Source organism: Pleurodeles waltl, chromosome 4_1 (assembly GCF_031143425.1).
Source record: "Pleurodeles waltl isolate 20211129_DDA chromosome 4_1, aPleWal1.hap1.20221129, whole genome shotgun sequence".
Lineage (NCBI taxonomy): Eukaryota > Metazoa > Chordata > Amphibia > Caudata > Salamandridae > Pleurodeles > Pleurodeles waltl.
The window spans coordinates 450308793-450597150 of record NC_090442.1 but is presented as its reverse complement, the minus strand read 5'-3'; positions in this window follow the sequence as shown (position 1 = coordinate 450597150).

Here is a 288358-nt window from a genome sequence, read left to right as displayed (position 1 = left end):
AAATCCCACTCCCACTCTGACAAGCAGAGACAGGGAGACCCAGGGTTAAAAAAGCTCTTGGACAGTAGGGCTTGCTTTGACTGTCAGCAGACAGGTCACTTCAGAGGCGATGCAGCCTGTCCAAAGAAGGTGGTTAGCACTGGGTTGTCCAGTGTAGCCATGGAGGAGGACTCCTCAGATGATGAAGTCCTCCTAGCATTGAGCTGGGAGACAGGACCAGATGGTAAGCTGGTGATCCCTGAGGGTGGAAGTAGGCACGTCCACCCCATTCAGGTGAATGGGATCCCTACCACTGGCCTGAGAGACACCTGTGCCAGTCACACTATAGTGAGTGACCGGTTAGTGACCCCAGACATGTATGTCCCAGGAGAGACAAGGAAAGTCAGGATAGCCACAGGGGAGGTCACCTCCAAACCTGTAGCCATAGTGCCCCTAGAGAGGGAGGGTATCCTTGACTGGTTTAGGGTGGTAGTCAGTGCTGACCTCCCCCTAGATTGTATCCTGGGCAATGACCTCCCATAGGTGAGTCTGGTCCCAGATGGGGCGGTCGTCCAGGGCGCCCCCCAAACCAAAGTCCTGGGGAGTCAGTCCCTACAGTTAGGAGACAGGGGTCCCCAAGAAAAGGAAAGAAGAAAAAGAAGGGTAGGCCACTCTTAAAGAGAGTTCCAGGGAACCAAAGGCCTTCTGCCCCAGTAGGGGGGGAGCCCAGAGTTGGCACTGGTGAGGCCTCCAATGACCCCAAGGAAGTCCTGAGTAGTCAGGAAGCTGTCCAGATGCAGGGTGTTGCCCCTGCACTGACAGAAGGGAGAGTGGAAGGATGGTGTCTGCCACAGGAGGTGGTAGCCCCCCACTCTAGACAGCAAGAGGGGTGCCAGGACCCCAAAGTTGCTCCTAAAGGAGCTCAGCCACCTGTCAGTGGAGAGCTTAGGGTGTGGTTCTGGGTACTGACAGCTGTCAGTAGCCTCTGCTGGGTGCTAGACTTCCTGGCAGCACTCTACTTGGCCTGGGAGGCAGACCCCAGGGCCAATAGCAAAGTAGGCCCCCTGACCCTGTTGGTCATGGTGGGGTTGCTCAAGTGTTGGGTGACCTCTTTGGATAAGCTAGGTGTTGCCCTAGCAAAGTTAGGAGTAGGGGAGATGGGCACCTCACTACCCAAGTTGGCAGAGAAAGAGGAGGAAGACCCCCCTAGAGGGAAGTTTCAGTTTGAGATGGGTCCTTTCACTGTTGGGATGGCTTCACTACCCAGAGGGAGTGACCATGACAGGAGGATGTAAGGCAGAGTAGGCCCTGCAAAGGGACAGCCAGTTTTCTTCACTGTCTTCCTCGCCTAACAAGCCAGGAAAACTCTCCCAGGGTTGGGCTGAGTCTCCTGGGCGTGTGGGCTGGGGGGGGGCTTGTGTGAGAAAACGGGGCTGATTGCAGAGGCCCCCTAACTTTTTGCCCCCATTTTCCACTTTTTGCTGGTGTTTTCCTCACTCTGATGGTGCCCTGGGTACTGCTAATCAGTCCCAGGGCCAGTGCTCTGTGTAAAATGGATATGCAAATTAGGCTAATTATAATTGGCTAAGTTAACCTACCTATAAGTCCCTAGTATATGGTAGGGGATGTAGGTTTAGGGACCACAGCATAGGTGGTGCACACCTAGGTGCACTGCTGAGGTGCCCAGTGTCATTTTAAAGGCAGGCCTGCCTTGCTGGCTGCTTTTAAATTAAAGTTATATGCAAATTCGACTTTGGAATTAAAAGTACTTCCAAAGTCTTAAACTACCTTATTTTTACATATAAGTCACCCCTAAGGTGTGCCCTATGTGCCCCTAGGGCTGGGTGCCATGTAACTATAAGCAGGGACTTTATAAAAATAGATTTATAAACCCTGGTGAGGTAAAAACAGCCAAATTCGTTTTTCCCTCATTGTAGTAAATGGCCTTCATAGGCTAGAATGGGGAGACTTTATTTTAAATTTTAAAGTCTCCTTAAATGTTGCATACCAAGAATTTGGTATCAAATTAATTGTTGTAATAAATCCCACAACTTCCAGTTGTTGGATTTAATATAACTTGTTCAGGTAAAAAGTTTTAGACTTTACCTAAAAAGTTGCCAATTTCAGCCCTGCATTGTTTTTGCTGCTGTGCTCTGATTGGCCAGCCTGCAGCAGCTTAGCCAAGCTGCCTTGATGAGGTGTGAAGTGGCCTGGCTTCACCCAAAGGAATGTGCTTGTGGGAGAGAATCTCCCCTTAGCAGATGGTGAGGCAGGAAGGGGGAGGGCTGCCAAACTGGTCTTCAAAGGCAGAGAAGGACATTTGGAGCAACCAGCAACACCCCCACATCCTGCAACCCCAGACAACTAGGTGCCCCCTTGATTAGATTAGGAGAGGGCAGGAGAGGGGTGTGTTTATGATTTTTAGCCACACCAGTGGGTGGGCTCAACCAGATGTAACCTCCAAAAATCAGATTCAGCCATGTTGGATTTTTGGAGAATGTTGCCTTCTGGGATGGATTTTTGCCACACTTCCCAGGAAGTGGTCATCACAGGGGGACGACCCTGTAACTGATTGGAGAACCAGGACCCCCCTGCTTTTCACCCAGGAGCAAGGATAAAACTGGCAGACCTGCACTCACACCTCAGATCCCCACCAGATTTCAATAAGAAAAGAACTAAAGGAGAAGAAGGACTGCCCTGCGGGACCCCTGGCCTGCACCTGGAACCAGCACTCAGAAGGACTGCACCAGCTGCACACTTGGGCTTCACCACAAGAAGGACTTTGCCTGGCTTCAACTGGTTCAAGGAGGGACTCCCTGTTTGCTACAGGTGAAAAATTGCTAACCAGAGTCCCCTGCACCAACTCCTGAAGAAAGCGACCAGCTGACCACTGCCCAGTGGCCAAAAAGGAGTATGCGCCAGGTGCATTCTGGGAGTTGGAGTCTGCACCCCCCAAGGACCATCTCAGAACTTCTGGACCCTTGGGGTGAGCTGTGGACCCCAAAAGAACCTTGAAAGGACATATGGGTGAAGCCCCAGAAGTTTGGAGAAGACTTGAGAATTTTTGTAAAAAAGCTCCATAGAGGGACCGACCCGCCGCGAAAATTCTAGCCGGCTTGCCTCAACCGCGACCCGGCCTGACTTGGTGGTTCATCCCGGTAAAGAAAAATCTCCGAAAAAGAGACTAAGTCCGAAGGTAAAAAGTTGACCGGGACCTCCCAGCCATCGTATCCGAGAAGGGCTCCATGGACGTCGGATCAAGATCCAGGTTTACCCCGGTCGAAGGATTTTCACCTCGAAAAAACGACTAAGTCCGAAGGTAAAAATCTCCACCGAGGATTCCAGCATCGCGTATCCGGAGAAGGGCTCCAGGAGGTCAGATAGGACTGGCAGGTTCGTCCCGCTGAAGAAAATCTTCGAAATAAAGACTAAGTCAGAAGGTAACTTTTTAACCGAGGCCTCCCGCGACCTGTAGCCGAGCAGGGCTCCAACGCGGTCGGCCTGAAACTTTGACTTTGCCCCGGTCGAGGTGCAACCAGATGACCCGATTGGCGCTTTTTGTTTCTAAGCGCTAGAAAAATAATAATTCTTTAAAAATTCATATCTCCGGTTCCCTTTATCCGATTTTATTCGTTTTTGTGTCATTTTAAAGATAAAAATATAAACTATTGTTATAAATTGGTTTGGGATTTTTAAACTGTTTCCAGTGTTTTATTTAATTACTGTTTTGTGATATTTGAATGCTTTACGCACTGTCTCCTAAGTTAAGCCTTGACGCTCGTTGCCAAGCTACCAAGGGTTGAGCTGGGGTTAATTTACTAAGACCTAACTGGACCTAAATGGAGGTTAGTGGCTTGTTGCTAGGTGTAGGTACCTACCTGCCCTTACCAGCAACCCATTTTCCAACATTTTTGGTGGCAGCGGTGGGATCCTGTACTTGTGTTCAGTATCACGTTACAGTTTTAAGTAAAACAAATTAAAAATCCTTTAAATTGTCTTAGTGCAAAAAGATATTTTTTTGTTTTTTTGTTTTTTTGTTTTTAATTTAAATTTTTAATTTGGATTAATTTCTATTATTGAATGTTTGTAATTTTTCTAAATTATTGTTTCCAATTTTTGCAAAAAGTTTTTTTTGACACAAAACTAGGGAACCATGGAGCTTGATCTGGCTAGCCTACCCACACTGACAGTAGTCCAGCTTAGGGGGTTGTGTACTGAAAGAGGGTTGCCTGCAACCACTGACCTCAGGAAGCAAGTCCTGATCAAATCCCTGACAGCATGGGCTGAGGCCCAAGAGGTAGACCCAGGGGACGCTCCAGAGGAGGGAGAAACAGGGGAGGATGCTAGCTCTAACCACTCAGGGGAGGGAGGGCATCTGAGCCTATGTGAGGATGAGGAAGACCGGTCCTCAGTACATACAGTCACTAGGGGCAGACCCAAAGCTAGTGGTGGGAAGGGGGTCCCTTCAGGAGGAGAGAACCCATCCATCAGAGAAAGAGAGCTGGAGGCCCAGCTAGCATACATAGCTTTCGAAGCAAGCAAGCTGGCCCTAGAAAAGAAAAAGTGGGCAAAGAAAGAGAAAAGATATGGTGGCAGCAACAGAGGAGTTGAGGTGTCCATGGGTGGGGGAGGTTGCCCCAGATTACCCAAGGGGGTGGTTCCTGCTTATGTAGAGGGGGATGATATAGACAAGTGGTTGGAGGCCTTTGAGAGGGCACTCCAAATGAGAAGGGTTAGGCCTCAATACTGGGGTTCCCTTTTGTGGGAGTTGGTCCCCAACTCAGGGAGGGATAGGCTTCTGACCTTAAGGGGGGAGGAGGCAGATTCGTACCCTAGTATGAAGAGGTGCTTAACCAAGAAGTTTGGTCTGACCCCAGAGCAGTATAGAATGAAGTTCAGGAACATCCAGAAGATCAATACCCAGTCTTGGGTTGACTTTGTAGACACCTCACTTAAGACACTAGAGGGCTGGATTATTGGTAACAAAGTAAATACTTATGAGGGGTTATACAATCTGATCATGAGAGAGCACATCTTGACCAATTGTACCCAAGAAAGGTTACGCCAGCATCTTGTGGACTCTAAGCAGACCAACCCTAGAGAGCTAGGGGAGGCAGCTGATGAGTGGTTGAGAACCAGGGTGGTTGTCAAGTCCCAGGGGGGAGACTCCAAGAAGGGGGGGGCAGGTCCCCAAAAATCTAAGGAGGGAGGTGGTAAGCCCACCACAGAGACTCCCTCTGTACCCCAGAACCCTAAGAAAGAGGAGAGTAAATCCCACTCCCACTCTGACAAGCAGAGACAGGGAGACCCAGGGTTAAAAAAGCTCTTGGACAGTAGGGCTTGCTTTGACTGTCAGCAGACAGGTCACTTCAGAGGCGATGCAGCCTGTCCAAAGAAGGTGGTTAGCACTGGGCTGTCCAGTGTAGCCATGGAGGAGGACTCCTCAGATGATGAAGTCCTCCTAGCATTGAGCTGGGAGACAGGACCAGATGGTAAGCTGGTGATCCCTGAGGGTGGAAGTAGGCACTTCCACCCCATTCAGGTGAATGGGATCCCTACCACTGGCCTGAGAGACACCTGTGCCAGTCACACTATAGTGAGTGACCGGTTAGTGACCCCAGACATGTATGTCCCAGGAGAGACAAGGAAAGTCAGGATAGCCACAGGGGAGGTCACCTCCAAACCTGTAGCCATAGTGCCCCTAGAGAGGGAGGGTATCCTTGACTGGTTTAGGGTGGTAGTCAGTGCTGACCTCCCCCTAGATTGTATCCTGGGCAATGACCTCCCATAGGTGAGTCTGGTCCCAGATGGGGCGGTCGTCCAGGGCGCCCCCCAAACCAAAGTCCTGGGGAGTCAGTCCCTACAGTTAGGAGACAGGGGTCCCCAAGAAAAGGAAAGAAGAAATAGAAGGGTAGGCCACTCTTAAAGAGAGTTCCAGGGAACCAAAGGCCTTCTGCCCCAGTAGGGGGGGAGCCCAGAGTTGGCACTGGTGAGGCCTCCAATGACCCCAAGGAAGTCCTGAGTAGTCAGGAAGCTGTCCAGATGCAGGGTGTTGCCCCTGCACTGACAGAAGGGAGAGTGGAAGGAGGGTGTCTGCCACAGGAGGTGGTAGCCCCCCACTCTAGACAGCAAGAGGGGTGCCAGGACCCCAAAGTTGCTCCTAAAGGAGCTCAGCCACCTGTCAGTGGAGAGCTTAGGGTGTGGTTCTGGGTACTGACAGCTGTCAGTAGCCTCTGCTGGGTGCTAGACTTCCTGGCAGCACTCTACTTGGCCTGGGAGGCAGACCCCAGGGCCAATAGCAAAGTAGGCCCCCTGACCCTGTTGGTCATGGTGGGGTTGCTCAAGTGTTGGGTGACCTCTTTGGGTAAGCTAGGTGTTGCCCTAGCAAAGTTAGGAGTAGGGGAGATGGGCACCTCACTACCCAAGTTGGCAGAGAAAGAGGAGGAAGACCCCCCTAGAGGGAAGTTTCAGTTTGAGATGGGTCCTTTCACTGTTGGGATGGCTTCACTACCCAGAGGGAGTGACCATGACAGGAGGATGTAAGGCAGAGTAGGCCCTGCAAAGGGACAGCCAGTTTTCTTCACTGTCTTCCTCGCCTAACAAGCCAGGAAAACTCTCCCAGGGTGGGCTGAGTCTCCTGGGCGTGTGGGCTGGGGGGGGGCTTGTGTGAGATAACGGGGCTGATTGCAGAGGCCCCCTAACTTTTTGCCCCCATTTTCCACTTTTTGCTGGTGTTTTCCTCACTCTGATGGTGCCCTGGGTACTGCTAATCAGTCCCAGGGCCAGTGCTCTTTGTAAAATGGATATGCAAATTAGGCTAATTATAATTGGCTAAGTTAACCTACCTATAAGTCCCTAGTATATGGTAGGGGATGTAGGTTTAGGGACCACAGCATAGGTGGTGCACACCTAGGTGCACTGCTCAGGTGCCCAGTGTCATTTTAAAGGCAGGCCTGCCTTGCTGGCTGCTTTTAAATTAAAGTTATATGCAAATTCGACTTTGGAATTAAAAGTACTTCCAAAGTCTTAAACTACCTTATTTTTACATATAAGTCACCCCTAAGGTGTGCCCTATGTGCCCCTAGGGCTGGGTGCCATGTAACTATAAGCAGGGACTTTATAAAAATAGATTTATAAACCCTGGTGAGGTAAAAACAGCCAAATTCGTTTTTCCCTCATTGTAGTAAATGGCCTTCATAGGCTAGAATGGGGAGACTTTATTTTAAATTTTAAAGTCTCCTTAAATGTTGCATACCAAGAATTTGGTATCAAATTAATTGTTGTAATAAATCCCACAACTTCCAGTTGTTGGATTTAATATAACTTGTTCAGGTAAAAAGTTTTAGACTTTACCTAAAAAGTTGCCAATTTCAGCCCTGCATTGTTTTTGCTGCTGTGCTCTGATTGGCCAGCCTGCAGCAGCTTAGCCAAGCTGCCTTGATGAGGTGTGAAGTGGCCTGGCTTCACCCAAAGGAATGTGCTTGTGGGAGAGAATCTCCCCTTAGCAGATGGTGAGGCAGGAAGGGGGAGGGCTGCCAAACTGGTCTTCAAAGGCAGAGAAGGACATTTGGAGCAACCAGCAACACCCCCACATCCTGCAACCCCAGACAACTAGGTGCCCCCTTGATTAGATTAGGAGAGGGCAGGAGAGGGGTGTGTTTATGATTTTTAGCCACACCAGTGGGTGGGCTCAACCAGATGTAACCTCCAAAAATCAGATTCAGCCATGTTGGATTTTTGGAGAATGTTGCCTTCTGGGATGGATTTTTGCCACACTTCCCAGGAAGTGGTCATCACAGGGGGACGACCCTGTAACTGATTGGAGAACCAGGACCCCCCTGCTTTTCACCCAGGAGCAAGGATAAAACTGGCAGACCTGCACCCACACCTCAGATCCCCACCAGATTTCAACAAGAAAAGAACTAAAGGAGAAGAAGGACTGCCCTGCGGGACCCCTGGCCTGCACCTGGAACCAGCACTCAGAAGGACTGCACCAGCTGCACACTTGGGCTTCACCACAAGAAGGACTTTGCCTGGCTTCAACTGGTTCAAGGAGGGACTCCCTGTTTGCTACAGGTGAAAAATTGCTAACCAGAGTCCCCTGCACCAACTCCTGAAGAAAGCGACCAGCTGACCACTGCCCAGTGGCCAAAAAGGAGTATGCGCCAGGTGCATTCTGGGAGTTGGAGTCTGCACCCCCCAAGGACCATCTCAGAACTTCTGGACCCTTGGGGTGAGCTGTGGACCCCAAAAGAACCTTGAAAGGACATCTGGGTGAAGCCCCAGAAGTTTGGAGAAGACTTGAGAATTTTTGTAAAAAAGCTCCATAGAGGGACCGACCCGCCGTGGAAATTCTAGCCGGCTTGCCTCAACCGCGACCCGGCCTGACTTGGTGGTTCATCCCGGTAAAGAAAAATCTCCGAAAAAGAGACTAAGTCCGAAGGTAAAAAGTTGACCGGGACCTCCCAGCCATCGTATCCGAGAAGGGCTCCATGGACGTCGGATCAAGATCCAGGTTTACCCCGGTCGAAGGATTTTCACCTCGAAAAAACGACTAAGTCCGAAGGTAAAAATCTCCACCGAGGATTCCAGCATCGCGTATCCGGAGAAGGGCTCCAGGAGGTCAGATAGGACTGGCAGGTTCGTCCCGCTGAAGAAAATCTTCGAAATAAAGACTAAGTCAGAAGGTAACTTTTTAACCGAGGCCTCCCGCGACCTGTAGCCGAGCAGGGCTCCAACGCGGTCGGCCTGAAACTTTGACTTTGCCCCGGTCGAGGTGCAACCAGATGACCCGATTGGCGCTTTGTGTTTCTAAGCGCTAGAAAAATAATAATTCTTTAAAAATTCATATCTCCGGTTCCCTTTATCCGATTTTATTCGTTTTTGTGTCATTTTAAAGATAAAAATATAAACTATTGTTATAAATTGGTTTGGGATTTTTAAACTGTTTCCAGTGTTTTATTTAATTACTGTTTTGTGATATTTGAATGCATTACGCACTGTCTCCTAAGTTAAGCCTTGACGCTCGTTGCCAAGCTACCAAGGGTTGAGCTGGGGTTAATTTACTGAGACCTAACTGGACCTAAATGGAGGTTAGTGGCTTGTTGCTAGGTGTAGGTACCTACCTGCCCTTACCAGCAACCCATTTTCCAACATTTTTGGTGGCAGCGGTGGGATCCTGTACTTGTGTTCAGTATCACGTTACAGTTTTAAGTAAAACAAATTAAAAATCCTTTAAATTGTCTTAGTGCAAAAAGATATTTTTTTGTTTTTTTGTTTTTAATTTACATTTTTAATTTGGATTAATTTCTATTATTGAATGTTTGTAATTTTTCTAAATTATTGTTTCCAATTTTTGCAAAAAGTTTTTTTTGACACAAAACTAGGGAACCATGGAGCTTGATCTGGCTAGCCTACCCACACTGACAGTAGTCCAGCTTAGGGGGTTGTGTACTGAAAGAGGGTTGCCTGCAACCACTGACCTCAGGAAGCAAGTCCTGATCAAATCCCTGACAGCATGGGCTGAGGCCCAAGAGGTAGACCCAGGGGACGCTCCAGAGGAGGGAGAAACAGGGGAGGATGCTAGCTCTAACCACTCAGGGGAGGGAGGGCATCTGAGCCTATGTGAGGATGAGGAAGACCGGTCCTCAGTACATACAGTCACTAGGGGCAGACCCAAAGCTAGTGGTGGGAAGGGGGTCCCTTCAGGAGGAGAGAACCCATCCATCAGAGAAAGAGAGCTGGAGGCCCAGCTAGCATACATAGCTTTCGAAGCAGACAAGCTGGCCCTAGAAAAGAAAAAGTGGGCAAAGAAAGAGAAAAGATATGGTGGCAGCGACAGAGAAGTTGAGGTGTCCATGGGTGGGGGAGGTTGCCCCAGATTACCCAAGGGGGTGGTTCCTGCTTATGTAGAGGGGGATGATATAGACAAGTGGTTGGAGGCCTTTGAGAGGGCACTCCAAATGAGAAGGGTTAGGCCTCAATACTGGGGTTCCCTTTTGTGGGAGTTGGTCCCCAACTCAGGGAGGGATAGGCTTCTGACCTTAAGGGGGGAGGAGGCAGATTCGTACCCTAGTATGAAGAGGTGCTTAACCAAGAAGTTTGGTCTGACCCCAGAGCAGTATAGAATGAAGTTCAGGAACATCCAGAAGATCAATACCCAGTCTTGGGTTGACTTTGTAGACACCTCACTTAAGACACTAGAGGGCTGGATTATTGGTAACAAAGTAAATACTTATGAGGGGTTATACAATCTGATCATGAGAGAGCACATCTTGACCAATTGTACCCAAGAAAGGTTACGCCAGCATCTTGTGGACTCTAAGCAGACCAACCCTAGAGAGCTAGGGGAGGCAGCTGATGAGTGGTTGAGAACCAGGGTGGTTGTCAAGTCCCAGGGGGGAGACTCCAAGAAGGGGGGGGCAGGTCCCCAAAAATCTAAGGAGGGAGGTGGTAAGCCCACCACAGAGACTCCCTCTGTACCCCAGAACCCTAAGAAAGAGGAGAGTAAATCCCACTCCCACTCTGACAAGCAGAGACAGGGAGACCCAGGGTTAAAAAAGCTCTTGGACAGTAGGGCTTGCTTTGACTGTCAGCAGACAGGTCACTTCAGAGGCGATGCAGCCTGTCCAAAGAAGGTGGTTAGCACTGGGCTGTCCAGTGTAGCCATGGAGGAGGACTCCTCAGATGATGAAGTCCTCCTAGCATTGAGCTGGGAGACAGGACCAGATGGTAAGCTGGTGATCCCTGAGGGTGGAAGTAGGCACTTCCACCCCATTCAGGTGAATGGGATCCCTACCACTGGCCTGAGAGACACCTGTGCCAGTCACACTATAGTGAGTGACCGGTTAGTGACCCCAGACATGTATGTCCCAGGAGAGACAAGGAAAGTCAGGATAGCCACAGGGGAGGTCACCTCCAAACCTGTAGCCATAGTGCCCCTAGAGAGGGAGGGTATCCTTGACTGGTTTAGGGGGGTAGTCAGTGCTGACCTCCCCCTAGATTGTATCCTGGGCAATGACCTCCCATAGGTGAGTCTGGTCCCAGATGGGGCGGTCGTCCAGGGCGCCCCCCAAACCAAAGTCCTGGGGAGTCAGTCCCTACAGTTAGGAGACAGGGGTCCCCAAGAAAAGGAAAGAAGAAAAAGAAGGGTAGGCCACTGTTAAAGAGAGTTCCAGGGAACCAAAGGCCTTCTGCCCCAGTAGGGGGGGAGCCCAGAGTTGGCACTGGTGAGGCCTCCAATGACCCCAAGGAAGTCCTGAGTAGTCAGGCAGCTGTCCAGATGCAGGGTGTTGCCCCTGCACTGACAGAAGGGAGAGTGGAAGGAGGGTGTCTGCCACAGGAGGTGGTAGCCCCCCACTCTAGACAGCAAGAGGGGTGCCAGGACCCCAAAGTTGCCCCTAAAGCAGCTCAGCCACCTGTCAGTGGAGAGCTTAGGGTGTGGTTCTGGGTACTGACAGCTGTCAGTAGCCTCTGCTGGGTGCTAGCCTTCCTGGCAGCACTCTACTTGGCCTGGGAGGCAGACCCCAGGGCCAATAGCAAAGTAGGCCCCCTGACCCTGTTGGTCATGGTGGGGTTGCTCAAGTGTTGGGTGACCTCTTTGGGTAAGCTAGGTGTTGCCCTAGCAAAGTTAGGAGTAGGGGAGATGGGCACCTCACTACCCAAGTTGGCAGAGAAAGAGGAGGAAGACCCCCCTAGAGGGAAGTTTCAGTTTGAGATGGGTCCTTTCACTGTTGGGATGGATTCACTACCCAGAGGGAGTGACCATGACAGGAGGATGTAAGGCAGAGTAGGCCCTGCAAAGGGACAGCCAGTTTTCTTCACTGTCTTCCTCGCCTAACAAGCCAGGAAAACTCTCCCAGGGTTGGGCTGAGTCTCCTGGGCGTGTGGGTTGGGGGGGGGCTTGTGTGAGAAAACGGGGCTGATTGCAGAGGCCCCCTAACGTTTTGCCCCCATTTTCCACTTTTTGCTGGTGTTTTCCTCACTCTGATGGTGCCCTGGGTACTGCTAATCAGTCCCAGGGCCAGTGCTCTGTGTAAAATGGATATGCAAATTAGGCTAATTATAATTGGCTAAGTTAACCTACCTATAAGTCCCTAGTATATGGTAGGGCATGTAGGTTTAGGGACCACAGCATAGGTGGTGCACACCTAGGTGCACTGCTGAGGTGCCCAGTGTCATTTTAAAGGCAGGCCTGCCTTGCTGGCTGCTTTTAAATTAAAGTTATATGCAAATTCGACTTTGGAATTAAAAGTACTTCCAAAGTCTTAAACTACCTTATTTTTACATATAAGTCACCCCTAAGGTGTGCCCTATGTGCCCCTAGGGCTGGGTGCCATGTAACTATAAGCAGGGACTTTATAAAAATAGATTTATAAACCCTGGTGAGGTAAAAACAGCCAAATTCGTTTTTCCCTCATTGTAGTAAATGGCCTTCATAGGCTAGAATGGGGAGACTTTATTTTAAATTTTAAAGTCTCCTTAAATGTTGCATACCAAGAATTTGGTATCAAATTAATTGTTGTAATAAATCCCACAACTTCCAGTTGTGGGATTTAATATAACTTGTTCAGGTAAAAAGTTTTAGACTTTACCTAAAAAGTTGCCAATTTCAGCCCTGCATTGTTTTTGCTACTGTGCTCTGATTGGCCAGCCTGAAGCAGCTTAGCCAAGCTGCCTTGATGAGGTGTGAAGTGGCCTGGCTTCACCCAAAGGAATGTGCTTGTGGGAGAGAATCTCCCCTTAGCAGATGGTGAGGCAGGAAGGGGGAGGGCTGCCAAACTGGTCTTCAAAGGCAGAGAAGGACATTTGGAGCAACCAGCAACACCCCCACATCCTGCAACCCCAGACAACTAGGTGCCCCCTTGATTAGATTAGGAGAGGGCAGGAGAGGGGTGTGTTTATGATTTTTAGCCACACCAGTGGGTGGGCTCAACCAGATGTAACCTCCAAAAATCAGATTCAGCCATGTTGGATTTTTGGAGAATGTTGCCTTCTGGGATGGATTTTTGCCACACTTCCCAGGAAGTGGTCATCACAGGGGGACGACCCTGTAACTGATTGGAGAACCAGGACCCCCCTGCTTTTCACCCAGGAGCAAGGATAAAACTGGCAGACCTGCACCCACACCTCAGATCCCCACCAGATTTCAACAAGAAAAGAACTAAAGGAGAAGAAGGACTGCCCTGCTGGACCCCTGGCCTGCACCTGGAACCTGCACTCAGAAGGACTGCACCAGCTGCACACTTGGGCTTCACCACAAGAAGGACTTTGCCTGGCTTCAACTGGTTCAAGGAGGGACTCCCTGTTTGCTACAGGTGAAAAATTGCTAACCAGAGTCCCCTGCACCAACTCCTGAAGAAAGCAACCAGCTGACCACTGCCCAGTGGCCAAAAAGGAGTATGCGCCAGGTGCATTCTGGGAGTTGGAGTCCGCACCCCCCAAGGACCATCTCAGAACTTCTGGACCCTTGGGGTGAGCTGTGGACCCCAAAAGAACCTTAAAAGGACATCTGGGTGAAGCCCCAGAAGTTTGGAGAAGACTTGAGAATTTTTGTAAAAAAGCTCCATAGAGGGACCGACCCGCCGCGGAAATTCTAGCCGGCTTGCCTCAACCGCGACCCGGCCTGACTTGGTGGTTCGTCCCGGTAAGGAAAAATCTCTGAAAAAGAGACTAAGTCCGAAGGTAAAAAGTTGACCGGGACCTCCCAGCCATCGTATCCGAGAAGGGCTCCATGGACGTCGGATCAAGATCCAGGTTTACCCTGGTCGAAGGATTTTCACCTCGAAAAAACGACTAAGTCCGAAGGTAAAAATCTCCACCGAGGATACCAGCATCGCGTATCCGGAGAAGGGCTCCAGGAGGTCGGATAGGACTGGCAGGTTCGTCCCGCTGAAGAAAATCTTCAAAATAAAGACTAAGTCAGAAGGTAACTTTTTAACCGAGGCCTCCCGCGACCTGTAGCCGAGCAGGGCTCCAACGCGATCGGCCTGAAACTTTGACTTTGCCCCGGTCGAGATGCAACCAGATGACCCGATTGGCGCTTTTTGTTTCTAAGCGCTAGAAAAATAATAATTCTTTAAAAATTCATATCTCCGGTTCCCTTTATCCGATTTTATTCGTTTTTGTGTCATTTTAAAGATAAAAATATAAACTATTGTTATAAATTGGTTACGGATTTTTAAACTGTTTCCTGTGCTTTATTTAATTACTGTTTTGTGATATTTGAATGCTTTACGCACTGTCTCCTAAGTTAAGCCTTGACGCTCGTTGCCAAGCTACCAAGGGTTGAGCTGGGGTTAATTTACTGAGTCCTAACTGGACCTAAGTGGAGGTTAGTGGCTTGTTGCTAGGTGTAGGTACCTACCTGCCCTTACCAGCAACCCATTTTCCAACATTTTTGGTGGCAGCGGTGGGATCCTGTACTTGTGTTCAGTATCACGTTACAGTTTTAAGTAAAACAAATTAAAAATCCTTTAAATTGTCTTAGTGCAAAAATGTTTTTTTTTTTTTTTTTTTTTAATTTACATTTTTAATTTGGATTAATTTCTATTATTGAATTTTTGTAATTTTTCTAAATTATTGTTTCTAATTTTTGCAAAAAGTTTTTGTTGACACAAAACTAGGGAACCATGGAGCTTGATCTGGCTAGCCTACCCACACTGACAGTAGTCCAGCTTAGGGGGTTGTGTACTGAAAGAGGGTTGCCTGCAACCACTGACCTCAGGAAGCAAGTCCTGATGAAATCCCTGACAGCATGGGCTGAGGCCCAAGAGGTAGACCCAGGGGAAGCTCCAGAGGAGGGAGAAACAGGGGAGGATGCTAGCTCTAACCACTCAGGGGAGGGAGGGCATCTGAGCCTATGTGAGGATGAGGAAGACCGGTCCTCAGTACATACAGTCACTAGGGGCAGACCCAAAGCTAGTGGTGGGAAGGGGGTCCCTTCAGGAGGAGAGAACCCATCCATCAGAGAAAGAGAGCTGGAGGCCCAGCTAGCATACATAGCTTTCGAAGCAGACAAGCTGGCCCTAGAAAAGAAAAAGTGGGCAAAGAAAGAGAAAAGATATGGTGGCAGCGACAGAGAAGTTGAGGTGTCCATGGGTGGGGGAGGTTGCCCCAGATTACCCAAGGGGGTGGTTCCTGCTTATGTAGAGGGGGATGATATAGACAAGTGGTTGGAGGCCTTTGAGAGGGCACTCCAAATGAGAAGGGTTAGGCTTCAATACTGGGGTTCCCTTTTGTGGGAGTTGGTCCCCAACTCAGGGAGGGATAGGCTTCTGACCTTAAGGGGGGAGGAGGCAGATTCGTACCCTAGTATGAAGAGGTGCTTAACCAAGAAGTTTGGTCTGACCCCAGAGCAGTATAGAATGAAGTTCAGGAACATCCAGAAGATCAATACCCAGTCTTGGGTTGACTTTGTAGACACCTCACTTAAGACACTAGAGGGCTGGATTATTGGTAACAAAGTAAATACTTATGAGGGGTTATACAATCTGATCATGAGAGAGCACATCTTGACCAATTGTACCCAAGAAAGGTTACGCCAGCATCTTGTGGACTCTAAGCAGACCAACCCTAGAGAGCTAGGGGAGGCAGCTGATGAGTGGTTGAGAACCAGGGTGGTTGTCAAGTCCCAGGGGGGAGACTCCAAGAAGGGGGGGGCAGGTCCCCAAAAATCTAAGGAGGGAGGTGGTAAGCCCACCACAGAGACTTCCTCTGTACCCCAGAACCCTAAGAAAGAGGAGAGTAAATCCCACTCCCACTCTGACAAGCAGAGACAGGGAGACCCAGGGTTAAAAAAGCTCTTGGACAGTAGGGCTTGCTTTGACTGTCAGCAGACAGGTCACTTCAGAGGCGATGCAGCCTGTCCAAAGATGGTGGTTAGCACTGGGCTGTCCAGTGTAGCCATGGAGGAGGACTCCTCAGATGATGAAGTCCTCCTTGCATTGAGCTGGGAGACAGGACCAGATGGTAAGCTGGTGATCCCTGTGGGTGGAAGTAGGCACTTCCACCCCATTCAGGTGAATGGGATCCCTACCACTGGCCTGAGAGACACCTGTGCCAGTCACACTATAGTGAGTGACCGGTTAGTGACCCCAGACATGTATGTCCCAGGAGAGACAAGGAAAGTCAGGATAGCCACAGGGGAGGTCACCTCCAAACCTGTAGCCATAGTGCCCCTAGAGAGGGAGGGTATCCTTGACTGGTTTAGGGTGGTAGTCAGTGCTGACCTCCCCCTAGATTGTATCCTGGGCAATGACCTCCCAGAGGTGAGTCTGGTCCCAGATGGGGCGGTCGTCCAGGGCGCCCCCCAAACCAAAGTCCTCGGGAGTCAGTCCCTACAGTTAGGAGACAGGGGTCCCCAAGAAAAGGAAAGAAGAAAAAGAAGGGTAGGCCACTCTTAAAGAGAGTTCCAGGGAACCAAAGGCCTTCTGCCCCAGTAGGGGGGGAGCCCAGAGTTGGCACTGGTGAGGCCTCCAATGACCCCAAGGAAGTCCTGAGTAGTCAGGCAGCTGTCCAGATGCAGGGTGTTGCCCCTGCACTGACAGAAGGGAGAGTGGAAGGAGGGTGTCTGCCACAGGAGGTGGTAGCCCCCCACTCTAGACAGCAAGAGGGGTGCCAGGACCCCAAAGTTGCCCCTAAAGCAGCTCAGCCACCTGTCAGTGGAGAGCTTAGGGTGTGGTTCTGGGTACTGACAGCTGTCAGTAGCCTCTGCTGGGTGCTAGCCTTCCTGGCAGCACTCTACTTGGCCTGGGAGGCAGACCCCAGGGCCAATAGCAAAGTAGGCCCCCTGACCCTGTTGGTCATGGTGGGGTTGCTCAAGTGTTGGGTGACCTCTTTGGGTAAGCTAGGTGTTGCCCTAGCAAAGTTAGGAGTAGGGGAGATGGGCACCTCACTACCCAAGTTGGCAGAGAAAGAGGAGGAAGACCCCCCTAGAGGGAAGTTTCAGTTTGAGATGGGTCCTTTCACTGTTGGGATGGCTTCACTACCCAGAGGGAGTGACCATGACAGGAGGATGTAAGGCAGAGTAGGCCCTGCAAAGGGACAGCCAGTTTTCTTCACTGTCTTCCTCGCCTAACAAGCCAGGAAAACTCTCCCAGGGTTGGGCTGAGTCTCCTGGGCGTGTGGGCTGGGGGGCTTGTGTGAGAAAACGGGGCTGATTGCAGAGGCCCCCTAACTTTTTGCCCCCATTTTCCACTTTTTGCTGGTGTTTTCCTCACTCTGATGGTGCCCTGGGTACTGCTAATCAGTCCCAGGGCCAGTGCTCTGTGTAAAATGGATATGAAAATTAGGCTAATTATAATTGGCTAAGTTAACCTACCTATAAGTCCCTAGTATATGGTAGGGCATGTAGGTTTAGGGACCACAGCATAGGTGGTGCACACCTAGGTGCACTGCTGAGGTGCCCAGTGTCATTTTAAAGGCAGGCCTGCCTTGCTGGCTGCTTTTAAATTAAAGTTATATGCAAATTCGACTTTGGAATTAAAAGTACTTCCAAAGTCTTAAACTACCTTATTTTTAAATATAAGTCACCCCTAAGGTGTGCCCTATGTGCCCCTAGGGCTGGGTGCCATGTAACTATAAGCAGGGACTTTATAAAAATAGATTTATAAACCCTGGTGAGGTAAAAACAGCCAAATTCGTTTTTCCCTCATTGTAGTAAATGGCCTTCATAGGCTAGAATGGGGAGACTTTATTTTAAATTTTAAAGTCTCCTTAAATGTTGCATACCAAGAATTTGGTATCAAATTAATTGTTGTAATAAATCCCACAACTTCCAGTTGTTGGATTTAATATAACTTGTTCAGGTAAAAAGTTTTAGACTTTACCTAAAAAGTTGCCAATTTCAGCCCTGCATTGTTTTTGCTGCTGTGCTCTGATTGGCCAGCCTGCAGCAGCTTAGCCAAGCTGCCTTGATGAGGTGTGAAGTGGCCTGGCTTCACCCAAAGGAATGTGCTTGTGGGAGAGAATCTCCCCTTAGCAGATGGTGAGGCAGGAAGGGGGAGGGCTGCCAAACTGGTCTTCAAAGGCAGAGAAGGACATTTGGAGCAACCAGCAACACCCCCACATCCTGCAACCCCAGACAACTAGGTGCCCCCTTGATTAGATTAGGAGAGGGCAGGAGAGGGGTGTGTTTATGATTTTTAGCCACACCAGTGGGTGGGCTCAACCAGATGTAACCTCCAAAAATCAGATTCAGCCATGTTGGATTTTTGGAGAATGTTGCCTTCTGGGATGGATTTTTGCCACACTTCCCAGGAAGTGGTCATCACAGGGGGACGACCCTGTAACTGATTGGAGAACCAGGACCCCCCTGCTTTTCACCCAGGAGCAAGGATAAAACTGGCAGACCTGCACCCACACCTCAGATCCCCACCAGATTTCAACAAGAAAAGAACTAAAGGAGAAGAAGGACTGCCCTGCTGGACCCCTGGCCTGCACCTGGAACCTGCACTCAGAAGGACTGCACCAGCTGCACACTTGGGCTTCACCACAAGAAGGACTTTGCCTGGCTTCAACTGGTTCAAGGAGGGACTCCCTGTTTGCTACAGGTGAAAAATTGCTAACCAGAGTCCCCTGCACCAACTCCTGAAGAAAGCGACCAGCTGACCACTGCCCAGTGGCCAAAAAGGAGTATGCGCCAGGTGCATTCTGGGAGTTGGAGTCCGCACCCCCCAAGGACCATCTCAGAACTTCTGGACCCTTGGGGTGAGCTGTGGACCCCAAAAGAACCTTAAAAGGACATCTGGGTGAAGCCCCAGAAGTTTGGAGAAGACTTGAGAATTTTTGTAAAAAAGCTCCATAGAGGGACCGACCCGCCGCGGAAATTCTAGCCGGCTTGCCTCAACCGCGACCCGGCCTGACTTGGTGGTTCGTCCCGGTAAAGAAAAATCTCAGAAAAAGAGACTAAGTCCGAAGGTAAAAAGTTGACCGGGACCTCCCAGCCATCGTATCCGAAAAGGGCTCCATGGACGTCGGATCAAGATCCAGGTTTACCCCGGTCGAAGGATTTTCACCTTGAAAAAACGACTAAGTCCGAAGGTAAAAATCTCCACCGAGGATTCCAGCATCGCGTATCCGGAGAAGGGCTCCAGGAGGTCGGATAGGACTGGCAGGTTCGTCCCGCTGAAGAAAATCTTCAAAATAAAGACTAAGTCAGAAGGTAACTTTTTAACCGAGGCCTCCCGCGACCTGCAGCCGAGCAGGGCTCCAACGCGGTCGGCCTGAAACTTTGACTTTGCCCCGGTCGAGGTGCAACCAGATGACCCGATTGGCGCATTTTGTTTCTAAGCGCTAGAAAAATAATAATTCTTTAAAAATTCATATCTCCGGTTCCCTTTATCCGATTTTATTCATTTTTGTGTCATTTTAAAGATAAAAATATAAACTATTTTTATAAATTGGTTTTGGATTTTTAAACTGTTTCCTGTGTTTTATTTAATTACTGTTTTGTGATATTTGAATGCTTTACACACTGTCTCCTAAGTTAAGCCTTGACGCTCGTTGCCAAGCTACCAAGCGTTGAGCTGGGGTTAATTTACTGAGACCTAACTGGACATAAGTGGAGGTTAGTGGCTTGTTGCTAGGTGCCTACCTGCCCTTACCAGCAACCCATTTTCCAACACTTAGAGGAAAAGTTTTTACATCTACCTTCTACTTTGTAACCTATTTGCATTATTTTTAGTCTGTTTTACCATAAACAGGTCATGGTGAGGTGTTGCTGTTCATTGGAAAAGGTATGTTTTTTTTTCAAGTATTTTTAAGGGTTTTGAGAGTAAGGGGGATTTAGGCAGAAGGTCTAGACGTTAGTTATGGTGTTGTTTTTGTTTTTTTATACATTTTTATTAGTAGTGTTTTCTACTAGTTTGTAGTTTTGGGTTTTTGTTCACTTTTTAGTAATGTATTGTTATGTTAGATAAATTGTGTTATTTTAGCTATATATTTCAAGAATTTGAGTCTAATTATGAGTCTGATGGTCATAGGACAGCCAAAGATGTGGTGGCGGTCGCACCGCCGCAGCTGTGATGGTCTGGCCATCACATGATTGGCAGGCAGACCTTCCAACCTACCACCGTCCCTGCCAGGATCATAGATCCCGACGGGCTGATGGTAATGCAGGTTGTACTCAGCCAGGGTGGGGGTAAACTCAGAGCCACCCTCCTGATTACAACCTTGTTCTATGCCAGCCTTTTCGTGGCGGTTCCACCACCATGTAATGGCTGGCAGAGAACAAGTGCAGGGAGCCACAGGGAGAACCCTATGCTGCCCTTGCCCAGGGAATGGGCAGTGCAGGGGTCCCCCTGCCCAGCATCCTTGAAATGCGAACTGCCTGCTGTGCAGACAGTTGACATTTCAAGGGTGCCGGCCCCCCCTGCATACAGCAGCATTGCTGCTGGCCTTATTATGAGCTGGCATCAATGCTGTCGCACCGTTCCAACTGGAATGACCGGCAGAAACCTTGGTTTCCGCCGCCCAGCCTAGTGGGAAAGTTGTAATGGGGCCGGCGGGGAGGTCACCAGCACTGCGGCAACCTCCTCGCCAGGAGTTTGGGAGTTCGGCATACAACTAGTCTGTCCTCCAGACTGGTAATCACCCCTAAGTGTGATGTCTATGCATGTTTTGTGAATGTAATGTATTTTGCTGTTGGGTTTTCTTTTTTACTTTATGGATTTTTGACTAAGAATTTGTCCTGGGAGCTTTGGGAGTTACTTTTCAAGGAAATCTACATTGTTTCATAAGAAACAAATGCTTTTTCCACTTTAATTTACATTTTTGGGGGTTCCCTGGAGTATTACTTTTTTAAAATACTTTTTCGGGCATTTAATGATTCCTAAATACTTTGGATTGCTTTGAGGGATCTCTATTGCATTCTTTTTCTTCTTGAATTTTTTGAGGGGGCTTTATGGACGATAGTTTCCCATTTTTGTGAGGATTACTATTTTTGACAATGTGGATACACAGGAAGATATGCAGCTACACAAAAGTAAGAGTTATTTCTTTGTTTCCAAAATGCGATATTGTGCGGTTTATGTGTTGTAGTTATAATATATGATGAACTGAACTTGCTTTTCAGTTTTTAGTTGGTGCAAGTTAAATTTTTGGTTTAAATAATTACTGTATCATTTTATTATCTCAGTCTTCATTAACATTAGACTTTTTAGACTGATGTAATCAAATATTTATTATTTATGAAACAAATGATGGTGTGTTGGTTTAAATTTTGTAAATTGTTTTGGAACTTTGGCAGGTTGCTATTTATTTTGTAATATGATTTTGACTATCATGTCTAGGTAATATACTCCTCTGATATTTAGGAAAATTGACTTTAAAGTGTAGCATGTTGTACATTCTTTTGGTTTGTGTGCTATGTTTAGGGACAACAGAATGTTGCATTCATAGTTGTCGGCAGCTTTGCTCTTTTTGTAATGCTTCTATAAATGTATAGAGAGTAGGCTGGGTTCCAAGGTGCTGTAGTAGACATTCCACCACAGTATTTGAAATTTGGATTGGTGTCTGTGTCCAGAGTAATGCAGTCTATCAACCCAAGTGTCTTCGAAATAATCCATTAGATGGCTCAGTTTCCATTCATTTTGATGGTAGAAAGGGAGTTCTATTCGTAATCTGTTGAGATTAGCTAACTCTGTCATGGGGAAATTTCTACACTTGTTGAAGATTGTTGGATGTGTCTCCATATGTATTTGTAAAATGGTTTGAATCATGGCTTGCTGCAATTATTGTTTGGGGGTAGTAGTTATTTGTTCTATGTATAATGTGGTTTAAAGTGCTGCTTTATTTGTTCGGTGGTAGGGTATATATAAAAGGAATATATGCATTTTGATATTCACCATGAATGGTGTAAATCTGAGTGAAAGGTTTATGGAACAAGGTGAAGGCCCCATCCATCATCCAGAATTGACAATTGCTACGTTTTAGAAAGTTACTGGTTGTGCACAATATCAGGGTTTATTTCCCGCTGTTTAGGTTATTATATAAAAGGAAAGGTTCCCCATTGTGTGTCATTGTGACATGTTAAGGTATTTATATGTCTTGGTACCTTCTAGGGGCAGGAGGAGTAACACTGGGGGCCTTTGTAGATTGGGCAATTAAACGTTTCAGAGTGGGTATGGGTGGTAGTTTGCCTGCAATATGTTCGGGAACTTTAGACAGTACACCGTTAGGGATTTTGGCTGGTGCCTACAATTCCTCTCTCACTTCTACTTTTGTCACAATTGTAGGGAGGGTTGTGCTCTATTACACAAATTATAATATCATCTTTTGTAGCTGCCTTCCAATGGCATGCATTATGATAATAACATTTCCAATGTATATTTTCTTTGTTGTACGTGTAGCCCATGTGATTTAGTAACTGTTTTCCTTTGTGCAATGTTATGTATTTTGTTGTCTCTGTCATTATATGTGGAAGTATTGTAATAGTATAAATATATACAATATTACAAAGTTTGTATGTTTGTTATTTAAATATACAATTCTAAACTACTTCTATTTTGTATACTTACTTGTACGATATGTTCAGATGTTTCACACTGTCTTGCAGCTTTTCCATTGGTGTTATTCTAATGTGGAGCAGGTGCTTTCTTTTTTGTTGGATGAAAACAAAATGGTTGTTTCCTTTTAAATGTTAATTTGTTGGTACTTTGTAGAGGTTAAGATTGTTGAGGTGGAGTTTTTATTTTACTCATTTCTGCAACTTTTTAAAATGTATTTATACTTTGTTATATCTTTTACTGGTTTGTGATAGGATAGATGTTTTGTTTCTGGTAGTTCATCACTGTTTAACTTTTACAAGTTGTGGTGTTTTCTTTTAGGAATTCTAGTTAAGGGATAAAATAAGAGAGTGTTTTATTGATTGTTTGCTATTTTACATTTTTAAGTTTAAGTATGTTTTAGTATAATATAAGTATTGGTTAGTTGGTTAGGTAGTTGTTGAGATGTATATACTTTTTCTTTAATTTTCTGGTCAGAGAAACTCATTTGGCAGTGTTTGTCAATTTGAAGTATTTTATTGTTTACATTAGTGTGCCATTTGTATTGTTAATGTAATACTTTGTTTGATTTTATTGGTTACAGTTGTTTATACTTTGATTTTAATGGTTGGTTTAGCTTCAAATGTTGTTATCAGTTATGTTTCCGTTTGAATGTATAAGATTTAGTTTGATAGCTTTTAATAAATTTTTTATATATATATAATACCTTCTGCCCGTTGTCATTAGGTAGTTATAGTTTGGACTACCTTTCCATGAGAAAAGTGTTTTTTGACTTGCCTATAGCTTTGGCATCCTTTAACGGAGCTTCACAAAATTTTCCATAAGAAGTGTGCTAGTAATTCTTGTTGTGCATGTAAAGTTTTGTGGTCATTTGTAAAGTGGGGGCCGAGAAAAATGGGGGCCAATAAATAGTGCATTTCCTAAGTTAATTCCCATAGGAGTTTTGAACAGTCAACTACAGGAATTACAAAAAATGTCGCAGAAACTAGATTTTGTTTTGCAGATTGTGCTTTTTGTTATTTGATGTAAATTTGTCAGTAGTTTGTGAGCTATTAAAAGAAATCCTAATTTGTATTTCTGTGGCCATGAAACATTCACAAAGAATAATTAACTTGTGCAGGGAAAGGCAGAGCTCTGATTGGATGCCAACACTTCAGCCAGGCAGTGTTGCCAGTCATCTTGGGACCTGGCTTCAGCCAAGTCCCATAAAGAAATGGAAAACAATGAATAGGGGGCAGAGTAGGAATATCCTGACACCCAAACCTTGGTTTTGGGGTCCCAGAGAGACACCAGAGGGGCAAGTTTTTTTTTTGTTTTTTCTTCAAACAAAATTTGCTGCAATATTGCATAATTTGCAAATGTGCGGCAAAACAAGAGCACCAAGCGTAAGCTCCAGTCCTTGTTTTAATTGTAGCTCCCGGGTGAGCCAGGTGCTGGGGTCATTGTTTAAAAAAAGGAGGTTTGTGAATGGGGTCCCCTCCGGAGGCTCCTGGAGCCCAAGGGACCACCACTTCCCTGGGGTTTTAGTTATAAAAGAGGAGGGAGGTGCATGGGGCCCCATCCTGAGTCCCTATAAGCCCTGGGGATCAACACCGACCTAGGGCTAAAGAAACAGTAATGGGGCGCGTGAACCACCGAAGCCCTGGGGACCACCACGTCCACAGAACTAAGTTAGATAGGGAGCAGGAGGGCCTCATGGCCCCCTCCCCCTGCACCCTGAGGACCACTACCACCCTGGGGCTTTTTAAAAAAAAAATGAAGGGGCCATGCGGTCCCTTACAGGGCCATTCTCACCTCCCACAGCAACCCATGTGAATAGAAAGAGAGGGGCCACCTGGCCTGCCTCCTGGAGCTGTACATAGCCCTGGGGACCGCCAACCCCCAGGGTTGGCTCCTGCTATGTCCCAGGTTGCCCACTCTGGGACATAGCTGTCTGCTGTTGCTTGGTGGGAGCTTTGGCATCTCCCACCAAGTGAAAAAAAACACTCTGGTTCCAGTGGGCAGGAGCTGTCAAAGTGCTCCTGCTTGCTGGAAGCAGAGGTTTTATTTAATTCCCTGCCTGCAGACATGCGGGCAAGGAAAGAGATGAAATGATTGCTCTTCCACACAAGGAGCTGAATTTCTAGAAGGTCTCTGTGTGCAATAGCAATGCCGGCTCCTGCAGGAAGCCGGGAGCCAGCTGGGACCTCGGAGGCCTTGAGGAGCTGGCAGTGACCTCTGAGGACTTGAGACTCCCCCTGTGGTCCAATCCTGCAAACTGGGTGCCATATGGCACCCAGGAGACATGGCCAGGTCCAGGGGGATAGGATCCTCGGACCAAAATCAGCCTGGGGAGGGGGGCTACTCACCGCCCTCCCCCATTTGTTTTTGGCTGGGCCTGGGTGCTGGGGTCCCCGGGGCTGAAATCAGCCCAGGGAGGTGGTCACTTGGCCCACTTCCCCCCATTAAGTCAGATTTCTCAGCAATCCCATATTGAAAAATTATCTGAAATCCTTTGTGGAGGTGCATATATTGTTGATCTATTGAAGTGAAATCTGTATTTGACTGAGACAAGTGGGTTCTTTCTTGTCCTCTCCTGGTGAGAGCAAAGTCCATGGTTCTCCCATTGAATTGCTAAGAGTATGCAAATGTGCAAATCACCTGGAAGCTCCACCCACTTGGCCCTGCACTGTCCACCTTCATAGTATGCAAAGGTCTTCCCACATTTTGCTAGGATGATGGACAGATTACCAAAGGCCCCAGTGCATTTCCTGCAATTTTGATGGTGCATTCTTGAATTCAATCTTAAATCCACAAAACAAAGAAACACTTATGTCATACAGATACCAAGAAGTACCCTGGTTTGGTGGATAGATATTTACAACTTTGTAGTCTTGTTGACCTCTTTATAGGAGGATTCATGTTTTCACATATTTCTGGATAAAAATGCACCAGGAACAATCTTATTGTCAAAACACACTCAAGGTCACTGGTGACATTTCCTTGCACTCCATTACCATCTGTAGTTTAGAATACATATTGGACATGGAGGCAGAAAGAACTCCACTATAGATAAGAGGCCAGGTGAGGTTCCTTTGTAGCCGAATCACTCAGACATACTGACAAACCCATTCAGAAATTCAGACACCCACACCCAGACCAACTCAGAGACTCACCCACCCACTCACAGACCAACTCAGAGACTCATGTCTTCACTCACAGACACACTCAGAAACTGATGCACTCACTCACCGATGCACTCAGAGACTCATGTACCCACTTACAGACCTACTCAGACACTCATGTACCCGCTGACAGACCCACTTAGACACTCATGCACCAACTCACAGACCCACTCAGAGACTCATGCACACAATCACAGACCCACTCATTCAACTACCTACTCATAGACCCACTTAAACAGTCATGCATCCACTCACAGACCTACTCAAAGAGTCATGCACCCACTCACACATCCTCTCAGAAACTCATGCACCCACTCACAGACTCACAGAGACCCATGCACCCGCTCACAGACTCACTGAGGTACCCAAGCACACACTCACAGACCCACTCAGAAACATATGCATGCATGGTTGGTTCGCTATAGGTGACTGGCCGCAAGGCCTTGTCACAGGTTAGGCACTGTGGCCAACCCCTACCATGCATGACTGAAGACCATGCGTGGTGCGGGGTTTGGTGGCTACAGAGGGTTGGGCACAAGGCCTGGCTGCAGGACAAGCCCTGAAGCCAACCGCTACAGCACATAGCAGAAGGCCATGCGCGATGGTGGTTAGATTAACGTATAGTAATTTAAATTACTTTATATTACAAAAACCAAAGAAATTCACTTAAAAAACCAAAGGTTACAGGGACATTATAGTTAGGAAAAAGAATTTAAAAAAGCATACAAATTCAGTTAAAAAAACAAAGGTTACAAAGACGTTATAGTTAGGTTCACATTTTACTTTTAAGGGAGTGAGTTATAGTTACCTTAGGAGCACGAGTTATAGTTACGTAAAAGAACTCTAACTTAAACTGCTGAATTTCTGTGGTTTTGTAGGAATACATTCAGAACCTAACTATAATGTCTCTGAAACCTTTGTTTTTTTCAGTAGATTACTATGTTTTTTTAACTATATTTCCTAACTATAACGTCCCTGTAACCTTTGTTTTTTCAGTGAATTTCTGTTTTTTCTGTGTACTTGGAATTTTCAGTACTGTTGTGATATCATTGGTTGATCTTAACTCTGTGACTGAGTACGTAAAGGGGCTATTAAAGATGGCCTATTAGAGGATACTATTTAGGGTATGTCACTAATACATTATATCCAGTTATTTTGATTTTGGGGTACTCTTCATGGCTATTAGACAGATGAGACAAATGATGTGAAGCTGGACAATGCCGTGTTTTGGGATAATGTTGAGCAGCGTTTTTTTGGGTGATTGTCAAAGGCTGCTGTGGCATCATTTAGCAATGGTTCATTGGCAGAGATTGATGTTATCTGTGACCTTGTTAGTTGTCTGTGTGCTGAATTGTGGCCTGAACTATACTGACAATCTTGCAGGGGATGTTTTTCCATCTTGCAGGTGAATTTCCTTTTACTTAATTTTCTCCCTTCTTTGGTTCTGCCTCCCATTGGATCCTCCCCTTTTCTCCACTTAACAATTAGAAATAAGGACCTGCTAGCAACTTGCACCCACATTGATACGGACATGGACCAAAGCAAAAACACACTTCCAACTTCCTGATATAAAGAGCTGTAAGAGCGATGAGCCTTGAATAGCTCCCACATGGGTACACACACATTAGGCAATTTCCATACAACCCACGTGCTTGTGTAGTCCCACTTATGAGGTCCACGTGTTCCCCAATAAAGTTCACGATGTGCAAGGTGACCTTGACTTCTGAAATATATTAAGGACTTTGAGGTTTGTATTGTTTTTTAAGAGAGGGTGGCTGTCTCAATGCCAGACCTAAAATAGCAACAATGAGTGGATATGGGTCATCTTTTCTTATCCATTGGCCAGGTCGACTCTTACTCACATTTTGCTTCAGCCCATCACAGTACACAAGATGGTGCAATAGGTCAGTCTACTTTTGTCATTGGCTTTCTTGCACTTAGTGTCAGCATTCCCCTGATCATGTGTACATCCGTCTTAATAGTGCACTAGCCAGTACAATAATTTGCCAGGAGTTTTTTTTTTCTTCACATTCGTTTTGCTCTTTACATGTCTTAGGCCCTCATTATGACTTTGGCCGTCTTCTAAGAAGGTTGCCAGAGGCTGGCCAATCAGAGCAAAGGAGCAAAAACACTGCAGGGCTGAAGTTGGCAACTTTTCAGGTTTAAAACTCCTTACCTGAACAAGTTATATTAAATCTCACAACTAGAAATTATTATAACAATTAATTTGATACCAAACTTGTGGTATCTGTTACTTAAGGGGACTTTTAAAATAAAAATAAAGTCTTCCCATTCTAACCTATGAAGGCCATTCACTACAATGAGAGAAAAACAAATTTGGCTGTTTTACCTCACCAGGGCTTCGCGGTTGAAGCAAGCCGGCTAGAGTTGCCGTGGCGGGTTGGTCCCTTTATGGAGTTTTTTCCCAAAAGTCCTCCAAACTTCTCCAAACTTCTGGATCTTCTTCCAGATGTTCCTTCAAGGGTCTTTTGAGGTCCACAGCTCACCCCAGTTTTCCAGAAGCTCTGTGATGCTCCTTGAGGGGTGCGGACTACAACTCCCAGAATGCACCTGCCACAAACTCCTTTTTGGCCCCTGGGCAGTGTTCAGCTGGTTGGTTTCTTCAGGAGTTGGTGCAGGGGACTCTGGTTAGCATGTTTTCACCTGTAGCAAACAGGGATTCCCTCCTTGAACCAGTTGAAGCTAGGCAAAGTCTTTCTTGTGGTGAACCCCAAGTGTGCAGCTGGTGCAGTCATAGAGAGTGCAGTTTCTAGGTGCAGGTCAAGGGTCCAACATGGCAGTCCTTCTTCTTCTGTAGTTCTTCGTTGTTGGAATCTAGTAGGGATCTGGTGTGTGGGTACAGGTCTGCCAGTTTTATCCTTGCTCCTGGGTGAAAAACAGGGGGGTCCTGGTTCTCCTATCAGGGGCAGGGTCCTTCCCCCTGTGATGACCGCTTCCTGGGAAGTGTAGCAAAAATCAATCCCAGGGAGCAACATTCCTCAAAAATCCATCATGGCTGAAAGTGATTTTTGGAGGTTACATCTGGCTGAGCCCACCCACTGGTGTGGCTACAAATCCTAAACACACCCCTCTCCTGTCCCCTCTCAATCTAATCAAGGAGACACCTAATTGTCTGGGTTTGCAGGATTTGAGGGTGTAGCTGGGTTGCTCCAAATGTCCTTCCCTGCCTTTGAATACCAGTTTGGCAGCCCTACCCCCTTCCTGCTTTCCCATCTGCTGAGGGAAGATCTCCTCCCCCAGGCACATCTCTTTGTGTTGAGCCAGGCCACTTCACACCTCATCCAGGCAGCCTGACCAGGCTGCCAGAGGCTGGCCAATCAGAGCAAATGAGCAAAAACACTGCAGGGCTGAAGTTGGCAACTTTTTAGGTTTAAAACTCCTTACCTGAACAAGTTATATTAAATCTCACAACTAGAAATTATTATAACAATTAATTTGATACCAAACTTGTGGTATCTGTTACTTAAGGGGACTTTTAAAATAAAAATAAAGTCTTCCCATTCTAACCTATGAAGGCCATTCACTACAATGAGAGAAAAACAAATTTGGCTGTTTTACCTCACCAGGGCTTATAAAACTATTTTTATAAGGTCCCTGCTTATAGTTACACTGTGCCCAACCCTAGGGGCACATAGGGCACACCTTAGTTGTGACATATGTAAAAATAAGGTAGTTTAAGACTTTGGAACTACTTTTAATTCCAAAGTCGAATTTGCATGTAACTTTAATTTAAAAGAAGCCAGCAAGGCAGGCCTGCCTTTAAACTGGCACTGGGAACCTCAGCAGTACACCTATGGGGGCATTACCTATGCTGGGGTCCCTAAACCTACATGCCCTACCAAATACTAGGGACTTATAAGTAGGTCAATTTTGCCAATTAAGATTAGCCTAATTTTCATATCCACTTTACACAGAGCACTGGCCCTGCGAGTGGTAAGCAGTACCTAGGGCACAGCCAAGAGTCTGTAACTACCAGTACCTGTTCAAAATAAAGTTTGGAGGTGACCAGGGCAAAAGGGAGACTTTCCTACAAAAACCCTTGTGCCAGGCGTAACAAATGCCAGGGGGCGTTCTGATGCAGGGAGGCCCAAAAAAATGGCACAGTGAAATTTACAACATTTCAATGCGCCATTTTTTCTGTCATTTTCAATGCCTACTCAGAGCAGGCATTGAAATGACCCACCTATTTTAATTAACAGGCTTCCCTGTGCTTTGCTGCACTAGAGTTGACATTTTTGATGCTAGTGCAGCAAAGCACCACAATAGCGTCAAATCTTTTGACATTATTGTCCTAACGACCCCCATACTACACCCTATTGTAAATATGGGGCCGCAATGGTGGCGTTAGGTAGGGGAGGGGTGACGCAAGAAAAGTGATGCATCAAGACCGATGTGCCACTTTCTTGTAAATATGCCCCTTAGTGTAGATGTACCGAAATTCATTGCTTGCAGTGCATAGGTCCATGTACATCAAAAATGGGAAGTGGCTGCACAAGAAGCATTGCTTCTGCCAGTTGTGCCACATGAGCCTCAAAGGCTAGCAGGCCCCAGTTGCCATTGAGCAAATCAGATGGTGACACAGCCGCAAACCCGAAACATATCCCCCTGCGTGGTAAGGCATCAAGGTCAGGAGGAAGTGACATCGCTGGAGTTGAAAGACAGCCTAAATACATAGACTTCACTATTCCCTTTATTAAGTACATCGGTGGAAAGATATAATCACATTGAAATGGAAAGTCAAAAAACTAACGGGAATAAACAAAATCAAAATGTATGTTTCAGAACCCCTTTATTTGAAAGAAGCTTATACTATTTTTACTTTTTAAATAGCTAGGTCCTGGACATTATAGCTTCTTGGATGCAATAGTACAAGTGAATGTTTGATCTATGAGCTTATTGGGGGACTGTTTTTATTTTACTTTTGCATGTTTGTCCTGGGGAGGTGGCGGTCCCCGGGGCTATGAAGGCCACTCAGCCCTCCCATATATTAACACTAAAGACGCAAGGAGGTGGCGGTCCAAGGGGCAGATATAAACCCTGGAGGGGGGCCCCATTAACCACACTTCTTATATTTCCTATGCCCATGGAACCTGGCCTACCCCTGGGCTATATAAAAAAAAAAAAAAAATCAGGTTCCTTTTTTTTTTTTTAAGCAAGTTTTGCAATGAGTGATGCATCAAGACCGATGTGCCACTTTCTTGTAAATATGCCCCTTAGTGTAGACGCACCGAAATTCATTCCTTGCAGTGCATAGGTCCGTGTACATCAAAAATGGGACGTGGCTGTACAAGAAGCATTGCTTCTGCCAGTTGTGCCACATGAGCCTCAAAGGCTAGCAGGCCCCAGTTGCCATTGAGCAAATCAAGGTCAGGAGGAAGTGACATCGCTGGAGTTGAAAGACAGCCTAAATACATAGACTTCACTATTCCCTTTATTAAGTACATTGGTGGAAAGATATAATCACATTGAAATGGAAAGTCAAAAAACTAACGGGAATAAACAAAATCGAAATTTATGTTTCAGAACCCCTTAATTTGAAAGAAGCTTATACTATTTTTACTTTTTATATAGCTAGGTCCTGGACATTATAGCTTCTTGGATGCAATAGTACTAGTGAATGTTCGATCTATGAGCTTATTGGGGGACTGTTTTTATTTTACTTTTGCATGTTTGTCCTGGGGAGGTGGTGGTCCCCGGGGCTATGAAGGCCACTCAGCCCTCCCATATATTAACACTAAAGACGCAAGGAGGTGGCGGTCCAAGGGGCAGATCTAAACCCTGGAGGGGGGCCCCATTAACCACACTTCTTATATTTCCTATGCACATGGAACCTGGCCCACCCCGGGGCTATATAAAACATTTTTTTTTTAAACAAATTTTGCTATGATTTTCACATTTCACAAATTTGTGGTAAATGTTTTGTTTTCAAAAATTCTTTTTAGACTTGCCTGGGTCCATTTGAGATCCCAAGAACAAGACTGTGGGGTCAGGTTGTCCCTACCCTGCCCCTTTTCTTTCTTTTTTTTCATGTTTTTATAGGTACTTGGATAAAGCCAAGTCTCAAAATGGCTGCAAACACTTCCTGGTTTGAAGTGTTGGCAGTCCGTCAGAGCTGTGCATCTCCCTGCATGAATTCGTCAGTATTTGCAAATTCATTGCAATGGATCTGCAACCCTAAACAGACAAATGTATTTTCCCCTGAGGATCTCCAAAACTACTGAACGGATTTACACCAAATAAGCGAAAGCACAATCTGTGTACCAAAAGTTAGCTTTCTGCCAAACTTGGTGTAATTCCGTCCAAAGGTTCAGGCTGTAGTCGTGTTCCAAGATAATCTGGGAATTAACATGGGGAATGTAATTTTTTTGACCCTCTCATTTTGTTGGCCCCCACTTGATGAATCACCTCAAAACTTTCTGTGCACAACAAGAATCACTGGTGCACTTTTCTTGGAAAACGGTGCCAAAGATATAGGCAAGTCCAAAAATGATTTTTCTATGGAAACATGGTCCTAACTATAACTACCTAGCGGCGACCACCTCTAAGATATTTTTATATATATATATATATTTTTTTTACCTATATATGCATTTGTTATCTCAGTGCTTGCATTTATTGCCAATATTTTTTGGGTTGTATTGTTATAATTTTAGTTTATAATTTGTTGAGGTGAGTGGTAAATATAGATGTAATATATTTATATTTAATTCAAACAGGTGTTTTAAATGTTTTAGGTTTATTTCAAATAATTTTTAACATAAAAGGGTTTATTTTTATTTTTATTAATGTTATTTAATTATTTTGATATGTGATTTTACTAGTTAAGTATAGGAAGTCAATATTTTTGGTATTGCTAATTATTTTCTGATATTTTTGTGTTTCGATATTGTATGCATCAATAAAATGATTGTAGGACCTAAGATACTTCGTTCAGCAAGCCACACTGGGACCCTGTAGCTGGTCAGTGTTCCATCACAGTCGGCCTGAATTAATGACTTTGTCCCGGTCAGGCACAATCAGATAGCCACAGTTGCTGCTTTGTGTTTTTTGGCATTGTTTTTACTGAAATCCTAAAACCTCCATATCTCTGGTCCCACTGATTGGATTTTTGTTGTTTCAGTTTTGTTTTGTTTATTAAAAATAACTTTATGTTTCTGAATGGTGTGGGATCCTTTTGTGTTGTGGTTTCATTGTGTTACTCTTTGAAGTGTTGCACAAATACTTTACACATTGCCTCTGAGATAAGCCTGACTGCTCTGTGCCAAGCTACCCTAAGGTTGAGCACAGATTAATTTAGGGTTTGCTTGTGACTTCACCAGACAAAGATTGTGGTTTCTGCTCAAGTAGGGTTTCACTCTTGTCTTTCAATATAGAATATCTGGGAGGAAGAATACAGCACTGTGTTCTGTGAGTAAATGGGATATTCATATAATGATGTAGCCATTTCTGGCAGTGGGATCTGAAGCAAAACAGACTTGAAGGCCCTTGTTTGCATGCATGTACATCATTCTCATCACCATAAAAAATTCATGCAGATCTACTTACCATATAAACTGCATGTTCTATTGCACACAGATACATCCGTGTACGTTAAGTTCATTCCATTGCATTACATTAGGAGCAATGTACTCAATACGTAAGCACAAAATCATTCATCCATTTATCTATGAGGAAATTAGATATCTTGGTTTTGTAGACCATTCTTTTATTGTACCCATCTCTATGTATTAAAAGTCTATCAGAATATTATATTACCATACGTGAAACAACTGCTCATTTCCATCTATTGTTCTCTTAATTTTAACAGGCATCTGAATATGTATGATAAAACGCCTAACTATTGCCAGAACTGTAAAAAAATTGTACATACTTTTAAAAATTCAGCATAAGTCTTTGCTAACAACAAGGTTAATCGTGGGTTAATGATTGTTGATCATGTGACTGGTAGGAAGTGCTTAAGGCATTCAAGAATAATCTCTGCTTTGCAAACTGTCAGGATTCCTTTCATGTAACAATTCAGTATTTAAGAGACGGAATAGCGGATCATTTGTCATAGGAGACTCTGTAGGTCTCTCGTGATTCAAGAAACAGCGATGAAGGAACAGATTGTGCTGAGATTTAAGTTTTCCTAAAAATAGGAACTCACTCATTGCTTTTTTCATTTCCCTTTGGTACTGCTGGTTATGACAGAGAACACTGTTTAGGTATATGCATGTCAGCACAATACGAACACTGTACAATTGCGAAAAGTCACAGCATGACTAGACCAAGGCACTGTCAATACACATGTAGCCGAACAGCCTGAAACATTCCAGCTTGAAAGTATGCTTTCCGCATTTTGCACATAAAGACATATTGTTCACAAACATACACTCATATCTAAAATTTCTGCCCCAGAAACACACCCTTTTGATTCATGGAATGACGTTATATTCCCAAATTCCTCTAACACACTGTGGCCCTCATTACATCCCTAGCGGTCGGTGATAAAGCGGAGGTAATACCGCCAACAGGCCAGCGGTAAAAAAAATAGAATTATGACCATGGCTGAAACCACCAACATAGACAGCCACTTTAACATTCCGACCGCAATGGCGGTAGCAACAAACACTGCGGCGGTAACCGCCAACAGACAGGCGGAAGACAATGTACCGCCCACAGTATTACAAGGCACCAATCCACCAGCTCTTCTGGGGCGGTACCAACGCCATCAAAAGCACAGCGGAAACAGGACTTAGAACGGAAACCACTCACCTCTCGACACCCAACGAGGAACCAGGACGCCATGGAGCCTTAATTACAGGTGTTGCCAATGTTGGTTTACCTTCTCTTCTACCGAGAACATCAAAGACGGCGGCGAAGACCACTGTGAGTACTGCACCTAGCACACAGGGGAGGGGGGAGGAAAACGAGAGTGACACACACACACGCAACACGCAACACCCCACCCCCCACCCACAACAACATTCACATAAACAAATGCAGCAACATTACATTTACTCCCCGTAACCCCCTGGAAGATCACAAGGACCAAATGAAATGATTGTAACAAGTGTAATCATCGAAAATCCAGATAGGCCAACATAAATTTAAAGGATCAGTATATATACAAATATTTACAGCAAGTACGCAAGTCCAGATACTGTTCCATTACATGTCTGTGGACCACTGGTCCAAAAAAGCATGGGCGAAGCACACACATGACACCTGCCTCAAAACGGAGAGAACACTGCAGGGGCATCAGGTCGGAAAAAAAACGGCATCTCAGGGGGAAGAGGAGGGGGGGGCACCTCAGCCGGATGATGTGACAACACCACTGCTCCACGAGGGGGCTCCATGCCCACTGCTTGGTCCTGGGGAGTACAAAGCCACAGACTCTCAAGTCTCTCAAGTGGGTGGTTTGCCCACGCATTCGTCCTGGGGAGTGCAAAGCCACAGTCTCTCAAGTGGGTGGTTTGCCCATTGCTTTATCTTGATGAGTGCAAAGCCACAGTCTCTCAAGTCTCTCAAGTGGGTGGTTTGCCCACGCATTGGTCCTGGGGAGTGCAAAGCCACAGTCTCTCAAGTGGATGCTGTTCTCCACTGGTTCTGGAGGGGGCATGGTGCCAAGAGTGCTTCATCCTGCCACGGATAGGGTGAGTTGATCTGTTCTCCACTGGTTCTGGAGGGGGCATGGTACCCAGTGTGCTTCATCCTGCCAAGGACTGGGGTTGTGGATGCTGTTCTCCTATGGTTGTGGAGGGGGCATGGTGCCCAGAGTGCAGCACCTGGGGTGTGGCATTTCCCATTCCCTCACCTGGGTGTCTGAGCCACGAGATTTTCTGGGAACAGGTAGCATGATACTCTAGGGTGGCAGAGACACACTCCTCCCTGTGGAGACTTAGCCTGCCAACTGCTGGTACTGCCAGTGCTGGTTGTGGTGCCTCATGTAGTATGTGCAGGGTACAGGACATCAGCAACACAAAAAGGATGATGGACGGAGTGCTGACAATGCAAACACTCACCCCCAGTCACAGATCTGGGTTTAATCCATAGTTTTTTTGCTGCCCATGCCATTCCAGTTTGGACCCAGCCATATGCAAATCAGTCTTGACCCTGTCCCCCAAGGGAACAGTCCAGCCCGAACTGCCAGGCCAGGTCTTCCCTGGACTGGAAACAAGCATCCTGGGACCGGTTTCAGGGTTTCACCCCTCATCAGCCAGGCTAGCTTGAATCCAGTGGCATGGGAAGCACGGGACCCACGCCTGGGCATACCCTTTCCACTTAGGGCGACATTAGCAACACAAAAAGGATGATGGACGGAGTGATGACAATGCAAACACTCACCCCCAGTCACAGATCTGGGTTTAATCCATCGTTTTTTTGCTGCCCATGCCATTCCAGTTTGGACCCAGCCATATGCAAATCAGTCTTGACCCTGTTCCCCAAGGGAACAGTCCATCCTGAACTGCTAGGCCAGGTCTTCCCTGGACTGGAAACAAGCATCCTGGGACCGGTTTCGGGGTTTCACCCCTCATCAGCCAGGCTAGCTTGAATCCAGTGGCATGGGAAGCACGGGACCCACGCCTGGGCATACCCTTTCCACTTAGGGCGACATTAGCAACACAAAAAGAATGATGGACGGAGTGCTGACAATGCAAACACTCACCCCAGTCACAGATCTGGGTTTAATCCATCGTTTTTTGCTGCCCATGCCATTCCAGTTTAGACCCAGCCATATGCAAATCGGTCAAGACTGATTTGCATATGGCTGGGTCCAAACACGTATACTGACCATCCTCACATGCTGGCCTTAGCCCACCTCCTGTATCTTCCATCCACCCCACTCCATACATTCATATCCCATCCATCATGCTCACAGTGTACTCACCTGTTTGTCTGGAGGACTTTAGAGTAGCGTGTAATGGGGGAGGACCCCAGCCACCAGGCTGTCCTACTCCTCCGCGGTGAAGGCAGGGGCCCTTTCCCCAGACACTGTAGTCATTGTCACTTCCAGACTCAGGTCACAGCAGCACTTGCAGTGTAGGTCCTCTCCTGTTGAAGGTCAGGTATCCAGTGAATGAACAGATAGAAAATGGCGGTTACGTCCATGGTGGTGCGTACCATCACCACCGGTGTGACATCGTCATTGCTTCCTGGAACCCATAGGGCCCAATGATAACCAATGCTGAATAGCTCCGTGGTGTTCGTCCGCCTACCGCGACGCTGCACAACGCCAGCGCAGTTACCTCATTTCCCCTTGTCCCTCCTCACAGGTCAGGCAGCCGCCATTTATGGGGGCCTCATGGCAGGGCAACTAACTGCATCACGGCACTTTTGGGCAGGAATATGGACAGATAACGCCACACACCGATTACATCACAATTGTTCAAAACACCCTTGTGCAAGCTATGTGGTGTATGACCCTCTGCTCACCCTTCTCCTCCATAGAGCACATCCGCTGGGGCAGATGATGAGATGGCGTCATCCTCCAGTATACAGACCCCTGGTGGACGTGTTGACAATGGAAGACAGACACATCATTATCACATACAGACTTGATCGTGCCACAATCCATGAACTGTGTGCCCAGTTGGAGCCAAGCCTGATGTCAGCTATCCGCCATCCCACAGGAATCCCCCCTCTAGTGCAGGCCCTGTCAGTACTCCATTTCCTGGCCAGTGGGTCCTTTCAAACAACAGTGGCCATGGCATCAGGGATGTCACAGCCAATGTTCTCTAACATGTTGTCCGGAGTGTTGTCTGCCCTGCTGAAACACATGCGTAGCTACATCGTTTTCCCTCAGATGGAGGATTTGCCTACAGTGAAAGGTAACTTTTATGCCCTGGGACATATCCCCATTAGTGCCATTGATGGTACACATGTGGCATTTTGTCCCACCCCGCAGGAATGAACAGGTGTACAGAAACCGCAAAAGCTACCATTCCTTGAATGTGCAGATTGTGTGTTTAGCAGACCAGTACATAGCCCATGTGAATGCCAAGTATCCTGGCTCAGTGCATGACTCTTACATTTTGAGGAATAGCAGCATCCCTTATGTGATGGGGCAACTCCAGAGGCACTGTGTGTGACTCATACGTGAGCCCAAGGTCCCAACACAGTTTGAATAGGTGTCTTGGTATGGGAGAGTCCCTAAGGGTTGGTGTGTGTCTAACAGTTGTCCCTCAATATATGCAGGTGACTCTGGTTACCCCAACCTGTCATGGCTACTGACCCCAGTGAGGAATCCCAGGACAAGGGCAGAGGAACGCTACAATGAGGCACATGGGCGAACTAGGAGGATAATAGAGCAGACTTTCGGCCTCCTGAAGGCCAGGTTCTGGTGCCTCCATCTGACAGGTGGCTCACTATACTACTCACCGAAGAAGGTGTGCCAGATCATCGTGGCATGCTGTATGTTGCACAACCTGGCTTTGCGACGCCAGGTGCCATTTGTGCAGGAGGATGGGCCTGATGTTGGTCTTGTGGCAGCTGTGGAGCCTGTGGACAGTGAGGAAGAAGATGCAGAAGAAGAAGATATAGACAACTGAAACAAGATACTCATGCAATACTTCCAGTGAGACACAAGTAAGAGACTGGCACTTCTCCTCTCATTTCATACTACAGTTGGACAATGCATGATTCTGCCTTTTTACGTCTGTGTATGGACCCTGACAGTTCACTTTGGCTTTCCATTTCACAGATCTGGGAACCACTTTCTACCTCCTGCTATGTTTACTGCTGCCTAACAACTGTCGAACATTGGTATATGAAAATGAACATTGACATTGCTACTTGTCAGAGAGGTTGTAATAACACACTTGTGAAAGTACAGACTGACTCCAGATCGTTTTGTGATTCAAGGGTGTTTATTTAAGTGCTAATAGGTGGAGGGGTATGTGCATTGGGCTGCGGTGATGGTGGAGGAATGTCCATGGTGGAGTCCAGTCTCTTGGTATCATAGGTGCATTGTCCAAGGGGGCATAGGAGGTGGAGTAATGGCAGTTGAAGGTTGTCAGGGTGACATAGTGGGACAGAAGGGTGACAATCAAGAGAGTCTTATTTCCTGGCGGGGGTCTTATCAATGTTCTCAGTCTTGTGTCTGGATCTCAGGGACCGTTTGTGGGGTGGATCTTCTTCTGCAGGGGGTGGGGTGCTAGTGGCCTGTTGTTCCTATGGCGGGACTTCCTGTAGACTAGCACCGGCGGACGTGAAGGGCTGTTCATCGTTCAGGCTAGTGTCAGGGGCCCGTTGGTGTGCCACTGTCTCCCTCATGGTGTTGGCCATGTCTGCCAGCACCCCTGCAATGTTGACCAGGGTGGTGTTAATGGACTTCAAGTCCTCCCTGATACCCATGTACTGTTCCTCCTGCAGCCGCTCGGTCTCCTGCAACTTGGCCAGTACCGTGCCCATGGTCTACTGGGAATGATGGTATGCTCCCATGATGTTGGAGAGTGCCTCGTGGAGAGTGGGTTCCCTGGGCCTGTCGTCCCCCTGTCGCACAGCAGTCCTCCCAGATTCCCTGTTATCCTGTGCCTCTGTCCCCTGAACTGTGTGCCCACTACCACTGACCACAGGTCCCTGATTGTAGTGGGTTAGTGGGTTTGCCTGGGGTCCCTGTAGTGGTGGGCACTCTGCTGATTGACGTGTCCTGGGGACAGAGGGATGGGCCTGCTGGGTGGGTGTTGTGGTGGTGTTTCCTGAGGAGGGAGGTTCAGTGGTGGTTTGAGACTGTGGCAGGGGAACCGACTGTCCCGAGTTCCCTGATGGGCCATGCTGGTCATCTTGACCCATGCGTGAAGAGCTGCTGTCGCCACTGTGGGTCTCTTCTGTGGAGGGACTGGATATGGCTGGCACCTCCTGTCCGGTGACGTTGGGTAGGGGTCCTGTTGGGGTGTAAATGCATAGTTATTGTATCTGTGTGTGCCATCTTGTGCAGTGGGTGAGTTACCCTCTACTCCTGTGCTTGCATTATTGGCTTGGGCCTTGTGTGATTGGTGATTTTGTGCCTGGGTCAGTCTCTCTACTGGACATGCTTTGGTGATGGGTGTCCATGCATTGGTGTTTCATGCAGGGCTTGGTATTGGGATGTGTGGGTTGTGATAGTGGGGTATCTGTGGGGTGTTGGGGTGATGGGTGTGAGGGTAGGGGTAGGAGTTTGTGATGGCATGCAGGTAGGGTGGGGAGGATAAAGTAGTAAAGATTTGCCTTACCAGAGTCCAGTCCTCCTGCTACTCCTGCGAGGCCCTCAGGATGCATGATTGCCAAGACTTGCTCCTCCCATGTTGTTAGTTGGGGGAGGAGGTGGGGGTCGACCGCCAGTCCTCTGTACAGCTACCTGGTGTCTGGATACTACAGAACGCACCTTACCCCGTAGGTCATTCCACCACTTCCTGATGTCATCCTGTGTTCTTGGATGCTGTCCCACTGCGTTGACCCTGTTGACAATTCTCCGCCATAGCTCCATCTTCCTTGCAATGGAGGTCTGCTGCACCTGTGATACAAATAGCTGTGGCTCTACCCGGATGATTTCCTCCACCATGACCCTGAGCTCCTCCTCAGAAAATCTGGGGTGTCTTTGAGGTGTCATAATGTGGTGTGGGTGATGTGTGAGGTGATGTTTGTTGTGCTTTGTGATGTGTTGGGTTGGTGTGTGTTCTTTGAGGTGTGTGGATGTTGTATGAGTGATGGTGTTGTGTGCCTGTGGATGCTGGTGTTGTGTTTTCTATTCTCTCTCCCAGTGCTTCTTCCAAAAATGTCATTGTTAGGGGTTGTGGGTAATGTGGGTGAGTGTTTTATAGTGGTGTGAGTGTGTGGGTGTGGTGTGTGTATGTGTATCAGGTGTGTGTATTTTGATTTGTCCAATGTGGTTGTGTTTTGTAAATGTGTGTGTATTTTGAGCGCGACAGTGTGTACCGCCAATGGTTTACCGCGGTTGAATGACCGCCGCGTTGATTCGTGGGTCATGATAGTGTGGGCGTATTCTTGTTGGAGTGACGGTGTGGGTTTTGGTATTGCCAGTTTATCACTAACCTTTGCTGTGGCGGACTTGTGTGGGTGTCCATACTGTGGCGGATTACGAGCTGTGGGTCGTAATGCCTGTAGCAGATTTCCGCCACGGTATCTTGACGGCTGCCAGCACGGCGGTAAGAGGGATTTACCACCAGGGTTGTAATGAGGGCCTGTGTGTACACACTGACTGAATACCGACTTCCAAAGGCACAATTCCTATCACAGCTATAATTCCATCTGTTGGTCTATTACTGCCATAGTCATAGCCACAAGTCAAGGATATTCAAGGCAACATCCAATATTAAAAAAGCAAGGTCAGAAATATTGCCATACAAAAATATCACTGTCTAAATATCGCTAAAATATATATATTCACTGAAAAAAACAAAGGTTACAGAGACGGTATAGTAAGGCTCATACTTTAAACATACAAAACCATAGAAATTCAGCAGTTAGAGTTCTTACAAGTAACTATAACTTGTGCCTTCGCCTTCACTAAGTACAGATTTTTCATCAAAAGTTTTACTGCAAATATTACATTGATATTATTAATGATACTATCAAAGATATCATGAGCGCCCTAATTTGTGGAGTTCATGGCGAAGGCATGAGTTAAAGTTACTTCAGATAACTCTCACAGGTGTATTTCCATGGTTTTATACTTTTAAAATGTTAGCCTAACTATGAGGGTGTGAGAGTGGCTGTGAGAGTGTCTGTCTGGGTGTGAAAGTGTGTGTGTGAGCATCTTAGTGGGTCTGTGAGTGGATGCGTCAGTGTCTGTGTGGATCTGTGAGTGGATTCACGAGGGTCTGAGTGGGTCTGTGAGTGGGTGCACAAGGGTCTGAGTGGATCTGTGAATGGGTGCGTAAGTGTCTGAGTGGGCCTCTGAGTGGGTGTGTAAGGGTCTGAGTGGGTTTGTGATTGTGATAAAGAGATTGAAAGAGAGAAATTGAGAAAGAGAGAGAAAGACAGCGAAAGGGAGAGAGAGAGAGTTTTTTTAGGCTTTGATACATGATATACTTAGAATGAGATATTTCTTGAAGAGACAAATTTATTTGTCAATAAAAAAGAGTGAGATCACCTTTCAGTATGAACTTTAAACATTTGAAGTTTAAAATAAATTAAAGAAGGAAAATTACCATGATCAGACACCTGGAGTAGAATCCTCAACTTTCAGCATGAGGGTTTGTGACATTAACCTTTAGGCCATAAGTGACTCCTTACTGTGATGCTTCCAGATATACCTAAGACCGTCAACCCACGCATGTGATTGGAAAGAAACATGAATGTTCCATCACTAGGAAGGTTTAACAATGAAAACACTGGTAAACAAACAGACTGCCAAGCAATATGAGGATTGGAACCTTCAGCCTACTGAGTGGCAGCACACAACCCTGACCATTAGGCCAGATGTGACTCTGTTCTGCTCTACATCCAAACATAAATATAACAGTCTTATTAAACATCTTGCTAGTCTGACTCTGAAACTATTGTATGGAGAGACCAATGCAATGACATTCTCTCTCACTGTCTTTCATCCCTTTATGAGATGGAAGAGAAAGAGAGAGTGATAGGACCACAGGGGGGGACCTCAAAGCCCTGTGGTTCTAGCTGGCTTCTCTCATCCTGCAGGAGTCAGCACTGCTCCCACAAGCAGGGAGCTGCATCAAATCTGAGTTCCCTGCTTGTGGGAAAAACGTTCTCATCTGTTTCCCTGCAACCACATTTCCGTGCAGGGAAACAGAAGAAAACATCACTTTCTGCACTTCACTTTCCATACTATCTGCAAGTGAGAGCTGTTTGACAGCTCTCACTTGCAGAAAGTGAAGTCTTTACTCTGACTTGGCAGGAGCTGTCAAAGCTCCCGCCTAATCATAGCAAACACCTATGACCTGGGGGGGGCACCCTGGACATAGCAGGCTGCACAGAGGCCACACAGCTCCCCGCATATCACTTTACATTGGCCCTGGAGAGGTGGGGGTTCTATACAGTGAGGGAGACTTGTAGCTGAAACCATTGGAGGTGGGGTAACTTGGTGTTTGCTCAATAATAAATTGAAGAAAAAAAACCTGGAGTGCAGCATATATGTTTGTTGGACTAATTGAGATACCAATCTCTGCCTGTGTACTATAGACATGAAGACAGCAACGGCCTGGAATGGCCTGGACTTCACTTGTTAATCTCTGCAAATAAGAAAATGCCAGGAACTGCCTCATAGGAGACGATGAGCACTGTCCTGGGTGAATGTTCTTTCACTCTGATGCGACCCTTGGAATGGAGAGGGTCTGGGGTCTTTGTGAATTAATTACGTTTAGGAACAACTGCAATTGCCTGGGAAAGAAAATGAGCCTTTCGGTAACTTTCATTTCTAATGGAACGGGTGCATGTTAAAGGATTTGGGTGGTATGCACAGACTGCTTCCTGTGATTTTACTAAAGATATGGGGATATAGGTGCAGAAATATGAAAGTAAGAGCACTGTGCCAGCAACATGGATGTGCGTATCCTCTAAACAACAACTATAGTTAAGAACTTTGCAGACTATAATGTAACAGAATGGATAAATTTGGCACATTAATGTTAAAGCATGTTGTGAACTACCAGGACCAGAATGCCTATCAGGGTATAAAAGGCACGACATCAGATATCGCATTTAAAGCTGACTCAGCCACCATGATCAAGATCGGCAAAGGTTGAAACGCATTGGAGTAATGTTGAGGTCAATAAATTGATTTGGAAATCGAAGCCCCCTGGAGTGCAGTGTCTCTTTGGTTTGTTATATATATATATATATATATATATATATATATATATATATATATATATACATAAATGTCAATCAATTAATCAACCAAAGCATTTGCAAAGCGCACTACTTACCTGTGAGGGTGTCAAGGAGCTGAGGGGTGGGGAGATGCTACTGCTCAAACAGCCAAGTCTTGAGGTGTCTCCTGAAGGTAAGTAGGTCCTGTGTCTGTCGCAGCTGGATGGGAAGAGTGTTCCACGTCTTGGCGGCGAGGTGGGAGAATGATCTCCTACCAGGGGTCGTTCTGTGGATGCGTGGGATGGTGATGAGGGCAAGGTCAGCAGAGCGAAGCTGTCACGTCGGGGTGTAGAATAAGAGCTGTCAGTTGAGGTATTCTGGTCCGGTGTTGTGCAGTGCTTTGTGAGCATGGGTGAGGAGTTTGAACGTGATTCTTTTGTTGACCGGGAGCAAGTGCACTGCACAATATATATTTTTATATATACATATATATATATATATATAAATATATATATATATATATATATCTGATGGTGCCTTGGGTACGGCTATCCAGTCACCCAAAGCCTTTGCTCTGTGTAACATGAGTATGCAAATTAGGCTAATTATAATTGGCTATGTCAACCTACCCATAAGTCTCTAGTATATGGTAGGGCATGTAAGTTTAGGGACCCCAGCATAGTGGTGCACTCATAGGTGCACTGCTGGGGTACCCAGGGTAATTTTAAATGAAGGCCTGACTTGCTGGCTACTTTTAAATTAAAGTTATATGCAACTTTGACTTTGGAATTAAAAGTACTTCCAAAGTCTTAAACTACCTTATTTTTGCATATAAGTCACCCTGAAGGTGTGCCCTTAATGCCCCTATGAGTGGGTGCCATATAACAATAAGCAGGGACCTTATAACATTGTTGTATAAGCCCTGGTGAGGTAAAATAGCCAAATTTGCTTTCCCTTCAATGTATTGACTAGGCCCCATAGGCTAAAATAGGAAGCCTTTTATTTTAATCAATAAAGTCTCCAAAGGAGCAAGATATGGCATATTTGGTCTCAAATTAATTGTTATAATAAATCCCACAACTTGCCATTGTTGGATTTAATATACTTAGTTCAGGGAAATAGTTTTAAAACTTCCTAAAAGTTACAATTTTTAGCTCTGTAGTGCCCTTATCTGATTGGCCAGCCTCCGGCAGCCTGGCCGGAGTGCCTTGATGTGGTGTCAAGTGGTCTGGTCTGAACACAAAGGATGTGCCTGGGGGAGAAGGTCTGCCTCTGCAGATGGTGAAACAAGATAAGGGGAGAGCATCCAAACTGGTCTTCAAAGGAGGGAAGGGCATTTGGAGCAGCTCAGGACCTCCCCCATTTCCTGCAAACCCAGACAACCAGGAGCCCTTTTGATATGTTCAGGAAAGGGCAGGAGAGGGGTGTGTTTAGGATTTTTAGCCACACCAGTGGGTGGGCTCAGTCAGACCTAAACTACAAAATTCAGTTTCAGCCATGTTGGATTTTTAAAGAATGTTGCTGGCTGGGATTGATTTTTGCCTCACTTCCCAGGAACTGGTCATTCAAGGGAGAGGTGGCCTGTCTGTGATTGGACAGTCCTCTCCCCCATTGCTTTTCACCCCAGGAGGAGGGATAAATGAGGCAGAGCTGCATCCACACCTCAGATCCCTGTTGGAAGAAGATACTGGAGAAGAAGGACTGTCCTGCAATACCCCTGCCCTGCACCTGGACACTGCATGCACAAGGTCTGAACCAGCTGCACACTTTGTGCCTCAACAAGAAAAGGACTTTGCTTTGCTTCTGCAATTCCAGGTGTGGAGTCCCTGTAAGCTACAGGTACAAAGGACCTGCCCAGAGTTCCCTGTCTCAGGTCCTGTAAGAAGAGACCAGCTGACCAGCATCCAGTGGCCATTTGAGGATTGTGAGCAGGTGCATTCAGGGTACTGTAGTTGATCAAGTTGTGGACATTTCAAGGACCCAAAAAGGACCTCTGGAGGAAGATCCAGAAGTTTGGAGATGTTTAGAGCAACTCCATAAGTTGAAGAGATGAATTGTCCGAGTTGTAGTCCCAGACTCCAAAAGGGCAAACCAGAGCCTTTGAACTCTTGTCTGGTGCTGTGGACCACTTTCCTGAATCAAGAAACACTTCTGAAAGTAAGTATATGTTGCCTTGTGGGTGCCTGAACTCTGGACTTTGTTCCTATTTAGTGTGACTTTTTTTTAACCCTTTGAGCGCTTGCTGCTTCTACGCGATAGAAAACATTAAGGGCCGATTACGAAATTGGCGGATAAGATACTCTGTCACAAACGTGGCGGATATCCTGCCCACCATTTTACAAGTTTCATAGGATATAATTGAACTTGTAATATGGCGGACTGGATATCCGCCACGTTTGTGATGGAGTATACCATCCGCCAAGGTCATAATCAGGCCCTAATTCTTAAAAAAATCATATCTCCGGTTCCTCCTATCCGATATTAATGGTTATGGTGTCATTTTAAAGATGAAAATATAATCTATTTTTATAATCGTATTTGTATTGTGTTGTGTGTTTTACATATTTACTGTTTAGTGATTTTTAAATGCTTTACAAACTTGTCTGCTAAGTTAAGCCTCGTACATCGTTGCCAAGCTACCAAGGGTTGAGTAGGGTTTCATTTAATGAGGCCTGACTGGACTACTCTACCTAGTGGGGGTTAGTGGCCTATTGCTAAGTGTAGCTACTTACCTGCAGCTACCAATAATCCACTTTTCAACTCTATATATATATATGTATATATACACACTTATTTAGTCACTATATTTCGTAATATATATTTTTATTTTGTTTGGACCTAGTTGTCTATAATGCATTCTGTTGTTTTTTTTGTGTGCATAGCATCCAACCTCAGAACGGTTTTCATGCTCCAATCCTGTCAATGATCACTCAAGAATTTAGATCATTTGAGGACAGATAAACAACATAACCTGGAGGAAAGAGATGGGAGAGAACCAGGGTCACGATCACTTAGTGGTCAATGTATATTAAGGATCCTCTTGCAAAGGGGGATTATGAGGAGGATTTCAAGGGTAAACATTTATATGTGGAGGATTACATGGTCTATGTCAATGTCTATAATATATATAATAAAATGAGTGATAAAAAAAATCTTGGTAATAAACTTTTTTAGATTGTGAAGTTAGGCTGAAAAATGACCTGCATACTGAATATCATTGTCGAATATGTCCTGCATGTCTACTAATCAAATTTCTCTTAGGGCCAGATTATGAGTCTGGCTGTCTCAAGACCACTAGATTTGCGATGGCTGTTGGACCGCCGCAATTGTGGCAGTCCGACCACTACTTTACAAGTCTGGTGGTCTGACCGCCAAAGACGCCATCTCCACCAGGATCTCTGAACCCGACGGGCTGATGGCCGTCTTGGTTGTGATCAGCCAGGGCAGCACTTAAGTCAGCTCTGCCCTGCTGATTACAACCATGTTCTCCCCCAGCCTTTTCATGGTGGTTAACCAGCCATGAAAAGGCTGGCAGAGACCAAGGGCAGAGCCCCCCCTCCACAGCGCCGCCGGCACATGCCCTTTCTGCTCAGAAGACTGTGCATTCTAAGGGTGCTCGGTAGGCCCCCTGTGTGATAGCATTGGACTCAGCTCCATGGGAAGCTGAGTCAAATGTCACTGCACGTTTTACACTGAGCTGGCCGACAGAAACCTTGGTTTCCACCAGTCAGCCCAGAGGAAAACTCCTAATAGGGCAGATGGGGAGACGGACAGCTCTTGTGTGGTCTCCTCAACACCAGTCCAGCATTGTACTAAGAGCATATCCTTCATACAGTAGGATATCTGAGTGATAGATATAAGGGGAGAGAAGGAAGAGTCCTGAAGCAAGATGTGACTGAGCTCTCTCAAGTGCCCAAACTTAAGTTTCCATAAAAGGTATTTTTTTTGTTAGCAATACTTGAACCACCCTTAATATCGTGGCTCAAGCAGCAAGGTGTTCTTCACGAAAATATATAATATGTGTGATTCACATACAACTAACAACAGTACATTTATGAAATGATGAACATAAGGTACCCAAACCACATTACTTAAAAAAATGTAATGAGCCTGTTAGAAATTAGGTCTTTAGTTGGCAGTCCGGTTGCTCCCTGTCCAAGAAAGGACCCCCACTCTAGTCAGGGCAAAGAAGAAACACACCTGGTTAATCCTCGCTCACCCACTTGGTAGTTTGGCATGAGCAGAAATTCTTAACCCAGAAGCAATGCGTAAATTATGTGTTCCAACACACACAATAATACAGTGAAACGCTACAAAATGGACACCACACAGGTTTAGAAAAATAGTAAATATTTATCTAAGTAAACAAGGCCAAATTTGATAAAAGTCCACAGTACACAAAATATGATTTAGCAATTCAAAACACTAAAATAGTGCCCAGAACCACTAATGCTGCAATTTGACGGAATTGTTTCCCACAAGGCAACGCCACTGGTGCCATTTACGGAGTCACATGGACCAACAGGTACAATAGCTTAGCAAAAGAGTGAAAACAGGCCAGTGCACGGAGTTTGGGTGATGCGTCGCTGGATCCGATGCAGCATTGGTTCTGGTGCCGCGAGGCAAAGGAGCAGAGGTGTCACAAAGAGGTGTTGGGTCCTTGCTGTGGAGTGGTGGAGGTGAGGTGGCATCGGTTGCAAAGAGTCGATCCCTGGGCACCTCTGGCAAAGTCAAAGTCCAGTGAAGTCATGATGCTGAGGGGCAACTTCACGGGGTCGCGGTCACGCACAGGGTCACAGGCACTGCGATGGGGTCGGGTGTCACGAATGTCAGTGCTATGCCACTCCGATCTTGCGAGTGCTTGGGACGTCAGCGGTGTCTGTGACACAGGGCCTGCGACGTTGGTGGGATCATCGCGCTTCTGCAAGGTCCACGGCGTCAGGTGCTGGTGACATCCCAGGTTCCCTGCAGCGGTATCCTTACGAAGTCGGCATCTTCTGATGTTGTTTCACTGGGATTTGACCGGAAATTCACTCTCAGGAGCCCAGGAACGGGATTGGTACCTTCTGACAACCTAGAGTACACAACAGGCAGACTCAGAGACTAGTTGGTGAAGCGTTTGTTGTCTCTGAGGCTTCAAAAACAGGAAGCAAGCCCAATCCAAGCACTTTGAGATACCTCTCAAGCAGGAATGCACAACGAAGTGCAGTCTTTGTCCCCTTTCACAGGCAGAGCAGCAACTGCAAGAACCACAGTCACAGGCAGAGGCAGAATTTCTCCTCAGCTCTTCTCCTGGCAGAGGTTCTTCTTGAATCCTTGAAGTAATCGAAAGTCTGGGGTTTTGGGTCCAATACTTATACCCTTTTCTGCTTTGATATTCCCAACTTCAAAGCAACGTCTCTGTTGTTTACAGTATCCCACCTTGCCCAGGCCTGGCCCCAGACACACACCAGGGGGTTGGAGACTGCACTGTGTGAGAGCAGGCACAGACTATTCAGGTGTAAGTGACCACTCCTCCCTCCACTCTAGGCCAGATGGCTCATCAGGATATGCATGCTACACTCCAGCTCCCTCTGTGTCACTGTCTAGAGGAGATTCACAAACAGCCTAACAGTCAGTCTGACCCAGACAAGGAATCCAAAAACAGGCAGAGTCACAGAATGGTTTAATCAAGAAAATGCCCACTATCTAAAAGTGGCATTTTCAAACTAAGAATCTAAAAACCACCTTCACTAAAAGATGTATTTTCAAATTGTGAGTTCAGAGACACCAATCTCCAAATTTCTATCTGCTCTCAAAGGGAAACTGCACGTTAAGTATATTTAAAGCAGCCCCCATGTTAACCTATGAGAGAGATAGGCCTTTCAACAGTAAAAAACGAATTTGGCAGTATTTCACTGTTACCACATATAACATCACACCAGCACATGTCCTATCTTTAACATACACTGCACCCTGCCCATTGGGCTACCTAGGGCCTACCTTAGGCGTGCCTTACAGGTACAAAAAGGGAAGGTTTGGGACCAGCAAGTGGGTACACTTGCCAGGTCAAATTGGCAACTTAAACTGCACACACAGACACTGCAGTGACAGGTCTGAGCCATGTTTACAGGGCTACTCATATGGGTGGCACAATCATGTAGGAGGCTGGCCTGGTTTGTAGTGGGTACCTATTGTACTTACACCTTGAACCATGTCCTTTTATCCCTTATTAGTGAAATGTAGGCAATGTCTAGAAGCCAGGATCTCTAGAAGTAGCTGTATCTGAGCAGACGAGGCTTATCTAGGAGACATGCAAAGCTCATGCAATACCACTGCAAATACATAGTACTCACATACATGAAACAAATTCTCAATGTTACAAAAATAAAAATGCTTTATTTTGGTGACACAAATGGCAAAAATATCATAGAGACTATACTCCCTTAGGAAGTAAGTAATACACAAATTATATAACCTAGTATGCAGAAATATGCATGAAAACAGTTAGAAAACAGAGCAAATAGTGAAAATCACAATAGTTAGAAATAAGCTTAGGAGGAACACAAATCTAGTACTAAGAAAGTGGAATGCAAATGTTGGTTTCTCACCTAAACAAGTGTAGTGTGTAGAGGGGTATTGGGAGTATTTCGAAAGCACCAAAGATAGAACCCACCTCAAAGCCCAGGAAAGCAGGAGTAAAAGACAACAGCTTTCCTGGAACACACAAGAAAGAAGATTATGCAAGAACCATAAGAGACTGCAAGACACCAATAGTGGATTCCTAGACCTGAAGAACTGTGAAAGAAGGGGACCAAGTCCAAGAAGCACAGAAGAGTCCAGGAGGAACAGGAGCCCCTGCTAACCCGGATGAAGGTGCAAGAGAAGAACCACCGGTGAAGAACAACAATCAGTGCTGCATCGAAGAAGATGGATGTGGTTTTGTGGTTGGTGAAGATGATGTCCCACGCCGTATGGAAGATTGCAGTCTGGTTTGCGTCACTGGATTCCGCCAACAAGCCTTGGCACACACAAATCTTGCAGTTAGCAGAAAATAATGCTGCCCGGGACCAGGAGGGACCTGGTGGGCTCTACCCAGGAGAGGGAGTCAGAGGGGGCTCTCAGGCACTTAGAGAGCCCACAGAAGACCAGGCAGCATGCACAGGAGTCCCACAGCATTGGGACAAAGAAGGTGCAAAAGGAGGACCATGCTGCAACACAACAAAGGACCCCACTCTGCCAGAGAACCACTCAGTAAGCTGTGCATTGCAGGATAGAGTGCTGGGGGCTGGAGCTGCACGGTGCATGAAGAACTTTGTGGAAGGATGCCAACATGCCTTGGCAACTGCAAAACATGCGCTGCATGGGGGTACTGTCTTGTATGGGGAGGCATCCTCTTACCTCCACCAAAATTGGACATTAGGACGTCAGTACCATCGGGACCACGTCAGCCCACTACCCGTGATGCAAGATCTACGCAGCTCATCAGGAGAGGTGATCCATGCAGCCAGTCGTCGATGCAGTGAGGTCCCTGCTGAAGCAGTGGAGTGACTCCTTCACTCCAAGGGAGATTCCTTCACTCTTCTGGTGCAGGCTGAAGACAGGCTGTCCTCTGAGGATGCACAACCGGGAAATAGTGCAGTTGCTGGCAGGAGCTACATGGTGCAATACAATGGTGCAGAAGTTGTCTTTGCTTCTTTGTTGCAGTTTGTAGAGTTCCTGGAGCATCCAGGTGCAGTTTCTTCAGTGAGAAGATGAAGTAAAGAATGCAGAGGATACCTGCTGGAGTCTTGCAATCTGAATCTGAAGAACCACCCAAGAGAGATACCCTAAATAGCCCTGTTAGGGGGATTGGCCAGCTAAACAGGTAAGCAGGGGAGAGCTCTGACATCACCAGCTGGCACTGGCCAATCAGATGCTCCTAGGGTTCCCTGCCAACTTGGAATCCAAGATGGCAAAACCCAGGGCCCCTTGGGAGGAGCTCTGAGTACCACCCCTGAGGTGGTAATGGACAGTGGAGTGGCCACTCCCCTTTCCTTTGTCCAGTTTCGCAACAGAGCAGGGACTGGGGTCCCTGAACTGGTGTAGACTGGATTATTCAAGGAGGGCACCAAATGTGCCCTTTAAAGCATTTCCAGTGGCTTGGGGAAGCTACTCCTCCCAAGCCTGTAACACCTATTTCCAAAGGGAAAGGGTAAACTCCTGTATCCCAAAGGAAATCTTTTGTTCTGCCTTCCTGGGCTGGAGCTACTCAAGCAACAGGGTGTCAGGAACCTGTCTGACAGGTGGCAGCAGCTGGGGCTGCCTGGTCAACCTCAGAAAGGTGTAATGGCAATACTGGGGGTCTTCTAAGAAGCCCAAGAGTGCATGGAATCATACAATCAATGGTTGCAAAAGCCTTGGGGTATGATTCCAACACATTTGATACTAAACATGCCTATGTTCAGAGTTACCATTATGTAGCTGAACATATGTAGTGACCTATGTCCAGTACACGTGTAAAATGGTGTCCCTGCACTCACGAAGTCTGGGAAAATTGGCTTGGATGTTGTGGGGGCACTTCTGCAAGTGCAGGGGTGCCCTCACACACAGGTACTCTGCACCCTAAGCTCAGGGCTGGAGGGTGACTTATAGGTGACCTGGTGCAGTGTAAATGACAGTGAAAGGGTGCATGCACCTGTAGGAAAGTCCTCCTTTTTGCCCTAGTCACTCCCAAACAATTTGGACAGATACTGGTGGTTACTGACTCTTGGCTGTGCCCTGGGTTTTGCATACCAGTCCCAGGGCCAGTGCACTGTGTAAAGTGGATATGCAAATTAGGCTCATTATAATTGGCAAAAATAACGTGCCTATAAGTCCCTAGTATATGGTATGGCATATAGGTTTAGGGACCCCAGCATAGGTAGTGCATAGGTGCACTGCTGAGGTGCCCAGTGTCATTTTAAAGGTAGGCCTGCCTTGCTGGCTGCTTTTAATTTAAAGTTACATGCAAAATTGACTTTTGAGTAAAAAATACTTCCAAAGTATTAAACTACCTTATTTTTACGTATAAGTCACCCCTAAGGTGCAATGTAATTATAAGCAGGTACCTTATAAAAATAGTGTTATAAGCCTTGGCGAGGTAAAACAGACAAATTCATTTTTCCCTCATTATAGTGAATGGCCTCCATAGGCTAGAATGGGTAGACTTTATTTTAATTTTAAAAGTCCCCCTAAGTAACAGATACCTCAAGTTTGGTATCAAATTAATTGTGTTATAATACATTCCACAACTTCCATTTGTTGGATTTAATATAACTTGTTCAGGTAAAGAGTTTTAAACTTTACCTGAAAAGTTGCCAACTTCATCCCTGCAGTGTTTTTGCTGCTTTGCTCTGATTGGCCAGCAGCCTGGCCAGGTTGCCTTGATGAGGTGTGAAGTGGACTGGCTCAACACAAAGAGATGTGCCTGGGGGAGGAGATCGTCCCTCAGCAGATGGGAAAGCAGGAAAGGGGGGCTGCAAAACTGGTCTTCAAAGGCAGGGAAGGACATTTAGAGCAACCCTGCCCCTCCCTCACATCCGGCAAACCCAGACAATTAGGTGTCCCCTTGATATCATTAGGAGAGGGCAGGCGAGGGGTGTGTTTAGGATTTTTAGCCACACCAGTGGGTGGACTCAGCAAGATGCAACCTCCAAAAAGTATTTTAAGCCATGGTGGATTTTTGAGGAATGTTGCTCCCTGGTTTGATTTTTGCCACACTTCCCAGGAAGTGGTCATCACAGGGGGAAGGACCCTGCACCTGATAGGAGAACCAGGACCCCCCTGCTTTTCACCCAGAAGCAAGGATAAAACTGGCAGACCTGCACCCAAACATCAGATCCCTACCAGGAAGAACTGCATGAGAAGAAGGACTGCCCTGCTGGACCCTTGATCTGCACCTGGACACTGCACTCTGGAGGACTGCACCAGCTGCACACTTGGGCTTCACCACACAAAGGACTTTGCCTGGCTTCAACTGGTTCAAGGAGGGACTCCCTGTTTGCTATAGTAGAAGATTTGCTAACCAGAGTCCCCTGCAACAATTCCTGAAGACACTGACTAGCTGACCACTGTCCAGTTGCCAAAAAGGAGTTTATGCCAGGTGCATTCTGGGAGTTGTAGTCCACACCTCAAGGAGCATCTCAGAGCTTCTGGAACCTTGGGGTGAGCTGTGGACCTCAAAAGAACATCAAAGGAACATCTAGAAGAAGATCCAAAAGTTTGGAGAACTCGGAGAAAAAAGCTCCATAAAGGGACCGACTCGCCGTGGCAACTCTAGTTGGCTTGCCCCAACTGTGACGAGGCCTGACTTGCAGGTTCATCCCAGTGAAGAAAATCACTGCAAAAGTGACTAAGTATGAATGTGGGAATTTGACCGGGACCTCCCAGGCAGTGTATCCGAAGAGGGCTCCAGGGACGTCGGATCAAGATTCAGGTTTGCCCCGGTTGAAGGATTTTCATCACGAAAAAACGACTAAGTCTGAAGGTAAAAATCTCCACTGAGGGCTACCGGGACACATATCTGAGGAAGAGTTCCAGGAGGTTGGATTGGACTGGTGACTTAATCCTGCCGAAGAAAATCTTCAAGAAAACAACTAAGTCTGAAGGTAAACTTTTGACCTCGGCCTTCCACGGGCTGTAGCCGAGGAGGGCTCCATTGCGGTCAGCCTTAAACTTTGACTTTGCCCCGGTCGAGGTGCGACCAGATGACCAGATTGGAGCTATTCGTTTCTAAGTGCTAAAAAGCATTAATTCTTTAAAAATTAATATATCCGGTTCCCTTTATCCCATGTTATTCATTTTGGTGTCATTTCAAAGCTAAGATTATTTCCTATTGTCATAAATTGCTTTTAGATTTTTAAACTGTTTCCTGTGTTTTATTTAATTACTGTTTCGTGATATTTTAATGCTTTATGCTTTGTCTCCTAAGTTAAGCCTTGTTGGTCGTTGCCAAGCTACCATGGGTGGAGCTGGGTTTAATTTACTGAGACCTAACTGGACCTAAGTGGAGGTTAGTGACCTATTGCTAAGTGTAGGTACTTACCTGCCCTTACCAATAACCCATGTTCCAACAGCACCTTTTCACACAGGCTGCAATTGCAGTCCTGTAGAAGCCTTCGCATGGGCTCCCCATGGGTGGCAAAAAATATGCCGCAGCTCATTGGGGTCCCCAGGAATCCCAATGCCCCGGGTACCTAGGTACCATATACTAGGGACTTATAAGGGGGTACGAGTATGCCAACTGTGGATGAAATACTGGGTTACCAGTATGCAACAACCAAATCTAGGGGAGAGAGACCATAATCACTGGGGTCCTAGTTAGAAGGGTCCCATTGAACATGGACAAGCACACTGACATCAGACAGAAAATGGGGGTAACCATGTCAAAAAGAGGTTACTTTCCTACAAATCAGAGCTGCAGGCTAATAGTATTTGGTTAACAGGCCCTGGCACCTCTAGTGCACTTTACTAGGGACTTACTAGTAAAACAAATATGCCAATCATGGATAAACCAATCACCAATACAATTTATACAGAAAGCATATGCACTTTATCACTGGTTAGTAGTGGTAAGGTGCCCAGAGTCCTAAAGCTAACCAAAACTGGTCAGAAAAAATAGAAGGAAGGAGACAAAACATTTGGGGATAACCCTGCAGAAAGGTCCAGGTCCAGAGCTAGATGCCAATTTAATGAAACTGAGGCAAAATGTAGGAGTAAAGTTTGAAGTAAAGCAAAAATAGTTCATTTAAAATAACAGGAAAGAACACTTTTCTGTGCATTTGCATGTGACTGCCACTGTGTGATAGTTCTTTCCTCCAACCCATCCTTCTTAATTTGAAGTCTTCTGGTGTTTGAAAATGTTCTCAAGTGTAAGACACACTTGAAGGAGCACCAACAATTTAGAACTAGTTCTGCTATACTCTTAAATGTCTTGACAGGTCCTGCTATAGCCTCAAACGTCACATCAAATTAAGTCAGATTAGAAAAACAAATGAATAGAGTGGAGTCAGTGTCATATTTATTTTCATAGATTTGGTACCCTGGGCCTGTTTACAAGTTTTGCGGAGGGAGCGATATCCCATCCGCATAGGATATAATGGAACTTGTAATCCGGCGGATGGGATATCCGTCACGTTTGTGACTGAGTAATCCCTTCTGACAAACTCACAATCAGGCCCAAAGTCTCTCATGTTTTCATCTTTCACAATACATTTGGTTTTCTGAGGTAAAGAGTCTCCAAATCTTCAGGACCAGTTGCTCTGACACAAGTTCAAGATTCAATTTACAGGAAGAATCCTGAAAGATCCATTTAAGCTCCACCACATTATATAATGTATCGCCTATATTTAGCATTGCTACACAACAGCTGTAGTTTAGTTTGACACCCAGAACCTTATGTACTTCTCGAACACAGTGGAGAAATTCAATATGGACAGTTGTCAATACATATTGGGTTAGGAGAGATTCAAATTGCAATCTACGGAGAGTCGATCCATGTTCCACAAAGGGTGCTGGTTAATGCCTTCATTTGTGGTGTTGGGGAGGTCCCCAGCAGTGATCTTGTCCAGGAGTGGCATGGCGTATTGGGACATCAGATGGCAATGCACAAGCTGTGTTGGAACACCAAATCCTACCCAAGATAGTGGTTGCTCATCAAACTTTTCTACCAGGATGAAAATATCTCTCACAAAGATGGAAGCCTTATGATGTCTCACTCACCTACTTTCCCACCTCTAGCAGATATAGCAGGAGGAGCTTATAAATGTATTTCCATGACTGTGCTCCCTCTATGACCACCTTAGCTAAATGTAATTGTTCTTGTAGGTTTCCTCCACCTTAACTTGTTCCTTAGAAAGTTTGATATATATTCCCATTTAGAATCTACAGCTGACCTTTTCATTTCATTGCGAGTTTCATTACTCCTGTAGTCTCAGCTGCAATCTCCCTGCAGAACAGAAAATCTTTCTCTCTCGCTCCCAACATATATATATTTATATATATAAATATATATATATATATATATATATATATATATATATATATATATATACATATTTGTATTTTTTGTATGTGAATACAATTATGAACACATATTGATTTTATTTGCTGCATGTTTGTGGTGGATAGGATATATAGTATACAGCTAAATATGTTCTTTACATTCGTTATGGCAAAAAATAAAAATATGAAAATACTCTACACATAAAAAATAAGTATATTTATTTTTCATTACACCTATATGCATGTCATAGTACATACAAAACACATCTCTTTCACATAAGTTATTGGTGGAGGAGTAGGTGTATATTTTTAAGCACAGGAGTACCATAGTGCCATTCAAGTGCCATTTGTCATTTTTACAGCACAGTCTTTAAGCATAGCTATGTCCCTCATATAAGCTCTAATGAAAGTAAAACATGTTTAAGGGACATTCTTTTTTCATTCCAGGTTGGCTTGGATGAGTTTTTAGCATTCCAAAACAGTAATATTGTCCCTTGAGTGATAAAAAAAGCTTTTGTCATTTTTCAGTACGTTGTGGCTAGCACTAGCTAATCCAATGCTTTATTTTGGTATTTAAATAACGGCATATTTTATGGGTTTGTTACATTTTACATAATGTATAATACATACACGTAGGTCTATGAATACCAGTTAGCTTTGAATAGCAATATCAATTCATCCAAGGTCTGGGACAAATAGCAAGGTCACAAAGTCCAAAATACCTGCAGTGCAGGTGGCAGATTAATAGACAAACATAGTAGCAATTGTATTGATTTCATGAACATCAAAAATATATATTTGCAAGAGAAAAACTTCTGCACCAAGAATATCAGAAAGTGATCCTGCCACTGTTAGGTGTGTATCATAGTCTGGAAAGATTAGCAAACAAAGCAATAAAGAGAATGTTTTCACCAAGAATAAAACATTTTTTCTTCACAATACGTTTTAAGAAGTGGTTTATGAAAGTTGTAGGTTCAAAGCTTCTGTTTTTTGTGAACAAAGGGCCAGATGTATGAAACATTTTTGCACTCACAAATGGTGCAAATCGCACAAATCGGCAGTTTGCGAGTGCAAAAACGTGGTCTGCGATGCATGAAAGGCATTCGCAGACCAAAAATAAGAAATCGCAATTTTTGCGATTTTTTGCGTTGCGACCTGGTTTTCCGAGTTGCATTTTGCGATTCTGTATTTCCAGTAGGAAATTGTGACACGCAAATAGTGATTCGCAAAATCCAAGTCGCAAAGAGATGCATAAAAAAAATCGCAAATTTGCGATTTTTCGCAGAATGGCATTTTGCACATGCAAAATACCATGAACTGAAACCAGGTGGTAACCAGGTGCAACCTATATAAAGAGGCCCAAAATGCATCAGACTCTTTTTCGCAATGGCTGCACTCTACGTCATGGCGAGGAGGATGAGGATCTTGGCAGGTTTGAGGAGAGGGAGGAGGAGACAGGAGCGCATTTTCAGAGTGCGCATTACACTTTTTGACCTGACAGAGGAGGAAATATATGACAGGTATAGGTTGAACTCAGCCATGATACTTGATCTGATTGGTGAGCTACAACCCATACTGCAGCGCAGAACACTAAGGACTCACAGCATACCCACCCATGTGCAGGTATTATGCTCTCTACACCTACTCGCCTCAGGGAGCTATCAAGGGGTCATAGCAGCCGCTGGAGGGGTATCACAGAGTACCCTCTCCAGATTTTGTAATTCTTTCAGCAACGCCATGCTGAGCAAACTACAACAGTACATCAGATTCCCCCAAACCCCACAGGAAATACAGCAGACCAAAATAGAGTTTTACCAGATAGCACAGTTCCCTTACGTCCTAGATGCCATAGATGACACACATGTGGCAATATGTCCTCAATCAGCCACAGAGTATGTGTGCCGCAACAGAAAATACCAACATTCCATGAACATACAGGTGATATGCAATGCCTCCTACATCATTACTGATCTCGTGGCCAGGTACCCAGGGAGTACACATGATTCGTACATCTTTCGCCACAGCAGGATTCACACAAGACTGCTAGCTGGGGAGTTTGGTGAAGGATATCTACTATGTAATGTCACTCTGTACACTGGTGCATAGATGGCGAACCCATGTCAAATGGCTCAGTTACTCATCACACCCTCTGTCCCTTCCAGGAGACAGTGCGTACGCAGTGCGCACCTACATGATGACGCCCTACCTCAATCCTACAACACCAGCTGAACGGAGATACAATGCAGCACACAGGGCAACCCGCAACGTGGTGGAGCGCACATTTGGACTGCTGAAGAGTCGCTTCCGGTGCCTCCACAAAAGTGGAAGGGCACTACAGTACAGTCCAGAGACCACATGTAGAATACTGGCTACTTGTGCAATCCTGCACAATATAGCTACAACCAGGGGCATACCTGTAGACATATGTGAATCTGAATCAGATGAGGATGACATTCCTATACCACCTCTACAGCCAGCAGACAGGACCAGTGAAGCAGAAGGAAGGCAAAGGCGTGCCCACATCACACACAACCATTTCAGACGTGAGTAATAATTACACAAATCCTCTGACATCTGTACCTGTAGTAAAAGAAATGTATAACCTTACGTCAGGTAATATACGAGTGAGTAATAAATGAAACAGGTGATGTGACAAATGCAAAACAACAAATAACCAGAGTTATGCACTATTTCTTCATAATGGCAACAGCAGTCTAATGGCAGCAAGAGTCTATTTTGTTCTACCACGCACACCACTCGGATGCCCAGTTATGTCACTGGCACCTCTATTGTCACCTTCAGTGGCAGTGCTGTGCCTGGCACTGTGCCGTCTGGTATCTGCTGCTGGTACGGCAACACTGATGAGGCTGGAACTGTCTTCAGTGTCCCCCAGTGCTAGCTCACTTGGAGTGGCTGATCGTGGTCCCATGATGTGTTCGATCACATTTGTGATCTGAACAAGTCCATGGACGATGTCCCTGCTGCTATGTGCAGCCTCCACTTGCGCAGCCACTGCGCGACGGGCAATCAATGCAGTCGAATTTGCCATCCTGTTAGAGGACCAGCGGTAGCTGCCAAACATTGTACGGAATCTGCGCTCCTGTCTGCGCTGGCTCACCATCTCATGGAGCAGCTCCTGGCACAGTTCACGGACAGCACTTGTAAGGTCCCTGGTGTCCTGTGAAGCCTGCACCTGTCCCTCATGCAGCTGTACAATATTACTATTGAGGGAGTCAAGTTGGCGATGCAGGCCCATCATGTTGCGGTTGTGTTTGCACAGGTTTCGTCTAATGCAAGGATCTGCTTATTTTGCAGATGCTGCTGCTGCAACATAGCAGCTTCCAGGCCCCTGAATAAGGAGGGACCCTCACCTTCCTCATTCTGCTGTGCCCAGGACTCCGTCGCAATCCTGTGTGGTGCTGTTGTTGGCTGACACCTGCCCTCCAGAATCTGGCTGCGCCTGTCTGGTGCTGATTGTGTGCTTGGCCCTTCCTGCTGCTCATCAGAGTCATTGCTGAGCTCTGGCAGTGGCAGTGCCCTGGGCCTGCGTCGTCCAGTTGACATGTGGAGGGACCCACTGGTTTTGGAATCTGATGGCTGATGGGTGTCTGTCTCTCCTACACATGCAGATGGTGTGTCTGCTGGGCCTGGCCCACCTGCAACAACAATATGAGGCATGTCAGTTCTGTATGTTACATTATCTGTCAGACAATGGCAATAAAGGTACAGGTACTGCTCTACACGGTGTTGTGTGTGCTGTGTTGCTTTGGGTGTCACTATACTTAGTTACCTTGTTGTGCTACTTTCAGTTCTAGGTTGTGGACTGCCACTCCCATAATGCATTGTAGTGCTGCTTCTAAGATGTGGACTGGGCTACTTCTCACACTGTTTCACATTACATGCTAATTCCAAAGGGGCTTTTGTGCATATACATATACAATATTACATCTACCTTGGCTGGTACTCGGTGTGGCAGAGGTGTCGATCTCTGTGACCCCTGTCACAGCTTCAGGGAGGAGTGTGGACTCCACTAGGTCCTCCAATGGTGTTTATGGTGCCTCTGTTGGTGGACCGGCACCTGTACCCCTGGCCTCCGCAAGTCTCCTTGCCACCCTCTCTTTTGCACGGGACCGCAGGTTGTACCACCTTTTTTTTATCTCTTCGATGGATCGCTGTGCCACTCCAATGGCGCAGATTTTGGACTGTATGTCCAGCCATAGTCTCCTCTTTTCACTCTCAAGCACCTGGAGTGAGCTTTTTCCAAACAGGCGGTCATGCTCCTCACCACCTCCTCTATTATTACCTCAAGCTCCTGTTCGCTGAATTTCAGCTTGCGCTTCCTTTCAGCCTTCTCCTGTGCTTGGCCTGGGGTGTCCATCCTGGCTCAAGTGTTCTTGCTCCTTCTGAGTGCTGCTCTGTGTGGCTGGGCTGCTCTCTTTCAGGATGCTAGTTTGGGTGTGGCACCTGAAACTGCCTGCGATGACTCATTTCCTGCTGGTGATGTCATCAGGCTCCTCCAGGTGTGCATTCTCAAACATTCTCACAATTTGCGATTTTTTACCGAATCGCAAAAAAATCACTAAATGCCAACTAAATGCCAACTAAATGGGCCTCGCAAACCACAAATAGCGATTTTTAAGAAATCACTAATTCCGAATCGCAATTTTGTTACATGGCCATTTGCGACTCGGAAATAGCAATTTCTTAAAAATCGCTATTTGCGATTCGCAAACTCCATTTTTCATACATATGGCCCAAAGTGGCATGAGTGTGAAACCTGGCACAGCAAATATGCTACTTAGTGAATAACCCCTTCGCTGTCAGGCCTTTTCCCCCTCAGGTGCCAGGCCTTTTTGTTGGCTATTTGGGGCAGTTCACGCTTAGGCTCTCATAGATTTTTGTCCACATAAGCCACCCATGCCAAATTTGCGTCCTTTTTTTCCAACATCCTAGGGATTCAGAAGGTACCCAGAGTTTGTGGGTTCCTCTAGACAACACCATGAAATTAGCCAAAATATAGCGAAGATTTAGGGGGTCATTCCAACCCTGGCGGTCGGTGTTAAAGCGGCGGCTAACCCGCCAACAGGCTGGCGGTTAAAAAAATGGAATTCTGACCCTGGCGGAAACCGCCAACAGAGACCGCCACTTTAACACTCCGACCACCACAGCGGGACAAACAAACAGCACGGCGGTCACCGCCAACAGACAGGCGGAAGACAATGTACCGCCCACCCTATCACAACCCACCAATCCACCATCTTTTCCGAGGCGGTAGCCCCGCTGATAAAAACACGGCGGAAACAGACATTTCAAACTGAAAACGCTCACCTCCATACACCCCACGAGGAATCTGGACAGCATGGAACCCGAATTACACATCCTACCAGCTATTGTATTCCTGCTCCTCTACCAGGAGCACGAACGCCGGCGCAGAAGACAACGGTGAGTACTGCACCTACAACACAGGGGAGGGGGGAGGAGAAAATATTACGGGGACACACATACGCAACACACCCACCCCCACCCCCACCCACTACAACACACACATCAATGCATAGCAATACATCACTGTTACAACCCCCTAACCCCCCAAAAAGAATGCAAAGACAAAAGGAATGGATCATAAACAGTCAAATATATTGTATGATTGCCTTATAAAAATATCACACATTTAAAACTAATATATACATAAATATTAAAAGTCCGATAATTCTAGCTGTCATTGTCCGTGGACCCCTGGGCCCAAATCACATGGGCAAGGCCCACACAAGATACCTGACACCAACGGAGAGAACACTGCAGGGGCATCAGATAGAAAAACTACAGGCACCTCAGGGGGAAGGGAAGGGGGGGCACCTCAGCCACATGAGTACACGACGCCAGATCCACGAGGGGCCTCCATGGCCACTGTCCCATCCTAGGGAGTGCAAAGCCACAGTCTCTCAAGTCCAGACAGTGGGTGAGTTTCCCACTGTTCCATCCTGGGGAGTGCAAAGCCACAGTCTCTCAAGTCTCTACAGTGGGTGGCCTGCCCACTGTTACATCCTGGGGAGTGCAAAGCCACAGTCTCTCAAGTCTCCCAAGTGGGTGAGTTGCCCACTGTTCCATCCTGGGGAGTGGCAAGCCACAGTCTCTCAAGTCTCTACAGTGGGAGGCTTGCGCACTGTTACATCCTGGGGAGTGCAAAGCCACAGTCTCACAAGTCTCCCAAGTGGGTGAGTTGCCCACTGTTACATCCTGGGGAGTGCAAAGCCACAGTCTCTCAAGTGGATGACAGTGTCCACTGGTTCTGGAGGGGGACTGGTGCCCAGAGTGCTTCGTGCAGCCCTGCCCGACACAGATGCAGCACTGCCCCTTCCGCCAATGGGCCAGCGGTGCTTGAGACAGCGGTGCCCTGTTCAGCGGTGCTTGAGACGGCGGTGCCCAGTTCAGCGGTGCTTGAGACGGCTGTGCCCTGTTCAGCGGTGCTTGTTTGAAAGGGCCCTGTTCAGCGGTGCTTGAGACGGCGGTGCCCAGTTCAGCGGTGCTTGAGACGGCGGTGCCCTGTTCAGAGGTGCTTGTTTGAAAGGGCCCTGTTCAGTGGTGCTTGAGACGGCGGTGCCCTGTTCAGCGGTGCTTGTTTGAAAGGGCCCTGTTCAGCGGTGCTTGAGACGGCGGTGCCCTGTTCAGCGGTGCTTGTTTGAAAGGGCCCTGTTCAGCGGTGCTTGAGACGGCGGTGCCCAGTTCAGCGGTGCTTGAGAAGGCGGTGCCCTGTTCAGCGGTGCTTATTTGAAAGGGCCCTGTTCAGCGGTGCTTGAGACGGCGGTGCCCTGTTCAGCGGTGCTTGAGACAGCGGTGCCCAGTTCAGCGGTGCTTGAGACGGCGGTGCCCTGTTCAGCGGTGGTTGTTTGAAAGGGCCCTGTTCAGCGGTGCTTGAGACGGCGGTGCCCTGTTCAGCGGTGCTTGTTTGAAAGGGCCCTGTTCAGCGGTGCTTGGGACGGCGTTGCCCTGTTCAGCGGTGCTTGTTTGAAAGGGCCCTGTTCAGCGGTGCTTGAGACGGCGGTGCCCTGTTCAGCGGTGCTTGTTTGAAAGGGCCCTGTTCAGCGGTGCTTGAGACGGCGGTGCCCTTTTCAGCGGTGCTTGTTTGAAAGGGCCCTGTTCAGCGGTGCTTGGGACGGCGGTGCCCTGTTCAGCGGTGCTTGAGACGGCGGTGCCCTGTTCATCGGTGCTTGAGACAGCGGTGCCCTGTTCAGCGGTGCTTGTTTGAAAGGGCCCTGTTCAGCGGTGCTTGAGACGGTGGTGCCCTGTTCAGCGGTGCTTGTTTGAAAGGGCCCTGTTCAGCGGTGCTTGAGACGGCGGTGCCCTGTTCAGCGGTGCTTGAGACGGCGGTGCCCAGTTCAGCGGTGCTTGTTTGAATGGGCCCTGTTCAGCGGTGCTTGATTGAAAGGGCCCTGTTCAGCGGTGCTTGAGACGGCGGTGCCCTGTTCAGCGGTGCTTGAGACGGCGGTGCCCAGTTCAGCGGTGCTTGAGATGGCGGTGCCCAGTTCAGCGGTGCTTGTTTGAAAGGGCCCTGTTCAGCGGTGCTTGAGACGGCGGTGCCCTGTTCAGCGGTGCTTGTTTGAAGGGGCCCTGTTCAGCGGTGCTTGAGACGGCGGTGCCCAGTTCAGCGGTGCTTGTTTGAAAGGGCCCTGTTCAGCGGTGCTTGATTGAAAGGGCCCTGTTCAGCAGTGCTTGAGACGGCGGTGCCCTGTTCAGCGGTGCTTGAGACGGCGGTGCCCAGTTCAGCGGTGCTTGAGACGGCGGTGCCCAGTTCAGCGGTGCTTGTTTGAAAGGGCCCTGTTCAGCGGTGGTTGAGACGGCGGTGCCCTGTTCAGCGTTGCTTGAGACGGCGGTGCCCAGTTTAGCGGTGCTTGAGACGGCGGTGCCCTGTTCAGCGGTGCTTGAGACGGCGGTGCACAGTTCAGCGGTGCTTGAGACGGCGGTGCCCAGTTCAGTGGTGCTTGATTGAAAGGGCCCAGTTTAGCGGTGCTTGTTTGAAAGGGCCCAGTTCAGCGGTTCCGGCCCAGGCATGGGTGTCACTCGCCACCTGACATGTGGCTGGCAGGGCCTTCCTGCCCATCTGTCCGTTGGCTTGCGGGGCCCTACTGGGCTGCCGTACCGGGCCTCTGGGTGTCCTCCTGCACACCTGGGAGGGGGCTGGTGGGGCACTCCTGGGCAGCTGGCCTGCTGACGGAATTATCGGGCGTGCTGCCCTTCCCACCCTTCCCTGGTCGTCTGTGGCCCTTTGACTCCTTTGGAGGTGTGCCAGGTGGCACCCCACTTCCAGACGGAGCCAGGGTAGGGATTTTGGTCCCTGGTGTCCGTGGCCTCTCGCGCCAGGCACTGCTAACTTTTGGGTGCTTTTCCGGGGGTGGGCTGGCCGTGCCTTGGCTCCTAGCCGGAGTTGTTGCCCTTGAGGGTGGGGGACTCCACAGTCCTTGGACAACAGTCCTGATAGGTCCTGGTTTGGTGGTGGCTGAGGTGCTGATTGCAGTCTTATGAGATGGACGAGGTGGGGGAGTTGCAGGAAAGAGGTCAAGTTTGGGGAAAAAAAGCAATTTGGAAAGAGAGGGACGGTGTAGTGGGTATGGGAGTGGAGGAAGAGGATGTGGTTGTAGGAGTGTGAAGTCTGGTGTCTTTGGGTGCAGGTGCTTGGGCTGGAGGCTGTCGTGAGGTGGATGGCTGTTGGGTGGGTGGCTGCTTGCGTTTGTGTGGTTTGGAAGAGGGGGTGACAGACACACTGGGAGAGGACACAGGGGACGTGTAAATGGTAGTGGGGGTGGTGACTGCACATGTGCGGAGTGTTCTGGTGGGTGTGCTGGTGATGGACGTAGTGGCTGAAGATGTTGTGCATGCAAGTGTGAGTGGAGACGTCACAGGGAGGGAAGAGGGAGACGAGGAGGAGGGGGACACAGTGGAGGCAGTGGCTGTTGGTATGTTTGCATGTGGATGTTGCTTGTGTGAACGCGTGTGTGATGAATGGTGCTTATGTCTGGATGAGCTTCCCTTGGGTGTTGAGGTGTGTGCAGGCTGGTCTGATGGTGTGTCTGGGATAGGCAGAGGTACTGGGGATTTGGTCTGGGTGGAGGAAGTTGGAGGGGGAGGCTAGAGACAGGGACAATTGCTGCCGTCAGTGCTGAGGCCAGAGCGTTGAACGATCGCTGATGGGCAGCCTGACACGAATGAATGCCCTCCAGGTATGCATTACTCCGGTGCACCTCCCTTTCTATACCCTGGATGACATTCAAAAGGGTAGACTGCCCAACAATGATGGTCCTCAGGAGGTCAATGACCTCCTCACTGAGGGCAGCAGGGGTGACTGGGGCAGGGCCTGAGGTGCCTGGGGCGAAGGAGATGCCCACCTTCAAGGGTGAGCGGGCACGGGCAAAGGCTGAGGGGCTGCTGGGAGGGCGGTACTGGTGCGCTGGGTGGCGGCTGTACCTGTTGTTGCGGGGGGCACGGATGTTGCCGCCACCACAAGGGAGCTCCCTTCAGCGGACGAGTCGCTGCCACTGACATCAGCACGAGTCCCCGCTGTGGAGCTCCCCTCGCCCTCCGTCTCACTGGTGAAATCCGAGTCAGTTGCATGGCCTGCCATGGCCATGTGAGATGCAGCTCCCTCGTGCTCCGATGCCACTTCTCCTCCGCCTGATGATGCTGATGCACACATGAACAGGAAGACCACAAAAAAGGGGGGGGGGAGAAATAAAGACATGTTGAGTGCATGGATTACTGCTACCGTTGGCGGACAAGACAGACACAGAAGCCCCCTGCACTACGCCGCGCACTTTGGGCCCACTACGCAATCCGTGGGACATGGCCTACAAGCCTATCGACGACAACTGCACACATAGATGACACAGGACCATGGATACCTGAACTTGGCACCCTACAGAGGTGGGGGGTGGGGGCACAGGGCCATGCCTTACGGAGGGGCCTAGCCTACAGAATTTGCCCTGGCCTAGGGAGACCCACAGCCCTCCTCCCCCACCCAGACACCTCCACTGCGCGCAAAGTCACCAGAATATGACTGTACACACCCCCTTGTGTCTGCTGTGATGTCCTTACGCGCCCATCCAAATCGGGGTAGGCCACCGCCAGGATCCGGGACATCAGGCGGGTCAATTGACGACAGGCACCCCTCCTACGTTGGGAGGCCATCCCCAGCAGAGCCTCCGCCGTCTTCCTGCTCCTGCGGCGGATGTCCTCCCACCTCTTCCGGCAGTGGGTGCCCCGTCTGTTGTGGACCCCAGGGTCCGCACGTCCTTGGCGATGGCACGCCAAATCGCGATTTTCTGGTGGGCGCTGACCTATGTGACATGTACAGGGAGAGAAAAATTGTCATCACCTTCTACATGCTCGATATGAGTGGCCCCCCATCCCCACCCTTGCCATGTGGCACATGCTCTCATCTGTCGTCTGATGCATGACTCAATCGCTCCCCTCCCCACCATCTTTCATCCACCCGACTCAACCCAGGCATTGCCCACAAAGCATGCTCCCAGTGTACTTACCTGTTGGTCTGGAGGACCGTAGAGTAGCGCATACTGGGGGAGGACCCCATCCACAAGTTTCTCCAATTCTTCAGAAGTGAAGGCAGGGGCCCTTTCCCCAGTCGCAGCAGCCATTGTCTCTTCCAGACCGAGGTCACAGCAGCACTTGCAGTGTAGGTCCTCTCCTGTGGAAGATCAGGTATCGAGTGATTAAGCTGATAGAAAATGGCGGTCACGCCCGCGGCGATGCGTACCGCGGCGGAGCGTACCGCGACCGCCGGCGCATATCGTCATTGGCTCCTGAAACCCATAGGTTTCAATGTAAACCATTGCGGCTTTGCGCCGCGGTCTTCGACCGCCTACCGCCACGGTGTGCCACGCCAGAGCATTGACCTCACATCCCATTGTCACACTTCAGAGGTCAGGCAGCCGCCATTTCAAGGGCCCACATGGCTTAATTTCTACTGCGTCACACATACCTAGGCCTTTCCTCAACACTCATACACACCATTCAATGCATAGTGAATCGTGTTGTGTGCAAGCTGTTGGAACGTACCAGTGGGTTGATTGACTCTGTGCTCGCTGTTGTCCTTCCTAGGCACCGTCCGCTGGGACATGCGAGGAGATGGAGGAATCTTCCCGTGTACAGAGCGCTGGTGGACATGTCGACAATGGAGGAACGACATGTCATTCTGACATACAGGCTTGACCGAGCCACTATACATGAACTGTGTGCCCAGCTGGAGGCAGACCTGATGTCACCCATCCGCCAACCCACAGGGATCCCCCCTCTAGTGCAGGTGCTGTCAGTACTCCATTTCTTAGCAAGTGGGTCATTTCAAACAACAGTGGCCATATCATCAGGGATGTCTCAACCTATGTTTTCCAAGGTGTTGTCCAGAGTGTTGTCTGCCCTGCTCAAACACATGCGGAGCTACATCGTTTTCACTTAGGTGGAGGATTTGCCTACAGTGAAGGGTGACTTCTATGCCCTTGGACATATCCCCAACATCATAGGTGCCATTGATGGGACCCATGTGGCTTTGGTACCCCCCAGAGAAAGTGAACAGGTGTACAGGAACAGGAAAAGTTATCATTCTATGAATGTATAGATGGTCTGTTTGGCAGATCAGTACATCTCACATGTTAATGCCAAGTTCCCTGGCTCAGTGCATGACGCCTACATCCTGCGCAATAGCAGCATCCTGTATGTGATGGGTCAACTCCAGAGGCACCGTGTGTGGCTATTAGGGGACTCTGGTTACCCCAACCTTTCCTGGCTATTGACCCCAGTGAGGAATCCCAGGACCAGGGCAGAGGAACGCTACAATAAGGCCCATGGGCGGACTAGGAGGGTGATTGAACGCACCTTTGGCCTCCTGAAGGCCAGGTTCAGGTGCCTCCATATGACAGGTGGATCCCTAATGTACTCACCAAAGAAGGTGTGCCAGATCATCGTGGCCTGCTGTATGCTTCACAACCTGGCTTTGCGGCGCCAGGAGCCTTTTCTGCAGGAGGATGGTCCAGATGGTGGTGTTGTAGCAGCTGTGGAGCCTGTGGAGAGTGAAGAAGAGGAAGCCGAAGAGGACGACATAGACAACAGGAACACAGTAATAGAGCAATACTTTCAGTGACACACAGGTAAGAGTATACACCGGCATATTGCATTTACTTAAAGACTCCTACCTCTCTACTGTCTGACTTTTTCCCCCAGTGTATGGTAACTGTGTTGTGACTTTCCCTTCCATTTTCAGAGCTGTGGGCCCCAATGCGTGACATCTGCTTAGTTTCCCCATGGACTACAGCTGTGTGACAGCGGTTTTTTGGCATCACAATGTGAAGAACAATTTTGCCACTGTCATGACTAATACATTTGTTAAAATCACAGACAGACTCCAGATTGTTTATGTGCAATAAGTGTGTTTATTCAAGTGCTCTAATTTGGATGGGTGGTTGCAAATCGGTGAGGGGTGATGGTGGAGGATTGTCCATGGCACAGTCCAGACTATCAGGTTCACAGGTGCATTGTCCAAATGCCTGTGGGAAGTGGAGCAGGGGCAGTTTAAGGTTGGACAGGGTGACAATGTGGGACAGTGGGATGACAATCAGGACGGTATCCTTTGCTGGCGGGGGTCTTGACATGTTACTCTGTCTTCTCCCTGGATCTCAGTGCCCGCTTGCGGGGTGGTTCTCCTTCTGCAGGGGGTGGTCTTCTGTCGGAGCCTCCTGTCCACTAGCGCCGGCGGAGGTGGTAGCCAGTTCTTGGTCCATGCTAGTGACAGGGGCCCTTTGAGGTGCCACAGTGTTCCGCAATGTGGTGATTAACTAATTCAGGGCCACTACGATGGTACCCATTGCGGAACTGATGTTTCTGAGTTCCTCCCTGAACCCCATATACTGTTGCTCCTGCAGAAGCGGGATTTCCTGAAACTTGGCCAGGACCGTCGCCATCGTCTCCTGGGAGTGGTGGTATGCTCCCATGATGGAGGAGAGGGCCTCGTGGAGAGTGGGGTCCCTTGGCCTGTCCCCCCCCTGTCGCACAGCAGCCCTCCCAGTTCCCCTGATTCCCTGGGCCTCCGTCCCCTGGACCGTGTGCCCACTACCACTGCACCCAGGTCCTTGTTGTTGTTGGGGTGGTGGGTTAACCTGGGTGCCCTGTAGTGGTGGACACACCGCTGATTGACGTGTCCTGGGGACAGAGGTATGGGCCCGCTGGGTGGGTGCTGTGCTGGTGTTCCCAGGGGGGGAAGGTCTGCTGTGGCCTGTGCCTGTCTGAGGGGAACCGACTGTCCCGAGGTCCCCGATGGACCGGGCTGGTCATCAAGATCCAGGGAGACAGAGCTGCTGTCATCACTGTGGGCCTCTTCTGGGGGTGGAGTGGACATTTGTGGACCCTCCTCCGCGGTGACCTGGCGTTCGGGTCCTGCAGGGGTATAAAATGGTTATTGCTTCTGTGTGTGCCAATGGCGTGCGATGGGTTGGTGCCCGTGTACCCCAGTGCTGGCATTCCTTTGTGGGGGCTGTTGTGACGGTGTTTTGGGGGGGGTGATGGGTATGTGCATTGGGCATGCTTTGGTGATGGGTGTCCATGCTTTGGGGCCGCATGCAGGGCTAAGTTTTGGGATGGGTGGGTTGTGATGGTGAGACATTTGCAAGGGGTAGTTGTGAAGGGGGTGAGGGTGGGGGTATGAGTTGGCATGCAGGTGGGGTGGGGGGGATGAAGTAGTGAAGATGAGGCTTACCAGAGTCCATTCCTCCAGATACTCCAGCGAGGCCCTCAGGATGCAGGATGTTCAAGACTTGCTCCTCCCATGTTGTAAATTCGGGGGGAGGAGGTGGGGGTCCGCCGCCAGTCCGCTGTACCGCGATGTTGTGCCTTAATACCATGGAACGCACCTTCCCCCGTAGGTCGTTCCACCTCTTCCTGATGTCATTCCGATTTCTTTGATGCTGTCCCACAGCGTTGACCCTGTCCACTATTCTGCTCCATAGCTCCATCTTCCTGGCAATGGTGGTGTGCTGCACCTGTGTCCCGAACAGCTGGGGCTCTACTCGTACGATTTCCTCCACCATGACCCTGAGTTCAGCATCTGAGAACCTGGGGTGTCTTTGAGGTGCCATGGGGTGGTGTGGATGATGTGTGGGGTGGAGTGTGTAGTGATAGGTGGGGTGCTATTTAGTGGTGCGTTGTGTGAGGTGCGTGGAAGTTCTGTGGGTATTGGTATTGTGTGCCTGTGGATGCTTGGTAGTTGACTGTGGTGTCTCTCTCTGGTCTTCGTTCGAAATTTTTGGCCGTAGGGGTTTGTGGGTGATGTGGGTGTGTGTTTTATATTGTATTGGGTGTGTGGGAGTGGTGTGTGTATGTGTATCAGGTGTGTGTATTTCGAATTGTCAAATGTGGTTGTGTTTTGTATGAGTATGTGTATTTCGACAGCGGCGGTGTGTACCGCCAATAGAATACCGCGGTTGAAAGACCGCCGCGTGGATTCGTGGGTCGTAATGGCATGGGCGTATTTCTGTTGGCGTAACGGTGGAGATTTGGTCATCGCCAGTTTATCGCTGACCTTTGGTGTGGCGGACTTTTGTGGATGGCGGTATTTTGGCGGTTTGCCTAGTGTGGGTCAGAATGACCGTGGCGGTTTACCGCGACCGCGGTGGTGTTATGGCGGTCTTCTGTCTGGCGGTAAGTGCCTTTTACCACCGAGGTTGGAATGACCCCCTTAGTTTTAAAAAAAAATGGGAAAAAGGGCTGCAGAAGAAGGCTTGTGTTTTTTCCCCTGAAAATGGCATCAACAAAGGGTTTGCAGTGCTAAAATCACCATAATTTCAGCTTTCAGGAAAAGGCAGACTTAAATCAGAAAACCAAATTTTTAAACACAATTTTGGCATTTTACTGGGCCATACCTAATTTTTACTATTTTTTGTGCTTTTAGCCTCCTTCCAGTTAGTGACAAAAATGGGTGTGAAACCAATACTGGATCCCGAAAAGCTAAACATTTATAAAAAATAGACACAATTCTGGATTCAGCAAAAGGTCATTTGTGCGGATCTCACATGGTTTTCAAACAGAAAATAAAAGGTGAAATTGAGGTGACGAAACAGCCATTTTTCTCCACATTTTACTCTGTAACTTTTTCGCGCGATGTCAAATTTTCAAAAGTAATATACCGTTACGTCTTCTCGACTCTTCTGGTTGCGGGGATATATAAGGGTTGTAGGTTCATCAAGAACCACAGGTATCCAGAGGCAATAAAGGAGCTGCACCTTTCAATGGGATTTCATTGTATACTGGGTGGACAGCAATTCATTTGATGAAATATAAAGAGTGAGAAATAGGTATCAAGAAAACCTTTGTATTTCCAAAATGAACACAAGATAAGGTGTTGAGAAGCAGTGGTTATTTTCACATCTCTGAATTCCGGTGTCACCATACTAGCATGTGAATTACAGGGCATTTCTCAAATAGATGTCTTTTTTACACACTGTTGGAAAATGGGTTATTGGTAGGGCAGGTAGGTACCTACACCTAGCAACAAGCCACTAACCTCCACCTAGGTACAGTTAGGTCTCAGTAAATTAATCCCAGCTCAACCCTTGGCAGCTTGGCAACGAGCGTCAAGGCTTAACTTAGGAGACAAAGTGTAAAGCATTCAAATATCACAAAACAGTAATTAAATAAAACACAGGAAACAGTTTAAAAATCCAAAACCAATTTATAAAAATAGTTTATATTTTTATCTTTAAAATGACACAAAAACGATTAAAATCGGTTCAGGGGAACCGGAGATATGAATTTTTAAAGAATTATTACTTTTCTAGAGCTTAGAAACAAAAAGCGCCAATCGGGTCATCTGGTTGCACCTCGACCGGGGCAAAGTCAAACTTTCAGGCCGACCGCGATGGAGCCCTGCTCGGCTACAGGTCGCGGGAGGCCTCGGTTAAAAAGTTACCTTCTGACTTAGTCTTTATTTTGAAGTTTTTCTTCACCGGGACGAACCTGCCAGTTGAATCCGACCTCCTGGAGCCCTTGTCCGGATACGCGATGTGGGTTTCCTCGGTGGAGACTTTTACCTTCGGACTTAGTCGTTTTTTCGAGATGAAAATCCTTCGACCGGGGTAAACCTGGATCTTGATCCGACGTCCATGGAGCCCTTCTCGGATACGATGGCTGGGAGGTCCCGGTCAACTTTTTACCTTCGGACTTAGGTGGTCATTCTGACCTCGGCGGTAAAAGGCGCCTACCGCCGGTCAGAAATCCTCCATAATCCCGCCGCGGTCGCGGAAACCCGCCACGGTCATTCTGACCCGCAGAAGGCAAACCTCCGAAAATCCGACAGCCACAACAGACCGCCAGACCAGCGGTCGGCGGAAAAGTGGAGGTGACAAAACCTCCACCGTCACGCCAACAGAAATACGCCCATGCCATTACGACCCACGAATCCACGCGGCGGTCTTTCAAACGCGGTATTCCATTGGCGGTACACACCGCCGCGGTCAGAATACACACAAACGAACAAAACTCAGCCACATTGGCCGATTTGAATACCACACACCTGATACACATACACACACCACTCCCACACACACAATACAATATAAAACACACACCCACATCACCCACAAACCCCTACGACAGAAAATTCTGAAAGAAGGCCAGAGCGAGACACCACCATCCACAAACTAGCAGCCACAGCCACTCAACACCATCACCCACACACTATCCACACACAAAACAACACACACCACCACACTCAACACACTTAACTACACATACGCCACCCCACACATCATACACACCACCCCATGGCACCCCAAAGACACCCCCGCTTCACAGACGAAGAACTCAGGGTCATGGTGGAGGAAATCGTTCGGGTAGAGCTTCAGCTGTTCGGCACACAGGTCCAATACACCAGCATTGCCCGGAGGACGGAGCTATGGCAGAGGATTGTCGACAGGGTCAACGCTGTGGGACAGCACCCCAGAAATCGGGAAGACATCAGGAAGCGATGGAACGACCTACGGGGGAAGGTGCGTTCCATGGTATCCAGGCACAACATCGCCGTGCAGAAGACTGGCGGAGGACCCCCACCTCAACCCCCACAATTTACAACATGGGAGGAGGAAGTCTTGAACATCCTGCATCCTGACGGCCTCGCAGGAGTCGGCGGAGGAATGGATACTGGTAAGTTGAAGCTTCACTACTGCTTCCCCCCCACCTGCATGCCAAATCATACCCCAACCCTCACCCCCATCCTCGAACCCCACCCTCACCCCCACCACCATCCTCACCCTCACCCCCACCACCATCCTCACCCCCACCACCATCCTCACCCCCACCCCCAGCACACCTATTCCCTGCCAATGTCTCACCATCACAACCCACACATCCAAAAACCTAGGCCTGCATGCGTCCACTAAGCATGGACACCCATCACCAAAGCATGCCCAATGCATATACACATCCCCCCCACAAGCCACCCTCCCCAAAGCCCCCACACACGAATGCCAGCACTTGGGGACACGGGAACCCACAGATACACCCATATGGCACACATTGAAACTATAACCATACCTCTATACCCCTGCAGGACCCGACCGTCAACACACTGCCGCGGAGGGCCCAGAATTCTCCACACCCCCCACCCAAGAGGCCGTCAGCGATGATAGCAGCTCTGTCGATCTGGACACCGATGACCAGCCCGGACCATCGGGGACCTCTGGACAGTCGGTTCCCCTCACACAGGCCCAGGCCACTACAGACCCCAACCCCTCTGGGAACACCAGCACAGCTCCCACCCAGCGGGCCCATGCCTCTGTCTCCAGGGCGCGTCAATCTGCGGTGTGTCTACCACTACAGGGCACCCAGGATAACCCACCACCCCAACAACAACAGGGACCTGGGGGCAGTGGTAGTGGGCACACCGGCCAGGGGGCAGAGGCCCAGGGAAACAGGGCAACTCGGAGGGCAGCTGTGCGACAGGGGGGGGACGGGCCCAGGGAACCCACTCTCCACAAGGCCCTCACCACCATCATGGGAGCATACAACCGCTCCCAGGAGACGATGGCGACGGTACTGGCCCGGTTCCAGGAGATCCAGGTACTGCAGGAGGAACACTATCGGGGGTACAGGGAGGACATCAGAGCCCTCACCTCCACCCTGGTTACCATGGTCGGGCTGCTGCAGGACCTCATCAACACCAGGACGGACACTCAACAACACCCAAGGGCCCCTGCCACTAGCCTGGACCAAGAACAGCCAACCACCTCCGCCGGCGCTAGTGGACAGGAGGCCCCCGCCCAGCAGCAGCCCACCAGGCCCCCACCTCCTGCAGGAGAAGAACCACCCCGCAAGAGGGCCCTGAGATCTCGCAAGAAGACAGAGTAGGATGTCAAGACCCCCGCCAGCAAAGGATACCACCTGATGTCATCCCACTGTCCCACATTGTCACCCTGTCCATCCTTGAACTGCCCATGCTCCATCTCTCCACAGGCCTCTGGACAATGCACCTGTGTGACTGTTACTCTGGACTCTGCCATGGACATTCCTTCACCATAGCCCCCACCCACTTGAAACCACCCATCCCATTTTGAGCACTTAAATAAACACCTATTTTGCACAAAACTATCTGGAGTCTGGCTGTGATTTCAAAATATTGTAATTGACATGACAGTGCAAATATGTCCTTGTACATAGTGAAGTCAACAAACAGCTGCCACAAAGCTGTAGTCCATGGGGAAACGAAGCACAGGACTCGTAGTGGGGACCCCAGATCTGAAATAGGGAGGGAAAAGCCACAACTCAGTCATCATACACTGGGGCAAATAGACAGGCAGCAGAGATGCAGGAGAGTAGTTCAGATTTACTAAATTATCTTTGAATTGTTACCTGTGTCCTATTGGAAGTACTGTTCAATGATTCTGTCCCTGTTGTCTGTTTCAGCCCCGTCGTCTTCCTCCTCGTCACTCTCCTCAGGTTCCACCGCTGCCACAACACCACCGTCTCGACCATCCTCCTGTAGGAAAGGCACCTGGCGGCGCAAAGCCAGGTTGTGAAGCATGCAGCAGGCCACGATGATGTGACACACCTTCTTAGGTGAGTACATTAGGGATCCACCTGTCATATGCAGGCACCGAAACCTGGCCTTTAGGAGGCCAAAGGTGCGTTCGTTCACCCTCCTAGTACGCCCATGGGCCTCATTGTACCGTTCCTCTGCCCTGGTCCGGGGATTCCTTACTGGGGTCAGTAGCCACGACAGGTTGGGGTACCCAGAGTCCCCCAATAGCCATACACGGTGTCTCTCTAGCTGTTCCATCACGTAAGGGATGCTGCTATTCCTCAGGATGTAGGCGTCATGCACTGACCCTGGGAATTTGGCATTTACATGCGAGATGTACTGGTCAGCCAAACACACCACCTGGATGTTCAATGAATGGTAACTTTTTCTGTTCCTGTACACCTGCTCCCTGTCTCTTGGGGGAACCAAAGCCACATGGGTCCCATCAATGGCACCAATGACGTTGGGAATATGTCCAAGGGTGTAGAAATCACCCTTCACTGCAGCCAATTCGCCCACCTCAGGGAAAATGATGTAGCTCCTCACGTATTTCATCAGGGCAGACAACACTCTGGATAACACCTTCGAAAACATGGGCTGAGACATCCCAGAAGCAATTCCCACTGTTGTCTGAAATGACCCACTTGCCAAGAAATGGAGTACTGACAAGACCTGCACCAGAGGGGGAATCCCTGTGGGTTGGCGGATGGGGGACATCAGGTCGGGCTCCAGCTGGGCACACAGTTCATGTATAGTGGCACGGTTAAGACGGTAGGTCAGGATAATGTGGCGTTCTTCCATTGTCGACAGGTCCACCAGCGGTCGGTACATGGGAGGATTCATCCGTCTCCTCGCCAAACCCAGCGGACGGTGCCTAGGAAGGACAACATGGAGCACACAGTCAAGCAACCCACAGGTACGTACTCACAGCTAGCACAGTAAACGATTCTCTATGCAGTGAATGGCGTGTCTGAGTGGCTATGCAAGGCCTAGGCCTGTGTGACGCAGTTGAAATTGAGCCATGCGGACCCTCGAAATGGCGGCTGCCTGACCTGTGAAGTGTGACAATGGGATGTGAGGTCAATGCGCTGGCGTGGCACACCGCGGCGGGCGGCGGGCGAAGACCGCGGCGCGAAGCCGCATTGGTTAACATTGAAGCCTATGGGTTTCAGGAGCCAATGGCGAAGGGCGCCGGCGGTGGCGGTACGCACCGCCGCGGTACGCACCGCCGCGGACGTGACCGCCATTTTCTATCTACTTATCCACTTGCGACTTGAACTTTCACAGGAGAGGACCTATACTGCAAGTGTTGCTGTGACCTCGGTCTGGAAGGGACAATGGCTGCTGCGCCTGGGGAAAGGGCCCCTGCCTTCACTGGAGAGGAGTTGGAGAAACTTGTGGATGGGGTCCTCCCCCAGTATGCGCTACTCTACGGTCCTCCAGACCAACAAGTGAGTTTAATTCAATCTGGATTTGGGGCCACTGGCTGGCTTGGGGGCCTGGCGGGGGGCCTGGCGGGGGGCCTGGCGGGGATGGGGGGCGTTGGGCCTGGCTTGGGGGCCTGGCGGGGGGCCTGGCGGGGGGCCTGGCGGGGATGGGGGGCATGTTGGGCCTGGTGGGGGGCCTGGCGGGGGGCCTTGCGAGGATGGGGGGGCATGTTGGGGCTGGCGGGGGGCATGGCGGGGGGCCTGGCGGGGATGGGGGGGCATGTTGGGGCTGGCGGGGGGCCTGGCGGGGATGGGGGGCATGTTGGGCCTGGTGGGGGGCATGGCGGGGGGCCTGGCGGGGATGGGGGGGCATGTTGGGGCTGGCGGGGGGCCTGGCGGGGATGGGGGGCATGTTGGGCCTGGTGGGGGGCATGGCGGGGGGCCTGGCGGGGAAGGGGGGGCATGTTGGGGCTGGCGGGGGGCCTGGCGGGGATGGGGGGCATGTTGGGCCTGGTGGGGGGCATGGCGGGGGGCCTGGCGGGGATGGGGGGCATGTTTGGCCTGGTGGGGGGCCTGGCGGGGGGCCTGGCGGGGATGGGGGGGCATGTTGGGGCTGGCGGGGGGCATGGCGGGGGGCCTGGCGGGGATGGGGGGCGTTGGGCCACTGGCAACGAAAATGCAGACAAACTTGAACGTGGTATTTCTCCCTCCCTGTACGTGTCACATAGGTCCGCGCCCATGAGAAGATCGGGATTTGGCGTGCCATCGCCAAGGAAGTCCGGACCCTGGGGGTCCACCATCGATGGGGCACCCACTGCCGCAAGAGGTGGGAGGACATCCGCCGCGGGACCAAGAAGACCGCCGAGTCTCTGCTGGGGATGGCCTCCCAACGTAGGCGGGGTGCCTGCCGTCAACTGACCCCCCTGATGTTCCGGATCCTGGCGGTGGCCTACCCTGATTTGGATGGGCGCGTGAGGGCAGCACAGCAGACACAAGGGGGTGAGTACAAGCATTATCTACTCTGTTGTCGCGCAGTGGAGGTGTCTGGGTGGGGGAGGAGGGCTGTGGGTCCCCCTAGGCCAGGGCGATATCTGTAGGCTGGGCACCCCCGTAAGCTCCTGTGTCCCCAGCCACCACCCTCAGTAGTTTGTCAGTACAGCCATCCCTGGGCCGTGTCATCCATGGGTGCAGTTGTCAACTCTAGGCGTGTAGGGCATGTTCCATGGAATGCGTAGCGGACCCCAAGTGCGCAACTTAGTGCAGGGGGCATCTGTGTCTGTCATGTCCGCTAACTGTACCGGAGATCCATGTACTCAATATCCCTTTATTTCTCTCTCCCCCCCCTTTTTGTTTGTCTTTCTGTGCTTGTGTGCATCAGCATCATCAGGCGGAGGAGAAGTGGCATCGGGGCAGGAGGGAGCTGCATCTCACATGGCCCAGGAGGGCCATGCCACAGAGTCAGACTGGACCAGTGAGACGGAGGGCGAGGGGAGCTCCACAACGGGGACGACTGGACCCTGCAGCGACACGGACACGTCCTCGGAAGGGAGCTCCCTTGCGGGGGTGGCACCATCCGTGCCCCCCGCCATTACAGGTACAGCCGCCACCCAGCGCACCATCTCCGCCCTCCCAGCAGCCCCTCAGCGTTCGCCCCGTGCCCGCTCTGCCAGGAAGCCGGGCATCTCCTTCGCCCCAGGCACCTCAGGCCCTGCCCCTGTTACCCCCGCTGCCCTCAGTGAGGAGGTCATTGACCTCCTCCGAACGCTCATTGTTGGGCAGACTACCCTTTTGAATGCCATCCAGGGGGTGGAGAGGGAGGTTCATCGCAGCAATGCGTACCTGGAGGGCATTCATTCGGGTCAGGCTGCCCATCAGCGATCGTTCCAGGCTCTGGCCTCAGCACTGACGGCAGCCATTGTCCCTGTCTCCTGCCTCCCTCTACTAACTCCCTCCTCCCAGTCTCCTGTTCCTCTGCCTGTCCCACCCACACCATCAGACCAGCCTGCACACACCTCAACACCCAAGAGAAGCTCATCCAAACATAAGCACCACAGATCACGCAGACATTCACACACGCAACATTCCGATGCAGACATGCCAACAGTCACTACCACCTCTGTGACCCCCACCTCCTCGTCTCCCTCCTCCCTCCCTGTGACGTCTACACTCACACCTCCATTCACCTCACCATCAGCCAGTGTTTCCATCACCAGCACACCCTCCACTCCAGTCCGCACACGTGCAGTCACCACCCCCACTGCCATTTACACGTCCCCTGTGTCCTCTCCCACTGTGTCTGTCACCCCCTCTTCCACACCACACAAACGCAGCCACCCACCCACCCAACAGCCATCCACCTCACGACAGCCTATCCCTCCTGCACCTGCACCCAAAGACAGCAAACGTGACTCACCTACAACCACATCCTCTCCCTCCACTCCCATTCCCACTGTACCTACCACTCTCCATTGTCCCAAGAAACTCTTCCTCGCCACTGCTAACTTCTTTCCTGACCCTGAGCCCCCCCCTCCTTCTCGTCGGGGTAAGAAGAGCACCTCAGCCACCACCAGCCCTGCAGCCCCCTTGACAAGGGTGCAGGGGTATTGGAGCCCACCAGCCCGCATGTCTGGATCTTCGCCCAGCAGCAAGGGGACAGCCAGCCCACCCCCTGGGAAGAGGAGCAGAAGGCGGAAGGGGCGCCGCAGGAGCCCGGCTTCTACATCCCCCCCGGACACCACCCAGACACAGTCACCAGCCACAGCTCCAAAGGGAGGAAAGGGCCACAGACTCCCGACTAAGGAGGGCAAGGGCAGCAAGTCGGAGAGGTCAGGCTGCAGGCCTGCTGCCCAGGAGGAGCCCACCACCCCCATAGCCGCTGCCCAGGGAGGACCCAGCCCAGCTGGCCAGGAGGGCCCCACCACCCACAGCCCAGGTGGGCATTGAAGGAGCACCATCCCCGCTGCCCAGGAGGGCACCACCAGGCAATGATCAGTTGGCCATAGACCGGCCGCCGTCTCAAGAACCGCTGAACTGGGCCCGCCGTCTCAAGCACCGCTCCGCTGGGCCCCGCCGTCTCAAAAACCGCTGAACTGGGCCCCGCCGTCTCAAGCACCGCTCCGCTGGGCCCCGCCGTCTCAAAAACCGCTGAACTGGGCCCCGCCGTCTCAAGCACCGCTCCGCTGGGCCCCGCCGTCTCAAGCACCGCTGAACTGGGCCCCGCCGTCTCAAGCACCGCTGAACTGGGCCCCGCCGTCTCAAGAACCGCTGAACTGGGCCCGCCGTCTCAAGCACCGCTGAACTGGGCCCCGCCGTCTCAAGCACCGCTGAACTGGGCCCCGCCGTCTCAAGAACCGCTGAACTGGGCCCCGCCGTCTCAAGCACCGCTCCGCTGGGCCCCGCCGTCTCAAGAACCGCTGAACTGGGCCCCGCCGTCTCAAGCACCGCTGAACTGGGCCCCGCCGTCTCAAGCACCGCTGAACTGGGCCCCGCCGTCTCAAGAACCGCTGAACTGGGCCCCGCCGTCTCAAGCACCGCTCCGCTGGGCCCCGCCGTCTCAAGCACCGCTGAACTGGGCCCCGCCGTCTCAAGAACCGCTGAACTGGGCCCCGCCGTCTCAAGAACCGCTGAACTGGGCCCTTCAAGGCAAGACCCGCTGAACTGGGCCCATCAAGGCAAGAAGCGCAGAACTGGGCCCTTCAAGGCAAGAAGCGCTGGCCCTTTGGCAGACGTGGCAGGGCAGGATCTGTCTCGGGCAGGGCTGCAGGATGTCCTCTGGCCAACATGCCTCCTCCAGTGGCAGTGGGGTCTGTTATGGACTGTTTGGACTGTGGCTTTGCTCTCCCCAGGATGGCCCAGTGGGCATGCCACCCACTGTATGGACTGTATGGACTGTGGCTTTGCACTCCCCAGGATGGCCCAGTGGGCAGGCCACCCACTGTATGGACTGTATGGACTGTGGCTTTGCACTCCCCAGGATGGCCCAGTGGGCAGGCCACCCACTGTATGGACTGTATGGACTGTGGCTTTGCACTCCCCAGGATGGCCCAGTGGGCAGGCCACCCACTGTATGGACTGTATGGACTGTGGCTTTGCACTCCCCAGGATGGCCCAGTGGGCAGGCCACCCACTGTATGGACTGTATGGACTGTGGCTTTGCACTCCCCAGGATGGGCCAGTGGTCATGGAGTCCCCTCGTGGATCTGGCGTCGTGTACTCAAGTGGCTGAGGTGCCCCCCCTTCCCGTCCCCCTGAGGTGCCTGTCCTATTTTCTTTCTGATGCCCCTGCAGTGTTCTCTCCGTGGAGTTCTTGTCGTGGGACTGGGCCTTGCCCCTTTGCACAGGACCCCTGTGGTCCACGGACAGTGGTTGGACTACATTTAGTAGCTGTATATATTTTGTACATAGTTTATTTATTTATTGGGATTACTGGTGTCCATATTTCAATATATCTGCCCGTTTATGATCTCTTCTTTTGGTCTTTGCATCATTTCGGAGGGGGGGGTTTGTGGGTTGTGACAGTGATCTGTGGGAATGCATTGATGTGTGTGTTGTAGTGGGTATGGGTGGGTGGGTGTGTGCCGGTAATCTTTTCCCTCCCCTGTGTCGTAGGTGCAGTACTCACCGATGTCTTCCGCGCCGCCGGGCGTGCTCCTGGTACAGGAGCAGGTATAGGAGTGCGGGGATGACCTGCAACTCGGGTTCCATACTGCCGGAATCTCGCGTGGAGTGCGTAGAGGTGAGCGTTTTCCCGTTCGTAGTCTGTTTCCGCCGTGTTTTTATCGGCGGTGCTCCCGCCCCGGAAAAAGTGGCGGATTGGTGGGTCGTAATAGGGTGGGCGGTACATTGTCTGCCGCCTGGCTGTTGGCGGGGACCGCCGCGCTGTTTGTCTGTCCCGCCGTGGCGGTCGGAGTGTTAATGCGGCGGGCTGTGTTGGCGGTTCCCGCCAGGGTTAGAATTGCATATTTTGGACCGCCGGCCTGTTGGCGGCTTGGCCGCCGCATTATCACCGACCGCCAGGGTCAGAATGAGGGCCTTAGTCTCTTTTTTGGATGTTTTTCTTTACCGGGACGAACCACGAAGTCAGGCCGGGTCGCGGTTGAGGCAAGCCGGCTAGAATTTCCGCGGCGGGTCGGTCCCTCTCTGGAGCTTTTTTCCAAAAATTCTCAAATCTTTTCCAAACTTCTGGGGCTTCATCCAGATGTTCTTTTAAGGTTCTTTTGGAGTCCACAGCTCACCCCAAGGGTCCAGAAGTTCTGTGATGGTCCTTGGGGGGTGCAGACTTCAACTCCCAGAATGCACCTGGCGCAAACTCCTTTTTGGCCACTGGACAGTGGTCAGCTGGTCGCTTTCTTCAGGAGTTGGTGCAGGGGACTCTGGTTAGAAATTTTTCACCTGTAGCAAACAGGGAGTCCCTCCTTGAACCAGTTGAAGCCAGGCAAAGTCCTTCTTGCGGTGAAGCCCAAGTGTGCAGCTGGTGCAGCCCTTCTGCGTGCAGGTTCCAGGTGCAGGCCAGGGGTCCAGCAGGGCAGTCCTTCTTCTCCTTAAGTTCTTTCTTCTTGAAATTTGGTGGGGATCTGAGGCGTGGGTGCAGGTCTGCCAGTATTATCCTTGCTCCTGGGTGAAAAGCAGGGGGGCCCTGGTTCTCCAATCAGGGACAGGGTCGTCCCCCTGTGATGACCACTTCCTGGGAAGTGTGGCAAAAATCCATCCCAGAAGGCAACAGTCTCTAAAAATCCAACATGGATGAATCTGATTTTTGGAGGTTACATCTGGCTGAGCCCACCCACTGGTGTGGCTAAAAATCATAAACACACCCCTCTCCTGCCCTCTCCTAATCTAATCAAGGGGGCACCTAATTGTCTGGGGTTGCAGGATGTGGGGTGTTGCTGGGTGCTCCAAATGTCCTTCTCTGCCTTTGAAGACCAGTTTGGCAGCCCTCCCCCTTCCTGCCTCACCATCTGCTGAGGGGAGATTCTCTCCCCCAAGCACATTCCTTTGTGTGAAGCCTGGCCACTTCACACCTCATCAAGGCAGCCTGGCAGAAGGTGCTGCAGGCTGGCCAATCAGAGCACAGCAGCAAAAACAATGCAGGGCTGAAATTGGCAACTTTTTAGGTAAAGTCTAAACATTTTACCTGAACAAGTTATATTAAATCCAAAAACTGGAAGTTGTGGGATTTATTACAACAATTAATTTGATACCAAATTCTTGGTATGTAACATTTAAGGAGACTTTAAAATTTAAAATAAAGTCTGCCCATTCTAGCCTATGAAGGCCATTTACTTCAATGAGGGAAAAACAAATTTGGCTGTTTTTATCTCACCAGGGCTTATAAATCTATTTTTATAAAGTCCCTGCTTATAGTTACATGGCACCCAGCCCTAGGGGCACATAGGGCACACCTTAGGGGTGACTTATATGTAAAAATAAGGTAGTTTAAGACTTTGGAAGTACCTTTAATTCCAAAGTCGAATTTGCATATAACTTTAATTTAAAAGCAGCCAGAAAGGCAGGCCTGCCTTTAAAATGACACTGGGCACCTCAGCAGTGCACCTAGGTGTGCACCACCTATGCTGTGGTCCCTAAACCTACATGCCCTACCATATACTAGGGACTTATAGGTAGGTTAACTTAGCCAATTAATATTAGCCTAATTTGCATATCCATTTTACACAGAGCACAGGCCCTGGGACTGGTTAGCAGTACCCAGGGCACCATCAAAGTCAGGAAAACACCAGCAAAAAGAGGAAAATGGGGGCAAAAAGTTATGGGGCCTCTGCATCAGCCCTGTTTTCTCACACAACCCCCCCCCAGCCCACACGCCCAGGAGACTCAGCCCAACCCTGGGAGAGTCTTCCTGGCTTGTTAGGCGAGGAAGACAGTGAAGAAAACTGGCTGTCCTTTTGCAGGGCATACTCTGCCTTATATCCTCCTGTCAGGGTCACTCCCTATGGGTAGTGAAGCCATCCCAACAGTAAAAGGACCCAACTCAAACTGAAACTTTCCTCTAGGGGGGTCTTCCTCCTTTCTCTCTGCCAACTTGGGTAGTGAGGTGCCCACCTCCCCTACTCCAAACTTTGCTAGGGCAACACCTAGCTTACCCAAAGAGGTCACCCAACACTTGAGCAACCCCACCATGACCAATAGGGTCAGGGGACCTACTTTGCTATTGGCTTTGGGGTCTGCCTCCCAGGCCAAGTACAGTGCTGCCAGGAAGGCTAGCACCCAGCAGAGGCTACTGACAGCTGTCAGTACCCAGAACCAGACCCTAAGCTCTCCACTGACAGGTGGCTGAGCTGCTTTAGGAGCAACCTTGGGGTCCTGGCACCCCTCTTGCTGTCTAGAGTGGGGGGCTACCACCTCCTGTGGCAGACACCCTCCTTCCACTCTCCCTTCTGTCAGTGCAGGGGCAACACCTTGCATCTGGACAGCTGCCTGACTACTCAGGACTTCCTTGGGGTCAGGTGAGGCCTCACCAGTGCCAACTCTGGGCTCCCCCCTTACTGGGGCAGAAGGCCCTTGGCTCCCTGGAACTCTCTTTAAGAGTGGCCTACCCTTCCTTTTCTTCTTTCCTTTTCTTGGGGACCCCTGTCTCCTAACTGTAGGGACTGACTCCCCAGGACTTTGGCTTGGGGGGGCGCCCTGGGCGACCACCCCTTCTGGGACCAGACTCACCTCTGGGAGGTCATTGCCCAGGATACAATCTAGGGGAAGGTCAGCACTGACTACCACCCTAATCCAGTCAAGGATACCCTCCCTCTCTAGGGGCACTATGGCTACAGGTTTGGAGGTGACCTCCCCTGTGGCTATCCTGACTTTCTTTGTCTTTCCTGGGACATACATGTCTGGGGTCACTAACCGGTCACTCACTATAGTGTGACTGGCACAGGTGTCTCTCAGGCCAGTGGTAGGGATCCCATTCACTTGAATGTGGTGGAAGTGCCTACTCCCACCCTTAGGGATCACCAGCTTACCATCTGGTCCTGTTTCCCAGCTAAATGCTAGGAGGACTTCATCATCTGAGGAATCCTCCTCTATGGCTACACTGGACAGCCCAGTGCTAACCACCTTCTTTGGACAGGCTGCATCTCCTCTGAAGTGACCTGTCTGCTGACAGTCAAAGCAAGCCCTACTGTCCAAGAGCTTTTTTAACCCTGGGTCTAACTGTCTCTGCTGGTCAGAGTGGGATTTACTCTCCTCCTTCTTAGGGTTCTGGGGTACAGAGGGAGTCTCTGTGGTGGGCTTACCACCTCCCTCCTTAGGTTTTTGGGGACCTGTCCCCCCCTTCTTGGAATCTCCCCCCTGGGACTTGACAACCACCCTGGTTCTCAACCACTCATCAGCTGCCTCCCCTAGCTCTCTAGGGTTGGTCTGCTTAGAGTCCACTAGATGCTGGCGTAACCTTTCTTGGGTACAATTGGTCAAGATGTGCTCTCTCATGATCAGATTGTATAACCCCTCATAAGTATCTACTTTGTTACCAATAATCCAGGCCTCTAGTTCCTTTAGTGAAATGTCCACAAAGTCAACCCAAGACTGGGTACTGACCTTCTGGGTGTCCCTGAACTTCATTCTATATTGCTCTGGGGTCAGACCAAACTTCTTGGCTAAGCACCTCTTCATACTAGGGTATGAATCTGCCTCCTCCCCCCTTAAGGTCAGAAGCCTATCCCTCCCTGAGTTGGGGACCAACTCCCACAAAAGGGAACCCCAGTATTGAGGCCTAACCCTTCTCATTTGGAGTGCCCTCTCAAAGGCCCCCAGCCACTTATCTATGTCATCCCCCTCTACATAAGCAGGAACCACCCCCTTGGGTAATCTGGGGCAAACTCCCCCACCCATGGACACCTCAGCTTCTTTATCGCTGCCTCCATCTCTTTTCTCTTTGTATGCCCACTTTTTCTTTTCTAGGGCCAGCTTCTCTGTTTCCAAAGCTGTGTATGCTAGCTGGGCCTCCAGCTCTCTTTCTCTGATGGATGGGTTCTCTCCTCCTGAAAGGACCCCCTTCCCACCACTAGCTTTGGATCTGCCCCTAGTGACTGTATTTACTGAGGACCGTTCTTCCTCGTCCTCACTTAGGGTCAGATGCCTTCCCTCCCCTGAGTGGTTAGAGCTTGCATCCTCCCTTCTTTCTCCCTCCTCTGGAGCTTCTTCTGACTCTACCTATTGGGCCTCAGCCCATGCTGTCAGGGATGTGATCAGGATTTGCTTCCTGAGATCAGTGGTTGCAGGCAACCCTCTTTCAATACACAACCCCCTAAGCTGGACTACTGTCAGTGTGGGTAGGCTAGCCAGATCAAGCTCCATGGTTCCCTAGTTTTGTGTCAACAAAAACTTTTTGCAAAAATTGGAAACAAGAATTTAGAAAAATTACAAAAATTCAATAATTGAAATTAATCCAAATTAAAAATTAAAAACAATTTTTGCACTAGGACAATTTAAAGGATTTTTAATTTGTTTTACCTAAAACTGTAACGTGATATTGAACACAAGTACAGGATCCCGTCGCTGCTTCCAATTATGTTGGGAAATGGGTTATTGGTAGGGCAGGTAGGTACCTACACCTAGCAACAAGCCACTAACCTCCACCTAGGTACAGTTAGGTCTCAGTAAATTAATCCCAGCTCAACCCTTGGTAGCTTGGCAACGAGCGTCAAGGCTTAACTTAGGAGACAAAGGGGGTTATTCTAACTTTGGAGGAGGTGTTAATCCGTCCCAAAAGTGACGGAAAAGTGACGGATTTACCACCAGCCGTATTACGAGTCCATTATATCCTATGGAACTTGTAATACGGCTGGTGGTATATCCGTCACTTTACCGTCACTTTTGGGATGGATTAACACTCCTCCAAAGTTAGAATAACCCCCAAAGTGTAAAGCATTCAAATATCACAAAACAGTAATTAAATAAAACACAGGAAACAGTTTAAAAATCCAAAACCAATTTATAAAAATAGTTTATATTTTTATCTTTAAAATGACACAAAAACGATTAAAATCGGTTCAGGGGAACCGGAGATATGAATTTTTAAAGAATTATTACTTTTCTAGCGCTTAGAAACAAAAAGCGCCAATCGGTCATCTGGTTGCACCTCGACCGGGGCAAAGTCAAACTTTCAGGCCAACCGCGATGGAGCCCTGCTCGGCTACAGGTCGCGGGAGGCCTCGGTTAAAAAGTTACCTTCTGACTTAGTCTTTATTTTGAAGTTTTTCTTCACCGGTACGAACCTGCCAGTTGAATCCGACCTCCTGGAGCCCTTGTCTGGATACGCGATGTGGGTTTCCTCGTGGAGACTTTTACCTTCGGACTTAGTTGTTTTTTTCGAGATGAAAATCCTTCGACCGGGGTAAACCTGGATCTTGATCCGACGTCCATGGAGCGCTTCTCGGATACGATGGCTGGGAGGTCCCGTCAACTTTTTACCTTCGGACTTAGTCTCTTTTTTGGATGTTTTTCTTTACCGGGACGAACCACGAAGTCAGGCCGGGTCGCGGTTGAGGCAAGCCGGCTAGAATTTCCGCGGCGGGTCGGTCCCTCTCTGGAGCTTTTTTCCAAAAATTCTCAAATCTTTTCCAAATTTCTGGGGCTTCACCCAGATGTTCTTTTAAGGTTCTTTTGGCGTCCACAGCTCACCCCAAGGGTCCAGAAGTTCAGTGATGGTCCTTGGGGGGTGCGGACTTCAACTCCCAGAATGCACCTGGCGCAAACTCCTTTTTGGCCACTGGACAGTGGTCAGCTGGTCGCTTTCTTCAGGAGTTGGTGCAGGGGACTCTGGTTAGCAATTTTTCACCTGTAGCAAACAGGGAGTCCCTCCTTGAACCAGTTGAAGCCAGGCAAAGTCCTTCTTGTGGTGAAGCCCAAGTGTGCAGCTGGTGCAGCCCTTCTGCGTGCAGGTTCCAGGTGCAGGCCAGGGGTCCAGCAGGGCAGTCCTTCTTCTCCTTAAGTTATTTCTTCTTGAAATTTGGTGGGGATCTGAGGCGTGGGTGCAGGTCTGCCAGTATTATCCTTGCTCCTGGGTGAAAAGCAGGGGGGCCCTGGTTCTCCAATCAGGGACAGGGTCGTCCCCCTGTGATGACCACTTCCTGGGAAGTGTGGCAAAAATCCATCCCAGAAGGCAACAGTCTCTAAAAATCCAACATGGATGAATCTGATTTTTGGAGGTTACATCTGGCTGAGCCCACCCACTGGTGTGGCTAAAAATCATAAACACACCCCTCTCCTGCCCTCTCCTAATCTAATCAAGGGGTCACCTAATTGTCTGGGGTTGCAGGATGTGGGGGTGTTGCTGGGTGCTCCAAATGTCCTTCTCTGCCTTTGAAGACCAGTTTGGCAGCCCTCCCCCTTCCTGCCTCACCATCTGCTGAGGGGAGATTCTCTCCCCCAAGCACATTCCTTTGTGTGAAGCCTGGCCACTTCACACCTCATCAAGGCAGCCTGGCAGAAGCTGCTGCAGGCTGGCCAATCAGAGCACAGCAGCAAAAACAATGCAGAGCTGAAATTGGCAACTTTTTAGGTAAAGTCTAAACTTTTTACCTGAACAAGTTATATTAAATCCCACAACTGGAAGTTGTGGGATTTATTACAACAATTAATTTGATACCAAATTCTTGGTATGTAACATTTAAGGAGACTTTAAAATTTAAAATAAAGTCTCCCCATTCTAGCCTATGAAGGCCATTTACTTCAATGAGGGAAAAACGAATTTGGCTGTTTTTACCTCACCAGGGCTTATAAATCTATTTTTATAAAGTCCCTGCTTATAGTTACATGGCACCCAGCCCTAGGGGAACATAGGGCATACCTTAGGGGTGACTTATATGTAAAAATAAGGTAGTTTAAGACTTTGGAAGTACCTTTAATTCCAAAGTCGAATTTGCATATAACTTTAATTTAAAAGCAGCCAGCAAGGCAGGCCTGCCTTTAAAATGACACTGGGCACCTCAGCAGTGCACCTAGGTGTGCACCACCTATGCTGTGGTCCCTAAACCTACATGCCCTACCTTATACTAGGGACTTATAGGTAGGTTAACTTAGCCAATTATTATTAGCCTAATTTGCATATCCATTTTACACAGAGCACAGGCCCTGGGACTGGTTAGCAGTACCCAGGGCACCATCAAAGTCAGGAAAACACCAGCAAAAAGAGGAAAATGGGGGCAAAAAGTTATGGGGCCTCTGCAATCAGCCCTGTTTTCTCACACACACTTTCTTACATTTGGAAGGAAAAGAAGTAGAGAAAGACAAGGGGCAATAACACTTGTTCTGCTATTCTGTATTCCCCCAAGTCTCCTGATCAGAATGGTACCTCACTTGTGAGGGTAGGCTTAATGCCCACGACAGGAAATGCAATATGGACACATCACATTTTTACATCGAAATCTGACGTGTTTATTGGAAAGTGCCTAGCTGTGTATTTTGGCCTCTAGCTCAGCCAGGCCCTAGGGAAACCCACCAAACCTGTGCATCTGTCAAAACTAGATACCTAGAGAAATCCAGGATGGAGTGACTTGTGGGGCTCTCACCAGGTTCAGTTACCCATAATCCTTTGCAAACCTCAAAATTTGACAAAAAAACACTTTTTCCTCACATTTCGGTGATAAAAAGGTTTGGAATCATAGAGGAGCCACACATTTCTTCCACCCAGCATTCCTCCAAGTCTCCCAAAAGAAATGGTACCTCACTTGTGTGGGTAGGCTTAGTACCCACGGCATGAAATGCCCCAAAACACAACACGGGCACATCACATTTTCCCTAAGAAAACTGACCTGTTTTTTGCAAAGTGCCTAGCGGTGGATTTTGGCCTCTAGCTCAGTTGGCACCTAGGGAAACCTACCACACCTGTGCATGTTTGAAAACTAGGCATCTAGAGGAACCCAGGATGGGGTAACTTGTGGCACTCTCATCAGGTTCTGTTATCTAGAACCCTTAGCAAACCTCAAAATTTTGCACAAATAAATACTTTTTCCTCACATTTGTGACAGAAAGATCTGGAATCTGAGAGGAGCCACAGATTTCCTTCCACCCAGCATTCCCTCAAGTCTCCCGATAAAAATGGTACCTCACTTGTGTGGGAAGGCCTAGTGCCCGCAGCAGGAAATGCCCAAAAACACAATGTGGACACATCACATTTTCAAAGAAAACAGACCTTTGTTTTGCAAAGTGCCTAGCTGTGGATTTTGTCATCTTGCTCAGCCGGCACCTAGGAAAACCTAATAAACCTGGACATTTCTGAAAACTAGACACCTAACGGAACCCAGAATGGGGTAACTTGTGGTGCTTTCACCAAGTACTATTCCCCAGAATCCTTAGCAAACCTCAAAATTTGGCAAACAAAAATCACTTTTTCCTCACATTTCAGTGCTGCAAAGTTCTGGAATCTGAGGGGAGCCACAAACTTCCATCTATACAGCATTCCCCCAGGTCTCCCCATAATAATGGTGCTTCACTTGTGCCGGTAGGCTTAGTGTCCATGACAGGAATTGCACCATATCACTATGTGGACACATCAAAATGATCAAATACAAAACTAACTGCTTTTGCGGGGGCACCTCCATTTTTGGTCCTAGGCTCAGCAGCCATCTAGGGAAACATACCAAACCCAAAAAATTTTGGAAACTAGATACCTCAGGGAGTCCAGGGAGGTGTGACTTGTGTGAATCCCCTATGTTTTCTTGCACAGAATCCTCTGCAAACCTCAAATTTAGCTAAACAAAATCACATTTTTCCCACTTTTATGTGTGTGATCATTGCATGGCACCCACCATTCCCCTCTGTCTTCTGGTAAAAATGCAACCTACCTTGTGTAGGTGGGCCAAGTGCCTGTGACAGAAACATGTCGAAAATGAGGTGTAGCTAAAGTGGGTCCAAAAGGGCAATTTGAAAAAATACCTTTTTAGGCTGACAAGTGGGGCAGAATTTTTATCAGCATAGATGTGACAACGCTGAGTGGTAGGAATTTTGTAGATTCCTGCAGATTCCGGAAGATTCCATCACAAAAATGAGGGGAAAATGTGTGATTTCAAGCAAAGTTGGAGGTTTGCAGGGCATTGTGGGTAAGAAAATGGTACGGGTGCATGTGAAGCACACCACCCTGGACTCACTCAGATGTTTAGTTTTCAGATGTGTCTAGGTCTCATAGATTTTTCTAGATGGCAGAGTCCCAAAGTCCAAAAAGTGCAGCCCTCACCATTCTAAAAGGGGCGATTTTGAGAGTTAGACAAGCTCTCATGGCCCAAATGTAAAACCAAAACCGAGATTAATCAAATTCCTCTTGCTTGTCATGGGATAAGATGTTTTAGTGTGTGGAGGGAGAGCTGAAAGACTATCCCCTTCATTTGGGGTGGGGACAAAACTATGCCAATACTGGTTGGTAGCCACCACCCCACTTTTTTTTTTTATTCCCTGGCATCTAGTAGGCTTTCTGCCCCCCTGGAGAGTGGATCGGGGGTAATTGCCCCATCTGCCCACCAGTGGGCAGAACAACTTTGTCCCCATTTATTTGTGGTTGAGGTATAGCCATACCCCCACCCTCTTTTTTTGAAAAAAATCTTCCCTGGTCTCTGTTGGGCTTTCTGCCCCCTGTGGGGGCAGATGGGCCTTACAAAAGTAGGCCGATCTTCCTCCAAGGGGGCAGAAATGGCCAACAGTAATGTGCCCCATGGGGAGCGACCTTTGCCCAAGGGGCTGCCCCCCAAACAAAACACACTTCACAAACCAATCCCTGGTGTCTACGTGGTTTCTGGTGCCTGGTGTCTAACAGAAATAGGCTGATCTGCTCCCAAGGAGGGAAGAAATTACCTAAAATAAATTTCCCCCAGGGGAGCGACCCTTGCCTAAGGGGTCGCTCCCCATTTGTAAAACAAATAAATAAAAAATCCCTGGTGCCTAGTGGTTTCTGCCCGCCTTGGGGTAGATCTGCCTAATTAAAATGGGACGAAGTGGACTAAAATGAATTTGACCCCCACGGGAACGACTCTTGCCTAAGGGATCCCTCCACTTGCATGAAACTGGTGCAAGAAAAAAATCCCTGGTGATAGTGTTTTCTGCACCCCTTTGGGGGCAGATTGGCCTAACAAAAATAGGCCTATCTGCCCCCCAGGGGGGCAAAAATGGCCTAAAATTAAATTTCCCCACCAGGGGAGCGACCTTACCTAAGGGGTCCCTCCCGACCTGTAAAGAAATTAAAATAAAAAATCCCTGGTGTCTTGTGGTAAATAAAATAGGCCAATCTGCCCCAATGGGGGCAGAAATGGCCTAATATAAATCCACCCCCCAGGGGAGAGACTCTTACCTGAGGGGTCGCTCCCCTTGTGTGAAATTGATCTAAAAAAAAAAAATCCCTGGTGTCTAGTGGTTTCTGCTGCCCCCTTGGGGGCAGATTGGCCTAATAAAAATAGTCTGATCTGCCCCCAAACGGGGCAGCAATGGCCTAAAGATAATTTGCCCCCCCCAGGGGAATGACCCTTGCCTAAGGGGTCGCTCCCTGTGGCAGGCTGAACGGTATAAACAAGACTGAGACAAGGCTGTACGATAAGTAAGGAATTTTATTTTACAATCTTCTTTATGCTACTTTTCACAGTTTACTATGGAGGTCTTTGGCTGGGGTTTTCTATTTAGGTTTTTTTAGTTCTCTTGTTAACTCCGTCCTCTTCTTCTTCTTTCTTCCTAGGTCGATAGTTTCTGGTGGACTCAGGCGGCTCCAGTGGATTACCGGCAAGATAAACAGAAGAACGCCAAGATAAGTGACGGGGTATTTCTGGGGTTTCTCTTTACTAAAAAGGAGGGGAAGGGGTTGTAGAGAGTGCCGATACACCTGTGCAGGAAATAGGAGAAAGTGATGAGGGGTGTCTATTTTACCCCACCATGCTCCTAGGTTGGGCAAGAGAACCAGTCTTCCCTTAATTACTGAGGCTGTGCCCCTCCCCTTTTCTCTTCTCCCCGCTCCCCTGTTCCCTTCCCCAGTGCCCCTTTTCCCCTAGGTTCCCTTGTCCCCAAGAGGGACCGTACCTTTGTAAGCCACGACCCTCCTGGGTCGTGGCCGGTTCGCCGGCTTTCCTGCTCCGGTTCTTCTCCGTGGGTGGCCTCCTTCTCCTCGTCTCCTGCTCCAGCTGATTCCTCGTCCGTCTCGTCGCGCTGGTTTCCTCCCGTTCGTCCTGCTCCAAACTCGTTTCCTCTCTCCACTCTCTCTCTCCTCGTCACGCTCTCCTCCTCTTTTTCAGCCTCCGTGCCCCGGAAGTCCTCGAGCGTTTCCCTGGAAACAGGGAAACGCGTCACTGATGCCTGGAGCGTTCCCATGGCAGCATGGGAACGCGGAATGGATGCGTCGGGTTTGTCTGACAAGGAGTGATCTGACACTGGCGTGGACGTGGTCGCGGCGGCCCGTTCACACACCCCATCCCAAGAACGGTCCTGATCGAGGACCGAAGAGGAGCAGGGGAACCGGGATAGGTAATCCGCAGGACCCTGTGGTGACCCAGGGACATGGTAGACCTGGAAGGTAAATGGTTGCAGTTCAAGGAACCAGCGTAACACCCTAGAGTTGGAATCCTTGTGGGAGGCAAGCCAGGTAAGAGGAGCGTGATCAGTATACAGTACAAAAGGTCGGCCCAGAAGATAGTATTGTAAGTGTTCCACCGCCCATTTAATGGCCAAACACTCCTTCTCAATGATAGGGTAGTGACATTCGCGGGGAAGAAGTTTCCGGCTGATAAACACAACCGGGTGGTCCCGACCCTCCTTATCAGGGTGAGCTAGCACTGCCCCGAGACCCACGTTAGAAGCATCAGTGTACAAATGGAAAGGCCTAGAGAAATCAGGACATTGTAAGACAGGATCCGAGGTAAGGGAGGACTTTAGTTGCTCAAAACTAGCCTTTTGACACTCTGTAAAGGGTTCTAACCTGTTAGGGTGATGTTTGCCTAATAGATCAGTAAGTGGAGCCGCAATAGTGGAATATCCCGGTATAAATCTACGGTAATAGCCCACTAAACCTAAGAAAGAACGCAAGTCTTTCTTTGTTTTTGGGATGTGGGCTTGGCTAATGGCATCTATTTTAGAGATTTGCGGTTGTAGGGTACCGTTGCCTATTTTATAGCTTAGATACGATATGTTGGTATTCCCTAAGAAGCACTTCTTGGGGTTAGCTGTCAAACCAGCTTCTGCCAGGGTGGTAAAGATTTGGTCGAGATGTTGCAGATGGTTCTCCCAAGTATCGCTAAAAATGACAACATCATCTAGATAGGCTGCAGAGAATATATGAAAGGGTTTTAGTAGCCTGTCCATTAATCTCTGAAAGGTAGCTGGGGCTCCGTGAAGACCAAAGGGTAAAACTGTGAATTGATAAAGACCAGATTGTGTAGAGAAGGCTGTTTTCTGTTTGTCTTCAGGGGCAAGGGGAATCTGCCAATACCCTTTAGTGAGGTCTAATGTAGACAAATATTTGGCTCTCCCTAGTTTCTCTAGGACGTCATCCACTCGGGGAATAGGATATGTGTCGAATAGGGATATTGCATTGAGTTTGCGGAAGTCAATACAAAATTGGACCGATCCGTCAGGCTTTGGAACCAAAACTACTGGAGAGCTCCAAGGGCTACTAGAGGGTTCAATTACTCCTAAGGCTATCATTTTCTCTATTTCCTCTTCTATGACATGTTTTCTAGCCTCAGGGATACAATAAGGTCGTAGTCGGATAGTTTGTCCTGGCGGTGTTTGTATTTTGTGACAGATCAGGGAAGTTTTTCCGGGTATCTCCGAAAAGAAATGTGGGTATTGTTTTAACAGGGAGAATAACTGCCCCCTCTCTGACATTGTCAGAGAGATGTTGATACCGGGGATATTTTCCCTTTGTCGGTTTTCCAAGGGAAACAGTTCTATGTCCAATTCCTTGCTGGGAGCGACGAAACGCCCTATCTCCACTTGGTCACCTACCTCTTCTACGGTTTCCCATTTCTTGAGGAGATTTACGTGGTAGATTTGTTCTTTTTTGGGGTTGCTACTCAGTTCTATGAGATATGTGACTGGGGAGACCGCTCTAATAACCCTATAGGGTCCCTGCCATCTAGCTAATAATTTCTGTTCAGACGTGGGTCGCATTATCAAGACTTGATCATTCGGAAGAAATGTACGTAATTTACTTCCCTGATCATAATAGTGTTTTTGTTTCTACTGGGCTTCCTCAAGGTGTTGCCTTACATCCTCCCATAATTCTCGTAAGTGTGTTTTAAGTTTTTGGACATACTCTAGCAATGGCCTCGCGTTGGTGGGCTTCCCATACCAACTGTAAATGGCGCTGGCCTTCCGCCAGCTGTTTAATCATGTCCTCCAGAGTGGGATTTTCACTCATTGTCTATACCGTTCCTATGCCCTAGGGTGGGGTTATATCCCACTTCTGACACCACTGTGGCAGGCTGAACGGTATAAACAAGACTGAGACAAGGATGTACGATAAGTAAGGAATTTTATTTTACAATCTTCTTTATGCTACTTTTCACAGTTTACTATGGAGGTCTTTGGCTGGGGTTTTCTGTTTAGGTTTTTTTAGTTCTCTTGTTAACTCCGTCCTCTTCTTCTTCTTTCTTCCTAGGTCGATAGTTTCTGGTGGACTAGGGCGGCTCCAGTGGATTACCGGCAAGATAAACAGAAGAACGCCAAGGTAAGTGACGGGGTATTTCTGGGGTTTCTCTTTACTAAAAAGGAGGGGAAGGGGTTGTAGAGAGGCAGGGATAGAGTGCCGATACACCTGTGCAGGAAATAGGAGATAGTGATGAGGGGTGTCTATTTTACCCCACCGTGCTCCTAGGTTGGGCAAGAGAACCAGTCTTCCCTTAATTACTGAGGCTGTGCCCCTCCCCTTTTCTCTTCTCCCCGCTCCCCTGTTCCCTTCCCCAGTGCCCCTTTTCCCCTAGGTTCCCTTGTTCCCAAGAGGGACCGTACCTTTGTAAGCCACGACCCTCCTGGGTCGTGGCCGGTTCGTCGGCTTTCCTGCTCCGGTTCTTCTCCGTGGGTGGCCTCCTTCTCCTCGTCTCCTGCTCCAGCTGATTCCTCGTCCGTCTCGTCGCGCTGGTTTCCTCCCGTTCGTCCTGCTCCAAACTTGTTTCCTCTCTCCACTCTCTCTCTCCTCGTCACGCTCTCCTCCTCTTTTTCAGCCTCCGTGCCCCGGAAGTCCTCGAGCGTTTCCCTGGAAACAGGGAAACGCGTCACCGATGCCTGGAGCGTTCCCATGGCAACATGGGAACGCGGAATGGATGCGTCGGGTTTGTCCGACAAGGAGTGATCTGACGCTGGCGTGGACGTGGTCGCGGCGGCCCGTTCACACTCCCCTTATAAAAGTAAACAAAAAAAATCCCTGGTGTCTAGTGGTTTCTGCCTCCCCAGGGGCCTAATTGATATAAGCCGATCTGCCTCCGGGGGGGCAGAAAAGGCCTAATTAAAAATTGCCCCCGAGGAGAGATCCTTGCCAAAGGGGTCGCCCCCTTATATTCTTTCTATTACCAAACTAAAAATCCCTGTTGTCCAGTTGACATTTCTGCAGCCCGATCACTTCACGATCAGGCTGCAGAAATGCTCAGACAGACATCAAAGGAAAGGAAGGTCCTTTCCTTTGCGGTGGTGGCAACTTCTGATGAGGTCAGTGCGTAATCGCGTGCTGATGTCATGAGACATCACTGGAGGGGTGAAGGGGGGGGGGATGGAAGGGGAAGCGATTCCCCTTCCATCCCTGCCCATAGGAGGGGGGTTCCACGCCCTCAGGAGAAGCTCTAGTGCTTCCCCCGAGAGCCCATACCAGGACGTAATGGTTACATCCTCGGCACCCGAGTGGTGCAAACGAGGACGTAACTGTTGTGTTCACGGCACCCAAGGGATTAATATGAATAACACACACAGAATTGAATAAGAAATATACTGAAATATATATCAATCATACTGAAATTAATATGGCCCTCACTGCAAGCAATAAAGCAATCACTGAAATGAATACAATATTCATAAAAAAGAATGGGACATTTCTTGAAATGACTGACATATGCCAAGAGGAATATGACATACATTGAAATTTATATGACAGATTGAAATGAATATAAGGCACTGAAACAAATATATTATATTCTGAAAAGAAAATAATGCACATTGAAAATAATATAATGTACACTAAAATTAACATGTTACAATGAATTTGATTTGTGTTGAAATTCATTTTACCCAGATGGCAACGAATATGAAACATAAAATATAAATGAATAGGAGATGATTGAAAAGGAATATTGATTGTGCTAAAATGAATGTAACCCCGTTGAACTGAAATTGACATGCCTTCAAATGAGTATGACCAAAGCTGAAATTCCCAGGCCTTTTGTTAATATGAATATGTCACGTCTTGAAATTAATATGACACATTTTCAAATGAAGAATATATATGTTAACATTGATAAGTTGCATTTTAAAATGAATATGACAAATGTTAATATGAATACGAAATCCATTGAAATGAAAAAAGCATTGATTGAAAGCAATATAGCACATGTTGAAATGAATATGACCTGAGTTGAGATGAATATGACCTTCGTTTAAATGAATTTGATATGTTTTCAAATGAATATGAGTAAAGTTAAAATAAACATGACATTTATTACAATAAATACGGCTTCCATTGAAAGTAATACGATTTACTTTGAAATTATTATGATATGTGTTGTAATGGATATAATTCATGTTAAAAATAAGATGTGTTAATATGAATAAGGCATCCATTGAAAGGAATATGACACATGCTAAGATGAATGCATGACATTGTTTGGAACAAATAAGAGCTCAACTGAAATAAATTCAACATGTCTTAAACTGAATATGGACAATGCTGAAATTAAAATTAAACTTGTCAAAATGAATGTGGTATGCTTTGAAATTGATATGATACACAGCAAACTAAATATTGCATATATTGAAATGAATATGACATAAATTGAAATGGATATGACCCATGTTAAGATTATTATGAAAGGTGTTAAGGTGAATATGACATCCATTGACATGAATGACATTCATTGAAAGGAATATGGCACATGTTAAGATGAATATGAGCCACGACATTAATATGATACCAGGTGAAATTAATATGGCCAACATCATAATTAATATGCCATTCTGTAACATGAATATGACACTTGTTGAAATGAATATGAAACTGTAAGATAAATGTAGCATGCTTTGAAATGAATTAAGCACATATAAAAATGAACACAAGCCATGTTTAAATGAATATTACCGCTGTTCAAATTAACATGGCTTTGGCTGAATCCATGTTGATTTGCTTTAAAATTGATGTTACATATTGAAATTAATATTACATGTTCTGAAAGGGTGTGATATGTACTAAAAATGAATTAGCTAAAATTAATATACCACACATTTAACAGAATACAAAGCAAGGAACCAGCCTTTGCCATGCATCAATTACATGCATCCGTTTACAACACATTTAAGTATTTCTACATTTCTCACACAGTACTTTATCACACAGGCAAGTATTTTTGTAAAGAATTTTTTTTTATGTGTGCATAGAGGTAAAGGGAGGTATTAGAAAATGGGACTCGGGTTGGCAGTGGTTTGCACCCTGTCCAAGTAGGGACCCTCACTCTAGTCAGGGTAAGGGAGTCACACAGATAAGATAACCAGATAAGATAACCCCTGCTCACTGCCTTTGTAGCTTGACATGACCAGTCAGGCTTATCTCAGAGGCAATGTGTGAAGTATTTGTACACACACACAGTAACACAATAAAAACACCACAAATGTGCTCCACACCAGTTTAGAAAAATAGCCAATATTTATGTTGAAAGGTGGGCCATTGATTGTGTGGCCTGCACAAGTAATGAGTCCGCACACGAGCTCCACTGGGAACCAAACACCCCATTGTAGCGCTATAACCTTGGGGTGTTATAATTCTGTTGTCCCACCCCACCTAGGGTGGGGACACAAACTTTGCATTGAGGGGGAGGCTGCCCTGCAGCTTCCTGGGGCCACCACAAGCTGAGAACTGAGCTTATGGAGACATTAGGCCTCACAAGGCATTGTGCCCGGGATGCATATGCCAAGGGCATATGCCAAGTAGCTCTGCCAAGGAGAGCTACTTTGCCTTTGTTTCTTTGGCCTTGCACAGCATTCTTCTTTGTTTTTGGGGGGTGTCCTGTCCCACCTGGACACCCCCTGCCATGCTGCCTCATTGGAGGGCAGCACAAGGAGCCCACCCTCGGCTGCTCTTTGGCTCGGTGGGTGTCCGTTCCCACCCCCACAGTCATTTTTTTCATGGGGAATTCAACGGCGCTCACTGACTTTTACTTGGCAGCAAGGGGCCATGAAATGGGGTCTGAGGCCCCTCCTTCCTCAAGAGGTGGAGTGCAATAGCACTCCCCCAGCTCTTCTAGCTCCTCTTCTTCTTGTGGTAGCCCCTGGGTCCTGGTTCACCACAGGGGCAAAGTATTGAGTTGAAGCGGAGCCCCACGTGCTTTGCCGCCGGCTCAGGAAAAGGTCAAAGGTTGCAGACCTTCTCGTCCTGATATTTTGGGCCCCTAAGGGCCGATTTTGATGATCTTGGTGTTGGTTTACTCCTGGTGGAGAGCCATTGCCACCAGGAGCACTTTTATTAGGCCTCCTGGCCTACAGAGGTCCCACACTGTAGGGAGCCAGTTCCACTGACTTCCTGTGCCAGCGTTTCATCTGGGGGCTCTCCTTCCCTTCTGGGCAGTGTGCTCTCCTTGTGCCAGACTTTCCACCAACTAGTCCTCAGGGGAGCAAGGGGGCCAGCTTACTTGGCCCTGGCATGCGCCTCATTGGGCCTGAAGTCCTTCCGGGGCAGAGTCCCTGCCCCAGTGGGCAGTCAGGGGGTTCTTCCTTCCAGTTGCCCATGAATACTGTCTGCAGTCCCAGTGTCCAGCAGTGGAGCACAGCCAAGAGATAGACCTCTCCCATTTGCGGGACCTTTTAAGTAGGGGCAGAAGTGTCCAGCAGGACTGCGCCTCTGATCTATCCAGATGTACCACATCACTTCCTTGCCCCTGTCCCCTCCTCCCTGCACAGTCTTCTGGGACAGCTCAAAATGGCTTCGCCCAGGAGCTAGGGCCACATGTGCTCTGAAACTCAGCCCCTCCTCTCTGGCATTCCTCCCAGGCCCTCCCTGCCCACTTCCTGGAAGAGGCTGACAGCTGGCTGATTGATGAAAGGCCCTGCTCAGGCAGCTGTATAGAACTGTGTTGGACCTGGTCCTTTTTGCAGGGTCATTTCCAAACTGTTGGGCTCCTTCCTGTTATCTTTACTGACCAGTTTTTGTTGGCTTTAGGACTCTGGGTATTTCACCGCTGTTAGTCAGTGATAAATTGCATATGCTTTCTGTGTAAATTGTATTGGTGATTAGTTTATTCATGATTGGCTTTTTCGATTTACTAGTAAATCCCTAGTAATGTGCACTAGAGGTGCCCAGGGCCTGTAAATCAAATGCTACTAGTGGGCATGCAGCACTGGTTGTGTCACCCACATGAGTAGCCCTGTAAACATGGCTCAGACCTGCCACTGCGTTATCCGTGTGTGCTGTTTTAAACTGACAATTCGACCTGGCAAGTGTTCCCAGTTGCCAGTCCCAAACCTTCACTTTTTGTATATGTAAGGCACCCCAAGGTAGGCCTCAGGTAGTCCCATGTGTAGAGTGCAGTATATATTAAAGGTGGGGCATGTACTGATGTGTTTTACATGTCCTAACAGTGAAATACTGCCAAATTTGATTTTCACTGTTGCAAGGCCTAACTCTCTCATAGGTTAACATGGGGGCTGCCTTTAAATAACTTTTAATTGCAGCTTCTCTTTGGGAGCTGATTGCGATGTGGAGTTTGGTGTCTCTGAACTCACAATTTAAAAATACATCTTTTGGTAAAGTTGTGTTTTAGATTGTCAGTTTGAAAATGCCACTTTTAGAAAGTGGGCATTTTCTTGCTAAATCAGTTTGTGCCTCTGCCTTCTTGTGTATTCTACTTCTGGGTCAGATTGACAGTTGCGCTGTTGTGAATTCCCTCTAGACAGTGACACAAAGGGAGCTGAGGTATAGTCTGCATATCCTGATGAGTCTCCTGGGCTAAAGTGGGGATGGAGGAGCTGACACTTACACCTGAAAGGGCTGGGTCTGTCCTCACACAATGCAGTCTCTGACCCCCTGGAGTGTGTCTGGGGCTAGGCCTGGGCAAGGTATGATCTTGTGAACAACAGAAACTTTCCTTTGAAGTTTACCTACTTTAAAGGAAGAAAGGGGTATGAGAAGTGGACCCAAAACCCCAGAATTTTAGAACACTTCTGGATCAAGAAGAACCTCTCCCAAGGAGAGGAGCTGAAGAGCTGGAGGAGGAGTACTGCCCCTTTGCTGTGTGTGCTTTGCTCGGTGGGCCTGCAGTTGCTACTTCTGCCTTAAAGAGGACAAAGACTGGACCTTGCTGTGTATCCTGCTTGTGAAGTTTCTCCATGGGCTTGACATAGAGCTTGACTCCTGTTGGAAGTCACAGGGAGAGCAAAGACTTCAGTTTCATGTGACTATAGCACTGGGAAGTGTGTTTTTTGTGCTGCAACAGAAACAAAACCACTGCGAGGCGCTCAACGATGCTGCTGACTGCACCGCGACCTGACGATGCCACGCGGAGCCATGCCCTACATCACACTGTAACCCTGGTCTCACTGATGCCACCACCTGATGCCAACACTGAGCCGCTGCTTGCACCATGACCTGTGGGCCCGCACTCTGCATCGCCTTGCTCACACCACAGCCTTGGCATCTCATAGGACGATGCTCCACGCAGACACCAACGCCACTGCCTGCACCGTTGCCTGTGGACACCGCTAGTGAAGTACACACGCACCATCCAGTCCCGCACTAGTGGCCCCAATCCCCCATTGCTAGCAGCATCGACTCCAGTGTCGTCAACAGGCACTCCTCTATACACCGTGACCCGTGGGTGCTGGATGAAGCCCTCTCCGTGCCGCACTGCTGCCTTGGGCCTACTGAGGACAGAGGTGTCAGCAACGATGCTGCCACTGCCTGTAGCGTGACCTGGAGACACTGCATGTCACACTGCCCTGCTTCACACCACACCCCTAGTCTCACCGATGCCGTAGGATGCTGTCACCGAGCCACTTCCTGCACAGTGAATTGTGGGCACCACACGTCACGCCATCCCACTTCGCACTGCAGACCCGACACCATCAACACCAGCGCTCCTGACTTTGTCATCAACCCAGAGTTCGATCTGATGTGTGTGTGACTTCAAGGGCCGACGACCCCCGCACCGACCTACAGAACCGACGATGGGACGCCGAACTCTGTATCTCATTGCGAGGATCACAATGCCCTGCATGTTCAAGGTACTGTTTGCGGGTGTTCCCGACACCGTAACTGGCCTGTGATGCCACAGCCAGCCTGGACTGTTGGATTCATTGTTCACGGTGCTGTGATAGCCCCAGACGGAGCTATTGGCCTAAAGCAACTGTATTTTAAGTTAATTCTTGCAAAGTTCATATCTTTATCACTGTATGATGGATGTCCCTCACTTTTCATCTTGTTTTACACAGCTAAATATTGGCTATTTTTCTAAAACTGGTGTGGTGTCCTTTTGTAGTGTTTTCACTGTATTACTGCATGTTATGTGCAAATCCTTTACACATTGCTTCTGAAATAAGCCTGATTGATCGTGCCAAGCTACCAAGGGGATCAGCAGAGGTTATCTGAGCTGGATATCTCCCTTATCCTGACTAGAGTGAGGGCCTTACTTGGACAGGGTGCAAACCGACTGCCAACTAGAGACCCCATTTCTAACAAGCAATAATTGACCCTAATCCTGAGCTGTGTCAGAGAAAGATGACATTCCTGGATGACCCATAAGTTGTACAACTATACTTTTGTAACCTACTGACTCTGGTCTCTGTGGACCCTAAGGGACCTGAGCTATTCCCCGGGCCACTCTTTCCCATTTACATTTAATGGAGTGTTCCTACAGTGAAAAGACTGTAAGTACACTGATGTTGACATTTACTGGAGTGTCTCTACAGTAAAAGGACAGTAAGCACACTGACCATTTCTCACATGTGTACACCCATCTCATAAGGATTACTCCAGGTCACCACCCACTCTGCATAGTTTCTTCTGCGCCAGGCTACCTAATCACAGTTCTTGGGCTGCGCACGCCAGGAATCCTCCCCGTGCAGCCCTCACTGGGGTGCACTCACGTGTGCGCACATGATCATGTGAAACCAGCTGGGGCCTCCTATTCTTGCTGTGCCACAGCAGCCTTTCCTTAGCAAGGCGGCACCATCGGTAAACATGAGCAGCCCATTTTACCATGAGTTTACTGTGGGTGAGTCCTCGACTAGGAGGCTCTCTCCCAATAAAAGGTAAAAAACCAAGTAGGCAAAAATTGACACTTTATCTGAGTAAAGCAAGACCAAAACGACAAAAAAATCAAACATACCTAAACAAATATTTGCACAGAAACTGGCCCTTCGTGTTTCTCAGGGACAAATACTATTTTAGCCAAGTGGCACAGCTGTCTGCCAAAAAGTTAAGTGCAAATGAAGATAGCACATACAACAGCAACAAAAAGGGCTATACATCTAGATGAGGTAGCTGTAAGGTACACACATCAAAATGGAAACATGGTCAATCAAATGCAAGCGTAGCTACCACAACTGAACACCCTCCATGTGTGGACAATAAAAACTCTAGCTCCCACAAATGAGATAAATGTACATACCTGAACAAACATAACACAATGCAATGACACCCAAATTGGATCAACACCCACATACCCATACAGTGAACATCTACCCTTGTTTTGGGTGACACCGGTACTACCAACAATGTCAGATATTGTAAACAAGAGCAAATGGACCAGCAATCAGGGTGAAAGACAACCGTAAGCCCACAATTGTTACTCAGGAACAACATAAAGGCAAACAAGTAATGGCAGGACAAATGTGTACCCCACAAAACAACAACATGGGTTTATTCAATTGAAATGCTGAAGAGCATAGGCCATTGGCCATTCTATATGAGTCCATGCACATTACTGTGCCCAACCTTGACTCCAGTCACTGCCAGGGGAACCTCCACAGGAAAGAGCATCAGATGGGTAGGCAGGCACCTATTGGATAATGCTTGGGTGTGGTCAGATTTGGGATGGGTGGGTATTTGGTTTCAGAGGGGGGTTTTTGCTTCAGAGGAGTGAGCTTCTGCTTGTGGGGGGAGAGGTGTGGGTGCTTGCGGGGGGCAGGTGTGACAGGGGAGGACTTGGATGTGGAAGGGATAGGCTAGGAGGCCTCTTTGTTTAGTAGGGGGTTTGGCAGTAACAGGGGAAAGGGCAAGGTCAAAAAGGAAACTCTCCTTGGGAGAAGGGGTAGGGTCATCAGAAGGGATTGCAGGATTTGGAGGTTGAGAGAGTTGTGGGCTTTTCTATGGGTGTAGATGCCCTGTGCATGTGAGACGTATTCTTGTGTTTGGGTAGTGTCTGTTGTGTGTGAGAGTGCGGGCATTTTTGTGTCTTGGGAGTCTGGATGGTGGAGATGCCGGATGATATGGGAGTGGTGGGTGTGTGTGTGTCTGTTGGGGTGGTGTCTGTGGTATGGTAGATGTTGTGGATGTGTCTGTGTGTTGGTGTGGTGTCTGTGGGTATGGTGGATGTGGTAAATGTGTCTGTGGGTGTTGGAGTGGTGTCTACAGGTATGGCAGATGTGTCTGTGGTTGTTTTGGTGGTGTCTGGGGTATGGTGAGTGAGGTATGTAGGTCCATGGGTTGTGAGATGTTGTCTGGGTATATGGTGGCTGTGGAGGATGCGTCACTGGGTGTTGTGATGGTGGTGTCTGTGGGTATGGTGGATTTGGTGTGTGGGTCGTGGGGGTTATGGCGGTGTCTGTTGGAATGTTGGCTGATATGGTATCTGTGGGTGAATGTTAAGTGCCTGCATGCCGGTGTGTCTTGTGTGTTTGTGTCAATGTATGCTGCTTGTGTGTGTTGAGGTGGGTGCATGTAGTTGTGTCTGTGTGCTTAAGATAGGTAGGGGAATCGGGAAACTGGATTGGGAAGAGAGAGATGGTAAAAGGGAGTATTGGGGTTGGATGGCTGACATCAGTGAGGAGGTCAGAGCCTAAAAAGATATATGTAGGCCAGACATGTCACTATGAATGCCTTTGAGGAAACTATTTGTCTTCTGAAGTTGGGTTGCCACCCCCTGGATGGCATTCACAATGGCAGTCTGCCCCACAGAGATACTCCTCAGGAGGTTAAAAGCCTTCTCATTCAGGGCAGCAGGAGTAACAGGGGCTGGGGCTGAGGTGCCTGGGGCAAAGGAGATGCCCACCCTCTTGGTTGAATGGGCATGACCAACTGGGTGGGGAGAAACAGGGAAGGTGGCAATAGAACTGTGGGTGGGGGACAATAATGGTACAGGAGCCGGTCCGCCACCACCAGGGAGTGGCCACGGGAGGTAAAATCTGAAGATGACGAGGTTGATCCTGTATCACTGTAGCATTCCACTCACCCTCTGGCCACTGGGTCCCTCAGTGTCAGTGGTGTCATGACTGGAGGTACCATGACCAGATGGTTCCCCACTTGGTTGTGCCCTGTCTCCTTTGCTTGCCTGGGATGATGCTGCAAATGCAAAGGGGAAAAGGGTCACCACATCTTTCTGATCACACTGGAACAAAAGCTGGGATTAGCAAACGTTACCATTAAGTCAAGTAGGCCCCAGCAACAAACTACATCAAAGTGGTCCTACATGTAGCATACCAAATGCATGCATTCCACATGGACTGTCAACAGTTGCCCACAGTAAAAATCAGGATATCAGACAACTTCAATTGCATGAGTAAATTGAACCATTAAACAAATAGGAGCCCATATCATCGTCAATGCTTTGCCTCATGGAGCATACCTCAGTAACCTGTTGTCATACAATAGTAGGCCAATGACGAGTCTGTTCCCACAGATCTCACGCAAGGTCATTCAGACATCTATTTGTCACATACACAATAACACAGCAATATGAAATGATACTGATGACAGCAGTACAGTCCCCTGAAGATGGTAACATGGAAATACTCATGCCACACTGGAAACATATCAACAGTGCACACTTCACCAGGTATAAATTGCACTAATGGAATCATGAAGGTAGTACTAATGTTGCTCAGATAGACTACACATTTGGCATGGAAATGTACACTGTAAACAAAATTTTCAAATTGTCAGGGAAGTATGTCTCTAAACTTCACAATACAGTGAATCAGATAGCTCCAGGGAAATCACCACTACTTTATGGTACCCCTTACAATGACATACTCTGATTGCATCAGTAAAAGCCTTTAGTCCTTTGTATGTTGGAGAGGTTCAGGGATTTGCATGCACTTGTAGAAGGCCTTCAACATGTTGGCAAATGGGAAGCTACAACTCTGTCTCGTCTCCATTGTCTCATCTCCATTTTGGTCCTTTAAACTCAGATGTCTATGGATGAATGGATGTACTCAATCACACGTGATTCCAACATAACTGCAAGTCACTGCCATGATGCATACCAACAGTCAGGTAACAAGTCTTCCCCATTTCACATGTGTAGTGCACTTTGCCACATGATGCCACACATCAATGGCATAGATATGCACATTGTGTGTAAAACCTGTAGTCCTACCAGTCATGTCCCTCATTGCTACTCAAGTTGTATATGCCAAATGACATGCAATGATGGATGAGTGTATGTATGAACCAATGATTCATGGTGACACACTCCTGTCTGTGGCACCACATGAAAAGTAGCCCCATTGTATATGGCAAATTCCAAAGACAGGTTGGCATGTAAATATATGTGAGGGAATACTTCAATCATCCGGTAAACATACAGCAGTGTATACATTTTGTCAAAAGAGAACAGGACACATGCTATCATGTTAGCATAAGGAATGTTGACAACAGTGATGGGCCATAAATCATGTCAATGGACAATATCCACTTACTAAGGGAAAGTTTTGATCTGCAGCTGCACCCAAAGAACAATGTATGCTCTGTCACCTATATGATGGCCACCTTCACATGACAGACAGTAGTGAGGCACCAGCACTTGTCACACACTGAAGCCAAGTGGCCTCTGGGGAGCAGATGCCAATGTATTCACTTGACTAGACGCATGGCTGAGGACTGTGATCCATCATATATTTTTCTTTGGGCTGTAACACTGAGGAGTAGTGGTCTGTTGCGTGGAATTTAGACCAACTACAACAACAAGCATTCATTGATTGATCACTGTACATAGCCATGTGTGGTCCCTGGAGACCATTTATTTGGATTGTACTCAGTTGTGTCCTAGGTACATTGGGTTATAGGCAAAGCACATCAGTATGCACCAAATTACATAGTTACTCAAACAATTACTTATCTTGTGTGTCGCACATGGCCCATCCCCAATTATCAGGAGGAGATGTCAGAACCTAACACATCAACTTGTCTATGTGACAGGCAGGAATATGCCCTTAGTCACCCCCTTGTGGCTGCTGTGCTCCCCTCAAACGTCCATTAGGTTCAGGTATGCCACTGCCAGAATGTGGGCCATTAGGGGGGTCATGTTCCGTCCAGCGCTCCACCCACATTGGGAGGACAGCCCTAGCTGGACCTCCGCAATCTTCCCTGGCCAGCATCTTAGGTCCTACCATTGCTTGTGACAGTGGACGCTCTGCCGGCTATGGACCCCCAGGGTCTGCACCTTCCAGGCGATGGCTCTTCAAGTCTCCTTCTTCTGATGGGAATTTACCTTTATGGATGCAAGAGGCAAATCAAGTGATTGCAAACACATGTTTTTGCCCAGATTGTAGTGTCACACACATATCAGAAACATTAAGCACAAAATGGAAAATTAGTCAACATACCACAAGTGTGAAGCACACATGTCAATAAGTACATGGACATGACTACGAACTTTTAGATTAATCTGCAGTTTAACCCACTACCGTGCTCAAGGACTGCAATGATTAAGCAAGCCTACTGATAGCAGGTAGCTCATGCTCCAGCAACATGTACTGTGATGTGAGCCACAATGAAACACCACCCTCCAATGTGGTTTCTGAATGTTAAACCCCTTAGGCCTTACTAAACAAATAGATTTACACTCTGCAACATTGGCTCAATGCATACAGTCTGTACAGGCAACTACCATAGTACAGACTTCACCCTTACACTTAAGTGACAATGAAAGGGCTTGCATGGTAGAAAAGTGTCTTCCCTGTACATGTGTGGACATGTGACCTACCAAATGCAGACTCATGTCACTTCAGGGTGAGTTTCGTTGTATGTACCTGTACCACAGAACACTCCTTTGGAGATATGCTTCTAACCTACAGAGATGGCATCCAGCATACAATTGTATGTATTGTACGATCTCTGCTATGTAACCAAGCTACTAAGTCGCATGGCATGGCCCAGGAATCTACACACTGCCTGCACTGTAGGTCTGTCATTTGTGCACTAAGACTGTATATGACAAATATGGCTTCTGAGAAGGTGACAACAGAGCTGTGGGAGTCAGGGACCTGTCATGAGTCAAAGACACTTATTAACATTGATGCAAAATGCACATATGGGCTAGTTTGGAGATTTAACTCTGTACCCATTCCTAATCTAGTCAATCGACTGAGGCATTCAGGGCAAGTTTTGCCACTAGAGCCTCATATTGGCCACCTGACAGGATCTGCAGGTCTACAGGAAGTGGGCACAGTGCCACAGTTGTATAGCAACAGTGGCCCTACCACAGCCTGGACTATGTCCCACATTGGGAGATACATTTGACAGGGCCTGATCTCTGCAGGCTGAGCATACAGAACCTACACAACACTCTTTCAATCACTTCCATACATGACAGCACATCATGTGGCCATTAGCAATGTGGCTTCTGTGGCTACCTGAAGGGCACAGTGAGTGATTATATGCCTTCCATACAATGGTTGGGCATGGCCAGATGTGGGGTGAAATGTCTTTGGATGGCAGTAAAGTCTCCTTGCCTAGTTATGTGCATCCAACACAAGGAGGATCTAGTGTCCCAAAAAACATCACAAAACAGAATGAGAAGGAGCACAACATATAGTACTGGGGTCCAATTACTGCACTATGTACGTCCCATTGGGGCCACGTAGACTGCAACAACAGGCCCACAAGTAGTGTAACTGGCAGACAGGGGTTCTTTTGTAGTCTGTGAGGAGGGAAAGGATGCTGTTGAACAGAGTTAATTATGATATACTTACCAGCTCCTCTGGTGAGCAGTAGAGCTGACCATACAGGGTAAGGACCTCCCTCACAAGCCTCTCCAGCTCCTCTGGAGAGAAGGCAGGGGCCCTTTCATCTGCTTGACGTGGCATGATTGCTCCTTGAGGCAGCACACAATAGCTCAGGTGGTGGAACTGTTGCTGGAAGCTGTGTCAAGAGTCAAGTGGCTGATTTTGCACAATGCGGCATACATGTATGCCACAAATGCAGTCATCACCACCGACGGACACAGCCACTGGGCTGTGACCACTACAGGCAACAACGTTAGCCTGTGACTGTGTCTGCCGCAGTTGAAAGCACCTACCACATGGACGACTTCGACCGGTGGCTGTGGACGGTTCCTGATGTCCCGTGGAGTACATCAGGCAGCCTCCATTTTGGAGGCTTGAAAGACTGTATTTGGCCCTGTTATATGCGTCACAAAAAAATATGTTAAAATCATCACAAACGTCCTCAATCTGTCTTGTTGTGTAGGTTTGACTACACAGCCATCAGTGTAGTGGGTTGTAGGGCACAGATGGTATATGACAGCGGTGCAAGGGCCACCACTACTAACTGGATTTTTGGGGGTCAGAAAATACAGTCACATTGCAAGGGGCAACTGTGTAGCAGATAGTTGGGTGTAGCCCAAATCCATGTTGTATACACCTGTGTTCACAACTAAGGGGGTCACATTTGACCACTGTGTAGTTGCCAGCTGGGATGTGTACTTGGTGTCATCTGTATCAGTCAGAAATGCTTTGTCACATGATATTTTTGGCATGCATCATCTATGTTCCTGTGGACAGAGTTTCTAATGTTCCAAATTATGGTGGTCATTACAACATTGGCGGTGATTGATAAAGTGGCAGAAATACCGCCAACAGGCTGGAGGTAATTACCACCAAATTATGACCATGGTGTTTAGAACTCCCATAGACAGCCAATGTACCACACCATCCGCCAGGGCGTTAACACCACTCACCACGGTGGTGGCCAACAAAAGCCAGGCGTAAGACAAAGTACTGTCCACCATATCATGACCTTGCAATCCGGGGCGGAACCAATGCCATCAAAAGCTTGGTGGAAACACTGCACATAAGACTAAAGACTCACCATCAGAGACACAGAAAAGAACAATGCCACCATGGAACGGAAACTGCAAGTCTTCCTGATGCTCTTCTACGCCATGCTCCACCTGGAACGCCGACGAAGATGATGCCGGGGAGTACAGCCACCTAGCACACAAGGGAGGGAGGGATTAAAAGGACAGTGACACACACACAAGCACAACACACACCAGACACACACACACACGATACACACAACCAGCTGCAGACGTAAACCAATGGCACATGACACATGGCATAATAATACAAGGGCTAGAGTTTGGAAGTACTGAAAATGTATCATCAAGGCAAAAGCCACCACATGAACCAGATATGTACAATTGTCCACAAAGGGCCAATGCCCAGTCCAAAGTACTAAGGGCTCACATGGCCACAGGGCACAGCCCAAGGCCCAAATCTTTTCCTGACTACACCTTCACAGAACTGTGCAGGGGCATCATTATTGAAGTGGACAGGCACCTCTGGGGGAATACGGGTGGGGGGCACCTCAACCGAAGTCCAGAACTTGCCCACAGGTTCTGGAAGGGGGTTCATGCCCATTTCCCAATGCTGGGGGTGCAAGGTCACAGTCTCTGAGGTGGGAAACTTGCCCACTGGTTCTCAAGGGGGCTCCATGCCCATTTCCCCATTGCTGGGGAGTGCAAGGTCACAGTCTATGAGGTGGGGAACTTGCCCACTGGTTCTGGAGTGGGCTCCATGCTCATTTTCCTTTGCTAGGGAGTGCAAGGTCACCTTCTCTGAGGTGAGGAACTCACCCACTGGTTCTGGAGGGGGCTCAATGCTCATTTCCCAATGCTGGGGAGTGCAAGGTCTCAGTCTCTGAGGTGGGAAACATGCCCACTGGTTCTAGGGGGGCTCTATGCCCATTTCCCTTTGCTGGAGAGTGCAAGGTCACAGTTTCTGGGGTGGGGAACTTGCCCACTGCTTCTGGAGGGGGCTCCTTGTACAGCAGTCCCCGGAAGGTGGCCAACATATCCGCTGCTGGAGGTGAGGGCTCCGTGACCACTGGTGGTGGTGGCAGTGGTGGTGGTACCCTGCCAGCCTCTGCTGGAGGTGAGGGCTGCTGTGTCTCAGCTGTGGAAGGTGCCTCCTGGGCAGCCTCCGTTGGAGGCAAGGGCTGCTGTGTCTTCAGCTGTGGAAGGTACCTCCTGGGCAGCCTCCATTGGAGGTGAGGGCTGCTGTGTCTCAGCTGTGGAAGGTGTCTCCTAGGCAGCCTCTGTTGGAGGCGAGGGCTGCTGTGTGGCAGCTGGAGGTGAGGGTTTCTTCTCTTTCATGGCAGGAGGTGAGGGCTTCTTCCCTCTCCTGGCTGTTGGAGTGGGATCTTTCCCCTTCCTGGCTGTTGGCGTGGGATCACTCCCCTTCCTGGCTGGTGGAGTAGGATCCTTCCCCTTCCTGGCTGATGGAGTGGGATCCTTCCCCTTCCAGGCTGGTGGAGTGGGATCCTTCACTGTCTTGCCTCCACGACTAGGAGGTGCCTCCACTGTCCCCGTGGACTGTTTGGCTGAGGTGCTGGTCTGGGTCGTTGGGACCCTACTCTTATGGGCAGGATGGGGGGTGGAGGGGGAGGGAAGAGGTCAAGTTAGGCAAGGAAAAGTTTTTTTAGGGACGGTGGGGTGAGATGAGGGAGGAGGGATGGGAGTGGAGGTTGAGGCAGTGGTTGTTAGAGGAGTACGTCTGGTGGAATAAGGTGCAGGTGAATGGGGAGTGTGCTGATATGAGGTGGATGGCTGTTAGGTGTCTGAGTTCCTGGGTTTGTGTCCTGAAGGAGGGTGGACAGACAGGGTGAGGGAGGGCACAGGGGACGTGTGGATGGATGTTGTGGAGGTATCTGCAAGTGAGGTTTCTGTGCTGCTTGGTGTTGTGATACTGGTGGTGTATGTTGAAGCAGTGCATGCAGGTGTCAGTGTGGACGTGATTGTGAGGGAGGTGGATGAGGAGGAGGAAGGGGAGACAGTGGAGGCAGTGGATGTGGTTGTATCTGCAACTGTCTTGTGTTTGCGTTAGTGCTTGCGGGCTGAAGTGTGGTGCCTGTGTTTGACTGTGCCACTCTTGCGAGTTGTCCTGTGTGCATGCTTATCAGTATGTGTGCATGGGATGGGTTGGGGTTGAGGAGACTGGGACTGGGAAGTGGTAGTTGAATGGGGGACGGTAGGAACAGGAACAATGGCTGCCATCAGAGAGGAGGCCAGAGCCTGAATCAATCTCTGTTGGGCTGCCAATCCACCGTGGATGCCCTCCAGGAATGCATTGCATTGCTGCATCTGGGATGCCAGCCCCTGGATGGCATTCACAATGGTTGACTGCCCTACAGAGATGAATCTCAGGAGGTCAATAGCCTCCTCACTCAGGGCAGCAGGGCTCACTGGGGCAGGGCTTGAGGTGCCTGGGGTGAAGGAGATGCCCACCTTCCTGGTTGAGTGGGAACAGGCAACTTGCTGAGGGGCTACTGGGAGGTCAGTGCTGGTACGGGGGTGGCAGCTGAACCTGCAGCTGGGGTGGTCACAGAGGTGTCTGCCACCACCAGTGAGCTTCCATCAGAGGAGGTATCTGAGTCAGTGTTGTCACCTCCTGTCTCCGCTGTGGTGCTCCCCTCACCCTCCATCCCACTGGTTCCCTCAGCATCAGTGGACTCTGCCTCCTGGGTCCTGTGGGATGCAGCTCCTTCTGTCACCAGTGCCTCTGCTCCTCCACCAGATGATGCTAATGCACACATGGACAGGATTAAGGAAGGAAAAAGGGGGGAGAGAGAGAAAGGGAACACTGGGTCAATTACAGCAACAACACCACAGTTGGCATACACAGCAGGGTCACACACAGGGAGCAGGATTGAGCACTATGAATTGCTCTGCTGTTGATTTGGGTAGATGCCACAGCAAGATGAGGACCAAATATTGCCAACTGCACCCCTCCTGGGACCCACAAAACCCTGACTGACATGGAATGCAAACAAGCTAGGTTACCTGCATTTGCCATACTCCCATTAGCCTTGAGCTGGATCACGCTGCAATGTCTGGCCTGGCATTAAGAGGTATCCACTAACTCGCACGCAGCACCCGAATCCCATGCCATGTACCAATTATTGTAGTAATGCCCACTGTACTCACCCCCTTGTTGCTGCTGTGATGCCCTCAAGCACCCATCCAGCTATGGGCTATGGATGGCCCACTCCCTGTATGTGGGCCATCAGAGGGGTCAAGTTCCGACGGGCACCCCTTCCTCGTTAGGAGGCCATCTCCAGCTGGGCCTCCACGGTCTTCCGTGCCCAGTTTCTCAGGTGCTCCTACTCTTTCTGGCAGTGGGTGCCCCACCTGCTGTAGACCCCCAGGGTCTGCACGTCCTTGGTGATGACACTCTACAATCCCTTCTTTGGATGGGCGCTGACAGGAGGACATAATTACACATGCAATCTAGCCTGTCACACATATGGCCCACCAATCCTGTTTCCATCCCCATTGGCACACACATCGTCCGGTGCCCACCATGTAAACATCCACCAGACAACCCACTCCGATGACACAATGCTTGCACACCATCCCCATGCATCCTTTCCACATGCATCGTGCCCATGGTGTACTCACCTGTTGGTATGGAGGCCCATACAGCAGTCCAAACTGCGGTAGGACTCATCCACCAGTTGCTCCAACTCCTCCAAAGTGAAGGCAGGGTCCCTTTCCCTGGTCACACGGGCCATGGTAGGTTCCAGACACAGGTCTCAGCATCACACGCAGTGTAGGTGTAGTCCTGTGGAAGTCAGGAAACAAGTGAGGATTTGGATAGAAAATGGTGGTCACATCCACGCCGGTGTATACCGTCACTGCCGACGCTGATCCCCACTGGCCACTGTACTCCATAGAGCCCCATATTAGCCAATAAGCAATTGTACGGCAGTGCAAGACCGCCTTCCGCCACAATGCCTAACGTCGGCAGAGTTCCCTCACTTCCACCTGTTCCAAAATACAGGATAAGCAGTCGCCATATCATGGTGGTGGACAACGATCAGATAACCTATAACTGCGTCATTGCCTAAAATAGCACATACATTGCCATTCCCATTGTTCTATCACATTGATGCTGTATGTACACTGAGGTGATGGTTCCAGTATTCAAGCTGTGGCAGCCTACTCTCTCTTGTGTCCCTTAGATACCTACCGCTGCAGATGAATAGAAGGAGGAGACAAGCCCCTGTGTACAGACCCCTTGTGGACTTGGCTATGCTTGAGGACAGGCACATTATACTCACCTATAGACTGGACAGGGCCACAATCACAGAGATGTGTGCCCAATTGGAACCAGACCTGATATCAGCTATCCGTAATCCCACTGGGATCCCCCCTCTTGTGCAAGATCTATCAGTGCTCTGATTACTTACAAATGGTTCTTTCCAAGTGACAGTGGGCTTGGCAGCAGGAGTGTCACAGCCAATGTTCTCAATCGTGCTGGCAAGGGTTCTGTCTACCCTGGTGAAGCTGATGTGCAACTACATTGCTTTCTCCAGATGGAAAATGTGGCCACTGTTAAGGCAGGATTCTATGCAATGGGGCATATCCCCAATATTATTGGGGCAAATGACTGTACACATATTACGTTAGTCCCCCGTCAGAATGAGCAGGTGTTCAGGAATCGGAAGAGTTTCCACTCACTGAATGTGCGTGTAATGGCCAGCCAGGCACGCCTGGCTGACCAGTACATCTCCCACATCATTGCAAGTATCCTGGGTCAGTACATGGCGCCTTTGTCCTTAGGAATAGCAGCATCGCAAATGTGTTGGGCTAATTACAGAGGCACAGGGTAAGGCTAATAGGTGAGCCAGAGTCTCCACCCACTGTATGTCAGTGTATGCCTTGAGGTGTTATTCCAATAGGATTGTGTAAGGCTAAAGTTTGTCCCTCACTATGTGCAGGTGACTCTTGCTACCCAAACCTATCATGGCTCCTGACCCCTGTGAAGAATGCCGGAACAGGGGCTGAAAACCTTTACAGTGAGGCACATAGGCGAACCAGAAGAATAATTGAAAGGACCTTCGGCCTTCTGAAGGCCATGTTCAGGTGCCTTCATCTTACAGGTGGATCCCTGTGCTACTCACCCAGGAAGGTCTGCCAGATAGTAGTGGCATGCTGCATGTTTCACAACCTGGCCCTTAGACGGCATGTGCCTTTTCTGAGGAGGAGGAGACTGGAGATGCCCCTGTGGCAGCAGTGGCCCTGAGGACAGTGAGAATGAGGAGGCAGAGGATGAGAATGTGGACAACAGAACATCAGTTATACGTCAATACTTCCAATGACACACAGGTGAGACAGTGGAACTGATTATTGCTCTGAATATTGATTTCATCTGTGTGACTGTGGCATGATGGCATTCACTTCCTTTGCATCTAAACCTGCTGTCACCTATGGCTTGTCATTTTACAGATGTTGGTGATATGACAACAGTGTCCTTATGTGATTACTACAGACAGTTACAGGTCATTAATTTTATGCTATCACAGCGGCCACATCATTTGCATCAGATGTGACTGTTCCCCTGAATGCACATTTTCAACACATAAAATACCACCAGTCAAGTTGTGTTCGAGGGTGTTTATTTTGAAGCTATAAAATTGAGGGTAAAGTGCAACGGAATGGAGTGATGGTAGATGAAAGTCCAGGGTATTGTTCCAGTCTGTTTTTAGCAAAGGTGCAGTATCCAAGGGGACATATGAAGGGGAGCAAAGGCATTTCAAAGTGGATAGGGTGACAGGGTGGGACACAAAGGGGACAATCAGGAGAGTCTAATTTCCTGGCGGTGGTCTTCGTCTTGGAAAGTTTCTCTGGCTTCTGTCTGGGTCGCAGGGAATGTTTCTTGGGTGACTCACCTTCTGCAGGGGGAGGCGTGCTCATGACCTGTGGGTCCTGTGCAGCGGAGGTGGTGGGCTGGTCAATAGACTGGCTAGTGGTAGGGGCCTCCTGGTATGCTGTTGATTCCCTCATGATGTTGGCCATGTCTACTAGCACCCCTGCTATGGAGTTCATGGTGGTGTTGAGAGCCTGCAAGTCCTCCCTGATCTCCTGATGGTGTTCCTCCTGCAGCCGCTTGTTCTGCATGTTGTCAAGGATCTGGCTCATCATGTCCTGGGATTGTTGGTAGGCCACCAGGATCTTGGTGAGTGCCTTCTGGAGAGTTGATTCCCTGGGCCTGTCATCCCCCTGGCACACAGCAGTCCTCCCAGTGTCCTTATTCCCCTGTGCCTCTGTCCCCTGAACAGTGTGCCCACTGCCACTGAGCCCGGGTCCCTGATTGTCTTGTGTGTGAGGTGTGGACTGACGTCCCTGTACAGGTGGGCACACTGCTAATTTGGCGTGGCCTGGGGACAGAGGTGTGGGGATGCTGGGTGGGTGCTGTGGTGTTGAATACTGATGGGGGAGGCTTTGTGGTGGACTGTGAGTGGGCTGGGGTGACCGACTGTCTAGTGGTCCCTGATGGGCCAGGTTGTTGATCCACATCCAGAAGTCCAGAGTTACTGTCATCACTAGAGTTCATCTTCTGTTGGGGGACTGAATAGTCGTGGCACCTCCTCTCCGCTGACATTGGCTGGGGCATCTGCGGGATGTAAGTGATGTTTTATGCTTAATGCCTGTGACATATTGTACATCCCTGGCTTCCCCTCTATCTTTGCTGTTTCCCTGCCACCTTGGTTTGTGTATATTGATGTATTGTGGGATTGTTAGTTCCCCTATGCTGTGCATGCTTTAGTGATGGGTGTGCATGCAGGGCTGGGAGGGAAGTCCATGCATTCGTATTGCATGCAGGGCTTGGCATTGGGTTTAGTCATATGTGTAGGTGCAGTGTGTGGTATGGAGTGGAATGATGGGGGTGAGGGTGAAGGGGTGTGATGGCATGCAGCTATGGGGGGTGATAAGTAGTAAACATTGACTCACCAGTGTCCAGTTCTCCCGCAACTCCAGTAAGTCCCTCAAGAAGCAGTAATGCCAAGACTTGCGCATCCCATGATGTGAGATATGGGGGAGGAGGTGGGGGCCATCCGCCAGTCCTCTGGATGGCGAGCTGGTGTCTTGCTGCTATGGAACGTACCTTTCCCTGTAGGACATTCCACCTCTTCCTGATGTTGTCCATTGTTCTTGGATTCTGTCCCACAGCATTCACCCTGTCCGCGATTCTCCACCATAGCTCCATCTTCCTGGCAATGGAGATCTGCTGTACGTGTGCTCCTGTGTGAGTAGTGGTGTGCATGAGGGATATATGGGTGTATGTGGTGTGTGTGTCTCGTTGTCGCAGTATTCTTGGTGTCAGTCTGGTGGCAATTATTTGTATTCGTAAAGGGTTTTGGGTGATGTGGGTGTGTGTTTTATAGTGCTGTGGGTGGGTGAGTGTAGTGTGTGTATGAGTGTCAGGTGTGTGTTTTTAGTATTGGCCAATGTAGTGCATTTTAGTATCTGGGTCTCCATTCTAAGCGCGCTGGTGTGTACCACTAATGGTTTACTACCGTTGAATGTCCGCCGTGGTGATTCGTGGCTCATGATGCAGTGGGCATTGTTTTGTTGGGTAACAGTATGGGTGTTGGTACCTACACTTTAGAACTGACCTTTGGAATGGTGGATTTGTGTATGTGGCAGTATTCTGTCGGATTGGTGTGTGTGTGTCAGAATATGGCGAACAGATATTTGCCACCACAGCGGTATAATGGCGGCTGTCACTGTGGCGGTAAGCGTGATTTACCACTAATGTCATAATGAGGACCTATGTCTTTTCACAGATAGGTACTCTGGGAGAGGGAGGGTGCAACAACCTCCTGTCTACCGTCCATTGCCAGACCTTCAGACCATCACCACCAACACCACATCATCCAGCTCTACCGTTTGAATAGGCAAACAGCAGTTGATTTATGCCATCAGTTGGTGCCAGATCTGATGCCAGCTAACAGTTCATGTCAGTATTGCACTTCCTGGCAACAGGGTCCTTCGAACATACAGTAGCACTGTCTGATGGTATGTTCCAACCTACGTTCAGTCTGTTGTTGAAAGATTTCCTATCAGCAATGTTGAAAGACATTGACAGCTATGTCAGGTTCTCCTGACGTGAAGATTTAGCCAATGTGAAGGTTGACTTCTATGGTTTTGCCAGCATCCAACATGTGGTGGGGGCCATTGATGGCACACATGTTGCCCGGGTGCCACCACAGGCCATTGACTAAGTCTATTGCAACAGAAAAAAATACATTCAATCAACTTGCAAGTCGTCTGTTTGCAGATCTTGACATCTCAACTATGGTTGCCCATTTTCCTGGATCAGCCCATGATTATCCTAATGCTGAACAGCACCATACCCCAGCTGATTTCGCAACTGCAACCAGAGAGGGCCTGGCTGGTTGGTAAGTCACATCTGTACTGATTCTGTGTGAGAAATGTCAGGGCCTACAATCATGAAGTGAGTGACTCATTGTTACACTTATGTCCCATTCCTTAACAAGAAATTCAGCATATCCAAACTTTCCTTGGTTATTGAGGCCGCTGAGGAATCTAACTATGCAAGGGGAAGTCGGCTTAAATGAGGCCAATGGAAGAATACAGTGGGCGGTGGCGTGGACCTTTGGGCTCCTGAAGTCCAGATTCGTCTGTCTGGACAGGACTGCTAGAGCCCTCGTCTACTCACCCTACAAAGTGTGTCAAATCACTGTGGCATGCTGCATGCTCCACAACATCATCCTGCGGAGAAATACCCATACATCCCAAAGGAGGGAGAGCATGCAGTGCCACCGGGAGAGAATCCTGAAATGCCAAATGAAGATGACAGTACAAAAGAGGAAGGAGCTGACTTGTGAGAAGATCTTCTCCACAGCTACTTCTTGTGAGTGTAAGTATGTAATTTGATGTCATGACTGTGGCTGTACAATGAACTGTAGGTGTGAGAATGTGTGGAGTTTAGTGTTTTTGAAACATTTGGGGAGCTGATGTTCTGAAAAAATCAACCAAAGGATGGTTGGTACGATAGCTTTTGACACATCTCCACTTTGATGATGTGTCTTTGTTTGTGTCAGTTTCTTTGCAATGTAACTTGTTTTCCAGATGCTTGCTATGTGACTTATGTCATATATATGTTTTTATGCCTATACTCCTTGTTTTGTTCTTTGTACAGGTACCTTCATCATGACATCTTCCTGTGGACATTTCAGGGTTGTGACATTGGCAGGTATGTGTTGCTGTTCTGACATACACAGTGGGCATGGATGGTTCCAGGTAATGTAGGCCACATTGTTTGTGTGTATGAGACATGTACCAAGACAGTTTGCACAGTGTTTGGGTAGAGGTTCAGAAATGCCTATTGCACTTGTTTTGTGTACTGTGGGTGGCATGTGTATATCATAATGTGGTCATCATATATGTAATCTTAGTTTACGACCAAGTCATTGGTCCTTCAAATTGACTAAACACTTTCTGTATGACCTGTATGTAGCTTTAGATGTTTTTCATCATTGTAGGCCACAATGCCTGTGACAAAACACTGACATATGTTTGTGTCATATCAACAGATGCATGAGAATTGAATTATAAGGGTCCAGTGATCAGGAACTGTTGTACTGCCATTTGTCTGAATCTTGGATTATGTGATGTTGGATTACTTTGGTGTGGTATGTGATAAGGCAGATGCTGGTGACATGAACCACTTCAATTTGTGGCTATTTTACAGGACAACATCTCACAAGCCCCCTCCTTCTGTGGTCTGGAGGTCTGTACCTGTAAATATGTTCATTTGCTCAGTATGAGTCAATCATTTATGATTTCCAATAGTCAAACATTTTGGCGGCCTGTGTGCTGAACACTGTAATACTTTTTTTAGTTTCACAAGATACTTGTATGTATGTGTTTCTGTGGGATGGTTGTAATCCTGAGCTGGAAACTGTGTACATGCAACATATCCCATTTTAACCAAGTACCTTGGATCATCATCATATGGTTCACGTAATAGGCTCGGTGTTTGGCCATGTCGCTGACGGCACTGAAGATCAGACCGCCTAAATCCAAGCCACTGCACCGCTGGTGGTCTGCCTTTTTTGTTTTGTGGAAAGAGGTCCTGCCTGGCAGAATCGTAATACGGTAGTCTGGGGACCACCAGTGTGGCAGTGTTTTTGGGACCGCCAACATGGTGGTCTGGCGGTCCAACCGCCAAACTAATAATAGGCCATAAATCACAATCACTCAAACTGGAACTATCACGCGTCTTGACGGAGTCATTCACAACAGTCCAATGCCACTTGCGTTGGAATGTGGGCTGGCCACAGAGTTGCATGGACCCCAGGTACAGTACCTTGGAAAATGAGGAAAGAAAGACTTTGCATGGAGTTAGGGAGGTGATGCATCACTGGAGCCGGTGTAGTGCTGGTTCCCCACTACTATCAGGGAAGGGAGGCATCATTTCCTTACTTCTGGGCAGGGGAGATGAGGTGTTGGTTCCTTACGTTTGCAGAGGAGGTGTTGTGGCATCAGTGACGAGGCATCACTTCCTTTCAACTAGGTGGGGTCGATGAATTCAGCAGGTCAAGCCACAAGGCTTCAACTTCACGGTGTTGCAATCACACTATGGGGCCACAGGTGCTGCTGTGGAGTCGGAATTGGGTGTCACAGGCGTCAGAGACACTGAATTCAGGACTTACGCTGTGGTGGGATTTTTCACAGGTGCTGTGGTGCCATCGGGCCTGTCACAACAGTCTTGGTTGTTAGGCTCAGTGGGGGCCACAGCTCGGGTCTAAGCAGCTGCATGGAGTTGACAGTGGAGTCTGTTTTGAAGTCGCTCTGTAGTTTATGTACATGGTTTCTTCTTGGTTGCACCAGAACTTACTCCCAAGGGCCCAGGAACTGGATTTGCCACCACTTGGCAAGTCAGCACTCTCAACAAGAGAACCCAGGTGCTGGCAGATGAAGTCTTTGATGTCCCTGAGACTTCTTAACAGGAGGCAAGCTCAGTCCAAGCCCAAAGGGAACCCTTGGAAGGAGGACGGAGAAAGCAAAGTCCAGTTCTTTTACTCCCAGGACAGAAGAAGCAAGCAGCAGGCCAGAATAGCAAAGCAACAGGCAGAGTGTCAGCCCCTCCTACAGCATCCAACTCTTCGTCTTGGTAGAATGTCCTCAGTCCAGAAGGATTCTAAATTTGTTAGGTCAGAGGTCCAGTGCTTATACCCATTTCTGCATATGAAGTAGGCCAACTTTAAAGAGAAGTCTTTGTAGTGTCAAGACTCTGCTTTTCCTGCCTTGGTCCAGATACACTCCTGGGGGTTGGAGACAGCTTTCTGTAAGGACAGGCACAGCCCTATTTAGGTCAAGTGTCAGCTCCTCCCATCACTCTAGCTCAGGAAGAACCATCAGGATTTTCAGGACACACCTCAGCTCCCTTTTTGACACTGTCTAGAGTGAATTCACAAACAGCCGAACTGTCATCCTGACCCAGTCGTGTATTCCACAGCCAGGCAGAGGCACAGAATGATTAAGCAATAAAATGGACACTTTCTAAAAGTGGCATTTTCAAACTTACAATTTAAAACCAACTTCACCAAAATAGATATTTTAAAATTTTGGATTCAGAGGCCTAAGACTCCATATCCCTATCTGCTCCCAATGGTAAATTACACTTAAAATAAATTTCTTTGCAATCCCCATGTTTCCCTATGGGAGAGATAGGCCTTGCAATAGTGAAAACTGAATGTAGCAGTATTACACTATCAGGACATGCAAAACACACCATCACATGTCCGACCTTTTAAATACACTGCACCCTGACCATGGGGCTGTCTTGGGCTTACGTTAGGGGTGACTTACATGTAGTAAAAGGGAAGGTTTGGTCCTGGCAAATGTGTGCACTTGCCAAATCGAAATAGCAGTTTAAAACTGCACAGGGCTACTCATGTGGATGGCGTAGTCAGTGCTGCAGGCCAATGTTGTATTTGATTTACAGGACCTGGGCACACATCGTGCACTACACTAGGGAATTACCGTTAAATCAAATATGTCAATCATGGATCAACCAATCATCAATACAATTTAGACAGAGAGCACTTGTACTTTAGCACTGGTCAGCAGTGGTAAAGTGCCCAGAGACTTAAAGCGAGCAAAAACAAACTGCAGCACATTGTCAAAAACATAATTTTTGTTAAGTCATTTGTGTTCATGTCATAACCTTTCAAAATATGTAATATTAATTTCAATATGAAATGTCCATTTCAAAGCAAATCAACATCAGTTCAATGCAAGCCATATTTATTTAAACAGGGGTCATATTCATTTAAACGTGGCTTGTGTTCATTTTATTGGATGTCAGATTAATTTGACCAGATGTCAAATTAATTTCAAAGAGGTTCACGTTAATCTTAACATGTGTCATATTAATTACAATGAATGTCATATTCATTTCAATGGATGTCATATTCACCTTAATACCTGGCATAATAATTGTAACAAATTCATATCCATATCCATTTCAACATAGATCATATTCATTTCAATATATGCAATATATATTTTGATGTGTATCATATTCATTTTAAAGAATAATATATTAATTTTGACAAGTTTTTTTTTAATTTCAGCATTAGTCATATTTGGTTAAGGCATGTTGAACTAATTTTAAAGGGGCTCATATTCATTTCAACGCATGTCACATTCAACTTAGCATGTGTCATATTTCTTTCAATGGATGTCTCATTCATATTAACACATCATATTCATTTTACCATGAATCGTATCCATTGCAACATGTATCATAATCATGTCACTGTGTATCATGCTACTTTCAATGCAAACTTTATTCACTTTGAAAAATGTAATGTTCATTGCACATTATATTCAATACAGAATAATACATTTTCATTTCAGTACCTTATATTCATTTCTGTCATATTCATTCCAATGTATGTCATATTCCTCTTAGTATATGTCAGTCATTTAAAGAACTGTCCCATTCTTTTTGTGAATATTGTATTTGTTTCAGTGATTGCTTTATTGTTTACAGTGAGGGCCATATTTATTTCAGTATGATTGATATATATTTCAGTATAACTCTTATTCAATTCGGAGTGTGAGTTATGCATATTAATCACTAAACAGCATATTCACTCTGCCAGGTTTCATATTTGTTTTGATTCAAGTCAGATCCACTCTGCCAGGCATCATATTTATTTTGACACATAGTGCATTCATTCTGGTGTGTGTCATATTCATTTTGCAACACACTTAGCATTTCAGTGTCCTATATGGGGAGCTGTAATTTTGACATGAACGTCTTCCCACAGGCATGTGTCTCTGAGACAACTGAAGCTAAGACACTCAACTATAAACTGGGCCACGTTAATAAAATTATTTTTTTCATATGAATTGACATGCATGGAATAACTGTTACCTAACATTTCCCTGGTCTTGGTAGCTAAAGCTGCTTCACTCTTTTCTATTTGCTTTTAGTTCTCATTTCCAGAAATGTTACAAATAGTTAGTCTAACCTCGGCTGCAGTAATTAGCAACAGAGCATTCATATTCCTAACTCGAAGCTCTTTACTCACAATGTTCTCATAACTCTGGAGAAATAGAGAAAACAGGGACTGAAAAATATTGTATATTTATTAATATTGATGTATAAGGAATACATCCCTATATATCTGCTTCCAATCCATTTGTGCATGCATATAGTAATAATTACATGTCATTATTTTGTTTTTACATTTAAAGATATTGCTGTACACTTTCATTATAGTTACTTTTCCCTCTAATCATATTTATATACTCTACTCTGATGTATTTATATTTCCCTAGAAAGGAGAGGAAACCTATATGCAGACACTCATCTACATAAATCTAAATTTTGTACACACACTGAGATACTGAATGACGTAATGTATGAACATATATCTCTTGCTAGATATGAATAAGCTGTATTTCTTTTTATAAATTAGCCATAGAAACATACATACATATGCGTGCATTCATATATACTTCTAGATAACAGTGCCATCCTTACGTGAAGTATTGACTTACATAGCTCCATAAATTTACCTACCCTTTAAAGATGTTTCTATTGATAAATATTTCAATATATGTACAGGGGTGCATACATATATGTATACTTACACATACACACACACACACAAGTATGCAGCAGAGGCTTTAATGTACTGTGCATACTATTGTGGTACACTGTTGTGTTGTGTAGTGATGGTCATGTAGGGAACACCCGTCTCGTGACTAATATTAGGAAGCTGAGATAGTTGTCAATGGATCTATGTTTGTGGGTAACAAATACCATAAATGTATCTGTTTGTACAGAGAAAGATGTTCCACTAATGGTTTTTTCACATATATTGGAATCTTGAGGCATGGTGCAATTCTAAAGCATAGCTTCCTTCCGTGTATGTATTAGGTGATTTTCTTCCAAATGAAAACTCATCCTTTGCCATGTATTTCTTTGTGAGTGATACAAAGCAGTTTGAAGGTGAACCTTCTGACAACTGGTAGCCAGTGTAGGACCCTTAAGGCAGAGTATATATGTGCATGTGGATTTGGATGTAGTAGTCTCGTAAATGAGTTATGAATCCTCTGGAACCTTCTCATAGTTGAGCCATGATTTAGACAATTTTCATAATTCAGTTTTGATAGTAAAAAGAGATTGTCGTTTGGGACTTGTGGAGGACTCCTAGGTGCAGGAAGATGCATTGCAGCAATTTCATTGTAAGAAAGCTTGATTTGGCTAACTTGTAATCTTGGAGCTTTATTGACAGCGTGGCATCCATGGTAATTTTGAGATTTCTTACCTCCTTAGATATTTTTGGTGGTGATTATAGATCATCCTACCTGGTGCAGTGGTCATGCATTTTCCATTCTCCAGTGGTGAATATTTCAGTTTTGTACGCATTCAATTTGATGTGGTCCAATGTCAACCATTGGTCAACTGCCCAAAGACAACTGAAACATTTGGATTTTGCAATGTCCTTGTGACTTTTCAATTTCAAAAGTATTTGCATGTCATCTGTGTAGTTAGAACAGGTGAACTGAAAATCATTAATTAGTTCTGGTAATAATTTCATGTAGATATTAAAAAGCATGGGAGAAATGATTGAGCCTTAAAGGACTCTTGCTTTAATGCTGTATGTTTTGAGCAGAATGGAGGATGAATGACATTTGCTCCACTGCATAGGTACAATATGACCCCAGGGGCAGCGTTAGCATGACACAACAGGGAGGAATACTTTTATTTCTCCTAGTTATTTTTATTTTTCTAAGAAGCAACATGCCATGGATGATTATTTTTGTGCAGGAAGGGACACTTTACTGCACATAAACAATCACACCCCTCAACGCAGACACCCTTGCACTGTGGTGAAAGGTTGTCTGCGTTGGCACAGGCTGCTTAATTTAGTGTTGGCACAGTGGGTGGGTCGTATTCTTGTTAATATGGTGCATCCCTGCATTTTAATTGGTGTGGTGCTGCTAATTTTGGCACAGCACGGTGCTGCACCAATTTCTTGTAAATGTGGCCCTCAGTCTATGAAATGTTGGCAAAAATCCTCAGCGGGGCAAGGTAGCAGGCTGTGGGCACATGGGGCTCCATGTTGTCAGATAGTCACTCAACGAGGCCTCGTTGACACTGTTGACTTTTGGTGGAAAAGCTCTGAGTGGAAGAAATTTGAATTTTCTGCCCAGAGAAGATCCCTCACTGGCCAGATGCTTTTGACAGTTTTGTCCAGTGTAGATTTCTACCTTGAGACTTGTGACCTGATTTAGAGTTTGACAGAGGGTTTACTCTTTTACAACAGTGAGGGATGGCCTATCCACTGAAATATAAATTACATTATATCCTATAGTATTTATATTTTGGCAGAGGGGATATCCTCACCATTGTGATGGAGTGACCCCTCCATCAAACTTTAAATTAGGCCCTTAGTCACATTTCTGGAGCTCAGAATCTTCCACCAGGTCAAATCAGCAGGCTGTAGCTGAAGAAGGCTCCGCAAGGCCAGATACATTCTCCATGAGGTTCCTCTGAATCTGATTTGCTGCTGCAGAGAAGAACATAGAGGAAGTAACCTGGGGCCAGATGTATCAAAGATCCATTTCACGTTTCTTAAATAGCAAATTTTATTAAATTGCTGTTTAAGAAATGCAAAATGGGATGTATGAAATTTGTGATTCGGTAATAGCGATTTCTTAAAATTCACAAACCTTATTACCGAATCGCAATTAGAGAATGCGACTCCATTCATCCCAGTTAGGAATTCACAAATTAGGTAATGCAAACCCCCCGGTGCTGGGGCCTAAGACCCCCTCTGATGCACCCCCACAAAATATTTGCGGACATGTGAAGCACACACATGCCCTAGGGGCATGTGTGTGCTACATGCCATTTTTAAAAATGCATTTATAATGCATTTTTAAAAAATGCACATGCTTACCACCAGAGTTTGTGGTATTGCATTTCCTAAATGCCCAATTTGCATTTAGGAAATGTTTGACACATGTGCTTTGGAAATCGCAAATAGGAATTGCTTATTTGCGATTTCCTAATTAGAGAATCGCAATTTGCTATTCTCTAACTGGGGTTGCAATTTTAAGGAATCGCTATTTTTTGCGATTCCTTAAAATTGCACTGGGAATACCTTTCATACATCATGAAAGGCATTTCTGCATTCGCAAACGGGCAAATTTTGCGATTCGCACCATTTGCGAATACAAAAAAGTTTGATACATCTGGCCCTTGGTTCTTCACTCACTGCCGATGCACCTTCATCAGATCAGCTTGGCAGTTGGTCCTAGTCCCATTAGTTCTTAAAGAGTAAAGTTGCCAAAACATTTCTAAATCCCAGGTTTCATAAAACATAAGGAAGGATGCACTAAAACACCAGCCAAGAGTCCAGGAACATTGGAGACAATAGTTGGGAGTCAAGTCTTGCTCCAAAAGAGGCCAGCAGCAGAGCTCTGTGTAGGTGCAGTTGGAACTGGTCAACTCAGGATGCAGGTAAAGGCCTCTTAGAGCTTCTTGTGTCCCTCTAGCCCAAGAGGAGGTCAGCCCTATGATCCATGAAGTCCACTTCTTTGTCCTGGGAACAAAAGGAAGAATAGGCACTCTTAAGACTCTTGACATTTCACGGACAGCAGGCTCAGCCCTCTTCTGTTCTTCCACAGGTTCAGACATGATGGTACTGGGGATGCCACATGTATGCCACGTGTCAGCCTGTTGGTGTGATAAATGTCTGACCGTTCCCTAACAAATGTGGCAGAAGTTTTCAAGGGTGCCCCTACCCACTTTTGCAGAACGTTCTGTGTGTCTTACTGTAATCTATCCCACAATGCCCATCTCTGTCTAAATACAACATAGAGAAACCTTTATTCCCTGGTTAGAGCTTCATGCACCCACCCAGAGTGTGGCTATGGTAATGGGCAAACTCTGTCTAGTGGTGACTCCAAATCAGTTCTGGTGCAGCATTCTCTCCACTAGTGTCAAAATAACTAAGAAGCTAAGACGACTAAGCAAACAAAGTGAGGTAAGCCTAGGTGTGACCTATATTTGCCAGTGACTGGATAAACAGTCTTTCATCCCCAAGAAGGAACTGGCACAACCCCACAAGGCCACCCTGTTCAAAAAACACTTTTCCACACCAAAGCTTTTTTCCACTGTCTGGGAGCACTACACATAAAACCACAGGGGAGCCACTAGCAGTCCGTGACACTAGACACTGGCATAAAGGCACATTTGGCTTGGGAGGCAAATGAGAACTTTCTAAGTGTGTAATGTTCAAAATAATATTATAAAATCTAACTTTAAAATTAAGTTAGATTTTACATTACTAATAAAATAAGTCCTTGAACTATGTTTCTAGCTGCCCTCAAACCAAAATTAAGCATTATAAGTGGTTATAGTTTCCAATTGGAGAGCTAGCCTTGGTAGAGTGAAAAACAATATTGAAGGTTTTTCCTTACAAAGACATGTAAAACCTTATTAAATATACCTTTTTCCTTTTTTTGATACCATGCACCCTGCCCTATCGGCATGAGGGTCTATATCAAGGGTGAAATATAGGCATCAAAAAAGAAAGGTTGCCTGGCAAAAGGTTTATTTTGCTAGGTCGAAGTGGCAATTTAAAACTGCCCACTCAGGTTGCAGGGACAGGCACAGAGGTATGTTTTACAGTGCTACTGTTGTGGGTGACTGCAATCATTTATAGTATTTAATTTACAGGCATTTAGTACCATATACTAGGAACATATGTGCAAATTAAATGTGCCAATTAGGTGTATATGATTTAAATATGTTCAGAAGGGAAAGCAGAAGCACTTTTAGTTACCAGGAATAAAGTGCACAGAGTTCAATGGCCAGAAATAAACGAGTTCAGCATAGGAAGTCAAACAGATGGGGAAGTACCACACAAACAATGGGTCTTTGACACTATTAATGAACAAAAATGTTTTTCTTATTAACCAAACAAAAATCTTGTCCATAAGATTGAAGAATTATGACAAATTCTAAATTAGACCAAAATAAACTGTGCCTATCAGTAATACAAGGATAGTGCGATTATGGGCAAACGCCTAAAAAAAAAATAAAAAAATGTGGCCTTGTGTAATGGGTGTTCATGTAAAGTGCCCCAATACCTTGGGGTCGAGTTTGATAAATCATCTCCTCATGTGGAATGTTTGATTTCGATGTTACTTATGGATCCGATTACTCATGGATCATTTATAAGATCTGGTCCTTACCCAAGTCATTGGGTTTCTGCAGTTCCAATTTTTACACCGTCTTTTATTATTTCTCCAGTATGGTTTTCAGTTAAGCCCCAGTCCAAATCCTTCAGGTAATTCATGCCATGCCATCAAAACGAAAATGCCTCTCTTTCAGGGATTATGCACCATAATAAAGACATATATTTTTATTATACTTGGGCTTTTAAACACACATTTTTAAATTCAATTTTTACAAACATTACTCAAATCAGAGCTGGGGAAATTTTTATTATTCTAAAATATGCGAAATGTTGGAACTTTTGATTGTTTTCCCACCTGTTTTTCGCTAGTATGAAAATTAGCCTTACCTTTGCCCTTTGACTGATCATCTTGCCATGATGTTGAGTGACTTTTGAATTTAAAGTTTAGGATGATTATTCTCTTGACAATTTTCATGAAATTACACCAAATGTCGCTTAACTTCTCCTTAGTTTCACAAAATGTTGCATTATAAATATTTTGCAAATTCGCCCAACTCTGACTAAATCACACAGCAAAACATCATATATCAGTTCCATACTTATTTATAAGTATATACGTCCCTGCAAAAGTGTCTCTTAATGAACAAAAATATTGTGTGCAGAATTGAGGCCCATATTTATGGATGGTTAGCGTCGCCTTAGTGCCATTAATTTTTGGCGCTGAAACAGCACTAACTTAACTCCATATTTTATTTTGACGCTAGACCCGTTTATCATCAGAATATTGGAATTAGGGCCATGTTTAAGATGCGTAAAATCACAATGAGATGTAAGGTAGGCATTCCCGCCCTAAACATTACGCTAACCCCCTAGCGCCATATTTAACTCCAGCGCAGAAACGACACGCAAGGAGGAGTCGGGCCTAAATAATGGTGCTAAGCCCGCTTAACACTATTATTTAACGCCTGGGTCAGACCAGGTATTGCGGTGCAGGTAGGCCCATTTCCAAGGTGAAACACCATGGAATAGGCACAAAGATGACCACCCCAAACCCCAGCAACACCACCACCCACACCACAGGGACACTGCAGGAAGGGGAGGTCACATCCCAGGTAAGTTTAAGTGAGTATATTATATGTTTTCTTGAAGTACCATTGGGGGCCCCTTACATGGGTCCCCTGCCTGGCGCTGGGTTTTTGGGCTTGCCCAGGGGACACTGGTACCCGTGTGGTGAGCATTGGGATTGTGGGCATGACTCCTGTCTAACCTTAGACAGGAGTCATTTCTTGGCTGCTTGTGCATCAGTAAATGACGCTAGGCTGACAATCAGCAAAATGTTTCCCGTTAACCAGTCTAACATCGTTTCTGACACACTAGCGCCACTCGCCATACCCCAGTTGATGTTTTTTTTTTTTACTCTAGCCATTCCTTAGCGCCATTGTGCATCATTCCATAAATATGGTGCACGAATGGTTTTAAGGCATGGCGTTAAGAAAAATGATGCACAACTGCGTTAGCGCAGTTGTGCGCCATTTTTCATAAATATGCCCCTAAATGTGTTGAAATAACATGTAGGCCTGAAATGTGTAATTTTGTGTGACATTGTGTAGTAGGACCTTTCCAGTTCTAAGCAGAATCAAATACGATTTGCATAATTTGTTAGGTGGTTTTACGATGTGATTATAAAAAATTATGATGTCATCAGAGAGTAGAGTGCAATCATATGCTGAGTAATAAAGATGTCTGTTATAGAGCTCCATGTGTGGTGTGGTCCTTTTCATGCTCCCGGTCTGGGGAGAATGCTACAAGTGATGACTAAGGGTGGATATGTGCCCGATGAACACAGACTGCTCACCCTGAGAATTTGTGGCCACACAGCAAACTGCTCCTGCATGCCACGTCCACCAAAATTGGTGAGAAGCAATTTGAAGCTGCCGTGTATAAAGATGAATCCCTGCTCCGTTCATACACGGCCCTCAAAGAAGAGGAAGGCCCTGAGGAGAAAAACATTTCAAAAGCCCACCAGAATCCACTGCTAAAGCTGGAAAGAGAAATACTTTGGCATGCCATAGTACAGAGACATAACCGATACAGAGTGAACTGCTAAGCGCAGTGACAACCAGTTACAATGCAAAAAACTAAAAGCAAAAATGATCAAGAAAAAGAACGATTACTCACTGTCAAGAAAGAAGAGGACAATCTACAACCTCTGATCTGGCATGATGACTCAAATAAGAGCACACGGTCAGTGCTTGCAGAGGTTACCGGTCCGGATGAACGGTGGCAGTCATCTGAACAGCATATGCCCTCAACAGTGTGAGAAAAGAGCGCAAAGTATAATGCAGCTCTGTTTCTGAAAACACCACAGCCATTCGACACCACCAAAAATCTAAATTTTGATACCAGATGGACCAAGTGGATTGAGATGCTTGATTACTTCATAGATGCCCTAGAAGAAGTAGCTGACAAGAAAATCATTTAAGGGGCATATTTATAAAAGATGACACACTTCTGCTTTACCGCAATGACGCAGGAGTTTTCCTTGCACTGCGTTGTAAAACTTCACGATGGATGCACTGTATTTACAACACAGTGCTCCATGGTGCAAGGTCCAAAGGATGCATCAGAAATTCTGATGCATCCATGGGAAGAATGGCACAAGAAAATCTGGCCAAAAGTGGAGCATTGCTGTAGTTGGTCAGAAAACAGACACCACTACAGCAGAAATACAGAGGCGATGCATCAGTTTTGACAGATGCATAGCCTACTGTATAGGAATCAATGTAATAAAGTGTAAAAAGGTGAAAAACACACCTTGCACTCTATTACATTGGTCATTGATGTCACGCATGCAAGTGGGCATAGTGTACCTTTGTGTATCACTTTTACCATGTATGTGTGACATAAGGCATGCATGTAGTGTAGTGTGACATGTACTGCGAAACCTATCTCATGTGTGCACTTACCTGTCGGGAGGATGTGAGTTCCTCACAGATTCCAGCACTGGAAGTGACTTCAGCTGGTCAGATCACTAAGAAAAAGCTGCTGCATCATTTGTAATCCTGAGTTTAGCAGGCATAGAAATTCTGATGTATTTGAGACTCTTCCCAAAGATGTGTCATTTTCCTAAGACCTTGTAAATATGGATGCAACAATTTTGCGTTGCTTTTTAAGTCAGAATGTCTACCTTGCATATGATTACTTTAAATTGATGCAGCAAGTTGTTGCACAAGCTAAAAATGATGCACAAGGAAAAAATTGACTAATTTCTGAAAATGCAGCACTTTGTAAATATGGCGCAGTGAATACGCCATGACTGAGCCAAACAAAATGACGCAACGACAGCGCAAGCTCCTTGTAAATATGGGCCTAAGTATTTAGAGAACCTTGCTGGTGAAGGGCACATCAGAGTGACTGTTGTGGTGGGGGCTTTGATCCCAGGTGTGCCGTTCCATGCCCCAGCGCTGAAGGACTACATCTGCCACAACAACTTGCACCCAGAAGCGCTGCAGTTACGAGACTGGTTGGGGTGGGGCTAAGTACACCAAAATGCTTAAAGCGCTTGGAAGCCTCCTAAGGGACAGGAGGGGACAGGGCCAAGTACACTGACACACTTATAGCACTTGTAAGCCTCCTGCAGCACTGAACATGCACGCGGCCTAGACCAAGACAGGGTCCTTCTGCTCCGATTCGAACCCAGAGGAGACTGGGCTGGGCCCACTCTCTTTAGTCTGTTTTCTGTTGGTGTTATCCTCCTTTTACGCTTGGCCCTCTCCATCTGATTTCTTGGCACTGGGAAGAGAAAACCCTCTCGTGTAGGCCCGATCATTGTCCCCCCTGCCAGTGTGTACTTTAATCAGTGATAAACTGGCAATACCAAAACCTACACCGTCACGCCAACAAAAATACGCCCATACTATCACGACCCACGAATCAACGTGGCGGTCTTTTAACTGCGGTAATCCATTGGTGGTACACACCACCACGTTCAAAATACACACACATTTACAAAACACAACCACATTGGACAATTTGAAATACACACACCTGATACACATACACACACCACACCCACACACCCACAACACTATAAAACACATACCCACATTACCCACATCCCCTTACAACCAAAAATGTTGAAGAAGGCCAGAGAGAGATTAGCTAACACAACACCAGGATCCACAGACACACAACACCATCAATTATACAACATCTACGCACCTCAAACACCACGTAACAACACATCCCCCCACACATCACATCATACAGCACCTTACATATCACCCACACCACATCATGGCACCTCAAAGACACCCCAGGTTTTCAGAGGAGGAGCTCAGGGTCATGGTGGAGGAAATCATCCGGGTAGAGCCACAGCCTTTCGGATCACAGGTGCAGGACACCTCCATTGCAAGGAAGATGGAGTTATGGCGGAGAATCGTTGACAGGGGCAACGCAGTGGGACAGCATCTAAGAACACAGGATGACATCAGGAAGAGGTGGAACGACCTACGGGGGAAGGTACGTTCTGTGGTATCAAGACACCAGATTGCTGTACAAGGACTGGCGGTGGACCCCACCTCCTCCCCCACAACTAACAACATGGGAGGAGCAAGTCTTGTCAATACTGCATCCTGAGGGCCTCACGGGAGTAGCAGGAGAACTGGATTCTGGTAAGTCATATCTTAACTAATTCATCCCCCCGCCCCACCTGCATGCCATCACATACTCCCACTCTTACCCTCACCCCATCACACCATCATCCCTATATGTCCCACTATCACAACCCACACATCTCAATACCAAGCCCTGCATGCAACACCTATGCATGGACCACCATCACCAAAGCATGTCCAGTACAGATACCCACACATCCCCCAAACCAACTATCACAAAAGGGCTAACACAATGACGCAAGCACAGGAGTACAGGGTACCTCACCCAATCCACAAGATGGCACACACAGATACTAAAACTATGCATTTACAACCCAACAGGACCCATACCCAATGTCACCGGACAGGTGCTGCCAGACATATCCAGTCCCCCAACAGAAGAGGCCCACAGTGATGACAGCAGCCCAGCCCATCAGGGACCTATGGACAGTCAGTTCCCCTGAAACAGTCCCAAACCACAACAGAGCCTCAACCCTCAGGAAACACCAGCACAGCTCCCACCCAGCGTGCCCATCCCACTGTCCCCAGGACACGTCAATCAGCAGTGTGTCCACCACTACAGGGACCCCAGGCAAACCCACCAACCCAAGACGATCAGGGACCTGGGGCCAGTGGCAGTGGGCACACGGTTCAGGGGACAGAGGCACAGTATAACAGGGAAGCTGGGAGGACTGCTGTGCGACAGGGGGGGGACAGGCACAGGGAACCAACACTCCATGGGACCCTCTACAACATCATGGGAGCTTACCACCATTCCCAGGAGACCATGGGCACGGTACTGGCCAGGTTTCAGGAGACCCAGCGGCTGCAAGAGGAACACTACCTGGGGATCAGGGAGGACTTGAAGTCCATTAACACCACACTGGTCACCATTGCAGGGGTGCTGGCAGACCTTGTCAACACCATGAGGGACACAGCGGGACACAAAAGGACCCCTGACACTAGCCTAGATGATGAACAGCCCTCCACCTCCGCCGGCGCTAGTGGATAGGAGGCACCGCCACAGGACCAACAGGCCACCAGCACCCCAGGAGAAGGAGTACCACCCAGCAAACGGTCCCTGAGCTTCAGGAACATGACAGAGAACATTGCCAAGACCCCCACCAGGAAATAAGACCCTCCTGAATGTCACCCTTCTGTCCCACTTTGTCACCCTGTCCACCTTATACTGCAATAGCTCCACTTTCTTTGCCCCACTGGACAATGCACCTGTGAGACCAGGAGACTGGACTCTGCCATGGACATTCCTCCACCATCACCACAGCCCAATTCACACACCCCTCCACTTATTTGCACAGAAATAAACACCCTTGAATCACAAATCAATCTGGAGTCAGTCTGTGCTTTCACAAATGTGTAATTGCAAAATCTCTGGAATAGAGCAATGTCAATGTACTTGGTCACATACCAATGTTACACAGCTGTAGGCCAGGAGTAAACATAGCAGAGGGCACAAATTGGGACCTAGATCTGTGAAATGAAAAGCCAGGGTCCATACACAGAGGTAAAAATACAGACTTATGCTAGGTCCTACAATAGTATGAGATGTGGGAAGCAGTTCCATCTTCTTACCTGTGTCTCACTGGAAGTATTGCATGATGATGTTGTTTCGGTTGTCTACATCTTCTTTTTCTGCCTCCTCTTCTTCACTGTCCACAGGCTCCACAGCTGTCACAACACCATCATCAGGCCCATCCTCCTGCAGAAAAGGCACCTGGCGTCGCAAAGCCAGGTTGTGCAACATACAGCAGGCGACGATGATCTGGCACACCTTCTTTGGTGAGTAGTATAGGGATCCACCTGTCAGATGGAGGCACTGGAATCTGGCCTTCAGGAGGCCGAAGGTGCGCTCTATTATCCTCCTAGTTCACCCATGTGCCTCATTGTAGTGTTCCTCTGCCCTTGTCCTGGGATTCCTCACTGGGGTCAGTAGCCATGACAGGTTGGGGTAACCAGAGTCACCTGCAAATATCTAGGGAGAACTGTTAGACATTCTCCAAACATTAGTGAACCTCCCATACCCAGACAGAAAATGAAACTGTGTGGGGACTTTAGGCTTATCTATTAGCCACACACGGTGCCTCTGGAGTTGCCCCATCACATAAGGGATGCTGCTATTCCTCCAAATGTAAGTGTCATGCACAGAGCCAGGATACTTGGCATTCATATGGGAGATGTACTGGCATGCCAAACACACCATCTGCACATTCATAGAATGGTAGCTTTTCCGATTTCTGTACACCTGTTCATTCCTGCAGGGTGGACAAATGCCACATGTGTACCATCAATGGCAACAATGATGTTGGGGATATGTCCAAGGGCATAAAAATCATCTTTCACTGTGGGCAAATCCTCCACTTGAGGGAAAACAATGTAGCTGCGCATGTGTTTCAGCAGGGCAGACAATACTCTGGACAACACGTTAGAGGACATTGGCTGGGACATCCCTGATGCCATGGCCACTGCTGTTTGAAAAGACCCATTGGCCAGGAAATGGAATACAGACAGGTATCCTGTGGGATGGTGGATAGCTGACATCAGGTCTGGATCCAACTGGACACACAGTTTCTGGATTGTTGTCATGATCAAGTCTGTAAGTGATAATTATGTGTCTCTCTTCCATTGTCGACAGGTCCACCAGGGCTCTGTACACCAGAGAATGCCACCATCTCATCACCTGCCCCAGCAGATGTGCCCTATGGAGGCGAACGGTGAGCAGAGGGTCATACAACACTTAGGTGTCACAATGCTGTTTTTCAAAAACGTAACAATTGCTCTATGTGCCTTTGTCTGTCCGTATTCCTGGCCTAAATAGGTGTGACGCAGTTATTTGGCCTGCCATGTGGCCCTCTGAAATGGCGGCTGCCTGACCTGTAAGGAGGGACAAGGGGAAATGAGGTAACTGCGCTGGCGTTGGACACCGTCACGGTAGGCGGTCAAAGACCGCAGCGCAATTCAGCATTGGTTAACATTGGGCCCTATGGGTTCCAGGAGCCAATGACTATGTACGCCGGCGGTGACGGTACGCACCGCCGCGGATGTGGCTGCCATTTTCTAACTGTTCACTCACTTGATACCTGACCTTCAACAGGAGAGGACCTACACTGCAAGTTCTGCTGTGACCTGTGTCTGGAAGCGACAATGGCTACAGTGTCTGGGAAAAAGGCCCCTGCCTTCACTTCGGAGGAGTTGGAGAAACTAGTGGATGGGGTCCTCCCCCAGTACACGCAACTGTACGGTCCTCCAGACAAACAGGTGTGTACACTGTGAGCATGGTGGATGGCACATGATTGTATGGAGGGGGGACAGGCCAGCATGTGAGGATAGTGTGTGTGAATGTATGTCTGGTCCAGGGTGGGAGGTTTATAGGCAATACGTGAGAAGAACTGTACGGGACAGTAACATCCATTATTACTTCACTTTTCCTCTATGTCACTGCCCACCAGAAGAATGGTATTTGCCGTGCCATCGCCAAGGAAGTGCGGACCCTGGGGGTCTACCATAGACGGAGCACCCACTGCCAGAAAAGATGGGAGGACCTGCGCCGCTGGAGCAAGAAGACGGTGGAGGCCCAGCTGGGGATGGCCTCCCAACGTAGAAGGGGTGCCCGTCGCACCATGACCCCCCTGATGTACCAGATCCTGGTGGTGGCATATCCAGAGTTGGATGGGCGCTTGATGGAATCACAGCAGCCACAAGGGGGTGAGTACACTCTCATTCAGTTGACTCTGTGTGCTTGACTAGGTTTCTGGGTTCGGGTGGTGGCCTGTGGGTTCCCCTAGGCAAGGGCAGATGCGCAAATGTAGATCCATTGTTTTTTCAGCCTCATTGCCAGTCCACCCCCAAAGGTGGTCTTTGTCCTTTACACCTAGTCAGGCTCCCATGGGTGGCAGCTGTGCATGAAATGGTTCTAGACAGAGTCCCCCTTGGGCATGTGCTTTTCCCCTGCACTGATAGTGCATGGCTTAGTGCATAGGGCTGCTCCCTGTGTGTTGTGTCTGCCAACGGTAGTGGTGTTGCATACACTGACCATGTGTATCTTCTGTCTTTCCACCCCCTTTTTGTTTTGTCACCCTGTTCTTGCATGCATTAGCATCATCTGGCGGAAGAGCAGTAGCACTGGAGCAGGAGGGAGCTGCATCTCACATGGCCCTGGAGGGTGAAGTAATGGAGTCTGAAGGCACCAGTGTGACGGAGGGCGAGGGGAGCTCCACGACGGGGACAGGAGCATACACCAGCGACAGCGACTCCTCCTCTGATGGGAGCTCCCTTGCAGTGGCGGGCACTTCTGTGCCCACTGTATCAACAGGTACAGCCACCACACCCCCTACCAGCACCGCCCTCCCAGCAGCCCCTCAGCGTGTGTCCCGTGCCCGCTCACCCTGGAGGGGGGCATCTCCTTTGGCCCAGGCACTTCAGCCCTTGCCCCAGTCAGCCCTGCTGCCCTCAGTGAGGAGGCTATTGACCTCCTGAGATCACTCACTGTTGGGCAATCTACTATTTTGAATGCCATCCAGGGTGTAGAGAGGCAGCCCAACAGAGAGCATCTCAGGCTCTGGCCTCAGCATTGATGGCAGCCATTGTCCCTGTGTCCAGCCTCCCCCCTCCGACTTCCACTACCCAGACCAAATCCCCTGTAGCTCAGCCTATCCCAAGCACACCATCAGACCAGCATGCACACTCATCAACACATGAGTGGTCATGGAAAACATAAGCATCACACATCCCATAGGCACTCACACAAGCACCATCCCCATACAGACACACCAACATCCACTGCCTCCACTGTGTCTCCCTCCTCCACGTCCTCCTCCTCCCTCCCTGTCTTGTCTCCACTCACACCAGCATGCACTACATCCTCAGCCACTACCTCCATCACCCATCACCACACACCACTCACGTGCAATCACCACCCCCACTACCATGCGCACGTCCCCTGTGTCCTCTTCCAGTGTGTCTGTGAGCCCTCCTCCCAAAGTAAACAAACGCAGGTACACACCCACCCAACCGCAATCCACCTCACAACAGCCTCCGGCCCTTGCACCTTCACCCAAATTCAGCAAATGTACACCTCCTACAACCACTACCTCTTCCTCCACTCCCAAACCCCCTCCATCTTCCCCTCCCAGTATGTCTAAGTAACTTTTCCTGGCTAAAATTGACCTCTTCCCTACACCTCCCCCTCGTCCTTCCCCTAGGGCCAGGCTGTCCAGGTCCCAGCCCAGCACCTCAGCCACCAGAGCTACAAGCACAGTGGTCCCAGCAACTCCGGTCTCATCACGGGCGCCACCCATCAGGGCTGCCAGTATGCCACCTAACGAGGCCAAGGAGCAGGCCATTCCGCCACCTGCCAAGGTGAAGAAGGTGCCCACATGCCGAAGGGAGAAGCCGCACCTACCAGCAAGCAAGGGCTCCTCCAAGCCAAAAGGGGACAGTGGCAAGACACCAGCAGCAATATCAAAGGTGGGGAAGGGACACAAGCGGAAGAGCAGGTCAGGATAGGGCACAGTGGCTCTGGCTGAGGGACCAGAGTCACCCCTTCTGTCACCCACTACACCAACCTGTACGGCGGTGGACACCGCCATCTGCACCGCCACCTGCCCCTCCAACAGCATCGCCACCAGCACCACCAGCAGCCCCACCACCAGCACTGCCACCTGCACATCTGCTGACTCAGCAACAGTCCCCAGCATCACCCCTAGCCGAGGCTGCAGGAGAAGTCCTGCTGTGTCACTCAACAGGTGCAGACACACCCACCACCGCCAGCACCTATGCCACAGACACCGCCGCAATCACTGCCACCAGCCCTGCCACGTGCTCAGACAGTGTCACCACAGCTGACATGGCTATCATTCCCAGTGGGCAGTCATCCGAGGCTGCAAGAGACATCCTGGACCCTGCCCATCATCCATGAGGCATGACTCTCAGCACTGTTCGTACCTGCAGGTGGCAGGCGAAGTCGCAGCAGGGTGGAGTGTGTCTCTGCTTCCATGGCGTGTCATTCTACCTGTTCCCAGGCAATCTTGTGGCACACACACCCAGGTGAGATAGGACCTTCCACACTGCATGTGAAGCACACTGGGCACAAAGCCCCCTCGAGAACCAGTGGAGAGATACATCCACTTCCTCAGTCCTTGGCAGGATGAAGCACACTGGGCACAAAGCCCCCTCCAGAACCAGTGGAGAGATACATCCACTTGTGAGACTGTGGCTTTGCACTCCCCAGGATAGAGCAGTGGGCAAACCACCCACTGGAAAAACTTGTGAGACTGTGGCTTTGCACTTCCCAGGACCGAGCAGTGGGCATGGAGCCCCCTCATGGAGCAGTGGCGTAGTGCGTTCATCCGGCTGAAGTGCCCCCCTCCCCTCCCCCTGAGGTGCCTGTTTCATTTTGATCTGATGCCCCTGCAGTGTTCTCTCCGTTTCGAGGCAGGTATCTTGTGTGTGCTTCGCCCATGCATTTTGGGACACTGATCCACGGACGATGTTTGAATAATATCCGGACTTGTGTAGTTGGTGTACATATTTGTATATACTGATTTTTGAACTTGCACTTTCTGATTTTTCTTGATTACAATCATTACAATCATTTCCTTTTGTCCTTGCGTTCTTCCAGGGGGTGAGGGGGTGTATATGTAATGTTGCTGCATGTACTTGTGTGTATGGTGTTGTGGGTGGGGGTGGGGGTATTGCGTGTTGCGTGTGTGTGTCACTCTCTTTTCCCTCCCCCTCCCCTGTGTTGTAGGTGCAGTACTCACCGTGGTCGTCAACGGCGTCTTTCCTGCTCCTGATAGAAGAGGAGAAAAACCAGCACGGCAAGGACCTGTAGTTCGGGCTCCATGGCATTCTGGTTGTTCCTTTAGTGTGGAAAGGTGAGTGGTTTCCGTTTCAAGTCCTGTTTCTGCTGTGCTTTTGATAGCGTTGGTACCGCCCCAGAAAAGGTGGCAGATAGGCCTCTTGTAATATTGTGGGCGATACTTTGTCCTCCGCCTGTCTGTTGGCGGTTACCGCCGCGGTATTTATTTCTACCGCCGTGATGGTCGGAGTGTTAAAGTGGCTGTCTATGTTGGCGGTGTCCACCATGGTCGTGATTCCATCTTTTTTCCGCCGGCCTGTTGGTGGTATTACCGCTGCTTTAACACTGACCGCCAAGCTTGTAATGAGGGCCTAAATCTTTGTCCCCTTTACGCACTGAGAGCTCAGAGTTGAGTTCTCCTGTCAGCCCTTTAGCTGCTTCTACAAATCATAACTTGGGTGCGGTCAAGCTTCCAGCAGTCGCTCCTTCTGTTCTTGGTCCTATCATACATAAGGTAGAATCAAGGAGGACAAAATCCAGATGGGGGCTGAAGAAGCATACATGTACTGCAACAACTCACATGGAAACCCCCCGTGAATCTCCTTTAGTGCTCGGTTCTAAGAACGCGCTTACATCAAATTCTTGTCAAAGTGAGGTGGTTGACCCCAGTAGTATTGTTTCGTTTGAATTCTTATTACAGGAGGCTCTTGCCCCGGAGCTGGCTCATTTGAGTAACATGGAGCTACAGCTGAAGTCTCTTCCAGAGCCATTCTAACTTGGTGTCATCTAATTGCCCAGGTACAGAGCGCAACAATGTGGCTGTGCAAGCAAACCCAGCATCTGTTCACCTTGGAGAGGCTTACATTGCTCCCCAACCGAAGGGTTGTCATTTATCTCAGCAGTCTCAAACCCCTCATAATCCACCAATCAAATAATTTCCCAATCTAACTATTTTGAATTTGACACCTGCAGCATGTCCATAGGTGGTGGCACTGATGAAGGTTCCCTCTTTAAAAGAAAATCAGGCAGTCACATGTTGAGCTTCATAATAAAGAATGACATTGGCTGGAGGGCATCAAAGTTTTCCCTTAGTATTAGCAGCGGAGCTTTTTTAAGTCTGGCGGATGGGTGGGTGGGCTTGGTCAAGCAAATGAGCAAAAGGCTGGTGACAGCGTTGTTATAAATTTTAGGTCTCCTTCAGTAGCAACATCTATTTTATATGGCAAATAGCATTCAGACAGGGCAAATAGTGCTATTGTTGGTCCCCCTGGGTATTGTTACAAGTTTTGACGTGTTCTCTTTTGGTCAATGAATTACATCGGCCTAATCATTGCAGGGGAAAGGTGTATCTTTTTCGTGAACCTGCTAATTCCGGGCACGTTCCTGAGCCCCTCGCTCCTTCTGTTCTCAATCTGTTTGCTCGCCCTGTATTACAGATTTGATGCAGTGTCTCAGATTGATTGACTACAGCAACTGTTTCTTTCTGTTAAATGTACTAACAATTTCGTTCACAAGGCACATCGAATTTGTTGTGATGAGCCACTCTTATTCTTTAATTAGTTGGAATATAGCTGGCCTCAATGATAAAGTTTGTTACCCGCATTGGCTGTTTTTTGTTGACAGGGTGGACTTTGTAGTCTTACAAAAAACTTAGGCACTTGTATTTGTCACCGGCACTACCTTCCGTGCACGAGAGAGCTAAAGGTGTCCTATCCATCTCGGTAAAGGTAGGCCCGAAAATGCTGGTAACCCCGATTGCCACTGTCAATCCAGCCTTTCAGGTGATCCTTATTAAAGGCGAAAAGGAGTCTTTTTACTTTTATATGATTAAGTTTTATAATAATGTATTTTTCAGTTCTTGTGTTCATCTTTTTGTGGAGTTGTTTTTATTTATTGACGGTCTGATGCCAATTGGTGACAGCAATCCTTGTCAGCCGCCTTTTCTATTATATGGCGATTTTAAGGCCAAAGCGGGAAATCTTCAGTGTGATCTGGAACAGATGGGTTTAAAAAATGACACTGGGGTCTCAGATGCTAGGGGTAGAAACTTAACGGATCTTTTAGCTTTTCACGATTTAATTGATATCACTCTTGAGTTTTGTGATTCAGGGCAGGGGACACCCACTTTCACGGGGAAGGGGCGGGCTTTGGTTGTAAGTTATATTTTTGCACCGAGGAGCTTCCTACCAGGATAACTAATTGTTCCATCGTCGAGTCTTCTGGAGGGATAACAATCACAATCCTGTTTTTTACCTGGATAGGGACACAGGGCCTATAGCTGGTGGTTTAATTAACGAACATTCTTCTGATTTCCAGCAACTTGTTTGGTCCCTGAAAGACCCAAAAGCTACATTAAGTTCCCTAATGTCTAAATTCTTATCTGTGTTCCAGAGGTTTTTGTAGCTGATCCAGGCGTAACTTTTTTTGACACTTTCCAGTAGCTATGCAATGCATTATGGATTTTTTTATCCAAACCTCTCTGTCTTGATTTGGAACACCCACAGTGTTCAGGCTAATCGTCATCTGAGGAAGTCCCTTTCAGTAAAACATAGAGATCAGGAGAGGGTTCTGCAAGCAAGAAGGGCCTATGATAGTGCTATTAAAGACAGGAATTTTTTTTTAAACCAAAGGGATTGGGATTTCCTGGAATCAGCTGCTGCTCAGAGGAACAGTAAGATCTTTTGGGGAATAGTTGCTAGATTACTCTCAAGAGATGCACCTCACTGTGATCGGTTGGAGTGTAATATTTCTGCTGCAATTGGGTCAGTCATTTTTCTGCCATTTATCAGGCGACCAAAGAAGAGCGTTTCACCATTCTCCTCTGTGACCAACAGCGGCGGCTCCTCCGTTAAGGTGGATGTGCATCACCCTCCCGCCAGCAGCAGCCACTGCAAATCCTTTAACAAAAGAAACAATAATAAACCATGTTTATTATCATTTAATTTGTCAAAGGGGCAAGGCATTGAGGATGACAAGGATGAGGGGAGTGCACTGTGCACTCACCTCAGTGCGCATGTATGTTTGGCCAGCCGTCTCGGACCAGCCAAACACACATGCGAGGTAGGCTTTCTCGAGCCCGGCACTGTGTCTGCCTGGGAGAGCCCTGGCTGGGCGCTCCAAGCCAATCCTGATGCTGCTATAAGCTATAAGCAGCATCAGGATTGGCCGCAGGGTGCCTGTGCCTGCAGTAATGGGAGAAAGAGGAAGGGCGCAGCGGCAGCTCATGTACGTTTTTTAAAATTTCAGATTGAGCAGGGCTGTGAGCTCAATATTGAATCTAACCCTGAAAGCGGGAAGAGGTTTGATAGCCCCTTACCTTAAACTTTATAATTTACAGTGCATTCCAATGGCCACATATGGGCCAGGGGTAATGGGATATCAAAATGTTAAATCCATCCAGGTGGAAGAGGAACAGATTTGTAGGCGGCTTCTCAACCTCCCTCCTGCTGTCTCAAACCATATCTTATTTGCAGAACTTAAACAGTGCTGTATTTCTAATAAAATAGAACTTGAGCCACTTTTATTCAGGACCAAAGTTTGGAGTAGCCCGAAAGCCAGTTGTAATAGAAAAGTTATCCTAGACTGCCCATGTTTAGATGGTGGTTCAACTATACCGTGGGTAAATTATGTCAAAAACTCCCTTGCAACCATTGGACTTAGTGACCTGTTTTCTAAACCTGCTACTCTGAAAAAATCTGACAGGTAACTAATAAAAACGGGAATTTTAGAACATGCGGTTTCCCAAAGTATGAAATATGCTCTTAGTAAGCCTTTCTGTAAAGACTCTTCATTTTGTTGGCTTCAAGGGAAATGGCTTTTTACCTTTTTCTGGAACTCACTTGCTTGGAAAGATTGCTTCTTTTAGATGTAGGGTGGGCACAGTTTGGTGGTTGCTGGGTTTCCCCTGAGAGTTTCACCATTGGAGGAGTCTCCTGCCACATGCCCCCGTGATGAGCTATCCTTTTAGTCTTTGACACATTTTCTGTATTTTATCCATTGTATCGATTCTTCTTTAAAGTATTTAAAAACCCCATGCTTTCAGTAGATGCACAGATGTCCCTTACTTTTGGAGGCATTTAGACAGCCCACTGGTCTGTCAGTGTGTTAGTTATTTTCTTAGATTGTCAGTTAAATGTAGGAAATCAATGAATGGATAGAATTGTATCATGATTTGAATTGTATATTAAATGCTGTTTTGATTTTATATGATTTTACTGTTTCTTACTGTTTTAACTGTTGTAAAACTCAAAAAAGGATATCTTGACTTGACTTGATTTTATAGATGCCCTAGAAGAAGTAGATGACAAGAAAATCACTAAGGTTCTCATTTTAAGTTTGGAAACGGGAAAGCCTGTCCACCAAACGTGACCTTGCGACCTCCCTGCTGGAGTTATTAGGAGTTTCATTCTAGGTCAGCGGGCAGAATCCTCAGTTTCTGCCCCCCTGCCTAGCTGTAAACAGGTTACAGCACGGTCTCCGGCTCGTAATTGAGCCAGTGGCAATGCTGTAGCCAGCAGGGTGAGCCAGCACCATTGTGATATTTACTGTCTGTAAAGCAGACAGTAAACATTGTGATGGTGTTGAGCAGGGGGGCCTCTGCACTGTCCATGCCAAGTGCATGGGCAGTGCAGGGGCCCTCCTGTGGCCCCCTGCACCTGTTCTCTGCCAGCCTTTTCATGTTGGTGTAACCACCATGAAAAGTGTGGTGGGAAACAAGGTCATAATCTGCAGGGCAGCACTGCATCGAGGATTATGAACTCTGCCACCACTAGGCTGCTGGGATCATGGATCCTGATGGAGCTGGTGATATCGCCAGGGTTGTAATATGGCTGTCAGACAGCCACAGTCATAATGAGGCTCTAAGTATTTAAAGAACCTCGCTAGTGATGTAGTAAAAGAAGTGCTGAACAAATCTCACAGAGTGATGCAATATTGTACAGTCAGGTCAAGGAAGCATGGGGTTCTAATTTCAATCCAATGCCAAATGTTGACTATGAAAATTTTCAATCAAGCAAAACAGTAAACTGGTAGAAGGATGGATACGTTTGTTGAAAGTTTTAGGGGGTCATTACAACCTTGGTGGTCTTTTTACAAGACCGCCGAGGGACCGCCGTGCTGAAGACCGCCAGTGGTGGTGGTTTTCTGCTCGTCGTATTATGACTGTTGGGAGCTCTACGTCGTTTTTCTGACAGAGAGCCGCCAACAGCCATAGTGACGGGCGGCGGGGAAGTGGAGGTTGCTCCACCTCCACCGCCACGCCAACAGAGCACCACCCAGCAAATTACGTTCTGTGATTCTGCGCAGCGGTGTTCTGTTGGCGGTGTGGAGTCAGCGGAGCTGCCCCCATGCCTCCCGTCCCCTCCCGGAGGATGGACGGAACAGGTAAGTCGATCGTCCATCAGGGGAGGGGGTGGGGGGTGTTGTGTGTTGTGTGGGTGCATGGGGGTGTGTGTGGGTGTATGTAGAGGGGGTGTGTGAGTGCGTGTATGCTTGCGGGGGTGGTGCGTGTTTTGGGAATGAGTGTGTGTATGTCTGTGGGTATGTCTGTATGGATGTGTGCGTGTATGTTTGAATGTGGTTGTGCGTGTCTGACTGTGTGTGTGGATGTTGGCATGTGTGTCTGTGTGTGCGTGTATGTGTGTTGGTGGTGCCTGCGTGCGTGTCGGGTGTGTATGTGTAAGGTAATGTCGGGGGTCGGGGTGGGGAGGGGGGCCCTGCCACCTTTGGGTTGTGGCAGGGGTGGTGAGGGGTGTAGGGGAGGGAGTCGGAGAGGGGGTGGGGGTGGGTGAGACCCCTATCAGTGCCAGGGAATGAATTCTCTGGCACTGATAGTGCTTACCGCCATGGATTTCATGGCGGTTCCTACCGCTGGAAATCCACGGCGGTAAGCCGGGTCAAAATACCGGCTGCGGTATTCTGACGGCCGCCGGACTGGAGACCCAGGTCTCCAGCCCAGCGGTCATCTCCGCCCTGGTGGGCGGAACGGAGAAGCGGCAGATGACCATGGCGGTAACCGCCATGGTCATAATTCCAAAAAAAAGACCGCCAGCCTGTTGGCGGTCTTACCGCCGCTTTAACACCGTCCACCAGGGTTGTAATGACCCCCTTAATGTGCTAATAAAACACTGCAAGTTTAGTGAATTCAAAGATGAAGAAGCCATACGCGACAGAGTCGTCAATGGCTGTCATTCAGACTCTTTCAGAAGATGCAAGTTAAGAGAGACACTCAGAATAGAGAAACTAATAGTGGCTGCAAGAGCTGAGGAAAGAGCTGCTCAACAAGCTGCTGATATAGAAGCTGAAACAGCAAAAAATTAATTTGTGTTGGTCATGAAAACCCAGCAGACATACAAGTTAGATGTACACCAGTCGATGTATTTAAAGTGAAAACAAGTTGTGTTTCTGATGTGAGTTTTCATTTCCTCATGAAAGAGGATGACCAATCATTGGACAGATGTGTAGAGGTTTCTGGGAAAGAAAAACAATTCATAATGTTTGCAAAGCAAAAGAGAAAACAAATACAGCAAGAAGAGAAAACGTTTGACAGAAGGATTGGGGGTGATGCAATCTAGCCATGCACACAAGGCCAAAGAGCAGGACCAGTTACAACAAGTAGAAATTCAACAAAGGTGCAAAGGTGATCATCATCAAGATCATCCTACACAGGCTCTTTAACATCATTATTAAGTGCCAGTGAAGAAGAGGGATGTGCCATGATGATGTCAGCCATGGAGTGACAGGCGCATGTGGCTTTGGCCGCTTGAAAGGAAGAACAAAAGACAAAGGCGAACAATCAAACAAAAAAACTGAATTCATTTGGACACTGCCCTAAGATTGCAATAAAAGTCAGTGGTTTCCCCATTGTAGTGAATCATATCTTGTTTTAATGGGAAACAGGAGTTAGCTTAGCCTTTGGCTTGCAGACTCATGCCCCCGTCACCCAGTGACTTTTACCCTACTTACTTTGCTCTGTTTTAGAGTATTTATTTAATTATGTCTTTTAAGGTGGCTGCGTTGTTTCTAGTTAGGCCACTGTTTTAGTTTCATGTTATCAGTGCCACTGTGTTAAGGCGTCAATATCGAGCGACAAAGATAAACAAATTGTAGGTTTTCACATTAGGTACTTTCCCTCTACACGCCTTCGAGGGAATTGTTTACATAAATTGCCATCCCAAGCATGCCTTGTTATCTATTGTTTGGGAACAGACCTACATCAGGGGCCCGAGCAGATCTGTATGAATGCATCTCACTTACACATATAGGGGGTTATTACAACTTTGGAGGAGGTGTTAATCCGTCCCAAAAGTGTATTATGAGTCCATTATATCCTATGGAACTTGTAATACGGCTGGTGGTATATCCGTCACTTTACCCTCACTTTTGGGACGGATTAACACCTCCTCCAAAGTTGTAATAACCCCCATAGTCAGAGAGATTTCGACCAGATGCCATTGCTGCTATTGATGCCGCACATTGCCTTGACGCTGACCCAGTCTTCGCGTCCCTACAGAGTCTGAGCTGGAGACCTCATTTCAAGGTAATGAGGGTTGGGGGGCTCCTCTCATGGACATGGTGTTGGAAGATTAGGTTTTAGACACCTAGCTCTCTCTAGGATAGAGATTAAGTTCACATTATTAGGGTATTAGAACATATTTCATATCTCATGTCACCTATGTTATTGCAAGATGGTGGGGGTCTTTGTATTAATGACTCTTGTCTTTACTATACCATTTCTTGCATTATTCATTATCCTAATCATTGCAGCCCATGCAACTTATTTTAGATTGCAGTTTTGTTAAATAAAGCCTACTGAAACCCTACTGCATCTTCTTCATTGCCTGTGTTTGATTGGGACATGTTCTTCATGTGAGAAAGGGGTACTCTCCGCTTAACCACGACACTCCATGAGATGTCACACTCTTGAGCCCATGTGTAAAGGCTGCCACAAATCACCTTTTACTGTTTGGGTTTTTGGTGAGGTGCTGCTTGTGAGCCGGGAGGGTTGGGACAACAGTTGTGACTTGCTGTAGGATAGGCATAGTGAACTTCAAACCAAAGTATTGTCATCCTTGAACCAGCAGTCTTGCCTAGAGCAAGAGTCAAACTACGACATGGCGCCACAAGCAATGGTGTTTAGGCACTAATTTATGCATAACCTGATTATCACTGTCTCACATACTGCAGGTACCCTAAGCACCATTATACTATTGGCTGAAAGGGAATGACCTCCAAAGCATGTCTGTAAGCTCCCACATGGGGAATATGTCATTTTGTCTTTCTCTGATCTTATTCTGGAGGAGGCAAAACAAGCCTACGCTGTCAATTGGGCTTTAGCGCAGGCACCTGTGTTATACTGCAGCCATGTAGGGTGGGACAAGGAATCACCTTGTCATGTAATACCTATCAGGGCTACACTCCAGCTTCAGCCACAATATCCTGTTAAACATGAAGCAAAATCTCCAGTGAGGGAAATCACACTCAACTCGAGTACCAGGGAGTAATTGAGCCCTGTGTCTCTGCAATGAATAACCCATTATTCCCTGTTTCAAAACATGACCATTCTTACAGAATAGTCTTAGATTAGCGACACTTAAACAGTCATATACTTACATACGCTATATAACATTTATGTAGCACAGCACTAATTAACAACAGTGCAAATATAAAACAATCTTGGATATCTCCAACGTTTTTTTCTGCCAAAACTTAGCACACGAAAGTCGGAACCTGAGTGCATTCTCATTTGGCTCACAAAAACGCTTCTGCTGTTTGCCCCAAGGCTACAAGAACAGCCCAGGGCTGTTCTCAGTAACATCAATATTTCATGATATTGAGCCCAAAGTGTTTTCTTATGTGGATAACATCTATCTCACGGATGACGACCTTAACATTCATCTTGCCAGGGTCGATCAGATCATTTTAGGATTCGCAGCCCTTGGCTACAAATTCAATTTTAGGAAGACTAAAATAGCCTTTCTCAGCATATTGTTCCTGGGATATGAGCTATGAAACGAGGGGAAGAGCTGGGCCCGCACTTTCTAGAAAAATGTGCTCAACTACACCCACCTAACACTCTCAAGAAACTACAGTCTTTACTTTGTTTCTTCAATTTTTGCAGAACATACACAACATATCAAGCCACTGTATGAGTTAATATGCCCTGATTTTTCTAGCAGAAGATGGACTGTTGAACACACATTCATCCTTAGGGAATTGCAACAGGACATGCTAGAAGCAAAACAATTGCACACATATCACAACAACACAAATTTGGTCAACAGAATAATTGCTGGTGCTATTGGGCTCACTTATGTCACCTCTAATGAAGGCGACATGGTGCCCATAGCATATAAATCACATTTATACTCCAATGCAGAACAACGTTTTGCACTCACAGAAAAAATTCTAACTGCAGTTCAGATGGCTGTCATTAAGGAGAGGCAACTTGCCCAAGTAAAATGCACCATTATCGTTACCCTGGTGTCAGCCTTAGAGGCTGTCACCAAAGCAAGCTTTCCTAATGCTAAAGCATTACACCCCCAGTGGATTCAGTAGGCAACCTCCCTGACTGCCACCGAGGTGGAGTACATCTTTCATCAAAAACTTCAGACACAAGAATTTATCCTATACGAACAGGAGTACCCCGCACCTCTAGATATTTTTCCAGATACCATGCTGTCATTTACACTGATGGTTCATCACAACCAGCTGTAGGTATCAAACATCAATACTCAGCCGCTTGTGCAGCTGAGAGTGAGGTGATGAAGGATGGAGTTTTCCACCTTCACAATACCTACACGCAGACCTTAGGGGACTGCACAGCTCAGCTGCCAAACTCAAAGCCCTTATTTTAGCCCTAGAACCAGGATTGCTGACTTTAATTGTCTGTGACTCACACTACTGTGTTCAGTCCTACAATGATTATCTTCATCATTGGCGATTGAAAGGGTTTAGAGATTCCGAAGGGAACACCATAAAATACCCTCTGTGGGGGAGGGTGGCTGATCTTAAGGATAAGGTACCTTGTGTCCCTGTAGTACATTCATCGGGCCACCAACATGTAGGAGTACACATTATTGCCAATATTATTGCTCATGAAGCAGCCAAATCTGCAGTAGCTATGGCTTCTGTGGCTGCAGTGACTCGTTCTCAGACAAAACTGGATAATGAAATTCTGACTGCTGTGAAAGCTTTGGCAGAAGACAAGTCTCTCCCAAAAGCATACCCTACAAAATACTCTTACCACATCATGCACAGAATGTTGCCTACGCAACAATTCCTGGGGTTGGAGATTGAGCAATCCCCAACCAGGACCAGGAATTAGATCTGATTCAAGCAGCGCATAAGGGTGTCACATCGGCTCATACTGGTATTTCGGCCACAGAACCACTCTCACAGAAATGCTTCTGGTGGCCGGGTCTATACAAACAGACAAAACAGTAAATCCTTTGTTGTGACATTTGCCACAAAATTAAGGGCTCTAACATCAAACGCCCACTGCAGACGTCCCTTTCAGTGTGCAATAGGCCACTATAATGTGTGTACCTGGATCATTGCGGTCCCTTTCAACCTGATGGTGCAAACAAATACATCTTAGTTGCTGTAAAATTCTTTTTTCTAGATTCAGCGGTTGGCTGACCCTCAAAGTCTTATATAAAAGACTTGCTGGTCTTTTTCAGTACATATGCGGTTGCAACATTCCATTCGGACCAGGCCTCTGCTTTTGCCTCTAAGGCCTTTAGGGACACCATGGGGACGATGGGTGTTGAACTCCATTACTCCTCACCATACCATCCCAAGGGAAATTTGGTCATGGAGAGGAGGAATTGTGATCTAAAGCAGTCCTTCACAGCTAGATTATTAGATTCTGGCTACAGTTGGCTTCATCACCTATATGGGGTCCAGAGAGCACTGAATAATCTGTGAAGACAGTCCTTGGGGGGACGCACTACCTATGAGGTTCTCTTTGGATTACCTATGTATATCTCAGATCTTGTTGGCCCTGGTTTGGTGGCAGCAGACACACCTTTTGACATAAATGAACGCCTCACTATTTTACAGGAGCTTCAGCAATTTCATGATGATAAATCATCTGCCAGTGCTCTCACCTTAGGAATAAGGGATTTACCAACAACTTCCACTGGCTGGATTTCTAAAGTTGGGATCTGGTTCAAAAGAAGATCGGTGCGAAGAAGGAATTCAGTCCATCTTACAGAGCACCAGCCCCAGTTCTGGGAGTACAAGGTACCAGAACTATAATCTTACCACCACTGCTTGGTTCCAAAGCAAACAGATTAATTTCCATTGACGACATATCCAACTTCACCATGTGGCTGATCCCGTACAGTAGACACAGAGGCCCCTTGGGTAGTTCACAGTCCCCTCTCACTACCCAACAGGACATACCTCTTCGAAGCAGAAATAACAATAGTACTTCTAACTACACAAGCATCTCCAACGATGCTACAAATACCTCCTTTTCCGTGGGAAGAGCAGAAAATGAGCTCTTTCTGATTCCAGTTACTACTTCAACGACAACACCTGTCCAAGATTTGGCTGTTTTCTACACCAATACAACACAGACTGTCGACACCATCTACTATGAGCCTCAATGCGAAGTGGATCCATCTACCGGTAATGCACCTGCTCTTGCATTTGCAGAGACTGCTTCTGGTTACTTCATCAACATTGATGACTTTTCTTAAGACTCAGCCACTCCTGCGATTGAAAATGTTTCAAAGACTGATGTATCTATGGCATATAAATAACAATTGAATACACCCATGAAATTATTTATGTTTCTGCTTGACATGTTTTGTATTATTTCTATGAATTGGTTTTGTGACTGTTTTCTGTTTGCTTAAACATGGTCATTACCTTCCTGAACACTCCTCTGTTGAGCCTGTGGATGAAGTCTTAACTCCATATCATTCCTCACAAAAGTTCATAAGAGACTTGTCCCTTGTGAACATTTCAGCTGTACCTATTCCTGATGGGATTGTGTGAGATAACGTTCCATTTGATATATACGGGCCTGCTGAGGTACTTCAAATTCCATATGTCTTCAACATTTCTATGACTAATGTAATTATACCTGGTGTTGTATCTGATGAGTGGGATGTCCAGACAGTTAGTTCTATGTTAACTGAAATAAAGGACTATTCAGTATTTGAAAGTGATGATGTATACACAAATACAAAGAAATATGGGGAAATGTTCCGCTACAACAACTGGGGACATTACTAACTGCACCATGTTACTAGACATAGACCAGGGCTTAACTACACACAGTAGGAACACTGTTCAGATAAATGTACTTATTTTTCTGGGCATGACACAAAACATCATATTACTTCAAATTATCTCCTTCAGAAATTAGGAACATTTTGCTAACTGCCACAAAACTGATTTATTCAGATTCCTTTGTTTCCCGTCTTGCAGTTGAAAGTTACGAATACGGGAGGAACACTATTGATTTAAAGAGTGCATGGGTAACACAAGATTGCCAAATAAAGGGTAGGGGAGCTTTATTTAGAGTGTGCCTGATTCCTGTGCAAATGATCTTTTTAAATGATACCATTCAACGAATTTCTTGTCTGGGGTTAGCGAAAATTTAAGAAATGAACATGCCCAGTATCCCCACACCGGCAAAATTGAATAATTGGGAATCCTTTCTGAATGTCACAGAGGAAGAACTAAATACAAAGGTTCAGGCTGGTACCTATAACTCTTCACTTTCCAGTCCCGGCTGGTGGTTAATTTGGGAAATAGACACAAATGGGTGTCAGGCACGTTTTGTGAATTCCTCAGAGGGTTTCAAGATTAGCCGGCCAGACCCTCGCTTTGTTTTGGGTCAACACACGGGTATAGTTACAACATACAGCAACATACAACAATGGATACAGACTAACACGTTAGCCGCAGTAAAGGAACATCTTAATACTCTTTCTGAAGATATAGACTTCCAGGACTTCTTGTTAGTCCTGGAAAGCCATGCTCCAAAAGATTCATCTATGCCATATACAATGAAATCTGGAAGCTTTCCAAGATAGAAGCTGCTGCTCGTTTAAGGCAAATAGATAATGAAAACTTAGAAAAGGCTTTAACTGTGTAACTGTTGTTGACAACGGCCTAAACACTTTGTCCAACAGGATTTATTCCCTAACAAACATAAGTAGTCATTATGAACCTAGTGGCCTTCTGACCGCCAGGGTTGGCATGGCGGTATCACTGCCAATAGGTTGGCAGTATTGACCGCCAAATTATGACCATGGCGGTGATCTCTCCCCTAGACAGCCAATGTACCACACCAACCGCCAGCGCGGTAGGAACACCACACACACCGGTAGCCACCTATAGGCAGGTGGAACACAAGAATCTGCCCACCACATTATGACATAGCACACACCGCAATTTCTAGGGCAGTAGCAATGACACCAAAAGCCTAGCGGAAACACATCATTTAAAAGGAGCCACTCACCTCCAGGGATACACAGGAGTCCGTGGCTGCCATGGAACCTGAACTGCAAGTATTCCTGATGCTGTACCACACCATTGCCATCCTGGAACACCAACGACGACAAAGATGACAGCGGTGAGTACAGCCGCCTAGCACACAAGGGTGGGAGAGTGACACACACACGCACAACACCACCATACACACCACACACCCAGAAACACATGCACAGGAATAAACAGTACCAGAACCCCGGGGTAAATAAAAGCAGGACACATACACAGTTCCAACCACTGTATTCCTTTTGTATGAATATGTAAAATGAAAAAACTAGCACAACTGCAGAAATAAATAAATGCAGGCCCAAAGACCATTCCAAAGTCACTAATGCCTACAGGACAAAGTCCGACCCCAACTTGACTCCTGACAACATTGGGACTCCACTGTTCAGGGGGATTATGTTTGAAATGGGCAGGTACCTCGGAGGGGTTTTGGGTGGGTAGGAGTTGGTTATCATTGTGAGGGGGGTGGCTGCCCACTGGTTCTGGAGGGGGCTTCCTGCCCACAAGATGAGAAGGGGGCTGGCTGCCCACTGGTTCTGGAGGGGGCTTCCTGCCCACAAGATGAGGATGGCGCTTCCTGCCCACAGGATGAGGAGGAGGCTGGCTGTTGACTGGTTCTGGAGGGGACTTCCTGCCCACAGGAGGAGGAGGGGGCTGGCTGCCCACTGGTTCTGGATGGGGCTTCCTGCCCACTGGTTCTGGAGGTGGCTTTCTTCCCACAGGATGAGGAGGGGGCTGGCTGCCCACTGGTTATTGCTGGTGCCCCTTCGCCTCTGGTTCTGGATGTTGCTCTTTGGCCTTGGGTTCTGGATGCTGTTCCATGGCCACTAAATTGTGGGCCTCCTTGCACATGGATTTCTGGGGGGCCTTCTTGTCCAGGGATTTCTGTGGGGCATCCTTGTCCAGAGATTTCTGAGGGGCCTCATTGTCCGGGGATGTCTGGGTGGCCTCTGTGGCCTTTGATTTCTAGGGGGCCTCCTCGGCCTTTGAGTTCTGGGGGGCCTCCGTGGCCTCAGATGTCTGGGGCGGCATCCTTAGCCTTGGATTTCTGGGGCCCTCCTTGGCCTTTGATTTCTGGGGCCCTCCTTGGCCTTTGATTTCTGGGGGGGCTCCTTGGCCTTCAATTTCTGGGGGACCTCCTTGACCTTGAATGTCTGGGGGGCCTCCTTGGCCTTGGATGTCTTGGTGGCCTTCTTGGCCTTTGATTTCTGGAGTGCCTCCTTGGCCTTTGATTTCATGGGGGCCTCATTGTCCAGGGATATCTGGGGGGCTTCCTTGGCCTTTGATTTCTGCGGGGCCTCCGTGGCCTTGGGTGTCTGGAGGGCCTCCTTGGCTTTGAGTTCGGGAGGCCTTTGATTTCTGTGGGGCCTCCTTGGCCTTGGATGTTTGGGGGGCCTCCTATTCCTTTGATTTCTTGGGGGCCTCATTGCCCAGGGATGTCTCAGTGGCCTACTTGGCCTTTGATTTCTGGGGGGCCTCCTTGGCCTTCATATCTGTGCGGCCTCCTTGGTCTTGGGTGTCTGGGGGGTCGCCTTGGCCTTTGATTTTTAGGGGGGCTACTTGGGTTTTGGAGGTGGTCCCATGGTCTTGCCAGCCTGTTTGGGAAGGGGAGGCAATTTAGCCCTCCATTTGTGGGGGAGTGTCCATGATGCTCACGTCTGGCTTCTCACTCATGTGCCCCTTAGTGGCAGCTGGAGACTTTGAAGTTGGAGCTGTATCGGACTGGGTGCTCGAGGTACTGACCTGGGTGGTGTGACCTTCCTCTTCTGGGCAGAAGGGGGTTGGGGAGGAGGGAAGAGGTCAAGGAGGGCAGGGAAAAGCTTCTTAGGGCCAATGAAGTGGAAGGAGGGATGGGAGTGGAGGTAAAGGGAGTGGTTGTAGGAGGAGGAGGTGTGCTGAACTTGGGTACATGGACAGTGTGTGAGGTGGATGGCTGTTGAGGGTCTGAGTGCGAGCGTGTGTGTGTGTGTTACTGGAGGGGGCAGGCAGGGTCGGGGAGCTCAAACATGACGTGTGGATGGATGTTGTGGTGGTGTCTGCAAGTAAGGTGGGCGTACTGCATGAGGTGGTGGTGAATGCGCATGTGGTGTGTGGGGCGCATGTCTGCAGGTCTGCTGTTGTGACTTTCAGCAAGGCTGTGCAGGTGGCAGGATATGGGACTGTTGATGCAGTGCATGCAGGTGTGAGTGAGTATGTGACTGTGAGGGAAGAGGAGGAGGGGAGACAGTGGAGGCAGTGGATGATGTTGTGTGCGCATCTGTCTGTTGGAGTGCTTGTGGACTGAAGTGTGCTGCTTGTGTTTGTCTGTGCGAGTCTTGAGTGTGTTTTTTGGGTGCATGCTTGTCTGAATATGTGCATGGGATGGGTTGGGGGTGAGGATACTGGGACTGGGTAGTGGTAGTTGGAGGGGGGACAGATGAAACAGGGACACTGGCTGCCATCAGTGAAGAGGCCAGAGACTGAAACGATCTCTGTAGGGCCACAAACTCACCGTGGATGCCCCCAAGGAAGGCATTGCATTGCTGCATCTGGGATGCCAGCCTCTGAATGGCATTCACAATGGCTGACCGCCCTACAGAGAATGTTCTCAAAAGGTCAATGGCCTCCTCACTGAGGGCAGTAGGGCTGACTGGGGCAGTGCCTGAGGTGCCTGGGGCGAAGGAGATGTCCACCTTCCTGGGTGAGTGGGCACGGGCAACTCGGTGGGGGGCTACTGAGAGGATGGTGCTGGTATGAGGGTGGTGGTAGAAACTGTTGTCAGGGTGGTCCAGGAGGGGTCTGCCACCACCAGGGAGCTCCCATTGGAGGACAAATCAGAGTCAGTGGTGTCACCTCCTCGCGCTGCCTGGTTCTTCCCTCGCCCTCCGTCCCACTGGTCCCCTTGACGTCGGTGGACTCTCCCTCTCGGGTCCCGTGGGCTGCAGCTCCCTCACTCGCCAGTGCCCCTGCTCCTTCACCAGATGATGCTAATGCTCACATGGACAGGATGACAAAAGGAAAGAGAGGGGGCAGAGAGAAAGGGAGCACAGGGTCAATCTCAGCACCACCAGCACAGGTAGCAGACACATCAGAGTCACACAGTGAGACTGAGAATGGGCAGTATGGACCACACTTACATACCATTGGGTAAGCACCACAGCAGGTAGGAGCCAAACACCGACAGCTACATACCAACTGGGACCAGCTAAGCCCTGTCTGACATGGGAAGCCACCTATATTGGGCATCTACTGACTAGTACCCTACACCCAAATCCCATGCCAGGCAACAGAGACAGTTGTCACACACACTTGTACTCACCCCCTTGTGGATGCTGTGATGCCCTCAATCGCCCATCCAGATATGGTTAGTCCACCGCCAGTATGTGGTCCATCAGGGGGGTCATGTTCCAACAGGCGCCCCTCCCTTGTTGTAAGGCCATCCCCAGCTGGGCCTCCACAGTCTTCCGGACCCAGCGTCTCAGGTCCTCCCAAAGTTTCCTGCAGGTGGGGGCTCTGACTGCTTTAGAACCCCAGGGTCTGCACATCCTTGGCCATGGCATGCCACAATCCCCTCTTCTGATGGGCGCTTACCTGCAGAGGAAACATAGAAGGCGGTGCACATGAACCTGACAATCCAGCCTGTCACACATATGGCCCACAAAAAGAATTACACCTCACCAGGCACACATATGACCCCTACCACTGCACTGACACTGCCACCAGCCATTCTCCTCCACCTGACGCACTACCAGCACACGCACATCTCCATGCAGTCATTTCCCATGCAACGTATCCATGGTGTACTCACCTGTTGGTCTGGAGGCCCATACAACTGGCCTTACTGTGGTAGGACCCCGTCCATGAGATACTCCAACTCCTCTGATGTGTAGGCTGGGGCCCTTTCCCCTGTAGCACGAGCCATGGCAGGTTGTAGACACAGGTTACAGCAGCACATGTAGTGTTGTTCTGTGGAAAGTCTGGAATCAAGTGAAGTGTTAGAAAGGAAATTATGGTGATGTCCGTGGCGGTGAACACCATCACCGCCAGAGTTGATCATCATTGGTTTTCATACTCCATAGAGAGCCATGTTTGCCAAGAGGAATTGCACAGCGGAGCGGACCGCCTTCCGCCATGACTCTAAGGCTAGTGGTGTGAGGTCGCTTCCACCTGTCCCTGAATACAGGACAAGCAGGTGCCATTTTCTGATGCTGGTACACATGTACAGATTAATGATTTCATTACTGTAGTCAAATGTACTCACCTACACATTTCCAGTGTCCAACATACAAACATGCTCTGTGTACACTGCTGTAGTGTTTTCATGGTTCCTGTTGACACTCCTGTTCTACATTTGGGTCCCTTAGGTACCAACCACTGCGGAGGAGTAGGAGTAGGCAAGCACCCATGTACAGACCCCTTGTGGACTTGGCTACATTGGAGGACTGGCACATCATACTTACCTATCATCTGGACAGGGCCTCAATCACAGAGCTGCATGCACAATTGGAGCCTGATCTTCTTCCTACTATCTGTAGCACCACAGCAATACCCTCTCTTGTGCAGGTACTCTCAGTGCTCCATTTCCTAGCAACAGGCTCTTTCCAGATGACAGTGGGCTTGGCTGTAGGGATGTCACATACAATGTTCTCTATTGTGCTTGCAAGGGTTTTGTCTGCCTAGTTCAAACACATGTGCAGCTATATCGCATTCCCCCCAGGTAGATGATTTACCAACTGTGAAGGCTAGATTCTATGCAATGGGACACATACCTCCTGTTATTGGGGCCATAGATGGGAGCCATATTGCCTTAGTCCCCTCCAGGGCCAATGAACAAGTGTATAGAAATCGGAAGAGTTTCCACTCACTCAATGTCCAGAGGGGATGCCTGGCTGACCAGTACATCTCCAACAACACTGCCAAGTATCCAGAAGTAGTGAATGATACCTTTGTTCTGAGGAATAGCAGTGTCTCACAGCTGATGGCACAGCTACGGAGGCACTGAGTTTAGCTAATAGATTAGCCTGTGTTCCCACCCAATGTTTGTTAGTGTATGCCTTCAGGAGTCATGGCCCATGCCATTGCAGAAGGATAACATGTGTCCCTTACTTCTTGGAGGTGATTCCGGTAACCCAAACCTGTCATGGCTCATGACTCCTGTTAGGAATCCGAGAACAGGGGATGAAAATAGGTACAATAATGTCCATGGGCATTCCAGGAGGATTGTAGAAATGACCTTCGGCCTCGTGAAGGGCAGGTTCAGGTGTCTCCATCTGATAGGTCGATCCCTATGCTACTCCCATTAGAAGGTCTGCAGAATCGTTGTTGTGTGCTGCATGTTGCACAATTTGGCCCTCAGATGGCATGTACCCTATCTGCAGGAGGAGCAGGGTGACAATGCAGCTGTGGCAGCAGTGGACACTGAGGACAGTTAGGAGGAGGAAAAGGAGGAGGATGTGGACAACAGGTCACATTTGACCAATGACACTAAGGTAAGACTGTTGAACTAAGCAGTACTACATTTTAGTGTTGTACTGTGTGACTGCAGCATGATCCCAGTCATTCCCTTTGCATCCCACCTGACTGGCACTTATATCCTCCCTTATTGCAGATGTTGGTGTTCTTCCAACAGTGTACTGCTGTGATGTGTACAGACTGCTGAGACATATTTGTTGGATGGGTCAACATGTTACTGGACATTTCCACAGGATCATGCAGTTCATTACAGTTCGTTACATTGTACATTACCTGTAGATAAATCACTATTACTCAAGTTGTGTCCAAGGGTGTTTACTGAAGATTGTTGTACAATGGGAAGTGCAATACAGTGGGGTGATGATTGGGAATAGTCCAGGGCAGTGGTCCAGTCTGTTTGTAGCATAGGTCCAGTGTCCAAGGGGCCATAGGAATGGTAGTAATGGCCGTTCAAAGTGGACAAGGTGACACAGTGGAACACAAGGGGGACATTCAGGAGCAGCTCATTTCCTTGCAGTGGTCTTGATCTTGGCAAGAGTCTCTGGTATCTGTCTGGGTTGCAGGGAAAGTTTACGGGGTGGTTCACCTTCTGCAGGGGAGGGGTGCTGGTGACCTGTGGGTCCTGTGACAGGGCCTCCTGTCCACTAGCTGCAGCAAATGTGGAGGGCTGGTCAGTTGAATGGCTAGTGGAAGGGGCCCTCTGGTGTGATGTGTAGTCTTCATGATGTTGGCCATATCAACCAACACCCCAGCTATGGAGACCATTCTGGTGTTGAGGGCCTGCAATTCTTTCTTGATCTCCTGATGGTGTTCCTACTGCAGTCTTCTGCAGCCACTGGTTCTCCTGCATGATGTCTATCACCTGACCCATCTTGTCCTGGGATTTTTGGTAAGCCAAAAGAGTGCCTCCTGAACAGTTGCTTCCCTGGGCCTGTCCTCCCCCTGGTGCACAATTGTCCTCCGACTTACCCTGGTGAACGGTGTGCCCAGTGCCACTGACCCAAGGACCCTCATTGTCTTGCCTGTGAAGTGTGGACTGGGGTCCATTTACAGGAGGGCACACTTCTGATTGATGTGCCCTTGGTACAGAGGTCTGGGGACCTTGGGATGCTGCTGTGGTGTTGGATACTGAGGGGGGAGGCTCTGTGGTGGACTGGGTGCGGGCTAGGGTATCCAACTGACCAGTTGTCCTGATGGGCCAGAGAGTTCATCCAGTTCCAGAACTCCAGAGTTGCTGTCATCACTGGGGGCATCTTCTGGTAGGGAACTGGGTAACCGTCACACCTTCTCGCCACTGAGATTGGCTGGGGCACCTGTGGGATGTAAATGGTGTATTATGCTACATGTCTGTGACATATTCTGAATCCCTAGCTTCACCTATATTATTGCTGTTGCCCTGCCACATTTGTTTGTGTATGGTGATGTATTGTGGGATTGTTAGTTCTACATGCTGTGCATGCATTGGTGGTGGGTGTACATGCAGGTCTTGAAGGGATGTGCATGCAGTGGGTATGGCATGCAGGGCTTGGCATTTAGGTTAGTTAATTGTGGTGGTGCACTGTGTGGGATGGAGTGGAGTGATGGGTTTCAGGGTGAGGGGTGGTGGAGGCATGCAGGTGTGGGGGGAATACATTGACTCACCAGTGTCCAGTCCTCCAACAACTCCAGTGAGTCTCTCAGGATGAAGTATTGCAAAGACTTACTCCTCCCATGCTGTCAGCTGTAGGGGAGGAGCTGGGGGTCTACCGCCAGTCCTCTGGATGGCAAGCTGGTGCCTTGTTGCTATGGAACGTACCTTCTTCCTGTAGGTCGTATCACCTCTTCCTGATGTCGTCCCTTGTTTTTGGATGCTGTCCCATAGCGCTCACCCTGTTCACGATCCTCCGCTATAGCTCCATCTTCCTGGCAATGGATATCTGCTGGATCTGTGCTCCAAACAGAAGTGGCTCTACCCTGACTACTCTGACGATGTTGCTTCTTTCCTGAGGTCCTTTACATTCATTGGCCTCGAAGATGCTCTTCAAGATCAGGACCACTGTTAGAAGGATTTGATGATTGGCTTTCTACATCAACTTCAAAGTTAGTCCTTACTTTGGCCTGCTGTGCTTGTAATGGTTGACATTATAGCTCTTTGTATGTTTTTAGCTATTGATTTTTAACACGTTTTTAAATATGATTTTTTAATCTAGCTTTTATGCTTTTAGTTTTTAATCCAGAGCACTTTCATCATTGGATTCATTCACCTTTGGTGGCGTCATCCTATGGCGTCATACTTGCAATGGGGATGGTGTAGTGAATCCTATCTTGTTTTAATGGGAAACAGGAGTTAGCTTAGCCTTTGGCTTCCAGACTAGTGCCCCATCACCGAGTGACTTTTATCCTACTTAGTTTGTTCTGTTTTAGCGCAATTATTTAATTATATGTTTTAAGATGACTGCCTTGTTTCTAGTTAGGCCAGTGTTTTAGTTTCACATTAACAGTGCCACTGCGCTAAGGTGTCAATATGAAGCAACACAGATAAACAAACTGTAGGTGTTCACATTAGGTGCTTTCCATCTTCACGGCTTCAAGGGAATTGTTTACATAAATTGACGTCCCAAGTATGTCTTATTATCTATTGTTTGGGTACAGACCTACGTCAGGTGTCCGAGCAGATCTGTATAAATGCACCTCACTTACACAGATAGTCAGAGAGATTCAGATCAGATGCCATTGCTGCTATTGACAACGCACGTCACCTTGATGCTGACCCAATCTTCGTGTCCCCATGGAGTCTGAGCTAGAGACCTCATTCCAAGGTAATGAGGGTTGGGGAGTGCCTATCATGGACATGGCATTGGCAGATTAATTTTAACACACCTAGCTCTCTCTAGGATGGAGATTAAGTTCACATTATTAGGGTATTAGGACATATTTCATATCTCATGTCATTATATGTTATTGCAAGATGGTGGGGGTCTTTGTATTAATGACTCTTGTCTTTACCATTCTGTTTCTTGCATTATTCATTATCCTAATCATTGCAACCCATGCAACTTATCATAGATTGCAGTTTTATTAAATAAAACCTATTGAAACCCTACTGCATCTTCTTCATTGCCTGTGTTTGATTGGGACATGTTATTCATGTGAGAAATGGGTACTCTCCGTTTGACCACAAAACTCTCTGAGATGTCACACTCTTGAATCCATGCGTAAATCACATTTTATTGTTTGGGTTTTTGGTGAGGTGCTGCTTGTGAGCCGGGAGGGTTGGGATGACAGTTGCGACTTGTTGTAAGATAGGCATAGTGACCTACAAACCTAAATACTGTCATCCTTGAACCAGCAATCTTGTCTAGAGCAAGAATCTAACTATGACATGGCGCTGCAAATGATGGTGTTTGGGCACTAATTTACGGATACCCTGATTATCACTGTCTCAAAAACTACAGGTGCCCTAAGCATCATTATACTACTGGGTGAAAGAGACTGGCCTCCAAATCACGTCTGTAAGCTCCCTCATGGGGAATATGTCATTTTGCCTTTCTCTGATCTTATTCCGGAGGAGGTAAAACAAGCCTACGATGTCAATTGGGCTTTAGCGCAGGCACCTGTGTTATACCAGAACCATGTAGAGTGGGACAAGGACTCACCTTGTTATGTAATTCCTATCAGGTCTACAAACCAGCCTCAGTCACAATATCCTGTTAAACATGAAGCAAAATCTCCAGTGCGGGAAATCCTCACCCAACTCGAATACCAGGGAGTAACTGTGCCCTGTGTCTCTGCAATGAATAACCCGTTGCCACACATCACGTTTTAGTGTTTGGGTATTTGGTGAGGTGTTGCTTGTGAGCCGGGAGGGTTGAGACGTCAGTTGCAACTGGTTGTAGGACAGGCATAGTCACCTACAAACTTAAGTACTGTCACCCTAGAACCAGCAGTCTTGCCTAGAGCAATAGTCACACTACGACACCATAGCCTTTTCAGAGTCAAAGGTCATTCATAGTGACAATGCCATAGAAAGTAGAATCAGTGCAAGCACCAACTCACATTCTTCAAGGAACTTCTTCTAGTGCATGGCTACTCAGTTTTGCCATTGGTGCAGACATGGGACTGATATCTATAAAGTACAACCCTCACACTCAATTTGAAGTTATAAGTCAGTTTTAGTAATTGATTCATGGCCCAGGAAGGCTCAGGACACTTCACAACGTTACATGAATGAGAGCATTCAACCTGTTGCCCAGTGGGACAGTCGAGCTGCTTTCCACTTTGCAAGAAGCTGTTGAAAAAGAATGCTGTTGAAGCATGACATCCTTGAGCCCTCCACAGGTCCTTCACCATAGGTTTTACCCTTTGTGGTGGTGTCAAAAAACGACAGTGGAGGTGGAGTGCACATATGTCTTCGTATGCGCCAGGCCAACAATGCAATTGAGAGAGAATGACATCCTGGTCCACATATAGAAGACATGTTCATGCAACTGAATGGTGACAAGTCTTTCTCCATCGTGACCTGAACAAGGGATATCATCAACTTGCTTTGGCAGAAAACTGCATGTATATAACTACCTCTTCGACTCATGTTGGTGTGCACAGATACAAAAGGTTGAGTTTTGGAGTGTTGTCAGCTGCCGAAATATTTCAGGTTGTTGTACGTTGAATAATTCAACCTGTCATGCATGCTTTTAATTACAGTGATGACAAACTGGTATTAGGAGAAAAGCAAGAGGAGCATGACAAGGCTCTCAAACAAGTTTGCCAGTTACTTGCTGGTGCAAATCTCACTCTGAACATGTGAAAGTGTGAGTTTCGCAACTTCAATTCTTTGGGCACATATTCTGTGATGCAGGAATTACTTCTGACCCAGATAAAGTGCAACCACTGTGTTAGAAACTGGGTCTCTAATTACCAGAAGTATGCACCTTGTCCAAGTAGGGACCATAATCCGAGTCAGGGGAGGTCAGATAAACACCACAAATTAACCTGTGCTCACTCACTGGTAGCTTGGTACACAGCAGGAGGTCATGTGTAAAATATTTGTGCAACACCTAAAGCAGTAAAACAGTAAAAACTCCAGACAAAAATAAGCCCGTCTGATGATAAAAGTAGAGCTTAATTTAATGAACAAAACAAGACAGAAACAACAAACATCTGTTTTGCTTTACTTTTGACTGAGCCAAAATACACACACTAAAGAGAGTCGAAAAGATTCTCTGGTATGCACTTCTTAATCTGAAGAAGATATTTATTATAGCTGTCCACAAGGTTTGTGAAGGAAGGCTTGAATAGCCAAAAGTGTACTTTTAAAATGTGCAACAATGAAGTAAGACCATGTACAAAGAACCTTCAATCTATAAACAGCAAATATATACATGCAAGGATACAAATACTTATATTGTTATATGTATATATATTCATATACAATGCAAAGCAATGAGTTAATAAAAATGCATCACCGTAGGGCCTGGCTGGTTTTTCATCTTTCTTCTGCCAGCAAGCCGATGAACCCATTCGACTGAGATGAGAAAGAACGAACTCTACCATCACAGGATATATATATATATATATACATATATATGAGACATCCGAAGTCTAGAATCCTGATTGAGGTCTCAGAATCTCCAACTGTGGATCTGGGTCTCTTATATATTTTAAACAAATGAGGAAGGAGCTTTCCGGAAAAACCCCTCCCGCTGCACAAGAAGTATTAAAAAATGCTGACTATTTTAGGTCAGCTTTGAAAGAAACACGTCGGGACTTGGCCAAAATCCTGAGGTGTCGTCCCCAAAACCAAACCGTTCCCTGCTGTACCATAAACATTAGTCTAGTACATCCTTATCTCACAAACTGACTCCTCCACCTTGTGTCCTAGCTCTTCGGTGAGAAAAAGAACACGCAGAATAGAAAACATGTTGCGTAACATTTTTGTACGGAAAACTACTTGCACCTTTAACGTGGCAGTGAAGCTAAGGATAAGCTGACTACAAAATGTTGTCTGTAACTGGTGATCAGTAATGTGAGGGTGGACAGCTGCAAAGTGCAAAGTGATGCGACACGAAGTCAGTGGTCAAAATACAAACCTCACTACAACATCCAATAAGAAGAAGTCAAGATATGAATTTTTAAAGAATATCTGCAACTATAGTGCTTGGAAACTTAAAGCACCAACCAGGGCTATCTGGTGTAAAATCAAAACTTCAGGCTAACTTCAGGTCAACCACGATGGAGCACGGGCCAGCTACAGGGTCCAACCTTGTCCCAAAGAAACAGTGCCTTGTGTGGAAGATTGCGTCAATGTCGCAGATGTGATGCATGGAGCAGAGGAGACGATGCACAGGCGTTTCTGATCTGTGCAGTCAGAGATGCGTCTTCATTGAGCCACATAGTCATTGATGCAATGTCCTCGAGGTACGGTGTTGAATCCTTTATGATGAAGTACATGAGTAGTTGTCAAGCTGCGTAGCCAGTAATGCAAGGGTGATGAGGTGGGGCTTATAGTGATACACCAGTTCCGAGCTGCACAGTGGGCGCTGCAATGTCTTTGTCCTCAGCAGCAATGTATCAGCGTTGAGGAGTGACAGTGGAAGCTATGCATGGCTTTCTGTAGGAGACAGCTGCAGAACCCACTTCCAAGGGCCCAGGATTGGCACCACTTGGCAGGGTATGACTCACAGTTGGCAGGCTCCAGAAGAGGTAGAGGAGTGGAGTGAAGGCTTTTATTTCCTTAGACTTCAGAACAGGAGGCAAGCCAGCAAGCCCTTGAAGTCACTTTGGCTCTGTGGATATAGAGATGGGGGTCCAGTCCTTCTCACTCCCAGGCAAGGAGGGCAGCAAGCAGCAGGGCAGGCACAGCAAAGCAGGAGTCCAGCAAAGTCTAGCAGAGTTCCAACAGAGTAGCAGTCCCTTTCTGCAGCACAGCAGTCTTTCTTTCTGACATAGGCCCTCATTACAACCCTGGCGGTCGGTGTTAAAGCAGCGGTAATAACGCCAACAGGCCAGCGGTAAACAAAATGGGATTACGACCACGGCGGAAACCGCCAGTATAGACAGCCACTTTAACACTCCGACTGCCAGGGCGGGAGCAACAAACACTACAGCGGTCATTGCCGACAGACGGGCGGAAGACAATGTACCGCCCACCCTATTATGAGAGGCCAAACCGCCAGCTTTTCCGGGGCGGTACCAACAACATAAAAAGCATGGCGGAAACAGAACACTGAAGGGGAACCACTCACCTTCCGACATTCCACGAAGAACCAGGATGCCATGGAGCCCGAACTTCAGGTCCTCCCCATGTTGGTGTATGTACTAATACACCAGGAAATAGAAAGAAGGCGGCGGTGATTATGACAGTGAGTACTGCACCTAGCACACAGGGGAAGGGTGGAGGTAAAAGAGAGTTAAACATACACGGCATGCAACAACCCCACCCTCTACCCTCACCCACAACACCATACACACTAACACATCCAACAACATGACAGATACACCCCGTCACCCCCTAGAAGAACGCACAAACAAAAGGAAATGAGTTAAACCAGTGATATTTTAGAGCATTCAGATATAGCAATCAAATAAAAATAAATCAGTATATACAAATATTGACATTATGTGCAGAAGGCCGTACACTGTCCCTTGTAAATGTCCGTGGACAAGTGGTCCCAAAAATCATGGGCGAAGCCCACACATGACACCTGCCTCAAAATGGAGAGAACACTGCAGGGGCATCAGGTCGAAAAAACACAGGCAACTCAGGGGGAAGGTGAGGGGGGCACCTCAGCCGGAAGATGGTACTACGCCACTGCTCCTCGAGGAGCTCCATGCCCACTGCTTGGTCTTGGGGAGTGCAAAGCCATAGCCTCTCAAGTCTCTCAAGTGGGTGGTTTACCCACTGCTTGGTCCTGGGGAGTGCAAAGCCACAGTCTCTCAAGTGGGTGATTTGCTCACTGCTTGGTCCTGGGGAGTGCAAAGCCACAGTCTAGCAAGTAGATGTTTTCTTCCACTGGTTCTGGAGGGAGCTTTGTGCCCAGTGTGCTTCATCCTGCCAAGGAGAGAGTGAGTGGATGCACTCACCACTGGTTCTGGAGGGGGCACTCTGCCCACTGTGCTACATCCTACCAAGAATAGGGTGAGTGGATGCAGAGTGGATGCAATCTCTCCACTGGTTCTGGAGGGGGCATTGTGCCCAGTGTTCTTCATCCTGCCAAGGATTGGGGGAGTGGATGCATCTCTCCACTGGTTCTGGAGGGGGCATTGTGCCCAGTGTGCTTCATCCTGCCAGGGATTGGGGGAGTGGATGCATCTCTCCACTGGCTCTGGAGGGGGCATTGTGCCCAGTGATGCTGCACCTGGGGTTTGGCAGTTCCCATTCCCTCACCTGGTTGTCTGAGCTACGAGATATGCAGGTAGCAGGTAGCATGATACTCCATGGAGGCAGAGCCACACTCCATCCTGCGGCGACTTAGGCTGCAAACTGCTGGTAATGAAAGTGCTGGTGCCTCATGTGGTGTGTGCAGGGTCCAGGACGTCACCTGCAGCCTCTGACTGCTGCACACTGGGGATGCTGCTGATGTCCGATGTAGTAGCAGCGGCTGGGCACATGGTGGTGCATATGGCGGTGCAGGTGGCGGTGGCTGCGGCGGAGATGCTGCCGGTGCTGTCCGTGGTGCAAGTGTCTGTAGTAGTGGAGGGAGACACCAGACCGTCTTCGGCAGCTTCGGATGGCTGATCACTGTGGAGGATGCTGGTGACTGACGTTGTGGCGGGGCGGTGCAGGGGGTGGTGCAGATGGCGGGCAGATGGCGAGGCAAGTGGTGGTGCAGGTGGCGGTCGGTGCGGCGGTGCTGACCGTGGTACAGGTTGATGGCCTGTCTGGGGAAATGGTGGTCACCAGCCCCTCACCAGGAAGCTTCATGCCATGAGGTGACTTGACCTTGCATTTGTGTCCCTTCCCCACCTTGGTAGTCGCTGCTAGTTGGCACTGTCCTCTTTGTGTTTGGATGAGGCCCTGCTGGGTGGGTGGTGCAACTTTTCCCTGCTGCATGCCGGCCCCTTACTTAACCTTGGCAGGTGGCAGAATCGGGTGGTCCTTACCATCTGTAGGTGGCACACTGGCAGCCCTGACGGGTGCCCACTTCGATCCTCCCGGACTTGCAGGGACCACAGTGGACGCTGATTTGGTGGCTAAGGTTCTGGCCTGGGATCTAGACATCCTGGCCCTAGGGTAAGGACGGAGGGCAGGTGTAGGGAGGAGGTCAACGTTAGCTAGGAAAAGTGTTTTTGACACACTGGGATGTGAAGATGGAGGGGGTGTGGGAGTGGAGGAAGAGGTAGTGATTGTAGGAGGTGTACGTCTGCTGAGTTTGGGTGAAGGTGCATGGGCTTGAGGCTTTTGTATGGTGGATGGCTGTTGAGTGGGTGTGTATCTGCGTTTGTGTAGTTTGGGAGTAGGGCTCACAGACACACTGGGAGTGGACACAGGGGACGTGTGAATGGTTGTGGGAGTGGTGATTGCTCATGAGGGGTGTGTTGTGATGGGCATGCTGGTGATGGAGGCAGTGGCTGATGATGTAGTGCATGCAGGTATGAGTGGAGACAATACTGGGAGGGAGGTGGAGGAAGAGGAGGAGGGGGACACAGTGGAGTCAGTAGCTGTTGGTATGTGTGCATGGGGATGGTGCTTGTGTGAGTGCCTGTGTGATGATGTGTGGTGCTTATGTTTTCCTGAGCCACTTTTGTCTGTTGATGTGTGTGCATGTTGGTCTGAAGGTGTGCTTGGGATAGGCTGAGGTAGAGGGGATTGGGTCGGGGTAGTGGAAGTTGGAGGGGGGAGGCTGGACACAGGGACAATGACTGCCATCAGTGCTAAGGCCAGAGCCAGAAATGCTCTCTGTTGGGCCACCACGCCAGAATGAATGCCCTCCAGGTATACATTTGTTTGTTGCAAATGTCTCTCGACACCCTGGATGGCATTCAGAATGGTTGACTGCCCAACAGAGGGATCTCAGGAGATCAATAGCCTCCTCTCTGAGGGCAGCAGGGCTGACTGGAGCAGGGCCTGAGGTGCCTGGGGTGAAGGAGATGCCCGCCCTCCTGGGTGAGCGGGCACCAGAAATACACTGAGGGGCTGCTGGGAGGGGGGTGCTGGTAGGTGGGTGACGGATGTACATGTTGTTTTGGTGGGCACAGAGGTGTCTGCCACCGCCAGGGAGCTTCCATCATAGGATGAGTCACTGGTCTCCCCTCCTGTCCCCGTCATGGAGCTTCCCTCGCCCTCCGTCCAACTGGTGGCTTCGCCCTCTGTGGATTCACCCTCATGGGCCATGTGGGATGCAGCTCCCTCCGTCGCCAGTGCCTCTGCTCTGCCGCCAGATCATGCTAATGCACTCAAGGACAGGGTGACGAAACAAGAAGGGGGGGATAGACAGAGGACACACATGGTCAATGCCAGCAACACCACCACCATTGGCGTACACAACACACAATGAGCTGCCCTATGCACTAGGCCATGCCCAACCACTCACTAAGATAGTCACCAGCCCGTGGGGTACAATGCCTAACGCCAGCACCTGCACACCTGACACCCAGAGGACCTTGCCCAGTAGTAGATGACCACTTGTACCATTGGGGTAGGGGTGCTTCAGAGCCTGCAAACATGGGACCTACCCTGGCATGATCGCCCTGGCTTAGGGGCACCCACAGCCCACATCCCCCACCCAGCTACCTCATAACATGCACAAAGTCAGCTTTCTGAAACTCTACTCACCCCCTTATGGCTGCTGTGATGACCTCAAGCGCCCATCCAACTCCAGATAGACCACCGCCAGGATGCAGAACATCAGGGGGGTCATGGTGCAATGAGCACCCCTTCCACGTTGGGAGGCCAGCCCCAGCTGGGCCTCCGCCATCTTCTTGGTCCAGCGGTGAAGGTCCTCCCATCTCTTTCAGCAGTGGGTGCTCCACCTGTGATAGACCCCCAGGGTCCGCACATCCTTGGCGATGGCACGCTAAATACCCTTCTTCTGGTGAGCACTGACCTACAGGGTAAAGACAGTGGAAAATGTAATTACTCACCCGTCACCATCATATTCATTGCCCACGAGTTCCCGCCCATGCCCTGATACACATACAGTGACCACCTCCCACCCAGCAGTCAGGCCAGGATGCCTTAGCACCCCCCAAGATGTTGCTTACATCCACACCACTCCAAACAGGCATTGCCCACGCATCATGCACACAGTGTACTCACCTGTTTGTCTGGAGGATCGTAGGGTAGCGTGTACTTGGGGAGGACCCCATCCACCAGTTTCTCCAACTCCTCCGCAGTGAAGGCAGGGGCCCTTTCCCCAGACACATGAGCCATTGTCGCTTCCAGACACAGGTCACAGCAGCACTTGCAGTGTAGGTCCTCTCCTATTGATGGTCAGGTATCAAGTGAGTGAATAGGTAGAAAATGGCAGTGACGTCCGTGTCGGTGCGTACCGTCACCGCCGGCGTACATCGCCATTGGCTCCTTGAACCCATAGGGCCCAATGGTAACCAATGCGGAGTTGCACGGCGGTCTTCGACCGTCTACCGTGACGCCGCACAACGCCAGCGCAGTTACCTCATTTCCCCTTGTCCCTCCTCACAGGTCAGGCAGCCGCCATTTCAGGGGGGGCACATGGCATGGCACCTAACTGTGTCACAGCACATATTGGCACATACACTGACTTTTGATTTCACACACTGCTTCTCTAACATTAATTCAGACACAGTTGTGCTATCTATGTGGAAAATGACCTTCTGCTCACCGTTCTCCTCCATAGGCTACAACCGCTGAGGCAGATGATGAGATGGCAGCATCCTCTGGTGTACAGACCCATGGTCGACCTGTCGACAATGGAGGACAGACACCTTATAATCACATACAGACTTGATCATGCCACAATCCAGGAACTGTGTGCCCAATTGGAACCAGACCTGATGTCAGCTATCCGCCAGCCCACAGGTATCCCCCCTCTAGTGCAGGTCCTGTCAGTGCTCCATTTCCTGGCAAGTGGCTCCTTCCAAACTACAGTGGCCATGACATCAGGGATGTCTCATCCAATGTTCTCAAACATGTTGAGCAGGGTGTTGTCTGCCCTGCTGAAACATATGCGCAGCTACATCGTGTTCCCCCAGGTGGAGGATTTGGCCACAGTGAAAGCTGACTTCTATGCCCTTAGACATATCGCCAACATCATTGTTGCCATTGATGGTACATATGTGGCGTTTGTCCCCCCGCAGAAATGAACAGGTGTACAGGAATAGAAAAAGCTATCATTCGATGAATGTGCAAATGGTGTTTGGCGGACCAGTACATCTCCAATGTGAATGCCAAATAGTTTGGCTCTGTGCATGACGCCTATATCTTGCGAAATAGCAGCATTCCTTATGTGATGGGCCAACTCCAGAGGCACCGGGTGTGGCTAATAGGTGAGCCCAAGGTCCCCACACAGTATGAGTAGGTGTCTGGGTATTGGGTTGTTCCTAAGGGTTAGTGTGTGTCTCACAATTGTCCCTCGATATTTGCAGGTGACTCTGCTTACCCTAACCTGTCATGGCTACTGACCCCAGTGAGAAATCCCAGGACAAGGGCAGAGGTACGTTACAATGAGGCACATGGGCAAACTAGGAAGATTATTGAGAGGACATTCGGCCTCCTGAAAGCCAGATTACGGTGCCCCCTTTTGACAGGTGGCTCCCTGTACTACTCACCCAAGAAGGTGTGCCAGATTATCGTGGCATGCTGTGTGTTGCACAACCTGGCATTGAGATGCCAGGTGCCTTTTCTGCTGGAGGATGAGCCTGGTGATGGTCTTGTGGAAGTGGTGGAGCCTGTGGCTGATGAGGAAGAGGAAGCAAAAGAAGAAGATGTTGACAACAGAACAAACATTATCCTGCAGTACTTCCACTGACACACAGGTAAGAGACTGTAACTCCTCTTCACATTTCAGTATACTTAGGGACATTGTACATGGCAGCCTCTTACCCTCTGTCTATGGACACTGACTGTTTCACTTTGGGTTTCCTTTTTTCAGATCTGTGTACCCCATTTTGACTTCTGCTATGTGTACTGCTGCCCAACAACTGTCATATATTGGTAGGAGTAAATGAACATATACCTTGCAAAGCTTTGCTACTGTTGTAGTAATACATTTGTGAATCATCAGACTGACCCCAGATTGGTATTTGTTTCAAGAGTGTTTATTTAAGTGCTAATAAGTATAGGGGTATGTGCAAGGGGCTGGGGTGATGTTGGAGGAAGGTCCATGGTAGAGTCCAGTCTATTTGTATCACAGGTGCATTGTCCAAGGGAGCATACGAAGGGGAGCAATGGCAGTTAAAGGTGGACAGGGTAACAGAGTGGGACAGAAGGGTGACAATCAGGAGGGTCCCATTTCCTGCTGGGGTCTTAGCAATGTTCTCTGTCTTCTGCCTGGATTGCAGGGACCGTTTGCAGAGTGGTTTTCCTTCTGCAGGGGGTGGGATGATGGTGGCCTGTTGGTCCTGTGTCGGGGCCTCATGTGCACTAGCACTGGCGGAGGTAGAAGGCTGTTCATTGGTTTGGCTAGTGTCAGGGGCCCTTTGTTGTGCCACTGCCTCCCTCATTGTCTTGCCCATATCAGCTAGCACCTCTGCTATGGTGACCAGGATGGTGTAGATTTTTGTGAGGTCATCCCTGATCTCTATGTACTGTCCCGCCTGCAGCCGCTGGGTCTCCTGAAACTTGGCCAGTAGCGTGCCCATGGTCTCCTGGGAATGGTGGTATGCTCCTATGATGTTTAAGAGTGCCTCATGGAGTGTCGGTTCCCTGGGCCTGTCCTCCCACTGTCACATAGCAGTCCTACCAGCTTCCCTGTTGTCCTGTGCCTCTGTCCCCTGAACCGTGGGCCCACTGCCACTGACCCCAGGTCCCTGATCGTCCTGGGTTAGTGGGGTAAAGTGGGTGACACAATCACTGCTGCAGGCACACAAGTAGCATTTAATTTGCAGGCCCTGGTTTACTAGAGATTTACAAGTAAATTCAGTATGCCGATGGTGGATAGGCCAACGTTACAATGTTTTAGGGAAAGAGCACATGCACTTTAGCACGGTCAGCAGAGGTAAATGGCCCAGAATCCTTAAGTCAGTCAGTAAAACAGAAGGAAAGAAGGAAAAAAGTCAGGGGGAGACCACATTATGGATGCCAGGTCTAACACACTGTCAGCCACATGCTCCCCCCCAACAAGATGTCACCATGCTGCGGTCTTTCTTAGTCATGGCCAGGTATGGCTCAAGGTACATTTGGGACTTTGCTACAGTGAGTGCCAAATTAGGAGACTTGACAAAACAAAATGCCCCTTTCCAGTGGTCTCCTGATTGTAACCAAAGCTTTAAAAGAATAAAACAAGTTATTGAGAATGCCGCGAGATGGCTTATTTTGACCGAAGTTACGTACTGAGATCACAAGAGATGCAGGCCCGGTGCAGCTGTGGGCAATCGTTGCTCAACATAAAGGTCAGGTAAATGCACATAATCACAACATAGTGTATGCCAGTCGAAGCCTGTCTGACATGGAACATGCCTATTCTCAGCCAGAGAAGGAAAGACTGGCTGTAGTGTGGGCCTTCAAAAAATTTACATATTCTTATATGGAAAATGTTTCAAAGTCATTTTTGGAAGCCTGCCAGGTGAAGATCAGAACCCTGCTGATTACTTCTCACAAGTATTACTACATTGTCACAGTGTGGCATCCAAAGCAGCTGACGAGTACATTAACTTCATTGTGAGGTCCAGTATGCCAGCTGGCCTATCTATTAAACAGATTATTGCTGCCACTAATGCCAAAAAAAGCATGCTTATCCTCAAAGACATCAATGCAACTCAATCAGGGAAGAGGATAACTGAACCTTTTGCTGATATACAATATCCATAACTAAGGAAGGGGTTTTATTGAGAGGTACAATAATTGTCATGCCTGAGAGCCTCAGACAGCAAGTCATTGAACTAGCCCTTAAAGGACATTGTGGCATTGTAGCCACCAAGAGAGCACTAAGAGACTTGGGGCCAGATGTAGCAAAATGCAATTTTGCGAATCGGAAATTGTGAGTCAGTGCGACTCGCAATTTCCGATTCACAATATCATATGCAGAATGGTGTCTCAGACACCTTCTGCGAATCTCAAGGGGGTCACAAAGACCCACCTCATTAATATTAATGAGCTGGGTCGAAATTTGCGAACCCCTTGCAATTCTCTGCACTCACAGGGATGGTGGCCTACTGGAGACAGCAGACCTCTATGTCTGTTACTGCTTTTTCAATAAAGCATTTTTTTTTTATTTGTTTTTATTGCAGCCCATTTTCCTTAAAGGAAAACGAGTTGCAATACAAAAAAGAATGAAAACATTTGGTTTCGTTTTTTCAGAGTAGGCAGTGGTCCATTGGACCACTGTCTGCTCTGAAAAAACATTTATAGCAATATTCACAAAGGGGAAGGGGTCCCATGGGGACCCTTTCCTTTTTGCGAATGAGTTAGCACCCACTTCAAGTGGGTGCTAACTGCGAATTGCTTTGCGACCGCTTTCGCAGTCACAAAGCAATTCTGCATCGCGGTGTGAGTCGCAAATAGGAAGGGAACACCCCTTCCTATTTGCGAGTCGCATTCCCATTTTGTGAGTCGGTACCAACTCGCAAAATGGGAATGTGCATTGCAATGGCCGTTTTTCATGGCGCAAACTGAGATTTTTGCAGTTTGTGCTGTGCAAATCCATTACTACATCTGGCCCCAAGTGTGGTTCCTGTGCTTAGACAAGCGAGTTGACAAAGAACTAAGAGAGTGCCATCTTTGTCTCTGCCTTTCTTCCAAAGTAATGCAGTATCCATTGACAGTGTCTGTCCTTCCTGCACAGGTCTGTGATAGATTTGCAGTTTCTTTTTTTTGGACCCTTAGGAAATGAACATCATCTCATGGTAGTCATTGATGAGCCTTCAGGCTTTTCTTTAGTACAGGAGCTATCATCAACAGCCAATGACAAGATCATTGAGTGGCTGGAAGACATCTTTGCAACATGGAGTAATCCCACCATTCTCAAATCTGGCAATGGTACACCATTCAATAGCAAATAATTCAAGGAGTTTCTACTCAGACTAAATGTTAAGCATCAAAAGAGTACAACACTCTGGCCATTGTTGTTGTCGTGCAATTCATGAGCACCCTCAAAAGGGTGATTCAATGAGTGTCAATACTGTAGAGGGAGTCAAGTTAACTAGGACCTGTGTCAAGCCCTCTGTACTTATCATTCAAATCTTCACTCCCTGATATTTGGGAAAGCCATCAGAAACAAACTGCCACAGAGGACAGTGGACTGACCTTTAAATGTTGATAAGGTTTGTGTAAGGACACATTTTGAAAGTGCAAAATGAAAACATTTGTCAACCGGTGTCAACGAGCTCAGGAAACAGTCTTCAATAAATGTGACTGGGTCCTGACCAATAGAAAACAAGCTCTCTATTTGCCATCGACCCTCTAAGGGTGGTGACATGCAACGGACATATGGTGATTGCTCATCATCCCAGTTAGACCATTACACAGGACATGTCACATTTTAAGCACCTAAGTCTGCGTTTGTCAGATCCTGCAATTATGGACATGGTGATCCACCTAATATTCCAGATCAATCATCAGAACTTGTGTCATCAGTGCCCAATCAGAGTGCATCTCAAATATCTCATACCACTCAATCTGGCTGACTAGTTAAGTGACTCAACACCATATTGAAGAAACATAATGTGAATGTTGTTTATACTTTTATTTAAAAAGCGTGAAGATGTAGTGTTGTGCAACATTGTACACTAGGACTCTTGAGGTTCTAGGTAGAATCAAAGAGAAATTGTGTAACTTGTTGGGATGTTTTAAGGTCTAGTTATTAACAGTTGTGACGTGTGAGCCTAGTGTGTGATCGTAGGCTGAGAAATAAAGATGTCAGTTACAGAGCTCAGTGTGTGGCCTTGACCTTTACATGCTCCTGAGCTGGGGAAGTCGCTACAAAAACAAGAGTAAAGCATTTATTTTCATTTCTGTGCTATTTTAGCAGCTAAAAAAGCAAAAGGCAACAATATTGGTTGGCTTTAGTTGAAGAATGCACCATTGAGCACGTCTTTACTTGATTTGTCATTAGTGACCTAGGTTAAAATGGTATTATAAATAATTGTTAGAACTTGCTCATAAACTTTAACAATAAACCATGCTGTGTAATATATTCTTTTTATTCTCACATATTCATAAGTTCATCTAATGAAGGAAAATGTCAGTCACAACATCTGGTACTTTATGAATAAGCTGGATAGAAAAGACTGTATGGGAAAGGAAATGTGAATCACAAATATGCATTGCACTAACCATGAACGTTTTCTCTCTTGTTTTTTGAAATGGTGAGAATCGGCATCCAGTAGTTGCAACGTTAGAATAAAATAAATAAAATGTTTCATAAATGCTTTGTTTAGAGTGTGAAAAGCTTTCTAGCATGGAAGGCTTTTTGAATTTTTTTTAGCAGCTTTAAGCGTTCGAAGCTTAGGCTCATTTAGCAGCAATGCTACTCTCCATTCTGACACTCCGTGATTTCTTGCAGATGTCTCTCAGATACTTCTCAGACTCACTTTGAGCTGCTTTAAATTTGACACTTAGATTCAATCTGAGAATCTCTACCTGGAACTTGTTTTGCTCTAAAACTCTACTCGGATTTTCAATGTTTTCAGATCTCTATTTATGAACTCTTTCTGGGTTCTTCTAGCCAACTGATTTGTCCTCTTCTATAAAACCATCTTTTAGATTAAGATTAGGGATTTTAATTATATGAATTGCGCTTCATGTATTGTTCAGTTTAACGTTGATTTATTCTGATTTTGTCAATAAGGATGAGAAACTAAGAAAACTGAAAATAAAAATACTAAGGGCCTGCTTATGAGTTCGGCGGTTGAACCACCACAACTCTAATACATCTGCCACACAGCTCCCTCGGAATGCGCACTGTCTACTATAGCAAGCAGTGCGCATTCTGAAAGTGCTGACAGAGAGGCTCCTGCACTGCCCATGACAAGGTCAGGGGCAGTCCAGAGGCCCCCCTATGGCTCCCCTATGGCCCCAACTCTGCATTTCCACCATCTTTTTCATGGCAGGTACCCCGCTATGAAAAGGCAGGCAGAAAGGAAAGTCTTGATCAGCACAACAGTTCCGAACTTGGCACTGCTGTGTCTGACCATGACTTTGACATCACCAACCTGTCAGTATCCCTGATCCCGGCAGAGGTGGTGGTCTCCTGGTGGTCTGACCACCTGGATCATGGTCTGAGGACCACCAAACTCGTAATGAGGCCTAAATCTTCTTCCAACTCAAATCATTGACTGACATACGTTATTGATACATTGAAAATTGTTAGTGCTTTGTTTTGCAGCTTCTCCCTGCTCATACAATGCCTCTCTCGTCTCCATAGCCTACGGTCCAGTAGTAATCAGGAAAACTTAAAATTTATTTATACTAACAATTTCCGCTCTAGCATTATTGTCAATATTGCAATACAGAGGCATCCCTTCAAATACATTCACTCCATTGTTTGAAACACTGTACTAGTGACATTATCTTTAAACATTTTATTTAATCTGTTAAATGCTACATGCCATAAAGTAGACAAATCAACAAAAATATTCAATTAATTCTTTCCATTCTGTTCCACAGCCACATTTATATTTCCTGTCTGATCCACAGTTCAGTCTAAGCTCCCTTCCTGTCATCGTCTGTGGGATCCATGTATTCAGCAACAAGCATACGCAGGTAGAAACAATAACTAGGGACACATGCTGTTTTCCGTACTACCTCTACTGCATGAAGGCTTTGACTTTTTGTCAGCCTTAACTCCTTCACCCCCTCAGTGACAGGCCTTTTCTTGCCTCTTTGGGGCAGTTCACGCTCATGCCTTCATAACTTTCTGTCCACATAAACTACCTATGCCAAAATTGCATCCTTTCTTTCCAACACCCTAGGGAATTTAGAGGTGCCCAGAGTTTGTGAGATCCCCTGAGGGAGACCATGAAATTAGCCAAAATACAGTGAAAGCTTCATTTTAAAAATAATGGAAAAGAAGGGCTGCAGAAGAAAGCTTGTGTGTTTTTCTCCTGAAAATGGCATCAACAAAGGGTTTACGGTGCTAAAATCACCATCTTCCCAGCTTTCAGGAACAGGCAGACTTAAATCAGAAAAACCATTTTTTTAACACAATTTTGGCATCTTACTGGGACCTATTCCATTTTTTTCTATTTTTTGTGCTTTCAGCCTTGTTCCGGTTAGTGACAGAAAAGTGTGTGAAACCAATGCTGGATCCCAGACAGCTAAACATTTCTGAAAAGTAGACAAAATTCTAAATTCAGCAAGGAGTCATTTGTGTAGATCCTTCAAGGTTTTAGTACCGAAAATAGCAGCTGAAATAAAAAAATATCAACATTGAGGTGTAGAAAACAGCCATTTCTCTACACGTTTTACTCTGTAACTTTTTTCTGTGATGTCGAATTTTTAAAAGCAATATAGCGGTACATCTGCTGGACACTTCTTTTGCGGGGATATATAGGGCTTGTAGTTTCATCAAGAATCCTAGGTACCCAGAGCCACTAAATAAGGTGCACCTTGCAATGGGTTTTCCTTGTATACTGGTTATACAGCAATTTATTTGGTAAACTATAAAGAGTTGAAAATAGGTATCAAGGAAACCTTTGTATTTCCAAAATCGGCACAAGAAAAGGTGTTTAGAAGCAGTGGTTATTTTCACATCTCTGAATTCCGTGGTCCCCATACTAGCATGTGAATTACAGGGCATTTCTCAAACAGAAGTCATTTTTACACAATGTCTTACACTTGGAAGGAGAAATTTTAGAAAAAGACAAGGGGCAATAACAATTGTTCTTCCATTCTGTGTTCCACCAGGTCCCCTGATTAAAATGGTACCTCACTTGTGTGGGTAAGCCTAATGCCCGCAGCAAGAAACGCAACATGGACACATCACATTTTTACATTGAAATCTGACGTGTTTTTTGGAAAGTGCCTAGCTGTGGATTATGGCCTGTAGCTCAGATGGCACCAAGGGAAACCTACCAAACCTGTGATTTTTTAAAAATAGACACCTAAGGAAATCCATGATGGGGTGACTTGTGGGGATCTGATCAGGTTCTGTTACCCAGAATCCTTTGCAAACCTCAAAATTTGACACAAAGAAATAATTTTTCCTCACATTTCGATGATAGAAAGTTCTGGAATCTGAGAGGAGCCATAAATTTCCTTCCACCCAGTGTTCCCCCAAGTCTCCTGATAAAAACTGTACCTCACATGTGTGGGTAGGCCTAGTGCCGGTGACAGGAAATGCCCCAAAACACAACGTGTTTTTAGGAAAGTGCCTAGCTGTGGATTCTGGCTTCTAGCTCATCCGGCACCTAGGGAAACCTAGCAAACCTATACATTTATGGAAAGTAGACACCAAGGGGAATCCAGAATTGGGGGACTTGTGGGACTCTCACCAGGTTCTATTACCCAGAATCCTTTGCAAACCTCAAAAGTTGGCAAAAAAACACGTTTGTCTCACATTTTGATGTTGGAAAGTTCTGGAATCTGATGGAAGCCACAAACCTCCTTCTACCTAGCAGTCCCCAGGTCTACCAATAAAAATGGTACCTCACTTGTTTGGGTAGGCCTAGTACCCGCTACAGGAAATGCCCCAAAACACAACATGGACACTTCACATTTTCCCAAGGAAAACTGTTTTCTGCAAAGTGCCTAGCTGTGGATTTTGGCCTCTAGCTAGGCCGGCACCTAGAAAAACCTGGCAAACCTGGACATTTCTGAAAGCTAGACACCTAGGAAAATTCAGAATGGGTTGACTTGCGGGTCTCTCAACAGGTTCTGTTACCCAGAATCCTTTGCAAACCTCTAAATTTGGCAAACAATTCACTTTTCCTAATATTTCGGTGATGGAAAGTTCAGGAAACTGAGGGGAGCCACAAACGTCCTTCTACCCAGCATACCCCCACATCTCCTGATAGAAACAGTACCTCAGTTGTCTGGTTAGGCCTAGTGCCCGCAACAGGAAATGCCCCAAAACACAACATGGACACATTACATTTTCACAAGGAAAACAGACCTGTTTTTTGCAACGTGCCTGTTGTGGATTTTGGCCTCTAGCTCAGCCAGCACCTAGGGAAACCTCACAAACCTATACAGTTATGGAAAGTAGACATGTAGGGGAATCCACAATGGGGTGACTTGTGGTGCTCTCACCAGGTTCTATTACCCAGAATCCTTTGTAAACCTCAAAATTTGGCAATGAAAACATTTTTTCCTCATTTTTCAGTAAAGGAAAGTTCTAGGATCTAAGAGGAGCCACACATTTTGTTCCACCCAGCATTCCCTCAAGTCTCCCGATAAAAATGGTACCTCACTTGTGTGGATAGGCCTAGTGCCCGCGACCAGAAATGCCCCAAAACAGAACATGGACACATCACATTTTCCCAAAGAAAACTGACCTTTTTTTTGCAAAGTGCATAGCTGTGGATTGTGGCCTCTAGCTCAGCTGCCACCTAGGAAAACCTACGAAACCTGTCCATTTCTGAAACTAGACACCTAGGGAAATTCAGAATGGGGTGACTTGTGTGGCTCGCACCAGGGTCTGTTACCCAGAATCCTTTGCAAACCTAAACATTTGACAAAAAAAACACGTTCCTCATATTTCTTTGATGGAAAGTTCTGGAATCTAAGAGGAGCCACAAATTTCCTTCTACCCAGCATTCACCCAAGTATTCCGATAAGAATGGTACCTCACTTGTGTAGGTGGGCCTAGTGCCCGAGACAGGAAATGTTTTGGCCTCTAGATTAGCCGGCACCAAGGAAAACCTATCAAACGTGTCATTTCTGAAAACTGGACACCTGGGGGAATTCAGAAAGGGGTGAATTGTAGGGCTCTCACCAGGTTAGACACTTACCTTCAGCCTCCAGGTCCCAGGAGGGTTGGGACTGCTGCCTTCCCTCACTGGCTGACCTTAGGTCAGCCAGTGAGGGAAGGCAGCAGTCCCAGCCTCGTCACAGAGTGGGATGGGGTCAGTGAGACTGCTGACCCCACCCCACTCTGTGACGAAGTGTCACTGATTGACACTCGCCCTGGGCGCTTCAGGGCTTAAACCTGAAGCGCCCAGGGAGAGTGTCAATGGGTGACGCTTTCCTTGTCACTCAGGGGAGGGCCTCGAGGCACCTTTGCTGGGCCAAGGAGGTCACGCCCATAGGAGCTGTGATCTCCTCAGCCCAGCAAAGTTCAGCTCAGGCAGCCAGGAGTGTGCACAAATCGTGTATGTCTCACTACTGGCTGCCTGACCTGCACATGGAGAGTGTCTGTCAGGCTGACCTTTGTTCAGCCTGACAGACACTCTTCATGGGGTAGGGGGACGTCATGAAGAGACGGGCCGCCACTGGGTACATCACACATATTGCACACATGCACAACTGTCATTTTGGTGTCAGTATTAATTGCCAAATGATGCTGTCACCACAATGATTCCACATTCACACTTGTCAACTGTGACCATGTGTACACATTACAAGGGGAGCTGTACCTGTCATATTGGGATTCCAGTTGTGAATGTGAGTCAGTATATGTATGTGCCTGTGTGATGCAATTGGCTGGTTGAGGTGGAGGGAGCTGGAGTGGGTGATGTGGTTGTGTGAGTATGGGTGTCACTTGCATATGGGTTTGCTGCTGTATTTCATGTCTTTTTGTGTGTTGTGTGGCTGTGTGCATCATTCATGTGAGTGTTGTTGTGTGGCGGTTATTGTTGTGATATGTGTAGTTATGTCTTTGTATGTGTGTGTTTATACAGATGAGTGTGTAGTTGAGTTGGTTTCTGTGGTTGTGTTGTGTATGTTGTGTGTGGATGCAATGTCAATAGTGTGTGTATGTTGTTTCATGGATGTACGGCAATGTCTGTTTGCAGCATGTACGTGTTGTGATGAAATGGCAATGGATATGAGTGTGTATCTGGTATGCTGTGTCATGTGTGATGCAGGTGTACACATATGGGCTAGGTGCAGTGTGTGCATATCTTACCTGTATTCCATAGCCACTGACATTGTCCAATGGCCATTGGGTTCAGCAATGGGCTCCCCTGTCAGCAGTCCTCTGCCAGGCCACTGCCTGCAGGACTCTAACATCTAAATATCATTGGCGGCAACCTGCCCGCCTGACGGCTAGGATGAGCACTCCGTCATGGCTGTGTGTGGCTCAGCCGCCATATATCTAAACAAGGTGTGTGGAACACCGTCAACTTGATAGTGTTCTAGGAGCTGCTGCCACAATGGATTGGTGGTAAAACTGCCAAGATCTAAACCAGGCCCTTATACTTTATCTGGCTTAATTGAGTCTTGTTCCTTATAAGCAGTGTTTCTTACACCATGCACATGTACCAAGCCAAATCATTTAGCAATCCTGATTTATGTATTTTCAGTATAAATTACCTAGGGGCTCTAAAAGATTGAAGTCCTTATTGGTCAAACATTGGCTCTGTATGTGATTTTATCAGTTTTCTGCAATGTGAATGAGATGAATGCATGATACTATCTAAAGTTCTATTAGAATATAGGAGTTCTACCCTTAGCCAAATCACTGAACATCTGTATAAGTGAATATCTAACTATATCCAATTAGTTATGGCTTGTTTTACATATTTGTGTTTTCTACTATTTAGGGTCCAGGAAGAAGCCACTGGAAATGACCCAACACTTAAATGTTCCAGAGAGAGATTTCCACTGCAAAGCTGTAGGTCAGTGTTTCCCAAACCTTGGGTTGAGCCCACTAGTGAGTTACAAGCTGATTTTTTGTGGGCCCTGAATGTCAGAGCAATAAGTAAATATGCCTTGAAATTCTGAGTTTAACTTGTCACACTTGCCAATGGTTCAAAGACTGAGGTCAAATTTCAGGGGGCTTCATATTTCTAACATGAGGATTGGTGTTTACATATTTGTCTCTGGCTGCAAAGTGAGAAGATATTTTAAAGGGAATTATATGACAATGTAGGATATTGAATTGTCCAATGCATAACAAAATGTTAATACCTGTAAATGAACTGCATGCATCCAGAAGGTAGGAAAGCGAATTCTGAAGTTTGCTTTTAATAGGGCCATAACAAACCAAGACTCTTACTTGGTGATCCAAAAATGATGCTTATTCACAGAAACCTGATTTCCACACCATATTATTTGGGTGCTTGCTGTGTAGTTTTATCAGAAAAACTGCATGCAAGTGTGAATTTAGAGGCCATTTCAATGAAACTTGTGCAGTCTGTAAGGGCCAGATGTATCAAACGTTTTTTGTGATTGCAATAACGCATTTTGGTATGTAACAAGTCCAATTTGCGATTTGGTAACTTGATTCGCTATTTGGAAGGAGCATGTCAAGGGCGTCCTTTTCTAATATCGAATCGCAGAGGTATGTATGATTGTTTTGTGACCGTGAATGCAATCGCAAAACAATCGCAGTTACCACCTACTTCAAGTAGGTGGTAACCCATTTGCAAAGGGGAAGGGGTCCCTAAGGGACCACTTCCCCTTTGTGAATGCATGCAAAATTGTTTTTTGAGAGCAGGGACTGGTCCCACGGAACACTGCCTACTCTTAAAAAATGAAAAGACATTTTTTAATTTTTAATTTTTCATTTTTAAACGCATCCAGTTTTCCTTTAAGGAAAACAGGCTGCATTAAAAAAAAAAAGAATGCTTTATTGAAAAGCAATTGCAGACATGGTGGTCTGCTGAGCACAGCAGGCCACCATAGCTATTCGCAATGACTCGCAAATTGCGACCTAACTCATGAATATTAATGAGATAGGTCAATTTGCGAGCCCTTGCAAATCGCAGCAAAAAACTCCTGGAGTTTCATACAGTCCAATAGCGATTACTTAATTGCGATTCTCTAAAAAATGACACATCTGGCCCTAAATGCATTAACAGCCAATTTTAGTTAAATTCAAACATCGCACCAATAGAAAATGTGCTGTATCTAGATGATAACACGTTACCACACAATGTTTAGTTAAATTTGAAAACTGCCACACCTCATGTGCATAAAAGGTATGTGGGTGGTAAATGTTTGTTGCTCTAAAAAGCAAGTGGTTCTAAACAATTTGAAAACCACTGCTACAGGTATATGGTCACTTTCATCTCTAGCAAAAACTAAAATCCTTCACAACTAGGAAAGGTTGAAATTTAATCTATTTGAGTGTTCCCAAAAACAAACAAATGCTGGTGTTTCATTGAAGGAGGCTGGCAAGGTTTGTAGTGGGTACCTTGGGTACTTACACCTTATACCAGGTCCAGTTATCCCTTTTTAATGAAATGTAGTAGTGTTCTAGCAGCTTAGGCTGATAGAGGTAACTATAGCAGATCAGCTTAGGCTGAACTAGGAGACATGCAAAGCTCATGCAATACCACTTATAGTTCCACAGTACTTATACACAAGTAAAGACATTACTCAGTGTTACCAAAAATATCTTAGAGACAATACTCCTTCTGGAGGTAAGTATTATACACAATATATACACTAGACACCAAAATTAGACAAGTAAATAGTCATAGAACAATGCAAACAATAGGAAACGCTATAGAATGCAATGGGAGAAAATAGGTCTGGGGCAACACAAACCATATACTAAGAAAGTGGAATGCAAATCACAAATTCCCCCCTAGACAAGTGTAGTGTGTGCAGAATCACTTAGAGAGTAAGAATAGAGTAAAGGTAAGTAAATTACCCCATCCCAGAGCCCAGAAAAGCAGGAGTATAGTACTGCAAGTTTCCTTAGAACACACTACACCTCATGATTGGGATTATGCAGCAACCAACCAAGTCTGCAAACAACAGCTGCTGGATTCCTGGACCTGAAGACCTGCAAAGGAAGGGAGCCAGGTCCAGAAGTCGAAAGAAATTCCAGGAAGGACAGGAGCCCCTGCCAACTCAGAAGAGGGGGCAAAAGAAGAGTCCACGGTTAGTCAAAGACTGCAGGAATGCACCCTAGGAAGATGCCAGCGGGTTCTTGCATGATGTAAAGGATGTCCCACGATGAGAAGATGATTGCAGACGTGATTTTGTGTTGGAAGTCGCCAACAAGCCTTGATTACGACAAAAGTGCATTTTGCATCAAAATGGTGCTGGATGGACCCAGGAGGGACCTGGGGGCATCAACTCTGTGTGAGGAGGAAGAAGGGTCTCTCAGCACTTTAGAGAGCCCTCAGGATGCCAGCCAGCACCCCCAGGACACGGGGTCAAAGGAGGTGCAAAATGCAGTTGATGCAGCACAACAAAGGAAGATCCCACACCGCCTGAGAACAACTCAGCGAGTTGAGCGTCGCAGGATAGAGTGCTGGGGACCTGGGCCAGGCTGTGCATGAAGGATTTTTGCAAACAGTGCACAGAGGCCCCAGGAGGTGAAGAAGACGCAGCACACCGGGGTACCATCGCTCTCAGGGAAGGCAAGGTCTTACCTCCTCCAAATTGCATCTGCAGGACCTCAGGAAAGTCTATGTCGAAGGGGTCTGTAGGAGGTGAGGGTATAGCACTATAGAAGCATCAGTAATGAAACTCGGTCAGAGACAAAATTGTGGTTTAGTAATATTTGTTATTTTTATTGTTTCATGTAATTTAGTCTCTTTGTCTTTCCTTGACTCTGTATATTCCTTCTTTTCCTGGTCTCAGTTCCGTCCTTTTTATGCTCTCGCCTCCTTTTGTTATCCTCTCTTGTTTCTAATTCGTTTTTCTGTCCTTCTTTTAAGGATTTCCCTTGATGGCAGATGTCCCCGTCATTCGTACAGGACCGGAGGAGGCAGCGGTATGGAAGTCGGGAGTGGAGTAAAAGAACAGAAAAGGGAAGGCAAGTAGGGTATCCTGGGACTCCTGGGGTAGGGTTAGCAGGGATAGTGTGGCGTGGCGGGTGGTGGTACAGGGGGACCTCTTTATATATGCCCAAAGATCACCAGTTCGTGCAGTGTTCCTCAATGCTCTCACAATGAATATAGTGAATTGACCCAGTAGGGCTGTTAACCTCACAGTCCCCATACGTGAGTGTTAGTAAAGCAGTCCAAAACACCCCTAAACAACCAAACACAAATAAAGAATTCTAATGCTCCTTTCATAGCTCCATATGTCGGATGACTTGTAAGCCACTCTTCCCAGTTTCTGTCCCCACCCCACCCCCTCTCTCCTCCCTGCCGAGTAGCGCATTATAATGAACTCGGATGCAGGAACGTACCTGTGATAGCCACGTCCCTCCAGGGACGTGGTGGGAAGATGCGCCTGAATGCTTTTGTGAGGTCAGCGTTGCCGGGTTTTGACCTCTGTCATCTTCTCTTTCTTCCTTGGTTCTCGGCCGTTTTCTTTCCGTCCACAGCTCAGCTCCGTCTTCAGTCTCCACGTTGGACGCCGCGCACGTCGTAAATTCGTCTTTGGAGGTAGTGAACTCCCGGATATCTGGATTCTGGCTGTACTCCAACAGCTTGCTTCACTCCCCAATGCCCCCCTGGCACTGGCTGACTGGGCTAGGGTCGGCCTCCGTAATCGGGGATCGTGTGACCCGGTTACACATTCCTCCCATCGAAAGGGACTGTTCCAGTTCCTGGTTGATGGGATATCTCGATAAACGATCAGCGTTACACTGCTGGTCTCCAGGGAGGTGTTGCACCTGAAAGGTAAAGGGTTGTAGTTTCATAAACCAGCGCAGAATGCGGGAATTAGTATTCTTATGTGAGGGCAACCCCGTGAGGGGAGCATGATCGGTATATAGTGTAAAGGGATGTCCGAGTAGGTAATACTTAAGGCATTTGATGGCCCACTTGCTCGCCAGACATTCTTGTTCGATTATGGGGTAACGTTGTTCACGAGGTAACAGTTTGCGACTTATAAACACGACGGGGTGGTTGTTATCAGCCTCCTCTTTTTGGAACAATACAGCCCCTAGCCCTATGTCAGAAGCAGCTGTTTGGAGATGGAATGGTTTACGGAAGTCAGGGCAACGCAGCACCAGTTCGGTGGTAAGACTCTTTTGTGGGACGGAATAATTGTTTTGTTGAGATGGAGCCAGACTTGTTGTTTTCGTGGGTTGCCCTGTCCTTAAGAGATCGGTTAAAGGGGCAGCCAAGGTGGAATATTGTTCAGACTAGTCAGGAGCGTAATTATTTTTTCATGGACGGGGTAGGCATTCGTAGGATGGCTTCTAATTTGCTCATTTCAGGTTTAATCTGACCCTCTCCTATATAGTAGCCAAGGTATGCAATTTAATTGCATGCTAGGTGACATTTTGACGGATTGGTGGTGAGTCCTGCATTTCATATTATGGTGAATACTTTGTCTAGGTGAGTTATGTGTTCAGTCCAAGATTCACTATAGATCACTATGGGGGTCATTATGACCGTGGCGGAAAAGCCACGGCCATACCGCCGGTCCCTCCACTCTGCAGCCAGGATTCCGCCTGGCGGTCATAATCCCAGGGCAGTGGTGCATGCACCGCTGCCCTGGGGATTATGAGTCCCCGACCGCCGGCCTGTCCATGGCGGTACACACCGCCATGGAAAGGCCGGCGGTAAGGGGACTTGGGGGGCCCCTGCACTGCCCATGCACTTGGCATGGGCAGTGCAGGGGCCCCCAGGCATAGCCCCGTCGCGCATTTCACTGCCCGAATTTCGGGCAGTGAAATGCACGATGGGTGCTACTGCACCCGCTGCACATCAGCATTGCCGCCGGCTCTATTATGAGCCGGCTGCAATGTTGATGTGACATTTCCGCTGGGCCAGCGGACGGTAACACTGTTACCATCCGCTGGCCCAGTGGAAATGTCATAATAGGGAGACAGAAATACCGCCGGCAGTGGCGGTATTCTGTCTCCCTCGGCCTCGGCGGTCTTTTGAAAAGACCGCCGAGGTCGTAATGACCCCCTATGTCATTGAGATAGGCGGCAGCTTAGTTGATATGATGTCGTAATGAATTATCCATGAGTCCTTGGAAGGTTGCTGGGATCCCACGCAACCCAAAAGGGAGTACAGTAAATTGATAGAGATCTGATGGCGTGGAGAAAGCGGTTTTCTCTTTATCTCAGGGTGACAAAGGGATCTGCCAGTAGCCTTTATTGAGATCTAAGGTGGACATGTAATGGGAAATTCCAAGTCGTTCTCTGAGTTCATCAACTCGTGGGATAGGGTAGGTGTTGAATTGGGATATGGCGTTTAACTTCCAAAGTCAGTACAAAAGCGGATGGACCCATCCGGCTTCGGTACAAGAACGACTGTGGAGCACCACGGGCTCACCAAGGGTTCTATGATACCCATCTGTAGCATCTTCTCCACTTCCTGTTCTACTAGTTGTTTTCGGGCTTCTGGGATTCAATAAGTTCGGAGGCAAACAACCTTATCAGGTTGGGTTTTGATTTGGTGTTTTTTTCAGGGTGGTCCTCCCGGGGTTTGAGGAAAATAGCACTTTATGTTTGGAAAGGAGGAGACTTAGGGCCTCATTCTGACCCTGGCGGACGGCGGAGGCCGTCCGCCAGGGTACCGCCGCTGAATGACCGCACCGCGGTCAAAAGACCGCAGCGGCCATTCAGACATTTCCTTTGGGCCGGCGGGCGCTCTCCAAAAGAGCGCACGCCGGCCCTGAGGAAATGCCCCTGCAACGAGGACGCCGGCTCAGAATTGAGCCGGCGTAGTTGCAGGGGTGCGACGGGTGCAGTTGCACCCGTCACGTATTTCAGTGTCTGCTTAGCAGACACTGAAATACTTTTCGGGGCCCTCTTACGGGGGCCCCTGCCGTGCCCATGCCATTGGCATGGGCACGGCAGGGGCCCCCAGGGGCCCCGCGGCACCCCCTACTGCCATCCTGTTCCTGGCGGGCGAACCGCCAGGAACAGGATGGCGGTAGGGGGTGTCAGAATCCCCCATGGCGGCGCAGCAAGCTGCGCCGCCATGGGGGATTCTAAGGGCAGTGGTAAACCGGCGGGAGACCGCGGTTTGCCTCTTCTGACAGCGGCCGAACCGCCGCGGTCAGAATGCCCTGCGGGGCACCGCCGGCCTGTCGGCGGTGCTCCCGCCGACCCTGGCCCCGGCGGTCTTAGACCGCCGGGGTCAGAATGACCCCCTTAGTTGTTCCTGCTGGTCAGGCAGGAGGGAAGCATTTATATGGGGTCTCTAGGGACTTGCTTCCTGATCTGTTAGACATAACCCGATTTCTAGTTTTTTGGCAGTGTTTACGAGGAACCCTGTGGGCGGAGTAGGGGTTGCATTACCAGGTTCTTCCAATTTTTTTAAGTAGGTTGATATGATATATTTGTGTTCTTTTTGGGCTTTCTGATAACTCAATTGTAGAAGTAACAGGAGTTACAGCTCCGAGAACTCTATATGGTCCCTGCCATTTTGCTAATAATTTGTTGTCTGAGCTGGGTAGTAAGATAAGGACCTAATCTCCAGGGTGTAGTTGTCAGAGCTGGGCGTTTTTATCATAGTATCATTTTTGTTTGTCTTGGGCTCTCTCTAGATGTACTCGCACGTGATCCCATACTGTCTGGATTTGGGACTTGAGTTGCTGGGTGCAGTCTAGTAAGGCTTTTTCTCCTACTTCTTATTCTTCCCACATCTCTGCTGCCATATCTAAGAGGGTGCTGAGTTGGGTTACCGGCTGAAAATGAATTCAAAGGGCGTGAGTCCTTATCGCGTAAAGGACTAGGGGCAATTTCTTGTCCCAGTCCTTTCCTGATTCGGAGATGGTTTTCTTCAAAAGGGTTTTTAGTGTGTGGTTATACCTCTCCACAGAACCGTCTGTTTGGGGGTAGTATACAGAGGTTCTTATGTGTTTTACGCCTATGATTTTCATATCTGAGTCATGAGATGTGACATGAAAGGTGTTCCCTAATCTGTCAGGATTTCCCTGGGAAACCCTACTTGCGAAAAAAAAACAACCATGGCATGTGCCACACTCTTGGTGGTCATGCTAGAGAGGGGATAGCCTCTGGATATCGCGTCACATAATCTACTAGGACGAGGATATAGGTATATCCTTTGGAGGAAGGAACAAGGGGACCTACCAGGTCTATACCCACTCATGAGAAGGGAATTTCGATTATAGGCAGTAGATGTAGGGGTGCTCTTTTTCTGGGTCCTGGGTCTATTAACTGGCATCTAGGACACTGTTGGCAGAATTGTCAAATGTGGGAAAATAGCCCAGGCCAGTAAAACCGGTGCAACAGGTATTCTTCTGTCTTTTCCCTTCCTAAATGCCCTCCCCCATGTGACTATGCGCTAGATGTAAGGCTTGAACGCGAAAGGGTTCTGGGACTACTAGTTGTTTCTTTCCTTGGTTCTTACTGTTTGTGATCCTGTAGAGGATGCCTCTTTGTACCAGAAAATAGGGACTCACTTCTCAGTTATCTCAGACTTGGCTGCTTGCTAGGCGTTTTGTAGGGTAGGATCTTCCCTTTGGCTACTGGGGAAAGGGGGGACAGAAGTTACCACAATTTTTCTTACATTTACCCTTTTGTGGTTTTCCTCCTTCGAGTGATATAGTTTCCTTTCCTTTCTTTTTTCCTTCTTACTGGGTTTGTAGCGTGCTTTCCCTAGACTGATCTGTATTTTGCAAAGGGTGTCTCCTTCCACCATGGGTCCATATGGCTTTTGCTTTGTGTGCTACCCAAGAGGTCAGCAAAATGTATATAATCAGTGCCCATGATGACTTCTTCTACCAAATGATCGATGACTCCCATCTCTATGACATCTCGCCTCTCCTCCCACTCAATGGAGACTGGGACTAACGGATATTCCCTCATGTCACCATGAACGCAACATATAGAGACAGTGTTTTTCGGTGTTGTGGCTTTAAGGTCCACCAGGCTGGCTCGAATGACAGATTGGCTGCAGCCCTAGTCAACCAGTATGGTGGTTCGATGTCCATTAACAACCATCTCCTTCATATATTTCAAATTCTCCTTTCCAGTATAAAAGACTCGGCCTATTTCCATGGGCTCCAGTTTTTCCTCCTTGTGGGGACACATGCGGGCAATATGACCCCATTCTCCACAACTGGAGCAATGGGGTTGTTGGTTCGGATATTTCTTGTTGATTCGGGGGTTAAATGGTTCTTCTGTGTTTTTTCTGAGGTATCTGATGAAAAAGGGATGTACTAGGTCGACTGGCAGAGGTGGTCCCTTTGGATGGTCCAGGTCTAAAGTCAGCGGAACGATGGTATGCACACGCCAGGTCTATGGGCGTGGTGGTGTCCACGTTGGGGTGCTGCTTGATCCAATTGCAGGTGACCGCTGGTAAGGCCCCCAGGTATTGTTCTAGAAGAATTGTTTGTATAATGACTTCTCTGTCCGTGCCAATAGGTCCCAACCATTTCAGTCCCAAGTCCTTCACTTGATAATAGAGGGCACGGGGTTTTCCGAGGGGCACCACTTGGTTTTCCTAAACTTGAGTCTGTAATACTCAGTATCAAAACCAATTCATTCCAAGATACTTTTCTTTATCTCTGTGTACGGGGTAGGTCCCCCAGGGTTAACCGCTTAGCATGCAGCTTGTAGATTGTCTGTCAATAGGGGGTCCACATACTGTCCCCATCTATCTTCTGGCTAGGTGGCAGAGGTTGCTACTCTCTCAAAGTTGGTGAAGAATGCATCAGGATCTTCACCTTCTTGATACTTTAGGACAGAGCTAGGCACGTTGGGATGAACTCTTGTTGCAGCTATAGTGTCTGTTAATTTTTGCAAAGCAGTTTCATGGACCAGCTGGTTATTTGCTTTAATCTTTGCCTGACTCTTTAGCGCACTTTGGAGGGTTTCTCTGTCTGTCTTAGCCTCCCTTTGATGTTCCTCCCATACTACTTGGAGATGGCCGTGTCCCTCCGCCAACTGCTTTATCATGTCTTCAGTCATAGGCTTAACCTCCATTCTAGGGGTACCATCTTGTCCCTTTTTGTATCTGTTTATTGATGCTATCCCACATCTGACACCACTGTAGGAGGTGAGGGTTTAGCGTTATAGAAGTGCCATTAATTAAACTCGGTCAGAGACGAAATTGTGGTTTAGTAACATTTATTATTTTTATTGCTTCAAGTAATTTAGGCCCATATTTATACTTTTTGACGCTAAACTGCGCTAACGCAGTTTAGCGTCAAAAAGTTTTGCGCCGTCTAACGCCATTCTGAAGCGCCATGCGGGCGCCGTATTTATGGAATGGCGTTAGACGGCGCAATCAGACCGGCGCTGCCTGGTTTGCGTGGGAAAAAACCACGTAGACCAGACAGCGCCGGCGTAGGGGGAAAATGGCGTATGGGCGTCTTAAAATGGGGCAAGTCAGGTTACGTCGAAAAAATCGTCTTAACCCGACTTGCGCCATTTATTTTCGACGCCCATCCCCCATCAACATGACTCCTATCATTGTAAAGATAGGAGTCATGCCCCCTTGCCCAATGGCCATGCCCAGGGGACTTCTGTCCCCTGGGCATGGTCATTGGGCATAGTGGCATGTAGGGGGGCACAAATCAGGCCCCCCTATGCCAAAAAAAATTATTAAAAAAATAAATAAAATACTTACCTGAACTTACCTGAATGTCCCTGGGGTGGGTCCCTCCAGCCTTGGGTGTCCTCCTGGGGTGGGCAAGGGTGGCAGGGGGGGTCCCTGGGGGCAGGGGAGGGCACTGTGGGCTCATTTTGAGCCCACTTGTCCCTTAACGCCATGCCTGACCCAGGCGTTAAAAAGCGGCGCAAATGCGCCGTTTTTAGCCACGCCCACTCCCGGGCGTCTCTTTTGCCCGGGAGTATAAATACCACGTAAAGGCCTGGGAGTCATTTTTTAGACGGGAACGCCTCCCTTGCATATCATTAACGCAAGGAAGGGGTTCACGCTAAAAAATGACGCACATTCCGGGAACTTTGGCGCTATTCGCCTCTAACGCCATAGTATAAATATGGCGTTAGTTGGCGTTAGTTTAGCGTCGAATTTGCGTCGAAAAAAACAACGAAAATTCGGCGCTAACGGAGTATAAATATGCCCCTTAGTCTCTTTGTCTTTCCTTGACTCTGTATATTCCTTCTTTTCGTGGTCTCAGTTCCATCCTTTTTATGCTCTTGCCTCCTTTTGTTATCCTCTCTTGTTTCTAATTCATTATTCTGTCCTTCTTTTAGAGTTTTCCCTCAATGGCAGAAGTCCCCGTCATTTGTACAGGACCGGAGGAGGCAGCAGTATGGAAGTCGAGTGTGGAGTAAAAGAAAAGAAAAGGGAAGGTAAGTAGGGTATCCTGGGACTCCTGGGGTAGGGTTAGCAGGGATAGTGTGGCGTGGTGGGTGGTGGTACAGGGGGACCTCTTTATATATGCCCAAAGATCACCAGTTTGTGTAATGTTCCTCAATGTTTTCACAATGAATCTAGTGAATTGACCCAGTAGGGCTGTTAACCTCAGAGTCCCCATACGTGAGTGTTAGTAAAGCAGTCTGAAACGCCCCTAAACAACCAAACACAAATAAAGAATTCTAATGCTCCTGTTATAGCTCCACATGTCGGATGACTTATAAGCCACTCTTCCCAGTTTCTGTCCCCACCCCCTCTCTCCTCCCTGCCGAGCAGCGTATTTTAACGAACTTGGATGCAGGAACGTACCTGCAATAGCCACGTCTCTCCAGGGACGTGGCGGGAAGATGTGCCTGAATGCCGTTGTGAGGTCAGCGTTACCGGGTTTTGACCTCCGTCGTCTTCTCTTACTTCCTTGGTTCTCAGATGTTTTCTTTCCACCCACTGCTCAGCTCCATCTTCAGTCTCCGCGTTGGATGCCGTGCGCGTCGGAAATTCCTGTTTCGAGGTAGTGAACTCCTGGATATCCGGATTCGGACTGTACTCCAACAGCTTGCTTCGCTCCCCAGCACTGGCTGACTAGGCTAGGGTCGCCTGCGTAATCGGGGACCGTGCGACCCGGTTACAGGATCCAATCTGTGTGTCCTTAGGAGCACACTCGTCTCTGTGAGAGGAGTCCAAGTGTACCGGTCGTCATCTTAGAAGGTGCCTGCTGGAGCAGGGGAGCAACTCCGTCACCCCATGGGAGATTTATTTTGTCCTTCTTGTGCAGGATGAAGACAGGGAGTCCCCAGAGCGTGCACACCATGGAAACTGTTGCAATTGCTAACTTGGAGCTGAGGTTGCAGAAGAAAGGTATCCCTTAAGAATACTTTGTTGCAGTTACAGTGGTTCCTGGAGCAGAGGAAATGCTTTGTTCTACCTTCCTGGAATTGGGCTGCCCAGACCCCAGAAGGGCAGAACCCTCTCTGTGAGGTGGCAGCAGCTGTAGCGGCAGTGCAAGCCTTAGAGAGCCAGTTTGACACTACTGGGGGTCCATGGTGGAGCCCCTATGATGCATGGAATTGGCTTCCCAGTACCAGATTTGGAATGGGGGACAATTCCATGAACATATTCGGAGTTACCATTGTGAAGCTACATATAGGTATTGACCTATATGTAGTACACATGTGTAATGGCATACCCACACCCACAAAGTCCCGGGAAATGTCCCTGAACTATGTGGGGTCACCTTTGCTAGTGCAAGGGTGCCCTCACACTTAGTAACTTTGCACCTAACCTTCAGTAAGTGAAGGTTATACATATGGGTGACTTATAAGTTACTTAAGTGCAGTGAAAATGGCTGTGAAATAGCGTGTGCGTTATTTCACGCAGGCTGCAATGGCAGACCTGTGCAAGGGTTTGTCTGAGCTCCCTATGGGTGGCAAAATAAATGCTGCAGCCCATATGGATTGCCTGGAATCCCAATGCCCTGGGTACATAGGTACCATATACTAGGGACTTATAAAAGTGGTCCAGTGTGTCAATTGAAATTGGTAAATGAAATCACTAGCCTACAGTGACAAATGTAAAAGCAGAGAGAGCATAAGCACTGAGGTTCTGATTAGGAAAACCTTAGTGAGACAGTTAAGCACTACAACGACACACACATTAGGCCACAAACTATGAAAACTGGGGTCCTGCAGGATCCCAGTGAGACAGGCAAAAACATACTGACACACAGGTAAAAGTGGGGGTAACATGCCAAAGAAGATAGTACTTCCCTACCGTCATCCCTATACCTGCAGTACAAATCGTATTTAGCACTGCACTACTATAGCATTAAATACAAACTCCACCAGCGTGAAGCCAAATATTTCTTTATATTTTGACAGTTTTTTGGTGAAATCATCATTAACACATTTACCATGTTAAACTTGTTTACCATATGTCAATATAGTTCTATTAAAATGCCAACCAGCTAGAGTGCCATGTTGCATTATGGTGCACCTGATTATTTTTTTACACGAATAGCATAACTACAATCTGAAGACCAGCTATGAAATTAAAATTCCACACCATTGGTGCATTTCCTGTGCCATATACAATGGCTTTGCTACAAAGTTAAATAAACAAATTCGTTGAAAACACTGCATAGTACATGCTGTAGTGGGAAAACACAATCTGGGACAACGTTCAGCAGTATAGTCGTAGGCTAGTAAACCAGACAAGAAAATGAGCCAATGACCACAACAACAATGATGTCCATTCTTACAATGCCAGTGAGGCAGTTCAATGATCCCAATCTTATAAAAAGAAGGCATGTGTAGAAATTTAGAAAAACTTCATACTAGGCAATGACCCTATCCACCACTTAAAACAACATACATTCCAGAAGAAAATGAAGAGATACCTTGCTGGGAGAAAATCCCTCTTTTTCTGCAATCATCCTCAATGTTTCCTGACTGGTATTGCTGGTTTGTGAAACACTGCACAGTGAAAATGTCCTGTCTAGTACTTAGTGTATGTGATCTGACTACTAAAACATGCTACACTAGGTTCATCCCCAATTGGCATATTTCACTTTCTAATAAGGCCATGATATAATTCATTAACTTGAAATGGACTAGAGTGTGGCCAGCTTACTCTTAGTTGAATGTAAAGGGAGACATGGTCAAGTGAAGCCTTTTTATCCCAGAGGGAGCTGGTTCCAGATCCACTTTGATTTAGTTGAAGAGGAGACTGCTCATTTCCCTATGCACACACAACACTGGAATACAAGTCAGCTCCAAGGGCAGAAGGGTTCTGTCATGTTGGATTTTATTCACAATAGTGCACTGTGGGATAGTTTGAAGCAAGGCAAGCAGCATGCGCCTCAAAGGTGGTTAGGTTGCAGTTGTGAAGGGTTTCTCATTGGTTAGGGAATGTACAGGTGTCATCCCAAAGGGAAACCTATAAAAGTGACTCCTCACCACTAGCTTATTTGAACACTCTCCAATTTGGGGAAGAACAGAAGTGTTCTGGACCTACTGCATATGACCTATGTGGAGACCTGGGGACTGGACCTGCTCCCTCTCATGCAAACAACTGAGAAGTGGACTCCAACGTTTATTGGCTGACCTTCCATCTGATTACTGGGACAAAGCGTCCCTTTTCTTGGACTGACCAGCTAACCAGTATCAATTTGACTTGGACTGCACCTTGCTGGTTCCTTCTGCTGGAGTGAGTCTTAGCTCCTAAGTGATGTCCCTGATGTCCTGGGACCATTAAAAGAGAGAAGGAGGGACTGCTCCAGGAAGTATGAAAAGTTATGAACTAGAACATTTTTCGACTTCCATGACCTCAGAAGCTTTAGCAAGACTTTGCAGCAAATGTACCAATTTCAGGAGGACTTCATTGTGTACAGCTTCCTGGGTTTTCCAGGCAAAGGTATGAAACCTATCCAACCAACAAGAAGACTTTGCTTGATGATGAGTTCGAATTTTCCCACTCAGAGCTTTTCCCATCAAAACCAACTGTTTCAGTAGACCTCCTTCAATGGGTATCTGACTTCAAGTGTCTTTGTCAGATACAGCCTTGAACCTTGTCCAGCTGGAGAATTTTGAGATCCATTTCAAAGATTAAGCAAGAAGGTAATCCTGCTATCCATTGTCTAACACCAAAAGGCCCCTGGGGTGTAGAAAGTGGGTACACAGAGCCATTGCGCTGGGGCACTTTTTATAATTCACTCATTGCTTTTCAATAAAAATATTCCATTACAATAAACGTGTGTTATCAGATAACATAATGGAAGCCTTCAAGCGTTAAGTAGTCTGTTTGCAAACTTGAGTAAGGATCCCTAGGTTAAAAAATTAAATTAACTTGTAGCACTCAGACGTTATGGAACTGTTACCATAATTTGCCCATAATGTGTCTTCTTTAAAGTCCTTACGATTTTATATCTAATGTGCTCCTAACTTTTTATATAATATTTTTTGTTCCAGAAGAATGTGACACGTAATGTAAAGCTGTGATTTTTAAATGATTATAATGTGTCCTATTTTTCGTTACAGGAAATTAAAAGCACTTCACTGATGCATGTTGTAAACACAGTAATTAAAAAACATTGCAATTTGTTTAACAAATATTGATATGTGTTTCTTCCAAATTGATTTAATTGCTGTTAGTATGAAATGAGTTTATTTAAACAGTCTCTTGAGCGATTTTCATCACAGATGCAAATTACTGCAACTGTTTTCTGAAATATGAAGCACTATTTTCTACTTATGAGAAACTGTGGTTCTCAATTAGCCACAAAAAGCTGTTTCTTTGAAAATGGCAACAATATGTCATGAAGGCTAATCATGTCATTCATAAAGCTTCTTTTAGTGCTTGGAATTGTCTGTTACAATTAGCAAGATTACAACACAATATTCAAGAGATACCTGCTGTAGGTATTAGATATGATTTGTGTGACCACAAGAACCTCAGTCAATTGAGCAGAGGATATTAAGTCAAGTGGTTGCAAACAGTACTTGGCCTGAAGTGTAAAGCAATTTGAAAGTTGTACTCGCAGATGTGATACTTCGGCTGGGAGGAGTTCCTTGGAGCCTGAAGGGCAACCCTATGCTGTGGATGCCAAAGGTGGTGCAAGGTGGTGGATTGGCAGCCTGCAGAGCATTTGGCCAAAGGACCTTTTGCCAGGCAAAGCCCCATTGTCCAACCCCTGACCATGGGCAGCATGGGGTTGGCTGCCTGTGGGGAGTTGAAACTAAGGCCTGCCTTCAAACTAGACCCTCTGATCAACCTCATGCCACACATGCCCAAAGGTTGTGTGCAGCATGGGGTTGACTGCCTACGGGGGCAACAGAGCCTGGCCATGCATAGCAGGGGTTGGGCTCTGTTGCCAGCCCCTTGCTATACATGGCCAAAGGCTGTGTGCAGTGTGGGGTTGGCTGCCTGCGGCCATACAAGTCAGGGTGTTGGCAATGATTCCTGAATCATTAATACAATTGCTGTCTAAAATGTGACTCACAGTACTGGTAGAGGGCTGAACAATTTGTTCAATACCCAGACTGACCATAGTGTCATTTATGAAAGATACTTCCTGGCAGGAGAGGCCTCCAAATGGAAATAAAAATCCCCAAGGATGAAGAAATTAGACTTAAGCGAAAATGTTTCAAAGTGATGGCCACATGAGGACAGACAGCTAGCCCTAGACCCTGTAGGGCAACGAATGCGCCTCTTATCCTAGCTATGCAGTAATGGAGCTTCTCTTAAAAGGTGAACATGGGTAGTTAGCACTTTCAGCTTTTTTCCATAGTATTTGCCATGAGTAAGGCTCTAAACGCTGCCGTGGTTATTATAACGAAAGTAGTTATAATAACCACAGCAGCGTTATCATGCGCTGTGCGTGACGTGTTCTCGGAACTTCCCGTCCCTGACTGCTGGACGTTTATTTACACAGACGTTGGTCCAACTTAGATCTCCATGTGATTTGGTGCTTGTACTACGGATACATTCCACGTTAGATGTCTTCTATTTTGGAAACTTTTCTATCTTACTAACATTACGGACGATCATACTGGATTTCTCTTCATTTTGGATATAGGACTACATTTGAGATCTAACAGAGGCATCTTCCGTTCAGTTATCTCTCTCAAACTTCAGTTTTTGAGCCTTGAAAAAGTTCGAGAGGACGAAACACGTGTTGGCTGTTTTCTGTTTTCTCATGTACCCGCTTTCGTTACATGGACAAAGATACCTTTTGATTAATATTTCGTTTCTCACTTTATAGAGGATTAAAATATCTTCTGCAACTTGTCTTTCATAGACTTATTACATTTGTTTTGGGAGTGCCCTGGTTTGCTCTTTTCTTTGCATTTTGTTACCTACAGCACGTGACATAGGTGGTTCTCTTTTGTTCTACTTGTGTTCTTGTGTACTTCTAAACCCTTGGTGGTTGGGTTTCCGTACCAGGTTGGCACCCTGTGCATTACTCTACAGATGAGACAATACTTTTAGGCGCTTTGTTTTCAGATGTGCAACGAGTAGCATCAACCACCACCCCCTTTTTTTGAGTAACGTTGAATGAGTGAGGCTCTGTTAGTGAGACGCACTTACAATGAAAGTCTGAAGTGAAAAATCCAGTGGGATTAAATTGGGAGAACCCATTTGCTGCACAAATATAAATGTTGTATAACTCCTGTTGTTGATGACAGAGGTGCAAATGTATTACAATGGGAACATTTATGAAGCCCCTTCTCCTACACTCCCAACAATTATGGGGATTGTTCCCTTCACTTTCTAACATGAAAAATCGTTTACTTCACTTCTGATAGGAATAAATCTGCAACTACTTCCCCAGTGGCACCTGTTTAGAAAATGGTGTTGGAATAGCCAAAAACAAATATATTTGTAAAACTTCACTAGATTCTGTGCTTCCACCTTGGGACCCCCACGCTCTTCACAGAGGAGATTTACTGACACAGAAAATTACAAGTGAATACAATTATTTTATGAATGGGAAAATGAATTAAAGAAGTCATTTTACACTTGAAAAGAATGTACTTGTGCAAGTAATTCACACTTGCTTACACATTTGGCTGTGTGGATGAGTTCTTCTAAGTTGTTGCTCCTTTTGAAAATGCAGTGGTGCATGGGTTATTGTCTGAGGGAGGTTCAGAAATATGGTCTAGGAGGCTTTAATCTTTGTTGAATATTGCCATTTATTTTGACCAACACAAAAATAAATATTTTGTTATAAGAGCATATGGCAATAACACTCAAAAGTTATTGTAATGATTGAGTAAATATCCTTCATCTAGATGATCTTCTCTGTTTTGGTGGATTGGGGTCAGTATCGTAACTCTCGTCTGATTTGTTCCTCTTTTTCCAGGTATAATCGCCCGTGGACATCCTTGGAAGAAGAAATACAACGCGGTAAGTACCTAGCTTTATTGGGTAAATTATTCTGCCACTCAGGGAGTGCTGTATGGAAAAGAAAAGTACACTGACTACTATTCCTTCTTGTTGTAGCATGTTGGAATGTCCGGAGAAGCAGTGCCATTTACTTATCCACCATAAGGTCATGATTCCCTGGGCTTCTTCCCAAACGATTCCCAAACTAGCATGCTTTCATTAATGGAGATGGGGCAACAGGGTTGACACTGTCCTTAATAGCCCTTTCAACTTGTGTAGGAATACCAAGGGAAGTGAGAGGGAAAGAACAAAAAAAAGAGAAATGAAAAACCAAACAAGCAAAACAAGCACTCAAATGTGAGTAGATAACAATTGGCTTCCTCCCCATTCACTGTGATTGCCACAACTCTCCATCTCTCCATGAGTTGTGGCGGGTGCTGCCGTGATGAAAGGCAGTGGTAGACCCCACCAGTCCTCTGACCACGTCTCTTCCTCGTCGGGCTGTTTTTTGTCTCAGGGCCCGTGGTGGTTGTTCTCCACTGTCACTCCCATATTGGAGCGGCTGTCATCCTTTACATATCTCCCCGCCACCTCCTCAGGATAGCCAGCCGGCTCCTCCTCTCCTGGGCCTCTGGGTTCCTGCTCCGACACTCCTTCCTCCATCACGTTCATTCTGGGACTCACGTCCCATGCCCCAAAATTCCCTCCTTTTCTGCAGCCTTCCTCTTTATTCTCCCAATGCGGGTCCCCCACACTCGCCATATTTCTGGGTCTTCTTTCCTGAAAATAGAAGTCCTTTGTAATGTCAGTGGAACTTCTTCCCTAGCCTCCATGTCATAGGTGTTTATTTTTTCTTCCAGGTCTTGGAATGGCGTGGGGCGGGAAACACCTCAGAGCTCTGCTAAAGGACCTGGAGAAGCAACAGGTGAGGAGGTTCCTTTGTCACAGTTATTTGACCATAAAACATGTTTCAATAGTTTCCTATTTTACATACTAAAGTGCAGTGACCCAGATGTCAGACATAACTTTGAAGACATATGTATGCAGTGGAGTAATAAGTGATATTTTACGCTCTGATGTGAATCCAGAACTGGTAAGTACTAAGAATTACATCAGCCACCATCAGTGCAATCCATAAGTTCTTTAATTCACCTAATTTTAACAGAGTTTGACATGAGCTCACACAATCTCTGTAAGAAATATAATTATTTGTTGGGGGAGCAACACCAAGCCCACTAAGACAACAACCATATTCCTTGTCAGGGTGAACCATAAAAGCTAACAAATTAACCTGTGCCTAACCCTCTGGTAACTTTGCACAAAGCAGCCAGGCTTAATTAGAAGCAATGTGTAATGTATTTATGCAGCACACATACAGTAATAAAGTGAAAAAACAACAGAAGAAAATCAATTTAGAAAAATAGAGTTTACGTTTTAATAAAGAAAATGATACCAGAGCAACAGAAATCCTATCAGCAGAACCAGAGATATACAATTTAAAAATGTTTTTAGTGAAAATGCCACTTAAAAGCACAAAGACCCTCATTACAACCCTGTTTTGGCTGAAGCACCGCCAACAGGCTGGCTGTGCTTCAGAGAGGATTACAAACGCGCCACATTTGCCCCGGCGGTGATAATCCGCCGCTGCCCACGGAATTACGAGTCCCCCTACCGCCAGCCTTTTCCTGGCAGTTTGAACCGCCAGGAAAAGGCTGGCGGTATGGGGAGTCGCGGTGCCCCCTGCATGGCAGACAGTGAAAAGCGCGACGGGTGCAACTGCACCCGTCGCATGGCCGCAACACCGCCAGCTCCATTTGGAGCCAGCTCCCATGTTGCGGCCCACGTCCCCGCTGGGCCGGCGGAGATGCCATAATGGGCACTGCGGGAGTGCGGCCGCATTGGCGGCTGCACGGCGGTTACAACTTGGCGGGCAGTGGTTGCCGCCCGCCAATGTTGTAATGACCCCCAAAGTGCCACGAGCGGTCATCTGGTTGCACTAGACCGGGGAAAGTCACAAGTTCAGGTACACTGCTCTAGGCAGTGGACAGGATACAGGGACTCAGCTAGTCCAGCTTTAAAGTTACTTTCAAAGTCCAAGGCAAAGAATTCTGTTTGTGGGGGTGGGGGCTGAGAGTTGCGGATGGTTGCCACCGTAGCAAGAAGTGCAATTCAGGTGCCATGGACAGTCCTCATTGCAGCATGAAGAGTTGAACAAGTCTCATTGACAGCCATTTCTGTAGATTTGTGTTCATGGTTGCTGCAGGCTGCTGTTGCTGTAGTGCAATTTGCAGGTCTCTCATTGTTGGTTGTCGACGTTGACACAAAAAGAATGACCTCACTGGAGCTTTGTATTGGAGGTAGTTGCGAGTGGCAGAGCCTTGTTGTGAACAGACCTGTTTCAAGTCACAAGGAGTCCAAACTTCGGGATTTTCTCCATTTCTTTAGGAGGCGTACACTCTGAAGTTAGCCAAGGGCCAAGACCTTGGAAGCTACAACTTCGGGATCAAGGACTCACTCTAGCACAGGTCAGTATGGCTCAGGAGGTCAAGATGCAGGCCCTGGTAGGTCCAGTTGTAACATGTCAGATGGGCAGTTTCAGGGAGGCATCTGTGTCTCATTCACCTTAGACTACAACAACAAATTTCCTGATTTATAGTACTCTTACCTTCCCAAAAAGCATGTTGTTATATTTTTGCCCTCCAAGGCTAATAGTAGTCTTCTGATCAACTTAACCAGAGGCAAGTTCTGAGTCAATTTTCAGGTGTAGTAATTGGGCAAATATACCTTAGATCCTCAACATTCTTTACATATCTGTCCTCTCTATATGGAGTCATGGTTCATATACTATGAAATCCTTGATTGGGTTTAACCAAGTTGCTACGAGTTGCCACATACTAATTCTCTTATTAGAACAGTGTGTGCCCTATTCCAGATAGGGTCATAGTCACTATAATAGGGTACATCTGTAGCTTTTCTTATCTGAAACTATAATAAGGCTGCCTCTTGCAGTACTTTCAATCTTATATTTTTGAAGACTCTTTGATGGGTTTCAATGCTGCAGAGAATAGGTAGCCAATCTTAGAAGCATCTGATATATCAATAAGAGTTTTACAATTTTTTAGTTGGAAGGCCCATGCATAGTTTTGAAAATCTGGTAGTGCTAGTCCACCCTTATCCCTTTCCCTGTGTAGTTCTTTTTCCAGGGTATCCTTGCCCCTTTTATAGCCCAAATAAAACTGGCAACTCCTCCCTGGAGTCTATTTATCCAGTTCTTTAAAAGACAAGAGTATGGCATTGAAGAGAACGGTAAACTTGGGGAAGATAGACATCTTTATGAAGTTTATACTTTCAAGTAGAGTTACTGGCAAATTTGCCCAACTTTATAGCAATTTACCAGTATCTATTGATGCTTTCTTGAAGTTAATCTCTGCTGTTTTATCTCCATCTTATATCATTTTAACCCCAAGATATCTTACCTTCCTGATCTCCTTATTCTCACTAGATAGATTCAAGACCATGATCTCTATTTTTGTTGCTTTTACCAACTAACCGGATACATTCCCAAAGTCTTGTGTCAGCTTATCTAAGGCCAGTGGTGTCAGTTCTAGATCAGTTGTATATATCATAAAATCATCATGTTTAAAGCTACCTTCTTCTCTCAGCTATTATACCTAAATGGGCAGATTGGTGTCTCCTTCCTTAAAAAACTAGCTAGAGGTTTAATTCAAAAGTTAACCAATAATGAGGAAAGTGGACAACCTTAACTTGTGCCCCTCGTTATTTTAAACTCTGATGTTAAACTCCCATTTAATGAGATTTTAGCAGTTGGGTCTTTATATATCTGTTAGGTTGCCCTACAAAATTTCCTTCTGGGTTATTAAGATTCAATATAATGCTCGGATATCACCAATTTACACAGTCAAATGCTTTAGTTTTATTCACTGTTAATAATGCTAGTGAAATATTAAAAGTTGAAGCTATAACAATTGTACCAATCAGCCCATGTGTCAATTCATGAAGATATCTCCCTATCTTAAGTTGCTAGGGCCTCTTTAATCTGACCCTTAACATCTTAGCTAATACAATAACAAATATTTTGTAGTCGCTATTCAAAAGGGATTTCGGTCTATACGATTTAAAAGTTCAAAGATTTTTATCTGGTTTAAGAATTAAGATTTATCATTGTTTCTTTCAAGGATGTGGGCAGCCAGACCCCATTATCAAGTATCTCCCCAAATAACATATTTAAAACAAGAGTAACTATTTCCCTCAGTATCCTCTATATCTCATTAGGAAGTCAACCCGGGCCTGCTTTGTTCAATTCTCTCATTTGTAATCATCATTTGAGCATTAGAACATTTCACCAAAGAATCACCATCCAGCCATTCTTGGACCCTGCTTTCTGTTACATCTAGGTCCTATGTACATACTTCTCTGGAGAATTTAAAAAAGGTCTCTTCAATGTCTTTGATCTTACTAGCTCACAAGAACCATTCCTTTTTGTTTCTCATAAAATTTCTTGGTAGGTCTGTTTTTGTTTTCCATGCTAATGTTTTACTGCTATTCTCTCCGCATTCAAAACGTGCCAATTTACTAACCTCTCACCGTTTCCTTAATCTATGTTCCATTAATCTGGTGAGTTTATTTTTTGTCTCTTGTAAGTCAACAGCTAAGACTTTCTTCTCACCATGGGATATGCCAGCACTTTTTCTTATGTATCCCATTTCTATGCCATGCAATACTTTTGAGTCTCCCACTTATGTAAGCTCTAAAGGCATCCCAAACCAAATTCAAGGAGGCTGATCCTTTGTTCAATTCAAATAATTTGACAGTGTCAAATCTTAGACCTTGCACTACCTGAATCTCTAAAAGAAGTCTATGGTTTCAGGTCCATTTTGTAAACTCTGTCTTGTGCAGTGGTTTTTAGCCTAGATGTATTGCTAATGGCCTGATTGGTGTGCTGGTGAAGGGGTAGGATTGCGAACTTCCTCTAACACAAGTGGGTCAATTAAATAATAGTTGATTCTGGAAGCGTGCCCATATTTTTGATATTGAAAAGTATATATTTTCTTTGTTCCCACCCTCCTTCTCTATAAATCCAGGCTGCAATATCATATTTTTATTTTTGATGTATGATTGCATCGTTGGAGAGTTTAGTACTTCGCTTTTCAAAGACCTACCTAAAATGTTATCCAATAACGCATTAAAGTCTCCTTCCACTTTGTTAAGGAAGGACATATCTAATTTTAAAATGACACTTTTAGGTGGGTCATCATCATCAGTATTAGGACCACAGTATCCTACAAAAGAGTAGCTTTTTTGTACATTTGTTCTTAGCCACCGTCCCATTTTATCTGTGACATAGTCTTTACTTGTTAATTCTATATTTTCTATTAGATTAGCCATTCCTTTAGTAAAACAATTTTGATATGTACAAACTACTTCTTGAAGTGGAACTTACAAAGATAACAAAGTTCTAGACTTTTTGCATGTTAGATGTGTTTCTTGCAGAATGATAATTTGCACTTTAGAGTCTTATGAAATATTGTAAAATTTGTCTTCATGTTTTTGTGTGTAATTCATTCATGCTACAAGACAGTGTATATGTATTGTGAGAAACTGGTTGTTGGTTGACTGGGGTGTGTGTGAGTCCTGGTGAAGCAGCAACCACAGTTCTTATCAGGGTAGGGCACCAGTAAATCCCAAAGTAATTTGTGCTCACCCTCTGGTAGCTTGGCAGAGAACAGTAAAGCGTAACCTGAAAGCAATATGTAAAATATTTATGCAACACTTCAAACATCAAAACAGTGAAAACATCACACAAAAAGGCTCCCACACCAGGTTCAGAAAATAGACCTTAATTTAGGAACTAAAACAAGACCAAAAGGACAAAAATGGAATAAGTAAATCTTGAGTTATGATCGTTTGAAGAATAAACTGTAAAACAGCACGTAGAAGCAAGAAGCGTCTTCCGGGGATATCTGGTCCACTAAACCGTGCCAAAGTCAAAATTTCAGGCCGATCATGATCGAGTGCGGGCAAGGTACAGAGACCCAGTTAGGTCCGCTGAGCCAAAGTACTCTAAGTTCTAGTTGTGGAGTATTGCATAGGTCTGAAACAAAGATGTGTTGCACAGCCAGGGTGATGCTTTGGTTCTGAGATGTGGTGAGGCTGCGGTGCAAGACCTTTATGTGTCTGCATCAAGACTCCTGTTGACAGGGCTTGCAATCTGAAGAACGGTGTAAAGGATGAGTTGAGATGATATGTCGGTTATGATCCACACAGTAGCAGCAATGTGGAGGTTTAGCTCCTTCATCGTGGCTGCTGTAAATGAGGGATGCAAGGAGCTTGGACCAGGGAAACAGTCAAGCAGAGGCAGTTCTAAATGTGATTTACAGGTCCCATGATGCGGTGATGCGAATCTGTTTAATCAATTCCCACCTGTGCAGTAAAAGCAATATGCTTTTTCTGTTCCATGCAATAGTAGCAATGCATTGGTTCTTCTCTCCCAGCAGAGCGGGCAGCAGTTCAAATGGAGCAAGCACCCTAGGTCCACTTCCAAGGTTCCAGGAGTGGGGTGGCTTCCCTTGGCAGGGTGGACTTACAGATGGCAGAATCTAGGTGCAGAAGAAGGTTGGTTGGAAGCCTTTTATGTCCCTGAGACTTCAAATCAGGGATCTGGATTAGGGAGATTCACGTGAAAATAGGAAATTTCCCAATGGGCTCAATTAAATTCAACCCCACACGGCACACAATCTCAACCAGTCAATGTCTACAATGATCAATTTAAATAAAGGAATCAGAAGTAAACAATATAATTTTAATTAATATACACCCATAAAATTATAAAACCCCACATTAAACATTAAGAACAATGCTAAAACCAGAACAGTTATAGACCAGAGTGGATGTCTTTTTGTTTTGTCTCCCTTTTGTCTGATTTTTATATGTGATGGTTTTATCATTGTTCTTAATGTGTAATGTGGGGTTTTATAATTTTATGGGTTTGTATAAATTAAAATTATATTGTGAGAGAGACTTCAAGTACATGCCTTTGAAGTATACAGACAGGACATGGCCTATTAAGTTATAAGTGAGGTTGCGTTCAGCTCCTCCCTCCCTCCCCAGGATGGCCCATCAAGACACAGATAACTCATCAAGTCATACATAAGCTTCCTTTGTGTTTGGCTGTCTACAGAGAATACACAAAGCCCAGCTGTCCCCCATCCCATACATGTGATCAGAGACAGACATCAGGTACCAAATATTGAGGGTAAGAAAATGCAAACTTTCTAAAAATGAAATTTTTAGAATAAAAATTTAAAATCCAACTTCATCATAAGGAAGGATTTTAAATTGTGATTCCAGAGACACCAAACTCGAAAAATTAATCTCATCACAATTACGAATTACACTTATAACAGGTAATAATGTAATCCCAATGTTATCCTATGGGAGAGATAGGCCTTGCAGCAGTGAAAAACAACTTTGGGAGTTCTTGACAACCAGGACATGTAAAACTTAAAAGTATATGTCCAACTGTTCAGCTACACTGCACCCTGCCATTGGGACTGCCTAGGGCCTACCTTAGGGGTGACTTGCATTTATTACAAAGGACAGCTTGGGCCTGGCAATGGGTTGTCTTTGCCAAGTTGAAATGGCAGCGAAAAACTGCACACACAGGCTCTGCAATGACAAGTCTAAGTCAAGTTTAAAGGGCTACTTAAGTGGGTGGCACAATCAGTGCTGCAGACCCACTAGTGACAGCTCATTTACAGCCCATTGGCACATGTGATGCAGTTTACTAGGGACCTCTAAGTAAATTAAATATGGAAATTGGGGACAAGCAAATGTTACCACATTTTAGGGAAAGAGCACGGGCACTTTAGCATTGGTCGGCAAAAATTAAGTCAGTAAAAATGGGAGGTCGGAAGGCAAAATGTCAGGGGGAATCCATGCCAAGGGTTGCATGCATTCAGAGACGCTTACAAGGTTTATATAATTTAGTCCTGTTAGTGCAACATTTAAGGTATGTCTTAAGATTTTGAGGATTTGTTAAAAAAAATTCCCCTTAATATTCCCCAACTAGTGCCCCCTTCCCTCCTTTCTTTCCCCTCTCCCCGATAGAGAACCTTCCCATACTTCTTCTGGACATTACAACTGACTTTGAAGATAACCATAAAATAAAAAAAATTGATTAAAGTGAGTAGCCTAAAAAAATCTATTGATGGGAAACAAGAGCCAAAGATCAGCGAAGGCAAAGAAGTAAAGGATAATATATCCATAATAATTTGCAAATGCCAGACTATATACAATAGATGTAGACCTGAAACAAACATGCCTAAATCATACCTTGCTCTGAGCTATAATGTATCCTTGCTGACCTGTACATTTTAATACTTTAAACCAGTTCATGTGCCTTTTTATATTCTCTTAAACTGTACATTTTGTTATAATGCATTATTCTAAATGTAGTTGGGACTTTCAGTTAACTAGTGACACCCAATGTTTTAAACGTATTGATCATTGTCCTAATGATCAACAATTTAAAAAAAATTGGGTGTCACTAGTCAACTGGAATAGCCAACTACTAGTGTCTTTCTAAAGTTGTATGGAGATGTCTGACCTGATTAAAAAATGTAATCCTCTTGCCTTTAGGGTTTTCAATTTTAATGCTTTAGTTAATATCTTCTCTTTGATTGAGTATGTCTATTGAAGCATCATATAAAACTACCTAATAGTTCAACCACAAAGGTTTTTAGATCTTCCCCTTCTGTACCCTCCGGGATGTTCCAATCCTCACGTTAATTCTTTTGGAATTGTTTTCCAGCTGCTCTCGCTCCTCACATAATTCTCTCACCTTATGTTTTATTTTGAGGATCTCCTGTTGCTTTGTGCTACTGACTCCTTAAGCTCAGACACTGTCTCTTCCAAGGCATGGGTCCTTTGTCCTAAGGATCTAAATTTTTAATCTAGAGTGTCACAAAATATATCTGAAGATTAGTGTCCCTATAGCTCACATAGGAGGTCAGTTCACTGACTCCTGGAGTCACTCTGGATAACCTGGGATGAAGAGAAAAAGGTCCAATCTTCCTGTCAGGCAGCAAGACAATCCTTCAAGTAGCAAGGCAGCCCTCTTGAATCTGGACAGTCCTTCTTTGGTAACTTCCACAAGTCCAGGAGTGTTCTGAAGAGTGGCTCTGGAGGTCCAATATTTATACCTGGTGCCAGCCTTTGTGTGTATACTCCCTGTCTTAGTCTCACATCTAGTTCTAGAAAGGTCTCTCCCCCAGTCAAGGCTCCAACCGGTGTGGGGTGGGAAAAGAGAGGGCAGGCCTGGTGTCAGGTTCCTGTGTGTGTGTGTAGGAGGCAACATTCTTCAAAGTATATGTGGGCTAGGTACAGCCCCTCCTCTGTCAGGATAGCTCAGCCCTGTCCACACCTAAGCCCTCTTTGTGTTACTGTCTGGAGGCAATACACAAACCCTAACAGCAGAGCCATTTACAGTCATGTGACCCAAGACACTAGCAGAAGGCACAAATGGATAGGATAAGAAAATGCGAACTTCCTAAAAGTGGCATTCTCAGAATTGTGACATAAAATCTGATTTCATCATCAAAGAGGGTTTTAGGTTATAATTCATTTTCATGTAAGTAACATATCTTTCATCTGCTCCTAATCCAATATTAGCACTTATTGAATGTAATAAAGCAACTCACTGTTAGTCATTGTAAGACATAGGCCTTAATACAGTGAATAGCGACTTTAGGACATTTCTACAGGTAGAATATATTGAACTGAAGCAAGCATGACCTATTTTTTAAATACAATGCACCCTGCTGTATTAGCCTCTTGGGACTACATTAAGGGGGATATATAGGTATTTAAATGTAAAAGAAAAGTTTAGACTTGGCAAAAGGTTTATTTTGCCTGATCAAAATGACTCTTGACAAGTGCATACCAGGCCTCAGTGGCAGGCCTGATATATGTTTTAACAGGATACTTTAGTGGGTGGCACAATGAGTGTTGCAGCCCACTACTAACTTTTCATTTACAGGCGCTAGATACATGTAGTGCCAATTCCTCAGAAAGTACAAGTAACTTAAGTGTACTGATTAGTTGCACTATGATTTAAGGACTGAGCAGAAGAACTTCACCACTGGTTGGCAGGGAATGTGTACTGAGTCCTAATGCCAGCAAGCACTTGTTCAACTACAGAAGGCAAAAATCATATTGCATTTTGACTTCAAAGTTGAAGCATGGGACCACATGGGTTTAGATTTCAAAACATGGGACATGATTAGCAGCTGACCTGAAAAATGACAAAGCTATTCTGCTTGCTTCTGGTGTTACCACTGCTGTTGGTTAATTCTGATGCAACACCCCCTTGTAGTATTAACTTATCACTAATTGTGTTTGAGCTTGGAATTGAGAATTACTTCAGAAATTGATTTCCCCATGTTCCTATCAGTTTTTACCATGATTAATATACCAAATTTGCCCAGGAAAAATGTGATAGGGAATTTCTTAATGAGCTATTGACACATAGGGTATCACTATAGTGGCAATTACATGCAGAGAATTATCACACTTGTTATCTCGATTTGAAGTGAAACTGGAGGTTCCACTCAAATGCAAAACATTAAAAACTTATAGTAAAGGTCACTTTTTATTCTCACATTATATAAAATGTTTCTCTCAATTATTTTAGCAGTGCAATATTTCACCTAAGATAAGTACTTAAATACAAATACACCCTTACATGTGGTAAGGCAGCAAACTATTCATGTTCTATTTACTACTCGCAAAACCTATTATTCAGTTAGTGCTTCCTGCTTCACCACCACTTTTTTTGTAGCACTGAATGCAATAGGTGTTGCTATTTCCAACTCAGTGAAAAACATTTCATCATCCTTGAGGCATAAAGAGCTATGACTGTCTTTCTATGATTATTTTTCTACACAGATCTGATCTGCAGGCCTTTAAGCACACAGAACCCTGTAGGTTCCAGGGCAGGTCCATTTGGAGCAGGCCAGCTGGGTTTTTGCAGGAAAGGCCTCTTATAGCTTGCTGTGTCCCTGTAGCCAGATAGGTCAGTCAGCTGACCCCTAAAGTCCACTTCTTTGTCCTGAGAACAGGTCCAAGTCTTCAGGGCTTCTCTGAGGTCACATACAGCAGGTCTAGTCCACTTCTTAAATTCCACAGGCCCATAAATTGTTCTGAGGAGGGAGCCGGGGGATGCAACATTTGTAGTTGCCACTTATTAGGTAGGTGGTGGGGTGACCCATGACTCATTCCTACCCAGTGGTTTCAGACATTCTATTTGTCCTGCTACAAACAATCTCACAATTCACCTTTTTCCTAAAAGTCAAGATGAAGATTATTTTCCTCCCTTTTGCAGAGCCTGCGTTCCACCTCAGGGGTGTAGCAGGTCCCTCCTTTGTGGTCACTCAAAACCTGTGGTAGGGGTAGCTCCTCTCCCTTTGGGATTTATGCAAGTTTAGCTTGATGGGCAAAGTGCTGCCTTCTCCAGGTCTGAACATACATTTATTCATGAAGGGGATGGCCCGTTTAAAAGGTAATGAAGTTCCTGGATCCAATATATCTGGTCTTCCTGCAAAGGAAGAAAATATCGTCTCACACTCAGGAAATTGACCCTGCTCTAGGATCAGTTTTCACATCTCATAAAGGTCAATCACTGGTTAGGCAGCTGTGTTCATGGTAATGGAAATTAATTTCAGGGAGCTTCAGGTAGGGAAAATATGACTTTCTAAAAGTTATGTTTTCCTAATATTTATGAAAAGTCAAATTTCACCAATGAATGGGACTTTTAAGAACTATAAAAATAACTGATTCAGCGGTTTTCTTATAAACAGTTATGTACTAAATTATAGCCTATACACCTATATGTTGACATTCTCTATATTTCAGCCACAACCCTGACAGTTTCAAATAACTTTTGGGGGCTAGCCAATGGAGCAAAATGTCAACTGTAATTCCACCCATGTTCCACTTTTAAATATCAGACAAACTACCTTGTGTGTGATAACGGGTGATTTAATAATATTTAAAAGCAGGGGTTGCAGCCTTTCAGAAATGGCTATTTTCACAGTTTTGACAGCAGAATTTAAGGCTGATGCAGTAACACTACACAGGTCAGGCCCAAAGCCGTGTTTTAAAGACCCACTCTGTAGACCATGTAAGTTGATGCTGCAATCCACAGGTGATATTTACCTTTGAGGCGTTGGGTGTATTTATTACACCATAAATACAATATGCAAGCTAAATATGACAACTAGTGACAAGAAAATGTAAACACATTTACAGGGGCAGTACAGGCACTTTACTCCTGTTAAGAAGGGGTAACAGTGCAAAGAGTTCTAAGTCCAGAAAAAATAGAGTACTAAAAAAGTAAAACATTTGGGGTAACCATGAAGCAAAATCACATTTTCTACTGCTAAATCTATGTATTATGTTACAGCCTTCTGTACAGGAATATGATCATAGTCCTCTTCTACAGGCATAATTAATGCTGACCAAACCACGATCTGCATTTCTCACAGCACTGGAAGATGGACCAGAGATTTGAACCATTTATTCTTCTTCCTATACAGGGTCACCAGTTTCCTTTTTTAAAGGATGTGGCAAGGATACTATTCACAGGCAGGTCCTTGAAACCTCATGTCTCTCCTAAAATGTGCTTGTTGGAGATGTACTCAATACTTGCTGCTTCTGATGTGCACCTCATGATGGTTTGCTTTTGATGATGTTAGCATCAGTTGAAAGGTATGGGTACAGGAATGTTACTTTATATGCATAGGGTTAACCGCTTCTGTGCCCCTGTGCCTTGGACGACGTCACCTCGTCCAAGGCACAGGGGAACTTGGGGGAGCACTAGCGCACCCCCCCTGCATCCCCCTCCCCCCAAGGCAGGGATGGAAGGGGAAGACCTCTAGGCACCAGGGATCATTTTTTTTTAAACGTTTTTTACGTTTTTTTTTTTTTTGGGTGGGGAGTGACCCCTTAGGCAAGGGTCGCTCCCCTTGGGGGAAAATTATATTTAGGCCATTTCTGCCCCCCTTGGGGGCAGATTGGCCTATTTTGATGAGGCCAATCTGCCCCCAAGGGGGGCAGAAACCACTAGACACCAGGGAGTTTTTTCTTTGCGTGAATTTCACGCAAGGGGAGCGACCCCTTAGGCAAGGGTCGTTCCCTGGGGGGGCAAATTTATTTTAGGATATTTCTGCCCCCCCCGGGGCCAGATCGGCCTATTATTTGGTCGAGCTGCCCCCAGGGGGGGTAGAAACCTCTAAGCGCCAGGGCAATTTTTTTTTTTGTGTTTTTTTTTTTTGTTTGTTTGTTTTTTTAGAGATGGGGAGCGACCCATCAGGCAAGGGTCGCTCCCCGGGGGGGCAAATTGTATTTAGGCCATTTCTGCCCCCCTTGGGGGCAGATTGGCCGATTTTAGGTCAATCTGCCCCCAAGGGGGCAGAAACCACTAGGCACCGGGGATTTGTTTTTTGGTGCCAATGTCACGCAGGGGCAGCGACCCCGTAGGCAAGGGTCACTCCCGGGCAGGGGGGGGTTTGGGGGGGGTGGGCTATCAAGTGAGGTATCATTTTTATCGGGAGACTTGGGGGAACGCTGGGTGGAAGGAAATTTGTGGCTCCTCTCAGATTCCAGAACTTTCTGCCACAGAAATGTGAGGAACATGTATTGTTTTAGCCAAATTTTGAGGTTTGCAAAGGATTCTGGGTAACAGAACCTGGTCCGAGCCCCACAAGTCACCCCATCTTGGAATACCCTATGTCTCTAGTTTTCAGAAATGCACAGGTTTGGTAGGTTTCCCTAGGTGCCGGCTGAGCTAGAGGCCAAAATCTACAGGAAGGCACTTTGCAAAAATAACCTCTATTTTCTTTCAAAATATTGGAAGTGTCCACGTTGCGCTTTGGGGCGTTTCCTGTCGCGGGCGCTAGGCCTACCCACTCAAGTGAGGTATCATTTTTATCGGGAGACTTGGGGGAATGCTGGGTGGAAGGAAATTTGTGGCTCCTCTCAGATTCCAGAACTTTCTGCCACAGAAATGTGAGGAACATGTGTTTTTTTAGCCAACTTTTGAGGTTTGCAAAGGATTCTGGGTAACAGAACCTGGTCCGAGCCCCACTAGTCACCCCATCTTGGATTCCCCTAGGTCTCTAGTTTTCAGAAATGCACAGGTTTGGTAGGTTTGCCTAGGTGCCGGCTGAGCTAGAGGCCAAAATCTACAGGTACGCACTTTGCAAAAAACACCTCTGTTTTCTTTAAAAAATTTGGATGTGTCCACGTTGCGCTTTGGGGCGTTTCCTGTCGCGGGCGCTAGGCCTACCCACACAAGAGAGGTATCATTTTTATCGGGAGACTTGGGGGAACGCTGGCTGGAAAGAAATTTGTAGTTCCTCTCAGATTCCAGAACTTTCTGCCACAGAAATGTGAGGAACATGTGTTTTTTTAGCCAAATTTTGAGGTTTGCAAAGGATTCTGGGTAACAGAACCTGGTCCGAGCCCCACAAGTCACCCCATCTTCGATTCCCCTAGGTCTCTAGTTTTCAGAAATGCACAGGTTTGGTAGGTTTCCCTAGGTGCCGGCTGAGCTAGAGGCCAAAATCTACAGGTAGGCACTTTGCAAAAAACACCTCTGTTTTCTTTCAAAAAATGTGATGTGTCCACGTTGCGCTTTGGGGCGTTTCCTGTCGCGGGCGCTAGGCCTACCCACACAAGTGAGGTATCATTTTTATCGGGAGACTTGGGGAAACGCTGGGTGGAAGGAAAATTGTGGCTCCTCTCAGATTCCAGAACTTTCTGCCACAGAAATGTGAGGAACATGTGTTTTTTTAGCCAAATTTTGAGGTTTGCAAAGGATTCTGTGTAACAGAATCTGGTCCGAGCCCCACAAGTCACCCCATCTTGGATTCCCCTAGGTCTCTAGTTTTCAGAAATGCACAGGTTTGGTAGGTTTCCCTAGGTGCCGGCTGAGCTAGAGGCCAAAATCTACAGGTAGGCACTTTGTAAAAAACACCCCTGTTTTCTTTCAAAAAATTGGATGTTTCCACGTTGCGCTTTGGGGTGTTTCCTGTCGCGGGCGCTAGGCCTACCCACACAAGTGAGGTATCATTTTTATCGGGAGACTTGGGGAAACGCTGGGTGGAAGGAAATTTGTGGCTCCTCTCAGATTCCAGAACTTTCTGCCACAGAAATGTGAGGAACATGTGTTTTTTTAGCCAAATTTTGAGGTTTGCAAAGGATTCTGGGTAACAGAACCTGGTCCGAGCCCCACAAGTCACCCCATCTTGGATTCCCCTAGGTCTCTAGTTTTCAGAAATGCACAGGTTTGGTAGGTTTCCCTAGGTGCCGGCTGAGCTAGAGGCCAAAAGCTACATGTAGGCACTTTGCAAAAAACACCTCTGTTTTCTTTCAAAAAATTTGATGTGTCCACGTTGCGCTTTGGGGCGTTTCCTGTCACGGGCGCTAGGCCTACCCACACAAGTGAGGTATCATTTTTATCGGGAGACTTGGGGAAACGCTGGGTGGAAGGAAATTTGTGGCTCCTCTCAGATTCCAGAACTTTCTGCCACAGAAATGGGAGGAACATGTGTTTTTTTAGCCAAATTTTGAGGTTTGCAAAGGATTCTGGGTAACAGAACCTGGTCTGAGCCCCACAAGTCACCCCATCTTGGATTCCCCTAGGTCTCTAGTTTTCAGAAATGCACAGGTTTGGTAGGTTTCCCTAGGTGCCGGCTGAGCTAGAGGCCAAAATCTACAGGTAGGCACTTTGCAAAAAACACCCCTGTTTTCTTTAAAAAAATTGGATGTTTCCACGTTGCGCTTTGGGGCGTTTCCTGTTGCTTGCGCTAGGCCTACCCACACAAATGAGGTATCATTTTTATCGGGAGACTATGGGGAACGCTGGGCGGAAAGAAATTTGTAGCTCCTCTCAGATTCCAGAACTTTCTGCCACACAAATGTGAGGAACGTGTGTTTTTTTAGCCAAATTTTGAGGTTTGCAAAGGATTCTGGGTAACAGAACCTCGTCCGAGCCCCACAAGTCACCCCATCTTGGATTCCCCTAGGTCTCTAGTTTTCAGAAATGCACAGGTTTGGTAGGTTTCCCTAGGTGCCGGCTGAGCTAGAGGCCAAAATCTACAGGTAGGCACTTTGCAAAAAACACCCCTGTTTTCTTTTAAAAAATTGGATGTTTCCACGTTGCGCTTTGGGGCGTTTCCTGTCGCGGGCGCTAGGCCTACCCACACAAGTGAGGTATCATTTTTATCAGAAGACTTGGGGAAACGCTGGGTGGAAGGAAATTTGTGGCTCCTCTCAGATTCCAGAACTTTCTGCCACAGAAATGTGAGGAACATGTGTTTTTTTAGCCAAATTTTGAGGTTTGCAAAGGATTCTGGGTAACAGAACCTGGTCCGAGCCCCACAAGTCACCCCATCTTGGATTCCCCTAGGTCTCTAGTTTTCAGAAATGCACAGGTTTGGTAGGTTTTCCTAGGTGCCGGCTGAGCTAGAGGCCAAAATCTACAGGAAGGCACTTTGCAAAAAACACCCCTGTTTTCTTTAAAAAAATTGGATGTTTCCACTTTGCGCTTTGGGGCGTTTCCTGTCGCGGGCGCTAGGCCTACCCACACAAGTGAGGTATCATTTTTATCGGGAGACTTGGGGAAACGCTGGGTGGAAGGAAATTTGTGGCTCCTCTCAGATTCCAGAACTTTCTGCCACAGAAATGTGAGGAACATGTGTTTTTTTAGCCAAATTTTGAGGTTTGCAAAGGATTCTGGGTAACAGAACCTGGTCTGAGCCCCACAAGTCACCCCATCTTGGATTCCCCTAGGTCTCTAGTTTTCAGAAATGCACAGGTTTGGTAGGTTTCCCTAGGTGCCGGCTGAGCTAGAGGCCAAAATCTACAGGTAGGCACTTTGCAAAAAACACCCCTGTTTTCTTTAAAAAAATTGGATGTTTCCACGTTGCGCTTTGGGGCGTTTCCTGTTGCTTGCGCTAGGCCTACCCACACAAATGAGGTATCATTTTTATCGGGAGACTATGTGGAACGCTGGGCGGAAAGAAATTTGTAGCTCCTCTCAGATTCCAGAACTTTCTGCCACACAAATGTGAGGAACATGTGTTTTTTTAGCCAAATTTTGAGGTTTGCAAAGGATTCTGGGTAACAGAACCTGGTCCGAGCCCCACAAGTCACCCCATCTTGGATTCCCCTAGGTCTCTAGTTTTCAGAAATGCACAGGTTTAGTAGGTTTCCCTAGGTGCCGGCTGAGCTAGAGGCCAAAATCTACAGGTAGGCACTTTGCAAAAAACACCTCTGTTTTCTTTCAAAAAATTTGATGTGTCCACGTTGCTCTTTGGGGCGTTTCCTGTCGCGGGCGCTAGGCCTACCCACACAAGTGAGGTATCATTTTTATCGGGAGACTTGGGGAAACGCTGGGTGGAAGGAAATTTGTGGCTCCTCTCAGATTCCAGAACTTTCTGCCACAGAAATGTGAGGAACATGTGTTTTTTTAGCCAAATTTTGAGGTTTGCAAAGGATTCTGGGTAACAGAACCTCGTCCGAGCCCCACAAGTCACCCCATCTTGGATTCCCCTAGGTCTCTAGTTTTCAGAAATGCACAGGTTTGGTAGGTTTCCCTAGGTGCCGGCTGAGCTAGAGGCCAAAATCTACAGGTAGGCACTTTGCAAAAAACACCCCTGTTTTCTTTTAAAAAATTGAATGTTTCCACGTTGCGCTTTGGGGCGTTTCCTGTCGCGGGCGCTAGGCCTACCCACACAAGTGAGGTATCATTTTTATCGGGAGACTTGGGGAAACGCTGGGTGGAAGGAAATTTGTGGCTCCTCTCAGATTCCAGAACTTTCTGCCACAGAAATGTGAGGAACATGTGTTTTTTTAGCCAAATTTTGAGGTTTGCAAAGGATTCTGGGTAACAGAACCTGGTCCGAGCCCCACAAGTCACCCCATCTTGGATTCCCCTAGGTCTCTAGTTTTCAGAAATGCACAGGTTTGGTAGGTTTCCCTAGGTGCCGGCTGAGCTAGAGGCCAAAATCTACAGGTAGGCACTTTGCAAAAAACACCCCTGTTTTCTTTAAAAAAATTGGATGTTTCCACGTTGCGCTTTGGAGCGTTTCCTGTCGCGGGCGCTAATCCTACCCACACAAGTGAGGTATCATTTTTATCGGGAGACTTGGGGAAACGCTGGGTGGAAGGAAATTTGTGGCTCCTCTCAGATTCCAGAAATTTCTGCCACAGAAATGTGAGGAACATGTGTTTTTTTAGCCAAATTTTGAGGTTTGCAAAGGATTCTGGGTAACAGAACCTGGTCCGAGCCACAAGCCTTCTTCTGCAGCCACTTTTTCAATTTTTTTTGAAAAAAACAAAATTTTCACTGTATTTTGGCTAATTTCTTGGCCTCCTTCAGGGGAACCCAAAAAGTCTGGGTACCTCTCGAATCCGTAGGATGTTGGAAAAAAAGGACGTAAATTTGGCTTGGTTAGCTTATGTGGACAAAAAGTTATGAGGGCCTAAGCGCGAACTGCCCCAAATTGGCAAAAAAAGGCCTTGCACAGGAGGGGGAAAAGGCCTGGCAGCGAAGGGGTTAAAATATAGTGGACAAAAAAATCAGTCCCTGAGCAATTGTCATTACAGAACATTTCACACAAGCATCTGTGTGCCTTTCTGTAATTGTGAATTGAACCAAGGGTGCAGAAAAGGAGAAAAACGTCCATTACCTCTGTATGGTCACTTGAGTTCCAAAAATGCCTGAAGGTTTTGCAAAATTAGCAAGTCCCTGATTTGCAAGAAGACCTTACACATTTGAAAGCTTTTTATTTAACAAGAGTATAAATGCATCAAAAAATTATGCCCAACATAGCAAAGTGAATGACGAAAATATAAGGTTTAAAACATCACTAGTATTGTGTAAAAAATGTTGTGACTACCAAACTAATGGGGAAGAGAATATCTAAGGTAAGAATACTTTTTTCAGGTATATAATATCATTTTCAGGAATACTGCTGTAATAAATATTGTTTACTTTCATAAAGTTGTAATAAATATACTTCTTATTGTGATTGAGGTGTTGGTTGACTGCGGTTGAGACCTGGTAAAGCAACAGCCAAAGTCCCTTGCAGAGTGAACAACAACAAAAGTCAGCAATTTAATCTGTGCTTAATCCTAGGTAGTTTGGCACACAAAGCTGTCATGCTAAACTTAGAGGCAATGTTTTAAGTGTATATGCAATTATACAAACAACAACACAGGGAAAACACAAAACAATAAAAATCCCAAACCAATTTAGACAAATAAAGAAAGTTTAAATAACTTATTTGACACCAAAACCACAAAATTCCAATTAGTAGAACCAGAGTTATATATTTGTTGTAAAGTTAAGGTTAAAAATAGCAAGTCCTCAGTTTTAGATAATGGCCACCTGGGCACCTTTAGCACCATAACCAAGGTTCCAGTAATGGATGGTAACCTCTTGGGGGTGCAAGACTCACTCAGGCTGGGTCCAGGTGAAAGTGTAAGCTGAAGGGAGCCAGTTATGTCCCTGTAGCATGGAACAGGAAACCAGCTAAACTAGCCCTTGGAGTCACTTCTGAAGTCCTGGGTGCAGGTGTGATGGAAGACTCTACAGCAGAGCTGGACTCTGAAAGTTCAAAGCGGGTTTAAGGCAGCAAAACAGTCCTTCCATGTATACCAGCGGTCTGGCAGAGTGCACAGCAGGTCGCAGCAGCAGGCATTCCTTTGAGAGGCCTTCCGCAGGTCCAGTAGTGAACTTAGGAGCAGGTCTGAGAGCTCTATTTTGATACCCTGGTGCCCTGCTTCTAGAAGTTGGATGAAGTTTCCAGAAATGTTCTCTGAAGTATCAGGAATGGCCTGCCTCACCTGGCTCCTAGCTGACTGAACTGCCAATACAGGGTAGTTAAGCCTATTGTGTGTTGGCAAAGCCCAGCTTATTCAGTTGCAAGTGTGGCTGTGCTTAGCTCTGTCCCCCCATTAAGTCAGTTAATGGCAAATTCAGGCTCTGTTAATCTCTCTAATGTATGACTGTCCGAGGTGAAGTCACAAAGTCCCAACTGTCAATTATACCCAGTCATGTGACCTAAGGCAGGTTACAGGCACAGAGGGCTAAGGGCAGGAAAATGCCAACTTTTTAAAAGTGTAAAGCACACAATGTTCATAGAGGGATCATTTGCATACAAATATTAACCATAGATCAAATTCCATAAATGAATTAATCTTTATTTATTTATGAAATTTGATCAATGGTTAATTACAACATTAATAGTATTTAACATCGCTAAACATATTTGTATGCAAATGATTCCTCTATGAACATTGTGTGCTTTACAGTTTAGATTACCCAGTTCATCTTTAGATTGGCCAGTTATGTTCTGGATTACCCTGTTTATTTGTAAGATTTTAAAAGTGGCATTTTCAAATGTGTGATTATAGATCCGACTTTACCATTAAAGAGGGTTTATCATTACAAGTTCATAGATACCAAACATGAAATATCTACCACCTTTGGTATAGGAATTGCAACATATTCATTTTAATAAGGAAACCTCAATGTTACCATATGATAGAGGTAGGCCTCTTAGTAGTGAGAAAACACATTTAGGAGTTTTTAACTACAAGGACATGTAAAACTGAAAAGTACATTTCCTACTTTGTAATTACACAACACCGTGCCGTGTGGCCTACCCAGGGCCTATATTAGGGGTACTTTATATGGTAATAAAAGGGGTGTTTAAGGCTTGGCAAAAGGTTTTAAATAAATGTCAAGTCAATATGGCAGTGGGACACTGCCTTCAGGCTTCAATGGCAATTTTTAAGGTGCTTCTAAGTGGATGGCACAATAAGTGTTGTAGGCTCACTGGTAGCATTTAATTTACAGGCCCTGGGTATATGGTATACCACTCTAAAAGGAACTTAAAGGCAAATTAAATATGTCAATGCTGTATATGCCAGTCAATGTTTTGGGAAGAGAACACATGTACTTTAGCATTGGTTGGCAGTGGTAAAGTGCACAGAGTCCTAAGCCCAACAAGCAAAACTCCAGCAAAACGTAGGAGGAGGAAGATAAAAGGTTTGGGGGTCACCTTGAGGTGAGGGCCATTTCCAACACAACCCCCTCCAGACTAAAGCCATGGTAGACTAACCAATACCTTGATGGGCTTAACTGCTTAGGCAATAGAACAAGGACAATGGCCCTCTACAGCAGGGGTATTGTCAGTTCTATGCTGCTCTGAATTCAATTGGACTACAGTCTTCTGAGCCACTGAACTGACCCATGGGGAACCCTTCTTCTCACCTGTGGACTTCATTTGTGCAGTACTTAACCTTAATTTGCTCACATATGCATCCCAGAAGGCAGGCACTATCACCATGGCCAACAAAGTGATGTGGCCCACTCCATCCAATGGGTCTCACTTCTGTCCCCAACTCAGGGGAAACTCTGTCCACAAAGACAACATCCAACAGAGTCCACTGACAGCTGTCAGTGTCAAGAGCCATGCTTCAGTCCTCCCTAGGGCCTCTGACCTCTGAGGTTTCACACAGGGGCAGTTGCCCCAGGTGTTAGGCATTCTTCTACACTCTCCCTCCCACCAATTCCGGGTCCGAATCCTGAAACTGGCCCTTCCTTCAGCCTGTCATCCTGGGCTGAACAGGAGTCAGGGATGAGTCCTTTTTACCCTTACCCACCCATCTGTGCTTCTGTACCCTCCACTTGGGTGTGGTATGCCCTGATGTCTGAGCCTTCAGGCCACCCTGGGTAGCAGCCCCTATTAGCTCTTCTGTCAGCAGTGACAACTCATTCCCTAGAAGGCAGCCTATGGGCATCTAAGTACTAACTATGACCCTTCTCCAGATCACCTACACATTCCAGTCCAGGGATACCAAGGCCATGGGTGGACAGAGTCCTGCCCCAGGGCATAGGTTACCCTACACCTGACAGATGTATTGCTCTGGGAAACCAGCCTTTCCACTACTATGGTCCGGCTGGCCCCAGTGCCCCTCGGGGCAGTGAGAGGGACCCCATGTACTTTCACCTGGTGGAAGTGATGACTCCCACCCTCAGGGGCATCATTTGAGTCTATCTCCCAAATAAGGGAGATTAGGGAATCTTCTTACCCCTAGGGACTCCCTGCCCCTCAGGCCACATTGGCCACTCCTGTAGAGTAGAAGTAGATATAGATGCTTCTTTGGACAGACAGAGTCCCCCTGCTTGTGTCCTAGTTGAGAACAATCAAGCAATGGGTTGGAAATAGGACACACTGGGCCATCACCCACCAGAGCCTCCCTGCTTATTCTCAGAAGGGACATGCGAACCCTTTCGTTCCCTTTTATCCCGAGTCTTGGTTTCCCTTGACCTACCACTCCTGCTAGAGGAACCTGAGCCGTCATTCTTGGAGTCACTCCCAGGTACCTTTTTAGATACTGCAGTGCTTGTTATCTATCAGGTGTTGATGCAGCTCGGTAAAACTGGTACTGAGCATATGCTCCCTCAAGATTAGGTTGTCCAGCCCATTAGAATTATCTACGTTGGTGCCCCTCGCCAAGCCCTTCAGTGCATTGCTGGCATAATAAATGAAGTCTACACAAGACTGATTTGGATTATTCCTGCTATCCTTGAACCTTTTCCTGTATTTCTCAGACGTCAATCCAAATTTAGTAAGAATGGCCTTCATGGAGGCATACTTGGTCTGGTCTCTCACTTTAGCACTGGTTAGTGGTTGCAAAGTGCACAAAGTCCTAAGACCAACAAGCAAAAATCCAGCAAAAGATAGGAGCAGGAAGGCCAAATGTTTGCGGGTGACCCTGTGTAGAGGGCCATTTCCAACTCTTACTAATTTAATACATATTAGTTAGTATGTTAATATTAGCAGTGTGTGTGACAATCTAGAGGGAATGAACAAAGCCCAGCTGTCAACAACCCTGAATCTGTATTCAGAGACATGTAGGGGCACAGAATGGTTAAAGTGAGAAAATGCCATCTTTCTAAAAGTGGCATTTTCAGACTTACAATTCAAAATCAAACTTCATTATAAGTTGTGATTTTAAATTGGGAGTCCAGAGACTCCTGGGGCCAGATGTATCAAACGTTTTTGCATTCGCAAATGGTGCGAATCGCAGAAATCGGCCGTTTGCAAATGCAGAAACTTGTTTTGCTATATATGAAAGGCATTCCAATGCCAAAAACAAGGAATCGCAAATATTGTGATTTTTAGCGAAGCAACATGGTTTTGCATGTCGCAATCTGTGTATCGCAATTTGCGACATGAAAAACCGAATCGCTATTTGCATATCGCAAATTGCGAGTTCGAATAGCGACTCGTAAATACAGATTCCGTATTTCTTGTCACAAATTGCGATACGCTGATTGCGACACGGAAAACCATTTTGCTATGCGATGCATCAAAAAAATCGCAAATTGAGAATATTCGCAGAATGGCCTTTTGCACATGCAATTTACCAAGGATTGAAACCAGATGGTAACCAGGTGCAACCTATATAAAGAGGCCCAGAATGCCTCAGCCTCTTTTCCACTATGGTTGCACTGTACGTCATGGTGAGGAGAATGAGGATCTTGGCAGGTTTGAGAAGAGGGAGGAGGAGACAGGAGCGTATTTTCAGAGTGCACATTACCCTTTTTGACCAGACTGAGACGGAAATATAATTGATAAGTACAGGTTGAGCTCAGCCATGATACTTGATCTGATAGCTGAGCTACAACCCATACTGCAGCGCACAACACACAGGACCAACAGCATACCCACCCATGTGCAAGTATTATGCTCCCTGCACCTACTTGCCTCAGGGAGCTATCAAGGGGTCATAGGATCAGCTGGAGGGTTATCACAGAGTGCCATCTCTAGATTTTTCAATGCATTTCTAAATGCCATGCTGAGCAGGATGCACCAGTACATCAGATTCCCCCACACCCCACAGGAAATACAGCAGACAAAAATCGATTTCTACCAGAAAGCACAGTTCCCCCATGTCCTAGGTGCCATAGATGGGACACATGTTGCAATCTGTCCACTAGCGACCACAGAGTATGTGTACCGCAACTGTAAAAACCAACATTCAATGAACATACAGGTGATATGCAATGCCTCGTACATCATAACTGATCTCGTGGCCAGGTACCCAGGGAGCACACATGATTCGTACATCTTTCGCCACAGCGGCATTCCCACAAGACTACTAGCTGGGGAACTTGGTGAAGGATATCTACTAGGTAATTTGCAACTTTACAATGTTGCATTGATGCCAGTGTGACGTCAGATGGCACAGCTACTCATTATACCTTGTGTTCCTTCCAGGAGACAGTGCCTACGCAGTGCGCACCTACATAATGACGTCCTACCTAAATCCTGCAACACCAGCAGAGCGGAGATACTATTCAGCACACAGGGAAACCCGCAATGTGGTGGAGCGCATATTTGGCCTGCTGAAGAGTTGTTTCCGGTGCATCCACAAAAGTGGAGGAGCACTACTATACAGCCCAGACACGACCTGTAGAATAGTGGCCACATGTGCGATCTTGCACAATATAGCTACCACCAGGGGCATACCTGTGGAAATATCGGAGCCAGACTCAGATGAGGATGATGATCCCATACCACCCCTGCAGCCAGCAGACAGGAACAGTGCAGCAGAGGGCAGGCAAAGGCGTGCTGACATTACGCACAACCATTTCAGATGTAAGTAATGACAACACCACCTCTCTGACATGTATTCCGGTAGTTAGCACCTTTATTACCTTGACTTCAGGTAACATATGTGTCACTAGGACAAAGCAATGCACAATAGGCAGACATGAGCCATTAACAGTGTCACACTATTATCATCATAGTTTTACTGTATTGCTACATGTGAAGGTAGTCACCTGTAGCCCTCAATGTCACTTCTTACGACCATGCATTACACTTGAGTGCGCAGTGGCCTCGCCGGCACCTCTTGTATCAGGCTCACAGGCAGTACTGTGCCTGGCACTGCGATGCCTAGGATCCATCACGGGGACTGCAAGACTGCTGAGGATAGATGACTTCTCAGTATCCCAAACACCCAGTTCGCTGGGTGTAGCACTGCGTGCTGTCAGCATAGCATCCAGAACACTGGGTATTTGCACCAATCCCTGTGCAATGTCCCTACTGCTATGTGCTGCCTCCACCTGTGCGGCCACAGCACGCCGTGATATCAGGACAGTTGATGTAGCAAGACGATTTACGGATCTGCAAAAGCCATTGAACATTCCCATGAATTGCCATTCGCGCCTGTGGTGGCTCACACGCTCATGCCTGATCTCAGTACGGAGTTCCTTAATGGCATTTGTCAGTTCCTTGGTGTTATCTGCAGCTGTTTGCTGTCCCTCATGCAGCTTGCAGATGTTTGCATTCAGAGACTCCAACTGCTTGTGCATTCCTCCCGTATTGGCATTGTGTGACTGCAACTGCCTGTGCATTGCCCTCATGTTTTTGCATTGCAGGTGCTGCACTTTGAGCATGGACGCTTCCAGGTCACCTAAGATTGATGGGCCCTCGCCTTCATCTGTGTGCCTGCATCGTGAGGCCTCCTGCGGGGAGTTGAGTGACGCTGGGGCAGGGACTGCTGCCTTCCTGTGGATCTAGCTTCTTGGGGTGGTGTGTGCCCTTCATCCGCCATTTCATCGGAGTCCAGGTTCAACTCGTGGAGAGGTAACACCCTTGCCCTGTGTCTGATTGGTGCTATACACAATGACTCACTGGTGCTTGAGTCTGTATTTCTGCATCCCCCACATTGGCACATTCTGCTGCTGCTGGGCCTGAGCCATCTGCAACGACAATGTGCAGCATGTCATTTATGAAGGTATCACCAAATGTTGCACAATGGTAATAAATGTACACTTACATCGTATCACTGTGAATTGTGTGTGTTGTTCTTCTGTGTATTGATATCTATGTGCCATTTTCAGCTCAGGGTTGTGGACTACCACTCCCATAAGGCATTGTTGTGCCGCATGTAAGATGTGGAATGGACTACTTATCACAATGCTTTGCACTAATTGCTATTTCCTAAGGGGCATTTGTACATGCACATATGGGGATACACATCATTATTGGACTTACCTTTGCTGGTGCTGGGTGTGCCGGAAGTGTCAATGTCAGTGACCCCACTGACAGCTTCTGGAAGCAGTGTGGACTCCACCAGGTCTCCACCAGGGTGGAGGATGTCTTGGTGGATGGTCCACCTCCTGTGCTCCTTGCCTCCTTTAGCCTGCTGGCCACCCTCTCCTTGGCATGGGAACGCAGGTCGTACCACCTCTTACGTATCTCTTCCACCGAGCGCTGAGCAACCCCCACTGCGCAGATTTTGGTCTGGATGTCAGCCCAAAGTTTCCACTTCTCACTCTCTGATACCTGGAGTGAGCTCTTCCCAAAGAGCCGATCATGGCTCCTGACCACCTCCTCAGTGAGTACCTCCAATTCTTGCTCACTGAATTTCAGCTTCCTCTTCCTCTCTCACTTCTCCTTCCCATTGCCAGCATTGGCCATGTTGGTGTTAGGTCCTGGCTTGCTCCCACACTTGCTTCCTGGGGCTGGTCTGTGACTCTCTGACTGCTCCTGTGGGTGTGGTACCTGGAAACAGCATGGGCTGACTCACTTCCTGCTTGTGATGTCATCAGGCTGTGCCGGGTAACCGTTTTAGCAATTTGCGATTTTCAAATACCGAATCGCAATTTTGTTTGCGATTCTGTATTTGGACCTTGCAAATTGCATTAGCGAATTTTAAGAAATCACTATTTCCGAACCCCAATTTTGTTACATCACATTTTGCGAGCCGGAAATAGCGATTTCTTAAAATTCGCTATTTGAGACTCGCAAAGCAAAATCTTGATACAGCTGGCCCCAAATTCCACATGTCTATCTTTTCTAATTGCAAATTTCACTTAAAAGATGTTTTAAGTTAACCCCAATGCTATCCTATAGGAAAGATAGTCCTTGCAATAGTGAAAAACGAATTTAAGAGTCTTTCACTATGTGTCGACATGTTGATCTTAAAAGTACATGTCTAACTTTTTAAATACACTCCATCCTGCCCTTGGGGCTAACTAGGGACTATCATAGGGGAAACCTACGTGTGATAAAAAGGAAAGTTTGGACCTGGCAAATGGCAGGGCGAAATGGCAGTTTAAACTTCATACAGACTCTGAAGTGGCAGGCTTGAGACATGTTTGAAAGGCTACTGTACTGGGGGCACAATCAGTGCTGCACGCCAACTAATAGCATTTAATTTACAGGCCCCGGGCACCTATAGTGCACTTCACAAGGAATTACAAGTAAATTAGCTATGGCATTTATGGACAAGCCAAGGTTACCATGCTTAGAGAACAGAGTACCTGCACTTTAGCACTAGAAAGCAGTGGTTAAGTGCCCAGAATCCTAAAAACCAGCAAAAATGAAGTCAGAAAACAAGAGGTCAGTGGGCGAAAAGTTACACGAAACCACACCAAGAATGCCAGGTCTAACAGCTTTTTAAATGGAGTTTGTATTTTTAAATGTGTAATTTACTTCTTTTTTTATATTTAATTGCCAATTTATAAAGCTCAACAATTTTTGTACTGTTGCTTAGATTGGAGCAGGAATAGTCATTCTGACCCCTCCTTAGTCCAATGCTTTCCCTAGTGTTGCTTAGACAGGGGTGGGCATAGTAAATCTAACCCCACCTAAGTCCAACATTTACTTACTGTTGCATAATTTGCATTGGGAATAGTAAATCAAATCCCATTGAACTTCAAGAGTAATGTTTCTTAGAGTGAATTTATCTTTAGTCATATTTTTGATTGTTCATTATAAATAAAACGATTTGTTTGTTTTTATTTAAATATTTAAATTAGGCTACATGATTTTGCTGGTTGTACATATGTTTGCTAATTTTCACTTTATTTTGCTTATAAAAATGTTAAATTAAAGTTCATTAAAAATGTGTTTATTGATGTTGTTGAAGTATATATGTACACACACTTTAAAAATATTTAGCTATATTTTTAGTCACAGTATTCTGTCAGGCATCCCCACATATGGTGTGAGAAACTGGGGCTGATTGCAGAGGCCCCCTAACTTTTTGCCCCCATTTTCCACTTTATGCTGGTGTTTTCCTGACTCTGATGGTGCCCTGGGTACTGCTAACCAGTCCCAGGGCCTGTGCTCTGTGTAAAATGGATATGCAAATTAGGCTAATTATAATTGGCTAAGTTAACCTACCTATAAGTCCCTAGTATATGGTAGGGCATGTAGGTTTAGGGACCACAGCATAGGTGGTGCACACCTAGGTGCATTGCTGAGGTGCCCAGTGTCATTTTAAAAGCAAGCCTGCCTTGCTGGCTGCTTTTAAATTAAAGTTATATGCAAATTCGACTTTGGAATTAAAGGTACTTCCAAAGTCTTAAACTACCTTATTTTTACATATAAGTCACCCCTAAGGTGTGCCCTATGTGCCCCTAGGGCTGGGTGCCATGTAACTATAAGCAGGGACTTTATAAAAATAGATTTATAAGCCCTGGTGAGGTAAAAACAGCCAAATTCGTTTTTCCCTCATTGAAGTAAATGGCCTTCATAGGCTAGAATGGGCAGACTTTATTTTAAATTTTAAAGTCTCCTTAAATGTTACATACCAAGAATTTGGTATCAAATTGATTGTTATAATAAATCCCACAACTTCCAGTTGTTGGATTTAATATAACTAGTGCAGGTAAAAAGTTTAGACTTTACCTAAAAAGTTGCCAATTTCAGCTCTGCATTGTTTTTGCTGCTGTGCTCTGATTGGCCAGCCTGCAGCAGCTTCTGCCAGGCTACTTTAATGAGGTGTGAAGTGGCCTGACTTCACACAAAGGAATGTGCTTGGGGGAGAGAATCTCCCCTCAGCAGATGGGGAAGCAGGAAGGGGGAGGGCTGCCAAACTGGTCTTCAAAGGCAGAGAAGGACATCTGGAGCACCCAGCAACACCCCCACATCCTGCAACCCCAGACAGCTAGGTGCCCCCTTGATTAGATTAGGAGAGGGCAGGAGAGGGGTGTGTTTATGATTTTTAGCCACACCAGTGGGTGGGCTCAGCCAGATCTCTCCTCTAAAAATCAGATTCATCCATTTTGGATTTTTAGAGACTGTTGCCTTCTGGGATGGATTTTTGCCACACTTCCCAGGAAGTGGTCATCACAGGGGGACGACCCTGTCCCTGATTGGAGGACCAGGGCCCCCCTGCTTTTCACCCAGGAGCAAGGATAAAACTGGCAGACCTGCACCCACGCCTCAGATCCCCACCAAATTTCAAGAAGAAAGAACTACAAGGAGAAGAAGGACTGCCCTGCTGGACCCCTGGCCTGCACCTGGACCCTGCACTCAGAAAGACTGCACCAGCTGCACACTTGGGCTTCACCACAAGAAGGACTTTGCCTGGCTTCAACTGGTTCAAGGAGGGACTCCCTGTTTGCTACAGGTGAAAAATTGCTAACCAGAGTCCCCTGCACCAACTCCTAAAAGAAGCAACCAGCTGACCACTGTCCAGTGGCCAAAAAGGAGTTTGCGCCAGGTGCACTCTGGGAGTTGAAGTCCGCACCCCCAAGGACCATCACAGAACTCCTGGACCCTTGGGGTGGGCTGTGGACCCCAAAAGAACCTTAAAAGAACATCTGGGTGAAGCCCCAGAAGTTTGGAAAAGATTGGAGAATTTTTGGAAAAAAGCCCCATAAAGTGACCGACTCGACGCGGAAATTCTAGCCGGCTTGCCTCAACCGCGACCCGGCCTGACTTCGTGGTTCGTCCCGGTCAAGAAAAACATCCGAAAAAAAGACTAAGTCCGAACGTAAAAAGTTGACCGGGACCTTCCAGCCATCGTATCCGAGAAGGGCTCCACGGACGTCGGATCAAGATCCAGGTTTACCCCGGTCGAAGGATTTTCATCTCGAAAAAACGACTAAGTCCGAAGGTAGAAATCACCACCGAGGAAACCGACTTCGCGTATCCGGACAAGGGCTCCAGGAGGTCGGATCCAACTGGCAGGTTCGTCCCGGTGAAGAAAAACTTCAAAATAAAGACTAAGTCAGAAGGTAACTTTTTAACCGAGGCTTCCCGCGACTTGTAGCCGAGCAGGGCTCCATCGCGGTCGGCCTGAAAGTTTGACTTTGTCCCGGTCCTGGTGCAACCAGATGACCCGATTGGCGCTTTTTGTTTCTAAGCGCTAGAAAATAATAATACTTTAAAAATTCATATCTCCTGTTCCCCTGAACCGATTTTAATCGTTTTTGTGTCATTTTAAAGATAAAAATATAAGCTATTTTTATAAATTGGTTTTGGATTTTTAAACTGTTTCCTGTGTTTTATTTAATTACTGTTTTGTGATATTTGAATGCTTTACACTTTGTCTCCTAAGTTAAGCCTTGACGCTCGATGCCAAGCTACCAAGGGTAGAGCTGGGATTAATTTACTGAGACCTAACTGTACTTTTGTGGAGGTTTGTGGCTTGTTGCTAGGTGTAGGTACCTACCTGCCCTACCAATAACCCATTTTCCAACATAATTGGAAGCAGCGACGGGATCCTGTACTTGTGTTCAATATCACGTTACAGTGTTAGATAAAACAAATTAAAAATCCTTTAAATTGTCCTAGTGCAAAAATTGTTTTTAATTTTTAATTTTAAATTTTTTTAAAAAAATTAATTTGGATTAATTTCAATTATTGAATTTTTGTAATTTTTCTAAATTCTTGTTTCCAATTTTTGCAAAAAGTTTTTGTTGACACAAAACTAGGGAACCATGGAGCTTGATCTGGCTAGCCTACCCACACTAACAGTAGTCCAGCTTAGGGGGTTGTGTATTGAGAGAGGGTTGCCTGCAACCACTGATCTCAGGAAGCAAATCCTGATCACATCCCTGACAGCATGGGCTGAGGCCCAAGAGGTAGAGTCAGAAGAAGCTCCAGAGGAGGGAGAAAGAAGGGAGGATGCTAACTCTAACCACTCAGGGGAGGGAAGGCATCAGACCCCAAGTGAGGAAGAGGAGGAACGGTCCTCACTGGATACAGTCACTAGGGGCAGACCCAAAGCTAGTGGTAGGAAGAGGGTCCTTTCAGGAGGAGAGAACCCATCCATCAGGGAGAGAGAGCTGGAAGCCCAGCTAGCCTACATAGCTTTGGAGGCAGATAAGCTTGCCCTAGAAAAAAAGAAGTGGGCAAGCAAAGAAAAAAAAGATGGAAGCAGCGATAAAGAAGCTGAGGTGTCCATGGGTGGGGGAGTTTGCCCCAGATTACCCAAGGGGGTGGTTCCTGCTTATGTAGAGGGGGATGACATAGATAAGTGGCTAGGGGCCTTTGAGAGGGCACTCCAAATGAGAAGGGTTAAGCCTCAATACTGGGGTTCCCTTTTGTGGGAGTTGGTCCCCAACTCAGGGAGGGATAGGCTTCTAACCTTAAGGGGGGAGGAGGCAGATTCATACCCTAGTATGAAAAGGTGCTTAGTCAAGAAGTTTGGTCTGACCCCAGAGCAATATAGAATGAAGTTCAGGGACACCCAGAAGGTCAGTACCCAGTCTTGGGTTGACTTTGTGGACACCTCACTAAAGGCACTAGAGGGCTGGATTATTGGCAACAAAGTAAATACTTATGAGGGGTTATACAATCTGATCATGAGAGAGCACATCTTGACCAATTGTATCCAAGAAAGGTTACGCCAGCATCTAGTGGACTCTAAGCTGACCAACCCTAGAGAGCTAGGGGAGGCAGCTGATGAGTGGTTGAGAACCAAGGTGGTTGTCAAGTCCCAGGGGGGAGACTCCAAGAAGGGGGGGACAGGTCCCCAAAAACCTAAGGAGGGAGGTGGTAAGCCCACCACAGAGACTCCCTCTGTACCCCAGAACCCTAAGAAGGAGGAGAGTAAATCCCACTCCCAATCTGACATGCAGAGACAGGGAGACCCAGGGTTAAAAAAGCTCTTGGACAGTAGGGCTTGCTTTGACTGTCAGCAGACAGGTCACTTCAGAGGAGATGCAGCCTGTCCAAAGAAAGTGGTTAGCACTGGGCTGTCCAGTGTAGCCATAGAGGAGGATTCCTCAGATGATGAAGTCCTCCTAGCATTGTGCTGGGAGACAGGACCAGATGGTAAGCTGGTGATCCCTGAGGGTGGGAGTAGGCACTTCCACCACATTCAAGTGAATGGGATCCCTACCACTGGCCTGAGAGACACCTGTGCCAGTCACACTGTAGTGAGTGACCGGTTAGTGACCCCAGACATGTATGTCCCAGGAAAGACAAAGAAAGTCAGGATAGCCACAGGGGAGGTTACCTCCAAACCTGTAGCCATAGTGCCCCTAGAGAGGGAGGGTATCCTTGACTGGATTAGGGTGGTAGTCAGTGCTGACCTTCCCCTAGATTGTATCCTGGGCAATGACCTCCCAGAGGTGAGTCTGGTCACAGATGGGGTGGTCGCCCAGGGCGCCCCCCCTACCCAAAGTCCTGGGGAGTCAGTCCCTACAGTTAGGAGACAGGGGTCCCCAAGAAAAGGAAAGAAGAAAAGGAAGGGTAGGCCACTCTTAAAGAGAGTTCCAAGGAGCCAAAGGCCTTCTGCCCCAGTAGGGGGGGAGCCCAGAGTTGGCACTGGTGAGGCCTCACCTGACCCCAAGGAAGTCCTGAGTAGTCAGGCAGCTGTCCAGATGCAAGGTGTTGCCCCTGCACTGACAGAAGGGAGAGTGGAAGGAGGGTGTCTGCCACAGGAGGTGGTAGCCCCCCACTCTAGACAGCAAGAGGGGTGCCAGGACCCCAAAGATGCCCCTAAAGCAGCTCAGCCACCTGTCAGTGGAGAGCTTAGGGTGTGGTTCTGGGTACTGACAGCTGTCAGTAGCCTCTGCTGGGTGCTAGCCTTCCTGGCAGCACTGTACTTGGCCTGGGAGGCAGACCCCAGGGCCAATAGCAAAGTAGGCCCCCTGACCCTATTGGTCATGGTGGGGTTGCTCAAGTGTTGGGTGACCTCTTTGGGTAAGCTAGGTGTTGCCCTAGCAAAGTTAGGAGTAGGGGAGGTGGGCACCTCACTACCCAAGTTGGCAGAGAGAGAGGAGGAAGACCCCCCTAGAGGGAAGTTTCAGTTTGAAATGGGTCCTTTCATTGTTGGGGTGGGTTCACTACCCAGAGGGAGAGACCCTGACAGGAGGATGTAAGGCAGAGTAGGCCCTGCAAAGGGACAGCCAGTTTTCTTCACTGTCTTCCTCGCCTAACAAGCCAGGAAGACTCTCCCAGGGTTGGGCTGAGTCTCCTGGGCGTGTGGGCTGGGGGGGGGTTGTGTGAGAAACTGGGGCTGATTGCAGAGGCCCCCTAACTTTTTGCCCCCATTTTCCACTTTATGCTGGTGTTTTCCTGACTCTGATGGTGCCCTGGGTACTGCTAACCAGTCCCAGGGCCTGTGCTCTGTGTAAAATGGATATGCAAATTAGGCTAATTATAATTGGCTAAGTTAACCTACCTATAAGTCCCTAGTATATGGTAGGGCATGTAGGTTTAGGGACCACAGCATAGGTGGTGCACACCTAGGTGCATTGCTGAGGTGCCCAGTGTCATTTTAAAAGCAAGCCTGCCTTGCTGGCTGCTTTTAAATTAAAGTTATATGCAAATTCGACTTTGGAATTAAAGGTACTTCCAAAGTCTTAAACTACCTTATTTTTACATATAAGTCACCCCTAAGGTGTGCCCTATGTGCCCCTAGGGCTGGGTGCCATGTAACTATAAGCAGGGACTTTATAAAAATAGATTTATAAGCCCTGGTGAGGTAAAAACAGCCAAATTCGTTTTTCCCTCATTGAAGTAAATGGCCTTCATAGGCTAGAATGGGCAGACTTTATTTTAAATTTTAAAGTCTCCTTAAATGTTACATACCAAGAATTTGGTATCAAATTGATTGTTATAATAAATCCCACAACTTCCAGTTGTTAGATTTAATATAACTAGTGCAGGTAAAAAGTTTAGACTTTACCTAAAAAGTTGCCAATTTCAGCTCTGCATTGTTTTTGCTGCTGTGCTCTGATTGGCCAGCCTGCAGCAGCTTCTGCCAGGCTACTTTAATGAGGTGTGAAGTGGCCTGACTTCACACAAAGGAATGTGCTTGGGGGAGAGAATCTCCCCTCAGCAGATGGGGAAGCAGGAAGGGGGAGGGCTGCCAAACTGGTCTTCAAAGGCAGAGAAGGACATCTGGAGCACCCAGCAACACCCCCACATCCTGCAACCCCAGACAGCTAGGTGCCCCCTTGATTAGATTAGGAGAGGGCAGGAGAGGGGTGTGTTTATGATTTTTAGCCACACCAGTGGGTGGGCTCAGCCAGATCTCTCCTCTAAAAATCAGATTCATCCATTTTGGATTTTTAGAGACTGTTGCCTTCTGGGATGGATTTTTGCCACACTTCCCAGGAAGTGGTCATCACAGGGGGACGACCCTGTCCCTGATTGGAGGACCAGGGCCCCCCTGCTTTTCACCCAGGAGCAAGGATAAAACTGGCAGACCTGCACCCACGCCTCAGATCCCCACCAAATTTCAAGAAGAAAGAACTACAAGGAGAAGAAGGACTGCCCTGCTGGACCCCTGGCCTGCACCTGGACCCTGCACTCAGAAAGACTGCACCAGCTGCACACTTGGGCTTCACCACAAGAAGGACTTTGCCTGGCTTCAACTGGTTCAAGGAGGGACTCCCTGTTTGCTACAGGTGAAAAATTGCTAACCAGAGTCCCCTGCACCAACTCCTGAAAGAAGCAACCAGCTGACCACTGTCCAGTGGCCAAAAAGGAGTTTGCGCCAGGTGCACTCTGGGAGTTGAAGTCCGCACCCCCAAGGACCATCACAGAACTCCTGGACCCTTGGGGTGGGCTGTGGACCCCAAAAGAACCTTAAAAGAACATCTGGGTGAAGCCCCAGAAGTTTGGAAAAGATTGGAGAATTTTTGGAAAAAAGCCCCATAAAGTGACCGACTCGACGCGGAAATTCTAGCCGGCTTGCCTCAACCGCGACCCGGCCTGACTTCGTGGTTCGTCCCGGTCAAGAAAAACATCCGAAAAAAAGACTACGTCCGAACGTAAAAAGTTGACCGGGACCTTCCAGCCATCGTATCCGAGAAGGGCTCCACGGACGTCGGATCAAGATCCAGGTTTACCCCGGTCGAAGGATTTTCATCTCGAAAAAACGACTAAGTCCGAAGGTAGAAATCACCACCGAGGAAACCGACTTCGCGTATCCGGACAAGGGCTCCAGGAGGTCGGATCCAACTGGCAGGTTCGTCCCGGTGAAGAAAAACTTCAAAATAAAGACTAAGTCAGAAGGTAACTTTTTAACCGAGGCTTCCCGCGACCTGTAGCCGAGCAGGGCTCCATCGCGGTCGGCCTGAAAGTTTGACTTTGTCCCGGTCCTGGTGCAACCAGATGACCCGATTGGCGCTTTTTGTTTCTAAGCGCTAGAAAATAATAATACTTTAAAAATTCATATCTCCTGTTCCCCTGAACCGATTTTAATCGTTTTTGTGTCATTTTAAAGATAAAAATATAAGCTATTTTTATAAATTGGTTTTGGATTTTTAAACTGTTTCCTGTGTTTTATTTAATTACTGTTTTGTGATATTTGAATGCTTTACACTTTGTCTCCTAAGTTAAGCCTTGACGCTCGATGCCAAGCTACCAAGGGTAGAGCTGGGATTAATTTACTGAGACCTAACTGTACTTTTGTGGAGGTTTGTGGCTTGTTGCTAGGTGTAGGTACCTACCTGCCCTACCAATAACCCATTTTCCAACATATGGATATTATTTACAAACTGTAACATTAGGAATTAAATGCATTAAAAATTACTATCAGCTACATACACATATTGCTTAGATGTGCCAATGCCTGTACAAGTAGGAAGCTTCAATTGAACAAGGGCTCCAACTTTCAATTCTGAAAATATTTTATGTTTCTTCTGAGAGAGGAGGAAGCCAGAGTGTGAGCATTAGGCAACAGATATTTCTGTTGATGTAGATGAATTAATGGAAAAAATTAACACTGAGAAACCAAATTGGAGGAAACCAAAAAATAGTAACCCAATTTTAAGAAAAGACATATTTAAGGAAATACAAATAGATCTAAAATTAAAAGAAACATTTTAAAAGAAAGACCATTCTAACAGAAAATCCAAAATTACATCACATATGGGTGAACTTTCGGATGAGGGGTTTTATTGGGTTCAGGGATGAGTAATGTTTAGGGATGAACAGAGGTTTTAATGGGGTAAGGTGAATTATAGAAAGGGGTTTTTAGGGTTCAGTGATAGGTGGAGTTTAGCGCTGGTGAGTGTTTTTAGGTATCAGGAACAGGTGGAGGTTTGGTGTGATGAGGGGTTTTGGGGTTTCAACGATGAGTGAAGTTTAGGGGTGTGAGGTGCTAGGGATTAGGTATTGTGGTGTGTAGGAGTGTTGAGTGTTTTAGGGTTCATAGATAAGGTGGAGTTTAGGGTTGGTGAGTGTTTATAAGGTTCTGTGATGGGAGTAGGTTATGGGCGGTGAATAGTTTTTAGGGTTCAGGATTTAGTGGAGCTAATAGGTAGTGACAGGTTCCAAGGTTCAGCAATGGGTAGAGTGTAGGGGTAGAAATAACATTTATATTTTGGAAATGCGTGTAGCCTTGGGGTTACAGAATAGTTTAGTTTAGGTGTAGTGATGTAGGTTTTAGGTTTCTGGAATGGGTAGAGTTTAGGGACAGAAAGGGCTTTTACAGTTCAGTGGTGGGTGTAGTTTGGGTGTGGTGAGGGTATTTTAAGAGACAGGGATTGACAGTGTTTAGGTCAGGGATTGAAGCTCTTTAGCGGTGATCAGATAATTAACACCATCTAAAGTAATTGTGTGACAATGTAAAAAGTATAAAATTGGAAATGTAGTAAAGCACTGAAATAAAAACCTTGGACAAAACTGTTTCTTAAAGTAAGATCTGCAACCATTCATTGTACACTTTAAAATAAACATGCAAAAAACAATTTTGGACAAAAACACATTCAACAATTTTGTTTCTATGAAATGGTAAGTGCCATTCATTTTGAAAATTTCCATAAAATAGTTTAGGTGAATATGTTTTTCATTAATGGTATTCTCAGAAATAATTTTTCTATAAGGTCACATACAACCATATCTTTATGTGCCTCAACTGCTTCCAAGGTTGTGCATAATCAATAAATATCCACTCTGTGACTTTGTAATTTATTGTTAAATAATGATAATCTTCATGATTTAAAATCCCACACAAATAAGGTTGTGAAGGAGGAAATATGCAGAAATTATCTTCTGCTGGGAAAGTGTTCTGCAGAAAGATAGTTTTGGTACAATTATCTACCTCCAACATAGTTTGTATGGGAGAATTTCTCCCTGAAATGAACTTTGTGAAGTTGTCAATCTTCACACTTTTCAAAGTTGTGGAGCTGTCACATTAACTCCTCCAGCGGAATTTTAATTTTGAACTCCGATAACTCCCATAACTACCAATTGATAGTAGTATTCATTCACATTCTTGTTTGCAATATTTTTTCATGTCAGTTAACTCACTTTTAAGTAGGTTTTTAAGTTTAGATTGTAGCCATTATAATATAATGTTTTTCTTGCAAGGTGGGCATTTTGATTTTAATTCATCATTGTCATCATTACATTTGGAGAGTTGTTGACATCTGAGCATTGTCAATGCATGTTATGTGCATTATTGCACAGTGTGAGACAGTAGGAGCACTTCTAAGGTTTGGATCCAAGGTTTTACTGGGATAAATTAAGTGGAAAGCTGGAATTTTTAGTAAAGCATCTGGCATCTTTGTTGTGATAGCTGATCCATAGAGAACCACCTTCATTTTGACAGTTTCCTCATAGTTTAGCTCTATGTATTTATTGTCCATAAGGATAAGCACACCTTTTATGTGTTGCAAGTTAGCAATACCATTTTGTAATTGAACTTGGAGGCCAAATTTTGGATCAGTTTTATTTGTATTAAGACATGTTCAGTCGGTTTTTCTGGGACATCTTGAATGACCAACTTGATGGTGCTTACAAGCTGTTATTAAAGTTCCTTGGATATGTATGGCTGTCCTGCTCATTTTGCAATTTTTATAATGCTACAAACATGGTTGTAAACCAAAGATCTAAAATCGTGTTGCAATCCCATGTTTCCACCATTTAAAATGTTGATCATGTGGACATTCAGCAAAGCCTATATATGCCAGGATTTCTTTCAATTTAAAAAAGTATTGTTATGCTCACAGCAATTAATATTTTCCATTTTCAGGTGATTTTTCATCTTTTGCTACATGCAAGAAAGGCCCATTTGGAACACAATATAAGTAAGGACACACAATGACATCAATTACAGTTGAACAGCAAGTGATATAATTACACTATGGGACTTAAAGGCTTATGTGATTATTGGTTATTTTCCATTATATAATTGGTTCAATTGTTGAAGTATCTCACTAGGAGTGGAAACAATATTTTCTGGGCAGCAATAGCCACTAGCATCTTCAGTAAGAACATCCCATGAATTGAGATGTAGAAGTTGTACAATGCCAAGACCTTTGTCTGCAACCACCTCGAGGTGGTGTGGAAATCCTGCACTATTCATTTTATATGGGTTTTACAATTAATGCTGTGGTCAGAACTGAGAGCCAATATATTTTTCTGATTTATACCACTGCATTTTAGGTGAGACAATGTTCATATTTTCTGTGTGTTGTGCTAATGGTTAGCTGATGTGTGAAGAATATCATCTGCATATATTACTAACTGATTAAGGATTCCTACTTCTCTGATTGCTTCACATTCATGTCTGGAAGTCAGCATTTTGATGATGATTCATTAGACTAGACTCTTAAAGATGCTGTGGATGATGAAAACAGGCACACAGTAGTCAGATCCAGCTGGCACAGGTGCTGCATATAATGTCTTTTTCATTGGCCTCAGAAACACAGACTACGGAGCCAAATGATTTTTGTGAACCAAATATGAAAGCCAAGGTGACATTGATTAACTTTTCAAACATTAACCAGCCTTCGTAAATTGATTGAAGCAATGCTATCTGAGTGTGCTCTATTGCTGTTAGTATGTTCGTAAGTAGTTTTGCATCAATGTGTACAAGTTATAAAGACTAGTCTGAGGCACAGACTTTATCAAATTGCATTCTTTGTCACATTATTTTATCAGATTTTATGGCAAAACTGGATACTTTTGAGAGAGCGTATTTGATATTACATATTATAGACGTGAAATGCTTATGTCTAACAATGCTGTATTAATAAAACATTCATTAAAGTGTATTCATAAATATGGAGAATCGTTCATATGTATAAACTAATGTCGACTGTAAGAAATAATCGTTTATAGTTTGCCTAACTGAGCACATTAAAACGTATAAAACTGCATTCATTAGAACTCGTATGTCTTAAGTTAGCATGAGCCAAGCAAAAGCTGTAAAGCTCTCATATTAAAAGCGTATTTTTCTGTCTATCTAGTGTGCGGACTTGCAAACGACCATGACCCAGCTATTGTTCTTTCTGTATTAGTTTGAAACATGAAGAAGTTTTCCCACCCGCATGCTAGCATCTTTTAGTATAAAATGATGTGCTTCGAAACATTTATAGATACTTCCAAGGACAATGAGACGAGGGAAAGAGAACTTTTAACCTGAGACGTGTGCCAAGATGGTGAAGTAACCCCGGATATGCTACCTACGAAATGCCGATTATGAAGACCAATCAGAAGACGAACTAATATCAAGAAATGACAAATGGATTACTTAATGTATAATTTGATAGGTTAACAATGGTGGGGTGTATTGACTGACCAATAGAATTTTGTTGGAACGAATCAAGAGAAAGGGATAAAAACCCATGACAGGGAACAGACAACACATTAGGTAGGGAATGATATTGATTGCATCCCGAAACTCTGTCACACTATTTTGTGACTTGAGACTTAGACAAACCATCCTTGCCCATAGATTGCCCCTTACACTTTTCTCCTTATGAGGAGAGTGTCTTGCCTTTAACTTAGATAGACTGACGGTGATTTAACTGATGTCCTGAAGACGAAGACTGATCCTGAATGCTGACTTAATCAGAGGAGGGTAATTATAAAATTGCTAATGAAAATTCATGTATTTGCCTTTTCTTTCTAGGTACCAACTGCTGTATGTTTTTATTAGAGACCTTAGTTAGATGTTTTCCAAATTGGTGTTCAAAATTGTTTTGCATGACGCCCAACATGCTAATGCTAATTAGAGGTTAGACGAGGTATTCACTCTGACTGACAAACTGACGTGACTGACGTGGTGCTATGCTGAACTAGTATCTTAGAAAGTTCGATGTGTTACAATCTGCTTATATCTATCTGATTGTCTATGCTATTGATCTTTGCATTATTGAAAGCTTATTATGGTTGTCATCTTGTGACTGTGCTTATATGCTTCCTGGCTTTGAGATTGATGCATTTGCTACTAGATTGTAATCAATAGGGAATAAAACTCATAAAACTTCATTAAGGTGTAGTTATTCATGACTGAAAGGTCATGGTTGCGCCGAATGTTTATTAATGTCTAAAGTAAGATATATTTTGGTGTTAAACGTTGATAATGTTATTGACATATTGATTGATATTTTGATTAGTTATCTCGTCCTACGGTGTCTCACCACTGGGCCCAAAGATTCATCGTCCTAAAACGAGTCCCGATGTGTATAAATTGACATAGACGGACGCGTTAACAGTTCTGGTAGCAGAGTACGGTTTGGCCCTTGGGGGCCCTAGGACGGAGTTTTCACTGTTCAATTGTTTTCTTGTGATAATGCAATCTGGAAAGATGATGAGTTGCTAGATTTGCCATGGGCTTTCCCGGGATCTCGGAGCTTGCCTAAATGAGTTGGGAATGTTCTCGGCGCCATAGTATGTGTGGTTAGGGTCTCTTGCGCTTATTAAATCTTATGCACTTTGCAGGTTATTGTGAATATTTGAGTGCGACTAGGCCAAATTAAGTGTTGTTTAGAAGGAGTGGGCGTACTCCACAGCATGAGAGTAGGGAAGTCGGCGTACTTCATGTGAATGCAGCGCTTGTTGCTCAAAAAATATTATCCACGTGGTTGGTTGTTGTATACGGGCCTATTGAGGTCTAAGACTCCGGAGTATGATGTTAAAATGGTTTATGTTGTAATCTGTGCGGTTTAATAGGTCAATCGGGCGTGGTTGACAGGTCGAGTTTCGAGTTATGATGCATGCGTGTAACCTTCGATGGAGATTTGACAAGTTCTAAAGTGCACTAGAAGGAGTCATTGACAAGTCGAGAGTAGGATTTGCAGGCCGAATTCTGCTTGCATATGAGGGAACTGAGAAGGAGAGAGTAGCGGCCGAGGCTTCAAGTGAAATCTCTGTAAAGTTCTGAAGCGAATGTGTTACCCTTCCTGTAGTAAACCGGCAGATTTGTGTTGTCATTTAAGTGCTAGCAATAATTTGCATTAGTTTGTATGAGTTCTAAGGAGTTAGCGAGGTGTGGACAAGCCGCAAGACTTTGTCAGCTGCAGTGTGTGTGAGTGTGACGTCAGTGGTGCCGCGCTGGGATAGGTCAGATGCCGAGAGGGGTCGCGCACGGATTGGCTGCCGTCCGTGAGAGGCAATAGGTTGAGCAAAGGGTAGGTGAAGAGTGTCCTGGGAACTAAGCCGTTTTCTGAGTAAATATAAAATAAAATGAATTTTGTTAAGGCATTCAAAAGCGCTTTGAAAGGAGATGTGTATATCGTTGCAACTGATGGGGAACCTACACCACCTGAGGGTACACCAGCTTACACGGTTATGGAGGAAAAGGGTGTTGCACCGTGTTTATGGATAAAACAATGGCGCAAACTAACAGAGAAAGAAGGGTGTCTAGCGTTTCCAGAACATGGAACATTTAATCAAAAGGTGTTAGAAAATCTGAGGTGGATGTTAAGTACGCAGAAACCACCTCCTCGACCAGCACAATATGAGGCTTTGGCAATTTGGGACCTAATGGCTCTTAAACATAGACAAGAAAGATTTCACAGAAGATTGACAAGAGCAGAAAAGTCCTATGCAGAGGCAAGATGGGACAATGAGAACAAAATGTGGAGATGAGGAATAGTGGATGGGTTGAAGCTGTTTCCGGCAATAACCCAGGGAGAGGAAACACAGGGAAACAAAGCTTCTTGCAAAACTGACAAAGAACCAGGCAAACACAAAGAGAATAAAAGATCTTGGGAAGAAGAGGACGATTCAGATGATGAGGCGTTTATGGATAGATTGTTACATGATCGTCCGCCACCATACACGGTGAACGACAGTGCTCCAAGTACTAGCTTGGATCCTGGGAACCAGACGAAAGAGAAGGGTGTTACTGATACAGTGCAGACTAGCAATACAGCTTTGATACAGAATGGTGTCAGTGTACCCACTGCACCAGACTCGCCGATACAGTTACAGCCTCCACCACAGATAAAAATAATTTATCCCGATGTTCCAGTACTCGAGACTACTACGAACTTGGTGGTACAACCAGACCCGATATATACAAAGCCCAGGTTAATGCAGATCGAGTCAACTCCACAGTTAGTGTCACAACCGCCACAACTGATACCTGGGTATAACCCAGTAGCGGGTCCTTTAAAAGAACCTGCACCAGGATTATTAGAGCAGACTTATGGTGTTGAAGCTCCAAGAAGCTTGGGAGCAGGCCAGACACCTACCGCTATATCACTACCCATTACAGTTGGTCCCCCGGTGCCGTTATATGCACAGGAGAAAACAAGGACGTGTGAACAGGGAGTCATAACTCATGAAACGATAAGAGGAGGGCCTATTATAACTCCACAAATAATGGCACAGAGAGGACAGGTTTGTGAACAATCAAGACCCTTAATGGACCTCAGTCCAATAGGGGCACCTCTTGAGGCAATGCGACAAGCAGGATTGGGATTCCTGACTCCCCAAACTATGAGTACAAATACCTCATACACTCCAATGATACATGCAGGGAACATTTCACTGCAGGGTTTTACAGTACAACAGTTAAATGAGTGGTTAGAGAAAACTTGCACATCACAAAAGACTACAGCGACTACAATCGAACCGGAGAAAGAGAAACACAATGAATACATAAATCTAGTACGACTAGGAGCAGAAGCTGCTGAATTGGTGGATGGAACGATGGGAGTAAATAGGTTGGAGTCTTACACTGAGGCAGAATTAAGGTACTTATGCCCTAAAATCACCAAAGAGGTAGGCAAAGTACACCAGAAATTAACGAATTTGGCAGACAAATACAATATCGACATTGGAAACACAAAACATTTGAAACGGAGTTACAGATTAGATTTTTACACAAAGGATTTTGAACACATGAGATCTGCAGGCATGAAGACACATTTGAAAGAGTTGCTGCAAAGCGCACAAATTTGGGGTGCACTAGAGAAATGGGAAGGCCGATGGGTGAAGAAGAGAGATAAGGGAAAAAGAGATAGTCCGGGATCTAAAGAAACAACAGTCACACCAAACTTAGAGACAGTGAAAATCCTACCTATGAGAGAAACAGCTGGTGCTGTTTTGGTGCATGTGCCTTGGTCCAGGGGAGACATTTTGTCCTTTACGAATGATTATCCTAGGTTAAGAGAAAAACCGATCGAGTGGTATCAACAGACAGATAGATTTGTGAAGCTTGTGAAATGTCTCTGGGAAGACTTAAATACCTTGTTTGAGATTATTGTTCCGCCAGACTTGTGGCTTGAGTGCAAGAGAGGGGTAGATTGGCCCACAAAGGAACCGGCAAGGGATAAAGTGACTGGAGCACCTTCTGAAGAGGTGATGAAATATTATCATAAAGTAATTGAGTTTTTGAAACAAAAAGTGTCGCCGAAGGTGACCGATTGGCAGAAAATCGACCGGACCTCTCAAGAGGTTAAAGAGTCAATACATGCATATTATGAAAGATTGTTAAAGGCATTCAAACATTACAGTGGTACTGAAACAATTGAGCCGAAGGACATGAATCATCTTGTGTTCAGATTCGTCGAAGGGCTGTGACCGGAGGTCAGCCAAATGATTAAAAATCATTTGATTTGTTGGCAAGCTAAACCGATTGATGAAGTACTACAGTACGCGAAATACTGTAGTGACGAAATTGAGTTAAAGCAGAAAAAGTTGAAGGAGAAGGTGATGGTGATGCAGATAAGGGCTGCACAGGCTGGAATACAGGGAAATGGTATTCAGCAAATGATACAGCAACAACCGCAATTGAATGGTGTGTTTCAGGCACAGCCAAGAGGTAGAGGTCGAGGGTTTGTGAACCGTGGTTCGGACATGAATAATGTTGTTGTTCAAGGTGATGGTTAAGGAGTGAAAAAGATGTCACCATGCCATGCGTGCGGGGGTGTGGGACATTGGAAACGGGATTGTCCAAATATAATGCAGGATGGTACAGTTCAGCAGAGTATCAATGCAGGTACATTGCAATATTCACGAGGTTCAAGAATGAGACACCCGAATCAGAACTATCAAAATAATTTGGTGCAAATGTCAGGGGTGCAACCTATGCAGCAAATGCAAATGCCGCGTTTCCAAACAGTGTCAGTACAACCAATGCAAGAGCAGATCCCTATGGTGCCTAGACAGCAAATGCAGTTACCCCTAGCTCCGATGGGACAGCAACAGGTGACGCTTCCTCAACAGGTCACAGGTCAGGTAACAAATCAAAACAACACTGTACAACAATTCCCATTACGAGGTGAAAATGAGATGAATGAGGATTGGTCAGATGATAGCTCAGACAGTGAAGAGTGCAGACTCGCCGCATCCTTAGAGGTAGACCAGAGAGGCCCATATGTGGAGGGAAAAGTAATGGGCTACAAAGTCTCATTTTTAGTCGATACAGGAGCTACACGCTCTACGGTTCGCAGTGCAGAGGTACCAAGATTACCTCTCTCAGGGCGCACCATACGAGTGGTTGGTGTGGCTAATCAGTACCTGACTAATCCAATCACTGACCCAGTGCAGGTTGAACTCGGAAATTTTCAGGGCCTGCATAGATTTGTTGTATGCGATTCAAGCCCAGTATCCTTATTAGGAAGAGACTTATTGTGCAAAACCAAATGTTCAATTACCTGTTCCAATGGTGGAATAGAGGTTCAGACAGACAGTGATGATGAGGCAGATGAGGGTCAACTCATAGAAGAAGGAGGAGAGATGAATGAAGATTACCCTCTAATTACCCTTTTCCCAGTGTTTACCTTGATCGATCTACCTGCTGATCTGCAAGGATCGGTAACAGAGAAGGTGTGGGATTTGACTGGAAAGGAGGTTGGATTAATAAAGGGAGTAGGTCCAGTCAAGGTGCAGATAAAGCCGAACGCAGTGTTCCCACAAGTGTCACAATATCACATGACTCAGGATGTCCTTATTGAAGTGACACAGATAATTGCAGATTTTCTCAGACAGGGAGTTTTGAAAGGGGTCCTGAGTAGTCCGTGTAACTCTCCAATTATGGGTTTGAGAAAGCCCTGTGGGAAAGTTCGAATTGTGCAGGATTTGAGAAAAATAAACGAAATTGTGGTGAAATGCTGCCCTGTGGTTCCCAACCCAGCAGTAATAATGTACCAGGTTCCTTGTGATGCTGAATGGTTTACCGTAGTAGACCTATCACAAGCGTTTTTCTCGATACCACTTCACGAAGACAGCCAGTTTTTGTTCAGTTTCAAATTCCTGGATAAGGTATACAGTTGGTGCAGAATTCCTCAGGGGTTTTCTGAGTCAACATCCATCTTCAATCAGATATTGAAGAAGGATTTGGAACCTCTTGTGCTGCCTTACAATTCGACTCTTGTGCAGTACATTGATGATTTGTTGATTGCATCCAAAACCAAAGACAGCTGCAAATATGATACCATTGCCTTATTGAATCATTTAGGGAAAAACGGACATAAGGTATCACCTAAAAAGCTGCAGTACTGTCAAAGAGAAGTGAAGTATTTGGGGCATCTGATTGAAAAAGGGTCTCGAAGAATATCAAAAGAGAGAATAACAGTTGTTTTACAAATGAATCCCCCAACAACAAAGAGAGATGTCAGAATGTTCTTTGGAATGGTGGGCTACTGTCGCCAGTGGATACCCAACTTCTCGATTATTTCAAAACCATTAACAAAACTGACAGGAAAGGAAGTTAAGGATGAACCATACACAATCACATTGACAAAAGAAGAGCTTGAGTCATTTCTAGAGCTGAAAGAATGCATGTGCAGGGCTCCAGCATTAGGAATGCCTGATTATGAGAAACCATTTTTGTTGTTCTGTCATGAACGTGCTGCTTGTTCTTTGTCTGTTTTAACACAGGTCCATGGAGATGCAAATCGCCCAGTAGCATATTTTTCAGCTACTTTGGACCCTGTCGCAGCAGCCTTACCGGGTTGTTTGCGAGCAGTCGCAGCAGTTGGTCAAAGCCTTTCACAATGTGAGGGCTTAGTCATGGGATACCCTTTGACAGTATTGGTTCCACATTCTGTTGAAATTTTGCTGACACGAACTAAGACACAACACATGACAAATGCACGACTTACCAAATATGAGACAATTATTCTGGGGTCACCTAATGTCACATTGAAAAGGTGCACTGTGCTGAACCCGGCAACTCTACTTCCCATTGAGAATACAGAAATAAAGGATGGGGAAGAGTTTGAGCATGATTGTCTGGAGGTGACTGAGCTCAGTACCAAACCTCGCTCAGATATAAAAGATACCCAGTTAAAGGAAAACAATTACATTATGTTAGTTGATGGGTCCTGTCTAAGAGATTCAACAGGAACCTTGAGAGCTGGTTATGCAGTATGTACCATATCTGGTATAGTCGAGGCCTCCTGGCTCGAGAAAGTGTTTTCTGCACAAGTGGCAGAATTGATAGCTCTCACAAAAGCCTGCCATGCTGCTGTAAATCTGAAAGTCACAATCTATACAGACAGCAGATACGGATTTGGAATTGTACATGATTTTGGTCAACTCTGGTCACAAAGAGGGTTCATGACATCCTCTGGTTCACCAGTGAAAAATGGAGAACAAATAAGAGATTTGTTACATGCGATTCAGTTGCCTCTCAAAATTGCCGTGGTGAAGTGCAGTGCTCACACCAGATCACAAGATTTTGTGTCAATGGGGAATGGTTATGCAGACCAAGTTGCCAGATTTTGTGCATTGAACTGTATATCTTTTAAAGAGCAGTGGGAACTGTTACCACAACCTGAGAATGACACAACCTTAAGTCTAGCATTACGAGTGGTTGATACTTTAGACGAATTAAAGACATTACAAAGCCACGTTGGTAAGGAAGAAAAACGTTCCTGGCAGAAAATGCAGTGTGTACAGAGAGCAGATGATATTTGGGTATCAGGAGAGGGAAAACTAGTTTTGCCAAACAGTCTTCTGTCACAATTTGCCCGATTGTATCATGGGCAGGCACATTTAGGAAGAGATGCCATGATCAGATCATTTAAGATTGATTGGTTCAATCCAAAATTCAGACATGCCGCAGAAATTACTTGTCACAGGTGCGTCATTTGTCAACAGATGAACGCTGGAAAAGGAACTGTGGTAACTTTGAGCCACATTGGGAGAGCTGGTGGTCCATTTAATAAGATACAAATGGATTTCATTGAAATGCCTGTTTGCGGAGGTTTGAGATACGTGTTGGTGATTGTGTGTGTTTTTAGCCATTGGCTTGAGGCATATCCCACACGTAGGAATGACAGTCTTACAGTTGCAAAACTACTACTCAGAGAATTAATACCTAGGTTCGGGTTTCCGGTTTCTATAGAATCAGATAGGGGAAGACACTTTGACAATGAGGTAATTAAACTTCTGTGTGCCGCACTCAACATTGAACAAAAGCTACATTGTAGCTATCGCCCTGAAGCCTCAGGACTAGTCGAGCAGATGAATGGTACTTTGAAATCAAGAATAGCAAAAATGTGTGCAGCAACAAACATGAAGTGGCCAGATGCATTACCTCTAGTGCTGATGTCTATGAGAAACACGCCAGATAAGAAAACGGGATTGTCCCCACATGAAATCCTCATGGGCGGAGCAATGAGGTTACCGGCGGTACCTGCAAATGCACTAGTGAATATTACAGATGATATGGTATTGGATTACTGCAAAAGTTTGGCTCTTTCTCTCAGCAGGTGGAAGCTAACACGTTACCACCAATCGGCGAACCAGGACACTCTCTGCAAGCTGGAGATTGGGTGGTTGTCAAGAAGCACGTAAGAAAATCGTGTCTTGAGCCGCGTTGGAAAGGGCCATATCAAGTGATATTGACGACCACTACTGCTGTGAAGTGTGTCGGGGTTCCCAACTGGATACATGCCAGCCATACAAAAAGGGTAGCGTGTCCTGTTGAAGAGGAACTTGAAAATTCCGGTACAGCAACTTCAAGAGAAGAAGTCTCAGAGTCAGAGATCAGTCAAGAAAGATCTGAGCCCGCTGAGAACAGCCGTGTCCCTCAAACTATCAGTGAGTTCGAGAGAGGTGACGAAGTGCCAATCTCAGTGGAGGCAGCAGGAGAACAAAGACAAGGAGAGGTTCTCCCAGAAGCAGACGAATACAATTCAGAATCTGAAACAGTGTCGAACAAGGAGAGAGAGATGAAGAAGTGACAAATTTAAATCAGAACGAATCAGAATCTGCTGAACAAGTTTCAAGCCTATCAGGAGAAAACACCATATTACCAGAGGAGAGTGCTGTCCAAAGTACTGAAGGAAAATGCCGAAGTAAGACGAACAAAGGTGACAATTGGCCAGACAAATCACACTTTAGAATAAGAGAATTAGTAAATGAAACAATAATAGAGGAAAGCGATACCTCACGAGCAGACGATCTGAGTGAAGGAGAACAGCAAGGAGAACGAAAAAGAAAAAGAAAAAGAATAGCAAACAGAAGATATACCGGTCCTGAATGGGCATACGCTACAACCTCTGAATGGCAACAAGAATTCTTAGCATTCTGTTTTGATCGAGAAATACCAGGCCAGTACTACGGTACCTGAAGAATATACAACAAGAAAACTGAAGATAAAAGATCGAAATTGTAAAAGCTGAAAAATAATAAACAAGAATCTTAGAGAAAAAGAAAAGAAAAAAAAAACTACTGCAAAGTGACATAAAACCTGGATTTGACTTATAGAAACCTGATTACGACAAGCTGCTAACCTGAATTGACAAAAAGGGTCCTGGAGTGAGTGAAGACGCTGTAAATTACGCAGAAAGAGTTTGCTACACAGAGTTGATTGTTAATCTGCTATTCTGATTCTATACAAACATGGCTTATAGTAACAAAGGAGGTAAAGTGTGTGGCTGGTTAGGACTTATGGTAGGTGTTGTATGCGCAATAATGATTGTGGGAGTGATTGTGGGAATGCCATGGAGAGAGAGTGAAACTATTAATGCAACTTCAAAACCTGATACTACTACTACAACTAATAAACTATCACCATGGGGGAAATTTGAGCAAGACACAAGACATCTGCATGAGGGAACTAATGCAAAAGGGGAGCTTTCTACTAATGTTTTCTATCGCCTACTAAATGAGTATGTGGAAACTATGAATGCGAAAGACTGTTATGTATGCACTAAAATTCCTTCATCTGTGCAGGAGGGAGTTACTTATCATAGCCTCCCTCTTACGTATGGGATCAGCTGTAGCTTGCTACTAACAAGATTTTATGATCAAGAGCATGTGCAATATTTTTATTCAAATTTAGACGTTGTGTTTTCTTTTGTGCCTGTTATTGAATTCTTAAATAAGTTAGCTAAAGAGCATGATATAAAATTAGTTAGAGGATTCTTTGAGCCAACACTAACATTTGGAACTGCTTATGCACATCGCAATAATTTAACATGCTTACTGTCTCCTGTAGAGAAAAGCTTTTTAGATCACACAGATGATAGACGAAAAGCATTAAAAGAAAGATTAGAAAAAGGTTTAGAAAAACGCACTTATGCAAATGATTATGCTTATACTGAAATTAAAACACAAGGCAAGTTAGCTAAAGATGCATTACACGTAGGTAGACTCTGCATATATAGACCAAAATCTGATCAAGATAATTTGTTTGTGGGAACGAGTGAATGTAGGCATGTGTTTTTGTTTCAGAGCAAATGGACCTTTATGTTAAATGGACAAGACCCAGCGATTCCTGGAATCTATTACATCTGTGGGTTAAATGCATATTACCGTCTCCCTAAGGGATGGTATGGGACATGTTATTTGGGAATAATATTCCCAAAGATTTACCAGATTGATGACTTAAAACAACTACCTAAAACGTCTGAATTACAACATACCAGACAAAAACGAGAATCAGTGGCGGCTGTCATTGGTGACATATTTGGAGCTATAATCCCTTCAGTGGGGGTTATCCTAAATTCTATGAAAATTCAAAAGTTGTCTACTATTGTGGATAACATGCTGACAAACTTTACAGGAGCTATACTTCTGATGGATACTGAACTTGCTGAAGAAAGAGCTATGACTCTTCAAAACCGGCTTGCTTTAGACATTCTTTTAGCAAAGAGTGGAGGTGTGTGCAAAATGCTTAATGAACGTCATTGCTGCTCATATATACCTGACAATAGTAAGAAAATTAGAAGCATGCTTACTAACCTGACTAGAGATAGTACAGATTTAAAGGATCTAAAAGAACTTGGTGTTTGGGAGAAGTTTGGAAAAGGAATTGCCCGAGTGGGAAGCTGGTTTACCAACATTTGGAATGGGGTACTTGCAAAAATTATGATGGGATTACTAATTGTTCTAATTTGTTTATTGGGATTTTGGGGCATATGCAAAATTAATGATAAAGTGAAAAGAAATTTGGCTAAAAGAACCAAAAGAAATGAAGAAAGTGAAAGAGAGAAAATATTTAATGAAATATGGGAAAGCTCACATAAAGGAAAAGATGTTGAAATGCGTATTATGCGCAAGGTGAAAAATTAAGACCAGAAAGATTTGTGATGACGAGCGTCATCAGAGGAGGGACTGAGAGAGCGTATTTGATATTACATATTATAGACGTGAAATGCTTATGTCTAACAATGCTGTATTAATAAAACATTCATTAAAGTGTATTCATAAATATGGAGAATCGTTCATATGTATAAACTAATGTCGACTGTAAGAAATAATCGTTTATAGTTTGCCTAACTGAGCACATTAAAACGTATAAAACTGCATTCATTAGAACTCGTATATCTTAAGTTAGCATGAGCCAAGCAAAAGCTGTATAGCTCTCATATTAAAAGCGTATTTTTCTGTCTCTCTAGTGTGCGGACTTGCAAACGACCATGACCCAGCTATTGTTCTTTCTGTATTAGTTTGAAACATGAAGAAGTTTTCCCATCCGCTTGCTAGCATCTTTTAGTATAAAATGATGTCCTTCGAAACATTTATAGATACTTCCAAGGACAATGAGACGAGGGAAAGAGAACTTTTAACCTGAGACGTGTGCCAAGATGGTGAAGTAACCCCGGATATGCTACCTACGAAATGCCGATTATGAAGACCAATCAGAAGACGAACTAATATCAAGAAATGACAAATGGATTACTTAATGTATAATTTGATAGGTTAACAATGGTGGGGTGTATTGACTGACCAATAGAATTTTATTGGAACGAATCAAGAGAAAGGGATAAAAACCCATGACAGGGAACAGACAACACATTAGGTAGGGAATGATATTGATTGCATCCCGAAACTCTGTCACACTATTTTGTGACTTGAGACTTAGACAAACCATCCTTGCCCATAGATTGCCCCTTACACTTTTCTCCTTATGAGGAGAGTGTCTTGCCTTTAACTTAGATAGACTGACGGTGATTTAACTGATGTCCTGAAGACGAAGACTGATCCTGAATGCTGACTTAATCAGAGGAGGGTAATTATAGAATTGCTAATGAAAATTCATTTATTTGCCTTTTCTTTCTAGGTACCAACTGCTGTATGTTTTTATTAGAGACCTTAGTTAGATGTTTTCCAAATTGGTGTTCAAAATTGTTTTGCATGACGCCCAACATGCTAATGCTAATTAGAGGTTAGACGAGGTATTCACTCTGACTGACAAACTGACGTGACTGACGTGGTGCTATGCTGAACTAGTATCTTAGAAAGTTCGATGTGTTACAATCTGCTTATATCTATCTGATTGTCTATGCTATTGATCTTTGCATTATTGAAAGCTTATTATGGTTGTCATCTTGTGACTGTGCTTATATGCTTCCTGGCTTTGAGATTGATGCATTTGCTACTAGATTGTAATCAATAGGGACTAAAACTCATAAAACTTCATTAAGGTGTAGTTATTCATGATTGAAAGGTCATGGTTGCGCCGAATGTTTATTAATGTCTAAAGTAAGATATATTTTGGTGTTAAACGTTGATAATGTTATTGACATATTGATTGATATTTTGATTAGTTATCTCGTCCTACGGTGTCTCACCACTGGGCCCAAAGATTCATCGTCCTAAAACGAGTCCCGATGTGTATAAATTGACATAGACGGACGCGTTAACACTTTCAATATACCTTCTAATGCCACAGTCCATAGCGCCTTTACAAGATAACAAGATTGACTCAGCATCTCTGCTTCTAGAACCAAAATGTTCCATAGCTTTTAAATCTCTTTGCCACCAACATTCTTATTCTCTTGAATGCTGTTGAGCAACAGCTAACTATGTCTTAATTATTACTTAAAAGCAAGAACAAAATTAAATGGGTTGAATGTTTGGTAGAGAAACACAGTAAAAGTGATAAGAATATTAATTCAGTTTCGCATATTACTTCAATAATGTTGACTATTATGTTTGTAAGAAGTGGTAGTTAAAGGCAAATCATAAAAATACATTTTTTAATTAACGGGCATTTCATGTTAGGTAGTATTTAGCATGGTGGAACTTGCATAGCATACTATTTAATTCACTAGGTGGCAATTGAAAAGATGTAGATGGTTGGTAAAAACATATTCAAAAAGAGTTGACTCAATTAGGTGTCTATAATAGTGGAAAGGAGATTTGGGTATTACCTGAAGATGATGATGAGCCTGGACAAATGAAATATGCAAAAGAAAATGAATTAGATTATGATTGTTAAACCTGGCATCCTTGGCATGGCCTCCCTAGAATATTTTACTTTCAGCCCTCCTGTTTTTCTGACCTCGGTTTTCCTGGCTTGAGGACTCTGGGCACTTTACCACTGCTAGCCAGTGCCAAAGTACATGTGCTCTCTGATTAAATCATGGTAACATTAAGTTGTCCACAGTTGCTTCAGATCCAGCTGGAGCAGGCCCCTTACCCACAAGTGTTGTCCCTCAAGTCCTGACCCTCGATGTGTCCACAGAGAGGCTGAAGTGAAGTTTTTTGGCCTTTTGCAACCACAAACGGGCCTGTTTGCATCAAAACCTTGTCACTTGCACAGCCTGCCAACGCGGAGTCCCGTCAGCCCAACACTTCGCGCTTCAGCATCAACCGCTCACAGAAGCACCATTGCACTGCACTGGTCTGGCCGTTCACAATGACAACAGGATCTTTGCTCTACTGCAATGCCCATCTACGACATCAGGCCTGCTCCCCACCTTACATTAACGACCATACGCTGCGCTTCCCTGCTCCTAGTTGCCCCCTCCACCGTGAACAGAACTCTTTGAACTGTACTGAGAAGGTAACTTTTCAAAGGGTCTAACATAGTACCTGTATCTAAACTGCACTCCATCACTGTCGGGCTGACCTTGTAACTTTCTCCCAGCCTTGCCTGACAAGATAGCTGTGAGTGAAGATTTGAGCTTTTTGGAGCTATCTTTACTTAAATCTTTCAAACTGTATCTGGTAGGTTCTGCTGATTTGAGTTTTGTCATTATGTTCTTGATGTATTTATTGGATTTTACTCTATTTTTCTAATATGGTGTGGTGTCCTCTTTGTACTTTCACTTTGTTACTGTTTAAACTGCTGACAAATACTTTACACATTGCCTTTAAGTTAAGTCTGACTGCTCTGTGCCAAGCTACCAGAGGGCTGAAAACAGAATAACTTGAGTTGTTGCTAAAGTAGGGTTTCACCCCCCCCTCAATTACTAACCCAATATTTTACAAGCGAGGAGAGAACTGTGTGAGTTAGGTTTTAAGAGCAAAGGATTTGCTGTAACGTGAGGTGGGTCAATTTATGAAGACTGGCATGATTATAAATTTATCAGAGAAGGGAAAAGGGGTTGTGAATATGCCAGTGCTCCCCTTTCCACATTGTGAAACTGGCATAGCACTAAATGCCATATTTAACATACCTATGGGTCCCTGGTATATGGTAGAAAATGTACCCAGGGCCTGTAAGTTAAATGTCACTAATGAACTACAGCTCCCATTGTTCCATCCTACCATTTTCAGACTACCTGTGCAATTTTTTTAATTTGCACTTTCAACCTGTCAAAATAACCACTGTTGACAATTGAAAGACTTCTTCCTGATAATTACATAAATTGTGCCTGTGTGGGTATCATTTCCATAAAGCAGGGTGTAAGGTTTATAAAAGGAGGTCATGTAAAGGTTTAAAGTTACAAATGTCCTTATTGTGAAAAATCCCTAAAGGCTGTTCTTACTGTAGCAATGGTGTCTCTTATATTGGAATGTATTGGGGTGCAATATAAAGTTTCAGAATGTTATTGTACATCTAAATTCTCAAACTATAAACTTCTGAAATATTTATTAGAATCCCAATTCACAGGTGAAGACGGATTTTTTATGAATGTTTTGGAAAAGGTACCCTTAGAAAGTTACCTTTTCCCTGTCTAAAACCACTGAAGGCCTATATGTATGAGATTTAATTGCCATCTGGCAGCTTAATTGTCCCCTTGATGAGCAGTGAAAACTGCCCTCAGGTCAGGGCAAAAGCCCTGTGTGTGGGCATGTGTGCTTGTTCCTCTGTGAATGCCCAGGAACTTGAATGACTTCAGAGAGGCCTACTCCCCATCGCAGACAAGTATTAGCTGACAACAGGGCATGCCCCTCATTTGTTCTTCAGTAGGCAGGCACCAATCAGAGGGGAAGATGAGCAGCCCCCAGAACTGGTTTAGACTGACCACAAAAGAGCAGCTGTTCATTTCCCCTGTCACACATTTGGAGTGGGTACAGGAGGTCTGCACTAGGTAGGAAAGGTTCTAATATCTTGGATGTATGTAGGGAGGGATACTGGTGAGTGTTTGAAGCTGGGCACACTGGAAACCTTGTTAGGGTTACCTGTGGGAACTTTTATTTCCCTGATTAGGGAATGGTCAAATATTTCCCTCCACCCACAGGCTGCTGCTTGGCATAAATGTGGCATCGCCAGAATCTTCCTCAGAGCACTTTCTAGACCTCTGGAAGAAGAGAAGCGGACTGGTGCTGTATGTGAGAGGAGGCTACAAGTCTCAACCTCCTCTCCCTCCTGCACCCAGGACATAAAAGTGGCATCCAAGGGTCTTAACGATGACCCCTTGTTAAAACTACAGGGACACAACAAGCTACAAGATGCCCTTTTCTGAAATTGCCCAGCTGTTCAGTTACTACTGGACCAGCCCTGGACCCTGCTGCTGGCCTCTGCTGGAACAGGTCTAGACCCCAGGTATTGTCCCCAAGGTCCTGGACTCCAGGTTGGTGTCACAGTGTCTTCTTCCTATCAACTTCTGAACCTTTTGGCTTCAAGAACCTCAGGGGCTCATCTAATGAAGGTGCGTTGCCACTGGGGCAAAGATTCAGGTTTCTCCCTCTTAGAGCTATTCCGCAGCAGCAAACCCAATGAAGTAGGCTCTTACAGGGAAGGTATCTGGACAGCAGGCTACAGTCTTGCCCCACTGAAAGAATCTGAGCCAGAAAAGGTGACGAAGGGCCTGATTTAGAACTCAGAGGACGGGATGCTTCATCACAACAGTGATGGTTATCACATCTGCCAAAATCTAAATCCCATTGTATTCTATGGGATATAGATTTCAGCAGACAATATATCCTTCACCGTTGTGATGGAGTAACCCATCCACTGCGTTCTAAATCAGGCCATATGTCCAACAGTAAAAATCTTAATCTGGTGAAGGTGCCAAAAATAGCCGGCAGGTGAGGGACCTTCCTTGGGCACAAAATAAAAATTTCTCCATCTCTGAGCTTTCCACCAAAATTCATTGGCTTTACCGGGACCTCATCCAGTCTCTATCGTGAGTCACAGAGCCATTTTTGGCCACAGGCTGCTGCCCTGTCCCACTGAGGATTTTTTTATATCCATTCCAGAGACTAAGGGCCTAGTTATGAACCTGGTGGCCTTCAGACCGCCAAGGTCACGGTGGCGATCTGACCCGACCACTTTGATTATGACTGTGACGGTTGTGCCACGGTCGGCCCGCCAACACTGCCAGTTTTCCTCCACAGGAGGGACTGGAGGTCCTGGCAGTCCTAATCTACCAGGGCAGTGCTGCAAGCAGAGCCACCCTGGGGATTACGACCCCCCTCTCCACCATTGTTTTCATGGCAATAGCACTGCCATATAAAGGCTGGCAGAGACAGAATGCAGGGGCCCCCCTGGCCAGCCCCATCGCAAAGTTCACTGTCTGCCTTACAGACAGTGAATTTCGCTGCAGGTGCTGGAGCACCCTACACACTGCAGCATTGCTGCCAGCGCTACTATGAGCTAGTGTCAGTCTTGCAGGCCGTTCCCCACTGGGCCAGGTGGCAGAAACACCATTTCCGCCAGCTGACCGAGCGGGGAACTCTTAATGGGGCCTGCGGGAAGGCGGCCACACTAGCAGCAACCTGACCATTGGGAATTCGGCAGACGGTGTGTCTGATCCAGGTGACTGGTTGACACATGTTCGGTATAAGACAATAAGGACGCTCAATGAAGGACCACACGACAATTATAAATACAATTTAGCTTTACTAGAATTTCAGGTAAATGTAGACATTTAGCACATTAATAATAGTAGAATAAGAATAGCAATGAAAAGCATCTATTTATATATAAGTACACTACAAAGAGCATCTATGCATATATATAAGCAAAAAGTTCATAGACAGATATAAGTTTTGATTAACTGTATACCAAAATGCATCACATTGCGATGTGCAGGAAGCAAAATATAAATGAGTTGAATACTTCAGATAAGCTTTGATCTATTGCACACCAAAATGCATGTTTCAATTACTGCAACAGGCTCACAATACGATGTTTAGAAAGCAAAATATAAACAAGCTGAATACTTCAGGTAATAAACAGAGTGCAAGCATAAATAATCAATCATAATAATAGAGCAGAGAAACAAAGGCCTTTCATCCCAGTGTGGAACTTAACTTAGTCCACGAAATGCTGGGAAGCCCTCTACCGCCTGCTGGGATCCTCTCCCCCTCAAGCATCAACGTCAGCAAAACAGGGAGGCAGCGCTGGGCCATGGCAGCTTTCACAACTCCAACTGTGAGCTTCAAATCCCTCACCAACACTTCAGTGCTTAAATAACTTGAAGCTTGGATTCTATCTCATTCTGGCATTTTCTAGCTATGTTCTCAGCACTTGGCTGCTTTGCCCTTCTCCAGCCTCTGTTTTCATTCCATCTTTTCCCTGCACTCTCGTTCTCAAGGTTGAGACGGAGTCTTCTACACAAACAAGCTTGAAAATAATATTGGGGGGGGTTTCAGCAGGCATCTCACTCATCTTCATTGCTCAAGCTAATTAACCCTTCGCGTCACAAAGTCTTCCGCACCTTTCCCTATACTGATCACTCCACCCCTTAGATGAGCGTTATGCAGGCGAAACGGATATCATTTACTTTGACATTCCGCTAGCTAGGTTGCTACTAATACTGGTCAGCGTTATTCTAAGCGCCTGCATTTTTAGTATAAAGCTGTTTTGTGCATAGATATAGTCTACATAGTATAGTCATTAGCGTAACACAAACAATCAATAACCAAATTCGCTGTTGTAACACTATATTTAGCATCTTCATAGCTCCTAGTGCCCAGCCTAAGAAGATGTCATCCCAATGATGATCAGTTATTTGCTGGATGCATGAAGCAGTGTACCTAAGCTATTTAGCGTTTATGGTCCTCAGTATGGCTGTATCCTTGGTGTATTTAGCTCCCATGTCGAATTTAGCAAATGTGATTTGTGCGTAACGCCTGATTGCCTCTAGTCTAGGTAGCTTCACAACAAGTGGGATGTTCCATTCTAACTGTGCTTGCATTTGCGTCTGTAATGTGGTTGTGGTGAAGTTAGTCGGTCGGTATAGGATGTGAGTACTTATGTCAATAATGCTGATAATATTGCACATACACATTACCTGCTCCCCGGTGGTTTCCGTTAATAAGTAAGGGATTATTAGTAATGACTGATATAAGTCTGTGCCATTAATAGGATAAGGTAACCATTCACATTCTACTGGTATTGGGTGAAGGCATGGATCTAGCACCCGTCCAGTGTGGGTACATACCCACCCCTTAGACCAATCTGCACATCTAGTGGGATCTACGGTGTGATTTGTTTGATCAATCCATTTTTTGGCAGTGTGCGGTATCCACCATTCTTCACCTATTACTACAGGGAGTAATATAAAGGGGCACCATATTTCAGGAGGAAGATCTCTTCTAGCTATATCAAAATGAGCATAACACATCTCTCCCTCACAATGAATTGTATGGGCTTTACCCATATTTCCTTAGGCAAATGCAATAGTTGTCTCCAATATTCACCCTGAAGCTGTCCCCATTCCGCTTTGAAGTCTACATACTGTTAATTAACAATGCTTTGCCATAGTATGCACTGAATGGCTTTGGACACTGTTTGTGTGCTTTGAAAGCTTTTTCCAAATTGTTCATAAGTGAAAATATGCCATTTCCAATCACGATACAACCCACGCAGAAGCTTCCATACTTCTTGTGAGTGTGTGGGTCCCCATTGAGAAATTACTTTTATGGCCTCCCCTGTACTATATCCTGTAGAAGATATCTTATTTCTGATGGCTTCAATGTCAAAAGCGTTCAGGGCCCCTACCCCAATTCCGGTGGCCCCGGCTATCAAGGATCCTAGATCTCTTCTGATGCGTAACTTCGGCAAGGGCCATAACTGTAGTGTCCATGATGTGCATCATGGATCATTCTTAGAAACATTCCCCTTGGCAATAGTTATCTGTAACACAATATGGTTAATTATGCTTGCATGCAAAGCTTGCTTACATCCTATTCTATATCGAACTATGGAAACATTGCTTAAATTGCTAACCATACGTCTTTCAGCTACATAAAACATAAAGGCGAGCGGTTTGGAGTATCAAACTCCTTTAGTTCCATTGGTCATTGTAACAACCACCATATGTCCTGGTAAAATATCTCGTTTGTTAGAACAATCATAAGGTCTACATGGATATGTCTGTACTGGTGCTGGCATCCCCTGTAACTCATTCAGTCCGTTGGAATGTCGGATTTGCTGTCCAGTTACCTTCCAGGTTACAGCTTTGGCAGCCATCCACTTGCCTCCAGGTACCTCCACGTTGCAAAGTGAAACATTTCCCTAGTCATCAGTTATGTTGGCGGCTTGAGGTGCACAAGTGACATGAAGGTCCGTAACGACATTCTCTGCTACATTCGGTCTGACCGCAAACAGGAACCACGTCATCGATGCAGATGTCATAATTTACAACCGTGGGGTAAGCCTCACTGCAGGTACAAATACAGGTACATAAGAGTTCTTTAAAAGTACAATATACGTACTCCCCACCCCTTGACTCAATATCTCTCCTGCCTCTGGCTTTTTTCCTGGATAGTTCACCCATACTTTTCTTCCTGTGCTTCCAAATCCTCCCTCACCTCTCTGGGTATTATCGGGGGGCAGATCTTTCTTCAATTTGTGGGGTGTACGCTTGTTCACAAATCAATTGAGCAAGTCTGTCATGTGCTTGATACGATACAGTAGCATCTCCTTGGTTCAGTAATACTACTTTAACCTCTCCTCTAAAATCTGGGTCTATGACTCCCCCTAGCACTGACACTCCCTTGATGGCTAGGCTGGATCGAGGGGCAATTCTACCATATGTTCCAAGTGGTACTCTTACTCCTATTCCTAAGGGAACAGTTTTCACCTGTCCTACGGGTATTCTCCATCCTCTGGAGCAAACAGGTCCAGTCCTATACTGCCAGAAGTAGCCTGTAAAGGTAATCGAGCTCGAGGGTCTGTTTTCCAGACAATCATTGTGTGGGTGATTTCTTTATCATGCCCTGTCATCCGAATTAAAGGAGTCTGCTGCCCAGCTGGTCTATTGTTCAATTCGAACAAGGCTTTGTCTAAATTACTACTCCATCCTTTTAGAGTCTGATGTGCTGATAACTTTTTTAGCTGTTTTTTCAACAATCCGTTATATCTCTCAATCATGCCTGCAGCTTGTGGATAATAACTAAGGTGTAAAATCCACCGAATTCCCTGTTCCTGCGCCCAGCCCTGCACTGTTTTCCCTGAAGAGTGTGTGCCCCCATCTGTTTGGATCTCAACAGGTGCCCCATAATGTTTTATCAGGTAGTTTAGCCCTCGCAAAGTGGACTTTTGGTCTGCAGACTTACAGTGCATACCCAACATAAGGCCAGAGTAGGTGTCCACCATGGTCAATACGTAGCTTTTTCCTCCTTCCTTTGGTAGCGGCCTGATATAGTCCAATTGCCACACTGTAGCAGCCACGGTTCTTCTTCTGATATGGCCGCTAGGCTTCTTTTGCAGGGGCATTTGTCTTATCTGGTTGCATGTGGGGCACTCTTTTACTGCTTGTTGCACCTGTTCTTTAGTAACTAGAATCTGTTGTTGCTGTGCCCATGCATAAGTGCCATTCTCTCCTATATGTCTAGATGTTGCATGGGCCCAGTTTGCCAGAGCAGCTTCAGCCTCCTCATTGATAACCACTGTTCGTGTTTTGGCCATCTGATCTGTGGTGTTGTCGAATAGAGATGCAAGTGAGGTGTCCGATGGGCAATGGGCATCCACATGTCCCACATAGATTTGACATTTTTGCCTTTTCTCCCACATCTCTTTCCATAGCTGCTCGCCTCCCCAAATGGGGGTGCCTTTGATTTTCCATTCATCCTTGCGCTAAATCGGAGCCCAGCTTAATAGTCCTTGGTAAGTGGCCCGACTGTCAGTGTACACAAATGTTTTCTCTCCGATGGGGGCTTGTTCGATCACTGCTGCTACCCCCTGCAGTTCTGCAAGCTCGCTTGATTCATTATCCCCTTTCCCGCAGCAACATCATTTCTGTAGCAGGCTGGAATGCGACTGTTTACCATTGTCTTTTTCCTTGATAGTACCGGGCGGTACCATCTGTGAACCATGCATTTTGCTGTTCTTGTTCTGTGAGTTGTTGAAAAGGCGGGCTGTCTTAAATGGTGAGGATTCCATTTCAGAGGGCTCTGGCACAGGGGCCATTGGCTGCAAGTCCACTGCCCCTAGCTTATCTTCTTATAACTTCAACACACCTGCAGGTCCCGGTTTTGTTCTATGTTGCAGATACCATTTCCACTTCAGGATGGCAAACTCCTGCACTCTGCCTACTTTATTGCCAACCCCTCCTTCTCTTGTCCAACCTAGTAAGGGGACCCATGTTTTTAAGGTGACCGGCCGATCATCAGTTATGCGTTCTATTTCCACTAAGGCCCAATCTTGTGGCACCCTCTTTTTCCCTGCCTCTGACATAGGCTCCACATCACTACATCATCTACATCATCCTGTACTATCATTTCCAGCTCAAACGGGTCTCCTTCTGTGATGGGACCTAATGTAAAAGGATTCTGTAATGCATCTTTTCCTCCAGTGTCCCACAACCTCACCAACCATTTAAACAAAGCCTCTGCAGGCTTCTGCCTAAACATACGGGTTCTCTCCAACAACTTACTCTGCGTATAATCTCTTACCAAACGAGAATTCTGTATTTGCCCACCATTCACTCCCTTTTCACCTTCAATTTCACCTACACGTCCTTCTCCACTTTCAGCTCCACCTGGTTCTGTTACACGTACTTCCACCTCATCCTCCCAAGTATGTGGATTCCAATTTCCTTTGCATACCAATGCCCTCACTTGCACAGTTGAGGGTATTTTAGGCTTCTGCCTACTCTTCTGTTTGCGTACCAGTGCCCTCACTTGCACAGTTGAGGGCATCTTAGGCTTCTGCCTACTCTTCTGTTTGCGTACCAGTGCCCTCACTTGCACAGTAGAGGGCATTTTAGGCTTCTGCCTACTCTTCTGTTTTGCTACTCGTACTGCTAATGCGGTGCACCTTGACTCCATTTGATCACCCCGAGTCACTGCACTTTCTATGGTCTCTTTCATAGGTAACTGCCTTTCCTGCAAGGCTGCAACCTCATCCCGCAGTTTTCTTATCTCTGCATCTTGTATTAATGTTTTCCTGTATACCGTACGGAGCACAGACAGGAAAAGCCATCCCACTTGCCCTGCTGCTTTCAGCTCCAGCTTCGCCCCTCTTAGCTTCACGCTCTCAACCGCATCTTCCACTAAGAGAGGAGTCGCTTTCTCATCTAATGCCTCCCATAACACCGGTGCTGCCCACCGGTTCTGGAGTCCTGCCACACCAGAGAACGGGTCAGTTGCTAACCACCCAGGAATGGATCTGGCTTCTGCCCCATGCTGCCTTCAGCTCTCTGCCTCACTTTTCTTACATCCCCAAAGAGGCATTATTGACTTATACCCTACTTCTGGTACCAAATATCTTATCCAGGTGACTGGTTGACACCTGTTCGGTATAAGACAATAAGGACGCTCAATGAAGGACCACACGCCAATTACAAATACAATTTAGCTTTACTAGAATTTCAGGTAAATGTAGGCATTTAGAACATTATTAATAGTAGAATAAGAATAGCGATGAAAAGCATCTATTTATATATAAGTACACTACAAAGAGCATCTATGCATATATATCATAAAAAAGGTCATTGACAGATATACGTTTTGATTAACTGTATACCAAAATGCATCACATTACGATGTTCAGGAAGCAAAATATAAATGAGTTGAATACTTCAGATAAGCTTTGATTTACTGCACACCAAAATGCATGTTTCAGTTACTGCAACAGGCTCACACTATGATGTTTAGAAAGCAAAATATAAACGAGCTGAATACTTCAGGTTATAAACACAGTGCAAGCATAAATAATCAATCATAATAATAGAGCAGAGAAACAAAGGCCTTTCATCCCTGTGTGGAACTTAACTTAGTCCACGAAATGCTGGGAAGCCCTCTACCGCCTGCTTGGACCTCTCTCCCCCTCAAGCATCACGTTCAGCAAAACAGGGAGGCAGAGCTGGGCCATGGCAGCTTTCACAACTCCATCTGCGTGCTTCAAATCCCTCACCCACACTTCAGTGCTTAAATAACTCGAAGCTTGGATTCTACCTCAGTCTGGCGTTTTCTAGCTATGTTATCAGCACTTGGCTGCTTTGCCCTTCTCCAGCCTCTGTTTTCATTCCATCTTTTCCCTGTACTCTCGTTCTCAAGGTTGAGACGGAGTCTTCTACACAAACAAGCTTGAAAATAATATCATGAACTTTTCCACGTTGTTTGGGGGGGGTTTCAGCAGGCATCACACTCATCTACACTGCTCAAGCTAATTAACCCTTTGCGTCACAAAGTCTTCCGCACCTTTCCCTATACTGATCACGGTGTAAACCGCTTGTCGAAGTCGTAATGACCCCCAAAGTATGAAGGCAAGAGTCCTGAATGGGTCAAACCTGGTTTCTGTATCCAACCTACTCTCCATCGCTATCAGCATTAACTTTCACCCAGGTACCGGTCGAGTGCAACTAGATGATGGCGGTTGGCACTTAACGCTTTTTGGCGATGTTTTACAGTTGAACTTTGAATATCTGTAGCACTGGTTTGATTTATTGGATTTTTGAATCATTTTATTTATTAAAATTAACTCTATTTTCCTAAGTTAGTTTGATATTTTGTTTTGTGTTTAGACGTTATGTCTGTGTCAGTATTGTGTAAATAAACATTGTCGAGTTTCCAGAAGATGCTGCGCTCTGAGGTGGCTTATTTGAGAGAGAAGAGTGATAGCAATATTAAGTTTATCAACCAAGAATAGGTGCTTGATCAGGAAGACATATGGAATTAGTAGTGCTAATAGCGTTTGCACATGTGAAGCTGTTAGAAATGGGGTCTTAGGTTGGCAGTCAGATTACTCCCTATCCTAGCAAGGAGCCTCACTCTAGTCAGGGTAAAGGAAAAACACACCTATTTAGCCCCCAATCATCCCCTTGATAGCTTGGCACGAGCATGCAAGCTTAACTCAGAAGCAATGTGTAAAGTGTTTGTACCAACACACAAAGAAATACACTGCAAACGCTACAAAATGGACACCACACCAGTGTAGAAACTTAGGTGATAGTTACCTAAATTAAACAAGACCAAAATGACAAAAATCCAACATACACAAGTTAAAATATGAATTTTTAAAAGATTAAGTCTTACTCCATAGAAAACAATGGAAACGATGATTTTGCACAAAGTACCTGGTTTGCTTGAAAAATAAAGCAGCACGGGCAAGCGTGCGTCAGAAAAGTCAGTGATGTGTCAATTCCTTCCCTGCAAGGGAGGCCATGCGTCATTTCTTCTGTGGTCGGGTCGGCGATGTGTCATTTTTTTCCCTTGCGAGAGAGCGATTTGTCGATTTCCAGATGGGGCATCTCGGATCCACACAGAGTCGGGATGACTTTGATGCCCAGGGACGATGCAAGGAAAATCCAGTTGCACGGTGTTAGAAAGCTGCGCTGTGTGGGGTTTGCATCGTTATCAGCAGCCACAAGTGGGTTTTGCGCATCGTTTCTCCAGCCGCGTTGCGTCAATCTCCCAGCCGCGATGCATGAGGAGCATCGATTTCAGCCGCAAAGCTGGCGGCGCATCTTTTATCAGCCGCATTACAGATGGTGCATCGAACCACATTCTGTACATATTGTATATAACACTCTGACACTTTAATTATCACACTAATCACTTTCACGATGCTGTTATTTCAGGAGCGCCTTTGAAGAGAATATTTTGAAATGTTCAAGTTTTTTATAAATGTATAAATCTTTTTGGATTAAAGAAATAAATAAGAAATACAAACTAATCTAAGGATATTATACCCAGATATAAGAAGTCTCTGTGACCTTAAAAGTGCTGTGGAAGTCTAGGCATATACTTCCCCGATTGACCAAGTTTGTATCATTACTTCCTAAAAGTGCCATTTTCAAACTAACAACCTAAAAACCAACTGCACTAACAGATGTACTTTTAAATTTTGAGCTCAGAAACTCCAAACTCCACATTTCTATCTGCTCTCAAGGGGAATCTGCACTTTAATAATACTTAAAGGCAGCCCCCATGTTAACCTATGAGAGAGACAGACCTTGTACAGTGAAAACTGAGTTTGGCAGTACTTCACTGTTAGGTCATGTATAACACATCAGTACATGTCCTACCTTTAACATACACTGCACCCTGCCCATGGGGCTACCTAGGGCCAACCTAAGGGGTGCCTTACATGTATGCAAATGTGAGGTTTAGACCTAGCAAGTGGGTACATTTGCCAAGTCAAATTGGCAGTTTAAAACTGCACCTACACACACTGCAGTGGCAAGGATGCCAGGTCTAACAGAAGCCATATAGGCTATTCATTGATGTCATCTGGGTTGGAATGCCTTCACGTCTTGACAGAGAATAAGTTTGACCCCATTTCAGCAGCCTTTGGTATTCTACAGGTGCTCTTCTTGAGGTGTTTTCTCCTGCTTGTTTAGTGTCGCACCAAGGTGAGATGGAGGGCAGAACATACCCCAAAGTGCGGCCCCAGGTGCCTTACTTCTCTGTAGGGTCCAAGTGCACCATGTACAGTTATTCTCATTCTGGTTGTCTGGTGCCTGTCATACTGGTGAATTGGCTTTTAGAGTCTTGGGACATGAATTGGACATTACCAGATTTTCCATGACTTCTGTGGCTCTGAGGACACCTGGAGTCACTGTAGGTCAAAACACTTTAACATTTTGTTAAAGGAGTTCAATGACACTTACGGGTAATATATTTGGACAGAGTTAGGAGAATTAACAGGCTTTGGGCCCACTTCCTTGTCAGGATAAAGGACTACCTTTAGGTGAATTGCTTAATAAAAGGCACAGGACAATCACCTTATCCCTGTGGAAAAACACAGGAAACCACAAGGAAATGTATGTAATATCATTTATTGTCAGCTTTGTACATTTGGTTTGTAAATTCGTATGGTGAAGGGTTGGAACAATACAGACTCTGTAGACAATGTGTGTGCCAATAACTTACAAGTGATTAAAAAACTGATTCCCAGTGATAATTTACAGAGTTATTGTTGAAAAGTAAAAATCCAATCAACCCCTTCTTTCTCTACTGGTTTTGTTTTTGGAAATAGGAATTTAGGGCAGTTTCATCAATGCCAAATGCAAGGTGGGTGAACATGGTAATGGAAGATTCAGAAATGGTTATGTGAAAATGTAAATCACACTCAGGTTAAGGACAGTGATAAATAAGGTGTTCATATAGGGTGGTAACCAGAAGAAATATTGAAATGTGTTAACTGGTAGGATTCAGGATGGTTTGCAAATTTCTATACGAAACCAATGGAACATGTTACTAATGTGGCTGTGAGAGGCTTTCTACATGTATAATGATACTCTCTAGTCTTGCCATAAAACGTGATTCCCTTTTTTTATGACAAGAGAATATAGATTTTATTAAAGACATGAAGGCTAGCATTATTCTGTCCCCTGCTCCCATGAAGTGGATGAAATGATTGATAAGCGTATGTGGCAAACGTCTTACTGTGGTTTCTTTTACTTTACAACAAATAGACAATAGAGTAATTTGGGAAAGAGAAATCCCAGGGGGAGGAGGACATATGATTATGTATTTTAGAAGGGGACAGTGATCTGATCAGGGAATGAAGAAGAAGAATTATGAAGAAGAGAGTTAAGACCAACGGATCATTCCGGTTGTAAAAGCAGGGGTGTGGGTTCAATGTTGTTAATACTTTCCAGATGCTGTGAGGTGTGGCCTGAAATAACTAAATACATAATATTACCATCTGTGTCTTTAACAAAATCTAGATTATTTTGTCAAACTGTGAAGAATCCTAATTCTCTCATGGAAAATAAGGGTTTCCTATGGAGATTGCATCATCATACAATTATAACTATATTTTTGCTAGAATTTTGGCTTGGATCAATCTCCTCGCTGTGGCTTCATTCACAAAGCTATACGCATTTGTAAATCTAATTTACAAGCTCAATAATTTTTCTATGAGCGCAAAATAAATGTTGACAAAGAAAAGTTTGGAAGTGTGTTTGCACATGGTCTTTACCTTTCACATGCGTATGTATAGACATACATCTCAGGAATATTCCTGGTAAATCGTGACGGGTGTAGAGTTCCAGCAGTAGCCTGAAGCATTTGTGAATTTCAAATCTGCGCGCATTAAGGGTTTGGAACGCAGGTGTAGATTTCTGAATGCTCTTAAAAATGGGATTATCTGATTTGTAATGCCCTTTAGTATAAAATGACTCACTAAGGATGCAAACAGTGGACTAGGTAGAGATGTATGAAGTTTCGTGAAACAACGACATAGTTTTAACTTTTTCAGTTTATCAAACTTAAGACATTATTATATTTCTATACCGAGGTTGAAATTTAACCCACTGTAATAACTTCGGCATGTTATTGAACTACCGGACTGCTTGCTCCGAATCTAGACAGTTGTTCTAGAATTTTTGATGAGCTGCATTACCCACGAAAGATTCAGTCATTAATTATTGGCCACTGTTAAAAAGGGTTTCACCTTGTACCACATAGGTATCTAGTTTTCTGAACTTCAAATCCTTTCTTTACCCTTAATTTGCATTGGTATCACATCAGAGGTGTTTTGTAAGCTAAGTCATCCATTCATGAATATTCATTCAGAAAGCAACGGGGACCTGACTTTCATCTGAAACACGATGTTCTAGACAGTGTTTAGCCTCTTGCGTCTGATGTAACAGTATTGCATGAATATTGAAAAGGCACTTTTTTCATCTGTTTCCAATTAACATTACATTTTATCAGTTACGCTTTATGTGTACGATAGACATACATTGCCATCATTTCCCAATCACACTTTAACCTTGTGGGCTAACACGTATTATAAATTGGTAAAGGATGATGCTGCTTTGATAGTTTAAAAGTATGAAATGTTAGCAGAACAGTAATTCAACGCAAGAATTAGTAATCAGCAACCTATAATGCCTAAAATAAAAATATAGGTGCCAGTTTAGTTTTTGTCTTCAAAGAAATAAGAAAGATTTGATTAAACTAAGCTGGAGGCGTTTCTAGAAGTTATTTTAGGGGGTTACACAGTGGGGTATAGATAAAACATATGTGGCCATCTGCAAAGGTCAATTGTGAAAAATGTGTGCCCGTGTGTATGTATTTATATATACACGCGTGTTGGACTTGGCCCTTTTTGTAGCATCATCACCAGACATTTTGCCATCCTCCTCCTATTTTTGCTGGATTTGTTTTTGTTGGCCTTGGGACCACTAACAAGTGTTACAGTGGTTGTGCTCTTTCCTTAATCATGGTAGAAGCGGCTTACACGCAATCACCATACTTAATTTACTGCTAAGTCCCTAGGAAAGTTGTACTAGATCTACTCAGGGCCTACTAGTGGGGCTGCAGCACTTTTTATTCCACCCACTTAAGTAGCCCTGTATAAATGTCCCAGGCCTGCCATTACAGCTTGTGCGGGCAGTTCTAAACTGCCATTTTGATCTTGCAAAATAAACATTTTGTCAGGTTGAAACCTGCTTTCTTAGTACATATAAGTCACCCCTAGGGTAGACCCTAAACAGCCAAGAAGGCAGGGTGCAATAGTTTAAAACGCAGGACATGCAATTTTAAGTTTTTCTTGCATTGAAACACTCCTAAATTCCCTTTTCACTTACACTGACCTCTTTATAGGATACATTTAGAGTTACCTTATTACATTTAATAAACTATAACTTCCAAATGTGAATGGGTATACAGTTCCTATTGGTGTCTTTGGAATTGCAATTAAAAATTCTCTTTTGTGCTGAAGTTGAATTTATGGTTACAATTTTGAAAATGCCACTTTTAGAAACTGTCATTTTCCTGCCTTAGCCATTTAGTGGCTGCAGTGAGTATCTGGATCACATGACTGGGTGTAGTGGGCAGGTGGACTTTGTATTTACCTCCTAGACAGCACATACAATAGACAGCTTTGGTGTGCCTTGACGGGCCATCGCTGCCAGGATATACCTGAATATGCTGTGCCCTGCCTTCTCACAAAGGACTGCATACCCCTGTAGTTAGTCTGCAGCCAAGTCAGTGGAGGCACAAAACCTGCACACTTGAAAGGGAAGACTTTAGAAGCTTCTCTCCCTTCATAGGAGTCATCAGGTATGAATATTGCACCTTAGACACTGACTTTTCAGTACACTTATGGACCTGTGCCTACTCTGCCAGGAAGAAAGACTGCTGTGCTGCAGAAAGGAAAGCCTCTCTGCTGGACAGCTGCCCTAAAGGACTGCTGTGCTGACCTACTGCCTGCTGACTCTTGGCTGGATGATGAATGGACCTGCAACTTTTACCGAGGACCACTAGAGTGACTCCAACAGCTAGTCTTTTGTAACCACCACTTGACTCTGTAAGTGTGAGTCCTACCCTGTCAAGTGCTGCCTCCCCAGTCCTAGACACCTGGAAGTGGGCCTGAAGGTGCTCTGGCAGTTCATCTATGGATCCAGTAGAACCAACACATCACCTCTGCTGCACAACACAACCCAGAGCAGAACCAAGGCATCTCCTCTGCTGTGAGGCTTCTTCCAGCACAAGCTCTCTATATCAACATCACAGTCTGGTTCAGAACAGCTGCCGTGCGATGCATCCCCGATGCAGGCCCTTGCATTGCAAATCTCTTGTTGACAGCAGCATCGACAAAAACCCAGGTCTTATATATCACGAGCCATGCAGTCTATTTGTAATCAGCTAGTGCTTGATGCATCTTTGAGATAGGGGCTCACATCGCAGCCACACAGCTCCATGACACAGATGCATCAACTCAGTTGTGCAAAGCATCGTCGACGCCAACACACCATAACCAAAATTTAAGGTACTCTTGGCCAGTGGTCCTAACAGGGCCCCTGTAATTGACCTGTGCTCTACGGGGACGACCTGAACTTTGATGCTGTCCCTGTCCAGCTTGACCAGATATCAGTTGCAGCTTTGTGCTTTTTGGCACTATTTTCATTTAAATGTTTGCAACTGCATAGCTCCAGTTCTGCTAATTTAATTTTTGTTAGTCTGGTATCAACTTAATTAATACATTTTACTTTATTAATGTAAGTTGGTGTGCAAAATTTCTTGTGTTGCGTTCTCACTTTATTACTGTTTGAAGTGCTGCAAAAATGCTTTACACATTAGCTCTAAGTTAAGCCTCACTTTACCCTGCCAATAATTGTGGCCACCCCTCTTCAACCATTAACTGAATTTTTTACAACATACACACACACACACCCCACACACATACACAAACACACAGACACACATATATCACTAATCTGTAGTTATAGTCAGGACCATTTTTCCATTGAAAAAACATTTTTGACTTGCCTATATCTTTGGCTTCATTTGACAAATCTTCAGAAATTTTTCAAAAAAATTATCCACTAGATCATATTGTACATGGGACGTTTCGGGGTGATCAGTCAAGTGGGGACTGAGAAAAGGAGGAATCAATAAACATGCATTTCCCAATATAATTCCCACAGGGAATTTAGACATGACTACAGCCAGAACCGCTGGAGGAAAGTGCAACACATTTGGCAGAAACGTAGTTCTTGGTCCAGAAAGAGTGCTTTTTTGTTATTTGGTATAAATCCATTCAGTACTGTTTGAAATACTAAAAGAAAACTAAATATAGCTATCTGGAGTCATGAAGGGATCGCGAACAATAACAAGCTTGTGCAGGGAAATACAGAGCTCTGGTTGGCTGTCAACACTTCAACCAGAAAGTGTTGGGACCCGTCTTGGGACTCAGCTTCAGCTGAGTCCCACAAAAAAAAAAAAAAAAGAAGAGGGTCCGGGGTAGGGACATCCTCACCCCTTAGCTCTCGTTTGGCCTCTCCAGTTCCTTCGCTGCAAATTTGTGGTGGATCCACAAATCTTCAGCAAAAATATAAAAAAATAAGGGCAGTCTCCTGTGCTTGTTTTTTAGAATCCTCCAAGTGGGTCAGGTCCCGGGAGCAATAGAATTTCGAGCCAGCTGGGATTGTGGGGACCTTCATGGTCTGCCCTCAGTCCCCAGTGGTGGTGACTGGGTGCCCTGGGTGGTACCCAGATCACATGGCTGAGCCCTGGTAATGGGGTCTCCAGGGCGAGATCAGCCTGGGGAGGGGGGCCGTGCGACTTCCCTCCCCAAAAAAATATTATATGAAGGCTGGACTCCATGGATGGGGTCTCCTAGGCCAATATCAATTGGGGAATTGTAGTGGGCCACAGGGAATATGGTCACATGTAATAAGGTCCCCAGGCCAAAATTGGCTCTGAGGTAACTATAACTTATGCCCTTGTCATGCACTGCTAATTACCTCACAAATTACAGCACTATCAATGTAATATTTGCAGTAACATTTTTGCAGAAAAAGCTGTGCATGATGGGGCGTGAGTTATGATTACTTTAGCGCACAAGTTATAGTTAGATGAAATAACTATATGGTTTTATACATTTAAAATGTGAACCTAACTATAGCATCCCTTCTTTGTGTTTTTTAAAGTGATATATATATATATATATATATATAAATATATATATATATATATATATATATATATATATAAAGTTTAAAGTGATGTTATAGTTAGATAGTTAGGTATTCAAATAAGTTGTAAGCAAATGATTATCTACTTTAAAAAAAACTTGAAATTGACTAAAGATTTAGGTCTTCTGACCGTCAGTGTTAACATGGCGGTATCACCGTCAACAGGCTGGTGGGCATGACTACCAAATTATGACCATGGCAGTGATCCCTCCCATAGACAGCCAATGTACCACACCAACAGCCAGCGCGGTACGAACTCCAAACATGGCGGTAGCCGCCTACAGGCAGGCGGAAGACAAGGATCCGCCCATCATATTATGACATATCACACCGCCATGATTTCCGGGGCGGTAGCAACAACACCAAAAGCCTGGCAGAAACACATCACTTAAAAGGAGCCACTCACCTCCAGGGACACACAGAAGTCCGCAGCCGCCATGGAACCAGAACTGCAAGTATTCCAGATGCTGTACCATGCCATGGCGGTCCTGGAGCACCAACGCCAACGAAGAGGACGATGCTGAGTACAGCCACCTAGCACACAAGGGTGGGAAAGAGGGGGGAAGAGTGATACACACAACACACACCATACACACACCACACACCCAGAAACAGCCACAGAATAAACAGCCACAGAACTCTGGAGTAAATAAAAGCAGGACACATACACAGTTCCAACCACTGTAATCCTTTTGTATGAAAATGTAAATTACAAAAACATGCACAACTGCAGTATTAAATAAATACAGGCCCAAAGGCCAGTCCAATGTCACTAATGCCCACAGGGCAAAGTCCAAGTTCCAACTTGACTCATGACAACATTGGGACTCCCCTGTTCAGGGATATCATGTTGGAAATGGGCAGGGGGAAGGGGGGTTGGGTGTGTGGGGGTTGCAACTCATTGTGAGGGGACTACTGCCCACAGGATGAGGAGGGGACTGGCTGCCCAAAGGTTGAGGAGGGGGGTGGCTGTCCACTGGTTCTGGTGGGGGATCCTGCCCACTGGATGAGGAGGGGGCTTCCTGTCCACAGGATGAGGAGGGGGCTGGTTGCCCACTGGTTCTGGAGGGGGCTTCCTGTCCACAGGATAAGAAGAGGGCTGGCTGACCAAGGGTTCTGGAGGGGGCTTCCTACTCACAGCCTAAGGAGGGGGCTAGGTGCCCACAGGTTGAGGAGGGGGATGCCTGCCTAATGGTTCTGGAGGGGACACTGTCCACAGGATGAGGAGGGGGCTGCCTGCCCACAGGATGATGAGGGGGCTTCCTGCCCACAGGATGAGGAGGGGGGTGGCTGCTCACTAGTTATTGATGATGCCCCTTGGCCTCTGGTTCCGGAAGCTGCTCCTTGGCCACTATATTGTGGGCCTCTTGGTCCAGGGATTTCTAGGGGTCCTCCTTGTCCAGGGATTTCTGGGGGCCTCCTTGGTCTTGGATGCCTTGGGGGCCTCCTTGGCCTTTGATTTCTGGGAGACCTCCTTGGCCTTGGATGTCTAGGCGGGTTCCTTGCGCAAGGACTTTGTTGGGGCCTCCTGGGCCCTGGGTTTTGGAGGTGGTCCCATGGTCTTGCCAATCTGCTTGGGGGGGAGGCACTTTAGCCCTCCACTTGGGGGGAAGAGGAGTGTCCATGTTGCGGGGGTCCGGATTTACACTCATGTGCCCCAAAGTGGCAGCTGGAGACTTTGAGGGTGGAGCTGTGTTGGTATGGGTGCTTTAGGTACTGGCCTGGGGTGGTGTGATCTTCCTTTTACAGCAGGACAAGGGGAGAGGGGGAGAGAAGAGAGGCTACTGAGAGGGCAGTGCTGGTACAGGGGTGGCAATAGAACCTGTAGCTGGGGTGGTCCCAGAGGGGTCTGCCACCACCAGGGAGCTCCCATCGAAGGATGACTCATAGTTAGTGATGTCACCTCCTGTCCCCACCGTGATGCTCCCCTCGCCCTCCATCCTAGTGGTCTCCTCGGCGTCGGTGGACTCTACCTCCTGGGTCCCGTGGGCTGCAGCTCCCTCACTGGCCGGTGCCCCTGCTCCTTCGCCAGATGATGCTAATGGAGATAGAAAGGGAGCAAAGGGTCAATCGCAGCACCAACAGCACAGATGGCATACACATCATTGTCACAAGCTGACACTGAGAATACGCAGTATGGATGACACTGGCATACCATTGTCTAAGTACCACAGCAGGCAGAAGCCAAACACTTCAAGCTACACACCCACTAGGACCAGCTAAGCCGTGCCTGACATGGGAAGCACCTACCTAGCTATCTAATACATGCTTTACACCCTATTATCCTGTTCTATACCACGCAGCAATATCTGAACTGGCATATTGGGGAATTCACTAACTAGTACCCTACACACAAATCCTATGCCAGGTAACAGAGATGGTTGACATACACCCCCTTGTGGCTGCTGTGATGCCCTCATGTGCCCATCCAGCTCTGGATAGGCCACCACCAGTATGCGGGCCGCCAGAGGAGGCAAGTTCTGACAGGCCCCCCTCCCTAGTTGGGAGGCCATCCCCAGCTGGGCCTCCACAATCTGGTCCTCCCACCGTTTCCTGCAGTGGGTGCTCCGCCTGCTATAGCCCCCCAGGGTCCACACGTCCTTGGCAATGGCATGCCACAATCCCTTCTTCTGATGGGCGCTGACCTGCAGAGGATGTAAAAGCTGGGGCCTTTTCCCCTGTAGCATGAGCCATGACAGGTTCCAGACACAGGTCACAGCAGCAGACACAGTGGAGATGTCGTTCTGTGGAAAGTCAGGAATCAAGTGAAGTGTTAGAAAGGAAATGACGCCTGCGGCCATGAACACCATCACCCCCGGCAGTGATAATCATTGGTTTCCAAACTCTATAGAGTGCCGTGTTAGCCAATGAGGAATTGCAGGGCGGTTCAGACTGCCTTCCGCCATGAAGCCAATGCCAGCGGTGTGAGGTCACTTCCACCTGTCTCTGAATACAGGACAGGCGGGTGCCATTTTCTAATGGTAGTAAGTGTCCAACATACAAATCTGCTCTGTGTACACTGTAGTAGTGTGTTCATGGTTCCTGTTGACACTCCTTTTCTGTATTTGGGTCCCTTAGGTACCAACAACTGCGGAAGAATAGGAGGAGCAAGCACCCGTGTACAGACCCCTTGTGGAGATGGCTACACTTGAGGACTGGCACATCATACTCACCTAGCGTCTGGATAGGGCTACAATCACAGAGCTGTGTGCATAATTGGAGCCTGATCTGCTACCTGCTATCTGTAGAACCACAGCAATCCCCCCTCTTGTGCAGGTACTCTCAGTGCTCCATTTCCTGGCAACAGGGCCCTTCCAGGTGACAGTGGGCTTGGCTGCAGACATGTCATAGCCAATGTTCTCTATTATGCTTGCAAGGGCTTTGTCTACCTTGCTCAAATATATATGCAGCCACATCACATTCCCCCAGGTAGACTATTTACCTACTGTGAAGGCTGGATTCTGTGCAATGGGACATATACCTCATGTTATTGGGGCCATCGACGGGAGCCATTTTGCCTTAGTCCCCCCCCCCAGGGCCAATGAACAAGTTTACAGGAATAGGAAGAGTTTCTACTCACTCAATTTCCAGATGGTGTGCCTGGCTGACCAGTACATCTCCCATGTCACTGCCAAGTATCCAGGGTCGGTGCCTGATGTTTTTGTCCTGAGGAATGGCAGTGTCCCACAGCTGATGGCACAACTACAGAGGCACAGAGTGTGGCTAATAGGCGAGCCTGTGTCCCTACCCAGTGTTTGTTAGTGTATGCCTTCAGGAGTCATAGCCCATGCCATTGCTCAGGACTAATGTGTGTCCCTTACTTCTTGGAGATGATTCCAGCTACCCAAACTTGTCATGGCTCATGACTCCTGTTAGGAATGTGAGAACAAGGGCTGAAAATAGGTACAATGATGCCTATGGGTGTATCAGGAGGATTGTAGAAAGGACCTTCGGTCTCATGAAGGCTAAGTTCAGGTGCCTCCGTCTGACAGATGGATCCCTATGGTACTCTCCTCAGAAGGTCTGCAGAACCGTTGTTGTGTGCTGCATGTTGCACAATTTGGCCCTCAGACAACATGTACCCTATCTGCAGGAGGAGGGGTGGCAATGCAGCTCTGTCAGCAGTGGACACTGAGGACAGTGAGGAGGAGGAAGAGGTGGTGGATGTGGACAACAGGTCACATTTGATCCAGCAGTACTTCCAATGACGCTCAGGTAAGACTGTTGAGCTGAGCAAGACTACATTTTACTGTGTGACTGCAGCATGATGCCAGTCATTCCCTTTGCAACCCACCTGACTGTCACCTATATCTTCCCTTATTGCAGATGTTGGTGTTCTTCTAACAGTGTACTGCTGTGATGTGTACAGACTGCTGAGACACATTTGTTGGATGGGTCGACATGTTTCTGGGGATTTACACAGGCTTATGCAGTTAATTACAGTTTGTTACACTGTACATTACCTACATAATAAATCACTGTTACTCAAGTTGTGTCCAATGGTGTTTATTGGAAATAGTTCTACAACGGGAAGGGCAATAGAGTGGGGTGATTGTTGGGAATAGTCCAGGGTAGTGGTCCAGTCTGTTTGTAGCACAGGTCCAGTGACAAAGGGGCCAAAGGAATGATAGCAGTGGCAGTTCAAAGTGGACAAGGTGACACAGTGGAACTCAAGTGGGACATTCAGGAGGGGCTCATTTCCAGGTGGTGGTCTTGGTCTTGGCAGTAGTCTCTGGTGTCTGTCTGGGTCACAGGGAACATTTGCAGGGTGGTTAACCTTCTGCAGGGGGAGCAGTGCTGGTGGCCTGTAGGTCCTGTGACAGGGCCTCCTGTCCACTAGCTGCAGCAGATGTGGAGGGCTGGTGAGTTGACTGGCTAGTGGAAGGAGCCCGCTTGTGTGATGTGTACTCCTTCATGATGTTGGCCATATCACCCAGCACACCTGCTATGAAAACCATGGTGGTGTTCAGGGCCTGTAATTCTTTCCTGACTCCTGGTAGTGTTCCTCCTGCAGCCGCTGGTTCTCCTGTATGATGTCTATCACATGACACATCTTGTCATGGGGTTGTTGGTAAGCCCCCAAGACATTAGTGAGTGCCTCCTGGACAGTCGATTCCCTGGGCTTGTCCTCCCCCTGGTGCACAGTTGTCCTCCGAGTGTCCCTGTCCCCCTGTGCCTGTGTCCCCTGAGCGGTGTGTCCACTTCTATTGACGCAAGGACCCTCATTGTCCTACCTGTGAGGTGTGGACTGGGGTTCCTGTACAGGTGGGCACACTGCTGATTAACATGTCCTGGGGACAGAGGTCTGGGGATGTTGGGTGGCTGCTGTAGTGTTGGATACTGAGGGGGGAGGCTTTGTGGTGGACTCAGTGTGGGCTGGGGTATCCAACTGATCAATGGTCCCTGATGGGCCAGGGAGTTCATCGAGATCCAGATGCTGTCATCACTTGGGGCATCTTCTGGTGCGGGACTGGGTAGCCTTGGCACCTCCTCGCCGCTGAGATTGGCTAGGGCACCTGTACGGATGTAAGTGGTGTATTATGCTACATGTCTGTGACATATTCTGCATCCCTAGCTTTCCCCTATATTATTGCTGTAGCCCTGCCACCTTGGTTCGTGTATGTTGATGTACTGTGGGATTGTTAGTTCTCCATGCTGTGCATGCATTGGTGGTAGGTTGTACATGCAGGGCTTGAGGGGATGTACATGCAGTGGGTATGGCATGCAGGACTTGGCATTTAGGTTAGTTAATTGTGGTGGTGCACTGTGTGGGATGTAGTAGAGTGATGGGTTTCAGGGTGAGAGGTGGTGATGGCATGCAGGTATGGGGGGTTAGGTATTAAAATTTCTCACCAGTGTCCAGTCCTCCAGCAACTCCAGTGAGTCCCTCGGGATGCAGAATTGCCAAGACATGCTCCTCCCATGCTGTCAGCTGTGGGGGGCAGAGGTGGGGGTCCACTTCCTATCCTCTGGATGGCGAGCTGGAGCCTTGCTGTTATGGAACGTACCTTGCCCCGTAGGTCATTCCACCTCTTCCTGATGTGGTCCCTTGTTCGTGGATAGTGTCCCACAGCATTCAACCCGTCCATGATCCTCCGCCATAGCGCCATCTTCCTGGCAATATATATCTGCTAGATCTGTGCTCCAAACAGCTGTGGCTCTACCCTGACTATTTCCTCAACCATGACCCGTAACTCCTCATTGGTGAAATGGGGGTGCCTTTGTAGGGACATGGGTCTTGTGTGGTGTGTGTATTGGGCAGAAGGTGTTGAGTAATGTGGTAGGGTGTGGGGTGTGTGGTGCGTGACAGATGAATGGGTGGTTGTGGTATGTTTGTGTAGTTGTCTCTGTGTTTTGTGTGGCTAGCGGTTGTGGTCTTTTTCGTGTTAGCAAAGGATTGAGGGTGATGTGGGTGCGTGTTTTATAGCGCTGTTGGTGGGTGTGTGGGGTGGGTGTATTTGTGTCAGGTGTGGGTTTTTTGTTCTGGCCAATGATGTCTTGTTATCTCTTTGGGTGACCTTGTCCGCAGTGGCGTTGTTCACCGCCAATAGTTTACCATTGTTGAATGTCCACTGTAGTGCTTGGTGGGTCATTATCTGAAGAGAGTAGTGTTGGTGGCGTAACTGCATAGGTGGTAGTATCAACAGTTTATCACGTTCAGTGGGTCTGGTGGATTTGTGGTTGTGACTGTTTTCTGTCAGTTTTGAATGTATGTGTCCATGGTGGTAAGCTGGCAGCAGTCAGCACAGAGGTATTCGTTGTTTACCGCCAAGTTTTTAATGAGGGCCTTAGTCTACATGTGCTGCATGGCTCACAATGTATTTCCATTTTAGATTTCAGCTTTAATTGGTGACTTTATACATATTTTTTCAGTAACGCAAGAATGTGCTGCACATGCATTGATTCTTGGAAGGCATTGTCACCCAGTAGTCTGTAAATTCAGTCCAGGGATGTATAATCAGAGTGCACTGCCTTGTTTTGATCTGTGCTCATTAGGAGAAAACCTGTTTGTGCTAAACAAACCACAGTAGCAGTCCTGCACCTCTGACAAGTCTTTTTTTCATATATACAGTGCCCATGTCCAGGCTACAATCTTTGAGAGGAGCACTTCAGGCCATCTGATTATAGATCTGTGACTTAGATGCAGCCCTTCTGACTCCGACCTCTATCCTGCAAGGATAGATAACCTGTGCACTGAGACCGGCTTCCCAACACCTAAGACCAAGGTATGTCAACTGATACTGTAGAAGGGTACTTCCTCTATGCTCTCTTGTTTATAGTATTAGATAAAGACACATACATGCCAATAGACCCGCTTCAGGTGGGACGATTGTGATTTGTGAAGCTGAAAATGTCTTAATTTTGGATGTCTCTCAAAATTGCCTCTGCTTCAATAGAAGGGAAAAAATACATTATCCCAATAGCTTTTTAAAAATCATCCACTTTCCTCTTCTAAAATGCTGGCATGTATGCAGATAGTTAAACACAATATCCAAATTTAGAAACATAAAATAATGCTGACATGTGTGATTTACATACACAGTTAGTTAGACTGTATCAATTTCTGATGCAATTGCTTATGTGTACCATTATTGCTGTCCGAGTAAGAGCTATTCAAGCTTTGCTGCCACAGTTAGCTGTGCCTGCTTTTAGTAAAGTAACTAATGATACTACTATGGGCAAAATCCACAATAAATGAGTGAAAGTTCTGTTTTGGATTGCGCAAAAAAACTAATCAGATTGAGGCATTGTTTCCACATAAGGGACCCAGAAATAAATTTATAATTCTCACTATTGGCCTCGTTATGAGTTTAGTGGTCTGATGGTAAGACCACTGCAGTGGCACCCACCAAAATATTGGCATGTTGGCAGTCATTTGACTGCCATAGTAAGAGTTACACAGCCCAGCCTTCCAATAAAGAGCCAAATTCCCAAAACCGCTAGGACACTGGAGGATGGAAAAAAGACGGTCTGACCACCAGCACAGTCAGCCCACCTAAAAGCCTCCAATCATATTACGATCCACAAATCATGAGAGCTGTTCTTCCATGGTGGAAAACTATTGGCAGTGTGAACCGCGACGGTTTGAAGTTACATCAGTCAGAACACCCCCCCACATTGGATAGTTTGAATACCCCACACCTAACATGCATCCACACACTCAACACACCTACACACTGCACTATAAAGCACACCCCTGCACAACCCACAATTCTTTGCAACCAGAACACCACTCACACCCAGAGACTACAAAAAGATCAAAAGAACCAGCAAAACAAACAATAGGCATCCCTACATATTTCACTCAGAACTCATCCCACACTTGCACAACATACACAACACACAATTTTGTATCCCACACAATATACAACAACCGTCACCCACTCACATCACAGCACCCACACCTCATTACTTAAAACTTACCAAAACATTTCTCACGACCTCACTGTCTCTTCCACCACTACCAGGTCCCCATAAAACATTAATGTTTCACTAATGATGTTTGTCAGAGTAGACCCATACCTTTTTGGAGCCCAGGTCCATCAAGCACCAATAGCTAGGAAATGGAGTTGTAGCAAACGATAATCAACAGGATAGATTCTGTAGGCAGTTACCAACACACAAGGGAGGACTTCTGCAAGAGGTGGAATGACCTGAGGGGGGAGGTATGTTCAATGGCCACCAGGCACCAGCTGGCGGTCCGCAAGACTGACAGTTGACTACCACCTCCTACCCCACAGTTTATATCATGGGGGAGAAGGTCTTGGACATCCTGCATCCTCCATCCTGAGGGTCTGACATGAATAGCTGATGGAGTGGAATCTGGTAAGTCACAACACCATTCATGTTACCAAAATGTTTGTCTTGCACGCTCAATAATTACCATGCCCTACCTCAATGCCCACACCATCCACCACTCCTGTGTACAAATGTCTAAATAGCCCTGTCTCGCATGCCACATGTTAACTAAACTCACCTGGGGCCACAGTGTTTGTGTATGACATGGAGTATGGGGACTGACAGCACTACAACTCCCAGCAGACACTGTTCCACCTGGAAGAAAGCAGAACAGTGTACTACATTTTAAAATGTCTTGCATGTGAAACTAACAATCAATGTAACCCCTCGTGAATGCACCACTGTCTTACAGTTCAGGGCAATGACTGCAATTCTATGGCCCACTACCAGTACAGTTACAAGCTAAATGCAGCTGCTGCTGTGTCCCCTACCAAAGTGGCGTTTGAGAAATCCTTCCCAACAATGTCATATACTCACCTGGGGGGAGGAGGGACTCAATGGGAAACTGAATGTATTTGCAGTACATCCATACAGAGGCCCAGGTCAAATGGTAACTCCCATACTGTGTGCCAGCTCTGTCACCGTTGTGCTTATCCAGCTGTCACTTGAATCAATGATACCATACACCTTACTAGGAATGAAATGTACAATTTCATGTCTTTACGCAGGCAAGCTGGAAAGGTATCAGCAGTCATCTAAACACCAACAAACCCCAAGAGCCTGGAGCATGGTGTATACAATAGCAAATCTCTGGGTCCCACATTGCTCTAACGCAGATTTGGAAGCAGCTGCCATTCTCATATTAGGGGATCAAGTGAAGGCAGTGTGTGCATCACATAGCATGTCTAGTTTCAATTTTAAACACCACTTGTTGCATCACTTACAGAAAGTGTGTGTTCCTCTTCTCCTACAGGTAACCTTGCCATGTTCAACATGGAGAGGACACCAGAAACTGACATTACCCCTCTGGATGAAGGACCCAGTGAGGAAACCACCCCAGGATGTTTGGACACTGAGGATGAAGCTGGCCCATTAAGGAAACCTGGTCAGTCAATAACTGTGACCCTCACCCCTCTCAAGATCGACTCCTCCCAACTTGTTGCATCCACATCACAGGCAACCATTTACCCCCAAACCTGTGTCCCAAGAACAGTGTCTTCCATCGGGCCCCCTATTACAGATACATGAGCCTCCTGTTCATACCCCTGAGAATGATGGTCCTGCCACCAGTGGGAGAGGGTACACTGTGCCAGGGTCACAGATATGTGGGAGTAGGGTTCATGAAAGGAATGGTGTGGCCAAGAGAATGGGGTCTACAAGGGGCACAAATGACCAGGTCACTATCTCCCAAGTCTTTGAAGCTTTCCAACATTTCCAAGGAACGATGGACCAGGTACAGGCCATGATAGGGGAGATCTGACAGCTGCAGAGGGACAAACTACCAGAAAGCCATTCAGCAGTGGCAGGCCCAAAATGCCAACCTGGCTTCCATTGCTGGGGTGCTGAGGCACATGAATACCACCCTGAGCAGATTTTATACCCAACATCAGGCCTCTTCCACTAGCAATGCAGACACTACATCTTCTATAGCAGAAGAACCCCCGCAAATGTGGAGGTCCACTCAGACATCCAGGAGGAGCAGATGCCAAGACCAAACCCACTGCCAGGGAGTGAACCTCTACTGATTGATTCTCCTTGTGCGGCACAGATACACCCTGTTAACTGTTCTGAAACCTATCTCATTCCCCATGGTAAAAGAACACTTGGCTTGTATTCTAAATGTTGTAGCATCTACCCTGATGAATTCATCCACCATGACTGAACCCTTCACTGTTATGTTTTTGTTATTTTAGTTTTATATCACTCATTTTGCTGGCACTTCCCAATAAATACCACTTAACCACTGACCATGTGTCAGTGTGATTTATCAACAATATACAATTGCCATGTATGAAAGGCTTGTATCAAATTGTTCCTGTGTAATGTAAAACATTTGTCATGGTCATTACACATGTACTGATTAACCAGGATACATATTGCATTGACAACGTATTATACAGATGACGCAAGTCACATGTATTATACATTTCCACATGTTAATTTGGTGAGTGCCAATTACCACATAGTAAAGTACTGCCACTAACTTCAGTGTTGCAGCATAGGTGTCAAACACTACCAACCTATAGACTTCTGAAGTTAAGGATATGTCAGTCTTTCCATATCCCAGGAGGCAAAAAGATTTTTTCAATGTATCATCAGCTAAAGACTTATCACATATTCATACCAAAGTTCCAAAATGACCACACCCCATGAAACAGACAGAGGTCAGTACTAATATCCCCAATGATGGAACCTCCCACTTACCATGGTCAGGTATTTGTAGGCTTGCAACTCACCTATGTTCGTTTTCAGACACATGCACATTGGTCTGCAAAGTTAAAATACAGTGGCAGCTATGTACAAGTTACACAAAACATTATGATGTTAGATGGTATGGATACCACATTATGATGTGCCAGAGACAAATGAACACACACATGGTACCATTGGCTCCACCTCAAATGCCAAGCAAGTCTTTAGTGTGGAAAAGGACAGCACCATCCCACTGTCCTCACAGTTTGGGTTTAGAACTCACACACCACAAAACTCATGCCGGACAGCACCTGGTTTAATCCATGTTCACTTCACATGTCAGTCTGCAAATCCCATCTGCCTGTGACACTGTCTGATATTGCCAAATGAGGATGAGCAAGCAGTCAATCTGCAATCTGGAATTGACAAACATAAATTATAGGTCTCATTGATACATGTACATTACACTGCAAAATCATATATACATATGTTACTTTGATTGTGCATTGTGAACACATTAGACTATGGACATAGCAGTCCTGTACACAGCTCTAAGTAACAATCTACATGCATATCTGAGTCATGGGCTTTGGAGACACTTATGACTTATCTGAGGGTCATACTAAGAACCTTATGTGACATTCGTAACCTCACCAATACCCCACTGAGTCATCTTCATTACATTGCATCACATACCTTGATTCAGTTGAAGTACTGATTGATGAGATCAGCCCTGATGTCTCCAACTTCATCCTCATCATGCTCATCTTCACTTGGCAAATCTGCATTTCGACCCACAGGATCTGCTGCCCCCTCCCTCATCTGGTACGAATGGTATCTGATGTCTCTGGGCGACGTGAGCATGCAGTATAACAATTTTACAAACCTTGTTTGGAGAGTAGAGTAGGGCTCCTCCAGACTTTTCAATGCTGCAAAATCTTGCCTTCAGGAGCCAAAATGTCTGCTTCATGACATTCCTTGTCCTTCCGTGGGCCTCATTGAAGCAGATTTCATTCATTCATTCATTAGCTTTATTTCGGTAAATATAAATACCATAAAAGCACATCACACAAAAAAGGAACGGCAAGCTACATGATAAACAATTTAAGTCATAAAAGATTGAAAAGGAGAAAAAAAAAAGAAAAGAGAAATATTTACACATAAGCAGTTCCCTCATGGAAAATCGCACCTTATAGTTATGTAAAAACGCATTATAGGTAAAAGAATAAAATACAAGCCTGGCAAACCATATCAGATAAAAGGGACATTTCGATTTAAGAAATATCTAAGAAAAATAAAAACAGCAGGTAGGGGATGCATCTGAAGCAATAAAAGTGATATGTGCATGCAATGATAAATCCATCAGTTGTTGTTTACCACATTCATTGTTAAATTTCCCTCTGCTTTTTTAAGCGTGTTCAATCTGATACGCCAGATTGAGTCTAAATATTTTGACAAACAACAAACCACTAAAACCGATGAATCAGATTTAAAAATTCTCAAAGCTAGCAAGCGGTTTTTAAAACCCTTACTTCTGCACAGAGGAATGATCCAACGGGCTCTTTGTTTGGAGTATGCGGGGCATTGGAAGAGAATATGAGTTACTGATTCTTCTCTAGCACAGCCCATCGGACACATCTTAGAAGAACAACTAAAGTTAGGCCATTTATAAGTGAGGGAACGCAAAGGAAGAGAGCCCACCCTGAATCTAATGTATAATGAACGAGCAAACGGGGAAGATACTATATCCATATATTGTGCAAATTCATAATGACATTTAAAATATAAAAAGTTTCCCGTCATGGATGATGACGAGACAGCGGACAGTTGGGAAAGTTGAACATGGAGCCAGAAAGCATCCTTTAGAGTCTGGGTTGCGTTCTTAGGGATAGATAATGGTTCCTTCCAATGGGACCCCAAACCAAGAAGCGAGAGGGTCCTTTCTACATATGCACACCACTTGATTTTGGAGCTAGTGTTGTTGGCCATCAAGTTAGCTAGCGCACATCTATAATGGACAAGAGAATCTGATGACCATAGGCGAATCCAGTACAACAGGGGCTTGAGTGCAACAATCTGGCTGATAGAGGGGAGATTTAGGTCCATGCGTATTGGGAGCATTGGGGTACTGGAAGGAACTCTTAGCAATGACCTTAAAAAAGAGTTCTCCACTTTTATCAAATCATCCAGGCAACAGTGGCCCCACAGTTCAGCTCCATAGATTGCTCCCCCTCTTGCTTGTAGTTTGTAAATTTCTACTGCGGGCGTCATGGCAAAGCTAGGAGATCTAGCTGCAAATCTTGCAATGCCACTCGCTCGCTGTTGCAATCGTAAAGTTGCCTTCTGGATATGGCGCTGCCACTTGTGCGAGTCTTCTAGTTTGAGGCCTAAATAATCAAAATCGCTGACTCTTTCCAGCGCGGCACCCTCTAAATAGATAGGTCGTCTCATTCTGCCTTTCCTATCGCCAAACACCATGCACTTGGTTTTTAATCGGTTGATTTCGAGCCCATAATCATTGCAATAGTCAATGAATCTTGAAAGCAGGGTTGATAGGCCCGTGGCTGTTTGAGAAACCAGCAGGGTGTCATCGGCAAAAAGAAGGCAGGGGATCTTCTGCCCTCCTATTTTAGGCGAGTCGTTAGAGCACTCCATAAGATAAGGGATGCATGCGTTTATGAAGAGAAGGAATAAGGTAGGGGCAAGAACACAACCTTGTCTTACACCTCGGGCAGTAAGGAATTTTTCTGTTAATTCACCTTGTGGGCCCCATCTAATTCTGCCATAGTTGCCAGTGTAAAGATCCCTGATAATATTTAAGATAGAACACGGGACTCCTATCTTAGACAGAACTTCCCACAGTTTGTGGCGGGGTACTAGATCAAAGGCCGATTTTAGATCTACAAATGCTACATATAGATGGCCTAAGTCAACATCGACAACTTTCCATTTAATAGAAGTAAAACGAAATATCTGATCTAATGTGCTAGTTTTTTCTCTGAAGCCCGCTTGTAGATGATTTAAGATTTGATTTTCAACTAGCCACTTGTTCAGCCTGCTCAACAACTGATAACAGAAAATTTTTTGAAGGTTGTCGAGGAGGCTGATGGGTCTATAATTACCCGGGTTGTTCCTCTCTCCTTTCTTATGGATGGGCACTATAATCGCCTCTTTCCATGAGTCAGGATAAATTCTGCTAGTCAAGATGGCATTAGAAAGTCTGTTAATATATGGGCCCCAGGTGTTCTGGTCCACTTTAAACATATCAGAGGGGATCCCGTCCATCCCAGGGGCTTTTGCTGCTTTCTGGGCTGCAATGGCCGACACAGTTTCGTTCAGTGTAAAAGGGGGCAAGAAAGCCAAAGGCTCGTCAAAAGTTGTTGGCTCCTCCGAAATTATGTCAGAAGTATGACTTGCCGACAATGGTCCATACAATTCCTTAAAGTAGGAGAGCCAGATGTCAGGAGAAATATAAGACTCCAGGTGAGATGCGCGGTTCTGATCACCACAAGAAACTAGGAGCCAGAACCGTTTTGAATCATGGACGGTAGCTGCCTCGAGTAAATTGCTCCATAGCCCCTCTTCGTACTCGATTTTACTTTTGTTGCAAATGGAAGCATAATGACGTCTAGCAGTGATGATGCCTGATCTGTCTTTGGTCTTTAACGCGATGGCCAAAGCATTTTTGGCCTCCCTACACCTCTTGTTGAACCATTTAGTATGTGGTCGAATACAGGAAATAGTCAGTGGCCTTGGACGTTTAGTAAACAGCTCTTTCAGAGTAGAAAAAAGGTCCAAATGAAGAGGCAATATTTCTAATGGAGCCAGAATGAGGTTGGTATCAAATAACTGGTGAGAAGAGGTTAGGGCACGCAATTTTCCTTGAAGCTTATTTGATTGCACAAAGGAATCCCACCTTACTGTACGCTTATTACTGGACAGCTCCATAGCAGTAGAGGAGACAGGGGGAAGTGCGACCCCTACTAGGAGAGAACTCTTGTATGTGATCTGGAGGGGAGCATGATCACTAGTATGGGGAAGACCCACCTCTAAGTCTAGAATATGGTGCCATAGTCTTAAATCAAAAAGGATATAATCCAATTTGTTGCTATATGAGCCCCTGAAGAAGGTTGGTCTGGCCGGAGTGTCCGCTGGAAAGCGGCCATTACCCAAACGAAGGCCATGGGATATCATGAGGTCCACTATCTGTGAGGCCCTAGCGCTTGGTTTATATGAATTTTGCTGGGTAGAATGAAAAGTCACAGGAGGAGGGATATTCCATACACTATCTTCAGACTGCATGACCTCTATGTGATCTGCATTAAGTTCAAGTAGAACGTTAAAATCACCAGCTATTATGATATGATATTTGAGGCGAAGGTCTGGGATTAAGATATTCAGTAGCTCGACAATGGGAGATCGGTGATTTGAGGGTCCCGGTCTGCTATAAATATTTAGACAAAGGACAGGAGTGCCTGAGGCTGGG